The sequence below is a fragment of the Carassius carassius genome, chromosome 45 (genome assembly GCF_963082965.1).
Source record: "Carassius carassius chromosome 45, fCarCar2.1, whole genome shotgun sequence".
Classification (NCBI taxonomy): Eukaryota; Metazoa; Chordata; class Actinopteri; order Cypriniformes; family Cyprinidae; genus Carassius; species Carassius carassius.
The window spans coordinates 17,245,045-17,533,402 of NC_081799.1; the positions used below are offsets into that span (position 1 = coordinate 17,245,045).

General features: G+C 36.4%; 9 protein-coding genes and 1 long non-coding RNA gene across 16 annotated transcripts in view; 4 read left to right on the plus strand and 6 right to left on the minus strand.

Annotated features, from left to right (window-relative positions):
• Positions 1-64,114: 64,114 nt before the first annotated feature.
• uvrag (UV radiation resistance associated gene) lies at positions 64,115-174,333 on the minus strand. The gene is made up of 15 exons (XM_059539099.1): positions 173,987-174,333; positions 166,312-166,429; positions 165,453-165,487; positions 163,046-163,207; positions 162,751-162,825; positions 162,534-162,619; positions 147,016-147,121; positions 139,860-139,986; positions 133,334-133,418; positions 130,049-130,136; positions 129,551-129,611; positions 126,241-126,406; positions 107,822-107,897; positions 73,094-73,185; positions 64,115-65,092 (listed from the first exon to the last, which is right to left on the minus strand). Exons 1-15 carry the CDS (start codon positions 174,092-174,094, stop codon positions 64,378-64,380), a joined length of 2,100 nt encoding a protein of 699 aa, XP_059395082.1. The 5' UTR covers positions 174,095-174,333; the 3' UTR covers positions 64,115-64,377.
• A 1,529-nt stretch (positions 174,334-175,862) lies between these two features.
• dgat2 (diacylglycerol O-acyltransferase 2) lies at positions 175,863-184,507 on the minus strand. Its single transcript, XM_059538874.1, has 8 exons — positions 184,153-184,507; positions 183,378-183,506; positions 182,367-182,474; positions 182,169-182,239; positions 179,694-179,898; positions 177,970-178,144; positions 177,239-177,441; positions 175,863-176,791 (listed from the first exon to the last, which is right to left on the minus strand). The coding sequence occupies exons 1-8, from the start codon at positions 184,190-184,192 to the stop codon at positions 176,637-176,639; spliced, it is 1,086 nt and encodes a 361-aa protein (XP_059394857.1). The 5' UTR covers positions 184,193-184,507; the 3' UTR covers positions 175,863-176,636.
• A 3,766-nt stretch (positions 184,508-188,273) lies between these two features.
• LOC132127620 (2-acylglycerol O-acyltransferase 2-A-like) lies at positions 188,274-194,488 on the minus strand. Its single transcript, XM_059539571.1, has 7 exons — positions 194,171-194,488; positions 193,996-194,091; positions 193,299-193,477; positions 190,153-190,357; positions 189,692-189,866; positions 189,037-189,236; positions 188,274-188,565 (listed from the first exon to the last, which is right to left on the minus strand). Exons 1-7 carry the CDS (start codon positions 194,181-194,183, stop codon positions 188,411-188,413), a joined length of 1,023 nt encoding a protein of 340 aa, XP_059395554.1. The 5' UTR covers positions 194,184-194,488; the 3' UTR covers positions 188,274-188,410.
• An 867-nt stretch (positions 194,489-195,355) lies between these two features.
• On the plus strand, positions 195,356-213,441 carry map6a (microtubule-associated protein 6a). 5 transcript variants are annotated; one of them, XM_059538820.1, is made up of 5 exons: positions 195,356-196,393; positions 203,066-203,279; positions 206,574-206,782; positions 211,186-211,296; positions 212,960-213,441. In XM_059538820.1, the coding sequence occupies exons 1-5, from the start codon at positions 195,690-195,692 to the stop codon at positions 213,087-213,089; spliced, it is 1,368 nt and encodes a 455-aa protein (XP_059394803.1). In that variant the 5' UTR covers positions 195,356-195,689; the 3' UTR covers positions 213,090-213,441. The 5 variants fall into 5 exon arrangements, 4 of the variants coding, with proteins under 4 accessions (XP_059394803.1, XP_059394804.1, XP_059394806.1 ...); XR_009427490.1 differs by lacking the exons at positions 211,186-211,296; positions 212,960-213,441 and adding an exon at positions 208,580-210,413 and having other exon boundaries at positions 206,574-208,547; XM_059538821.1 differs by lacking the exon at positions 211,186-211,296.
• Positions 213,442-217,354: 3,913 nt separating this feature from the next.
• Positions 217,355-226,073, minus strand: umodl1 (uromodulin-like 1). The gene is made up of 15 exons (XM_059538618.1): positions 225,739-226,073; positions 225,385-225,579; positions 225,193-225,299; positions 224,880-225,063; positions 223,979-224,404; positions 223,206-223,466; positions 222,892-223,004; positions 222,330-222,549; positions 222,052-222,189; positions 220,032-220,507; positions 219,811-219,944; positions 218,237-218,476; positions 217,917-218,076; positions 217,656-217,737; positions 217,355-217,550 (listed from the first exon to the last, which is right to left on the minus strand). The coding sequence occupies exons 1-15, from the start codon at positions 225,941-225,943 to the stop codon at positions 217,369-217,371; spliced, it is 3,123 nt and encodes a 1,040-aa protein (XP_059394601.1). The 5' UTR covers positions 225,944-226,073; the 3' UTR covers positions 217,355-217,368.
• A 4,477-nt stretch (positions 226,074-230,550) lies between these two features.
• Positions 230,551-237,190, plus strand: zbtb21 (zinc finger and BTB domain containing 21). 2 transcript variants are annotated; one of them, XM_059539978.1, is made up of 2 exons: positions 230,551-230,705; positions 232,089-237,190. In XM_059539978.1, exon 2 carries the CDS (start codon positions 232,094-232,096, stop codon positions 235,175-235,177), a length of 3,084 nt encoding a protein of 1,027 aa, XP_059395961.1. In that variant the 5' UTR covers positions 230,551-230,705; positions 232,089-232,093; the 3' UTR covers positions 235,178-237,190. The 2 variants fall into 2 exon arrangements, with proteins under 2 accessions (XP_059395961.1, XP_059395962.1); XM_059539979.1 differs by lacking the exon at positions 230,551-230,705 and adding an exon at positions 230,738-231,225.
• A 388-nt stretch (positions 237,191-237,578) lies between these two features.
• LOC132127467 (autophagy-related protein 101-like) lies at positions 237,579-239,911 on the minus strand. The gene is made up of 2 exons (XM_059539364.1): positions 239,031-239,911; positions 237,579-238,145 (listed from the first exon to the last, which is right to left on the minus strand). Exons 1-2 carry the CDS (start codon positions 239,280-239,282, stop codon positions 237,741-237,743), a joined length of 657 nt encoding a protein of 218 aa, XP_059395347.1. The 5' UTR covers positions 239,283-239,911; the 3' UTR covers positions 237,579-237,740.
• A 505-nt stretch (positions 239,912-240,416) lies between these two features.
• Positions 240,417-244,157, minus strand: LOC132127331 (uncharacterized). Its single transcript, XR_009427514.1, has 2 exons — positions 244,019-244,157; positions 240,417-240,857 (listed from the first exon to the last, which is right to left on the minus strand). It is a non-coding gene; the product is annotated as an uncharacterized LOC132127331 (long non-coding RNA).
• Positions 240,739-246,825, plus strand: rad51c (RAD51 paralog C). The gene is made up of 9 exons (XM_059539136.1): positions 240,739-240,865; positions 244,021-244,264; positions 244,395-244,552; positions 244,737-244,870; positions 244,982-245,113; positions 245,766-245,832; positions 245,914-245,974; positions 246,536-246,596; positions 246,687-246,825. Exons 1-9 carry the CDS (start codon positions 240,748-240,750, stop codon positions 246,798-246,800), a joined length of 1,089 nt encoding a protein of 362 aa, XP_059395119.1. The 5' UTR covers positions 240,739-240,747; the 3' UTR covers positions 246,801-246,825.
• Positions 246,826-250,375: 3,550 nt separating this feature from the next.
• Positions 250,376-288,358, plus strand: part of ppm1e (protein phosphatase, Mg2+/Mn2+ dependent, 1E) — a 51,902-nt gene continuing 13,919 nt past the window's right edge. For both annotated transcript variants that reach the window (XM_059538597.1, XM_059538598.1), the window contains exon 1: positions 250,376-250,659. In XM_059538597.1, coding sequence (XP_059394580.1) covers positions 250,478-250,659 — 182 coding nt within the window. In that variant the 5' untranslated portion in view covers positions 250,376-250,477. The remainder of the gene's footprint in view (positions 250,660-288,358) is intronic.

Sequence of the window (288,358 nt, forward strand, 5' to 3'; positions counted from 1 at the left end):
TAGCTAGCCAAGCTGTTGTCATGGACTCATAAGGGTTTTTCATGCTGAGACTACTCTCGGGCCAAGAACAACGCTGGTGTTTTCACACATGCCGAGGAAAATCCTGTAACTGAAAATCATTTGTAAAGAGGGACTGCTGAGAAGGAAGCGACGTGCTTGTACATCACATTTCAAGTCAATTATAACCCAAATACAATTGCAGATAGTAAGCAAGCTCATTACATCCTGTTCTCCATATCGGTGTTGAACCAGACTTTCAATGCAGATTAGGGTTATTATCCAAATAACATGGGTTCAGGCTAAAGATCTAGAGGCTCCAAAAACATAGGCGTATCCTGTCTGTTCACTCTTGTAATGCGTAACTTCTAAACCATTTATAAAATTTGGTGTAGAAACAATTTTCTAGTACTTTCTTAAAATAGTATTTTTCGTAAAATGTAATCTTTGTTTCACTTAGAAAAAAAACTTGATTTTAGTGTACAAGCATTTGTGAGAAAGAAACGTAGCTTCAACATCTTGACCCAACCCATTCCTCGTACTGTCCAAAAGCCCCCCATAATTCAACATCATTGTAAACCCCCAACTCATATGACAAAATGTCTTTACAAACCCCCCATAACATAGCATAATACATCAACATGCTGTGTCTAAATTATTTATACTGTGCGTTGTATACACTACATTTAACTGCACAAATATATTAAATTGCACCTGAATGCAAAGCATAACGAGAACTGAGAATCTCCCTGCCGAGATTCAATATTTCTGTGTCACAATTCTAGATGAACATCAAATTTTATTAAACCCTACATTCATTTCATTTGATTTCTTCAATGTTTGTAGTAGACTGCAGCACTGTATTTTGTCTTTATTTATTTATTCATAAAAAAAAAAATCCCAGTTACTGTATATGGTCTCTTCCTGAATAAGTCGGCAGTTCTTGTCCAGAATAAGCTGGAAACTGACCCAGCCTTTAAAGGAGTAGTTTACCCAAAAATGAAAATATTTTAATCATATACTAACCCTCATGTCATTCCAAACCTGTAAAAGTTTCTTTCTTATGTTGAACACAAAAGAAGATATTGTAAAGAACCAAACAGTTGTTAGTCCCCATTGACTACCATAGTAGGGAAAGAAATACTATATAAGTCAATAGGGACCATCAACTGTTTGATTACCAGCATTCTTCAACATGAGAAAGAAACTCATAAGGGTTTGTAACGACATGAGGTGATGACAAAAATGATGATTTTTTTTGGTGAACTATCCCTTTAAGTCCATTATAAGTCCACATGCTCAATCAAAGAACTTGGCATGGAAGAAGTCAGTCGTGGTATTGAATGGCAATGCATGTCTATATGCATCTAAGTTTGGGCCTGTTTGTGGGGGCAGGCAGGGCAAAGAGGAAATAACCATCTTGTGCAGATGGGAGGGGTAACCTGCACCCACAGCAAGTTCTGTTGACAGACTCAAGGACGCCTCTGTCAGTTGTGTGCCCTGTCCTGGCAGCTGGAGGTGGGGGTTTAGGTTGTTAGTCGCCCCTATCCTCTCTCTGTCAAAGAGGCCTGATCTATCACCAACACTAGTGACTCTCAACTGATGAGTGAGAAGACACATGATGGGGTACCCCGGTAAAAGAGCATAGCAAACATGGAGGCGACGCTTCACAGAGAACGTGGAGGTCCCACATTCTTTCTCTCACACTTACTTGTTTAGCCAGTATCCGTACCTGTCACACACACCTTTAAAGGAGTGTGAAGGTCTTCCTGTCATGATGTGGAAGTATGGGATACTAATCATAGACTATCACAAGTAAGTAACTAATGGAAACAAACGGAAATAGAAATTTTGGCAGATACTGATAGCCAGTAATTACTTTTCAGTCTGTTGTCAATAACATTGTCTGATACTGTAAATCTTGTTATCAGTGTTTGCTAAAGCAACAGTCACCTAACCCTAACCCTAACCCTAACCCTCATACTTCATACTTTTTAAAGTATTACACTTTGTTTAGTTAATATGTCAAAACATACTCAAACAATCTAGCAACACTCCAAGAACCACATAACAACATAACACACTAACAACCAATAAACAGAATGCAAAAAAAAAATAAAAAAAAATTTGAAGTTAAAATAAAATAAAATGTTATTGGATATTGTATAAGGGAATTTCAGTCTTTCTATTTCAAAAAGTAATGTGCAATGTGTTTTTTTTTTTTTTTTGCTATTTCTTTGAAATTATTTGCTAAATGTACTTTCAATTTCTGAGTAAATTTTCTAAGTATTTTTTTTTCTGTGTAGATCTCTTTTTGTTCAGTTGTTTAAAAAACTTTTCAAAATTAAGCATACATCTACACAGAATTCTCCTTGCATCAAAAGATCATAATTTAAGTAGTAAAGTACACTGTTTAAAAAGTTTCAAAAAAAAAAAAGCTTTTATTTCTGATGCCAGTATTAGCTAATTCAACAATAATAATATTGGCTAATATTGATATAGTCATATACTATTTATATTATTATTGTGTATCCCAGTCTATAAAATTTTTAATTTATGAAAGTTTGTATTTGGCTAAAAACACAATTATATCTAATTTATATCATAATTTATTTCTTATAAAGCAAGAGAATGTACACTGTGTATGCCTCAATATGCAGGCACTGATAACGTACCTTCTTATAAAAATATCATAAATCAACAAAAAAAACATATTTGATTTGGCTTGAATAGCATGGCTTTATTGCGGCAGATTAGGTTTAATTCAATTCAGAAGTTTAGGAATGTTATTTCTCCAGTCTTGGCCTGATCACTTTGAAAAGGGGACAGCCAAGCCACAATTATACACACACACACACACACACACACACACACACACACACACACACACACACACACACACACACAACACATATAATTATATGCATATATATATATATATATGATTTTATCATTTTATGAAAAATTTGTAACTCAATTTATATTAATTCCTCATGGCAAAACTCAGAAACAGAATGATGCAGAAACAGTTGGAAGATTTACAAATTTCTGTCAGTTCTTCAAGTTTCTCTTTGAAACTAAACCCCTCACAACCTGCACAAATCTACACAATCCCAGCATCATGTCCTGTGTCGATGCTCTGAGGATTGACCTTATTTTGACCCCTGTAAAAGCAGGATTAGACCGGGATGGGAGCATAATGCGTGCAGCTCAAACTCACAGGGAGATTTCTCCCATTGCTGTGTCCTGACTTAAAGCCAGGCTGAATCGGAAGCAGGACGATGAGCTAATGCGAGGCGAACGGCTCCAAAGGCCGGGACCCCCTTTGTTATGGCAGCTAATGTCTTCTTAACAGCAAAATCCTTTTGGTGCTTGGGAAAAGGCAGATTGTTCCGCCATACAGAGGAACTAATTTATTGCTAAAGGCAAGTTGCCGTATTTCTCGCTCTCTGATTGCTTCACACTCGAAATGACCCGCATGACGCAGGAAGAAAGGGAGAAGTTTACTGGCGTGATAGAGAAAAGAATGAGCAATTTAATGGAGAGGAGCCGAAATCTGTTGGGTTAATGTCAGTGGAGACCATAAACCGCTGGCCGCCCTTTTGTGTGTGGCGTGGGCTAGATACTTGTTGTGTGTGTGTGTGTGGGGGGGGGGGGGGGGTATGGGCACAAAGAATTTGACTGGAATTGTAAAGGTATTGAGATGTACTGACCCGTACTGTAAATGGACTTTTGTGAAGCTGCTCTCTCCCCTCCCTCCAACCCTTTTGTAAATAGCCGGAGCAATGTGCTCGGTTAAATACTGTTTTGTCATCATTGTGACCCCCAGGCATTTCAGGACAGGCTTCAGGCATGTTGTCATGGAGAAGGTTGATGCAAGCATTCTCGTGCTTCCCCATGGTCTCTGCTAGAGGGTCTGGGCCATCAAAAGTACCCACGTATTTGCAAGGAAGGAGCAACCAGGCTGATGGATCCTAGATCACGGATCAAGTCTGAGAATGTATAAAGTTCTAGAAGATCTGCTGTAAGTCTGCACCACTCAAATGAGTCTGTTGAAAGAAGTGGTTTGATTGTTTATTGAATGTAGTTATACTATACATTTACAAGGTTTTCTCAGGAAGACATTTTGTTGGAACTGTTTTGTTTGAGTTATTCACATGAGTTTACTATGCAAAGAATTTTAATGTTCCAATGTGACAATAAATATATCCCCTTTAAAAACATAATGTGATTATGTATAATATAAAAGTAAATTAAATAATATATAATTAATTGTTATTTGAGATTAAATGAATGTGTAAAAGTGTATACAGGTGCTGGTCATTTAATTAGAATATCATCAAAAAGTTGATTTATTTCACTAATTCCATTCAAAAAGTGAAACTTGTATATTATATTAATTCATTACACACAGACTGATATATTTCAAATGTTTATTTATTTTAATTTTGATGATTATAACTGACAACTAAGGAAAATCCCAAATTCAGTATCTCAGAAAATTTGAATATTGTGAAAAGGTTCAATATTAAAGACACCTGGTGCCGCACTCTAATCAGCTAATTAACTTATTATTTGTATTATACACACACACACACACACACACACACACATAAATATATAAAATAGGTATTAAAACTTTCAGTTAAATAAAACAGGCATGTATCTACAAGTACAACCAAAGTAAAATTATATATATATATTTTTTTTCATTAAAACAGTAAGATACACATTACACTGATTTACAAACTAAATTAAATTAAATTACTGTAGGATATATTATTTTTTTAAATCAATAAAAAATATGCTTTAAATATTTCAATATTAATAATTATATTTATCTATGAAAACATCATAAAACTGACATACAGACAATATTAATAAACAAACAAAACATTGCTTTGATAAATTCAGCCCAGTTACAAATGTCACAGTTTCAAATAATGAACTATTGGCACTTTAGCAGTGATACATCCCAGCCCAAAATAGCCCCTAAATGGGGAAACACTGAAATGAGGAGACTAAGGTATACTTTAATTCTGCTTCTAGAGTATAAAAACGGGAGTTAAGCACTTTGGGAAAAGTCAACAAATGTTTATGTAACTGCTGCAAATCTGAACGGCTGAGGTGAGAACGAGAGGTTTTTACTCTAAATAATGGAGTCAACAAATACCAGCACAATCACTGTGAGGGGTATTAGTGTCTGAGGCTGGTGAAAGGGAGGTGACCCTGGGAGCGTTTTAAATGGGCACTGTTTGACTGGGGCCTCTGCCAACCCCAGCTAGGGTTCCATATGTGTGCCTTTATTAGAATGGGATTGAACTTAATCACGCTTGGCTTATGTTGCACCCTGTGATTGCCGAGAGTAATTTTCAGGGCCAGCTGCTCGTAGAGACTCCCCACATTTCCCTACATCCTCTGCTTTTAAATAGTCTTGATTATTTTGCTTATCATGTTATGGCCACTGTCTACTAGACAAACACACATGCTTAACAAAGCCAACGTAAAAAAGTATGGTCAACACAAACCACGGTTTGGTCCGGCCAGAAATCAGTGCTGATAATCCGATTATTTTCCGATAAGAGAGGATGAACTGGAGTTTGAATCGGACCTCAGTTAAAAGGGATTGCAGTCAGCTGTGCATCTTCTCATGTCAACACAGCATGTGATGGATTTGTGCTGTTGTCTGTAATCTAATATACAGCTGGGCGTGCTCTGATAATCTGGCAAAGGAGCGCTCTTGTAAATGTGCCATATTAAATTCCTCCGCCGTTCACTCTACTGTAGCATTTTGTTCCCATCTCCTAATTTCCAAAGGACCACTTTGGTTTCAAATAACATGGCTGGAGTGCAAAGTCCAGTTTGATTCATGTCACCTAGTAGATACTTAACTAGCAATTGACTTTATTGAGTAATTCAGTCCGGCTTAGATTTGCAACAAATTTGCACAATCATTCATTCACAATCCATTGGTTTTTCAATATGAACAATACATTTGAAGCCAATTAAAGTAAAGCCTAGTCACATGGGTCATTTAATTCACTCGTATTTCATTGTTTCATTACATCTGACAGAAATACAAGTCTTTGGCTCGCAGACATTATATACCTTATAAACTTAATATGGTAAAATTACTATATAAGCGAAAAGCATTCAGCGATGCACCTGCAAATGGAGCAACCATAAAAATTAGATTTTAATTCAAGTACAGGAAGTTCGGCAGCCTCTGACATCCGAACGGCACTGTGAAGTAAATAAATCATACAGCCTTTGAATCTTGTTCCATTTTTAACGTTTTTGCAAGGCAAGGAAAACATCAGATTCCATTTGATTAGGGCAAAATTAAAAAGTACACACATGTACGTTCGCATCAATCTATCTCCAGCCTCCCAAAGCACAAATTTATTGTGAGAGGTAGCCGTTAATTGCTTCCATATATTTCTTCCCGGATGAAGTAATTCCATGTATTTAGAGTTGACTGAGAGCAAATGGCAGCAGTCAAACTCATTACAATTGATTATGAGTGCTTGCAGGAGAGTATTGGCCAAAGTGCTCAAGAACGGTCTGATTATGGCTCTCCATCGAGAATCAGGGTGGATTCTTCCCCACTAGCAAAAAACATTTTGACATATTATTAAACAGCCATATACTTACCGTTTCATATTATAATTAAGGGACTCGCCAGCCCCCCACTCATCTATCAGGGTAAGTTATTATTGTAGGTCAAAGTTTCCTGCGTGTGATTTGATTTATACATTAGCGGATCCATCACTCTTCTGTTCATTTGAGTGGAGCTAGGTTTTGACAGCGAGAGCAGTCTATCACATCTCAGGCAGTTGACCCCATTCATAGCCAGCATATATCATACCCAGAACTGACAAAAACCTGATTTACAGTCTTTTATTATAGCACAGTAATATGTTAAACCTCCACCTGGGCTGCTAAAACAACTCTGTGGATAAATCTGGAGGGAGAACTAACTCTAGACTCAGAGTTGTGAACTGGCTCTTACTAAGCACAGATTGTAGCCCAGTAAACCCTTGAGAGGACTGAACTGTTTTAGCCGAATATGAGCAGGAAGTCCATCTAACGTTCTGAGAAAACCCTCAAAGTCCTTTGACTTCACCTCGATTTCACCCTACGGCTCAACTAAACATTCCTCTCTTCTGCTTGTACTGTAATAATCATTATTTGCATTCCAGTTCAGTACCCGTCTATATTTGGAGACACTGCAAGTGGGCGATGGCAAAGCAAGGACGCAGCTGAGTGTTTGGAAATGAAACCCAAACACACTTTTCAGCATGAAAGAAAGCACTTACTTTTGCTCTTCGACTTACACTACCAGTCAGTTTGTATTATTGCAAAAAAAGAAAAAAATTTAATTAAACCTGACACTCAAGTCCTTAAATGTATGAAGTAACAAACAGAAATATAGGATTTACAGTATGACATTACCAATAATTAAAACAAACTCATATTTAAACGTTTTCACTTTTACAGCTCAACCTATGCTTCAGAAATCCTGGGATATAATTTAAATGGGTATTTAATGTTTGCTGTGAATATATTCACTGCTTTCCCTTCATTATATGACCAAGTTCATGAGAAATTCATAACCTAAATGCTAGGCTTACAAAAAACAAAAACAAATATCAGAACATCTTTATTTGCCTGGATGTGAATAAAGATGTAAGTAGTCGTGCTTTCAGAACAATGACAACATCTCAGTTCATGACAGAAGATAAATGAAAACCGGTTGGGCTTTTGAGGTACCCAAGACGATGTATAATTTTGAAGTATTAATCTTTATTTTCACCGGGATGACACAGCTGTAACTGATGACAAATATGGTAATCCATCTTAATTTCACTCGGGACTGTGTGGCAGAGAAAAGGGGGGTTAGAGAATATCCATCTTGCTCTTGCTTGGCCATAGTGAAGAGATGAAAGAATGTCAGAGAAACAGAGCAGCTGTTCTGAAAGTTTAAGAAGAGAGAGGAATCAGATGTTTGTTGCAGGTTGAGAGCTTCATTGTCTAAACCATGATTGAAGCCAGACTGAAGACATAAAGATCATCTCTCGCATAGAAACCATTCAGGTCCAGCCTTTCATTATAACAACCTGGTCATTCTATAATAAACACGGGTCTTTTTCCATTCAATTAAGTCATTTTTTGTAGAATTGAAACATTCCATTAGATGAGAAAGTATAAATAAATGTATTGTAATTGTTTACTGTACAAAATAATAATAATATAAGTGTTAATATAAATGTATAACACAATTTTCAAATTTTACAGGATTTTTGTGTGATTTTTGTATTTAGAAAAGCACACGTATGAATATGAAGGACACAAATGTCACCTGCCAGCTGCCTTTTTCCATCATAATGTTCTCCTTGACAGTCCACTAATCATCCGTGGATCTATTCACTGAAAAACCTCCTTCAGCAGCCGCCTCAAGCTAAATGAACACACCTTGGTGTCAAGGTTCTCCTGCTTCCATACACCAGTACACACTACCACAAAAATCCACATTCATGTACCTCTATACAGTCACAATGTTTCCTGCTCATTTTGCATCGCGTGTCTTAATATTTACTCTCGGTTTCAAGCCCGGGCACAGTGTGTGCTTTTGCTATCAGCACTCTAACCGATACTGTCATTAATTTTAGGCTTCTCAGAGGACAGTAGGACAAAGATTTGCCTTTGCACTGTATTGCTATGCACTGCGTGGAGCTGTATAGACTGACAGCAGCTTTTATTGTACTTCAATGCATGCGATTAAGTAATCCAATCTCTGAATGGTTATATAGAACAAAAACAAGCAGTGAAAAAATAATAATCTCTCTAGTGTGACTATGCATTCAGTGAATATGGGCGGGTTGGAACTAGAGTGGGAATTCATATGCCTACACATGTACCTTTTGAGTCGTCATTGACCGAAAGTATGTGGATGCATATAAAACAGCAAATTGAAAAGGAACGCAAGGGAATGTTTGTGCAAACAAATGTAATAACATCATTCATCACAACGCTATCCGCGAATGATGAATAGATATTAAATAAACATGGAAACAACATCTGCGCAGATCAGAAGGGGTTAGACGAAAGAAAAGATGACTGCGTCTGTCTACACGGCCAACAGGAGTGTATACAGGTCTGACTGTCGTTACACTAAGTAGATTGATGTTGTCTAAACTCTGCCCTTTCTGGGGGTTCAAGAGTTCCATCCAAGTGCAATTACTCTCTGATGTAGAGCGAGACAAATGATGAATCGTTTTCATTCTCTCTCTCACTCTCTCTTTATTGCTCCTCTCATTAATCTATTTTTCAATAGTCCTTTTCATGTAATGTCCACCGGCTGCCTTGCCAAATAGAGATTAGCACTACAGGCAAATCCCCTGCCCAGCCGCCCTTAAAATGGCTCACTTCTGGCAGAAGCATTCCACAGCCGGTCACATGCTCCCCACCGGAGCAGGGTATTTCAGCTAAAGGGTTCAGAGAATGTCAAGTGCGAGCATTCCTGCACTGCCTGCACGTTTTGTAGAAGGGATTTCTATTGCTTATCACCAGCAACTCTTTTTTTTTCTCGTTTTCAGTAATCAAGCATTGTGGATCAAAGTGTCAAAACTTGCTTTTTGGGATCAGAATACCTATGCCAGCAGGAAGCTAATGTTAGTCTATGTTAATCATACTAAAATAATTGCCTGTAACCTTATATGAGCACAACCCAATATGGAATCTTTCTGTCATGGAATTAATAAAAAAAAAAAAATTGGGACCCTTTATCTCAAAAATCTCTCTTGTTTTTTTTTTGTTAGAATTGTGAGATATAAACTCGCAATTGCGAGTTATAATGTCAGGATTCCAGGATATAAATTCACAATTGCCAGAGAAAAAAATAGAGATGCCTAAGTATATACAGCACTCTAAAAAATGCCGCGTTACATCCACCCAGCGCTGGGTAAATTATGGAAAAACCCAGCTATTGGGTTGTTTTTACCCAGTGGCTGGGTTACTACCCAGAAGGTTGGGTTAAACTTTTACCCCAACTGCTGGGTCACAACAACCCATTAGTTGGGTTTGTCCATATTTCACCCAGCGCTGGATGGATGTAACCCGGCATTTTTTTAGAGAGTGTGTGTGTGTGTATGTATATATATATATATATATATATATATATATATATATATATATACATATAGATATAGATATAGATATGCCTGATTTATCTCAACTGCTATTTGTACCCAAAAATACACATTTACTAGACGAAATGACTGGCAACATGGGCACTATTTTCTCTAATACATTAGAAGCTGTTGCCCCCATCAAATTGAAAAAGGTTAGAGAAAAACGTACTGTACCATGTTATAACAGTAATACTCACTCTCTCAGGAAAGAAACTCGTAGTCTTGAACGCAAATGGAGAAAAACTAACTTGGAAGTTTTTAGAATTACGTGGAAAAACAGTATGTCCAGCTATAGACAGGCTCTAAAAACTGCCAGGGCCGAGCATATCCACAAACTCATAGAAAATAACCAAAACAATCCAAGGTTTATATTTAGCACAGTGGCTAAATTAACAAATTACCAGACGCCACCTGATTCAAATATTCCATCAACGTTTAATAGTAATGTTTTCATGAATTTCTTCGCTGTTAAAATAGATAACATTAGAAATACAATAGCAAATGTAGATTCTACAGCGTCTAACCCTTCAGTTTCATCCATCGCACCCAAAGATAAACTGCAGTGCTTCTCAGCTATAGCACAGGAAGAGCTAAATAAACTTATCACTGTATCTAAACCAACAACATGTTTATTAGAACCTGTACATACTAAATTAAAGAGTTGTTACCTGTAGCCGAAGAACCGCTTCTCAATATTACTAACTCATCGTTATCTTTAGGTCACGTCCCAAAACCATTCAAGCTGGTGGTTATTAAGCCTCTTATTAAGAAACCAAAACTAGATCCTAGTGAACTGGCAAATTATACGCCTATTTAAAATCTTCCATTTACGTCTAAAATTTTAGAAAAGTTGTGTCTGCTCAATTGAGCTCCTTCCTGCAGAAAAATGATCTGTATGAAGAATTTCAGTCAGGTTTTAGGCCCCACCATAGCACAGAATCTGCACTTGTTAAAATTACAAATGACCTGCTGTGTCAGATCAAGGTTGCATCTCATTGCTAGTTTTACTTGATCTTAGTGCTGCGTTCGACACCATAGATCATGACATACTCATAGATCGATTACAAAACTATACAGGTATTCAAGGGCAGGCTCTAAGATGGTTTAGATCCTACCTGTCTGATCGCTACCATTTTGTTTATTTAAATGCATCTCTTAAATTGTGACTGCAGTTGCATCTGATCAAATGCGCATTCTTATTCTTTAGCTTGGGTTAAACTAATTAATTTTACTTTGTTGGAACAGCAGCTACGCTAATTATGTATCTATTTGTGTTTCTGTTTTGCCACAAGATTTACATCCCGTGGTAACTAGGATATACACAAGCTCCACTCTGGATCAAGAACACCTGAGATGAGATGATGCTGACCCTCAGAGGACCTCAGATGATGCTAACTCTGAATCAACAAACAGAACTAACAAATATTACTACAAGTGTGATTGCATCATATAATAATTGCTGTTAATAATGTTTATCGTCTGGTTGACTACATCTTGTATACATTTTTCTGAAAAATCATGTCATATGCACACAAACACCTCTTATAAGCTACTACTAAATATTGTAGAAACTTAATTTTCTGTAAAGTTGCTTTGTAATGATTTGTATCATAAAAAGCACTATACAAACAAACTTGAACTAAATTGAATTGAATATAGATATAGATATAGAAATATATTAGTGCTGTCAAATGATTAATTGCATCCAAAATAAACGTTTTTGTTTACATAATATATGTGTGTGTTCTCTGTATATTTATTATGCATATATAAATACAGACACATGCATGTATACATTTTGATGTATTTACATGTATATGTTTATATTCATATAATGTATATAACATATAAATATATTTAATATATAAACGTAACATATTTTTCTTAAATATATACATGAATGTGTGTGTATTTATATAAAGATCATAAATATACACAATACACACACATATTTTATGTAAACAATTTTTTTATTTGGGATGCAATTAATTGCGATTAATCATTTAAAAGCACTTATATATATAATGTTCTATATCTCAAAGAACATTTATTTAATTAAAACCTTCAAGTGCCGCAATATATTCTAAAATGGCTTTGAATTATATATACAGTACAGACCAAAAGTTTGGAAACATTACTATTTTTTATGTTTTTGAAAGAAGTTTCTTCTGCTCATCAAGCCTGCATTTATTCGATCAAAAATACAGAAAAAAACAGTAATATTGTGAAATATTATTACAACTTAAAATAATAGTTTTCTATTTGAATATACTTAAAAAAAAAATTATTCCTGTGATGCAAAGCTGAATTTTCAGCATCATTGCTCCTGCCTTCAGTGTCACATGTAACATCCAGTCTATCACATGATCATTTAGAAATCATTCTAATATTCTGATTTATTATGAGTGTTGGAAACAGGTCTGCTGTCTAATATATTTGATGAATAAAAGGTTAAAAAGAACTGCATTTATTCAAAATAATAAAAAAATTCTAATAATATATATTCTAATACAACCCGAATTCCGGAAAAGTTGGGATGTTTTTTAAATTTTAATAAAATGAAAACTAAAAGACTTTCAAATCACATGAGCCAATATTTTATTCACAATAGAACATAGATAACATAGCAAATGTTTAAACTGAGAAAGTTTACAATTTTATGCACAAAATGAGCTCATTTCAATTTTGATTTCTGCTACAGGTCTCAAAATAGTTGGGACGGGGCATGTTTACCATGGTGTAGCATCTCCTTTTCTTTTCAAAACAGTTTGAAGACGTCTGGGCATTGAGGCTATGAGTTGCTGGAGTTTTTGGTCCCATTCTTGCCTTATATAGATTTCCAGCTGCTGAAGAGTTCGTGGTCGTCTTTGACGTATTTTTCGTTTAATGATGCGCCAAATGTTCTCTATAGGGGAAAGATCTGGACTGCAGGCAGGCCAGGTTAGCACCCGGACTCTTCTACGACGAAGCCATGCTGTTGTTATAGCTGCAGTATGTGGTTTTGCATTGTCCTGCTGAAATAAACAAGGCCTTCCCTGAAATAGACGTTGTTTGGAGGGAAGCATATGTTGCTCTAAAACCTTTATATACCTTTCAGCATTCACAGAGCCTTCCGAAACATGCAAGCTGCCCATACCGTATGCACTTATGCACCCCCATACCCTCAGAGATGCTGGCTTTTGAACTGAACGCTGATAACATGCTGGAAGGTCTCCCTCCTCTTTAGCCCGGAGGACACGGCGTCCGTGATTTCCAACAAGAATGTCAAATTTGGACTCGTCTGACCATAAAACACTATTCCACTTTGAAATAGTCCATTTTAAATGAGCCTTGGCCTACAGGACACGACGGCGCTTCTGGACCATGTTCCCATATGGCTTCCTTTTTGCATGATAGAGCTTTAGTTGGCATCTGCTGATGGCACGGCGGATTGTGTTTACCGACAGTGGTTTCTGAAAGTATTCCTGGGCCCATTTAGTAATGTCATTGACACAATCATGCCGATGAGTGATGCAGTGTCGTCTGAGAGCCCGAAGACCACGGGCATCCAATAAAGGTCTCCGGCCTTGTCCCTTACGCACAGAGATTTCTTCAGTTTCTCTGAATCTTTTGATGATGTTATGCACTGTAGATGATGAGATTTGCAAAGCCTTTGCAATTTGACGTTGAGGAACATTGTTTTTAAAGTTTTCCACAATTTTTTTACGCAGTCTTTCACAGATTGGAGAGCCTCTGCCCATCTTTACTTCTGAGAGACTCTGCTTCTCTAAGACAAAGCTTTTATAGCTAATCATGTTGCAGACCTAATATCAATTAACTTAATTAATCACTAGATGTTCTCCCAGCTGAATCTTTTCAAAACTGCTTGCTTTTTTAGCCATTTGTTGCCCCCGTGCCAACTTTTTTGAGACCTGTAGCAGGCATTAAATTTTAAATGAGCTAATTAAGTGCATAAAAGTGTAAAATTTCTCAGTTTAAACATTTGCTACGTTATCTATGTTCTATTGTGAATAAAATATTGGCTCATGTGATTTGAAATTCCTTTAGTTTTCATTTTATTAAAATTTAAAAAACGTCCCAACTTTTCCGGAATTCGGGTTGTAATATATTTTCTTTACTATCACTTTTTATCAATTTAACACATACTTGCTGAATAAAAGTATTGATTTTATTTTTAAAAAAAAGAAAGAAAAAATATAAAAAATATTTAAAAAACATAGCATCTTTTTTTTTTTTTACTTTTTATTCATCAAAGTATCCTAAAAAAGTATCACATGTTCTGAAAAAATATTAAGCAGCAGAACTGTTTCCAACTTTGATAATGAATCATCATATTAGAATGATTTCTAAAGGATCATGTGATAATGATCCTAAAAATTCAGCTTTGCATCACAGAAATAAATTATAATTTAAAGTATAATAAATTTAAAAACTATTATTTTAAATTGTAATAATATATCACAATATTAAACATTTTTCTGTAGTTTTGATCAAATAAATGCAGGCTTGATGAGCAGAAGAAACTTCTTTCAAAAACATTAAAAATAGTAATGTTTCCAAACTTTTGGTCTGTACTGTATGTCACCAAAATATTTAAAGAAATCTAATTTTATATGAAGCTTTTTTTTTAAATAGCAATATATTTTTATCATTTTTGTATATTTTAAAATACGAAGAATGTATCTGAAAACATGTTTTTGACATAGGGATGGAAAAGAGCTGACCAGATGTATAAGACTGCAAAGAGATTACGGAAATCTTGGCAGAAACTTTGAAACATGCATCACTGTCAAAAACAAACAGTGATTTTATTTAGCAGAGATTAAGAATCGCACGTTCGCAGCACAAGGTTCAACTGGAGACGTTAGGTGATATGTAATGGACTTAAGCATAGCTGTGGGTTGACCGGACTGGGGCTTTACAACAAGGAAATGAGACCATGTTTGGAGAAGTCTACATCAACAGAATCAACTTAGACAATAAGTCAGTGGAGCTTGTCCAGCTTTACCTTGGCATGAAGTCAGAACCAATTATGCCTCTCACAGTAAGATTGAGTAATGATTGGTGCTCCGTGGCAGCTGTTTCTTCTCCATCTACACTAACAAGCCGAGAGAAGTTCTGGCGAAGCTAAGAGTCTCATTTATGAAAACATCAAGAGGAAAATTTATATTAATCACTTTGCTTTGGCTCTACAGTGCTGGAATGAACATGAAATGAGTGATTATAAAACATGCTTAGTCCTGTAGCCTAGCGTGATAAGCAAATGTTGTTAGCGAACAATTTGAACAACTGAAAGATAGACCTGAACCCTTAGACCTAAGATAAAATAGAAACATATATTCCTTTCAGATTTCTCCAAGGAAATCAGAATCCTGCGCAAAATAAGTTCCATACTGAGGATAATTCTAGGAATTCTGAGCTTGTGGAGCAAAACAGAGCATGCGAGTTATTAGCCGCTTGATATATTCTGGGAATTCTAGAACCACAGCTTGGATGGATTTTAATAGTTCTTCCAATTATGCTGTTTAGCTACACAGGTTTTTTAGACATGGAATCATGTCATGTTTTTGGTTGTAACACCATGATATTATGTAACATTTGACCTTTGGGTACTATAAAAATACTATGTTGTATGCATTTTTGTCAACATTTAAGGTATTTTGTTGTGACTACAGTTTATATTGTTGCAGATCAGTGAAGTCCAAGTGTATTTTGGTGCCTCGGAGAGCATCAACTGGTCCAAGAACATAGCTTCTAATACCCTTCCGCACCACTGCAGAGAAAACAGGCTCAGGATGAGGAAATGAGGATGACACTGCTGGCAAACGACATAAGCCTGGCTGAGTCGGTGCCATCCTCAGCAGGAGCAAAGTATGTCTGAGAGCTGATGGGGGCCATGATAGCTCCCACATGGTGCTATCTACCACAACAGGAATGCGCCTTCTGAAGTCCTGTCTGTGTTTATGTTTTGATAACACATGTTTGTTTGTGCCTTTTCGTTTGTTTTTATGCTGATTTTGATAGTTCTGTTTGCTTTCCCGTTCACTTCACTCTGATCCGTTTAGGTTGTCTGTGAAGTGGATCGGTAAAGACATTTATTTAAGCCTTTTTCCGAGCACAACAGCATTGATTTCTATGTAAACAATGTGAGGAGTAATCAACAATCATAATTATCTCCTGTTGTGGTATGATAACAAACACTTCGCACTTTAAAAGAACTTATAATCCGACTTTGATCAAAATCAAAGGGATATTTCTTTCTAGACATTATTACAAATAACGTGCGAATTCCTTCGAACTGAGAGATATAGGGAATGATGTAAATAATGTCTAAACGCAGAAATAAATACTCTTAACATGACGTGCGAGAGTAAATCAGTGTTTAGCAATCCAAAGTTTGTGTGGTCACAAATGTAAGCAAGTCGTGAGAGATTTTTCTTTCGCATCTAAACTTAAACAACCAAACGATTCAGGCCGAGCACCATTAGTGGGCTGATTAATGCTATTGCTCCAACAGATGCTGACCTGGTGGGTTTTCTTAACATCGTTGTGGAGCAACGCTCTCCTAGGAGACAAAACTTGGCCAGAAACACCATTTTACTTTGATAAGCTCAAATTTTTATTGCTTTTTGACAAGCACATAACCCTTGATGGGTTCAGTATTCCAAATATATAGGAAAAAAGGATGCAATCAATTTCTCTGCTTATTGTTTTTCCACAGTTCCTGTTTGTTTGAGTTAGATCTGCCATGTTTTTCACGAACACGCAGGCCTCCCTCTAGTTGGCTTTGTGTCAGTGTTCTCTCATTGCTCTACTGAGCTTGCATTTTCCAGCGCAGTGGCGCACTAGGTTGGTTTAACATCTGTGCAGGGTGAAATGTGCACTGTCTTTTTATGCTTGAGGATCACTTCCTGTGCGCCCCTCTAACCTTTTCTCTGCCTGACCATGGCTCTAATCCACAGCATGTATAACAGCACAGGACAGACGCAGGGAATTGACAATGAGAGCTTCATTCAACTCTTAACTCAACTTTTAATTGGCCACAAAACGTATTGCTTTTTTGTGTTTTTTTATTATCATTATTATATAAAATGTCAAAAAAAAAAAAAACAATTAATGAGATAAATCAACTAAAGTTGAAATGATCACTTATAAGAGAACAAGTTGACATTGACAAAAAAAAGTCCTAATTGTAATATAAAATGTCAAAAGGACACTAAATCATAATTATGACATAAAAAGTCACAAGATTAAGTCACATTCAATGGCAAAGGAGATAGAGAAAGTTGACATTAACATAAAAGGTCATAATTATAAGATAAAACATCAAATTATGACAGGTTCATAAATATAATACATATAACGTACATATAATTATGACACATAAAGTTGAAATCATGAGATTAGGTCACTATGATAAGGCAAAATTGACAACTAAGGTAAAAAGTTGACATAAGATAAAATGTCAAAAGTCAAAATTAACACAAAAACTATGAATTGAAAAGTAATTTTTAACACATACTGTAATTCTACTTTTTAAATCATAATTATCACTTAGTATCTCATAATAGTGACTTTTTACAATATTATTTTATGACTTATCCTTTTATTTCATAATGACTTTTTATGATTTTCATAATGATTTAACAAAGAATATTTTTTTTATTGGCATACTTTCTATTCATTATCACTATTGCCCAAAGTCCAAAATTAATACTCGCCTAGCACTACAGTAAATGTGAGTAAGAAAGTAGTTGTGGTGAATAATAAAGCTTAATAACTTGTAAAAACCACTTACGTTTTCTATAATTTATAGAGTCTGCTGTTGCCTTTTTACGTTTTTTATACACTTATAAAGTAAAGGAACATCAGTCATCCCTTTTAGTCCCTCAAAAAAAAAAAAAGAAATCCCATTTTCTCACTGCGGGTTGAAAGCAATGAAACAGTTTCATATGTCCCATTTCAGTGTGCCTTAAAGATTTAATTAAAGCATAATCGCCTTTATGCTGCATTAGGAAATTTCGTTTGATATTGTGACTCAGTAATACATCACCATGGATGAAAAGTTGGACATGCAGGTTTTTAAGGCTGTAATAGTCAGGAAGCCGAAACTAAACAGTTCAAATCAGTTTAATTCTGTGTGTAAACATGGGTCTGTATAGCTTTCCCGTCCGTTTAATCGCTATGTTAATATCTACAGGATAGTCCGTTTAAATCCAGTTCAGAAATCCCTGCCCAGCAGCAATTTAGTCAAAAGCTATGGCTGAAAACATTCATGTATTTTAATGTACATCTATGCCTACAATTAGCAGTTTCTGAACACATCATCCTAAAAAAAAAACAATTGCAAACTTGATTTGTACAGTCTAGCTGAGAACTGTTATGATTTGCATAATCCAATATGTAGTAATCAGACCCATGAGACACCTTCATATGAGGGCAGAAACTTCCATCTGACTTGTGAGCCGAAATGTAATCATGTCTGACATAGCAATGCCACATCCGTTGCCTCTGCCCTCCCTCCCAGTGTGCAGCCAGACAGCAGGAGTGAGTAACAGCTGATTTATCGATGGGTTAATGTGGAGCAGAACTCTGCGAGGGGCCCTGAGATGGAAAGTCATGCACAAATACACTCACAGGCACGCACATTTGAGAAGTCACACATATAATAATGCACATACACTACTGCTCAAATGTTTGGGCACACTTGACTGATTTTATGCTTCTCATGATCTTTAAAATGTTATGATGTAATGGCTTATACTCCAAATGTGCAGAACTGGTAGTGTTACATACAGAGAAACCCAGCCAACCACATAGATCAGATCTAGTATTTTATGAAAAATTGCATCTGTAACAGTTTACTGGCATATAACATTTTTTATGACATAATTATTCAACCCCTATTCAACACTGCTGTCTTTAAGTCACTAATTTGTATGGTGATGTACAAAATTGTGTTAAAACACAATTAAGCCATTAGAAACTAGATAACAAAACAAAATCAAGCTGATGTACTTCAATTTAGTCCATCCAGTTGAGTCAAAAGAGCTCTCACAAAAGCTATTAGGAAGAGAATATAATGAATGGTTTTATTACATCAGAAAGTCTGAAGCTAAATAAAGATTTCCAAGACACTAAAAGTTCCTAGAGAAACAGCTGACGGACTTTTTCTTAAGTTTACTATATGCTGCACCAGAAAACCTTTGAGGGCATTGAAGAAAATAGCACAATGTCATAAAATATTTGATCAGGGCAACTAAGAAAAACCCTGAATTTACTAACAATGGCTTACATGATGACCCAATGAAAGGAGGGAAAACATTTCAATGCAGAGTATTAGAAGAGCTCTGGACAAGAATATGCAATAATGAATCTGGATAGGGCTGTGGAGTTCTGGAAGAATGTTTTCTGGAGTAATGAGACCAAACTGGAACATTTTTGCACCCGAAGGTCAGCAGTATGTCTGTTGCAAAAACATGGTCGAACATAGAGGTGGACCAGTCTCGTTATGGGGGTGCATAGGTGAAAATCTTAATTGTATGAAAAACATCATGGCTTCTTTGAAGTATCAGGCCATTTTGGCAAAGATTTTGATGATTTCCAATGATAATCAAGCTTCAGTTTGTGTTCTGAATGCATCATAAAGTACACTTCCAAATCTAACTAAGTTTAATTCAGGGATCAATCTTACAATAATTCTACAGATTTAAATCTCATTGAAAATATTTACTGGAATTTGAAGAAAGTAGTGGCAACATGAAAACCAAAGACAGACTAAGATTCCAAAAGAGAGGTGACAGAAGTTTAAAACCACTTAAAGGCAACGTTTATTGGAGTCAATAAGGAATAAACTGTCCTCTACATTACAACATTTGACTCTTGAGGGCTGAATCATTTTGCATTTTGTTCATTAATGTTAAAAGCCAATTAGATTTTTTGGTAACACTTTAGAATAATGGTCCATTAGTTAATTCATTAATTAACATGAACAAACAGTAAACAATACATTTATTACTGTATTTATTTATCTTTGTTAATGTTAGTTAATGAAAATAGTTATTCATTGTAAGTTCATGCTAATTCACAGTGCATTAACTAATGTTAACAAGCACAACTTTTGATTTGAATAATGCATTAGTAAATGTTGAAATTAACATTAAGTTTAATAAATGCTGTAGAAGGATTGTTCTCGCTTAGATTATGTTAACTAAAGTAGTTAACTAATATTAACTAATGGACCATTATTATTATTATTATTATTATTATTATTATTATTATTATTATTATTATTATTATTATTATTATTATTATCACGGTATTTACATGAAACTCCAAGTACAGAAATATATTGTCCAGAAATATATTGTATTAACTATTGTTGTATTAATCAATGAATCCAATACCTGTATTATTGTGTTGCAGTAAAGAATTTTACTGGAAAAGCAACAAAGTCTTTAGCAATAGTATAAATATATTTAAAGCTACCTGCAATTAACATCAAAATATTTGAATGCCAGTTAAATTAATTTCATGTCACAAAGCTTGTTTAGAGAATCAAACTGAATCACATAGTAAAACACCCTCGTCTGACGTCATCCATCTGCTCTGACAGGTGGATTTAACCGCAAATATTTACATTCCTTCATTGTTCTTCGGATTCTTTTCCACGTCCCTCATCCCTCATTTTCTGCCTTCTTTTAACCCTGTCTTCAAACACTCCTTTACCGAGGTCATCTGGCGTAACCGTCCTAACACACTCTCTCTGGTCTTCGTATGTACGATTCCAACTTGAAAGTGTTTTATACTGTTACAAAACAAACGTAGCTTTTGATTAAACAGCTTTCATCACCTTAATGAGGTTAGTTAGATCTACTTTCATCTCTTTCTCCAAAGTATACATAAAAATACACAATTTATTTATCTTTTTTTGCAGGTGCAAGCCCATTCAGTTGTGTGGTCATTCCTCACCCATTTTTCATACAGTGATCTCCAAAAGTATTTGACTATTATACAACACTTAAGAATGTCATTGCATTATACAACAAAATACCAAACAGCACAAGCACTTTCAAGTAATTCTTTCAACAAAAGACATATACAGTCAAAATACGACAAAAGTATTCAGATTGCTGATTAGTAAAGCATGTCCATAGTTAATGAACAACACCTGTAGGACACCTGTGTGAACTTGAGGAGAACTGAATTCATATAGACACTACAAATCTCCTCGGGAATTGGCAGTTACAAAAATGTATCAGACAAGTGAAGATAGATCTGTGAAAAGTTTCGTTTTTTTCGTTTGCGAATGCAGCTTGGTTTAATAATTTGCATGTAATGCAATGACAGATTTTTAAGTGTTACTTACAGTAAGGTCACTGTATATGGACACAAAGCGAAGTTCGAGAAGGGTGAGTCTGTCTTTACGGAGCCCGACCATCTGCCCGACATACCTTCTTGAATAAGAACTCAAGGGACACTCATTCCCCCTCCCTCTCTCCATTTCTCTCTTTCCTGGTCATACTATTGGAAGCACAACTAAACACCCATCTGTTTCTATAGCAACTGAAATCAATGCAGCTCTGGTGCTCACTTTTGATTATTTAGAGTTCTCCATGTGACATCATTACACAGAAAAAGCCAAAGAGAAATAGAGATATGGACAGAGATAACGAGAGTTGCTTTCCTAGTCATAACAGATGTCCCTCTCTGCCTAATGGATCGCTTCTGTATTTTGTACTTTTACAAACCTCACAGGAAACTCACTAAGTCACAAACTATTGCATTACAGACCCAAGCTATCTGAATTAGGGGGATGTTTAGAACAGTTAACCAAAAATGCAAGTCTGTCATATGTATTCACCATCAAGTCGTTTTAAACGTGTGAGCGCGAAATGGAAAAGGTGAGATGAAGATGACTGTAGTATGGAAACCCACGCAAGACATCTTGAAAAACAAAGTTTTAATAAATCACTTCGTCGATATAGTTCAATTGTGATTACGTTTACTGTTGTCAATAAAATAAAAAAGATGAATATCTGGGCTACAAATAGATTCTTGTATATACTTCCCGATAGCTTCGCATGATGAACATACCAAATCATGTCGCTTTTTACTGATAATGAGTTCAGCGTTTTGATTTTGTTAATGGATCAGGGTTTTTTTTCAGATCATTTCAATTAATCAGTTTATTCAATTCATAAAACCAGTATAAATGATTCGTTGACCGATCCAGTTCTTAAGATCAACTCCGTGACTAAATGATCCTGACTCAATGTCTGTTCATCACACATAGGTATGAAATTTAATGCATGAGTTGAATGGACTGACTTTTATGACGCTTTATAGTGCTTTGGCTCCTGTTTTGCAGCTTGAACTCTCCAAATTCATTGTAAAAAGCCACCTGGATATTACCAAAAAAATCCTTTCTGTTCTACAGAAGAAAGTCATATAGAGTTTGAAATGACGTAAGAGTGAGTAAATCGTGGATATTCATTTTTGTTTAGACTATCCCTTTAATTACATTATGTGCCGCTGATACGGTAACCCTTGTGTATGAACAGCTATTCTTTACACAGCTTGCAAAGTGATGAGACAAGGGCAACTAGTAAGTACGCACAAGGGTATTGTATTCCATTTAGAAGCAGTTTTCTATACAGCGGTCACAGCAACAACAAAAGTTTATTACTCTCTCCCTGTAGAACTGTCAACATTAGTTTTATTGCTATAGATGGATGTGAGAGAAATGGACACATATCCTGTTGTCCTCTAGAAAGGTTACTGGAATCATGTGAGCTGGGGAATAACAGCAAAAGGTCAAGCCCAGCAATGTAGCCCAGTAGGGGGAGACATATGGGGGATTATTGTCCCCAGGTTAGAAGGTAATAAGCTATATCTCATGCTCCAGATCAAAGTAAAGCCACATCATTGGAGCTGTCCATGGCACACAGCAGGCCATGGGCAGGGTCAGACCAATGTGGCCAAAATAAACATGAACCGAGCCTTTCGCCTTCACACCACTGCAACATCTTCATTTAAAAGTAACAACATGTGTTTGCTTTTGTCTCACTTTCTGTGGGAGTCTTCTTGGTTTCTCAGAACAAGGTTTTGACCATCGTGCCACAGGCAATGTGTCCATTAGTTCAGAGGATAGCCATGATCTGCAGAAATGTTTTACCAAAACTGTATATAAACATGAACAAACAAAAGTAGATCTGCAGAGCACCTGTGCTTACATGCTTTCCTTTTGTTTTGTCATGCACTAAGTTCTAAACATACTGAGTACACAGCACTCTTTCTTGAGATAATTATTTGCTTTTTGAGGATCAATTATTTGTTGCGTATCAAGAATTTATGTATGCCTGATGGGATTATTTATATCTGTAGTTCGTTATACGAAAAAAAAAAAAAAAAATTCTTAACTCAACATTTCTCATGCTCTTTATTAGTTCGGTTATCGGTTTTGCATCTACTGAAACAATATGAATATTGTGGCAAAGGAAACATCTGTGCTGGACTTTCAAAATTTAATTTAGCTCTGCAAATAAACAAAGTTTTAGGATTTTGATGAATTTAAGACAAACAAATGTTATGATGGAAAAAATGAATAAGAACTCTTTTACGTTTCTAGGTCACTAATCAAATAAGATATTTTTTGACACTGAGTATGTGGACCTCAGATGCTCTTCTGATCTTTCTCTGATCATGCTGGAGAACGTGACCAACAGGTTTTACACATACTTGTGAAGTTCATGCAGATCTAGTGCGGCTAACACTCAAGCAAAAGGAACAAAAAACCAAATGCAAAGAGTTTCTGAACTTGTAAATGTACATTTTTTCAGTTCAGTTTAAATAAATCAAAACAAACTCATATGCTGATGATAAATGCCTTAGTGGAGAGTCTGGTGTATGTCTGTCAGATTAACATGTCTTAAATACACTGCAGACTGAAGCACATTAGGGTTTCATCTGCTATTGTTTGTGTGGCTATAATGAGTCAAACTTCCACCTCATAAAAGAATGCATGACCACAGAGTCCACCAGTGGCCACTGCTTTCATGTTCAACACCAGCGTTGGCCTGAGACCATGAGCAACCATCTGTCAGACCTCAAACCTTAACCAACTACTAAACTATGTAATATTTCTCTTTATGAAGACAGTTTGAAGTAAAATTCTGTTTAACCAATATAGTGTTAGCTAAAATTTGCAAAGACACTATAAGGTATCATTGCAACCAAATCTATGGGTCCTGATAATATAGTACAAATTATCCTCTGTAAATCACTGAGGTAAAAAAAAGCCTTTCCCCAGCATAACATGGCAACCGTACAGATTTTTCACAAGGTTTGGAAAGGAACTTTGGAACCACAACCTGAATGATATCATTTTACTGTTAACCGGTATGACGTTTGTTTGACCGAGTGCAATTCACGGGGAACCATTTTTCAGAATGGGTTTGTTTTAAAAGGTGTTTGTGGGTGCAAGCTTCTTTTAGAATAACCAGAAAGAAAAAACTGTTAGTAATAAAAAAAAAAAGTTAGCAGAGAAGAGGAGTTTAAACAAGAGATGTTTAAACTCTATTTATGCTATATTATGCAAATAGAGTCCCACAAATCAAGTAATACCAAGTAGTAAAAGATTCATAAATGTAAAGCAATTATTTTAAGTCACAATCTAAGGGAAGTACTGAAAGTTCTCCTGTATTAACATACAACTTAATAAAACAGATTATTAAAAAACTAAAAAATATATATATAGGGTGAAGACTTAGTTTTAACCATTGGCTATTGATTGGAAAGAGGGAGATCTGTATGGAACTTGAGTCGCTTGTAATAATCGGCTGGGATTTAAGTGGACTAAATGATTAGAGAAGTCTGGGATAGATCAGTTTTTTCACTGAAGATTGAATTTAAAAAATGGAGGAATTGTTCACAAAAAGAATAGAAAATAGATATAGGCGAATTTCCATTACCTGCTGACGTAAAAAAAAAGTCCCACACAAACTTCCTTTTTCAATAAGAAATACTGCACATGTTAGAAAATGTTCCTTTAGACTTTAATACCAACCAGTGATGATGTAAATGGATAAAACATATTGAAATCTTTCATATTGTTTTTCCATATGGGGCTGCGTGTCTTTAGGATATATATTTATTCACACTATGCTCAGCCTGGTTCTGTAGGCTTCAGTAACATGAGTCTCCACAAACACTGACAGATCTGAGAGTAAATGTACAGAAGTAGCAAAATAAAGCAGCTAAGGTCACGGCCACAACGCAGATGTCATTTCTCAGAGACTTTGAGAGCCAACCAGGAGCCGCTGATGTGTGTGCTTCTATTTGCTCCAAGAGGAAATATTCTCACTCCATTTTACAAAACACACCGCCTGTGCTTTTTTCATGTCCTATTCATCTACTCTACATTTTCCAGAAACCCATTAAATGTGTTGTGTTGATGCTGAATGGCTTTAATAATCCAGGGCAGGTGGTTACAGCTCTACCGAGGCCCTGGAGTGTCTAGTCAACTTCAGCATTTGAACCGTAGGCCCTAAGTCAAGCCTCTTTGCCATTCCCTGGCTTTTCTTTCAGGTCAGAATTTGGACATGCACCTAGGAGTTGAAACACAACCCCGCCCACCCTGAGAGCTTCAGGTCAAAGGTCACAGACATCAAGGCGAACATACGACCCAACCGTTGACCCCTGAGACAGCTTCTCTCTACTTTGTACCTTTGTCACTGTGGCCAGTCTAGAAGAGCAGCATTAATTCGCTTCACTTCCATCTTTGCTGGTGAGGAAGGTACCATCGCCTCTTCCCACCCAGGGACTTTATCTCGCCAACTACTGCTGACCCTCAGCCTCCTGGGCCGATGGGAGCTTTGAAGCCCTTGGGGCTCGGCTCCTAAGCTTGGTTTTATTGCAGGGGAATGGGACAGGTCAGGTGCCCGCAGAGACCTGTTGAGTCGTTCTTATCGCCATGAGTCTAAGCTATACAGCAGCTACTGTGGATTGAATCTCAAGTGCCACTCTTTGCTGCTGAGGTTCACATGTGACCGTTTCCTCTGACTGGAGTCTAAGAGGGGGGCAAGGCGAGTGTGTCGGGGAGGCCTGGAGATTGGATTTAATTACACAGAGTCCTGAGGCTGTTTGGCTGTTTTTTGTGCTTTCCTGCAATTCATAACACAATGTGTAAGTGATCATTTGAGGCAAAGTGGCCTTACAATTGCCATTTATAGCGATTGCTTTTAAACAATATGCCGGCACTTCGGGGAATTTCACTGGGAACATTTAAAACATATTTGGGTGGTTCTTATGGTAGAGGAGCAGAAAGATCACAGCTTGAGATGCCTTCTTGTTTAGCTCCAGTTCAAAAGGTTTCCCATTAAAGTCAAATAAGACATTTGGTGTCCACCTTCTAAACTCAATTTACTCCAAGATCAATCTGGAATAAAAGAAAAGCTGTCTAGAAAAGAAACTGTGGCTGCATATTATGAAACATCCAACGTGTTCCATGTTCTGCAGATAATTATTTTGTTTGTTTGTTTGTTTTTTTGCCTAAACAGCATTCATGCTTTTCTTTGACCTCAAGCTGTAACCTCTTTGTTCTCACTTAGCTTTACACAAATCTTCCTCATCATCGAGCTCCTTCAGCTCCCTTTCCCTCAGCCTGATAATGATTCACAGAGAGCTGAAATAAATCACCAAAGCAAGAATGTGCCGCTATGAAACCATAGAACTCTTTGATGGGGTAGATAGGGGTATTCAAATTTCACAAACATGCCAGTTTTGAATTTTTATAGAAGTTGATCGAATTCATTTCTAAACTGTATTGGAGATTTTTGCAAGAGCATGCAACCATTCAGAGAACACTTGAATGATGAAGGCCCAAAGGAACAAAACAAAAAAACTGGAGGAAAAGGTTATATAACCAGAAAGAAAAGCGGTGTATTTTAGTTGTTACATTTTTTATTTTTACTATTTTTTTTATTTGCATCAAAGTGCATCAGTCTCAGTCTTTTTATTTATTTAATTAATTTATTTTTAATTTCTTCTTCTTTTTCTATCATTTTTTTCAGGCAGGACGTTCAGAAATTGTTGCACCAGAACAATGATTTAATGCACAGAAAAATATTATACCAGAACACACACACACTCAAACCTTATTTTATTTTTCCTGTGACTTACTCCAACCTGCCCATTTCCCTTATAAACCTCTCTTCTTATGGAAAACCTTCCAGCAGCACTTTTCACTGTGACTGCTTGCAATCAACATCTCCAGAGTGAAAGACCTGCTTCCTGACTCCATTTGCACGTGCACACATATTTTTCAAATATTTTATTTTAAATGTTCTGGATGTTACAATATGACACAAATCTCACTCTCAACTTGTTCCTAATCATTCAAAAACCACTTACTGACAAGAAAACCATCAGTCAGGAGAGCCTGTAAAATAAAAGTCTTGGAACAGGGCAAGCTTATATTCATCAAACCACAGAAATGTCACAGCATATGAGAATGATGGCTTTCAATTCAGAAAATGAGTGTGAATCATAAAGTTGATACCATAAAGCTCAGGCTTGAACATCCAATTAATTTTTCTCTATGATGTAATGCATTTAGAGCTACTGTACTTCCTTTATGAAAAACATGTCATAATTTCCTGATAAGCCCTGAAAGCTTTCACAGAGCAGCTGGGAATGGAATCTGACCCATTAGAGAGGCCATCAAAACAATGTTCCTGTGAACACAAATTACCAAGACTCAAACTTACTGGGCACAAGCGGTTCGAATTTGATTTTAAAAAAAATGTCTCTGCCTTTATCTAATTGCCCAGTATTGTCGTCATTTAATTTTCACTATGTGGTTGAACTCTTTGAACATTTATTTCATTTTTATGGAAATCTGTGGAATGAATTAAGCTTATGACGAACAGATTTTTCCGTATATTTCAAAACATGATTATGATTTGAGGTTAGGCCTTTTGTTAGAGAAGCAGTTATAAAGTAAAATTATCTGGTAATTTTTTGCAAAACAACTGAATGACACCACCATACAATTCACTTTACAGTCACTTTTACAATGTAATTCAATGAGCCTTTTTATTTGTTTCTGCATGATTTTTGGTGTGCTTCACTATAAGATTCATTTTGTGGACATAACATTTTCTTTCTTCTTTCTTTTTTTTGTGCCACATAGAACATTTGTATGTCGTTACAAATATAAAGCTATAAAACCACCCTCTTATCACTGCTTGACAGCTCAAATATATAAAAAAAGAATGTCTTTGTAATTATTTGTTTTTTTCACATTTGTTATTTGTTATATGTTTATTCAATCTAAAATACTGATCTCCCTTCGTATTCGCTAAATAAACATAACAAATATCGTACACATAAAACAATATTTGATTAACTAACAAACAGTGTTTAATAAAAAGTCTCTGTTTAAGTTTGTATGATCAGTACCAAATCAGAAATATGGAAGCAAAAAAATCTAACATGAAAACAACATTTTGTGTAAGCTTTAACAAATAAAAAACGAGTACGAAATATTTAATTTGATTTTGTTCCCCATATTTCTCAGTCTTTAAATGTTTATGCAGAATTAAACATAGACTTTTTCCACATTTGTTACTTGATACTTATGTAACAAGAAATATAGTTTCCCCTCGTTTTTTTTCTGTACTAAATAACTCAAGCTAAAATATTTAAAGTTTTACGCCAATTAGCAATTAGCGACTAGAAATCATCATGACAATGGTAATTTAACACAGATGGCACCGCAAACATGCGCTCATCTTGTTTTTCTGCTGTCCAACCTCAGAGCAATCACACTGCTGACATCAGTTCCTCATACTGTATCTCTCCTCAGATTGACTGCACCTCACACCCTGTAACACTACAGTAATGCTATAGGTTTTAAAGAGCTGTCTGCTGTGATGGATTGCCAGACCTCCCTTTAATTCACAATAACCTGGGATCTGCCAGATCAGGCAATAAAGGCCGTGGTAGTACATTGTCTGTGTAGAGCTGAGGGAATGCGAGATGCTTGTCCCCCTCTGACCTCACAGTGTAGTTACTGTTTTACAGAGATAAGAACTAAAGCTTTGAGGAGACCAGATCCCCTTTTATGCGTCCAGTAAAGACCCACAGCGGCATCATTGTCCAGGTGGTTCAGACCCACTCACTCACACACACACACACACACATACATACACAAACACTGAAAGTGCTCCACCTTTTGTCGATTGTCTGGACTGCTGAGAAAGGCCGTCCCTATGGAGTTCACATGGATATGTTGGGCAGACTAACACAATAGATAAAGATACACTCAATACTGTCTCCCCTGACCTCTGCCTGTTTTTTCCTTGGAGCAGAATAAATGTTTAGATTCTACAGCTCTCGCCTTCTCATTGATATTGAAACGAACAGCCTTCGGTAAACAGGTCGGTATTTAAATAGGGAACAACCTCTGGCTTTCGACTGAAAAAAATGAGGAATGTTATTTGTTTGCCCAGGAACCAATGCAGAACATCACGGAGCCAAGCCTTATAACAGACTCAAATGGAGGTGGATGGTTTTAAATAAATCGACCTCATGTTTTGCTAGAAGGAGCCAAAAGTAGACGCAGAAAATTGCAGGAAAATTTTTGTTAATGTGTCCATGTTTATTTGCACACACAAGCTCTGTTCCAAAACCTAGTGCTGCTTAATTGCCAATAGACTCATTTCATAATATCAATGCATTTATCAATACATTTCAGCATTTAAGTACATTCATTATGTATGCTGAAGTATGTATAAATAATAGTTGAAATGGACATGAGAAAACTTTATGTTGGATCCTGTTGATCTATGACTAAACTAAGGATTACACTTTATTCTTTTTATTTTTTATGTTCGAAAAACTGTGATATTATTAATGGAAAAACATGAGGGAAAAACGGAAAACTAAACAGGATGATGAAAGCATGAAGCTGTTTGGTTATTTTGATTATTGTTTGGAATATTTCCCTCTTTCTGTGCTGTAGGTGGTGGTCTGTTTCTTCTACATTATTTATGGATGGGATGGAGCTCTTGTAGGGTAATTAATAATGACTTAATTCATCCCATTCCAAGAGTTCTGGAGCCTGCGGGAGGGAAACAGGGAGGCTTGACCTGATCCTCCAGGATGATTTAAATCCCAACTGCCCCTCTCCCTCCTGTGTCCTTTTAGAATCTCCAACGAGTGAATCGCCAGCCATATAGACTCAGTAATTATGAATTTAATTTATTTATTTAATGTTTGTGTGCAAGAAATTCTATGACTTTATTGTAAACAATGCCATGTCTTATTGGCTGGCTTTGAATAGTTAAATTTCATTAAACCATTTTTAAAATGTAATTAAGGTAAGTGGTTATGTGAAATGTGTTCATTTTTACTTGAACATCAATGTTCAAACCACACTTTTAAATTCAACAAGTTTTAATCATATACCTCCTAAAATTGATTTGTAACTTAATGAATGTATTTTAAGTGTTATTTTCACATTTTGCAGTAGAATCCAGATGAAGAGAAACAGCTAAACTAAAAATAAAATGACCTTCTTTCAAGCATTGCTAAAGTACTTGCTCTTACGTTCTGCATATTTATTCAACAAAAGGTTTTGCCTTAGTTAGGCCTAAAAGAAAAAACTCTCTCTATAATGATTACTATAAATAAAATACCATTTATTACGAAACAGCACAGATAACAGAATAATATAAAGAAACATTTTTAACTGAAATAAAATTTACTTATAAGAATAAAATGTGTAATAATTATAGTAATAAAAATTACTGATATAATAATTTAAAATAACTTAAAAAAAACAATAACAGTATTTTAGTGACACTAAAATAACAATGGCCGCGACAGCAGCTGAATCTCGATTAATGTCGATTTGAAGAAAACTGAGAAAATAAATTTGTTCAGAGAATGCATATCCACTTATTATTGTGTCAAATTGACATTACAATTAAAAGAAATCAGAATAACATAAATATACTGAAAGGTACTGTTTTTCTGTGCAGACGGAAAGCATCATATAATTTTTTTTTTTTTTTTGGTCTGTAAGAGAAGGAAATGATTTTCTCATTATTCATCCCTAACAGGTCTGGATTGTCTCAGTGTCTCTGCGAGGTCAGAATCTGATGAGTGTGTGACCTCCTCTCTTTCCTGTAGCAGTTTCTGCAAAGCCATCGGCAGGTGTTAGCTGATACCTCTTTCTGCAGAGGAGGAAAATAGGGATGTAAAAATTCGGGGGGAAAGTTAAAAAAGAAGGCATTTTAACAAGCCATATTAAAAGCAGGGGTGCATTAGTGTGGAAAACAGCTCGATCTGAGCATGGGTCAAAGGTCAGCCTCTAAGTGACGACAAAGAGTGCTGCATCTCTATCACTTTTTGTGTTTTTAAAGGAGTGTGTCGGGGTGGCTCGGGTAACACCCCCAATAACATCACACCTTGTATAAATAACTCTCAGGGGAGAAGACAGACAGAGAGTGATGGTGTAAAAGAGGTTAGGAATGAAAGAGAGAGAGGAAGAGAAGTTGGGCGGGGGGTGACTTTTGGGACTTGCCTGTCTAATATGTTTTCTGTGTAGTGGGGCCTCTCGGCTCGCAAGCAGAAAAATACTCATGGGAGAGGTAGAGAAGGCCTCACCGCCACTCATACAAGCCACCTGAAAGACACATCCCAGCACAGTATGGCCATTTCCTCTGGAAGAAAAACCCAGAAACCCTTGCAAACCACTCAGTGCCTTCACATACCTCCAAAAAAGCAGACTTTCCAGAGATGTGCTTTGAAGTAGAACATCGTCATCAGCTTTACCAACAAAACTGCCCACAGTGTCCTGCAATACTAAGCAGAGATGTGAGTTTGTTTAGATACAATACTACTGAATATTTTACAGATTACATACACTTATTCAGGAAAAAATGCATTTATTGGTAACACTTAAAGCCTTTAGGAATTATTTATTATTAAGTGTTATTAAAGTGTATAAAGCATTATGATCATAATGTACACTGTAATACACTATATATTTTTTTATAATTATAACCAAATTTAAAATACATAGTGTAACAATGAATTGATAAATGTTATAAAGTATTAACTGTGGTTTCAATTACTCATTAGATTGTACAATGCATTGTAAGGTGTATTACAAAGCATAATTAATGCATTATACATAAAGGCTGTAAGTAAAGTGTTACCCATTTAACTGATCGGTGATAGTAAAGACATTGTTACAATTTCTTTTGAACTTTCTATTAATCAAAGAATCCTTAAAAAGATATATCACAGTTTCCACAAAACGTTTTAAGCACCACAAATGTTTTTGACATCAATGGTAACAAGAAGTTACTCTTGTGTCTAAAATCAGCATATTAGAATGATTTCTGAAGGATCATGTGACACTTAAGACTGAAGTAGTGGCTGCTCAAAAATTCAGCTTTGTCATTACAGAAATGAATGTCATTTTTAAATATATACTAATAGAAAACAATTATACAATATGTGCTACTTCCAATGTACTTGTAAAGAAACATTTATATGAACTAAAAACTATTATAATATTGAACTTTTTTTTTTTTTTTTACTAAAACTGCTCAAAACCAACAATCATCTACATAATACTTTGATTAAAGAATTCTAATTATTTCTATTCAAACATTCTTAAATTTTATTTCAGAATTGGCATTGCAACATCACAGCAGGATCAAATCTTGCATGTTAGCTCCCAGCCACAGCATCAGTCTTTTGTGTTAACACTGAACTAACAACCTACAGACAAAACAGATATCAGTTTAGATTCAAAGACATGAAATTTGAGACAAATTAGGTTACTTGAAGAGACTGTGGAAACACAGCTATAAAGGAAACAGGTTTCCTGAATGATCATTGCCATGACCATAACTATGTATTACTTCTTCCATTATTCTCCAATACGTAAAACAGTCCAATTTCACAAACTGCAAACTAGAGATATCACAGCTCAAAGAAACTGGTGAGAGCGTGTTGTGCTGTAGCAGTTGAAATGGCTTGGCCGAGTCAGAACCTTGAGTTTGGTGGATCGGTTTACTGTCGCGTCCCTGACGCATGGTAAAATGTGAGATTCATGAATGAGGGCATGATGAAGAAGTGTCTGGCAACAGTTTGGGATCAAAGAGTTATTACTTTCCCTCAGTTTAATGGTCATGAGGGACTCAAGGAATTTGGTTAACGCCAGCTATGATTTAAACCAGCGACCGAGCATCTCCCTCTCTCCTCTGAAGCAATCGGAAGAGTTTTACCTATGCCTCGTTGTCTGTCGTCTTGCGGTTTTCTCATGTCATGTGAAAAGAAGAATTCGATGGTGCTGGAAACATTTTGGCTGGTATTATATTCCCATGATACCACACTGAGATTGTTTCCACTTGAGGACAATTGTGTTTATCCTCCGAGGAAGTTTATTCTGGGTAATGACGAGCATTTCTCATCTCACAAGCCTGAGTCTGACAGGAACCAACAGCCAATCTTCACTGCGCTTAAAAGGCCTCCACTGAATATTTCAGTTTCAAGGTGAGAACCAAACCTTGCGGGTTCAAAGATGGTACTGGTTGCTCCAAGGAAATATTAAAAATCCCACACTCGTGGATTCCGCCGTCACTCTTTTCCTCAGCTGGCCGTGTTTGTCCGGGGAGAAGCCAGGCCTCTGATAAGCGTCTGTCCTGTGCTACAGTCTCCAGCGCTGACCGTGTAAACATGACCTTGAGGTATATGGACCCATGTGGTTACAGGTCACTAACACATGCAGTGTGTGTGTGGTGAGAGGCTGTGGGGTCATAACGTGTCAGCATGCATCTCCAAGCACTCGTTGACTCCTTACCCGACCATGTAAACACCTCTGGACACACAGCCGAGTTTATGAGCAGGGCGCACCCACAGGGCTTTGGCTGAGATTTTGTATGCCGAACTATTCAAGCAAACGCCCTTGGCACGTAAAAACACAAGGCTATTTGTGTTTACCAGCAGTACAAGAGGAGTGAGGTTTGGATCGCAGCGCGTCGGTGGTTCTAAGGGATCGCTTTTCCCTAACCTCATCTGAGCTTGTGAAGTCAGTGTTCCAGTAAAACCCAGAACGTGCTGTCTATAACGCTCTGCTCAAGGGATTTGCAAACAGACTTGTTTCAGTGATAGAGAGCAAAGGTAGGAACCAAACATAGGTGTTATGATACACAGAATACAGACTTTCTGAGGGAAGGTGTTAGAATACATTTGCTTTATATTTAGCACAGTACATAGTAAAGGAATAGCTCACACCCAATTTCCACATTACATTTTCCATCAAGTTGTTCTAAACCTGTATGCTTGCTTTCTTCACAAAATTTTATCATTTGGACAATGTTCGTTATACTAAACAGTTTTGGTGACCTTTTTTTATACATTAAAAGACACACAAGGGAAGTAAACAGTGAGAGAATTTAAAATTTGGGGTTAATTATCCTTTTAAACATCATAAGAGAGCTGTGGCGTCCATGGGGATGATGCAAGTTTGAATATGACTTGCAACATTTCCCAGTCTTGTTCCCCCTCGTCTCATTTTTTTATGCTCTCTGTGTACTCAAGAGGATTTTTATACTCAGTTATGTTGCCTTAAATGTTTCATCTAAAAATCCTAAGGAGAAATGAAAATTAGACAACATGTAGCCTACATACAGTAAGAAATTAGACATTGCAACATTGCAAGAATTTGATGAGTGTATATTGAAAACCCAGACTTTTTATTGCAGACTGTGGTTTGAGACATCTTTGAGATCTCCATAGAAGTTCTAGAGAAAGACGTGTGAAATTACGGTTTATGCTATTTATGTGAAACAGTCTATTTATAAGAAAAGTTAGAGAAGCAGGAGATTTAAAGGGAAAAACTAAATCTTAATTAGTTTACTCACTTTCATGTCTTGTCAATGAAATTTTGAAGAACGGTGGATTTTTAGTTTCAAAAAGGATCAGAAAAGTATCATAAAAGGGTCAATATTGCCATTTGTTAATGACAGAAACATTTTTGGGTGAATTATTCATTTAAAAAGGGGCATTTGGCTCAAAATGTAGTATAAAACAACCAAAAATATTAACAAGATTATTTGTAACGGCAAAATGCTGAAAAGAGAAAGAGACGGCAACACTGTTTCAGAACAAAATAAGGCAAACAACAAAATCAAAACTGAACAAACAAACCAACAAAAACAAAACCTCAAACCAGACCATTAAAGTTTTATTAAAATGGTCAATATGCTGAGTCACTAAAGACAGAATACATTTTTTGGTGAATAATTTTTTTTTTTTAAATGGTGCATTTAGTTTAAAATTTATGGTCACACTTTATTTTAAGGTCCATTTTTGCCATTAACAAACCATTAACTATGTCTTCTTAACGCAATAAGCCCTGTGAAGCCGTGGTTTACAGTGAATTTATAATAGGCTAAGGGGTGTTGTTAGCCCTTAAAACCCCCTTAGCTGTTATAAATTCACTGTAAACCACGGCTTCACAGGGCTTATTGCTTTTATAAAACAGTTATTCCATAGACTTAGTAAAGTTTCACAGAATAAAACAGAGCAAATAAAGTGTAATGATATAAATAAAAACAATATTCTTCCACCAGACAATGTAGTTCCTTAAAAACAGTTGTGGTTCCAACAAAGTGGTTGCCGAGCAACACACAGAAGTAAACAAAGGTGTTTTAGTGTAATTTACAACAGCTTTGAACGCGGCTCAACCAATCACAATCAAGGATCGGAGTTATTATTATTATTAACTTAATAATAATTAGGTAGTTGTTACGTATAATGTAAATCCATCCAGCTGTTATCTCAGAATAAACTCCGACAGTGTGATCAGGATCAGGGTCTTGTATCAGCCTGAAGGGGTTTATTCTGAGAGGATAACCGGCTAGATGTACATTATAGCACTTATTACACAGCTACTTGCCACATAAGTAAATAATTAGACACAAAATATTGATTTTAGCTTATATATTTGAACGCAAAGCTTCTGTGAACACAGCAGTTGCAAGCAAGTGGCAAGAATCAAACTAAACAGACATTTAAGGGAAACTGTGCAGTCAAACCACTTATTACACAACATTTTACCACATAAATAACTAAGGAAATAGCTTTTAAAATCTTACCAGTTTGTTATTTATCTTATAATCCATTACAATGTACAAAACAATCGTAGCAAAATGGCAGCAGCTGCGTTTGTATAAAACGAGAGAGTAAGTCTGCAATACCAGGATGACATGATTAAATAACTGTACACCATTTTGAATCAAATTTTAAAATTTTATTAGCTAAACAAACGCAAAACTTTCACCAAGAAAAACGGTTCCTAGCAAGATTACAGCACTGACTGCTGTTACCTGGATGAGCCTGTGTTATTAGCTTTTACCGGCTGTTATTGAGGGAATGTCACAACTGACCAATCAGAATCAAGTATTCCACAGAGCCGTGTAATCATTTTTGTTAAGTATTAGGGATGCACAACATGGTCATGCAGAATATGTGCTTTATAAGTACTAATAACAGTGTTGTTAATAATAGGCATGCTGTCAAAAGTGAGAATTGGTCATTAAACAAGAGTGTTACCAAATTTAATTAACTGAAACTGAAACTCATTTGAACCAGTTGAGATATTAAAGAGCTTTTAGTTGTAATGGCAAAAAGTGAAGAAAAGAAAAAAAACAGCACCACTGTTTCAAAACAAAACAAACAAATGCAAAAAAAAAGAAAGAAAAAAAAATGAATCTATCAGCTCAGCCGGGGCCTCTAGTTGACTCGGTTGTTGTAATCTAGCATGTCATTTCTAGATGGGCCCGTCAGTGTGCTTCCTTCCTAAAGCGCTGATGGATAATGCCCTTGATGGATAATCAGCTCCTCTGCAGAATGCCTGCTCTCACTCACGCTTACGATCTCACACATATGACACGATCAGAGGGCTCTGCAGAGGTCAGTGAGAGCTGGAACAGGGCAGCGGGCTCCATGTTTTGGGACAGCTTGTAACATTTATAAAAAAGAGCTACATCAATGACTACAGGAGAGGAAATACCAGGGAGGTAGAAACAGCCTCAATAGCCAAATTCTTCACAAGCGTCGCATGGGATCATTAATTCGCTGATTCTGGAGCAGATGACAGTGTTTTTATTTATAGAGGACGAGGGTAGAGAGACTCACTCAGCAGCTGCTCTCCACCTGGGACAAACGCTAAAATCTGTCTTAGGCCACATGGTCACCTTCAAAAGAAGAGAGTGTAATGAGAGAGGGAATCCATGAGCGTCTACCCATGATTCAGCGGGGCATGACGGGCACGCTCTCTTACACTCGTCACATTTATTGTGAAAGCAGACAGGACCCTCTAAAAGCTTTGAACATGCAAACCGCTGCATTAAAGCCTGCTCTAGTGGAATTAATCATACAGCTCTAGATATTTCCCAGAGCTCTCACTACACACACATTCATAGCGTCTATTCTCACATAGAGTGTGGTTGGCTGTGACTGTACTACATGGGCAGGCTAAGACACACAACATTCCTCCCATTTTAGATAATATTATCAGATTTGTTCTGCATCCCCAGTCAAGACATTAAATTTCACTCAACACGTAAAGATGAACAGTGTAAAGATAACATGCTTCTGTAAATAATAATGATAACAGCTGTTCGGGGTATTTTGGTGACTAATTTTGAGTCATTCGATTCCATACAATTTGATTATTATGCCTGTTACATAAAAGTGGTCATGTAAAATATACATAAAATATCTTAAATTCAAAATTCTGAAAATTAATAATTTTTCTAAAAGATTTAATATAGATAAATACACACAAATATTTATTTTATAAATATTTATATTAATGCTGTCAAACGATTAATCGCTTTCAAAATAAAAAATTTTATTCACATAATATATGTGTCTGTACTGTGTATATTTATAGGCACACATGCATGTATATATTTAAGAAAAATATGTTATGTATTTACATGTACATAATACATATACACAGTACAAATATATTATGTAAACAAAAACTTATTTTTATTAATCACAATTAATCATTTGACAGCACTTATTTATATGTGAATAATATTTTGTGTACATGTCTTTTTAACCAGTCATATATATTTAGAACAGTATAAAAATAATACATAATAAAATATTACAATTTATTTATGAATTAGGGAGAAAAAAAAAAATCTTATTGACTTCTGAGCCTAATGTCAAAAAGCCATCTTGGATAAGATGGAGAGCAGGAACCATTCATTTTCATCAAATCATTTTCTAGTAAATGAAGCAGATAACTCTTCCTAAACGGAATCAAATCAATTTTAAAAATGGGATTCCCATCCCTCTCCGTCAGCAACATTATTAGTACAGAACTGATTAGGAAACTGCACTTCTGCTTCAGCCATCTGAGAGTATTCAGTCTGAGTGAGGCGGTTAAATCAAAATGAGCAACAGGTCCCATAGCGACGGCCTTAGCAACACAACAATTCATCTGCCATAAACCTGCAATCAGACAGAGGGAGCAAGCGAGGCCCCCTTCCTAACGTTCCCATGTTGACATCAGGTCTTCAGCAGAACAGAACAGACACTTTGTCATAAACCTGTTGAATTGCAGGAGAATAATGTTCCTTCTGGTCTTCCGCTGTTAGATTACAATGCTGTAGAGGAAACTATACGTAACATAAGATGCACCAGGTGAACAGTAACTTCCATGAAGCAGAAACATGAAAAATTTCACATCCATGATTGTAGGTTTGTACCATAAAAGGAGCTTAACCACGAAAACTAAACCCAGTAAGATTTTTTTGTGTTTTTAAAGAAGCATAATAAAGGCTGCATTCATTTGATCAAAAATACAGAAACATTGTGAAATATTTGTTAATATGTATAATTTATTCCTGTGAAGACAAAGTTGAATTTCTTAAGCATCATAACTTATCATAACATACGTCTTCAGTGTCATAAGATCCTCAGAAATCATTCTAATATGCTGATTTGATGATCAATAAATATGTATTATTATCAGCAATGCAGAAAACAGTTGCACTGCTTAATATATTTTTGTTAGTGCTGTCAAATCGATTATTTGCAATAAATTATATGCATGTGTACAATGTATATTTATATGTATATATAATAAATACACACACATACATGTACCTACAGTACAGACCAAAAGTTTGGAAACATTACTATTTTTAATGTTTTTGAAAGAAGTTTCCTCTGCTCATCAAGCCTGCATTTATTTGATCAAAAGTACAGAAAAAATTTAATATTGTGATATATTATAACAATTTAAAATAATTGTTTTTAAATTTATTATACTTTAAATTATCATTTATTTCTGTGATGCAAAGCTGAATTTTTAGGATCATTATCACATGATCCTTTAGAAATCATTCTAATATGATGATTAATTATCAAAGTTGGAAACAGTTCTGCTGCTTAATATTTTTTCAGAACATGTGATACATTTTTAGGATACTTTGATGAATAAAAAGTAAAAAAAAAAAAAAAAAAAAAGAAGAAGCTATGTTTTTAAAATATAAATATTTTGTAATAACAATATACACTACTGGTCAGTAATTTGGGGTCAGTAATTTTCTTTTTTTCTTTCTTTTTTTTTTAAATAAAATCAATACTTTTATTCAGCAAGTATGTGTTAAATTGATAAAAAGTGATAGTAAAGAAAATATATTATTAGAATTTTTTTTTTATTTGGAATAAATGCAGTTCTTTTTAACCTTTTATTCATCAAATATATTAGACAGCAGACCTGTTTCCAACACTCATAATAAATCAGAATATTAGAATGATTTCTAGACGATCATGTGATAGACTGGATGTTACATGTGACACTGAAAGCTGGAGTAATGATGCTGAAAATTCAGCTTCGCATCACAGGAATAAATTATTTTTTTAAAGTATATTCAAATAGAAAACTATTATTTTAAGTTGTAATAATATTTCACAATATTTCTGTTTTTTCTGTATTTTTGATCAAATAAATGCAGGCTTGATGAACAGAAGAAACTTCTTTCAAAAACATAAAAAATAGTAATGTTTCCAAACTTTTATATATATATAATTGATTATATGTATATGCATGTAAGTATATATATATATATATAAATATACACAGTACAGACACGTATATTATGTAAACAAACTTTTATTGTGGATGCAATTAATTCTGATTAATCGATTTGACAGCATTTGATGCTATTATGCATATTATTTTTTTCAGGAAAAATTTCTTTATTGTAAATCTAATAAAATAAAATGATCAAACTTCTGATAGCTAGTGTATATGAAATATATGACAATGTTATGAGTACAATGAAGTAATAATAATAAAGAAAAACTATTTGGACACAAGTGAAGTGTACAACTACATGGCTAACAGAAATGTAACTATATTCTAAATATAAAACTATTTTGCTTTCTAATGAAAAGACTTTTTGGAGTGTCATGAATACCTGACTGAAATCAGATGCACACTACAGTAAGCTGATTTGTACACTGAATAATTTTTGACACACATCGAGTCAAAGAGGTTTGTGTGTGGTACACATTAAATAGCGAGTTATTTAAAGTTTTGGAGCTCAGTTACGGCATAAACAGGGCTGTGTGTGGCCACATGCATATGCATGAGTGTTTTTAACTCCTTTTTGCTGGCATACTCTGCCACTGCTCACAGCATTAATTTCCTAAGCGTTCACCTTGTTGACAAGCCCCCACTCAAACTTTATTACAGCTAGCCCACTCTCTTTCTCGACACTTCCAAGTTGTCATTCCCAAACTCTCAAAAACCGGCTTCCTTTCACCCTCGGGACCGAGTGCTCCTGTGCAGGGGATATCCGTCGTCTCCATTTACCTGCCCTCCTCCATCCACTCAAACACAAAATGTACAAAAACACACACACGCTAGAGCTGATGTCCGTGTTCACTTACAATAGTTCCTGCAGGTGAATCATCAGCTTTGTGTAGCTTCATATCGTGACAGAGTGTGTTATGGGGAGGAAGACGCTATTGTCACCTTCATACAATGACATCACTGTAGTCAGTTTCAGAACAATCTAAAAATATCACTATGTACGTCAAACATGCTTTTATTAAGAATATATTTGTTTATATATAAATTTATTTAATATAATGGAAAAATTCACCAATTAAAGAAATTAAAAGTAATTTATTTTTCATTCATTAAGAAATTACATGATTCATAATGTTTTATTATGAATAAATGTGTTACTGTGAATATATAATTTTATATATATATATATAACAGTACAGTATATATATACACTCAGTTATTAGGTTGAGAACTGAGGAAAGATTAAATAGATTTAGGGATGATCTTATGAAAGAACATTGGGACAATGTTTATAGTACAAATAATGTAAATAAGGCTTATGAATTATTTTTTGAAAAGTATCTATGGTTATATAATAAAAATTGCCCAATAAAAATATTGAATGATAAAGCAAGAAAAAAATAATAAGCTTTGGTTAACGAAGGGTATATTGAAATCTTGTAAAAAGAAGAATAAGCTTTATCGGGATTTTGTAAAATATCGGACAGTAAATGCAGAAAAAAAATATAAAGCTTATAAGCTGACTTCTATAATGAGATGTGCAAAAAAAGATTATTATAGAAATTTGTTGATGGAAAACAAAAGCAATATCAAAAGAATGTGGAAAGTCTTAAGGGAGGTTATGGGCAGTAAAATTAATTATAGTCAGCCATTATACTTAATGAATGAACAGAACCTTGAGATAAGTGGTGAAAAAATGGCTGATGAATTTAATTCATTTTTTGTCAATGTTGGTCCAAATCTTGCCAAAACTATACCACCACATAATGAAAATAAAAGCTGGACAGGTGAAAGCAGAGTCATGCAATCCCTTTTTTTAAATGAAGTTAGTGAGAGGGAAATTATTTCCAATGTCTCTAAATTAAAAAGCTAATTTTCATGCGATAGTGATGGCTTACATATGTATATTGTTAAAGAAACTATACTTTGCATTATTAGACCATTAAAATATATAATTAATTTGTCTTTTGATACAGGTTTCTTCCCAGATAAAATGAAGGTGGCTAAAATTATTCCCCTTTTTAAATCTGGTGATAGACATAGTCTCACAAATTATAGGCCTATATCTTTGCTTTCTCAATTTTTAAAAATTCTGGAGAAGCTTTTTGTTAAAAAAATTTGATTATTTTCTTGAAAAACATTCTTTGATACATGATAATCAGTTTGGATTTCGAAGTACCCGCTCAACAGCTATGGCTTTGATGAAAATCACAGAAGACATTACTACAGAATTGGAGAATAAAAATCACACAGTTGGAGTTTTTATTGACCTTAAAAAGGCCTTCGACACTCTTGATCATGCTATATTGATATCTAAATTACAGACATGTGGAATTAGAGGTGTAGTATTAAATTGGATTATTAGTTACTTAGAAAATAGACAACAATATGTAGAGTATATAGGCCATGAATCTAAGTTGGTAACAATACAGTGTGGAGTCCCTCAAGGCTCTGTGCTGGGGCCTAAATTATTTACTTTATATATTAATGACCTCTGTGATGAATAAAAGATTTTACTTTTTGTTCTTTTTGCGGACGATACAAATTGTTTTGTATTGGGGAAGAATTTAAAAATATTAATGAAAACTATTGAACAAGAGTTGGTCCTACTTCAGAAATGGTTTACATACTGTCATTAAACTTAAGTAAAACTAATTTATGTTGTTTACAAATCAAAAATGTCCCGATAATGTTCATTTGACTTTAGATGGAATAATTATTGAGAGAGTGTCAGAATTTTGGTTTTTAGGAGTACTCATTGATGAAAAATTTAAATGGAAGTCACACATAGCTTATGTAAGAAATAAAATTTGTAAAAACATTGCCGTTTTGAGCAAAGTAAAGTTTATAATAAATTATAAGGCAATGAGAATCCTATATTGTTCCTTTATTTTGCCATATTTGATGTATTGTTTGGAGGTATGGGGAAACTCTTATTTTAATGCCCTTATTTATTTTGCAAAAAAGGGTTATAAGAATAATTAATGGAGCTGCTCCAAGAGAACATACTACAGGACTGTTTCTGAGGTCAGGACTACTCAAATTGAAGGATTTGGTTTCTTTACAAACTTTATTAGTTGTTCATAAAGCAAAACACTGCCTGTTACTGCATGGATTGCAAACCCTTTTTACTGTAGATATTGAGACAAGTAGAAGAAATAATGATTTTAAACAACCTTTTGCTGGAAATACCCTCAAACAAATGTGTGTTTCAGATTCTGGTGTGAAAAGATGGAATTTTCTAGAAAATATTCTTCAATTTAAATATAAGTATAAACAGAAGATATGTTGCTGGAGTTGTCATTATTGCATTGTTTTTTTTTTATTTCATGTCAGTCAGGCCATCTAATTTGTAACTTTCTTAATATAAGAATGGGGTAGGAGTTTATAAGATTTTTTTTCTTCATCTTACTCCTGTTCTTCTTGTCATGGAATGTATTTGTGTGTGTTTGTTGGATTGTTGTTGTGGTATTTCGTGTTGCATCACCATGAAAAGAGAATAAATAAATAAAATGAAAATGAATTATACTAATATACTAACATGTATTCCTTCATTTATAAATTAATTGGATATAAATTAATAATTTACCAATTTAAGTAATTAAAAGTAATTTATTTGACATTTATTTCACATTAATATAATATATATAAATTAATATAATAAAAAAAATAAATAAAAAGGCAGTGTAGAGAAAAGAAATCTCTGATAGCCGAGGCACTCCTTAATTAAAATGTCTTTAATGAAAAAATGACATGTCCTAAAAGGACAACTTTAAAATGCCCACGCGTAGCGGCATGAGGCCTTCTTCAGGGCATAGTGAAGCAGATAAAAAACTGATCTTATAATGATAAAGACACACAGGTAGAAGCAAACACACAGGTGCTGACAATCAATGTTGAAGGTCTGCAGGTAATTGCTAGGACACGCCTCTCACACGGTTCTCAGCACTAAAGCTATTAGTCACAATAATAAACAGAAACACAGGCAACAGATAACATGCATATACATTCATGCATACCTCTCACATGGTTCTCAACACAGAAGCTATTGGTCACAATACTAAACAAAGAAGCAGCAGCATGCATATACATTCATGCAATATATTACTAGGGCACGCCTCCCACCTGATTCTCAGTACTAAAGCTGTTGGTCACAATGTAAGAAAAAACACAAGCAACAGGTAGCATGCATATATTCATGTATACACATTCATGCATACAAATGCATACACATATACATATACATATACAATACATATGAAAAGTGAGTAATCACAGGAAAGAACAATGTTCCAAAATCACAGAAAAGGTCTATAATCTATCTCCTCATTTAATCCTGGATAGTCCATTGCTTTAAAACTCCATATCCAAAAGGTTTCACGCTGCAATAACTGTTTTAAAATATCACCTCCACGTATTGATTTTTTAATAATTTCAATTCCCTGAATTCTCAAAGATGAAGGGTCACTATGGTGTATTTCTTTATAATGTTTGGCCATAGGGTAATCTTCGTTATTGACTCGAATTGCGTATTTGTGTTCATAGAACCGCTCTTTTAGTTTTTTGTTGCCTGTGTTTCTGTTTATTATTGTGACTAATAGCTTTAGTGCTGAGAACCGTGTGAGAGGCGTGTCCTAGCAATTACCTGCAGACCTTCAACATTGATTGTCAGCACCTGTGTGTTTGCTTCTACCTGTGTGTCTTTATCATTATAAGATCAGTTTTTTATCTGCTTCACTATGCCCTGAAGAAGGCCTCATGCCGCTACGCGTGGGCATTTTAAAGTTGTCCATTTAGGACATGTCATTTTTTCATTAAAGACATTTTAATTAAGGAGTGCCTCGGCTATCAGAGATTTCTTTTCTCTACACTGCCTTTTTAAATGTTCTACCTTGGACCGAAGAGCACCCAAATCAAACCTAAAAGGAATTGAGCATGCCATTCATCTTGAATCAAAAAAAAAATATATATATATATGAGAGCCGTAGTTCGCTGACAAGCTAAGCAATATCCCGTTCATAACCGAATGCGATTCATCTGCGATTATGAACGCGATATTGCGTAGCTTGTCAGCGAACTACGGCTCTGTATAGTAAATGCCGCTCCACATTATTTACAATGTTATAATATGATATATTGTACACAAACGCATATTAAGATGTATGTTAATAATTTAATAAAGTATTATGATACTATAATATCATATATATGCTATAACTTTTTATTAATTATTAATAATATTATCTATGTAATTAATTAAACATATCTTGAATCATTTCAAATAAACTAGTGTAATATTATACAAATAATTAGTCACAATTTATAAAATAAATACTATTAATTAATTAATATAATATATACAATAATAATAATATTAAAAGTATTTTATCATTAACTAATAATATTGTATATATTCGGTATTATATTGTAATATATATTCTATACACACTCATTTACAATATATACTGTATACTCATTATGGATCATTTAAATATAATGTAGTACCCCCCACCCCCACAACTACCATTTGGCACAATCCTGCCGGTACATAGTTTTGATGTCACAGATTTACGTTTCTTCACTGTTTTTATTCATGTCTGATGTCATGACAATATCTCAGCGTGTGCAAGGCATTGTGGGGTCAATGTGATGTCTGCTCATATAGTGAGATTTATCCCTCAGGTTTAAATTGAAACACATGTCATTCCCTTCCTACTGAACAATGGCCTGAAATCACACTGGATTATTTTCACATCTGCACACAGACAGTGACGGCACCTCTTCACCTGCTGTGCCCTGATAAGGTTTACAGCCCTAACTCAGAACACCCTGACAGCTGCAGTTAAACAGATATGACGGCATCGCTTTCACACGAGCTGCTTTTCCGATAGCTCACCCTGCAAACGTAAACTGTATTATCCAACATGTCACTGAGAACGAGAGTGACCCTGAGGGCTATGCTAGTCTAAGGTTTCTCTTTGATAGTACGCTTCAAGTGCTCGTTGGGTGTTACACATGTATTTACGTGCCAAACAAAAGGACAGAGATCACAGCAAGGATGTACACGGAATTCCCACCTTTCCTGAAATAGCGTTTGCTCTGATTCAGCTGAGTATCAGATGTTGATTTTAGGTCATTCTAGGGGAGTTTTGATTGTCGTAAGGCCGTTTCTGCTTTCCTTGGCTGCGGGGTAGCAACGTCTAAAATGAACACCCCCCTGAGATGGATCAGCTTTTGGTACTCAACAACTCATTTACATATAAACAGTCACAAAAGAAGCAGCGAAGGGACATTTCTAGGGTCATATATCTGACTTTCCATACAAACTGAATGGAAACAGTGTGCAAAAATTCCACGTTATGCATGATAATCTCCGGACAGGATATGGAACTCATTTAGAAGCGTGAAAGCGCCCACACTAAGCTGCAAAATTACATGCTATTACGAAAAGCCGTGCCCTACAGCGCACCAGACGCTTTGCTCAATGGCCTTTGGGGTCAGAGATGCAGCGATAAGGGAGACAGATGGATGTTGTGGCTAGACGGAACTAAACGAGTATAAAGTTCCTCCGAAATCACTCTGAACCAAACCACCAAGTTTACTGTAATAGATGATGTCTTAAAGGGTTAGTTCACTCAAAAATACCCACCCTCACGTCGTTCCAAACCTGTATGACCTTCATTCATCTTTGGAATATTTCTGATCAAATCTGACCCTCCGTTTTATGGGTTTGGAATGACATAAAGGTGAGTAATTAATGACAGAATTCTAATTTTTGGGTGAACTAATCCTTTAATAAAATAGCCATGCTAAACGTACTGGATTATAAAAACGCTCACATGTGATTCCAATAAGATTGTATCCGAGATGAGCCGAGGAGAGTCAAAGCTCAAGCCTCTAAAACTAACAAGGATAAGTGGATAAATCAGGCCGAGGGCGATGCTCAGGCGATAAAAGGTGAACCAAACCTCTCAATCTGGCGCCTCTTACCAACATATCAGACTTTTATCCCATTTGTCTCTTTTAGCCCAATCCTGCCTCGCCTCTGATCTCATCCCAATAGTTTGCACAGGAATCCGCACACCTCCTGAAGCCAGCATCCCAGAATAACATCCCACATCCGTCTCTCCGCAGCAGACAGTGAATCTCTTCCAACGAAACAAAACACAATTAGACACATCTCAGTTCACGTTCAAATGTATATTACACAAACAGTCAATCAAAATATCGCCTTACTGAAAGCAGTGCAATGTGCTGGCGTGATATGTATTAGAAAATGACAGGCCCAATCAATTATTTTACATCCCATGTGTTTTTTTTTTATCTTTCTGTTTTATGGCTAGGATTTAGGATTTGTTTTGAAAGGGAAAAGTCTTTATCTTCCAACGATGTGAAAAATCTATATATTCTGCATAGGGTTGAGCTGCTAGAGTTATAAAAATCTGATGACAAAAGGGAGAACGGAGATATAAATATTAAAGGACATCAAAAAGAGGACGAAATGTGAAATGTTTTGTGATGAATAAATCGTTGGGGTTTATGAACTGAAAGCCTCTGTAATTAATTCATTCCAGGCTGCAAATAAAAAGCCACTAAAGATCACAACAAGTCACTTTTAAGCATGAAGATCATAAAGAAGCCTGGATTACATTAGCTTTATCTGATTTGTATGAGTAGTTTTGATGCTCTACAGGATCTTTTGCTCATGACAGAAAATGTATTCACTAATAATCTGTAATACTACACATCCCTCATGGCCAGATGGAGTTGAAATAGGAGTTCAATCATATTCTGGCGATGCTTTCCACAGCTAGTTATATAAGTATAACTCTGCTTGACCGGCAAAACACAGAAATCTCCAAATTATTTGTCAAGATAATGCTTCAATAATCTAATCAAGCATTAAAATCTGGAAAATTACAAAATGAAAAAGAGGTTATATGAATGTTTGAAGACCAACAAATATAAATGCAATACAATAAAATGGAAAAATAAATAAATAAAATAAAATTACTGAAATTTAATGTTCACTGCTGGTGATATTTTATGTTCACCAAGGCTGCACTGATCTGACTGAATAGAATAATTTTGACTGAATAGAATAATTTAATTACAAGTTTGTTATTTTTTTTTTCTTTCTATTTTAGCATATTTAAAATGTAAATGAATTCCTATTGAATGCAGATTTTTCTGATTTGGAAATTATAATTATAATAATAATTATTATTATTATTATTATTATTATTATTATCAATCCTGAAAACAGTTTTTGCTGCTTATATAATATTACTTTATATTAATTATTTTATAATATTTTTGGAACCCTTGTTCCTTTCTTTTAGGATTATTTGATAAATAGGAAGTTCAAATTTTTTTAGTAATTTAGTAACATTATAAATGTATTTACTGCCACTTTTGATCAATTTAATCTGTCCCTGCTAAATAAAATTATTATTATTATTATTATTAAAAATCTCACTTTTAGTAGTGCATTATGGCTTCCAAAGCAAAAAATAGCAAAAACATTATATTGTTAATATTTTCATCATTGATAATAATAATAAATGTAAATTGAGCGCCAAATCAGTATATTAGAATGATTTCTGAAGGACCATGTGACATGATGACTGAAGTTGCCATCACAGGAATAAATTACATTTTAAAATAGAATACAATTTAATATCACTGTTTTTACAGTTTTTCTTTTTTTAAATAAATGATCAAATAAATGCAGACTTGGTGAGCATATGACACTTCTCCAAAAACAAGAAAAAACCCAAATGATTTCAAACTTTTGACTGGTATTGTATAAGTTGAATAAAGTTCAAACATTGTAACATATCTGCACCAAAGAAGGCTAATATCTCTCAAGATCCCCAAAGGAGATCAAGAAAAAAGGAAATATATGCCTCTGAGTCAGGTTGGAATCCATCAGGTAACTCATGGACATCTATCACAAATGAAATATTACATCCTCTGTATTCAAGGCTCTCCAGAGCTAGGCTTTGAAGTGAGTTTGAGAAGCGTACAATATTAAAGACATCAACCATGGGAGGGTTTGATTAAGTCCATCAATCACAACGTAGACGCCCGAGTGGCGGGTCATGCTCCACAGAGTACACACAGTAAATAACATACAATTCCCCCCTACCGGGATTTAAGAGCTCATTTATCCAGCTTCTTCTAAAATGAGTCCTGACGCAGTTCAGAAAAAAGGAACGGTTTGGATTTAGCACATGTTCTGTGCCAGCGGGGTTCCCGAATCTAGAGGGATGGCAACGTGGAGCAGATCTCAAAGAGCGTGCGTCGTCTTAACGCAGACCAGGCCATGGCCGAACAGGGCCCATCCATTTATTGCCCTATCTGTCTATTTAATTTCACATGGATCCTGAAAAACAGAACTAAAGGCAAAGGAGGGAAGCTTCTTTCACAAGGTAGGAAAAGACAGACAGCATTTTAAATTCGGTTAGCTGGGGGTGCCCATTGTTCAGTCTAAAGTGGAAAGGTGGAAGCACTTTGCGGTGACCTAGTCACAACTCACAGTTTTTGATGGGGCTCAGTTCACTGAGAGACCACCTGAGATGTTGTAAATAATTGTTCGACTCACACTCCACAGACAGATGTGCGCTTCTGTTCGCATGAATGTGTAACCTGACAGTCTCTTCAGAGATTTACCATGATTCTTCATCCAGAGTGATGAAGGCGGATCCCACTGCTGACCCTAATGGCCTGTCCTATGAAGAAAAAATTATTTACAGTTTTTTCATTGCAGTATTTATACATTTAAAAATGTTCTAATACTTTTAAGTACTTACTATATGCTATCACAGTACATCATGTAATAGCATAAGTAACACAACTAGAATGAAGTGAACTGTCTTTCATTTATATTTGTATATAGATTTGTACATTGTATATATATTTAAACGTTTTACTCTCTATAGATATATTATTATATTACATGTCTGTAATAAGGCAAGAATACACAGTTTCAAAGTGCTCAAGTTCACAGAGTCCGAGATGGCAGAAAACGCATCATGTTTGCTTTAATTATTTTACAAAAGTGCAATGTTTCATTGTTAGTGCACACAGATACAGATACAAACAGATACAAAAGATGCATTACTCTTATTTGTAAGCAGGGGCGCCGGACTGGGGGTAAAACCAGTACTGATTACCAGGGCCCCAAAGGAAGAGAGGGCCCTTGAAAAGTATGGAATATTTTTTTCTTACTGCAACGTGAAAAAAGTACACAATGCAACAGCTGCATATAATTTCTGTTTTATAATAGTGTACAGAATAAAACTAAACATATGCACACAACTTTTTAGCTCATAAGTACTGGAGGTTTCGATCTTTTCTTGACTGATACACAAACAGACATTCACACAACTAGCCTACATTTCAGAAGCGTGTGCGTTGGGCTTTCGCAGCGACAAACGCTTTGATTGCGTCCTCGAGTTTAACTTGTACTTCGGAGATACTTTTTTTATCAGTTTAAGCTTTGAGAAACTGCGTTCTCCAGAGCTCACAGTGACGATGAGAGTGAGAAGCACTCTCAATGCTACAAAAACATTTGGAAAAATGTATTCCATCCCTTTTTCACAGATGAATGTAAGCGCATCCAGTGGTTTAGCTCCAGCAACCAGGCGTCTGCCCAAAGCAGTCAGTTCTTCGAACAATTCATGCCCATCAACATCCCGCGAGTCTCCATGAGTCAGGGCCTTTTCCAGTCTTAAGCAATCCTGAAGAACTATTGTATTCTCCTTTTCTTTGAGAGATGCGATGTCATTTTAAAATCCAAATACGCGCCCATGGTCTCGAAGCAGCGTAAAGTTCTCTTTCACGGAACGGAGGCGATGAATTTCAAAAAGGAGCCTCATTGTTTCTCATTTAAAAGCGGTTGTCTTTTGTACTTTTGACCAGATGTAAAATGCTGTTGATATAAGTGCGATAATTGTAACCTAATGTAAAACAAACAAATAAATTAATAATTCTCTCTCTCTCTCTTTCTTGCCGCCCTGGCTGAGCTGCCGCCCTAGGAGGCTGCCTAGTTCGCCTATAGTCACGCGCCGGCCCTGGTTGTGAGTGAGTCAACAAACAATTTGGTTTAAGTGCTCAAATTCTTTCTGACAGCCTTCAGGAATCTGTTTATGGGAAACATGAGTGATAGATTGAAGAAGACTTGACCTGTCAGTTACAGACAGCAGTAATGGCTTTAGACAAGACCATTTGCTGAAAGAATTTGTATTCGGTCCAGCTGCGGCTCAAGGTTTTTTTTTGTGGCCAAAATATTCTCATTTAGAACGTTCTGGTTGGATATGGCTGTGATTACAACAGCAAATTATTATCAAAAGGTCCAAAACACAGTGAACTGCCCGCTGTATCCTGTCTACAAAGTCAGCTGACTTGTAAGGCTGTATAGGTTTTTTTTTTTTTTTTTTTTACACATACAATTTCATAGGTAGAACTTATAGTTGCAAAACTGATGAAAATCTCTATTTAATTCAATAGACTCAGGTGATGGCCACTAGGACTGATCATAACATTACACAAAACTTTGCATTTGCATTATTATGAAAGTTGTCTTTTTATTATGAAAACATACAGCTAATGTTAATATACGCAGAAGGATGGTGCATTAGGAGCCTTTGAAAGTCGATCTCTTATATCCCATTTCCCTTAAGTCTGGAATAGCCCCATTACACCATTAGGCTTACTGTTATTACCACTTTTACGGAGAAACTTGACACACTATGAAAGTGTGTGTTTGTGTGTTTGTCCAAACCTTGTCATGAGGCTGGAGATGAGAGCTTCATTTCCATTTGGTTATTGTTGTCATTATCAACAAAACTGGTAACGCTCGCAACTTTCATCTGCAAAAATGCTGAAAATCCCTTATGATTAAGGTGTTTATTCATAACGTGCTCGCTATTTATTTATTTTTTCAAATATAATAATCCTTATATATATCGGATATCACAGCAGAAGAAGCTTTTTCAAAGTCAGGTGACATAGCGAGAGGCTTCAGTCCTCACATGATAATTATCTTCAAGAGCTCAAGATATCCTATTTCATATCTTGACTTTGGATTAAAAGGTCATGTCCAATGCGAGGTATGTATAATAAGAACAAATAAGAACATTCCCAAATAAAGACACTGAGAAAAGCTTTTTTCTGTCCAACACACATTAAATATGAAATCCATTTTTGAAAGAGCAAACTATTTATTTTAGTGTGTATTTTTGTTCTCACATTAAAAAAAATATTTATTATTTTTCTAATTGTTTAAGATTAGAAAATAAATGAGAAAATACAGTAAACCTTTTACAGTAAATGTCTTTTAATATATTTTAGTTGTATATTTGTATTTTTGAACAGTATTTTGTAGTTTTACAAATGGTTTTAATAACTAAACATCTATTCTTGATTGCACACTTCAATAAAAGATTTTAATATTAACCATATAAAAATAGAACAATCAATAGTTAAAAAGAATATTTTAATATTTAAATAAATATTTAATGAAATATGCTATAAAAAATGTAATATTAAATAAAACAATTATATATTGTCTCATTAAAATATTTATATTAAAAAATAAACACACACACACACATAATTAAGTTTAGCTTCAATTTAACTTCAATAAACAAATATTTTGAATGAACAATATGAAATCAAAGAATACAGATTATTTTTTAAAATATTAAAGTAAATTACATAATACATTATTAAATAATATTTTTATATTATACAAATATATAAATAGATTTAACACTTTAAAGAGCCCACCAAAATCATACTACTAATTATAAAATAATATTATTCCATAAGCAGGACCAGTCAACCAGTCAAACCTTGACCCTTGGAAACAAGATTAAGATATTCTTAAATGGTCCCATATTAGGTGGCCTTGACTACTATATACTTACATTTAAATTAATAATTTGATACAATGCGCTCAATGTGTACATACATGTTTTTACATTGTACTTATATTTGAAAAAAATCCCTGAATGTAAATAGATCTGTAATTAATTTCTTTAATTACATTTAGAACTGCAATACAATCAAAACACAATACGTACATTGTACTTATTTTTTTTTTTATGTTAAGTACATAGCAGTTAAGGCCAATATAAAGTGTGGTCTTCTAAACTAATCACCTTGTACAATAGCTGCAAATGAACTCAGAGTTTTCCTCATTTTTCTTTCCAGGACCAAAGAGAAAGCAGGACTGAAAATATTTCCAGGCCCCAGGGATGGAAAAAGCACAAACCAACCTTGATGGCATCAAGGTCATAGAGCTCTTTTCTCTTTTAAAACTGACACACCAATGCAACCACAGCTGCAAACATTCACAGACCAAAGACATGTGTGTTTTTATAATGTGTGAGAGAAAGAAGAAAGAGAAAAGACAGTGGCCGACAGAAACCAATGATGAAACTAAAAAAAAATCATCAAGTATCTCACTAATGCAATGATGGATTTCATAAGAGCTTGAATAACTATAATTTGCTGAGCCGAGTCTGAGCAGGGACTTGGGCAGAGAAAAAAGGCCATGCAGGAAGTGAAGAATGGGCTTTTCTTGCCAGGCCAGCCACAGTCCTGGATCCCTCAGCAGGGGTTCTGAAGAGAAGATCTGGCCTGGCATGATCTTCATCTCTCCAGTGAAAAAAAGAACACCATGTGGTCCTCAGAAGAATGCATTCACATCACCCGCTTTCACCACATGGAAATTCGACCGTAAACACACAAAGTCTTTGACACAGATAACACGGACCATTGGATAGAAGTCTGTTTCTCCTCATGCCAAGAACGCAAACTTGGCGAGAAGCAATTAACAAAGCCGCTAGGTTGATCTTCCATATGTCTCTATATAAATCATATATTATGTGTCCCTCTGATGATGGAAATGAAGGGTAATATTTAATAATAGCTGGTTAATGCAACACATGGGAGAATGCAATCAAAAACAACGAGAGCATGGAGAAATAACGCTCATCGGCATCCAAAACTGCTAGAGAGCCAACACAAAGGGTGAATCTGATGACTCCACTGGGAGCAGAGTGAGGGATGGAGGAAATGGCTTGCCATGTTATTGAAATGTGAAAATAAATGAATGTGGTGGGCTCTACCTCCATCCAATTTGTTACAAGCAAGTCAACAATGCATTCCCTCACAAGCTATGATTCTCGATAATCCAACCGGCAGCTCCTCTTTGGCACCAGAGCATCATGGGTAGGATAACCCATTCTCAATTTTTTAACCCATTCTCAAACTAAATTTTGATCGCTGATAGAAACTTGAGAAAAAAAACATTTAATATAAAAAATAATAAAACTAAATATCAAAAATGTTTAAAAATGTAAAATTATTAATATTAAAAATATATAAAAAAATGCAAAATGGATGCAAAATGTAATTTATTCAACACTTTTTTATAATAAAAGAAAAAAGGTAATCTAAGCTCAGCTACTAATATACAAATATATATTTTAAAATAAAAAAAGGTTTTAAAAAAGCCTGAGCAAAACATTTTAAGTAATTCAATGAAATTCTATATTTTTATAATAAATTAAGAAATTTTCATCTTATGAACAGCTAAGCTTATTAAAGAACATTTTAATAATAAAATAAGAAAAAAATATTTTAATATTATAACATTTTTTTAGCTTATAGACAACTAAGCTAATAAAACATACAGGTTTTCAAAAAAATGGCTGAGCAAAACATTAATATATTCAAGGAAAGTATATATTTTTATAGACGCTTCTAGACGGCTAAGCTCAGCTAAATAAAAAAACAAAAATGTAATTAAATGAATTAAAAATATTGTAACTAAGCACAACTTAAATGCTTTGGGAAAATGACAACGGTCTCTTGAGTAAAAGGTATATATATTTCATAAAAAAGGTTTACATTTTTTTTTTTTTTTTGCATACTAAAAATCAAATAAACCCCAAAAAATAAAATAAATTCAAATCATCAAATCATATTATAGCCTACAGTATGTAAGGTGACATATCTATAAATGGCTGGCTTAATTTGATTTCCCAGACACACAAAACCAACTTTTGGGTTTGGCAAGGAGAAAGCGGTCTAATGTTTGAGAAATATATGTATATAAATTGGTATTTTCAAGTTGAAACTGTCAAGACAGACCCATCAAATAAATTTAACATGGTTTGGCTGGAAGTCTGAAAGCTTTAGTCACAGGAGGTTAGAAAAGCCAAGCCCAATGTTTCCATAGTGTTCCTCCACAGATAGTGAAGCGTTTCAGCAGACTGGAAGGAATTCCACTCACTGTGTGTGTGTGGGTGTAGACAGAAAGAGTGAGAGAAAGAGACCACCACGGAAACCCCCCGAAGCACATACTGTAAAGCACTATCAGGTGAGAGCTATAGGTTTATGAGTGTCAGGCTAACCCAGATAACCCTTGGTGAGTCTGGTGCCGAAGCCTCATTTACCCCCTCTGACCTGAAACATAATAATCTTCTCCAATACTCCCGTCTTCTGAGCTTCATCTGTTCTCACCTCCATTCTTCATTCCCATACGTTATCCCCATTTTTCCTGTCCTCCATCATTCAAGGCATCCATCTTTTAACCCGCCATCAGAGCTTCAGATGTATTAAAGATGATAAACTCAGAGAGCCTAATAGATCAGTTTCCAACACGACCAAACCTTCATGATGTTTCCAATGAATTTAGGGAGGCCTTGGCTTCATAAAAGTGCCTCTGAGTTAGAGAGGAAAGAACAATAGCGAATTAATTCACTGTCTAATTCATTCCTCGAATGGATCATCAGATAAAGAAGGTTATATGGAAATTGTGTAGACAGCGTGATCGTAATCTGGGCACATCAGATATTCTCAACAATAAATCCGACAGGAATTCTGTTTTCACGGGATGAAAAACTACAGTTTATCATATTTTGAATGTCAAGTGGTCAGGTATAGAAAGAACATGAAATGATGGGGAAAATAGGACCTAAAGGAAAATCACTTACCTGCTATATACTGTATATACTGTAGATATCTGGCCACACTAAAGGTCAAATATCATTTCAGTCTAAATTATTTTATGTTAGATGTAATTCAAAGGACATGAAACTGTTACTGCTACTATATATAAGAAAAAGCTTTCCTGGGATAATGGTCATATATACACTTATACACAAGCTACACAATATTTAATAGACATTCATACACAATATTTGACCTCTCAAAATAAGGCATTCTCAAAGAGCATTTTGTTATGAATATTTTACCTTATCTATTATTATTACTATTAATAATAACTTGGTAACTTAATATTTAAGTAAAAAAAAATAATAATAATAATCATCATCATCATGATAATAACAATTTGCCTAATAAGATGAATCATTACATTGTAGATTTTTATTTTTTTCTAATTTTGTGCCTATTTATGCACCAAAAACACAATTAAATAATTCTCAATCCGAACAAATGTAGTATGGCAAGTATAAAGTATATTTAAAATAAAATAAAAAAACAGCTTGTTAACAAAGCATTGATGTTATAGATTATTGCAATGCATCACAGTCTTTGTTTGAAACAAGTTTTCCCCCATTGATTTTGATTAATTTGCTGCTTCCTAATTTGCATACGATCCGTCCTAAATAGTATTTAAAATGATAATCCGTGTGCCAAAAATCTGACAAATGTTGAAACGAGAATCCCTCAGGTACCCGGATGGTTTACTATTTCCGTGGAAAATTTGAAGAGCAGATCCATGCACACTCTAATATTGCTAATTGGACAAGGATTCGAATAGAACTACAAACATGCATAAAAAAAACTTCATGGTGGATATTCGAGGTCGACAGACAAGTAGAGAAAGGGGTTTGAATGATTAATAATCAATATCAAACCTGATGAAAAAAAATCCTGTTATCCATGTTATATTTCATCTTTAACAACATTGTGAACTTTTATAAAGGTATGTTTGATGATTAACTTTAAATGTATCATTATGCAAAGACATAAGAAGAGTTCCCAGATGGACAGATCAACATGCCTCTTCATTTCTCTCTAATATGGTAGAAAATGAAAATAAATATAGATGATGTTAACTGTGACAAGATGATTGGCAGGGCAGTTTAAATGGTGACAGGACACTCATAACTAAGCAACAGAGCATCTGTTAAAGACATAATTATGACAAAGTAGTATGTCCCAAAGCTTCCATACTATTCTTCTACACACTTTATTCACAAAAAGAATACATACATTTAGGGCATAGTATAAGTAGGCCAAATAAGATGCAATAATTTTTTTTTTTTTTTACTTTCTGTGCATTTTTAAGCTCCAAAACAGTATAACAGATGTTAAAACACATCATATATTTGCTGTATGTTGAACAACACTCAAATCTCAGTGAAATCTTACAAGTCTACAGGTGCACTTGCATTTAAAAAACACATTTTAATAGGACAAACTGCATGAATCAGTCTAATCTTGAGTTTTGTATTTGCATGCAAATGTACTAAATAAACAGTTTATCAGATCTACAGTATCCCTAATTCAGAAAGACTGACCTTCAGCCAGCTGGATTTAAATGTTTACATCCCTGTGCTAAGTGATGTTGGATTTGTTTAGGTCATCTGCTGAGCTGCACAGTCATTTTGCATCACACAAAAGCATTTTCACCTATAACAGCCCCCCCATGGCTAGAGGAGAAAGGAGAGAAGCACTGAACTAAGACGACAACCGGAGAAAAGAGATGACAGATGGAGCGGTAACACACAAATAATGCAGGAAACAGACAAAGAAACATCCACACATAGTTCTAAGACAACATATACATCCAAATGTCAAACACAAAGGCATACGCTGCAAACCTGATCTGCCTTTGCCGTTATGAGAGGGATTACGGTGATTTTGTTACCTATTGTTAATCAAAGGTTAGTCTTTTGTAACTTAGGGAGTTTTCCATGTTGTCCACTCTTACGTCTGGTGTCAGTTACGTCATACGGCACAAACCGTACAGTGCGAAAGTCTTAATTTAACACAAAATGTGAACTCGAGCTCGTCGGGGTGTAGTGAGGTGACATCAGTCTCAGGCCATTGTGTCCAAAGCTCTTGTTTCCAGCAGAGGTCATGGAGCAACGGTCACCGTCAACTCTTTTTGGAGCTTACGAGCCCCAAATCGGTCCAATTTAAATACTGATATCAATCCAATAGTATCCATTCCACTCAAATGCATTTCAAGAGGCCAAACACGAGACTGCGGAGAGACAGGGAGAACAAGCAAAGTTCACTCTCATTACGGCTTTTGAATAAAAACATGATGTGATTTTAAGCAATGAGGCTTAACTGAGCAACACGTCCAGAATGCCAAGAACTTTCGAGAAGTGATTTGTTCTGTTGGGAGCCGTGACGGCGGTGACAACTGATTGGACAGCGAGATGGATTGGCCTTAAATAAGACTCAGAGAGACTTTGAGGCACTTCGATACGAAGTCAAATATAATAATAGATTGCTGCATGCAGATGTGGAGTCGTAAAACTAGCAGCTGCATCATGGATTAGAAAAATGTGGCTTGTATAAAATTTTTTTTTATTTTTTTTAATCATAATCCATAGCCGCTATAATTTCTCTGATTTTGTGTTCTTGGTTATTTGGCTCGGCTAATGGCACACACAGGAATGACCAATATCACCAGCCACACTGTTAAATGCCTTGTGAAGTGAAATGCTGTGTTTGTAAGAAACACATCCATCATTAAAATGCTAATAATACATCCTCCACTGAAAAAGTCCAACTCCTGTTCTCCTCTCGCACCAACATCCACCAACATATTTGTTTAGAACAGTTTTCACTTCTGTGCATATTTCTCTCCTGATTCAGACGAGATCACTTTTCACTGAAGAAAGCAATAATAGAGAACCTGCTTTTAGCCGAAACCAATGGTTTGAACCTTTTATTGATAGATTTGTTTATTACAGCTGGAGTTGTTTGGATTATTTATAGATTATTGTGATATTTTAATCTGCTGTTTGGACTCTCATTCTGACGGCACCCATTCACTGCAGACATTGATGAGCAAGTTATGTAATGCTTTATTTCTCTAAATCTGTCCTGATGAAGAAACAAACTCATCTGGGTGGCCTTAAAATGAGTACATTTTCAGCAAATTTTCATTTTTGGGTGAACTATTCCTTTCATCTACTGTACATCAAAACACAATAGTATCTGTTCAAATGTTGTCCCAAATAATCCTAACAGAGCTAAACAAACTCATCTTCCAGCATGCATTACAGCATGAAAAAAAAAAAAATACAATACAATACAATACCTTTCTCCAAAAAGCTAAATATATAAGATAAAATAATAAAATGTATAAAAATATTATGAAATAACAAAATATATTTAGTAGTGACATATTTCTAATTTTTAGACTTCACACCAAGTGTCATATAAAAACCATATACAAGATTACAATGATAATGAAAATGATTTACTGGCTGAATTTTGCAGTTAGCAAACAAGCAATTTCAAATCACGTAAACCAAGTAGCCTTACTGATGACAGTGTTTGAGAGAACTCAAAAAACAGTTCCCTTTTCACACCGCACTCACGTCATGTAGAGGTGTTGTGGGGAGTCTGAAGGGTTATTGTTAAGTTGTAATCCAAATATAAGCTTTTACAGTATCGCGCACAGGCTGATGTCTGAGGCCATCAGTGCTGGACTCTTTTGTGAGGTGCTGCTGAGGAAGAACAGAAAAACAGACGCAAAAACTGACCGGACTGATTGAACTCCAGCACAGACTGAGCAGAATTAGCACACAGCAGATCTAGAAACACATGCAACACATGCTTTTGAATGTTGCACTTTTTAGTATTCAGATTTTGTGTGAAAAAGTTAGTAACATTTTAGTAGAGAGACCAGTTCTCTATTTACTAGCTGCTTATTAGTATGCTTATTATTAACCTATTGGCTGTTTATTAGTATGTGTATACAAAGCACATATGCTGCATGAACATCTTCTACATCTCTAATCCTACCCAATACCTAAACTTAACAACTACCTTGCTAACTATTATTAAGCAGCAAATTAGGAGTTTACAGAGGCAAAAGTCGCAGTTTGTTAATAGTAAGAATTGGACTAAAAAAAAACCTATAATGTATTCAGCACTGAACATATACAAAAATATATCAATCTCAAGCATGACTGTCTGTGACTTCATTTATTTCATCAAAAACAGAACATATCATGGCTCAAATAAGAGTCAAACCAGAATCAAAAGTTCAAGAAGATTTCTAATGCAACCTCCCCATCCCATAATACTTCAGACGCATTTACACATTCCAGCAATTCTGTTGCCATAGCAGTGCCGTCACCTGCTTCTCCGATGTGTCTAAGATGGGGTGACGTGATTTTCCAGTTAAGCCAACTGCTGGATCTGCCTTCAATCCCAGAATTCCTCACACCTGCAGTGGATTAGCTGTCCAGAAAGACAGTGACGGCTCTCACAGACTGAAAGAGTCTTCACTCCACAGCTCCTCTGTCTTCAGAAACAGAGCGTTGTTTATCTGTGGTTATGAGGCGTCTCCGGCAGAGCGTTTTGTTTAAGTGGAAGCACTCTGTGAGAACAACAGTACCAAACAATTATATCTGTCACAGAATTACACATAATATGTCATTTATAGAGCAAAAGCAGAACGGGGAATTTTGACGGCCCTATACATTCTAGAAGTAATTTAAAAGGGAATATAATACAATTAATTAATAGTATTTACTGTATAGGGCTCTCAAAATACCAATATTAATTATTAAAACACAAGACAAGATAAAAAGACAACTGAACTGCTCATTTATTTCATTAAACTGTGGTCTTTAATAATAAAACACCCTTCATACAAAAGTATATGTACAGTGTCACAGCAATTTATGGAAATGCATTTCTTTGTATTCTCTTAAATATAACATGTATTAATATAACAGTCATTCAAGGAAAAACAAAAATAGACAGGAAATCAAACAAAAGTTTTAGATCAGGGTGAAATGATGTAGAAGTCAACCATTACTAGTCCTTCAAGATGACACTGTGGTCTTTTCTAAAGACTTATTAATACATTCATGTGATTCTTATGGAAGAGGATCTGACACTTGTGTACACCTGGAATAGAATAAGTGTTGAATACTGCTTGGGAAAAAAGCACATACAAATGGCTTCTGAAAGTGTTATTAGATGACTTTACATTATAGAGCAGTTCCATAATGAAGAAGAAAAAAGAACAGCAGTGAACAGAGGAACGGCCATCCTGCTCCTCTTTAACAGTATCCAGTGCACATCATTTGCATTTTGTTTTTTCTGATATCTGAATAACTGTACACAGTGGGAAAGTACATTGACATTAAAGGAGCTTCAAGGAAAAAGTTGACCAAGCAACCCTGAAGATTTTGCTTCAACCTTCTCGAGCCTGTTGTTCACACTGGAAGTGACTGATACACATTTTTATAAAATTTCATTTTGTATACCGTAAGTTATTTTACAAGATCTTAGAATACTGGTAGAATTTATTTGAATGTCAATGTAAGTACATTGCAATCAAATGATGATAAATTAAATAAAACTATTTTATACAAATGGGAAAAACTGAGCTGGAGTGGCTGTACAACACTCGAAAAGTTTTATCTAGAGAAAAAAAAATTAAGAACTGGGTGCAAAAATAGAATCGTGCCATTGACAATATGAAGTAATGAACTCTTCAAGTGTAGACAGCTTTGTTGCATATAATAGGAGCTATTGAGTTTTGTTACGTGGTGACGTGCCGCTCGCATCCAGTGTTGACACAGCATCAAACTGTGAAGCACAGCTGTCAGGGTTTATAATTCTGGGTGAATAAATCAGAGAGAATACAAGTTCTCACAATGGTCAGGCAGGAAAAAAGGGGGGTTGCAAAATGTGTACGTGCATGTTTTTCATCTTCTGAAAGCAGGACTCGGGTGTGCAGCATGAGAAAGGGTGTCATTGGTACAAGGACATTCCTCGCCCTTTCTGCCCACCCTGACCAACAGCCATTCATTTCCTGGTCCAGAGCCTGGTATATATCTGGCTTTGTTCTCAGGTTGGTACTGGCACACCAGAGCTCCCGCTGTAATACTGAAAGGCATTTAAAGGACAGGTTCACCCACAAATGAAAATTGTGTAATTTCTCATCATTATTCCAAACCTGTTTTCTTCTGGAAAACACAGAATGAAAGTGGCATTTAAAAACATGTCTGTTTATATATATATATATATATATAAATATATATATATACAATGTAAGACAGAAAGAAAAAAAATAGCTTAAAAACTTTTTATTGATTTAATTGATTGATTTTTTTAATGAACAAAAAAAATCTGTTAGTTGTCTTAAGCCACATCATTCACATGGTTGTTTTTATCAAACCCATTCAACATTATTAACTAATTTAAATAATATTTAGTTCAACTATTACTGTTAATAACTGTATATTTATCAATATACAAATTAAACTAATAAACAAAATTAATTTATACAATAATAATAATACAATGGAAATGTAATTATATATACAGTACAGACCAAAAGTTTGGAAACATTAATATTTTTAATGTTTTTGAAAGAAGTTTCTTCTGTTCATCAAGCCTGCATTCATTTGATCAAAAATACAGAACAAACTGTAATATTGTGAAATATTATTACAACTTAAAATAATAGTTTTCTATTTGAATATACTTAAAAAAAAAAAATTTATTCCTGTGATGCAAAGCTGAATTTTCAGCATCATTACTCCAGCCTTCAGTGTCACATGTAACATCCAGTCTATCACATGATCATCTAGAAATCATTCTAATATTCTGATTTATTAAAATAAAAGTATTAATTTTATTTAAAAAAAAGAAAGAAAAAAAATTACTGACCCCAAATTACTGACCAGTAGTGTATATTGTTATTAAAAAATATTTATATTTTAAAAACATAGCGTCTTTTTTTTTTTTTTTTACTTTTTATTCATCAAAGTATCCTAAAAAAGTATCACATGTTCTGAAAAAATATTAAGCAGCGGAACTGTTTCCAACTTTGATAATGAATCATCATATTAGAATGATTTCTAAAGGATTTGCATCACAGAAATAAATGATAATTTAAAGTATAATACATTTAAAAACAATTATTTTAAATAGTAATAATATATCACAATATTATTTTTTTTCTTTTTTTATTATTACATAATAATATATCACAATATTACATTTTTTTCTTTTATTATTACATAAAATATTACATATTTTTGATCAAATAAATGCAGGCTTGAAAGAAACCTCTTTCAAAAACATTAAAAATAGTAGTTTGCAAACTTTTGGTCTGTACTGTATATATATATATATATATATATATATATATATATATATATATGTTATATGTATATGTTTTTTTAACAAATTGTATATAATAATAAAAGTATTATTATTATTTTACTTTACAGAACATCAGTAAAATTATTATGGCTGTCATAATTTCTTTGCTTTCAAATATCAAATGAATCACACAATTGGTGATTTTCACCGAACGTTGCATCCTCAAAACATCACTGGATGGATTATTTTATTGTATGGACCAAAGCAGTTCTACTAAATATATTTTGTTTATATATTTCGTGTTCCGCAACGACATGAGGGAGAGTAAATATAACACAATTTTCATTTTTAGGTGGAATATCCCATTAAGACTGCACATCCATACACTCAGAATGACGTCCAGCACGCATTTCATCCAAACTTTCTCTTTATTTCACTTTAAAGGATTATAGAAATGCTTCGAGAAGTGCAAATCAGACAATATTCCAGATTTTTTCGAATAATATTAATAATTATTGTAACAATATTAATTATAATAGATTTCTTTATGTAATGTCAATACTTGTTGCAGTTAGGGTGAAATATTACGCAGGCTCAGCCTCATGTCACCGACCAACTTGGACGCCAGTCACCCTTTGACCCGTTTCTCCAGGCCCACGTCCAATATCCCAGTCATTTTTCGGAGTTCTTCCGAGGCCGTCGGAAGCTTGACATGTTTTCTAGTGCATAGATGCGCCGCGAAACCTCTTCAATCCCAGCGGCATCGAATTCTCCCAAAACCTGTTCGTCGCACTCGACTGCAATCGCGTGCTCCACGGGGATACATGGGTAATCGTCCAGTCTTTCGGCACCTCCCAATCCCAACCCTAATCCTAGTCCTAATCCCAGCCCTGTGGCTTCAGTGCCCATAATTTCCTCAGCCTGCTCAACAGAGCAGCAAAGTTCGGCTGTGCTTGCAACGACCAAACCTATACCCTCACTGACAGCTGAGCCATTCATGGCTCCTGGGAGCTGAGGGACAGAGTCAGACGGTAATGTACTGGCTATGTCCGTAGGTATTTCCAGAGGCATCTCCGTATGAGCCTCGGACACAGTCTCTCCATCCCCAAGTGTATCCACAGTCTTACCTACTTCAGTGCTCACTATCTCTGTGGACGGCGCTGATGGGACTTCTGGAGTCTTCATGGGATCGGGCTGAGTCATGGCCGTGTTGTAACTAGGCGGAGGGGTTTGGCATTTCTGTCTATCCGCATCTGAGCCAGTCCGCTTCCGGACGTCCCGTTCAGGGGAGCTGGAGAGGGTCGGAAAGCCCACCTCGGATGCGGTGGAAACACTGAGATGAGACTTTAGAGGGACAGGGATGGACATGGAAACATGGTGCCTGTCACTGAAAGAGAAAAACAAAAAAGTAGGCACATGGTTATGATTTCCAATCACCTCGCTTTAGAATCGGGAGAGCAAGAAGTCGAGGGATGGGAAAGAAATTTGAGAGTGTGAAGATGCTGATGTCAGTGGAGCTCTTTGTTGCTGATGGATCATCTCATAATTCATTTACACACAACGAGAGCCTGGGAGAGCTCAGCCAGAGTCTCTGATCCTCAACCTCACACACGCACTCAAAAAAATACACTCGCACCCCCCTAAAACACACACAGCTGTTGGACTACATACATCATCTGAAATATGACATCTAGAAAGTAAAACAATTGTATAGGATTCGTCATCCTTTACCAGGAGCTTTCACGGAAAGCTACAACAAGCTGCAAACTTATAAAAGTATCACCATGCAAAAACAGTCAGGTTATCTTAGATTTAAAAAAAAAAAAGAAAAAAAGAAGAAAAAAAATCCCAGAGGTCACACTCATTTTAAGATATAAAATTTAGAAGAATTTATTACGGTACTTAAATTTAGCTGGATGCAATGAATATATCCAAATTGACATTAAAGACTTATAAATACCTATTAAATGCTGTTCTTTTGAACTTAAAAAGTCACATTTTTCAAATACAATAAAAGTTTAATTAATCAGAAATGTTTCCTGAGCAAATCAGCATATTTGAATGATTTGTGAAGGATCATGTGACAATGAAAACTGGAATAATGCTGAAAATTCAGTTTTGCATCACAGGAATGAATTACATTTGAAAAATATTAAGATAAAAAAAGCACATTTTAAATTGTAATAATATTTCACAATATTAATGTTTTTACTGAACTTTTGAACAAATAAACGCAGGCAAGTATACATTGCTTTTTAAAAAAATTTCAATTAAAAATAAATTGTAATTTTAAAGATGCATTATTCACAGTATTTGTTTTATCCATGCACGAAACGTTACTGTTAACTCCTAACTTTAATAATACTATATCCCACAATGTAATGTATTTTACTTGACTTTCCATTTCCACTTGAGAAATAAACTGGAATTAATGTAAGCTACAATTTTAAACATCTGTTTTTACTCATTATTTGATTGGACTGCAAAAATTCATGATATTTGTTAAAATGTTTTTTTTAAACTGCTTTATTTCTGAGACGTGAACTTGTAACATATTATAATGAGGCATTGTGCAAACAATATTGCATACTACTGCCTCAAATGTTTATGGTAGTGTTGTTGTTGTTTTTTAATATTAAATAGTATACAGAGTACTGTACACAATATAAACTACGGTACATATGTTTTTGTGCCTTCAACACAGCAGTGAGTATATCCACTCAAAGTCATATAGTATGTGCGGTAGAGAGATGTGGTTTAATTCCTGTGTCTGGACAGGCTGCATTGCAACATAGCAGCTTTAATGCTGTCCGACCGCAGCGATGAATTTCATTACCAAGAATAAGCAAAGAAACATGCTCCCAAATTCCTCATCAGTTCACTGAAAACAAACATCTAATGGTTGGCCATTGCGTGGCGTGTACTGTATATTCGATTTCCCAAATGATTCTTCTTGCGCTCAGACCGTTTGGCAAGTAATTAGATCCAGTTTTCAGATGTGAAATTGGGAGAGACGTTCCAAATGAAATGTTACTGTGAGCAAAACCATAGCATTTCAAAACAGCAGTCAGATGTATCTGCAAAGCATTAGGGTGGCGTTCAAAACCATGTCATCTACAGTTGACTAATGACGACCTCTGATTGTAGAAATGAGTCCTTGTACTCCCATCTCTCAGACTAATATTCTTTATTGTGCTGTATGATTACGGATAAAAAAAAAGTTATTTTAAAATGTGTTATCAGCCCTAAAATAGTCTAAAGCCACATACACCAACTTATGTACGTGTTATGTAGATATGTAAAACATATGGGTTCCATCTAGCCAAGTGTTTAGACGGCATACCCCTAGCAGGGAAAAATAAAGCATTTTTTGTTTGGAACAGGAGGCTATTTGTTACACTATGCTTCCCCTTATAAATGAGTTCCTCAAAACATGTGTCAAACCACAACCCTTAATCAAGAGCAAGGGCCGGTGTGTGCTGGTAGATGGCGCAGGGCTCGAGCACGCCTGAGCAACGGAGTTGGGAGAGAAGAAGAGGGGGCTATTTGCGCTCAAGCATGCCAGACTGATCTCCCAGAACCATAATAATATTTTTCATGCAGCACATTTTCTCTGCTGGACTTAAACTTGGCTTTTAAAATGGGCCAATTAGGCTGTCCCCACCCCTCCCTCCAAGAGCACAGTTTTGGCAGGGAGATGGAACGTATATCGGGACGTCCTGTGTGGGTGGTGGTGGTCCAGGAGTGAACCGGAGAAGCTCCGGAAGAATAACGGCGGCAGAGGTGTGTATTCTTGTGAAACGGACTCTGGAACAAGAAACAGACTCAAACTACCCAGGAGGAATTCGGGAAACCACAAATTCACCACGGTTGAGTGAAAAGCAAAAATAAATGCAGGATGACGTTAAAGATAGTTTGAATAATGTTTGCTTAAGACCTTACACCTCTCCTATGGACATGGATATACTTAAATATATTAATAGCCCTGAAAATATGTTTGCATAATGGCATACTAACAAATACATGAAGAAATATATATTTATAATCATTAAATATAAAAACAAATATAAAACGATTAAATGAATAAAAAATATAATGATAAAAATATGATATTATTATAGAATAATATATAATTGTCAATTATTATACTTGGCAATTATGAAATTACAGTATAATAATACTATTTACAATTACTATAATTGACAATTAAGTACAGCGCGCCAACATGCGCACTATTGCACTACAGGTGTCCCGAGTTCGAATCCCGACTTGAGGACCTTTCTCGATCCCGCCCCATATCTCTTCCACTTGACTTCCTATCATTTCTGATCTGTCCCGTTATAAAAATCGATAATCGATTAACAGAATTTACATTTTGCAAGTTACATTGCTGCAAGTTAGCTGAGCATGTGTTCCCTAGTTCGTTTGAGGTTAAGACAAGGACAATTAAATATGACATTTTCCGTTGTTGTTTTTGTATCCAAGAAACTGAGAGAAGCATCTTTTTCAGATTATCGAAGGGCTGGCCTGCATTCGCAAAAATACTTGTGTGCTAATTTACCTATTGACATAAAAATGCATTGTTTATGGGGATGACAAATTGTTTCCTGTATTCCCGTTCTGGATATGCACCAGTAATAATGCTTCAAAGCCTCAGATGTTTAGATCCCACTGACAACCTCCATAAAAATTTACATTGATATGAATGATCACAACATGTGGGACTGTTTCTGCCACTTAAGGGCAAGTGGCAAATAAGGTCAAAGTCGTCACTGTAACCAGGGTTCTGTAATCGGAATGTTTTTTTGGCGGGATGACTGCATTAAGAATAAAGGAACATTGGAGGAATGTTGATTGAATTTCAGAGGAACATTCCACCAGATGTGAGTACAAACACCTATCAGTATGTTATCCACAGAGACAGCATCATACCACTGTGCAAATCTATTCAGACAGTTCCAAGAATTCCTAGCTCTGATTTTGATACATATAAAATATATATTTCAGTGTGTACTTTGTATATAATTTATGCTGCATTTGGAACACCTGTGTTTCTCTGTGTTTACAGGTTTTTAAGAAACCAACCAAGAATGGATTACTTAGTTGTCTTTGCACATTAAACTGGCATAAGAGAAGGTATTTTAACATCAAAAGGACCTTTATTTCTAAGTGTACGCAGGATTAAGGAATTAATATATGGGTGGACATCCAAAAACATAGTTTGTTATTAATCAGGCCTTCCTTCAAGCTATTTGACAGCCATTTATATACTGGATTAGCAAAAGCTTGTTATGAAGATGTATAATAAAATAGTTGCCTGATGAATCATGTTTCCAAAGAGATGGAAAAGAATCCACCTGAATCTTTCCAAATATGGTGCCAAGTTACAGAACTTACTCTAGATCGGTAAAGCTTGGGAATTTGTGCCAGCGCTATAGGCTAAACTTGGTGGGCGGGTTTAGATTTAAACAAAATCAATGAATAACAAAAAACAAGACATTTTAAAATAAAAGATATAAAGATGAAGATTTATGGTTTGTTAGTGTTGCACTTTCACCAGGATTCCAAGGGATTCTTTAGAACTTCCAACCCCACCCAAAAGTTTTCATCCTGGGGTGTTAAGTCTCATCAGTCCCTTCACTTCCATGTCTTTACCTGCTCTCAAGAGCTCCACAGTGGGGCTGTAGGACCTCTAAAATGCTGCCAGAGTCCTGTGCCATAAATAAGAGAATGTTTCGGTTTGAACTCGGCAGGACACATCATTAACACAGCTGCACCATGTCTTGCACCCCCTGTCTGCCTTTCACCATCTTCACTCTCTGTTTCTTCTTAGACTCTATCCACTGCTCTAAACTGAGACTTTTTCTCTCATCATTTTGCTCTCCTTCCACATTTGGCATCTCAGACTGTTCCCACTCCAACTGGACTGACGTGCAGAGGAAACCGCCAGAATGCATGAGAGTGATTATGGCTCCAGCTGTAGGCAGCGAAGAATGAATCTAACTGCCAATCAGTGTTTGAATGGGAAAAAGCAACAGGATGGTGAAAGTCTCAGAGATGTGAGATAAGCTTGTTCTCTGTTGAGTCTGTTCGACAGGACTCTGCCATGTTAACAATTTTATCACAACACCCACTGAAAGCTTAACAGATCTGAAATGTCTGTCATTTGCAAAGTTCTAAATTTTTTCCTCAAACTCAGCGGACAAAACACCAGATCCATAGATTTTGCATGGGCTTTGTAACAAACAAAACCAAGATTCTGAGGGACAGAAGTTCAGATCGGTCAATATGTTGTACTGCTGCTTTCTTTCAAAGTTGTGCTTGGGATATTCTTGCTTTATTTTCAGATTTCTAACCATTATGGCTTGGAAGGTGGTGTAAAAGAAAGCAAATCAGCATTGTTGATGCATTTTATTTTATTTTGATCATTAACTCAAAATGGGTTTCCTAGTTGGAAAAATTCAGTCCAACTTCAAGTGGAGTTTAACAAATTTTTCCAAATATGAAGTTGGAAATTCCAACTTTCTGATTTGGAAGGCAGCATTAAGGTCCTAGATAACATTTTAAAAGGCCAGTAGGCTACATGATTGACAACCAGATAGACAATTTGAACCTCGTTTTTTTTTCTCTCTCACAACCCAATTTACTTACAATCAAAATAAATATACCAAAAATGGTTGGTAGTCTCTGTGCTAACAAATAATGATGTAATGGAAATTATAACTTCGTGACTCAATTTGTGTATTCCTGAAACCATTCTAAAAAACTAGGAACCAGGTAGTTTTCCCATGAAAAAAGTTCTTTACTTTATCGTCCAGTCAGTAAATCGAGCTGAAACACATGCTGAGTCCAGTGGTCTGAGCCAATGGTTCTGCTAAACGATCAAACATTAATAACCCCTGTTCAGAAATTTGGTCGTAAGACATGCAAAACTCCTGAACACCCAAAGCAGATGGCGAAACTGTGTGTGTTCAGACCCTGTCAACTCTTAAAACAAATTTGAACAGATCAATCCATTTCATTAAGCCGGTCTCGAAAACTCTGCCATCTCCCTTTCCTGTATAAACATCATTTGGGATTAAAGAAGAAGGGCAAAATAAATCTCTATATTTTCTGAACATGTTCTCCTCTGAATCTGCAAAATGACAGCACTGGTTCCCATGGTACACCTGTGGAGTGTTCCCACTTCTTCATGTGCTTTCTCTGGTATTCCCGTCCCCTTCTTTTCCCCTCTAAGGAACTCATGCAGCTGCCCTGATGCAGATTTTTATGCGCCGATAATTCACATCGCTGGCCCCTGCCATGGAAACATTATCTAAACTGAGAGGGGAGGGAGTGTAGGAGAGGAAGTGAATGCAAGAGTAATAAAAGCAGTCTGCAACAAACGGAAAATGAAAGAATCCATTTACTCTATATTTCACTTTTCAGCTTCGGATCCAAAGAGTTGCTTCCTGCGCTGGAGAATGAGTCTAGACCTCCTGTTTGAGTCAAAGTTAACAGAGGCCCACTCTGTATAACGTAACTTGACTGCAGGAGGGTCTCAGAGTGCTGTAAGTTATCGTTTACGGCTGTGGGGCTATATGAGGAAGATGTCGAAAGGAATGTTCTGCAGTTTTGTGTTTGTGTATACGGTCCCTCTCTCCCTGGGGGAGGCGGAAAGTACTCTTTTACGGTTCTAAGCATACCGTCGAGTCAACACGACCACCCTCCGGGTCTGTTTAGCCATGCAGCGCAAACGCTAGTTCGCTGGACTTCCACTTCCTCCTCTACTTCCTGCCACTCTGTACGGTTCAAGAGGTCAAAAGGTCACACTTTCATCTGTTCCATCTTAAGCATTTCCACAATCCATTAAACATTACTGGGGGGACACTGAAGGGTTTTACTTACCCTGGCCTCCTTCATTTCAAAACACAGATTATTAAATTAACATTCAGATAGATGGATCGCTGAACCAAGAAAGAGCTGGAGAGATCAAACGCAGGCTTTCTTTAACTATGTTTTCGAAAACCATGGGATACAACAGGGAATTTTAACCATCACTGATGTGAAAATGCTAATTTTATCGCTTTCAAAAGTTGGCTAGATTACTACAGTGATTTATCACAGCGCACATCACCAGACACTAGAAAGTGACTGTTTATGCTACAATGATTTATCAGTGTGAATATAATAGTACTGTAAGTATAATTATACAATTGTTACATTTTCTGAAAATAAATGTGAATATAACTTTTCATTTTTAGGAAAATATGACCATACAAATGCAAAGAAAATGTGAATATAAAATTAAAAAAATAAAGAACATTTTCTTAAAGAGCAGGTCATATGGGTTTTTGAAAAATATCTCTTTTGCAGTTTATAATGTAGGTATCCTTAAATGAAAACAATCTGCAAAGTTGTGCATGCAAAAAAGTGCATGATAAATAAATATATTGTCTCTCAAAAAAGAGAGTCAACTCAGAGTCGCCTTAACGAGTTGTAATATTTTCGAATCTTTTGCCTGTTACCGGTATACGTCACTGGGTAACACATTTGCATAATCCCCATCTGACAATGAAATAAGAACAGAGTCTGACCTGCCCACCAACACAAACCTCAGCTTTTAGTGTGTTTACATCATGTTGAGATAACGCTGTGTTCAAGGATACCGCAAATACAATTCAAACCTTTTGTTTTGTGCATGTCATTTTTGTGCGTGTCAATGGTAGCGCAGGCTAACTGGCTCAAGGACTCCTCTCTGTACCAATCACAACAGGCTTGGCCAGCTGACCAATCAGAGCAGAGCAGCCTTATGGAAGGGAGGGGTTTGCTCAAAACTTGCTTGGAACAAATCATTTACTTATCATTGGCAAATGACTCTAATATAAAATTTATATTTTGAGGAAATTACAATGTTTTCTGACCTAAGGATCCATTTAAACCTGAACTCCAACACAATATTAGGACACTTTAAAATACCATGACTTGTTCTTTAAAACATCTGAGTACAAATATTAAAATAAAATATGAATATATATATATATATATATATATATATATATATATATATATATATATATATATATATATATATATATTTACAAATATGTACAAATTTAAAATTCAAATATGAAAAACATTATAACTTTTTGCATTTGCTGTGAAAAAATATAAAAGGAAAAATATTAAATAAATATAATTATAAAAATTAAATATGACATTGTATATAGATATTTTATGAGGAAAATGAATCTTTAAATATGAAAAGGAACTGTGAAAATTAATATATATGAGATGTTTTTTTTCCCCGTTTTATCCTCCACCACATAAAACAATAAGTCTGATCCCAATCTGAGATATCACTCATGCCCATACCTTAGCAAACATCAATAGTAATGATAAAACTCACCATCGTACAAGTAGCCCATGCTCTAGGAAGTGCTTCAGGTTGGGTAAAGTCTGACGCAGATCTGGGGTGGAGAGCCCATGCTGGTACCTCAACTGTAGAAAGAAAAACACAGAGAAAATGTATTTGTTACAAACATCATCACCTGTATGAACGATGAGTATACAATCACTATATGGCATCACCTGGGCATCTTGCCATCAGATATTGCAGCAGGTTAATTCATTACCCCACAGGTGCGCACACACATACACACAAAAGGTTTTACATCTGCAGATGTTTAAGTTATTTAGTCTGCTTTTTTTGCAGAGCCATTGACAGAAGACATTTAGCAGCTCATGGTTGCCTTAAGTTTCAAATTAATACTTAATAAAGATGGGAACATATATATATATATATATAAAAAAGGATTTTTAAAGAGTGAAAGCAGTCCTAAAACTGTTTAGAGACATTCACACACTGCCCAGAACCATGTCATGTCAGAGTCATGACATTATGACAACAAGAAAAGTGATCAACTAATATATAATATAATATAATAATGATTTCAGATTCCATTCTAACTGACAGCTGTTTTACAGTCTGGTTACATGATACTATAGTAGACCAGATAGATAGAGTTATCCTCACATGACAATCTCAAACATTTATAGCCTCATAAACCACTTGCCTGAGTAAAAAATAAAATAAAAAAACGTCTGTGCCATACCACAACACTTATTTCTACTGCTTTAGACTCTTTTTAAAGGGGAAAACAATGGGGAGAGAGCTTCAGAAGAGACACATTGACAGAATGGTAAACCAAGTCAGACCAAGGGGAGGCTGTGTCAAAGAAAATATGAGGCTGATCTACGTGATCGAAGACCCAACAAGCTCAAACGTTTTATTTCCCCCTCTTGTACAATTGTTCAGTCTAATACATTGGCCATCAATGCTTTTTGACATGTTAACACCAACACACACCTACAATAATACAGCATGTATGTATGAACAGATGGAGATGGGATGTGGGAGGGAAAAAAGACAAAGATAAGAAAAAGGAAGTGTGAGAAAAATGGCACACATCTGGAATTAATGAAAAACGGGAGGAAAAAAAAACACGCACACACAACTCTTCCCAAAAAGCACGATTTTCTTTCTCAAGGAACATAATTTCTTTCTGAGTCATGTCAATGACAAAACTGTCTTCAGTTTACAATCAGAATGAGAATCAAACAAAGTATCAGTATTCTCCGAAAAAAATCAGCGCCCCCTTTAGGCTTGGAGATGAAATGTAACAATAACAGTGATTTTATTTTCAAAGAAAAGCAAGTGCATGAGGTCTCAAGGGGAACTAATGTATCAAGGACACTCCCTGACAAACATCTGGTTTATCTGGCTGTATGGCAGCACCCTGCGCATGTCTTCATAAAACCTGATCAATCATAATAACACCATAGTGACAGATGATCCGCATGTGATTTCAATTACTTTCAACTATGGCACTCCTACAGGCCAAGAATTCAATAGGGATATGAGGGAAGAGAGAAAATGACGGAAATACACTGGAAAATAGAGTAGGTTATAATTAATGACAAAATGGAGCAAAAGCCATTTCCTTTAGGTGGTTCACTAGTGATCTGCTACAGAAAAAAAAAAAAAATCGGTTTATTTCATAATACTGTGGACACAGATTATTTAGCTCACCTGTAAAACTACTGTCTATTTTTAAACGGTGCCTTTTATAAAGATAAGAACAAACAAAACCAAGCATATCAACTTCTTGGATCCCATTTCAATCGACCAAAACCAAATAAGTTTTAAAGTAGACATGCGAGTCTGTTCACTTTCCTGGGGAAAAAAATATATATAAATATAAAATCCTATATGTAATTTAAATTAATTGAATTTTATAGAGATTTTATTCATAAATGTTTTTACAATATTTAAATTATTATTTTTATCTTTTAGAAATAGAGACTTTTACATCTCATTTACATATCGACCAACGCAATTTTAAAAAGTGCCAGAAGTCGCAAATATGCAGAGCCCATGCTCATCAGGTGTGGGCGATCTACTAGTGATGACACAGGCGCAAAATATTTTAAGACATGCTTTTTTTGGGGTGTTAAATAATAGTGCAAAGACCAGTAATTTAACGAGCGCAATCGTTAGTAAATCGCGTTGCATGACTCATTTTAATATTAACCTCCCATAACCTCCCGTCTGAAACGGAAACTCCTTCAAATGCATATTCAATAATGTCAGGCGCAAAAATAACTGTCCACACCTTTTCAGCATTAATTCTTCACTGCGTGTCTTTAGTAAACCTGACAGTACTATTTTAATGCCAAAAGACAGTTTGTAAATCTGGCCCTTAATCTTTACCCTCATAAATTCTTAGATTAATGGATAAATCAAAAAATAATAAAAACAGTAAACTAAAATTTAAACTTTTTCATTTTTATTTAATGTTTTTACAAAACAAAAAATCACATTCGACATACAATGTACAATTGAATATAAAATATCAAAAGATACACATCTGGTATCAATCAATATGATTGAAAAAAAAATCTAAATTTAGCTGATATGGTAACAACACAATGTTTATATACTGTAGTGTTTGCAGTATAACATCATTTCAATAACCAAATCTTTGTATTCACTGTGCTATTTCTGTTTGCCTCCCTAGAGCAGTTTGACTCACTGAGCATGTGTAGTTTTTCAATAAAGGTCCCCTGGGATCTACCTATTGTTTCTTTATAGAGGGCACTGCTCCAAATTTCCACTGGCGATGACATGGTCAATTCCACACAAAACTAACAGCCTTATTCATTCATGGATAAAAGTACACCACTGGCTTTGACCAGACGACCATGTGCTGGGATCTGCATGTGGACCAAAAGGAAAAAGACTTTGGAAGTATTTGCCAACAGCAACAGCATTCTGTATTAGAATCAGAATGGGATGCATCACTTATGCCTGGATGATTGCCTAAAACCATATTTGCTCAGTGTTTCTCTGACAAAGATACTGATTAGATTAAAAGCAAAAGTCAGTGAGAGTTTCCAGAAAAGTAAAACTGAAAATGAAGTAGGACCGACATGGTTGAACAGCCAAACACACAATCCAATCCGACCCCCTCGTAAAGCGGTGACTCTGCGTGAATGTTTTTACAATCCGTCTCTAATGCTGGGAAACGTGGCTTTCACTTTGTGGTGAAGATGACGATCATTATCAGTTTGTCTGATGAGATTCCCCGATGAGGAGCCTATCGGCCTGTTCCAAAACTGGAGAAATGCTAGCTTTGCAGGCAGAAGATACCATATTTTGGAGAAATTTTAACACAGCTAGTATTTCCAGATAAAAAAAACATTTCCAGAACGCAATGCACAAGCTCTGAAATGCTGAATGGAAATATATGCTCAAAATAATTTTTTTTTACAGATTATTCACTATTTATGAGTACTATGTGCTTTTATGCTTATTAGAGTATCACACCGCATAGCAAAATGCTAATATAAAACTACTGAATCAGTTGTGTTGGGTCTTAAATGAAAAGCACTATTTATGTGGCATGAGAATTATAATTCTCCCTTAGTATGCAGCATAATGTGCACTAGGTTTTTGGAACAGAGCTACAGTAAATTTTTTATCAGTACTTTTCAAAATTTACATTATTCAAAAGTTTAGGGGTTAAGATTTTTTTCTTGGATTGAATTGATCAAAAGTGACAGCAAAGATGTTATGAATTTCTATTTCAAAAATAAATGCTGCTCTTGTGAACTTTCGTTTTATTAAATATTCTTGCAAAAAATACAGCAGCCAGTGTTTTCAACACTGATAAAAAAAAATAATATTAATAATAATTTTGAGCACCAATTTGATTCAATTGATTTCTGAAGGATCATGTGACACAGAAAACTGGAGTATAGTATTATATAATTTAAAATATATTCACACAGAAAACAGTTATTTTAAATTATAATAATATTTCACAATATCACAGTTTTTACTCTATTTTTGATCAAATAAATGAAAGCTCCATGATAATAAACAAATTCCATCAAGAACATTTAAAAAAAATCTTGCAGACTCCATAACTTTGAATGGTAGGGTATATTTATTGCATAAACAATACTTCTCTCACTTCATCTGCCATCTTGGATTTATTTCACAGAGCTTGTTGCAATGCATTATTGAATCAATTTTTCTGTGAAAGATATGTGTGGTGCTGCTTTAGTATTTAGCCAAAAGAAAAGTACAATTAGTTTGCCTGCACTTTGACTGACTTTGCATTGGGAACGGGCTCATGATGCCATAACATACTGTCTCCATGGGCAGCACACTAGTTTTGGAACAGAGCATTTATGCGTGTATTCATACAAGGATTGTAATTCTTCTAAAATTGAGAACTGAAATGTAGCCAAGGGTACTGATCCGAAACCCGATATGAAGCTCAAGGAAGAGCGGAATGATGACATCATTGGATTGAAAAGGGCACAATCGCAATTGTTTCGACTGTAGAGTTGCGTCAATGTGTGTGTTCTAGAGTACCATTGTGAGTGCCTCCTCCATCTGCACGCCAACCCTTCTCATATCACATAAACAACAAAATCCCTTTTATTCATGCATATACGAGCATATAAAAAGACAAAAGACAAGATATGTCTTACACCGTAAAACCTCAAGTAGCATGTCATTAATTCAACTAGTAGTCATTAAAAATCACCCACCCACTCCCTGGGGCAGGTTGCCCCTACAAAGCAATGCATTATGGGAAGAAATCTGCTCCTGCAATCTTGCAAGTCAAAGGCATTTGGCATGCACAATTGATTTCATTACTGCCTTTGTTCATCCTTACAATTTTTGCTACATGTGTTTAAGAGTCGAGTACATCTGGCCCGCGAGCCCTCGCTGGCGTGCTGCGTGACGGAGGTATGCTCGCTCCTCTTTCCCTTGTGTGCTTGCATTACGCCATAGCTTGAGTTGCAGCGTTTGTGAATTGCTTTTGGCAAAGAGTGCTGGGATAGATTATTGTATAAACCTGGACATATTAAGCAAACAACTGCCCTTTCTCCCTCCCTGAGCTCAAGGACAAACAAATAAACATCCAGCCCACTGAAAATGCGCCATCCGCTAGACAGTAGGAGCGTCTTGGGGAACTTGGAAGCATGCAGATCGGCACGTCGGTCTTAATTAAAAGAGACAGCCTGACCTGCTGACAAGTTGAAGCAACAAACAGAGCAGCGGGTGGCACGGGGTTCTCGCAAACTGAGATTTGGAAATGTGCGAAAAAAGAGAGAGACCAACACGACAGTATATTCGGTTTCTTTTTCGCGCCGCAGACAGCTCTAAATCAAAACGGGTGTTGACAGATGCAGAGCAAAGAGAATTGTGGGTGAATAATGCACTGTTGGTGTAACAACGAAGGTATCTGCTGTGATTTAAAACCTTGGTGAGGATTTCGAATAACATTATAGCAGTGCAGGGATATGTGAACGTAAGTGAGAGCTAATAAACTAACTTTTGGAAAGTGAATGGTATACTGGCCGTTCTTCTAGTTTCATTTGGTTGTTGCTTGCTCTTCTGCTAGTTCTCGATGGTGGCATTGGGCTGCATGCTATGTATGAATGAAAGCGATATAGAAAGACTTATCTGCGGTGTCTCCATCTTAACCCAGGTGCTCCAGACTCCTACGACACATTCTCCAGACTTGACTCAAGCAAGGTTCTTGAATTTCTTCAATGGATGAGAACAACCACATAAATAAAATGTCCAGACTGGTTGTGGATAAAAGACAGGTGGTTTTCCAACCGCAGGTTTGTAAAGGTGCTTGGGATACCACAGCAACAAACAGTTCTTGGTGTCCCAGAAACACAAGAAGCTCTGGAATGAGTTCGGTCATGACTTCAGCATTTCTATGTAAAACTAAATAATAATAATAATAATAATAATAACAATGTTTTTTTTTTAATTACATTGCTAAATATTTTAAAAATTACATAAAAGTAATATATATAAAAATAAAAATGTATTATATTACAAAATTAAAACAAAATAATATATAAAATATATTATAAATAAAACCATATATAAAAAACACAAATAATATAAAAAATATGAAGTAAATAAAAGGTATTCATATAATACAATACAATACAATACAATACAATATAATATAATATAATATAATATAATATAATATAATAAAATATTATATTATATTATATTATATAATATAATATACAAACCTGATTCTAAAAAAGTTAGGACACTGTACAAATTGTGAATAAAAACAGAATGCAATGATGTGGAAGTTTCAAATTTTAATATTTTTTTCAGAATACAACATAGATGCCATCAAATGTTTAAACTGTGAAAATGTATCATTTTAAGGGAAAAATAAACTGATTTTAACCCTATATTATTATTATTATTAATGTTGAAAAGAGCTTAGAATATTTTTCAGTTTTTTTAGGGGGGATAAATTGAAAGAACAGCATTGTTTGTTACATTTGTTACATTTAGATTATTTACATCAAGATTTTGAATGGTATAGTATTGTATATTGTTATTGAAACTTCATAATATTTCACTTGATTATACATTTAGTCAGGAATTATAGTTTGGAAAAATTCTTTGGAAAAAGTGCTTCATTCTTTTTTTTCTGAGGAAATCCATTTCTCAAATCCTCAACCATACCACATCTTTTTGGGGTGAATTGTGTCTTATTCCTCTCAACAGTAAAATAAAAAATCTTGAAGAACAGTCTTGCTGCTTTTTCTTCTGTGTGGGCGTATTCAAGCCGCACGCTTCAGTTTGAATCTGAATAGCGTGTTCGGCGTGGTCACATTAGATATGATGAAGGGAGACGTGAAAAACGGACATTGCGTTGTTTTCATATGGATTACTTTATCACAGAATATTTGTTTTCGGCGGCACTTGTTTAGTTTAAAAGCAGACATGTCAAGCTTTCTATAGATATCTCTCTCATGTCTCTTCGTTGAGTATTCACGAAGATCAGCCCATACAAAGGCTGCAGACAGCACAACTTGTTGGTTATCTTTATTTTATAAGTGCATAAAAGTTTTGTTGTTATTATGTCTGTATACAAAAAAAGTAGACCCTTTACAGATTCAATTGATGTATTGCTCTTATCTGTACGATTAAAACAAAGTGTAATTTAAGTTCTTTTCGGGGTTATCAGGAGAAACTGACTTATAACGCGTATACGCGCTAATCAACTCCAGAGGGTTAAACTTCATGGCATCAACACATCTCAAAACAGTTGGGTCAATGCCATGTTTACCACTGTGTGGGATCCCCTCTTCTTTTTATAACAGTCTGCAAACATCTGGGGAATGATTAGACAAGTTGCTCAAGTTTAGGAATAGGAATGTTGTCCCATTCTTTTCTAATACAGGCTTCTAGTTGCTCAACTGTCTTAGTTCTTCTTTGTCGCATCTTCATCTTTATGATGAAGGCTGCAGGCTGGCCATTTCAGTACCCTGATCCATCTTCTATGCAGCCATGATGTTGTAATTGATGCAGTATGTGGTCTGGCATTGTCATAATGGAAAATGCAAGGTCTTCCCTGAAAGAGACGACGTCTGGATGGGATCATATGTTGTTCTAGAACTTGGATATACCTTTCAGCATTGATGGTGCCTTTCCAGATGTGTAAGCTGCCCATGTCACACGCACTCATGCAACCCCTATACCATCAGAGATGCAGGCTTCTGAACTGAGCGCTGATACCACTTGGGTCGTCCTTGTCCTCTTTAGTCCGGATGACATGGCATCCCAGTTTTACAAAAAGAACTTCACATTTTGATTCGTCTGACCACAGAACAGTTTTCCACTTTGCCACAGCCCATTTTAAATGAGGCTTGGCCCAGAGAAAACGGCTGCGCTTCTGGATCATGTTTAGATATGGCTTCTTTTTTGACCTATAGAGTTCTAGCCGGCAAAGGAAATGGCACGGAGGATTGTGTTCACCGACAATGTTTTCTGGAAGTATTCCTTAACCCATGTTGTGATTTCCATTACAGTATCATTCCAGTATGTGATGCAGTGCCGTCTAAGGGCCTGAAGATCACGGCATCCAGTATGGTCTTCCGGCCTTGACCCTTACGGACAGAGATTGTTTCAGATTCTCTGAATCTTTGGATGATATTATGCACTGTAGACGATGATAACTTCAAACTCTTTGCAATTTTTCTCTGCTAAACTCCTTTCTGATATTGCTCCCTTATTTTAGCTGCAGCATTGGGGGAATTGGTGATTCTCTGCCCATCTTGACTTCTGAGAGACACTGCCACTCTGAGAGGCTCTTTTTATACCCAATCCTGTTGCCAATTGACCTAATAAGTTGCAAATTGGTCCTCCAGCTGTTCCTTATATGTCCATTTAACTTTTCCGGCCTCTTATTGCTACCTGTCCCAACTTTTTTGGAATGTGTAGCTCTCATGAAATCCAAAATGAGCCAATATTTGGCATGACATTTCAAAATGTCTCACTTTCAACATTTGATATGTTATCTATATTCTATTGTGAATAAAATATAAGTTTATTAGATTTGTAAATTATTCCATTCCTTTTTACTCACAATTTGTACAGTGTCCCAAATTTTTTGGAATCAGGTTTGTAATATAATATAATACAATACAAAAATAAAAAATGGAGAAAAATTCTAAGATTTCTAAAAGTGGACTTTTAACATTCCACTGTGTATAACTGATCCAAAATAACAAAAACATTTAAAAGAAAGGAACTTCCACCTGGAATCTCAGCTGTATTTGTGTTCCATTATATGCATTAAAATTAAGTTTTTTTTCCTTTTCTTCCCTGTCATCCTGTTATTTTTTCCTCACTTCTGCCATGGCCAATTTACTTACATACTAACGGCCTAAAGAGGTTCTCATTTCTTGAGGGAAATTAGAATTGACGCAGGGTATGAAAACTGCGTCCCAAATGAAACCTCTTTGTTCCATCAGGGGTCGTGTTGATGAGGGTTTTGTCATCAAAAAAGTCACAACAGTTCAATGCAAAGGGGCATCTAGAATTTCTTGACAACACATTGAGGCAGATGCTTGGGAGGGTTGGAAATCTGCAAGGCCATAACTTTTCATCAGCGGAGTATTTTTACTAACATAAATGGTCGAGCAGCAACCGAACTCTAGAGATTCCTGAGATTCGGACCAACGCAGTGAGCTATTGCAGTAAATTACAATATAAACCGAGTCCTTTATGTATAAATTAAGACATTCCCTTCTTGCCCAGTTTCGATTTTGCTGGTTGGCCGAGATCTTGCCCCCCCCCACCGCTCCCAAGGGATGGTAATCAGGGGCCCCGGATGGTCCTCTATTAGTCTGCTTATGAGGGGCCAGCACAGGTGCTATCCTTATGTTACTCACCCAGGTCAGAGATACAAAGAGGCCAGGACCAAAGTATAGGCGTAGACTCACATAAAGACACGCAAAATCACTCAAAGGCTGTGATAAATGAAAATTTTTTGAATGTTATCACTTAGGTTTTTGCTCATGATCTAACTTCCTGTTCTCATATGATATGCAAGGTATAAAGTTCACTTTTGCTGTTTGAGAAACAAGGTAATGAGAAGTCCATAAAATGATGGTCTAGCTCTAACCTTGAAGAGAAAGCATTTCTGAAGAGATTTCTCCACAGATTTGACTACTTACAGGGCCACTGCTTGAAAATTAATATACCAGGGAGAACATTTTTGACAAGCCTTGGCTCTGACCACTCAGTATTTACTTATACCCACTGCAAACCTGAATTTTAGGAAGTTTTGAAAGAGACAGGCCTTCTTTAGTTTGGCCCAATGCCAGTATAATTCTGTTTGCTGGCAGTTCCTTTATAGTTCAAATATGGTACTGTTCTACATGTTGTACTGATAAGCCTTAATATAACTCATCATTATCTGGGTTACTCTGGATTCTTACTCGCTTTGGCAAAGTCATTGTGGCTCCAAGGCCTACATGGGATCGGGAACAACACAAAGGCACCATATTGTTCAGGTTATTCACAAGAAAGGTATGCATATTTTAGCTACTGGGGCTAATGCACACCCAAAGTATATGTTCCTAAGTATTTGAAGGTAAATGCAACCTGGAGATGTTTGAGGTCTTGGCTTTGGTGGGGCAAGGTTATTGTTCTGAAACATCAAAAGAAACTCAAAGTGCACTCAAAACATTCCTCACTGCATCCAAGGCCAACATGGGAGTGTAAATATATGTAACAAAACACACAAGCCATCAGCAAACGTCTAAGCAACAATTCTGAATGGACGTTCAGGCTTGGCCACTTGTTTAACACAAAGCTTTGGCCTCGCAGTGCAGCTGAAGTCTCCAATACAAAATGAAACGGGTTAATGTAAACCACAACGACTGCTTTAAAACACATGCTAGGCACTCTGGCTGCAACTCTAACAAAATTAGCCATGAAAACTCTCAATGGAGTGTGGCCATGAAGATGCCTCTGAGCTATTCTCCATCTAAATATCTCGCCAGTTTTTAAGCCAATGGAAATCTCATATAATCAGATTAACATGTGGATAATATTGCCATTGCAATCCGATACATACACTGAAAAGTATAGAGATGTAATACAATTCAGAAAGAAAACGAGCTGTATAAAACTAGCTGAAATCAATAAATTCTAAACAACATTGTGTGTGTGTGTGTGTGTGTGTGTGTGTATATATATAATCCATTATATCCTGTACACATCTATATATAAATATTTATATAAATAGTAAAGTTAAATACAGTTGGTCCGTCAACACAATGTCCAAGTGTCTTAATTGCATGCTTTAACAAGTGTTGCAATCTTTAAGCCTAGTTTCCTCGACACTGCTGACAGCCGTTGAAAAGGTCTGCAAATATGCGAACAGAACATTTTAACAAGGACTTAATACTGGATTTAGAGCGATTAAACCAAAATGTGTTTTCTTGATTGACAAATAAGCTCATGCCAATTCACACTACTACTTTTGAGAGCCGAGGAAAAAAGATACGGTTAGAGGAAGGAGACACAAACCTTTAATATCACCTCAGGTTTCACAGTCCTTGACCCTTATATCTCAAGCCCTCCATAACACTTTCTACCACTTCTTTTCATCTCTACCAATACTTATTTTCCTCCCTCCGTTCTTCCTTTCTTTCTGTCCAATCCCATAATAATAAAACACAGGTGTGGTTATACGTACCTCTCGGATTTAGCCAGATGCCAACAAGCTTAATTCAAAACATTTCCAGCTCTTGTGTTACTCAACCTTACACTTTATTGAGTATCACATGGACACGTTACAGAGACAACATATTTACATAATTACGGGAAAGGCTTACTGAGACGAATGGGAAATTAAATTTGGAGACCACCGGTAACAAGGGCCCGCTGTGTATCCAGGCCCTCGTGAGACAGACACACACACACACCAACGCCGCTGTATAACAGGACTATACTTAGACTGACACGCTTCAGATTCAGACATGCACATACTTCTCATTCTTTCATACGATAATACAATAAAGGGTTGTCTGATAAAGGCTTTGCCAGGTGATCTCCTTACGTGGGTTTAAGGGTGTAGATGTCTGTGATGTCATAGAGTGGGCATCAACAACTACACCAAAACAGTGTAGAGCCTCAGCCACTGGTTCACAAGTCAAGTTATACAACTAGTAATGAAGAGTCTGACTGACAGGGAATTTTTGATTAATATGCAGGTTTTTTTCAATATATCAATATCAAAACACTGACAGTGACATATTATTAAGACAAAAATATATATATAAAAAAAACAATATTATTAATGACAACAGATTTTGACAAAATGTTGACAAAATATTGAAAAATATATGGAAAATTAAGAAAAAATATTGAAAATACAGACAATGTAAAGAAAATAAGATAAAACTATAGAAATATATATTGTCAATAACAACAAATTTAGACAAAATATTGAAAAAATGCTTTCAATGTCACATATTTAAACAAAATATTTCAAATCAAAAAAGGTTTTTTTTTTAAAGGCTTTTGTCTATGACTCAAGTTACAGGTTTTTACACAAACAATGAAACAATGAATTTTTTGGCTGGCAGAATCATTGATTATTATAGTGTTGATATCAAAAAACAGGGAGAGAGTGCCTATTCATTAGATGCTGTTGAAAAAGTTATGGTTTTTAATAATTGGCTTTATAACATTATTAGAGAATATTTGAGTGGTGAGTCACAAAACATAATGACAAAGCTATAATCTATGTGTTATAATACTAAAGGCACATATGGTGCACATTAATCGCACATGTAGAGTAAATGACTGGAAGTTATAAGGAACATTATACACAGTCAACATTATGATTTTTTTTTCCTTTAAACTTTTAACTTGGAATAATCATGTATTATGCCAAATGATGTGTTTTTAGGTTAGGTTTATATTTTGTTAGTTAAATGAAAACAGCACTTGCAATAAATCAAGTTTCAAGTTATCTGTTTAACAATCTGCTGAGAATAGTATCATAGATAGCTTATTTTCACTTCACTCACTGCATTTATGACACAAGTCCTGAAACTGGTCTGGTCAGGTCTTGAGTTTCTGTAGTGAATGTACAGTATATAAATCCTTATATAGTGTAAACACTTTTGATGACCTCATAGGGTGCCCTGACACCTGTCAGAGCAGTTGCCCTCTGAGGGGTCCCAAAGCCATCACTGGAGTCATAAACTGAAATGAATGGAGTAACACCAGCCCATGTTAACCCAAGGTGTGGGTAACTCTAAACCAACACTGTACTCTAAGGGGTCAGAGTAACCTGTTAACACTGTAGTGACAAACAAAAGCTGTGTTTCCACTATCAAGCTTAAACCGGGCGTCCTAGTGCATGCCAGGGCCAGTCGTGTTTCCACTGTCACTTTCCGGGGCTTGATGGTGCCTCGCCGGGGCTTCCTCGGGGCCAACTGCCAGGGTTTTCTTGGATAAATCAGACGTCAGCTTCTTATTCTCTATCACACTTGTGTTTTTATTAAGTAACATTTTATCTGTCGTCTCGTTTCGTGAGTTAAGCTCCACGTTGCATATCATCAAAATATAATAATGATTTTTGTTCAGGAGCTTTTATAAAAATAGAGAGTCTGTGCTGCGGATCATTTCAGAAAGACAACAGCTATAACACCAGCATTAAACACTTTTTTAAATAAGTCAAGCTGAAAACTCACTTTCAGTCAGCAGCGAGTGTTCGAAATAATTTGATCCAATGTGGATTATTATCACCATACAAGGCAGAAATATTTATAAGCGATGCAAAAGTCTGTGCACGCTAGGCATTAACATTACCATAGTAAACATGGTATGACCGCTTGAAGAAATCAGACGTCAGCTTCTTATTCTCTATCACAATCGTGTATTTATTTAGTAACTTATATTATCTGTCACAAGCCTCGTCTCAAGAGTTTAGCTCCACGTTGCCTATCATAAAAAAATATAATAACGTTTTTTGTTCGGGAGCTTTTATTAAAATAGAGATATTATCATTCATTCTAAATGTGACATAGGCTACTGTGGCTACAAATAAACAGAAACAGACTCGACTGAATAAGCAGGCTATTTTCATAAGCGTTAAAAATAAATAAAATAGAAATAAGTGTATTTATGTGGGATTAATTTTGAGTCCTGATAAATTAAATCAATATGATCAATGTATCACTTATTCTAAAGTTAAAACATCGATGCTTTTGAATTTGAATATATAACAAAGCATGCAAACAAACGGCCGCTTTTATCATGTTCCTGTGTGATCGCGCATGTTCCGGTGACTTATTTCTTAATTTTCTGATAACTTCTCTTTGTTGGTGAAAGGATGAGGTTGCGTGACGTTGTTCTGAGAGGCGTGTAAAGGGCGTGTTTTAGTGACGCGCAGCGGAGCTTCATGCTCCCTGCGCTATTCTTGTCTCATGCTACTGGCCCGAGGCTATGAGCCCCACCCGGCCCGTTTTAAGCCCTGGCTCGCACTGACCCGACAGTGGAAATGCGGCTAAAGACAGCCATTCATCCCATCAAGTGAGGATGTATGGGTCTACAACTTGAAGCATTCACAAAGTGTGTTCAGAACACATTTCTTAAACGGTCTACAAGGCATTTCTTACTATATTACTGTATTTACAGTCTGGTCAAAAGGGGAATTAACAGGACATCGCCTCTGTCCTGCTGAGTTCAACTTTTATAACCCAATATGAAAAGATGGATTAATTCCGCAAACCCACACAGAACAAAAAAACACTCATTTAGGTGTAACAGCCAAATAAACCCTTTAAAACATTTTTAATTCAGCCAAAAAGTCTGGCGTGTTCATAATCAGGCTTTGTAATTTGGAATAGAACTTGTTGAGGGTTTCTTTATTGGGCCTGTTATTCTAGGACAGAGGATTGCCTCCATAAAGGGCACGGGGAAAAAAACGCTGTGAGATGCCCAACCTGCTCCAAGTCAAACACAATCACTGCTTATTGCAATAAACCCTCCATTCTCCCATTCAATTGCTCTCTCCCTTCTTATTCTGCTTTAATTGAGGGACTTTATGACGGAGGACTGCATAAAAGCCTCTCAGCAAACGTCAAAGGTTAGTGTTCAAGCTCTGAATGGTGCACATTCCTGTCCATCTCTCTTGGTGACGACACCTCCTGTTTCTCTGGTGTAATAAGAGGTCAAATAAACATTTCTGGTGTCAATGAAAATGTTCTTGAGTATTATTAAAGGGGCTGTAAGGATATACAAGACAAAAAAGCTTAGGATCAATTAATCTGATGTTCAAATGAAGCCCTGCTGCACTATGACATAATTTATGGTGATGTTATGAGCGGTTGCCAGGACAAACAGTTAATAACCCTAAAAACAATAGACAAAGGATCCATCAAAGCCAAGAGACTCATGAAAAAGTCCATTCCAAAACCGAGATGAGGGAATTTCTGCAGTAAACACTTCAAACCGGAAATTTCAAGGCGTTTCATAGCAATGATAGTGGGATAGCAAGTTTTATAATTGTAATTGCAGTTCAGGCTAAAGGGTGCTGGCAACCTCCTATTTTGAGTTGATGAAAGAACCCTTTTTTGAAGTTTAACACCAGGGTGTGCGTTCCTGAACAGCATTTCTGGTGTGTGGCTAAGGGGCCATCTCTCAGCGCAGGTATGTCAGTCTGTGCCTCTTCACAGACAAAACAAACACTGATACTGTATGAAGCTCCATAAGGCCCTTTGTTATTGTTTTCTAATCTGTGTTTTTTCTAATGCTGGGTGGTCTTTGGTTATTATATCAAAGACACAAAAAAGCAGTACTGTAAGTGAATCTGGGTTATGGGAGAGTTACAGTTAATTGCACACGATTTTGGGCTTGGTGTGTGTAGAGATTGTTCTATGTGTCATGATCCTTGCTTTCCTTCTCTTTTCTTTTCATCCCTCTCCTCCCTCTGCTGGTTATTTTTTGTCCTACTCTCACTCTTACCCCTCATTACCGTCAGCTGAATTCCATTCTCTCATCATCACACCTGTTCGCTATCTGCCTCCTTTGCCTTCGCTATATCTAGCTCTCTTTTTCGTGTCTGTGTTGTCGGATTATTGTTTAACCTAGATGCAACGGAGCTGAGTGTTACCGTTACTTCACTGTATTGTCCTGTCTAGTCTAGTCCTGCTCTGTCTAATCAGTGTTTCTCGTATAAGCCTCAGTATAGCAGTTGTTTACCTCATCTGTGCTGTACCCAGCGGTCTTCGTAGAGGGTTGTGGAGTACTTCACTTCTCACCTGTGCCCCTGGTCCCTCCGTTCAAAGAGTCGCCCAGACCTCCAGCTGATATCCCGAGTTACCCCTTTGAAGAAGTGGCCAAGGACCCTGTATTACTCTGTGAATCCTGAGTTCTGTTTATCAGCCGTGCGGCACATCCTTATTTTCTCATTAAACAAGACTGTACCTGCTTTTGTCTCTGGACCCCTCTCTTTCATCACACTATGAGTGTGTTTACTGTACACCATGTTCAAATAGGAAAAAAATAAAATGAAAACACAATAAAATAAATCTGATAAAGCAAAATCATTTAAAAAAAATTGTCATAAAACAAATAACTGTTATTAAATTAGATACATTTTGAGACTTTTGCACCTTTCTGTAGCTTACTGTGTGTGTCTAGATATATATAGTACTATAAGACATGGGCCATATTTTGCAAGCATTTTCAGACTTCCCAGAACTTTGAGATAAGCCAACAGTGATACCCTGAAGTATCTGAGGCAGGAGATTGTGGTCGGCTTCACAGCCGCAGCAGCACAAAGTCCACATTATGCCTCCTGAAAGAACAACACTCCATCAAGAGCTCCTGTATCACAGCTTGAAAAAAGATCTAAATAAAAAAATGGAACAAATATCAAGCCAAATGTTTTTACAAGGAAAACAGCAGCCAGTTCAGCATTTCTATGCAACTATTGAATATCCATCCACATATACATACCCAAACAAACCAACCGCTACTAGAAGACTTCAGAAAGCTCCAGTAAGCAATGAAGACTTATCTCTTCCAAAGCCTTTTGTGTCAAGAATCTGTGATTTCAATGAAAGAAAACACTCCCAGGATATGTCCAGCTAAAGTATGGTGTAATCTTTGAAGATAAAAATATTTATTTTTCTTTTGCGAAACGAAAAGGGCAAAAACAAGAGCCAGTTATACATGAACAAAAGCAGGAGCTTTAGATAAGCATCCACAATTCCAGTTTGTGCAATACCTCAGATGGAGATCACTGCCAAACACTGCTATTGTACTTATCGAAACATGTGAAAAATTTATAGAACAAAAATAATGAAATATCTAGATAAGGTCTGCATATTAAAGCATACCAGAGTTCAGGATCTCTTGATGTCTTCATAGGCTCTAAATTGTAGAATGTTGGGGATTTTTTAGGACTCTTCCTCTCAGTCCAGCTCATAACCACTCTTAAAAGATTAGTTAAAAGCCTGTACAGTTTAACATCAAATAGAAAGTAAATTATACCTGCCTAAGACTCCATGATCTTTCCAATACACAGACTAATCCCTGAGAGACTGAGATAAATGGCAAGCCGATATCAGTTTCCTAATGCTACCGCTTTGACTACATCCTGCAAAAGTGGGCATTTTCATGGGCACACCTAGAGATGGCAGAAACTAAACACAAAGTTTCCATTCTCCCTTCCTGAAAAACAAGAAGAAAGGTACAGATACAGAAAGGGAAAAAAAAGAGAGAGGATTGAGATTAAGGGCTAAACCTTCTGATCAACTCCATGTCTGAAACAGAGTCGGCCATTATTCTCGCCCCTGGCTGCAACTTCAGAGAGCAATTCGAAAGGAGCCCATGCGAAAATGGTTAGCAGCGAAAACTGAAACAGAGCCGATTACTATAAAGCCCCAAATTATGAATAACGTCCTGCATTTTTCCGCTTCTGACACCTACTTTTCCAGGCCAAATCCCACTGCGTGTCCTGTTAATGGTGATTTGGTTAATGGCCATTGGTGGAAACAGGACTTGGCCAGCAGCTCTGAGCAGGAACAGACTAATGAGGAGAATGTGAAGGAGCCAGTGCATAATGACTACATATTCTTTGAGTCATTTAACACATTGCAGCTCTCACCATGTTCTTATACCACTGCTCTATATGTCCAGCTGAGCTTTAACCAGGGATGAAGTGATATAGCCACTATTAATTATTAATTAATTATTGATAGCCAATAACTATTTTGCTTTTGCATTATGATTGCTTGCATTATATATTAACTTCATAAATTATATGTTAATAATAAAGCTGCAGAATATTTTAGAATATCACATTGTAAAACATACCGTGTTTCAAGCTAAATTAGGCATCAAAAAAAAAAGATGATATTATTAAAATCAATTAAAAAAATAGTTAAAAAAAAATAGAAAGTCTATTTATAATGTATGCACATATTATGCATATTTTATTTAAAATCCCATAATATATTTATATATATATACACACACACACACACACACATATATATTTCAGTTAAAATATCTAAGCTAAAAATCCTTGGGACAATACATTTTCTTGAGAAACAACACTGCATGACATTAAGATATGGTTTGTGTCCATTAAAACTTATATTCAAGAGTCATTCTTTTTATTTATTTATTTATTTATTGCTGGAAAAACAAACAAATAAATAAAAATAGATTTCATTTAAAAAGTTTTAATAAAAAAAAAATATCTTTAACTTTAAAACTGCAGTCATTTTAGAAATGTATTGCCTAAAAAGAAATTAAGCAATATACAGAAAATTGGCAAATTTATAAAGCATAGCAGCCCTAAATCTAGAGACTATAAATGGGAGGACACAATATCTGGATTAATGGTTGTAGGTGGGAATTGTCCCTCTGGCAGGAAGATGGAGAAGCTTACTCACAAAACACTTCAGAAAGTTAAATGGAATAACTGGATAACTGGAATGTTAAGACCTCCTCAGGGGAAAGAATCAATGAAGGATGTAAGAGGTCAAACCCTAAAAACCCAAAGAGGAAGAATAGGCATAAGGAGGAAGAATAAGCATACAGACAAGTGTCTCGAAGAAAACTATTGTTGCTAGCAGACTAAATGGCTGAATGAATGGCTGAATGTCACGTCAAATGAAGTGAAGGCTCCACACCCTGTGCCTGCTTTTTAAACATCCCAAAATCAAGGGTTTTTCAAGTCTGTGGGAACCCTGTGTCTTCAGGCCTGAATAACAGAGCATTTGAGCATGCTTTATCACCATTGTACAATAGAACAAGGCACAGGGTAATTGGTGCTAAAGCCAATTAGTGTCTTTGTGCCATTTAGATGCCTAACAACTCTTATTTGTCTGAAAGAGATGTTTCAACTACTGAGTGACATCTAACACCAATTAGTGGTGATATAGAGGTGTCAGGAGTCATGTGGATTGTGTGTCTGCATGGGAGAGAGTCAAATTAAGCCATTCCAGGCTGTTAAACTTCAGTGGTGTTTATTTAACAGCCACTTTCACTGGCCAGTTAACTCTTTTTCATCAGCTGTGAAACCATTACAGGGGCCCTGGGAGAAGAGGGAACCGGTAGGCCTCACCCCATCAGCAAAACACTTCATTCCCTTCGCTAAGATCCACAGCCTTCCGTAAGCTCTGGGGGTGAGGTTCATGACTGATGGTTTTAAAAATCCTTGATAAATATCCATTCCCCTTCTAGGCCCAGTAATACAAGGTGACAGGACGGGTGCATGGTGGAGATGATCCTTCTTAATGGAGTGATACTTTATTGGCCCCTGAGAGAGTCCGGAAACACGTGACAATCGGGGTGTATGTGAACGGAAGGATGAGAGAGAGACAGAGAGGGAATGCAAAAGAGATAAAGGAATAAAGCAAGATGAAGGATAAATTATGATGGAAGAAGAACGCTAGATTATAACTGAACTCTCGTCTGTCTCTTCCAAAGATCTTCTTCAAAGTATAGCAGCTCATCCAATGTGCCCAAATGAGACTGAAAAGCTGCAGATCTTTAGTAATAAAACCCAGATGCTTCAGAAATGGCCAGCACAGACCTGAAAACTACCAGAACATCAGGCTTTCGTTCTTTTTTTCCCCCCTTATTCTCATCATTTTCAAATCTCCACCAGATGGAACCAAGCTTTTTCTCCTGTCTGTTTTTCTGGGAGATGGTTTAACTTCATCAAGGGATAATTACCCAGCAGATGTGTAGAGCAAGTTAAGCGTGACACGTTAAAACAGCCCACAAAGCTTTGGTGTGGATTAAGAAGAACAACAAGTCTTCCCGCCTTGAATGCATACAACTTGCCCCGAACCTGGAGCTGGAACAGAGGAGAGCCGAATGTAGTGGTTTCTAATCTCTAAACCAATTGACATCTCCTTTGCAAGGATGTGCTTTGTGACCACTGTGATGACAATCTAGACCACTTTAAAAATTCACTTTACTTCAATAAGGACTCCAGCCATGATTCACTGAAATTCAGGTCAAAACATGCTCTATATACGTTAATGCAATTCATTAAGTAAAAAAAAGAAAGAAAAAAAAGGCTACTGACAACTTCTTGATTCTTCTATGGTCATTTTCAATCTTTCGGTTTTATCTGACAGTATTTTTTTTACTTGTTTTACAGTGTTTAAAAATGGGCCCTATTTTAACGATCTGAAACGCAAGTGTCAGTCTAAGTCTTGCCACTATTGGGCAAACAGGTCTGATCCTTAATTACTACAATTAGCCTGAATAATTTGTAAGCTAGATTTATGCCTATTTTTTCACATTTTCGTGGCACACCACAATGATTTCCGTCATCTCATGTGTTAATCTTTTTTTATTGTAACAATTTATGATTTGCAAAAATAACTGTTGCATCTGTGTAGATTACATGAGCAAAGTGTATGCGCGTTGTGCACGCTATACATTATGGTCAAGCATGCGCCCTTAAAATAGCAAAATGAACAACGCGCAACGCGCCACTGACTTTAGACTAGGTTTTTTCTGGTCAGTGGCGCAATTGTTTAATGGAACAGCAAAATAGCACCAGGGATTGTTTGCGCCGGAACACGCCTCCTTTTTTGCGCTGAACCGCCCAGGGAGCGCAAGTTCATTCACTAGTTTAGCGACGTGCTTCTGTGGAGGGAAAAGCGCGCTTTGCGCGGGTGCAAAATAGGAATGACACATGCGTCGGTGTACAAAGTCAATTGCGCTGGGTGAAAGATAGGGCCCAATATCTAAGAAATCATAAATCAAGGTGAATTTACTTAACAAGCACATTAGGTTAAGGTCTTAAGTCTTGTGGGAAAAAAATTCAAATAAAAATTAAGTGAAAAAACTTTTTAGAATTGTATTTTTGTTACAGTGTGGACCAATAGTTTCAAGAGAACTGTGCTGAGCAAGTTATTCTAAATTAAGCTACCTAAATAATAATAACATTTGGTTCAATGGCACAGACATTTGTAAATAATGCTGTGTTCCAAGCAGGTTTATGAGTCCGTAAATCACGACTTCAAACCACGACTCACAACTTTGTAGCGTTCCAGGCAAGTCACGCCAAACTGCCTGAGTGCAGGGAATTGTAGCTAGATTATTCATTTTACTACACAGTTATATTGTCCAAAAGTCTATTTCTCACCGTTTACCACTTGCATTAACACCACATCCGTAGGCAATATTATCCGTACGGGCTGTCATTGTTGTTTCGCGGGCTATGTGACATCAGAACGCGGAACTGGGAGTACATCAATCCAGTACGAGTTCACGGGTGGTAATTCAGGGGTTTGACTACGGTTCCAGTGCACTTTCATGGCTAGAAGGTTGGAAAAACACGGATTACGGGTTGTCTGGAACACGACATAACTCTAAGTTAAAGTGACAGTCACCCCAATTTGTTTTAATCATTTACTTACATTCTTCTGTGGAACACAAAAGATGTTTTGAAGCATTTTGTCCATACAAAACCAACACTTAACCTCATTGACGGGATGAACAAAAACACACAGACATTCTTCAAAATATCTTCTTTCCTGTTCCACAGAAAAATAATGTCATAGAGGTTTGGAACAAAATGAAGTTAAGTAAATGATGACAAAATGAGCAGGAATAGAATTTTCATTTTTGGGTGAACTCATTTATGTGCAATGGAACCACATGCTTGCAATACATGGGCCAATCAAACAATTCTCAGTGCCAGGGCACAAGCTGACTATTTGTAAACTCAGTAGTATGTTTTTGGGTTGGTTGGACCACTGTGTGTGAATAAACAGGATTTTGTTATGTGAATAGGTAAACAGTACTTGAAAGTCAAGAAATAGATTTTCATTGTAAAATTCTTTGGTTAAGCTGTGGAACAGAGCCCCAACTTCCACGCGGTCTCTTTGTTCCTGTAGTGCGACAACTGACAGCTCTGAAAAATGGCAGCCATCTTTACGTCACCCCAATGTCTTGATAAGATGACAACTCAAAACACATTTGGAGAAATAACAGGAACTTAATAAACCCCTCATAGACTACATGATGACTCCACTTTTGCCTTGTTTTATTTATCCTTATTTTTCAGTCAATGTAAAAACTGTATTTGAAAAGAAACTTACAAGGGGCTGCAGAGGTTATCGATTATAAGAAAAAAGAACACTTCATTGGAAAAGTGAAAAGGAAGCCAATAGAGACTTCACACCAAAGCAAACTACTCTAAATTTAAAAACAGCTGGAAACAGTAGCCCAGCTATTAAGTCATTGACGATGATTGTCCGCCAACACTTTCTTGGGTCCGTGAGAACATTTTTTTCATTTTTATTTGATAAAGAGTTCTTGTCAGCAGAGCTAAAGGCTTGGCAGACGTAGGCCTGATGGTTTCAAAAAAACATGTTTCTGAAAAACCTGGAATCTATTGTATGAACCTCAAAGTATGATTCGTATTCTCCTCAAGATCATATATTTGCCGACTTGGACATCTAGATTTTCACCAAAATGATCATAAATTCAAGTTTAACTTGCAAAAAAGAGCATGGAATACCAAATAAACAGTGGATATAGAATTGGCTCTTCTAGTATAGCTTTCAGCAATTTTCTGACTCTCAATCAGACTCAGGACTCAAGGGAAAATCTGTTGGGCGTTTTTACTTTCCATAGAGAAGTAAACAAACAAACAAATATTTACAGTACCCTTGAGACATACCAGCATCGTTAGTGAGCCACTGGAGACTGGGGACTACCTTTTCTGGCACATATATATTTAGTGGCTCTCTCTCCTCTTTGCGGTGCAAGGCGAACCCCTGGCTGCCGACTTAAAACCATGGAAATTCAATTACAACCATTTAAGTGTTTCATAAAGCCATAGGAGGCTAGCCAGAGGTATGCTTATAAAACCAGGAGCAAGTGAAGGTGGCGAGTGCTAACGGTTCTGGGCTCTCCCTGTTGCTCTCTTTTTATTCTCCCTCTTTCCATTTTTCCCCCTCTCCTCGCTTAGAAACGCTGAATGGGTTACCAGGAGGACAATGACAGACAAAACCACAGCCCCAGATACACTCTTAAATCATAGCAAGTTGGCTGAAGTCCCAGACTAAGAGTAGGTCGATGTTTCTGAGCTTTACATACATCCAAAAGCTCGTAGAGAGACCCACACAGACAGTCAGGGTCAATGTAGAATCCATTAATAGATGAATGAGTAAGAAATGGAGAAAGGAAGAGGTTTTGAATTTGCTCTACAGCTGGATTAAAAGAAAACCAGGCAGAAAGTGTGGTGTGCCTCAGGTCTCTGTCTTAGGGCCAATGTGTATTTTCTTTAAATCAAAGTTCTGTCATTGTTGACTCACGTGTTCTTAAAAATTACTTTTTTTTAAATCTTGAAGGCTTTAAAGCTTCAAAAATGTCACAAAAGCAAGCTATATTCCATGTCTTCTGAAGCCATACAATAGCTTTAACTGAGAAACAGACAACAACGTAAGTCATTATTCAAAGAAAATCTACTAAATTTGCTCTCCTTGGTGTATTTATGAGAGTGATACTTTTTGTAATGACTCAATTAATCCAGTTTTTAAAATTTCCGGTCTGCTCCAAACAGCTATAATTTGGCTTCAAAAGTCATACAGTAGAATACAGTGTTTTCATGGTGCTTTTGCATGATTTTAATCTTCAGTCCACATTCAGTGTAACTGTATGCAAACAATTGAGCAGTGCATTGTTGCTTTAAAATTTACACTTTTGCATTTGACAGAAGAAAAACAAGTCATACAGATTTGTAAAGATGAGGACGAGTAATTGATAGCATAATTAGAAATGGAAACCCAGTCAAAAGAACACAGATTTGAGCTACAGTTGGCTGTTGGATGATACATTAATAGGCAAGAATTGGGCAACTCCTTGTGGTGACATGCTCAGTAATTTCTTGTGGTGTGATACAGCTTTTATGAGTACTGGAAGGCATCCCCCAGAGGTTTCCAGCTTTCTCCGCAGGCTGCTGTAGGTGCTAAAGCAACAAGAGGAAGCAAGACCACACAAAGCTAAAGCTAGTGGGAGTAGTAAAAGTAAAGGAGGAGTGTGTGCTAAAACACATAATGTTACCAGACAGACGAACAACCACAACTGTATGTGCTGTAACAGTTTAAAACCAGACCAATTGCAAGGTTTAAATTAAGATGCAAGGGCCCACCTTGCAATGGCTCCAGCACTGGTGCCCAGTGACTTTAAATAGCTTAAACGATGTAGAAGTTCTGACATGCATACATCATTTATGACCAGGGCATCATGCCTATATTTTTGATGGGTCATCAGTGGCAGTCCTTTAGACTACTTAGATGCAGATAAAGCATTTAGAGATTTACAAAAATAAAAAAAAGGAAATCTTGAAGTCGCTTTTAAAACCCACTTGGCTCAAAAATATGAAGGGGCATATGATGCTTCTGAAGTGGATTAAACTCAAATCCTATAAAACAAAAAAGACAAACATGAACTTATAAAATCCTTCCCAATAGGGAAAACCCCCATAGACATGTTGTGTGAGAGGGTTATATTTAAGAGTGAAATCTAGTAAAATAAGCTGTTCTGCCAAGAGATCAGCCAGGAGAAACTGGGATCATATATAAAGCTATGAGAAAGGAGAAAGTTGAGAATCTCCGAGGACATCTGAATCATGCGTCCCTGCACAGAACATAACAGTTAAGAGGAGCAAACACTTGCCAACAGACTCTGGACAAGAGCACAGGGCTTCCTCTTGTGACATGACACAGCAATGAAAAAAACACTGCAGAAATACTGGGCACAGTATCAGAGCTTATCTCAATGCTTCAACTAGTCATTGACTTTAGAGAAAGAACAAGGAAGAAAGAAAGAGGGAGAGCGGAGGTAAGGAGCAAATGATGATGAAAAATGTTAGAAATAAGAGATGGAAAGATGACCTAAAGAAGGTTTAGGTAGGGTGAATGAAAGAATGGAAGATAGAAAAAAGTATCAATAAATCAATAGACAAATGAACATAGATGAAAATGTAAAAATTTAAAATTGATTTAATCTTTTTTTTTTAATTACCATTAAAGAGTTTGGGGTTGGTAAGATTTTTAAGTTTCTTATGCTCATTAACGTTGCATTTATTTGATTAAAAATACAGTAAGAACAGTAATATTTTGAAATATTAACATTTAATTTCATATTTCCAATATTTTTTTTTATATTACAATTTTATTATATTATAAAATGTAATTTCTTTCTGTGGTGGCAAAGCCGAATTTTAAGAATTACACAACCCTTCAGAAATCATTCTAATATGCCAAGCAATCTAAAACATTTTTAATCACATTATTAATGACATTATTAATCACAATTGAAAAAAAAAAGTTTTAGTGAGTTTATTGAGATTTAGTGCTCTATATATATTTTTTTTCTATCAGATTCTTTGATGAATAAAACATTAAAAAACTGACTTTTTTTAAGAAAGAAAAAAGAAAAAAAAATTTACCATCACTGGCTGCATTAACATCAGTAATTTCAGTTGGGTTTGAAATACAGCAGCCATCTGTTATCTTAGAATAATTGGTGAATGCTATATTACAGACTGGGTGGGCATTACAGTCCTAATGGATGAGGTGTAACACACTTCCCAGGCCTGAAGGAAACTCAGCTTATTAAGTCTGATGACTTATGGAAAACAAATCGCTTCTAAGATAACAGCGAAAATGTGCACCCACGCTGCAATGCAATTACAAGGAGCACTATTACATAAAGCTGTTGAGACAAACCAAATAATCAGTCTTTATCTCCGAAATTCCACACGTCAGGTGCAGCGGCGGGATGTAATGGGATGTAATCTCTTCATCTAGACTAGTCAAGTCCAGTAGTCCGTTAATCTGTTTTTCCCTCCCTCATCCATAAATCAATTCTGTATTCGGGTCCGCAGGCTTCGTTCCCATACCTCTGAGAGCATAGGGTGGTCCCCTTGCTAGAGCAGGCCGTTTATGCTTTGCCAAAAACAATTTTGCGGTTAAGATGTGAAAAATAAATCGGGTTAAAAAGTGGTATTTTTTATAGTTGAGACATAATGCATAAACCTAAAATGGCACCTAAATATATTCAAATATAAACCACATTTTTGACGATTATGCAGCCGCCTGCTTCGCATACAGAGTGGCACTTAGTACAGTAATAACCAACATATGTTTGCTAAAATTGCATTTTGACTTCCTCTATAAGAAAATGAAAATTACCAGTACAGTAAGTGAACTTTCATAGAGCTAAAAGACAGAAAACAAGATTCATTATGCAGTTCACTAAAGCAAACTTCCTTGAAATGGAAAGCGGATGCCGTCTGGCTTGGGAAAGATGGAGAGCTGGTTAAAGAGTTGATCAGTTCCAGGTCTTCTCTTGTCCCCAGTGATGTTGGTTTGGCGGTGAAACTAGGGGGACCAGGGTTCACGACTACGCAAACAAACACGGCGTAACGCTGGTTTGGATGGACTCACTGAGCCTGGTTTGTGAAGATGGGGCTTTTTATGGACGGCCGACAGGAGAAGGGCTCTCATTGTGCGAGGGACGGCGAGTATGCAATACAGCGGCTTTTTCTGGAGGGTCCAGCTCACCACGCAGGGCTGACTCACTCACCGCAGGCAGGTCTGTCAGACAGCAAGGATGGATTCTGGGATAGCCTGGGAATAGTTTGAGCTATATATGCTGTTCTCTTGGGAGTTCTCTCTAACACTCATCAACTCCCACTTTTATTTACTCGTCTGATCTTAATTAAAAGGAGGTAGAGTAAATAAGTCAATATGAGCAGTCAGCCTTTTTGACTCAATGGGCTGCCTTCAATGGCAAACTGAGTTGGGATTTAGGTGGGTGTTTCTTCAACTAAAACCACTTTTGGCTTTGTGGACTAAAACACTTTTCTTACTAAATAAGTAGCTTATTTAAATCATCTACTAATATTGTCTTTACATACATTTCATAATTTATTCTTAAAGTTATAAACATGTATTATGTATGATCACATTTAGCAATAGTAATACATATATATTTTTTTACATTTTGGAATCAAATTTGTGATAATTTCTTTCTCTTGCCACGGCTAATTTCACAACTAGCATTCTATGCATCCAAAACACAGACAATTAAATTATATTTTTACAAAACTTGTGTAATCCCATGTAGGCTATCTGTAATCAAATGCACATTTAAAACTGGAATATAATGTAATTTTCATTTACAGTACATGCGTTTCATAAACACAATCCTTTCTGGATTAAAATCCGCCATCTACATGATACATTTAAATATTCCAGCTGCTGTTAGAAAAGGCTATAAAAGATTCGCTACCTGCAGCATCACCACATTCGATTTAGCCTACTAGCTGGAACAACTTCTTTATGTTTACAGACATAAAATTTGCCGAAAAAACCTACCAGTGTCAATCAAATTAGAAAACCATTGTGAATAAGGCTAAGGTAAGGTGATAAACATTTATTTTGGATCATTTTTAATCCAAAAATTTTACAGACTGCAGCTTTAATACCGTTTATGGGAATATTCCAAGTGGAAACTGTGGATTTTTTCTCCAACTCTCTGTTTCTCTCAGTGTTTGGGCTCATCTTGAGTTGAGCAACCCATGGTGGCAATTACATTTAATGCTATGTTGATCTTTCTTTCACAGTGCAAAGTAAATCGAGAAAGATAAAAGTGCAGTCATGGGAAGATTTGAATTCTAACAGGAAAACACTAAGTTAAGAACTGGAAAAAAAGAAAAAGGAGAAGAATCGTGAATGAAGGACATATGTAAAGGGAATTAGTGGGGTAGGAAAAAAAAACAAAAAGTGACCAAATCACTCATAGACGAACACGTACGAGAAAATACCACCACATCTAACGGAGAGAGTCATTCCCTGCTCACACTCTGAGGTTAAGTACACAGTCTGATGGAGGTAAATGCTGAATGTGACATATGGAAATTCCTGCTTAATATACACAAATAAAGCCACTTAGCCTGAGCGATTAATCACACTGAAGTGATTTTGTTCACAAAGCGCTGTTGTGGACTTGCTAACGCTCGCATGAAGGAAAAACGTTCACACAGGAAGTTAGGTATGTAATAGTAGTAGTTAACTTCTCATAGGAACCAGTGGCCTTTTACTACATGTGTGATACAGCGAATGAAAATGTGAGTGTTGGCATGCATATCTCCTCTCTCACCTAAAGTTCATATGGTTTCCATCTCAGAAAAGTCATTTTAGATAACAGTCATGACACTAATGGCAAGCAAGAATCTCTCACCTCTTTATAGCTACAGTTCACATGCACCTGAATGTCTTTAGGGAATAAAACATATTGTACACATAAAGCTGCACATGGGAGGTTTGAAAACGCATTTGACTATTTGTAGCACAAGCACTAAAGAGGCGATAACATTAGCAAAACTGCATCAAATATGGTCTAGATGTACTGCCAGTGCAGAAATTTTAGAAACACAGCTCACAGAGAAGCCATTTTCATCCAATCAGCTTTCTCTGTATGACCTGATGTAAAATCTACACTGGTAAATTTTTGTTAATGTATGGGTCAATAAATTTTTGCCAAAATAAAAAAAATGTGACATTAACCCTCCTGGACATTAGTACAAATCCTCCAACTCACCCATCAATCATTTCATTAAAACTTTTTAGTAATTTTTTAAACAAATTAAACAATTTTTAAACAAAATTTTTAACACTTTGTCAGTTTCATTTTGCAAACAGTTTTGTGTTTCATTGCCACATAATGTTTTATAACCAAGAACATCAACCATTTGGTTTAGATATCACATTAATATCTTCAGTAAAGTGAAAAATTTACAAAATAAGTGTTTAAGAAGTATTATCATCATGAATGAAAAAAAGCTAATCGAAAATATTTTGTCAATTGAAATAAAAATAAAACTAACATAACTAGGAAAAACTACAACTAAACTAAATACACATAAATTAATAAATATATTAAAAAAAGAGACTACAAATAAAAAAAATAAAGTAACTGTAAATATGTAATAATTCATCATCATTTGGTTCTCTAAAATAAAATGAAATACAAAATAAAATAAAACAAACCACTGTAATTGTATTAATATTTTGAATCAATATTTATTTGTATATTTTAAAGTTTAAGTAATTGTGTTTTTTTATTTTGTATATTTAGTAGTTTTTGTTTTTTAAAATACTGTATGTCCATATAGATTTTTTTTAATCAATTTTTATTTTCTGTTGAGTTATTTTTGTAAATCAAAATGAGAAATGTTGCCTTTTTTATTTCATTTAACTTTTTTTTTTTTACAAGTATCAAAATTGTTATTTTAAGTATGAGTTTTAATGAACTATTGTGGGATCGCAGGCTGACTATCAGTACCTCAACAAGTCCAAAAGCTTTGAATGAATAAGTGCAACCAATGCCTCCTTATCAAATGCTACAATCACAAGCACACCAAAATATGCGTATTCACATTAAAATCTGATTTAAATCAAGTCATCCAGCAGTACTGATACTGCCAGGTTTCCTGGATTTGCAAAGAACAGGGCACAATGCTAGACCTTCATCATTCCCACCCCAAATTCCCCAATAATCTTCAACCCTCTCTGGGTTTAATTCCCATCGCTGCCCTTCCTGCTGAGCTCCTTGCCAAATAAGATAGCTTACTAGCCTGGCAACTGAGTGCTAATTGTAATATTTCTTTCACCATTCCGTTTATGCAGCGTCTCAGGACGAGGTAATCTGTTCTTGGAGTGCTGCTGTGCTTCAGGAGACTTCTGTACTTCTGCCCTCTAGGGGAAGGTGAAAAATTTAGACAACACACAAATTCACACACATTCATGTTAAATACTTGAGTTCTGAAATCCCCAATGATTGTGTCCAAATCTCCAAACCAGCATTCTGGATGATCCATATGAAAGATATTAAACAACAGCAGCACATGAGTGTTTGTTCTGCTGCCAACAAGAACAAAATCTAAAACATAATGATGTTTAAAAGCCAAATTCACAGCATTCCAGATGTTGTTGTGACAGTTGAAGGAAGTCTCGGCAGCGGCCTAATGAATTAAATACACTCGTTATTGAACATGAATGGAGAAGATGAAGTGAAAATGTCTTTTGTTTTTCTTTTCTGTTTTCTTTTTGGTACAGCATGTTTAACTTGTCCTCCTTGACTTGTAGTCCAAGCCAAAGGAAGTGAACTAGCCAGGCCTGACTACCTAAAAATGACAGCTTTTATCTCAGTTTGAAGAGCTTACTGGCAAACATGCTCAATAATGCAACAAACACAAACCACACAAATCTCTTACACTCACAGAAACTACCTTTCTCCATTACCTTCCTAACTGCGTTCAAATAAGTCAAGTAAGGTTGCGATTTAAGAATCATTTTACAGTTGGCTTGTCTGAGGGTTGTTGGAACAACTAGACTAAGGAAGCCCTTTATAATGACGCAGGTTTAGGGTCACGAGACACCAATGAGATGCATTTCTTAAAAGCCATTCACACATAACATGTTTTTATAGATCTGTTTGAGTATGCATCTTTATACAATGACTCAATTATGGAGATGTGATCATAAAACTAAGCGTTAAAATATCATCTTACTAAGACATATTATTGGGAAATATAGAGTGGCAACTAGAGTTAATTCCGTTAACGCAAACTATGGCAAAAAAATTTAGTTCAAGCTTTTTTCCCCATGACTAAAATGAAATCAACAAGGTCAATAAAGGATAACGGTGACTGTATCAAAATGCAATATCATTGACAACAAAAGTTGAGACTAAAATTCAGAAAAGAAAAACAATACCAAAATCTCTTTTTATTTTCATCTGGAAAAAAAGAGACAAAACATTATCGCCAACTGATGTATGTGCATCTACTACACCAGCTTTCATGTATGTGGTTGCCAGATATCAAGAGTTCAAATAATTTAATAATTCAGAAGCCCCTTTCACACGTTCAAATATTGCCGGGTTCAGTCCCGGAAAAAGCTCTGTGTGAACAAAAGCCAGAACTAATGCCGTAAAGGGTGTGTCGTAGTGATGACGCACGTTATCGTGCGACTCTTTTACCAGGTGTTTTGAAGGCAGATCAACGTTTGCAACGAAAAAAATATGTGCAAACTGTAATTAAGCAGAGATCAGTTAGCTCCTCGTTATCCACGCTGAAGCGGAGATCGTTCGCCAGCTTAAGTGAAAGTTAATTTACCTAGCATTTTCGACTCGTACATTACACGTCACATCCTGATGTCACGTGTCATTACGGGACCTTTACGCACATATTCGCATGCACATATTCCAGGTAATCACTGGCTGTGTGAAAGGGGCAAAATCTAGTGACCCGGGAATAACTGCCAGGACACATCACCCGTGTATTTTCTGGAATCGCAGTGTGAAAGGGGATAGAGTTTCTCTGTTTGAAGAATATGTTTTTTGCCTGTTGTTTTGCTTAGTTTTTGCAATCTGGCAACCATGTGCATGCGCTTGCTCTTCATTACAGAAGTGTCGACGATGACCTGAAAACACAGACAAACAAGTAAGCTGGAGTTTAGCAATTTTCATGTGAGATGTTTGGCTTAAATGAATGTTTCTTTCAGTCTGTTTGTGTTCTGTCATGAAATCTTGACTATATAGTTTGCAATTGTGGTTGCTAAATACATGCACTTGCTCAACCACTGTTGTTTTAATATAGAAAATTGTTGCCGTTTGGAATTGTGGCACTTACTATGAAGAATTTCACAGTTATAGTATTTTTTGTTTGTTTTTACCAGTTTTCATTAGTGCATATCTACGTATTTTATATTAATTTATGTATTAAATAGCCTATAAAAAATCAGTACAAGGTGAGGTAAAATATACCGTGTGAGACCACATTCTATTAATTTGAGCTTTATTGGTGAAAGTGCAATACTTGAAATGGAAAAATTAATTCTGATTAATGAAAACAATAAATGCAATTATAATTTTAAGCAAAAATATGTTTTTATTAAATTTAACCATTATACAGGTTTTCATTGACTAAAGGACTACAATACTGAACTAAAACTTGCCTAAAGAAAAACTGGTAACTGATGGATTTTATGCAAGTAGTCGACTATATGCAAATGTAAAAAAAATATTTTGCCTAAAAGATCAAAAACTGTTCTGTTTCGAATCCTCAGAAATGTAGTTTTTCCATCCCACTGCCTTGTGTCTCGTGTTTTTAAACATAAACATGTCCAGTGTGAATAGCCCCTTAATTTGCATTCATAAAAGATGTATTTTAACTTAAAAATTTTCTCACAAAATCAATTTATTCATTGAACCAGAATCTTTAAAATCCAATGCTGTTTCCCTGGCAATATATTACCATAAAGTAGTTCTTACAGTATGCAAAAATTCTTAAATAGTACAAAAGATATTCAACGAATCCAAAATATTGCACAAAACTATCAACGCACCCACAAAAAATGTATTGTTAAAATGCATTGTTGATGGCTGTGAATTTGTTATAAAAGCTCAGCTCTGATGGCTACAGCAGCAGTGCTTTAAAAGGAATAGATTTAAAAACTAAACATCTCTGAAAAAGTTGCATGTGCTGACAATCTCACAGCACGCTAAACCACAGCACGTTGTCAGCACACTAAAACCATCTAAAAAGAATTTCCTTTTGAAGCAAAAATGAAAATAAAAATACATAGTTGTCCATTTTGACTCATCCCTTGTTGCAATAGTGCAAACGACAAAGAAAAACAAACAAAAATAGAAAATAAAAAAGACCTTGAAAGCTTTTATCACTGTTCTCAACTCATCTATCAAAGACAAAAGTGCCCGGGTGAAACCCCGCTGGCCACCTGACATTCTTCTCCCTTCCTCCCATGACACAAGGACTGCATAAAAACAACATCAAGTCAGCGCGCTGCTTCAAAGCAACTAAAACACCCCTCCTTTAGTTCTCCCTCCTGCCTGCTTGGATCGTTTTCAAACACACACAATTTAATAAAAGATAGACGTTTAATCTCCTCCATTCCAGAACAAGAGCACCGCTGTGAAACCCGATCTCTGCTTAGTCTCAGCAGCCGGACACACAGAGTCACCGCGGCTACGACTAACGAACGGAACGTATTAAAGACAAGAGGGACGGGCGGAAAAAAAGAGCGATGGAGGCACAGACCACAAAAACAAAATAACAAACAGGATTTCACTTCCTAGTTTTTCGCAAATCATATTAGGTAGGAAAAGCAAAGGTCAATTTTATAATCTTTAGGGGTCGGCGAAGCAGCTTAGTCCTATTTGGATAATCCAAAGAGCGTGCCGGAGCCGAATACATACAGCGGGCCTTGCCATCGGGATTGAAATAGCTAAAAGAAGAGGAAATTACAAGTATAGCGTGACTCAAAGGCAAAGCGTCATGCATTCTCCGGACAGTTCCTCTCCCAAACTGGAACACATGTGCGAACGGACACAGAGGCCCAAACATGAAATGAGTTACAGCTCATCTGTTTTGTTACGTAGCCATGTTAACTAACATTAAAAGCCCAATCGGTAGAGTTCAACCAACTCAAATGTTTCAAAATGTTGAGTTCACTGAGCTCATATGGATCGTCTTGACTCCGGGTGAGAGGCTTCCTAAACAATGAGCTTAAAAACCGCTCGAACGCGGTCGACATATCGAGATAAGCTCTATTAACTTGCCCTACAGAGAAACACTGACAAGGTTAATGAAGATTTCTGGCAAAGGTGCAAAGCATTACATTCGTTCTGATTAAGCGGATGTGGAATGGATATGGTGGATGACAGGCAGTATGAAGAAAAAGCTGCGGAGGGCATCTTGCAGTCAGACTACAAATGGAGGCATAGATCAAACATGACAGATATATAAGTTTTCCCCTCAGAGTTGGCTAAGTTTACATATCACTTCATACCATGCACACAGCTACATTTTTGTTCTTGCAACGTGCGTGCTGCTCGCGTGGGTCAGAGACGGAACGATTCGGTTGACCTCCTTGCAGTCTATTCTTTATTTTTCATCTCCTCTTTAATTTGGGGCAACAGCTGGAGCACAGGAGGCTTGGATTCCACTCCCAGATTCAAGGCGGCATGTTAATATTGCACTTAACCAGGCAAACTGACTATATTCAAGCTGTTTACTTGTGACCAAAGCTGAAAATTGGATTTGAGCTATGGCTCATGAGAGTCATTTTGTATGACGTTAATGCAAGTGGATTCCACAAAGTACTATCAACAGTCCTTGAAATTTAGCTGTGGAAAAACTTAGAGACCAAAATCTCATCATAGAAGTCTAATTCAGGGTTTTTTCTATCTTTTTAATAGTGCAGCCAAACCAATGATGAGATAACCAACCCTTCTTCACAAATCTACTTTTTTAAAATCTAAAAATTATAAAAAAAATAAATTAAAAAAAACTTTGCCATTGTATAAATAAATCAAATTTAGACCGACAGACAGATAGACAAATTTGTATAGAAGCTACTTGAAGCCTCCTTGAAGTACCAGTTTGAAGACCCCAGTCTACTTATTGGTCTGCGTTAACAAAAACACCAGGAAGTGCTTTTGTTGCTAGTTACAACATGAAAAATTGCAAAAATATGGAAGTATTTTTCTTAAAACACCACCTATTAAGTCACTGACTAATGGGGCAACATCCAAACCTTCTGTTTCGGACACACCCTGTGTAATGAGTTGGTGAGCCATCTTGATTTGTACAATGGAGCAAGGTGACATTCTTACCTGGGCGATGTTTTTGTTGAGCAAATAGACACCGTATTCAAACTGGAAACGCTCTCCTCTGGGGTAGAGAGGGAACCTGCAAACAAGAACAGCATAGAGGCATCATGAGAAAAAGTCGCAGCACTCACCTTTGAACCGTTACACATGGTTCCCATATCAAATACAAAGCGAAGAACATTTTTTATTAGGTCGTAATCAGTTCATAACTTTGCACAGGACAACCTCACACCAAACAACGAAAAACAGCAGGTCATCTGGATAAACAGCTAACCAAAAGTCCAAAGCCTGAAACTAATAACTGTATTTACAATCCAACGTTCAGAGTCAGGAATCTTTCAGTGTTTAAGGGTATTTATGTCCTGTGAAGTTAACAGAGCAATGATGATGCTCAAAACTCTTCACAAACTCCGCAAGGCAACAGGCTCTTTCTGACATAAGACATTTCAGCAGATGTTAAGAGACTGCCTGGAGCTCTGGAGGTCTGGTTCTGATCCGCTTCTCAAATGCATGTCTGAAACACAATCTATTATCCATTAAAATCATCAATCTGGCTTGTTTCTTTCGGTCAGTTCTCATTTAAACCACAAGCGTAATCATGATGCAGAGATGGCCGAGCGGCACACAATATCAATGTCTACATCAGAGCAACGTATAATGAACTAACCAGTCAAGATTCACAACAGATGAACACACTGGACTATTATTGTAATTCTGGAGGGTGCACATTGAAGCGTTTACTGAGAATTTAAGACTTCACAAAAAAGCTTTTATTATTAAAAGTTGTGCCAATATTGCCAATACAATAGGGTACACGTTCCAGATATCACTGGAAGTCTGTGATGTGGATGACACTCATCTTTATTTGATCCATTCATCATATTGAAGCAATACACCAATACAAACATTGACCATTAGCCAATTAAATATGAACAAGAACTAAATTTGCACTTCTAAAAAATAAATATAAGTGCTTGCAATGCACCAAAAGAGTCGTATTAAGTTCAATAATGTCAAAGTTATCATAGATTTAGGCTTTGGTTTAATGTTATTAAAATAAAATAAATAAATAAATAAAATAACAATAAATAAGAATAATAAATAAAACATTTACTTGACTGAAACAAGAACTAGATCCACAAAGAAATAAAGGCAAATATAAGAAATATAGAAATATAGAAATATAAGTGACATTAAAGTACGAGCAGGTTTTAGGCTTTGGTTTTCATTTCATTCAAATAAAATAAATGAATAAAAACAAAATAAAATATAAAAATAAATAAAATAGGAACAAGAACTATATTTACATTTTCATAAGAAAATATAAGTGTTTGACAGTAGCTAAAATAGTATTAAATAGTAATTTTTTATAGAATTAAAATTAAATTAAATTAAATTAAATATGGAAAAAGGAAAAAAAAAACAAACAAAAAAACAGTAATGTAACTGAAGTACCATGGATTTTAATGTTGACCGTTTTGTCTTATTATTATTTTTTTAAATGTTATGTTCTTTTATTTTAGCGTATGGTCAAAGTGGGAATTTCAAGCTTTAATCTTATATTTTTTAAATGTATAAAATTTATAAAAAAAAAAAAAATATTACATTTTTATAGCCAATTGTGGTAAAGAACATTAAAAACAGAATATATGAGGAAGATCAACATTATCCAATTGTGTCAGCACTTTTGTAGCAATGGTCACGTTTAAAAAAAAAAAAAAAACACACAGACCTCCTGAACCCAACATCTTATTACTTTTATTGGAGAACATGGCCTGAAAAACCCAGTTGGAAAGTCCCTCTGAGAAAACTTCAGATGGGAAAGGTTCAACACACAGACAAAAAGACAACTCGTTACTATTCTGCACCCTCCTCGAAGCATCTCCTACTAACACCTGACATAACTGCAGCCCCCTAATACCAGACTACCACATAACTGCCCTGTTATTAAGAGCTTACACGGAGGGAGAGAAAGAGCGAGAGAGACACAGAACAAGAAGAAGACAGAAAAGCCTCCAGCTTAACCACCTGTGATCAACAAAAACATCACCACTTTAACCACAAAGCTCTCCTGACAGCGCTGTCAGGCTTGTTAAAACACCGCGTGTGTGTTTTCAAGACTCCATACCTGAGGAATGCAGTTATAAGAGTCACACGATTGTGAACGTGCGACGTAGAGTCATTCATCTTTTATTTTCACAAAACAGCTCAGTAGGAGAGGTTATGGACTGGAACCAGTCTGGGCTCACACACTTTAGCCTTCGGGCACTACGCACCTTCAACCCAGAGGTGTGAGTGATCTTCCGGAAGTTTCTCTGTAATCCGGGAGGCCTTTTTGTCAGTGGCACCTAAGACTTGGCTTTTAATCGCGGAAGAGTGGAGACAGACCCCGCAATCTCCTCTACTTCCTGTCTTAACAATTCTGTCTCTTATACACATACACTCTCACATACTTCCTGTCCTGTAAGACACAGGGGGGAATAATCTTGAAGCAGATGCACACTTAAACTTGCCCATTCACACACTTCAGCATGTCATTCATGTCACTTTGAGCATCAAAGAGCAGAACAAGGTACAGTGTTGCATTGAAATCCACGCAAAAACCTAGTGAGCTTCCTCGCTCCCTTCAAAGACGACATCCTAACAACAATAGAAACTCAAAAGTCAAAACAGCAACACTGGCAACGTGACAAAATACCATAATAAATGTATATAAACAATATAAAAAAGTCAGTTTTAAAACTTTTTATATGACCTAATCACCAATAAATTATTTTAAAAATGTAAAACAATTTGCAATACCATAATTTTTCGAAAAAATGACTCACACCAAGTCAAAAGCTGCACTGACTTATAACTTAAACTTAAATAACGTAAACGTATGATTATATAACATTATTTACATATAAAAAATAATGTTGCATTTAGAAATATAAAATATGCAAAATACCAGTAGACAAAACAAAATGTTTATAATAAGTATGAACGCTATAAATATGTATTTTAATTCCCCCAGAACAGGAAAAAAACAATAAGTATAAAACTAACTAAAATTTTCATTATAAACATTTCTTACAAATGGCGAGCCTAAATAAAATTCACTTTAAGTGAAACTGAAATTACAGTACTAAAGAAATTAAACAGACACTTTTAATCAATATTCTCTCTCTACATTAATTTGTTCAGCACTTTTTAAGGAATACATTTTTGGAAAATAAAAACGTGTTGCTGACACATAAATGTAATCCAATAACTTGCCCAAACTAAGTATTATACAAGAAAACTAAACTAAACAAATATATGATAAATCATTTTAAATGATTCATTAATAATTATTAAACTTTTAAATCTAAATTGTTTAATAATATTTTAAAAAGCCTACCTGGGGGGGGGGGGGGGGCTGATTTAAGCCCCACCATTACAGTAGTTGTACTGTACTGTTTGAGGCACTAAAAAAATCTTTTAATTTACAGTAGTGTCATTAATTGTGTAATTGGACTACACTGGTTGAGACTCATGTTTTTGGTTCATTGTAAACAGCCAGTTCATTTGAGTCATTCTTTTGTGAATCAGGCTGCACTGGTATGGTATGGTTCTTATTCTGCCTGGCTCATAAAAGTAATTCATCTATAAGTCAGATTACACTGTACTGTATGTACACATACCACAAATGTTTTCATGATTTGTTCACACTTATTCAGATTCATTCATTCTGTAATGGGCCTACACTGGCTCATAAGAGTGATTCTTTCGAAAATCAGATTACACTGGTTATGCTGGTTGGTTTTTATTCACTAAATAGAATTGGCTCAGTAGAGTCATTCATGAATCCGACTACATTGGAATCGACTCCGAGTCAGTCGTTTGGGAATAAGACATTTCTCTGTGCATTTTTAATCATTAAAAAGTACTGGTTTATTCGTGGGGGAACTGCTTTATGTTTCACTCTGTTCATTTAATAGCCGTGTTGCATCACAACACAAATGAGAAGTGCAAATTGAGCAAGAATCGGAATCGAACATCGCTTGGTTCCCGATCATATCCCTGCAAGCCACATCTTAAAAATATTCCATAGAAACAACCACAGTGAGCCAGCCAAAAATCACTCTCACACACACACACACACACACACACAAATATACACCGTCACCTAACAGTGATTAATGAGCGCTCTCCGGTGTGTGTGTGTGTGTGTGTGTCTGTGGGTGAGATCATACTACTGTGACTCTGGTTCACAGAGCACCAGGAATTTCTCAAGGGAATGTCCAGTCAAATATATTATAACAGAGCAACAGGGGGCAGGAAGAGAGTATGCATGTGTGTGTGTGTAAGCATGTGTATGTACATATGAGAAAAAGTGTGTTCGGGTAACAGGACAGAAAGGGAGAAAAATGGAGAGGAAATGAGAATGGTTTTTATCACTATTGGAAATGTGAAGGATTACAGTGAGACCTGGAGAAATGTTCACTCTCACTCGGCGGAATAACACTTACATTCACCCCACACCTCACAAAATGTCACAAAACAAGGCACACCGCAAATGGATGAGTTTAGCTGGATATCAGTTTTACAGTGTCCCATGTTGCTTGTCTGAGTGCTAGTACTCTTTCTCAGAACTAGGCAGAACCATTATCTAGAAAAAATCATTTTAAACTGAATGTAAACTGAATTGCCCATAAAACAATTATAGCACACTGGGCCCTATCATGCACCCGGCGCAATGCGATGCAATGCGCAAGTGTGTTTGCTAGTTTCAGTCCGACGCCATTCGCATTTTCCCGTCCAGCACCACGTCATTTAATTAGCAAATGCATTAGTGCCCATTTGTGCGCCCATGGATGTGCTGGTTTTATTTTAGAAAAATAAAAATAATAATAATAATACAAGACGTAGTCAGCTAGATGATGAACTATCAATATTATTAATTAATAGTAATTATAGGATGCAGTCACACATGTAGCAATAAAAAAGAGGTGTGTTCAGGTGCATTGCTTGAGCATTGCTATTTTAAGGAGCTGAAAACAGACTATTTTTTTGAGCGTGCTGGTAGAAAATGCGCCATCTGCTTGCGTGCATTAACATCGCGCACGAGCAGATCGGTTTCTTCGCTTGTGAAGCGTTCAGCTTTTCTGCCAACAAATTCCGGCATGTAAGTAGCAATCCGCCATGGCGCGAGCGCATCTTGCTCTTAAAGTGAATGGGAGATGACACTCTGATTGGTTTATTGAACGTTATGCCCATTACTCATTAAGAGAATAGGGAAAACCCATTCCAAAAATGCACCCCGGCGCACGGACCGTTTTTCCGTCGTTAAAATGGCAAAAGTGGATTTGGACACGCCCTGAGTGCACCTGCGGCGTGCGCTTTACACTTTGCATTTAGATCGTTAAAATAGGACCCACTGTCTTTGTTTACAAGTCGTACTAGTTTTAAAAACATTATTTAAAAATCTTGAATGTTGTTAGGGTTTTTTTTATTTAAAAAAAAAAAATTATAAATATAAATAAAAAAATATATATATACACACACAAGTAAAAATGCCATGTTTTCAAGTTGTGAAAAAAAAGATATGTTTGTCAAATATCATTCAAGTTGTATAAAAAAGTAACCAAACCATTTTAAAATCTTAAAAAAATTAACGATAGAATTTTTAATAATTGTTATTTAATTTTTTTTCATGTAAAATTATACAACTGAATATTTCTATAAAAAAATATGCGACTGGAGCAGACATATCTCACCCCTTGCCCTCTCACCAACAGGTTTTAGGGTGCTGTCGAGACAATTTTTTCCACCTTATGAATCTGATGAAAAACCTCCAATATCCTTATAATAATATAGCAACTTTGTGTTCTTCATTGTCCCACATCAAACACAGGGGGTCATCAGTAGCAGAGCTGTACTTTTCCACTAAATGTTTGTGACGGGGCAAGACAACCGCAGAACAAGCCTCCATGTTTCCACATTTGCTGAAACTTCCTTCTGAAGTATGATCTGGAATGTTACTCAATAAAAGAAGGGTTTCGATAATTGAACATGACAGTGACAGATTCTCATTCGCTTTCCTTCCGACTGTTTCCGTCTTCTCTCCCTCACTCCACGGTAAAAAATGATTTATCCAAGTTGCAAAGATTATTTAAGTATGTTATAAAAGAAAATACTATTTCAGTTTTTATACTTTTGAATTCAATGCATTACTTTACCTTTCTTTGTAATTGTTTGTGTAGGTTTCCAGCAATTTTTACACCAAGTAATAAATCCTATACCAATTTATTATTTCAGTGTTTATTACAAAAAAGGAGTGCGATATCATCAAGTAACTAAACAAGAGGAGAAGAGAGACACGAAACAGGCATGTACAATTACAAAAAGCTCTTTTATGAGACCGGATGTTTACATACACTTTGAGTGAGTGTATGTTTTGTGTGCGGCACCTCATAATCATTTCATGACCTCATATTAGCACACAAGCTCTATTTTCTGTTTAACCGCTCTATGACAAATTTAGGGTGTTCAGCCAAGACCTGACCACTCTAAAGCAGGCTCAGCAGACCAACTAATGCAATCACGTCTGCTTTATCACATACACAGGAAATCAGCTTCATTGAACAGTACAGATGAAGTTTTTTTTTGTTACAAAAAAGTAAATCTTGAAATAAAAAGACCAGATACCTTTAAAAGCAGCTAGTGGCTTGGAAAGAAGAGTGTCAAGTGGTTACTAGTTAGGGGGGTGGTTATGACCAAAATCTTACATCACAATATATAGAATTTCATTTTATGGTAACGCAAAATATCAATGTAGTTATTTTTTATTTAAATAAGGCCTTACTTAAAGGAACATTAATGGGTTAAATAGCCCTTTTAAGCGAACCAAATGCTTCGATTACCCAAGTTGCAAAAAGGTCCTTACTGCCCTTATACAAGAGTCCCATTTGAAATCAGCGGATGTGCATCGCTTCCAAAATAAATACTTTAAAGTGATCTTTTCCTCTTCGGCTCTCAAACAAAACTAAAGGGGTGCTGATAGCGTCTAAGCTGAATATTGTTTTTTCAATTATAAGATCTGTTAATGAAACAGAAGGCTGAATCACTTATGTTGTTTTTTTCCCTAAATAATACTAAATATGCTGTATATGCACCCTCTGAGGGTGATTCATAATTTTTTTCCAAGAATTAGTAAGTTTAGTTGTGAGTTAGAGGACTGTCTTGTGGTGTTAGGGAGCGATTTTAATGCCGTGTTGGATCCCCAGTTAGATGGATCTCATGCCTGTAAGTCTGATTCAATGATCTCTGGATGTTTTAATTCATTTTTGCGACCTTCCAATATAAGCAATGTCTGGCGTTTACAAAATGACAGTGCTAGGAATTATATAATCTTTTCAGCTCATCACAGGTGTTATTCAAGGATTGTTTATCTACTTACTGTATGTCCCCTTCATGGAAGGATAGTCACTTTCAAGATGAATATAATTCCGAGGCTAAGCTTTTTATTTTTAGTGTTACCTCTGACACCCCCTACTGGCTATTTTAAAGAGATCAAAATTCTTGTGAAATAATAAATTGCCTAGAATTCGCCTTAAAGGGACACTCCACCCCAAAATGAAAATTGTGTCATTAAATCACTTAAACCCATGTCGTTCCAAACCTGTAAAAGTTTGGGCCATCTTCGGAACACAATTTAAGATATTTTGAATGAAAACCACGCCACAAGGACGCGTTGTTTTCTTTCAAATCAAAGCTAAATACACGTAGAAACAGCGCATCCTTGTGGCACGGCATACGATGACATGGAGGGACACAGAGGAGACTGTTGACAAAGAAATTGTTGAATTTGTTGTTTTTTTAGCTTACAAAAAGTATTCTCGTCACTTCATACTTAACGTTAAGATCTGCGCTGAAAGCTTATGGAGTACCCTGTTCTTTTAAAATATTAAAATATCTCCTCATCCGGTGGTAAATTGGCTAGATCCTAGTGTGGCTTCTAGAGGTGTTGCGAGTATAATTTATAAATCACTTGTGGTACGACAGTATTCAAACATTCCGACTGAGGGTTTCTGGGAAAGAGAACTTAACACCATGATTGATTGGGACAATGTCTGGGGAAATTGTTTTGCTACCTCTAAAAATCCAGCTCACCAAATTATTCATTATAAGTTAATCTATAAGGCATGTGCCACTCCCTGTTTATACTATAAAATGAAAAGTAAGTCTGACCCCTTCTGTCACCTGTGTAATAGCTCAAGTCAAGGTACATATATACATATGTTCTGGGACTGAATTGCGTTGCTCTGGTCCATGGTGCAGGACGATCCAAAAGGACCCACTGCTTTTTCTTTTGCTGGATGACTCGTCGCTGTCATTGTCTGGCAATCAAAAAAGGATACTGTCTGCTGCCAAAAAGGTTTTTTTTTAATTGTGGTTGGATCCCATCTACCCCAATTAGATTGACATGGATGTCATACTTGCTGGACATTGCTCTATTGGAGTGTACCACAACCAGAATACATGGTGCCAAAAAGGGGGACAATACAATTTTGGTTGGACCTTTCTGATACTTTATCAGGCCTCTTGATATCCTGAGATGTACTTGTTATCCTTCGAATATTGTTTTGTAATACTGCATTATTACTTTCATTAATGCCAACTTAAAAAAAATTACACTTGGTGAGCAATGTTATTTAATGAAAATGCATTCCTACATATTTAAGTGTGACATAAGTGTCCAAATACTTTCAGGGCCACTGTAATTTATACTACAGTTTGTTTAGTCCTGCTTTGATCATTTAAAATCATTTGCAAATGTTATTATGCAAACAAACATTCCACACGCACCAGCAATAGAAATGTTTGACTTATTAAATGGTATATATGAGAAAGTTCAGATGGATAGCATAATAAATAACTATAACATACAGTACAAATTGTTCCCTTCCTGTTCTCCGGCCCCATTTCTTGTCTTAATTAAACAGCTGAGGAGGGAAAAATGCACCTTGTTCTCTTACACCAGCTCATAAAGAAACTAAGACGACAGAGTAAGTGACCCACAAATTCCTTTTGGACCTTTCAAGACACACGCATACTTTAAAAGCGAGGCGGAAAATGTCAGAATAGTTACAGCGAGGGCTATCGGCTGTGTCTGGACCATTAAAACAGCATTGCATGGCAGATGCCCAGTGTAATCGTTTCAATGATATTGGGAGTTACAGCTATGGTTGATTTATACGGCAAGTGCTGCCATTAGCTGTGACAGTTTGGAGGCAGGTGTTTGTTTAAAAGCAGCTGGGTTGATTTATGACTCCCCACGCCTGAAAATGCATTAAAAACACTGTAGTTATGGGGAATGTTCTCTGTTTCCCGGGCGAGCGAATGAACAATGTGCAGAGAGGGAACGCTGAAAGGTATGTTGCATATATGTGCGATCAAAGAAGGAGATAGAAGCAACAAGTGTGTGCGCCGGAAAGAACTAAGGATTTTGAGAAAACGTGCACGCAAGTGTGTTAATACATAAATATGGGTAGTTCACAAATAGAGTTAGAATATGCACTAGCACGAAACAGCATTAGGATGAAATGATTATGTACGTTTGGAGTATCAATTATTATATGTAAACAGGCAGGCGGAACACATGTGCCAAGGCCTGTGGAGAGTATACATAAACGCAGGTCATTTGGAGTAGCTGGGAAGATTTTCAACAGTTCCTGGACTTATTCATGATCCGCTCCGACCACCCACCAAACGGCAGGCTGCTGCAGTATTCCCTTAACTCTCATCAAGGCCCAGTCGCATGCCAGACGGATGCAAACAGTGAAACTTCATAATGAAGATCGGAGTTAGTCTGGAAAACTGCAGCAGGAGCATAACAATTCTCAGTCAAATACCTGAAGACCAAAGGGAGACCTGAATAACAAATAAAAGTTGGATTTGAAAGTTGTGTTGGTCCGTTTTTTTCACCTCTAATGAAAAAGCAAAAAATAAAACCTATATGAAGAACATACGGCCTAGAGATGCACCTATATCTATATTCTGACCAATAAATACAATAAAATATTCTATTCACATAAATGTAATTATTTTATACATAAAATTATAAATAATAACCTAACCAGTCAATAACTGATATTGTATCAATATCCTGTGTAAGCACAAAACATAATGAAGATTGTATAATAATATTATATTCATATAATATTCATATATTTTTTTGAGTACATAAAATGTAAAAATAATAACCTTTCCAGTCAATAGCTATCATTTCGATAATATTAGTATAATTTCATATGTATTAAAAAATAATAACCTAACCCGTCAATAACTGATACTCTCAATATATTGTGTAGCCCTAATAAATATAATGAAGATTATATAATAATATTGGCATAATGTCATATTTATTTAAAATAATGTTACCAGTCAATAATTTATACTCTCTCAATATATTGTGTAGCCCTAATAAACACAACATAATGAAGATTGTACACTAGTATTGTATTAATAAAATATTCATATAATTTCATGTGTATATAAAATTGTAAATAATAACCTAACCAGTCAATAACCAATATCATATTGTGTAACCCTAATATACACAAAACAATGACAATTGCATAATATTATGTAAATATAATATTCATTAATTAAATTAAATTAAATCATAATATAATGAAGATCATACAATAATATAACTAGTGCTGTCAAAATTAGCACTTTGAAGCAGGCAATACATTTTTCCAGTTAAAAATATTTAATTCAGGGGCTGAGCTAGTCCTAATCGCGATTAATATCAGAAGAAAATGTGCAATTAATTTTAATCAACTGACAGCACTAAATCCGACATTAAAATAATATTCATATAAATTATAAAACTATTTTATTAATGCACATAAAATTATAAATCAGCTAACAACTGATATTCTATCAATATGTTGATGCTGCCCTATTAAGAACGAAACATAACGGAGGCCATAAACCTCTTCTAGACTGGAAAACTACTTAAGACCAACACCTAAGAACAAACCCATTCTTTTAACAAACAAGATTGTTGACAATTTTGAGGAAAATAAACAGCAATCAAAATAAGCCATTTCAAACTTGAGGGCTTTCCAAACATCATAAACGGGTATCCCAACAAAGTTTAATTCAAAACATGCTCAAAGATGGAGACATTTTGGACCTGAAGATAATAACAAGAGCGAAATTATTTAAAGAACAATGGAAACACGGCACGATCCACAACTCGAGAACATTTAGAAGATAGAGGGATGGAAATGAGCGGAAGACAGCGAGATGGATGAGGTATTCAGCTGCTGGGTACAGCCTGGCTCTAGTCTTCGGTCTTCATGATGAGTGCTTTTATCACATTTCATCCCCTTCAAACTGATTCTGGCAGAGCCGGACTTTGTCCCTGAGGGCCACATAAAGACTGAAGGGTCTTTCCACTGTCTTCAAATGATATTAGACCTTCAAGAAGTCATTGTTATGAATCACACTGCTCACAAAATGCAATGGTTTAGTATTTCTCTAATTTCTCTAATGTCTGCAATTAGGAGCTGCTCATGACATGCATCCAGACAAGGAGAAACTGATCTGCAAGCCCTTCAGAGATGAAAATAAAATACAACCAGACAACCCTAAAAAGGAAGTAAAGCCCATCTTAGAAGACATCATCAAACGATCCTTTAATAATTTTCCTTTCCTTTGAGCTCACGGCCACCCTCTCTGGTCTGGAAGCCCAAGCTGGCAACTCATGGAGCGATGCGTCAATTCCTACTTCCATTTTTACGCTTGTCATAAAGTCCTTCTGAAAAAGTGGACAGCGCCATTATACAGTTCTCAATAAAAGCCGATATGAGAGAGAGACTTCGGTTTAACGGGACAATCTCTGGACTCCATCACCCAGAGTACATCTGGATCGCATCTCCAGACCTCTGCGGAAATCAGCCGTGCAGCGATGGATTAGAAGTGAAGAAATGTGGGTGCAACATGTTGTAAGAGTCCACTGCATTTCAAGAATGCATCCAGGGGGTCAAAGACGCTTCCAAGATCACAAAGAATGTTACGCAAAAAGAATTGTGTGAATTTTTAGTGCTACATTAAGAAAAGAGGATAGTAGATCAAATTGGTATAGGACCGAAAAAACTCCAAACCGCATCATTTGGTAACAGATGAGGCATCCAAGGTGGAGAAGGAAGGAAGGAAACGCAGAACTGCACTCCAAGACAGTCTCACTGGGACACAATCGCTCTAATATGCATGGTAAGAACAAGGAAAAGAAAGCAAAGGTATGGGGTGGTGGTAGCTTAATGGTCAGAGCAGCTAACTTCAAGTTTATGCATTGAATCCAATGTAGGGTTGATTTTGGATCTAGAATGAGCCAATTCCTGTCCATCCAATTAGTGCATTTGAAGTCACTTTAGATCAATGGTTTGGCTAAAGGAGTGGATGGAAGAGTGTTAATAAGAAGCAAAGAAGGTTGCACGTCAAAAATTATGGTTTTATGGTCAGAATGGGATTCATCAGATTTCATTTACGAGACTGGTGGGTCGATATTACAGCGAATGTTCAGGTTTAATGGACGAGCCCTGCACAATTTAAGCAGCTGTAAAATCAAGTAAACACGGAAATGACTTATAATAAGACTTTGGAATGAGGCCTGATACTACAATTACAGCTAAAGTGATGTTCAGTCCTATATAACCATACAAGGAAACATCTGCTCTGTTTCAACAACTAGTGTAGGTTTTGTTAGCATCCTAACAAAAATGGAACCTCAAAAGGAACTGACTTGGATACATAAAGGAGGCATCAACAAAATTTTTCCACTAGGCTTGTTGCAAGGCATTAGTCAGGACCTCAAGAATCCTCAAATCAAATCTGGAGTGTCTATCTCACATCTTTTAATATCACCAACAGTTGAACAGTTTACTTGGCCTAGAAATAAACGTGTTCCTCTGAATTCTTGTGTCAAGACAACTACCCAGTGTTTTTAGGCATTCGACCTTGAAAATCCATCCATAAAAATTAATTCGAAGCTGCCTTAGAATTTGTCTTAAATATGTTTCTCAGATAGCAGCCTTGTTTTGCTTAATATTTTGAACAATTTTTGCATTGAGAGTGCACATGATGCTTTAACATGATTTCAAGGTACAGTAGTCAGTTCACTAGGGTTTGAAACAGAGCCATTCTAATTTTAAAAAATTACAGTATAGAAAACAAGATCTCCAAATGCTTCACAGTTATGACACTGGGAAGGTGGCCTGACAATTCTAGATCTCAATTTATATACACAGTAGGCTGTTATCAACTGTCAAGCTCTGAAGATAACATTTTCTTTTCAGTAAGTGAGCATATAGAAATTCAAGTCATATTCTTATAATAACATCTCTCCAGCATCTCTTAATCAGGAACCAGTGACTGGATGTGGAAAATGACAGAATAATTCTTAATTTGAGTTCAGCTAACCAACTCTAAGTTCATCTACTAAGACTCTCAAGGAAGGTTTCTGGCTCTACAATGGAACATCAGTAACAAATGGCTAGTGATTATCGCCACAATACTCACACTTCACTCATCTTAATTCACAATCACTGTCCTGACAGCTTTATCATCAGAAGGATAAATCTTGGCCTGGGGTGGTCACATCAGTTCGATCTGTGTATACACATGCTGGGTGATCGAACGAACCCCTAAACAATTTGAGGGAGGTGAGGTCAAAGGTTGTTCCAGCTTATGGGCCACCTCAATGACACCTAGGACTGTGGGAACAGTAATGGTCTCGTTATGCACAATAGTAAGAAATTGCATGCTGGAAGGCATAGTGTTAAAACTTCTGAGCTGGTAACCAAAGCTGGTTGTAGGTTTGACCCTGGCATTGAGAAAACTATGATTGTGTGGCTTTCAGAATTGGATTGGGAATCAACTCCTGGGTTTAAAATGAATCAGAATAGTGGTAACAAACAGGATAAAGAACTGCAATGTAAGGAAGTAGAATTAAAATTATTCAAATAAATTAATATACTGTACATGTAACTGTAATTTTTAACTAGAAAAGCTAAATTTGTCTTTTCCGAAAATTGCGGAAATTTAAAAGGCTTAAAGTTTGAACGTTTATAGATATTATGGACAGAAAGACAGATAGACAGAAAGACAGTGACAGAATCATAGACTAATCTACAGACAGAATGATAGAATGATAGCTAGAACAACAGACAGACAGACAGACAGACAGAATGATAGATAGATGTGATTCATTTAGACAGCCATACAGACGTGGTCAATTCCATTCAAATTCAAACTCATAAACTGAAATTAATTCTTCAATTCTGAATTCTGCAAATCCCTTTCTTGAGCGAGCGCCTATAATAAGTGAACTTGAAGTCGCTTTGGATAAAAGCATCTGTTAAATGACTACTTGCTTACTAGAGCTCCAAAATGACAACTTGATTTGCTCTGTCTGGCTGCAGACCACAGGCTACGAAGAAAAGTCCTACAGTAAGTGCAGTTATGAAGACCAGAGTAACTTCCCAAACTGAAGGAGATGAATGGACTGCCTAAACTGCAGCTCAGAGAACACCCACTACACAAAGCCAAAACCCTGCTACGACAGATACAGACACATGAATGCCAGACCAGCAGGCCATGAGAGAGATAGAGAAGATGATTTAAACCGCATTTATCAAGTGCAAGGCTGACACAATGTTAAACAACGACACGTTGGGGCTGATTACAGCTCATATTGCTGTAAGTTATGGCGTGTGGAGGTCACAAGGTCATGGCAGAAGCGGGGATAATAGGATCTGGCTCGTGCTGAGTTAATTATGAGGGCCACATAGGTCCCTCTGTTCTCCTCCTTGTAACTCATACCTTAATGAGCTTTGGAGTCCAACTTCTGAAGAGTTAGACCTTTATCTTCTCAGCAGCACCTGATTCATCTCCAAACACACATACATGAGGCCTTCACCCCCTGCTCAGCTGCTGCTAATAGCTGCCCCTCACACAAACAACCTTACATTCACAAACACACAGGCTGGGGGTCACCAAGAGTGTGTCCTGACTGTTGTTTGGCTTTCATAACAGCACTGTCTCCAGTGAGGAGCTGTGATTGGCAGAACGGGAGGTGGGCGGCCAAATGTACTGTCTGTGAACCTTGTAAAGGCTTGTCCTTCACTGGTGCTCCGCAGAAAGACGGCCTATTGAGTTACATTCACGTGGCTGAAAATTGCAGAACATCTAGAGATCTAGACATCAATGCGGAACGCAATAAATCGGGACACTTGGTGTAGGACGTCTGCACTAAACATAACTGAGAATTAGAAATGTTCAAGGCCTAATCTGAGCCAGCCGCAGCTAGGGATGTGATCATTTCTACTGCTGGAGGACTAGACAGATAAATCACACACTATTATCTTTTTTACAAATATTTTGTCTATGTAAAAGAGCTGAGGAGTAGCTAAGCTAATAATTTAAAGGGATAGTTCAGCCAGGAATGAAAATGTAGTAATCGTGTACTCACCCTCATGTTGTTCCAAAATACTTTGAAAACTTTCATAAACGTTTTCAACAAAGTAAGGTTATGTGAATGATGACAGAATATTTGGACTGAAATACATTTTACAGCAGTTTGACAGTAGCTCAAGTTGCTTTCAAACTAGCTTTTAGATAGTTGTGTTTATTTATAAAATGATGTGTAGTTTAATACCAACACGCCAAGTTAGATGGATTCAAATAAATGCTAAAATGCATAATCAAAAACAAAAATATAAAAGTTTACGATATTATCCTCTTCAATGTACATTACAGTTCAAAATATTGTTTTTATGCTCACCAAGGCTGCATTCATTTGATCAAAAATCATATTGTGAAATATTATTAATATATTACAACATTTGCTTTCTATTCTAATATATTTTTAAATGTAATTTATTCTAGTGATAGCAAAGCTGAATTTTCAGCCGAATCATTCCAGTCTTTAGTGTCACATGATCCTTCACGAAATCATTCTAATATACTGATAAATTATTACTATTATACAATGTTGAAAACAGTTATCCTTAATATTTCTGTGGAAACCATGCTATTTTTTTCAGGTTCTTTGAAGAACAGAAAGATGAGCATTTAATTGAAACAAAAATATTTTTAGTATTATGTATTTAATGTAATTTTTTATTAATTTATTGCATCCATGCTGAATAAAAGTATACATTTCTTTTTAAAAATCCTACAGACAAAAATGTTTAAATGGTAGTGAATATTAATATGATTTAATACATTTCTTTTTACTATAATTATTAGATGGTCATCTTTATTGGAACATTGCATCTCATTCATCTTGTTTATTTCAGTGTGTCACACCACCGGTTTTTTAAGAGTGTCCCAATCTAACCACAAGTTTCCTGTGGAACAAAAAATAGAACATGGTGCTATTAAAGCCCAATTTATGCTGATAAAAACTGTATATTGAATGAATGGATAAAAATATCTGCCAAACGCCACTATAAAAATAAAATTAAATAATCACAATCAATCAATCAATCATGCCATGCAAATATTGTGTTCTCCGAGTCATTTCCGAGCACTTGTGCCCATCCCTAGCTGCAGAGTGATCAAGCCATCACACAGCACGAGAGGAAGAGCTGGCACAATCCAGGATCTTTCTTTCTGTCCCCCTCTCTCTTACCTCCCCATCTTCATCCTCCTCATTTATAAGCTGTTGAAATCAGCCATTAATCCTACATCAAAAGCAGAGAAAGGCATCTCGACCCCGTCATTCAAAAGGAGGCCCATCTGATTATAACAATCCAATTTTACTGTGAGTTTCATTAAGGGGCTTTTCACCATGTGCGGAATGCAGGAATGTGATACCTCTCTGGGCATGTGCACCACAGACATGTAATCAGCATACACCAGCAGCCTCGTTTCTTGGATCGCTCCTGCTTAGTTACGGCACCCAAACACAGAAAAACAATAATTTGAATGAAGTAGCCGGCACTGTAATTGCAGTGCCCACACATTCTGCCGTTAAAATGCCAGGGTCTTCGGACCCCACAGGCCAAGCCCGAAGAGTGTGCATCCGTCTTCATGGCAACCACAGCATTGCATGCACACAAAAAGTCAAATTACAAGCATCTTAACACATGGTAGGGCAACATCACACCCTGAGGATGCAATTTAACATGAAACTATGAAGATAAGGGGAAAGAACTGCATTCATGGCAGACCAGGCAAACGTGATGGTTTCAAAAGTTGTGAAAGAATCCCATTAGATGATGAAATCATTACTCTAGATGTTAGAGCTATAAACATAGACATAGAATGGATGTCAAAGGTAAAACTTGTTTACAAATAGATTTGGAGGAGCAGAATGAGTAGTAGTAGTAGTAGTGTAGTAGTGCACTTAATATTGCTGTCACCAAATACCAACAATGCACCTGTAACTCAGAGGTTTACAAAAAAAATTAAAATAAATCTCTTTACCATTAACAAAAGAATGGAAGCCCATTTCTGCCACGGAATTAAAAAAATATATAAAAAATGTACTTGCGACTTTTTCCTCACAATTCTAGCTTCTTCTCTCACAATTCTGAGTTCATATCTCACAATTCAGAAAGAATCTGCAATATATAAATAAAAAAGTCAGAATTGCGAGATTAAATCACAACTGCAAGATGATAACTGCCAATTCTGAGAAGAAAAGTCACCATATAAACTATAAATTTTCAACTGCAAAAAAAAAAAATGTGAATTTTGAGACAAAAAGCTGCAATTACCTTTTTGATTTTGTGGCATGAAAAAAATGCAAGATGTAAACTCAGAATTCTGGTGAAAAAAAGTCCGATTTGCAAAATAAATACTCAGAATTATGAGATAAAATTGTAGCAATTCTTTAATGCAGCTTTGACAAAATGTCAATTAGTAAGACACAAAAACGCTCAAACACAAACTTAAGACACCAATGAAACCCTCTTTCTATTTTCTAGTTATTTATCTCCCATGCTTCAGCAGACGAGGTAATCTACTGAGAGGGAGGATGAGATAAAAAGATGAAAGAAAAGAGAGTTAAAGAGGAATGGATGAAAGGGAGGCGAGGTGGGCACATGAAAGTCAGAACCCCGTGGCGTTTAAGTAGCGTTTAATCCAAAAAGGGCCTTAAACCAGCCCTGAACACGCAAACTGAACCAGACAGGTGGACCAATTACACACACATACACCACAGGTGCAAAAAGATGCATAAATATTCCTACATTAAAGGAAGAATGTTTTTAGAGCGTAAAGCATAAGATAAATCAATTGGTTTGCTTTTGTTGCTTTTCTACTCTCAACTATTAATAATAATTAAAAACATGATTTCTGTGATACAGAGCTATGAAAAATGTAGTTGAATGAATTACGAAGCAATAAAACTTCAAGAATCTGAAAATCATTCTTACTCTCTCTCCTTCTCTGTGAGTTTGTCAGTGATGGTGTCTTTGATGGAGGAGCGGGAACCCTTGTGGATGACTGGATACCTGAGCGGAATCTGCAGGAAGTTCGATATCCTCAGCACCAGGTGTGCCGTATAACCCAGAGCCACCGCCAAACTCCCATCATCCTTTGCTGCAGCAAACAAAGGAAAACACAGGGGCAAAAAAATGTGTAAATAAGAGAAAATTGCACAGAAAACAGAACTCAAATAAGACAGGTGAATTTTGAAGAAAGGTCTGGGACACATTTAACCACCAAAAATCAAAAAGGAAAGAAATATTGAATTGAACTGTCAACTTTTGTTTTTTGCATTGTGACATTGTTCACATTACTGTAACGCCTCTGCATTAACAGCTCATTCTCATTATAGAAACTGACATTCATAAAAAAATACATAAAACACATTATTTAATCACAGCTTAAATAGCATTTTCATAAAATATGAATCATAAATCATAGTGTCTAATAATATATTACAAAATTAATTCTCATTATAGATTTTTATGATAAAATTCACAAAAACAAAACACATCAATTCATGAAAAAAGAATTCAATGCTGAATTCTAAAAGACTTTAAAATAATATTTTAATTACATAATTATACATAATAATAATAATAAGTCTCTAATAAGTTATATATTTGTTACAAATTAATTCTCAGTATAGAATTTTATATAATAAAATACATAAAACAGAACACATAAACTTAAAGCAAATAATTGCAATACTGAATATTACATAATGAATATTTTAATAATAATATTTTAAATGACATGTTAGAATAATTATAAATACTATTAATATTATAGTCTAAAAAAATATATTTTTCTATAAACCAATACATTTTGTAATTTATTATTTGACAAACCTGTTTGTTTAAGAGAACAATGCAAAAAATATATTATTTATACAAAATGGTTCTTCATTATTTATACAAGCCTACAACCTCAATTTCATCTGAGGTCAAGATTTGTACATTCTGTTTAAAAGGATGGATGAGTCACAACAATTGAAGTTAATTCACTCCAATCTGAGGTTATAAATCAAAGGCCATTTGATAAGTTGATGGAAGCTGATTGTTGAGTCTCCTTAGGGCCTTTGAGTTATAAGGAGCCATATAATAACCTAATACCATGCAAAACTTCAGTTCACCCCAGCGATGCCCTTTCCTGATGGGGTCAAAAGCATTACCAGAGGCAAAAAGCTACTCTAAAAAAAAAAAACAAGGATTGGCTAATGCTAGTCTTCATTCTTAAAATATGTATACGTGTGCATTTCCTAAATAATTATATGCAATCTAAATCACTCTGATGGCTCCATCACTGTCTGAACAGCAACCTTTCAGGGCATTTCTAGCAAATTCAAACAAAAAGCCCAAATGGCAAACAAAAAATATTTGGTTGCTGAGCAACTGAAAGGACAGGTTATTATGGGTTGTGAAAAACAAATCATGCAAAAAGCTTTTTTTTTCCTCTTAAAAGTAGCCATAAAAACCACACTTTTCATAATCATGCATCCAAACTACATTTCCCAGACATCCCTACAACTGCACGTGCTTCAATGTACTCACTACATTTCCGCTTACAGAAGGTTTCCAGGCTAGAACAGCCACATATTTCCAATATTTCATTTCCAAATGAAGAAAATAAGCTGCAGACACAGACCATATCACTTATGGAAAGCTGTGTGAGATTTATATAGTATAATACGTTGTATATGCATAAGAGTCGCAGTGCTTTCAAAATGCATGAGCAACTGTGCCAAACAATAGCCACATATGTGAAAGACTGCATATGCATGTATGTGAACATGTGTGTCGTTGAGTGCGCGGTTCAACCTGGCTTCCATTAACCTCTCTGTTCTTTTGAAGTCATGCCTCTCCTGCCTGAAAAAAGCCAAACCTGATTCCCTGCGACACATACAGTGCTGCCTAAAGGACTCATGGGAAATGAGATGAATAACTCTCCCCACAGCCTGCACAACAAAGAACATCACTTGTACCCATCACACACAATTCATTCTCCTTATTAAAAAGCCTAACTATAGCACTGGGAGATGAATGCCCTAATAAAATCCTTTTCTCTTATATAATACGAGAAGTCAGAAGGTCCGACCACGGTTCTTGCTGTGTGAATAACTGACTAGAGTGATCTCACTCGTAACCACAAGCTGAAGGGTTCCATGGACACAGGGCTCCATTGATCAGAACAGAAAAGGAGGATTGATTGATGGCCTGGAGCCTGTGATCCACAGCCAGACTGAAGAAACCCAGAAATCAAGGGAACTACAGCCAGTGAAGCAGAACCGACTGGGGATTCAAGAGCTCCTCTCCAGATGAGTTTAGATTTGCTGTATCTCATTCTGATTTCATTCAGTTACCAATACAGGGAAATCTGAAGTAAATTTTTTCCACTTTTTTCATGCAGACATATACTGTACGTATTGAATGCAATTTAATGACATCAAATGAGACATTCAAAATTAACAGTTTCCTGACATTTGACGAAAAGTTTATGAAAATTCATGAAAAAAAAAAGATACTAAAATGTAACAAATGTCCAATATTTTACTGATATGAGCAATATTTTGGAGCCAAGCGGGCATCATTTTCATTTTAAAATATCCAGATGTCAACTGATCCGTCAGCTCAGGTTAACTAAATCCATGAAAAAAAAAAAAAAAAATAGAAAACACTGTTACTTGAAATAAAATAAATGTTAACTTGGAAAAAAAAAAAAAAAAAGTATATATATATATATATATATATATATATATATATATATATATATATATATATATATATATATATATATATATATACACACACACACACACACACACACACATATATATATATATAATGCAAAAATGACAACACATAATAAAAATGACAGAAACACAACAAAATTACTAAACCTTTAAATTAAAAACAAAAAAAACAAAACATAACGAATTAGAAATGTTAATAAAAAGTACTGTATTATTTTAACAAAACTTAAAATAAACACTGGTTTAGATCCCTACTTCTGCTTAATATGCTTGAAAAAAAAACATTAATTTTTTGTATGATTTGCCACTTTATCCATGTCCAAAGAACAAACAGAGGTGGGGTTTTTTTGTTTTTGTTTTTTTTGTCAAACTGACTAGATTTTTGTACGGACTCAAGAGAAAGCAATTATTGGTCAATTAATTGGTTAAGTAATACATCAGTCAGTCACAACTTGAACAACAGAAATTTTCATTGTGTATATTTAATTATCAAACTCCAAACTTACCTTGAAAGTCTTCAGAATTGGGCAGTTTGACACCACAAATCACATAATCATTCTGATTGTTCTGCAAAGAGAACAAGAAAACAACAGAAAGGCAGTCGTGAGCACAGCATTCTGGAAACAGCTTGAACAGCCGATTAATCAAATCCTTTATGCAACAACTTAGAAAGCTTGGCAGAGGATAGTTTGGTCTGATTGTGGTTTTCTGCTCATTTTCAGTGGCTTTATTCTGTAAACTGATTTGACTGGCAGCGGGACTCTGCGGGTACCAGTCAATGTACGCACTAAACAGTAGTTCTAGGTCATACTGAGGTGGGAAACCAAAACTTGTTAACTGCCAGTAACACCAGAGTCTGCAAAGACCCTGACCTCTAACATTCCCATCAAGCCACACGCTCCAGTCATCAGCACAAAACAAGACAGACAGTAAGCTACACTACGAGTGTTTCTGTTGAGCGTGTTTGAGTGTGATATTGTCTGTGTGTGGAGTTAAACACTCACCACATCAATGGGATAAATGTAGGACAGCTCTGATATAAGCTGACGACAGCGGAAGGTGAGCTGAGCGTTGGATTTTAGAAACAGCTCTCTGTTGAAGAACAAACACAGAAGAACCTCACCATATATTCAAATTAAGTGTAAAGAAAACAATAGAAATCATTTGTATCATTAAAATAAAAATAATAAATGAATCATTATTTCTATATTAGTATTATTAAAGAATTGTATTGCTAAAACGTTCGACAAGTTCAATATTTTAACTTATTTATTATTATTAATATTAAAGGAGATCAATAGGAGATCTTGGAAAATGCGAACATCAGCCTGATAGCACTGAAAGCAAACGTCCCACTCTCCCTGCAGTCACCGTCCAAAACCACGGCCCCTAAACGCATTTATGCTCACAGACCAGAATACCAGAGACAACATTACTACAATAGGCTACATCAGCGGTTCCCAATTCCAGTCCATGTTCCGAAGTGAAGTAAACCCCTGCTCAGGGAGCAATGAACTCGGTGTAGGGATCATATCGATTGGAACACAGTTCATTCACTTAGCTCAAGTTGGTCATCTGAATTGGGTGTGTTAACTAAGCGAGACATGCAAAATATGTGCACGAGCAATGGAACAGGGAACCGCTGGGCTACATAACGTCATTAACTAGCTAGAAAACTTTAAAAGTACTACAATACCAGGAAGGAAGACCGGGTTGTTGATGTTTGTCTGCCATTCTAGCCCTGTCTGCACAGTGTGCGTGAATGCAGTGACATATGTCACTGTCTGCACGAACAGAGTGTGCAGAGGTATGCAGATATATAAATTGACAGGCAGGTAGGAAAGCCATTTAAAATGCTCGGACCGAGCGTTCTGATTGGACGTACATTTCTTGGTCCTACGCCTTCCACAGAACATATAAATACAGATAAATACATTTAAACCACTTAACTTAATGATTGCTATCGGGATATGAAGAGACTTTCTACCAGTATAACAAAAAATGTTTCTGAAGACAATCACCTATTGCACCTTTAATCTTTATTTATTTCTAGGTTGATACATATTAATATATTATTAGTGTTTTAGTATATTAATAATTAATTGTAATATTTTAATTAATAATTAATAATAATAATACAAAATATTTAATAAATACATGAAATTAAATTAATACTAAACTAATAAAAAATACTATTATGCTGTTATATTATAGTTATTATTATCATAATTTATCTTTATTTTTATTTCTAGATTGATATGATTTAATATTTTACATTTATTGCAATAAACTAAATTGTATAATTAATAATAATAATAATAATAAATAACGTATTAATAATTAGTAATAATAAAGGTTAAATTACAATAATAACTAATAACAAATAATAACAACTGAAAACAAATGATGATGATAATTATTATTATTATATAAAATTAATACACGTGTAAATATATTATTCTAGAAAACCTGTGTTCATACATCCACTAAAACATACTTGTACAACTGGTTAATAACAATAGCTCTTGAGAAAATTCTAGCAGCATTTGTGTGCAAATGTTATAAGGATATTTATTGATATTTATATTTCTCTAATAAAATTAAATTCACACGTTTTAGTGTCCAAAATTTGGACTACTGTATAAGTAGCAGAAGCCAGTCACAACACAGGAAATAACAGGGAGTCCAAATGACATGGAGAAGAAAGAGGGAAAAAAGAAAAGGGAAAGAGAAGAGAAGAGAAGTCTTAATTGCAATGTTTATATTGGCTATAGGAAGTTCACTTCGCTAATGATGCTTTGAATCATCTCTCTAGTAATGGTAAGAACTACTCAATTATCATAACTGCCAAATTACAATGAACTTCCTTCACGCTGACCCCATCCTCCAGTGGTACATCTGTCAAGAAGGGGACACAGCATTACCTCAGGACGGGGGAGGCTGGGGGATGGGCACAGCTAAAACCAAGACCTGTCTAGGTGAGGTGCAAAGGGTTGAAAAAATGTTTACTTTACATGTTCGGCTTTCAGCTACTGGGTCTGTGACTTGAGGAGAAAGATGAAGAGTAATGATAGAGGATAACGCGGTATTCATTTACAGCCATGAAAGAGAGGCAGGAAGGAAGTAATGATGAGGTATGAAGGATATACCTTCCTCACTGGACTATTGCTTACATGTGGGTCCACCAGGCCTGCTCTACACCTCTTAAAATCCGGTCAAAACATTTATATTCAACCACTGTTAAACTGTGAACATAACTTGATCTGTCTTTACTGGAAGTGGGTCTCCAATGTGCCAAAAACAGCATGAGATGCAAATCAACGCCCAGACACATCTGTCTGAATGTGTGTGATGGTAGTGGAATTTAAAGTTGTATTTATATTTTAAAATAAATAAACTACAGAAAAATACTGAAAACATACAGTAAAAACAGTAATACTGTCAAATATTATTACAATTTAAAATAACTATTTTTTTATTTTAATATATTTTAAAATGTAATTTATTCCCGTGATGCAAAGCTGAATTTTCAGCAGCATTACTCCAGTCTCCAGCATCATATGATCCTTCAGAAATCATTCTAATATGCTGATTTGCTGCTCAAGAAGCAAATCTCTGTTATTATTAATATTGAAAACAGCTGCTTCATATTTTTGTGGAAACCATGATACACTATCATTTAAAAGTTTGGGCTAATTAATATTTGTAGTCAGCAATAATGCAGTTTTATCATTTCAAATTGTTGGCTAATATAAACAAATATATTACATAAACATAACAAATACATGAATAAATATAATAAATATTAAACATTGTTAAAGACTGGATTATATCATTTCCTGATCCCATTTCCCCCTTCAGACTGCTGACATGTATTGTAAAAAAATTTTAAAGGCAAAGTGGACAAAAAAAAAGTAACAAATGATACCAATGTTTATTGTTGATAAGTCGTACAAAAGCATTATTTCAGAAGTCAGCTCACTGTGTGTGACCCTTTGGGTCGTGTCAAACCCTTCAGCACTGACACAACATAAGCTGCTTAGTCACACGATGCAATTCGAGTGGATGGGAAAACACAAATATATCCAGCATGCCTTCAGTCTGCTTGAGTTGACCATCTAATCTCCCAAAGCGTTCCCAAAAAAATGACAGAACGAAGGAGTAGCAGATTCTGCAGCCCATCACGGTAATGTCTGACAGATGTGAGACCACTGGACTGGAGGGTGGAGAACGAGGGATGAAAAAGAGAAAAGAGAGGGACGGATAATTGCAGGTTGCCAATCACTCACCTTTTGGCAGTGCATTCCTTCTGTGACTCTGTCAAAGACTTTTGCTCAGACTCCAGACCCTGATCCTTGGTAGATGACGCCTCCTCTGAGGAGATGAACGGAGACAGGTGGAGAGATTAAAAGAGAGAGAAAAGACAGGAATGAGGTGAATGAACAGGTAGTCTCATGTGTGTTTGTACAAGTGGGTAGGTGCGCCTCATTTTGATGACAGTCTATTAAATTGTACCGTCATAAAACATAGTCTTTCATCATCATAAAAACATTTCCTCTACAGGCAACATAAAACTAATTGAGATTCAAAAAATGCTTGTAGGGGTTTTTTACATAAATATAACTGCTCAGCATTATAATAAAAAAGATGAGAGCATATAATCAAAACACTCCTGACTTGAAATTTGTATAATGGAGCAGGATAAGACACGCTTAGATTACAAAAAGTCTGACAGAGTTTAATGATGAAATTGTGAAACTCTGCAATTTTAAATAGTCTGGTAAACTGTTATTGTACTTGAGTTCATTTATGGGTGTTTCTTGAACTATTAACTTTTTTGAACTGCTCTGACCTTGTGAACTTTTAAAAAAATACAATTAAAATAGTCTTATTTACAACTAATATTCATAAATAAAATTGTATTTTATCACAATCATGGTACAATAATAGAGTACACAAAAAAAAATGTAAAACGCTATTGGGGCAAAATTGTTGGTTGTGGTGGAAATGATACCACAACTGAATGTTATAATCTTATTAAGATTGGTAAAATATTTTTTACACACATTTTGAAATGGTTTGTGCTCATTTCATTTTTCAGATTTTCAGATTCAAGTTACAGTTAAAATTATTATAATAAACAACAACGAAACAATGAAGTCTAAACATGAATGGTATTTGAAAAGTAGAAAGAAATGAATACATGGAAAAACTACAATGAAAAAAATCTTAAAATAATGTGACCTATATATAATGAAAAGGGGGGAAACATTTTTTTTTTTTTTAGATAAATGTGTAATAAAAATACATTTCCTGAAGTTGAACACTTTCTGCTACAAAGGAAATAATGTATATTAAAACCCCCATCTTACAAAGGTACAAAATAATATTGTCTCTAACTGCTGCTCTGTGCAGAAATCTAGTATGTTTGTGTACATTCAAGGAAAACAGAACAGTAAAGCTCCATCTGATTGCTGGAAAAAGATACACTCTGCCCAGATTAACTCTAAGGCTCTAAGGGTTTTTGCCAACCTAGCCTGCATAGCCATATAACCCTCATGTGATCAAAGCATCAGCCAGAGTGAGCTGCTGTGGAATGCATGTGTCAGCCCCACTTCAATGCAATACTGTTGTGGTCCATTATTTCAGACATAATATCCACAGTAGAGGGAAAAGACAGAAAGAAAGAGAGATGAATGAGTGAGAAATGAAGAGATGGTGAGGTTTTAAATTCCCTCTACAAACAGATCAAAAGGAGGATAGGCTGAAATTGTGGTGTGCCTCAGGTCTCTGTATTAGAACCAATAAATATACAGTGCATACAGTATATATATTCACACAAATACACATATATGTGAAATATTTTTTTTTCCCAAGGAAGAAAGTCATATGGGTTCGGAATGTCATGAGGGAGCGTAAACGATGACAATAATCATTTCTGGGTTCACAATTCCTTTAAAGAGTTTATTCTTGTCTGTTCTTTTTCCACTTCACTTACATAAAATAAGAAGATGAGTGTGGAAAGAGAGAAAATCAAAGCAGACTGTCTGTTATTTTTTTAAAAGGGGGCAAAATTGCTTTGTTCTGACCTGCACTTGTAAAAACAGAGAGCGTCTGCTTTATAATATGCCTCACATTCTCTTCTCTTTTACTGCTCTGTGGGATCTCTCTGTCCTAAAGCAAAGCTTGGCGGGACATCCTGGACCCTGGTGCTGTCTTTCTGAAGACATGGGATGTGTGAATCAGAGAAATTGGAAGAGAGATCATTGTCGCTGGAGCAAAGCAATCCCATATGCAAAGCCTTGAACCTCTCATTAGGACGAGACAGCAAGAAAAAGAAAAAGGGCCAGAGGCAGAGAGTTTAAATGCTTTTGCTCTCTATTTGTTCTCTTTAAACGATCCCCTATGACAACTCTGATGGCCGAGAGAGACAATATTACTAAAACAGAGTTGTCAGCACCAGGTTAAAGCCTCCTCTTCGCCGCCTACACCTTTCCTAAAAATTACTGGCAGGAAGTAATCTCCATTTGCTCTGGAGAAACAACAGCAGAGGTTAAAGGGATTGTTCACCCAATAATATGAATTCTGTCATTATTTACTCACCCTCTATCTTTTTTCAGTTGTGAAGCATAAAAAAAAAATTGAAGAAAGCTGTTTTTATCAATGCAATCAAGTTAAAGGGATAGTTCACCCAAAAATGAAAATGTTATGTTTATCTGCTTACCCCCAGGGCATCAGAGATGTAGGTGACTTCGTTTCTTCAGTAGAACACAAGCCAAGATTTTTATTCAAACCGTTTGCAGTCTATCACTCTTATAAGGTTAGTGGATGGGAATCACAGCTAAAACAAAATAAAACAAACACATACACAAACACAAACAAAACCAAATTAAAACCTGCGGCTCGTGAAGATACATTGATGTGAAAGAAACAAAACGATTGGTCTATGTAAGAAACTGAACAGTATATATATAGTTTTTTATTTCGAACTCTCCTAAGCATGTCCTCTTGAATGCATTTTAGCAGGAGTGTGAGGCATCGCCTACTTCTTGCTTTATGGCGGATCGAAGACTTATAAGTGCATTACTGCCACCTATCTCTCAAGTGGATCATTGACACTCCTAATTGAGATTGTAGATAGCGTGTCAATGGTCCACTTGAGAGATAGGTGGCAGTAATGCACTTATAAGTCTTCGATCCGCCATTAAAGCAAAAAGAAGAAGACGCCTCATGTGCCTGCTGCTGAGAACGCATTCAGGAGGACATGCTTAGGAGAGTTCTAACAATTTAGACACTGTGTGAATCAGAGGTAAAAATAAATAAATAAAACACATAAAAATATTGTTCAGTTGATTGCACAGACTGATCGTTTTTTGTCTTTACACATCAATATATCCTCACAAGCCGCAGGGTTTATTTTGGTTTCGTTTGGTTTGTGTTCTACCAAAGAAACAAAAGTCACCTACATCTTGATCCCCAGTGGGTAAACAGATAAACATCAAATTTTCATTTTTGGGTGAACTATCCCTTTAATGAGAACCAAAACAACACTGGACTACAGAGGTTTTCACTGTAAGGTCAAAAACAACCACTGAGACACTATTAAAAATATTTTTACCTTCCACAGAAACAACTGATCTCATTAACAAAAAATTAAAGATGAAAATAATAATTGGCAAAGCATTTTTTTATTTCCCCAATGATAATGAGAGTAAAAAGGCACATGAAAGCTAATCCACAGAAAACTGAAGCAAACAGGTGTTCTAATGACCAAAAGGACTAGTAACTAGGACTAGTGTCCCTTTGCTCTGTACTAATATATTTTTTTCAATTCTTTAAATTTTCCTCGTCGTTTGTGGAGTGCCTCTACATCTGACGTTTATAGACCCATGGTCCCGAGCACAACTACCGATCATAACAACGTCAAATCGTTTTTACGGGCATAATTTACAACATGTGCATAGACGTGCCGAGAAATTAGAGAGAGGGAAACGGTGACAGAAGGCTTGACCCTGCAAAGCTTTATTCTGTGCTTCAATGGAAACGAGGAAGCGCTCAGTGACCAGAACCGGCGGGGGAGTGCGAGAGCGCATGACTGCAGCTTTGTACATTAAACAGAGATGAGACGTGGTTACACTTAAATCATTTTGTGCAATTTCTGGCAATCTCCCTTTGTAAGTAGGATAAAATAAGGTAGTTTTGGAACGAAGCTTTCATGCAGTTTCTAGGAGTGCTGGTCTGGTTAGTATCACAGCAAATAAGTGTAGACTGACAATAGCTTAAAGAACGATTAGTGTTTAAATGAAATTTAGGTGTGGGGCATTTGTTAGTGGGAATGGGAAAGGCAGGCTTCAAATAAGAGGGACATGACGGGAAAGAAAAAAAATTGGAAACTAGTTTCTTTCATGTCACTTTCTGAAAAGAGTACCTTTCTCCCTTTTCTTTATAAATAATAACCCATTGGATATCTTATATGGAGGAGATGTTTGCAAAGAAGGGAAAGGGAAGACCAAATATACATTTTTATACTTTATCTTTTAACACTTAATAGAAAAACCTTACACATCAACAACTGCTAAGTGAATACCTTATGATATTGACTAATTTTATGAACACAAAAGATAAATCCTGCACAGAAATATAGCAAAAATATTTAATATTTGATTTTTAATGCAACAAAGGCCATCCAATATTTGTAAGCAATTTTTGGGAAATATTAAATTAAACCAATGCATTAACTAAACTAAACTAAATCAAAGCATTAATATTGAATGTTTTTGATATTTCTGGTAATGCCAAGTTAAAGTTTTAGTGATTACACAAATTTAAGTCACTGAATTTAAGCGGAAAAAATATTTATTTAACTATATACGCATATATAAAAAAAACTGCTAAATGACAAAAGCAGTGAAATTACTAAAACTTTTGGTCTTTGTCAAACAGTGTGCCATCTTTTCTTTTACTCCAGTTCAAATAATGTAAATGGGCCCGCTCCCTTCAGCTCCAGTCGGGACAGGCTTCTCTCGACAGAGGGTGTTGGACAGGCGTCATCCATCTAGAACAGACCTTTCCCTGAACCCCAAATCCGTTCTGTTGTTTGTTTCTACACACTAGAAGGTCATGAACACAATGCATTGTCAGATGGCAAGTGCCAGGCCACTCCATCATTATGTTTGTGCAAGTGTGCGTATATGTATTCTTTATGAACCCACTGTATGCAGCCCAACCCTCTAGTTAAACACCAGCCACCACATCAATCAAACTCACCTCTTCTTACCTCCCGCACATGCACAACATTTGGCAAATAAAGAGAACAGGATTCAGAAATCCAACATAAATGGCAGGACGCTGTGACGAATGGGGCGGTAAGGAACTTTAGCTTTGGATAAACGGCATGTTCAATGTCCACCTGCACAGTTTGAATCTTTGATGGAAGCAGTGTAGAGTAACAGAAAAGAATAATGAGACCACTAAATCACAACAAACTTGGGAGGTGGTGGTCTGGATGGGCCAAAACTCCAGAAGTTTCATTTTGCTACAAAGAGGATTTGTCATTATAGAAAATGACGAAATATGACTAACAACATGGTTTAAATAGGAATGTATATAATGTTTAACAAAACATTTGCCCGAATCAGTCATGACAAGCAATGTATACATCATTTGATTGGGCAGTACCACACAAATTCAAATCTCTGAAAGAGAATACAAAGTGCTCTGAAAATGGAATGTCCAAATTCCTTCTCAAAGAAGGGTAGTGCTGTCAAAAGATTAATCGCGATTATTCACATCCAAAATAAATGTTTTTATTAACATAAAATATATGTGTGTACTGTGTATATTATGTATGCATATATAAAAACACAGACATACAGTATATATTTTGAAGGTATTTATATGTATATATTTATATTACTGCTTGCAAATGATTAATCGCTATTAATTGCCTCCAAAATGTGTTAAATATATTTTAATATGGATGCAATTCATTTTTTGACAGCACTAAAGAAGTACAATGGAATGTCAGATTCCCAACATGATTCCAAAAGGATGACACCACTTGAACACGACGAACTACACAATTAATGGTAAATAATAGCATTCAGGCTATTAATCACAGAGTCTAAATTCCTGACATTATTACAACATTATTAAAATCCTTTTGGCAAACGTTTGCTGCGACAGGTGTGTGAAACATGGCAAATGATCTTTATGCTAATCACTCACCTGCTAAACAAATGCTTACAATGCTGTTTGTGTTTGTTGATGTTGTTGTTTTTTGGTTGTTAGATACAGATATCAACTAGAATGAAATCATAAATGTTTGAATACATCACTAAACATCAAATATGTTCTGAATGGCTACAATTTCGTTGCTTCCTGCAACTTCTTCAGTTTAAGTGAGAACAGTAAAAAAGAAATTTGATGCTGGACTCTGCCTGAAGGCTGGTTAGATGTAAAATAACTGCCTTGCTCAATATAAGGCATGGAAATACATTTACATGAGAATTTGGACAGCCGGCATTTTAAATCTGGAAATACATTTTAGCAGATGGAACTCTATACAGTCCTCCAAAGTACTGGAACACGCATGAAGTTACATCAGTGAAAAATAAGATGAAGAGTTTCACAACACATTCAATCTGACACATAGTTTTGGAAGAGAATTTTGCCTGATTGCAGATGTGTGGGGATTTGAATCGCTGGTGTATAATAGTATAGAGGAAGAAAAGGCATTTGAATACATATGATGTTTTTATTTAACCAAGTAGAACAGATCTCTCATTACTTGGATGGTTTGAGGAATTTGGTTACCTTTCTTTACAAGCTGCACTCTCTCTTTCTGCATTATGTCCATTTCTCTTGCCAGCGCCTTCCTCTGTCTATCCAACTCACACCTCAGAATCCCAATACGTAACTGCATACACTCTCTCTCTTTTTTCTGGGGAAAGAGAAAACATAATGGTGGATACTTTTGGTGGATTGTATTGTTTTTGTGGAAGTATGTTACTATAGAAAACTCCAAATATATATGTGTGTGTGTGTGTGTGTGTGTGTGTGTGTGTGTGTGTGTGTATGTGTGTGTGTGTGTGTGTGTGTGTGTGTCATATCAGACACATATATAATATATATTTTTCCATTGAAAACACTTCACTTTCCTCTAAAACACTTTGGAAAGAAAGCACATGCCAGAAACATTCACAATAATGTAATATAAAAGCAAGAGATGATTTTTTTCTAAGTTGATTACAGCAGACATCAGTGCCAGATCTCCTTCAGCTTCTCCAGCACCCAGCACAGATGAGTCCACAGCAGATCTATCTAATCAACATCTACAGCCCTGAGGCTTTCCAAGTGCACTAATGAGGACCAGTGATCTGACGAGGGTGAAAGTGAGATCGAGAGCAGATAGGAGAAGTAAGAAAGAGTGAGAGGAGAGATAACATGCAGGGAAAGTTCACTATGTCTTTAAACTCTATGATTGGTGGTGGTGATCCCTATCATAACCAGAACTGCAGAGTTTAATGCAGAGCAGGATGGAGGAGCATCTCCAAATGTTTGATCCTCATGGCCTCCAGGGTCCACTGGATACATATTTAGAATAAACAAACACTCAAACATTATGCAATTACAGAAACGCAGCAAGGAAATCAATTTAATGTCTTTATATACAGAGGCATAAGTGCACACCATAGGGTGCTAGGGAAATGGGAGTGGAAGTGATAGGAAGGAAATATCCAGGATCTACTGGATCTTGTATTCTTGCACTTGGCAGCTGAGGAAGTGTCAATCAAAGAGATTGAGATAGCACCTCTATCTTCAGATAGCTTGAGCCCTTATACGGTGGGAAAAGACCTAGATCTTGCGTTTTTACTATCAACGCCACTGGCACGACAGATGTATGACATTTAACACATAGCTAAACATTTCAAAAGCACACATGCACGCTACAAGATTTTTACATGGAAAAAAAGTAGGGATTGATACATGGATTGATACTGATGAGGAAAAAAATATTTTTCACAATGTTGTTGATATTTAAATTGTATACTACTTTGTGCAAAAATAAAATAAAAAAATACATTTAAAATGTAAAATGTATTATTATTATTATTATTATTATGAAAGTTTTTCATTTAGATATTCTTAAGATTACATTTAGTAGTTATTCATAGTACTTCTTAAAGACATGAGATTAAAGGTTATGGGGTCAACCGATTATCGTTGCCGATATTAAGCATTTTATGGTTATTGGTATCAGTCATTTTCAAAACCAATTTGCCCATAAAATTATTTTTAAAATTTAAAAAAGGTTTTTGTCAGAGCCCTTGTTATTCTTAATTTTGACATTATTTTTCATTTTTCACCAGACATATATATCGGTTCAAAATATCGGATACTGGTCTACTTGAGGCCACCCTTAAAAATATTCTTGTTTGCCGTAACCCGACCAACCCTGTCAATTTAGCACCGACTCAATTTATTTATTTTTTTTTGCTTTTAGTCCGACCGACTTGCCGATTGTAAATTTGCGTTAAGACCGACCAATTATTTTTTTACTCTTCAAACAACTAATACAAACGCAATAAAATACTATAATTATATTATAATTATATTTAAGTAAGTATTGTAAATATATAAATTGCCTTGGCCTACATACAAATGAAGGCTATCTTCTTTAATTAAAAAAAAAACCCTTGACGTGATCTGTGTTTACACGGATGTCACACTATGGCCTGTGCGTTCGCTTCGTCTCACTCACTGTCAGAGTCAATGGTTCGCGCTTGGTAATGATGGCTGCGGCTGCAGTAAACTAAATGTTCGCGGTCACTGTTCAAAGTCATACGGGTTCAGGCACCATAATACATCTAAAAAAATTCATTAAAACAGCTCGACACCGCTTTCACTTGGCACGAAGTTCTGGAAAAACTGTGCCCAGATCTTTTCCCATCCCTTCTCCTCTCTAGTCTAAAACCGTGTCGACTGTCACTTTATGTTCGAAAATCTATTGCACGAATCAAGCACGAATCAACCAACACAAGTTTCGAAAACGAAAATAAGAAAATGATTTTAACGACCTTTTCTCGGAGCGTGTCCAGGTTTTTTATTTTTTTATTTAGTTTTTTTTTTTTTGAACAGGCGTCACACAGCAACTGCAGCTTCGGACAAACACGCATAACAGCAAATAATACTTCTGCACGATGTTTCTCTTTTTACAACAGAAATGTGAATTCAGCCGGTATTCAGTCTCATACAGTTTCGGGCTTGAATCGCCTAGGGCTGTCAAAATAGCTGAAAAAACTAAATTCAAATTTTTTTACTTAAATATGATAAAAATTCGAATTGTATTCAAATTTTAAATGCATAATTTCAGTTAGGGTGAAGAAAAGCTTTTTGCTTCTCTTTTGAGGCTCAAGATAGCGCATCGAGCAAAATATTACTGCATTTTTATTCAAAGCATTAGAATACATGATTGTGAAAAAAAACATAATATTTAAAATAATGTTTATGAACCAATTATTATTAATTAAGTTGCTTAAAGAACTATAAACAAAACAGCATCATGTATGCATGCATTGTTAAATAAATAAAAAGGGCGGAAAACCAGTCACACAGGATACATTTTTTCATTTAAAAACATGAGATGCGCGAAATATGCGTTCTGTGTGAACATTGATTATTTTTTTTTAAGTGGCTTCAACTGGATAGGCTAACATAACCTTATAATGCAATGACACATATATTGTCATCGCATCTCGTGCGCGTACACAAGGTGAAAGATGAGAGAGCAGATACTGCGTGTCGAGCTCGTCCACCTTTGAAAGTTGTGTAGACACAGCTGTGCGCGGCGAGATGGAATGGAACACGTACCGGGGCTCATAAGGCAGCTTCCTTAATGCACACCTAAAATTCATATGCGCATTCGAATGTGGATTTTGATTTTAAATTCGACGAATATTCGGAAAAATTTTTATTTTGATAGCCTAAGAAAATCGCCTATGCGATTTTTTTGTTGTTGTTGAAATTTAATCGTAAACACAGCCATGTTGAAGCCTGCAGTAAATGTTTTGCATTATGGCAGTCCACTCTGCTTATTGTTTTTCGAAAATGTTGCACTCCTGTTTGTCATTTTGCACGTAACTTCACGCCAATAAATCATCAGAAATATTGGTCTTTACCAATATATTGAATCTTTACATTCCTCATGCCTGTTGTCCGTGGATTTACCTATATTTGGTGTTATTTGCCGTATAAAACTTTAGACATGCAAAATCGATTTTACAATCGATTCAATGAACACTCGTCACTCAAATCAAACAGGATTTTTTTCACAAAAGTGACAACCCAAGAAAGCAAAGTAAACGTTCTCTCATTTGTAGGTTGCATTGATACGTAGTGGTGGATGCAAGTAAAACAGTACCTCATTTTTTTCTCACCTGAAATTCATGCAATAAACATGTTTTTGACAAAGATTTAAATTTGTTTGTGGTCTATATAGCCTGCATCAAAATGAGGTTTGCAATGATGCGCCCGAAGGCACGGGTTGAAGACCCAGTCGAAGGATGGCCTGATGTGTAATAATTGGTATCAGGCCTAAAAAAACACATATCGGTCAACCCCTGGTAAAGGTAATCTACATGTAAAAATAGGCAGAAATTAACATTAATATCAAATTGAAATATCCAATTAAATATCCTATATATCCTATAATGGACAATATATCAATATCAGCTGTTAAAAAATATATATATCATGAATATAAAAACAAAAACAAAAGTCTGGTGAAAAAATACAATTAAATAAACTTAGCAAATAAATAAATACATACACACATAAATAGCTCTTCTAAAAAAACTAAAAATAGTCTAATTGAATACAAAAATCTAAATATTAGTTGTACACTAGCATATAGTATTTCTTTAAAGCAAGCACACATGGTCTAAAAGCCACAAACCTTTAAGGCATGAAACTCACATCCTCTCACACACTAAAATCACAGTCTGCTCTAATCGACAGTAATGAGAAAGTACAGAATAATTCAATTAGCATAGCAATAACCGGTACAGTGTAGTGAGCGTGCATGGGCTAATTGATTGCCTGAAGTGCCCTAATAGGCTCAAAACTGACCTGAGGCCAGGGAGAAGTGACAACATGGCTGTTTCAGCGGTAAACGCTCTGATCTGTAATCAGCTTCGCATAACCTCAAGCCTGAGGGAAAACTCAAAACAGATTTTTGCTCATTAAGCGCAGTAACTGATACACTTTGCAGGAATTTCAGACCCTCGCTGACCTTTCATGCGGTCCAGGTAGCGCTTATGTGATTGAGGGAGAGTGTCAGCTATTAGTGTAAATGTATCCTGAAATTTGACATGCAGAGAAGTCCAGAAACTTGCCAATTCCTTTTTGGAAAAGGGGAGACTTCACAGTCATTCACAGAGACTTGACAAACCACCTAAGAAAGACATGTAATAATATTCCCAGCATATGTAGGCTTCAGGAGGCTTTTAGTGTATTTGGATTGATATTGTGTGTGATATTGTTATACAAATTAACTTGGAATTATTGTATGCCGTATAGTATTTGCTGTGCTTTCGTGTGTTTGTTCGTAGGATACACTTCTCCACAACTTAATTTCACATCACAATCATTTGGGTTCGAGCAACAGTGACAGGAAAAAAGTGAGGTGACTCATTCTTTGCTTCGGCCATTTAAAAAATAAAAAAACAACCTGGAACCAAAAAGGCTCATATGGTAAACAAAGTTTGAAAACAGAACGGCCAAAACTCCAAAGAAAATGACAGACCACCAAGATTCTAGGACAGCGGAGATCAATAGAAGGTCCTGTGGACATCTCACCCTCTGAGAAAACAGCATTTCAACAGGTGGAGAGGCTGCCGCTATACAAACACTAAGCACTTAAACATCAAAGCCAGATGGAGTGTGTGTGTGGTACGGGAATCTCAAGTACTGGCGTCTTTATGACTCACAAGTGTGTGAGAAGGCGAATGTGAGTCAAGGAGTCTTTCATTCTCACTCAAACTATTTCTGGTGTCATTCTAGGATGTGACACATTTCAATCCTAAAACATGTTTCAGGTACATTTAAGTTGGTCTAGCTGGTCTCCTTGTATGAACAAAATGGTGTTTAGCTGGTTAGTTGGTTTCCCAGCTGAAAAATGCCTAAGATCCAACTAAAAGCATCTAAACAGCCTTACCAACCAGCCAAGGATGGGAGACTGACCAACCACCTAAGGCTAGTTAAAGCCATTTTTAAAGAAGGAATATGATGCTCCTGCCATAAAGACTATAGTAAACAAACTACCACTACTGTTCAAATGTTTGAGGTCAGTAAGATGTCCCAAACATTTGAACCCAATTCCAATCCTTCCTCATGCCTTCTTTCCTCTTTGCATTCTGATGCCTCATGAATAGAAGGCAAACTGTTATAAAGACAATTATTAAAAAAAATAAATCTATATAAAATGTTATTACATTATCAAAATATTAAACCACGTGGCATCTACAAAACAAATGTTGCTAGAGCAATGGTCGCTGCCTGCACTACGCTTTGGATCAGAGTTCTGAAGAATTCGAGAGAAGGAGAAAAAAATATAATGTGTGTGTGATTATGGTTATTCTGAGTGGAAGATGTCTGAGCATTTGCAGCCTACTGGGAGAGGACAGACTTTTGAAGTGTTCATTAACTACAAACACAACTTGAAAACCTCCCCGAACGGCTGCGTTTTTGCAGCTGCTGACTGCCACCTCCAAAAATCCTAAATATGTTTTCCTTTTACTTTTCATTCTTCTGCAGGATACAGTGAGCGTAGAAACACAAACAGAGGATTTTTTAGTGACAAGACCATGGTGATAAGTAGAGGAGGGATAACGCAGTGGGATTCGGGATCTCTAAATCCATCAAAACACAGGATACAAGAACCACCTGAGGACCTAATGGCATATTTATGAGGATCTGTGTAACACAAGATACACAACGCTAAGGCCATTTACTACACTGCTGCTTTTTGTGTTAAGTGAATAAGTACCCTGACGTTCTGTTTGAAACTGAGGGTACTTGCTCCAGCATACTGAACACTCATTCTCACCTGCAAAAACAACACTGCACTTTGCAACAGCTCAAAATACTGTTTGCAAGCTTAGCATTTTCAGAGAAATTATTTTAAAAAATTAAATGGGAATTTTAGAGTATTTTTTTTTTTTACCCAATCACATTTCTTTGCAAAGAGAATATAAATAAATAAAATATATACAAATATAGTGGGTTACTTTTCATATGTTCATCAATTTCTTGGGCAAGTTCATTGAATCCAAATCTGCACAGATTTATCGCAAATACCAAACTTGTGAACAGTACACATACATATATTATGTAAAAAAAAAAATTAAAAAAAAAAAAAAAAAACTGATTTATTTTGGATGCGATTAATCACGAGCATTTGTTTGACAGCACTAATATATACAGTATATACTTTTACATGTTACAGCTAATAGTACATTAGTTTGTAATGTTTTCCAATTGTCCTTTCAAAATACCTTCACTGATGTGAATTGCTTGTCTGTTACACTTCTAAATTGCTTATCAAAATCTGGTTTATACTGCCATCCCTCGTGAAAGAGAAATTCTGTGAGCTTGGAGAGACAATATCCCCACTAGAGAGTGAAGTATTGAATTTGAAATTGTGTTTGACAATCTGCTATAAAATTCTGTCAAGCATACAGCAACTGTAAATTTAGCCTTTTATATTTGCAGAGGTGCTTTACAGAGTCTTACCATCAGTGGTATGTACCAGGTGTAAAGGAAAAGAAAACCCAACAGGCCGGAGAGGATTTATGAAGTTAGAGAACATAGAAAGCATACAGAATATAAAAATAGTCCAGAATGAATAAGAGCACACAAGCAGACCTAGACAACCCAAGCAATCCCACTAGTTTGATTTGTTGTGTCTCACCTTTTCTGTGCAGGACGCTGTTGTCCTCAGTTTCTCTTCAATTTCCTTCCCGATCTTTTGAACGGTCACATGAGTCTGTTTAATGGCTCTCTGGGCCGTGCGCAGTCTGTGGAGGAAACACAAACATAGGATGCATTAATTTTAGGGTTGAGAATCTGAGGAAAAACTGGTTCCAAGTACTGGAACTGAATGATTTCATGACATGAATGCAGACAGAACATTGTAATAAAATACTCAGACTGAGACTCCTTCACCACGGAAAACAGATGATGTTTTATCAGAGCTGTGAGCCTAATAAAAATACTACAAAGTCAAAAAAGGCACACTGAATCTTTTATTGTTTTTCTGACTGTTGCTCTCAACAAGCAACATAGAAATTGACCTGTATAGTTCAAACTACAAAACAAGAGATTCTTATGAATCTTTTGATGAAGCAGTGAAAAAAGACTAACTAATCAGAAATGACACTTATTTTAATCTAAAACATTTTGTCTAGTTTTTAATGTCACGATGTGTAGCTTCAATTATTTATACTTTTATATATTTAAATGAGAATGATTATGTGTATAATATGTATATATATACATATATACACACACATTAAGATATTTAGATTGTACTGAGAGGCATGAATGTTCTTCAAAAGAAGTAATTTAAAACATGATACAAAATAATGAGTAAATGATGACAACATTTTCATTTCTAGGGGAATTATTTATTTGAATTTGAAAAGTTTTGAGCGGTTGTATAACAAAACCAAACTGAAACACAATCAGTGATAGGATCTTGACTTAAATCAATGGAATTAGGTCAATCAAATGAAGGATGACAGCAGACATATGTAAACACCCACACTCAGATGTAATGGAAACAGAACTGCCGCATGTGAAGGGGAGATGATCTCACATGGTGATCGATTTCAGATTTATATTTGCGGTAATTAGAGAACACATAAACTGAAACCTCATGACAGGACTGCTGGACCAAAGGGAGGTCAGGCGTTGTTTTTGTAATGTTTGTTTATTTCCCAAAGGCAATGGGCTTGTTAAGATAAACTTTTATAAAGAACAGGATTGTTAATAGATTAATAACACTGCAGATGGGTCGCCTCATTGTGCCTGTTTTTGTTTGCACCATGGTTCTCATTTGGTGCCTCATTTTCTGACTCATCTGGTTTTACAACCACACCAAATGGTTTCAATACCCATTGTTCAATCACAGTGGAATGGTGAATTTTTTTATTCACCTGAAAGGTGTCTTTCTAAGACAAGAGGGTACAAATATTCTGTCAAAGTGGATTAGTTTGATTTTAATACAGTCTCAGAAATTTGAAAATGATCTGCTTGTCAAACCAGCTGCAGACATTAGACTGTAGAGTGTTAAGGAAACCTGTTAGAAAACAAGTCACCAAATAAAAGCAATTCCTTTTTTTGACACTAGGGGCACAAAAAACACCTCACATTTAAACTCCACAAACAACTTTTACTGTACAGAATTTTTTACACATTCTGGTTTTTTCAGAAAAATAACAGCAGCATAAGACAACAATCTGTGAACTACAGAAGCTATCAATCAAGGCTTGATTAGACTCATATGAGCTTCCAGCACCACAAAGCCTCATGGGAAAGAGAATGAAAAGAAAAAATATATATATACAGGCCTGTTAGAAGCCAGAAGAATCCATACACATACGATCATTGCACAGGAAAACGCATGTTCATTTTTAAACTACTTTTACATTACCATAGCTGCTGTTCTCTGATTGGCTGAGCAAACGATTGTAATGTCTATATTTGGAGATCAAGCTGCCATTTGCTGTTTGCTAGTGTATTCCTAACTCAGGAGACTTACATGAACAGCGGCTGAGAGCTCGACCACACAATCTTTCATCGATGGTGTATGATTTACTTTGTTTCGCACTCTCCTCGCTCACTCAACCTCCATTAATAGTTCTTTCTCTTTGTTTTTGAACAGTAGGATTAGCACATTCACACTGGAATCCCACAAGAAGGATCGTAAATGCACATGGCTGGGTTAAATACAAGCTAGACACAATGCAGAAGTTAATTAGCACACAAACTACAGCTGTTGTGCGGTTACAGTCCATTTATGTAGATGATTGCAGATTTCAACAAAGGAGTCAAGGCTAGCCTGTTTTGGCCATGATGAAAGGTGTCATAACTACACCATCTAGTTGTTTCCACTGACAGTCACTCAAAACTTTGCTTTGCATTCTAAAAAAAAAAATGGTTATGCAGCATCATTTAAAATTAAAATATTTAAAATTTTATTCGGCAGGGACGCATTAAATTAGTAACAGCAGACTTTTACATTGTTAAAAATAATAATATTTAGATTTTTTTTTTTGATTAAAGAATCCTGAAGAAAATGTATCATGGTTTCCACAAATGATAATAATGATAATAATAATGCTGAAAATTCAGCTTAGCTGTCACAGGAATAAATTACATTTTAAAATATTCGTAAACAGAAAACTGTTTATTGACAATATTAGTGTTTTAACTGTATTTTTACATTAAAAACAAGATCAAAGTACGCACATCCAAGACGTGTTAGCCAGGTGCAAGATCAAAGGATACATAAAAAAATAAAACAAACAGAAAAAAGATCTACACTGTTGTTCTCTCTTTATTTATCATCAGGCACAACAAACACATTCATACAAAGACAACAACAGCTCAGTAAGTACTCCGATTGAAACAGAGTTTGGATTACACCTGTTAGCAATAAAAATCAACCATGTGAACAGCTGTAATATATCACAATTAAGGCAAGACAGCCACTTTGAGGCAAAATGTGAATGCAAACTAGGGCTGAAACGATTCCTCGAATAACTCGAGTAACTCGATTACAAAAAATGATCGAGGCAAATTTCTCTGCCTCGAAGCCTCTTTTAATTTATTTTAAATCTCACGACTGATTCTTTCACAATTATTTTTTTAATGTGACAACGCGTTTACGTCACCCACAAAGCGGAAAGAGACACAAGCGCTGCATCCGAAGTCGCATACTGCAAGGAGTCAGCAGTGTTTTGATTTGAGGGCAAACGTAAAGAGAACATTGTGGCGTGTGTCCATTGCAAGATAGAGCTGGCATACCACAACTAGGGCCCTGTGATTTCCGCGATGCAGAAAACGTGGAGGGAATCGCGGAATCCAGTCATAAAAACGGAATTTACAGTTTAACACGGAATGGCACGGAATTTGCCAAATTTTGAATGAATTAATCAAAAATAGGTCAATGCACTTACATCAAATCATGATATGGACTAATATCTGTAAATATTAAGCCGGAACAGTCTATTTAAATATGAATCCTGCATGTTCTGCGTGTCTCTGTTAATGAATGGAGCAGAAGCGCGACTTCCTTTATCAAACACACTGAAGCGAGCGTGACGCTCCGGTGAATTCAGCGTCTGCTGTCTCACTAAATGAGGATGTGAACATGTGAACAACATCTCCAGAACTGCTCTGACAGTCACTTCATGAGCATTTGACCGTTTGATATATGTAAAACTAGCGTCACATCATATACACAGAACTGTAAAGGTACGTCAACCCGTCAAAATAAAAGTCCGGTTAAAGACTATTGTTCAGCAGAATGTACATAGCCTACTACTAAAAAAAAAAATCTAACATTATTTTTTTTAAGGTCTAATCACACAACATTTCTTCCATATTTTATTTTTAATAGTAAATCCCTTTGTTTACCAAAAAGTTAAGTTAATTTTCAATAATTAAAAGATAAATTAAATTAATGTTTTATGTCTTTAATGTGCATCTCAGAAAATGCTTTGTTTAAAACCCCAACTGAATGGCATTTAAATTCACTTAATTCATCTGTCAACTTTAGTGTCATTGTTGACAGTACAAGTACAGACAGAGAAACAATTGGTAATAATTAAATGTTTATTTTTGATGTATGCATTGCATTCTATGCATTTAAAAAAATAAAAATATTTTTTTTCTAAAAAAGGAAACTTAGTTGTTCATTTTAAGAGACCCAGGAGTATTATTTTCTCTTGCATAATTAATATTGCACTTTAATTAAGCAAAAACACATTTTATCCGATTACTCGATTAATCGATGGAATTTTTGGTAGAATACTCGATTACTAAAATACTCGATAGCTACAGCCCTAATGCAAACACTATATGGTCAGGTACTGAAAATCAGCTGCTACAATTTTACAGTTTTCTCAATACAAGTGATGGACGCTTACATTATACAGTCAACTATGATGAATCATGTGTTTGTTTTTTGGATATTTGTAGTATTAGGGATGGTAAAAAAATAATCAAAGATCTTTACCAAAAACCCACTGACTGTACTACACTTTTGCATGAACAGAGCTACCATCCACTGAAATATAGCTTGCCTATTAGTCAATTTAATCGGGTATGTCTTTGACTGAAACATTACTTGCTATAATTCTAAATAAAGGGAGAACAACAGTGTGCCAAATTTTTTTTTTTAATGTATTTTTGATCAAATAAATGCAGCCTTGGTGAGCAGAAGTGAGAAGATGACTTTTATTTAGCCTTTCACAACTCAGGATAGTCGCTAGTAATGGGTTTCGATACGTCTTGTTCTCAGGTCTATGAACCTCCTTGGTTTTAACAGATTTTGGCATTTTGAGAAATCCTGGGAAAACTGCAAGCACGACATTGAGCTTAACAGAGATATTTTCTTTCACATGCTGACAAAAACCTTGCAATGTATCCTCCCATCTGTGGGGCATTTTGAATACATTGGGGTGGGGGTGGCTGCAACGAGTCCTTTGTGACACGGTTTTATGATTTTTCTAGCAATGCTTTCTTCCCAATGCTCTTAGGCTGATGACTTCATAAGCTCACACGTCATTCGTTAGCAATCATCGAATTGCAGCAATCCAATTAGAGGTCCAGAAAGAACTGAGATATGGCCAGCTTCTGATCCAGACCATCAAGATTCTCCTATAGCTAGCTTTAAAGAATTCAAAGAGTTTGTTGACAAAGGTTAAGTGCCAATATCAGCACAGTGAAACAATGCAGACTAATACTCCCTGAGCAATTCATCTGGGTTACATTTCAGCCCTCCTATGACCACACGGGTCCAAAACTAGACCTTCAACCAAGCTAAAATACACTACATCTGCTAAGAAGTACATTCCTTAAAATCCAAAATCCTCTCGCTCTTATTTGGGGCCTCCCCTTTCCTCGTCTCTCACTTTTCCCAGCAGCACTCTGCATGAGCTGACCAGGTCATAAATCACCAGGCCTTTAAAATCTACCCTTTAACAAGTTCACACAGCGACGGGAAAAATGTTTTACGTGTCTCACTCTCTTGTCATATGCTGGGTGATATGACATGTCGATAAGTCAATTCAAAGCTGATTTGACATCTTTATCGTCACCGTGATTGAGATGAAGAAATCTGATAGGCCACTTCCCCCAGGTGAGCGGCAGTTATCACCCAATCGGATTTCATGCATGTCTGCACTCTTATCAGCCCTCACCACATCTGCCCGTCAACACCTATCTCCCCCAGCCAATCAGAGAAGGGCACAGGAGGTTACCCAGCAACTGGCACGTCACCTCAGACATCAAACACACAGAACTTCCAGCGAGTCAAGTGGTAAAAAACCTTTAGCAATTGTAATCACAATATTTAGAAAATCTTAACAACAGTAAAGCAATGCCCTAGAAACCGCAATGCCAATGACCCTATGGAACACCTTAGCAACTACATTAAAATGCTTTAAAAAAATTTTGTGCATTAAGCAGACGCTTTTATCCAAAGTGACTTACATTGCATTCAGGCTAACAATTTTCTCCTAACATGTGTTCCCTGGGATTCGAACCCCCAAACTAGCGCTTGCTAACGCAATGCTCTACCACTTGAGCTACAGAAACACTAGTAACTTTAGTAACGCCATAACTACCTAAAGTAATGCCCAACACCCTAGCATCACCCTGGCAACCACAATGAACAGAAGAGAGACATTAAAACCAGAAGAAGAAGGACTGAATGGGGGAAAAATTATAATAAACATAGAAAAGCATTAACTCCTTGACCTGAAACATGAATTAATTCATTCCAGAGTTGTTGGAACAAGAACAGAGATGCATTACAGTAAACAGTGTTCTCTCTTTCGTTTCAACTTTCAACATTTACCTCTTGGCGTGTTTATGTATTTACCGTTCAGTGATAACCAAATAAATCTTGACTAGTGTTTGTTTGCAGGACAGCAGCGCAGCATTGTAAAACCAGGCTGAAAATAAAACAGGAAATGAAAACAAAGACAGATGGTACATGAGAAGAACAAAGATGCGCTCTGAGAGGTTTTGACGGCCCCCTTATGTCATATCCTGAAACGGCCCAGACAGAATGGAGCGGATCAAACCCAATTACATTTTGCTGCCCAATCGTGACATTGTTTGCCGCTGGTAAAAATGAAGATCCTACACGGCCCACTAGAAGAAAAATACCCAAATTCAAGTTACTGTTCTTCATTTCTCACTCCCATTTGTCTTCTTTTCTCGCTGCTATACAGAACCTCCTACTTTCACACAGAAAGTGTAAAAAATGACCTTTTAAAGTAATTTCTTATAATATTTCCAATATGTATACAATCAGGTGACAGTTTCGCTATGTTAATATGAACATTTGTCTTCTCCAGTTCCTCCTGGCTGTATCAGTTTATTTCTGCATTACTTTATAGTATTAATATTACAACACTATAGTATTAATATTTCGAACTAGGTTTAATTTTTATATGTTCAGTTTTCTTTTTTATGTGCTTTATTTCAATCACAGTTTTAGTAATTTTAGTAACCCAGCTTAAACTTATTTCAGTTTTTTAGTTTCTGCAACAAACATTAATATTTCATTTTATTTCAGCTTTATTTCAATTTCCAAAAATTATTTTTAATAGTTAAAACTAAAAACACTGGACTTTATTGGTAAAGGGACATTTTAATAATAAAATAATAAATAAATAAATAAATAGAAATGAAAGCTCAAATTTTTTGATTTATTTATCTAATAAACAAACTTTACTGCTTTAGCAAATTTTACCCTTTTTAAAAAATATAATAATTCGTACTTTATTTTATTCATATTTAATTTTCCTTCGGAAAGTACAATGTACAGTAATTTACCTACATTTACACATTACCTGACAGATCTCCTTTAAAATGTACGATAATTAACTTATTCTTTTAAAATAACCTTTGCACCCATTTTATAGAATGGCTTCCATATAATTTCACCTTTCACTTTTTAAGCAAATGCACCCATGGAACATTCCTCGGATCACTGTGTCTGTCTCTGTGTGTGTGTGTGTGTGTGTGTGTGTGTGTGTGTGTGTGTGTGTGTGTGTGTGTGTGTGTGTGTGTGTGTGTGCGTGCGTGCGTGTGGAAAAGACAAAGAAAGGAAATGAAATCCAGTCTGTCTCGTCTGTATCTACAAAATGAAGGGATGAAAAATGTTTTCGGTCTCTTTTTTTGTTTGTATAAATGCTGATAAATGCCCTTATATCAGGTGAAGGCCAGTGTTCTGCTGTTTTTGCCATTGCTTTCTGTCCTCTTTCCATCCTGAAGATACAGGTCAAACACACACACAGTCAAACACACTGCCAAAGCCACAGATCCGCTAACATATCACGCATAATTTACTTTAAAGAACACTTAGATCCAGTATAAACTAATGCTTCAACTCAACCTGCTTCCCCCAAAAAAAGCTTTTCACTCATTGCACTGGTATGACTATACCCAAAGTGTCACTGATCGATACGGTTTTCATCATAGGCTAATGATTACACTCACAGTATATAAATCAAATATAACGTATGCAGCCTTCGCAATGGAATCAGACATTTTAGGTTGTGCTCATGAAAACACGTCACATCTGTTAACCTGCGTCCAAATATCCTATCCACAAAAAAAGAAACAAAAACACTTTCTCTGCACAGTGAACAAGTGACATGGCACAAAAAAATCTAGATGGCATACAACTCGAAGGGATGTGAGCCTGAACGGAAAAGAAAACAAACACGCAACTATCTCCAGTGGACCCCTACCTGCTGCTCAGAGCAGGAGAATGTCAACACACGTCTCCATCTCCACACACCTCAGATCTCGCCATTGTCTCCAGTACTGCAGGGGCAGATAAGATTGTGCCGCATGGAAAAATTTTAGGCTCTGGCCTTCCTGCCTTTTCTTTGCCGAGAGATGACCAATCCTTTGACACTTCGCCATGACATCATCTGTGATCATTCTTGCACAATAACAGATTATTTTAAGGATATTTTGGCTCAGTCAGGGTATATTAAATCCTGTAGATGTGTAATCTTGGGTTTTGTCTGTTGGCACCTTGGAATTACAACCAAAAAGGATATAAATTGATGCCAATTACTCTTTTTTTTTTCTTTTTTTTTTTACAGCTGGAAAGCTACAAATCCTACATTGGTTAAGGGAAAACAGCCTTTTCAAAGGAATCAGCCATACTGGGTCGTGCTTATCAAAATACACCACACATTTTTACCTGTGTTCAAATATACTTCACAAAAAACTCACAAGACCCCTTTTTTGTGCAGTGTAGAATTACTGTTTAATTAAATAAATAAGGCCATCTCCTTAGTGTGAGCCAAAAAGCTTTCCTTTATTTTTATAACTGGACCAAGAGGGAAATTCCTTGACAAATCCAGCTGCAGGAGTTCTAGATCTGCAGCTTAGATCATGTAAGCTGCAGATTTGCTGTTTTCAGGTCCACAAATTACCAGACCCTCCAACTCACGGCAAGGAGACATTCAGGTTCGGCTGACCCTTACATCAATGTCTGTCTGCACATTCAGCTCCAGTGCTGCACTCCGTCCAAAGTTAGATTATTATAGCTTTGGGACTGCGCTCCATTATGAGCATTACATAAATTTGTATAAAAACATTACACAGTCATTCAACCCAACAGACGGGGAAACAAAATTAAGCACACACATAGCAACTCTACAGCGCATGCCAAGGGAAGCAGCAAACTGAAAAACGCAGTCTACATGAACCCAGCATGACAAGACTTTACCCTGAAGGTAAAAAATTAAATATAGAAAGGGCATTTCAAAACAAAGAGAGCTAACTTGCTTTACTTCTTTTGTGGGCAGCTGTCTACGTAAACAGCATTCAAACCAATATGAGCAAGTCATAACTTCAATAAAATTATTCATTTTAAAAAACAAAAATCTTACTGCCCCCAAACAGTGTGTATATATATATATATATTTCATATAAATACACTTACTTGTTGGTTTAACAATCTACATATGTCACATTTATTGTCCAAGTACAAATAATATTTCAGCTAAATGTATATTTTATTTTGAATTATTTATTGCGCTCCTACTTCATTGCTCTCCTGTCTGTTTGGCACTCATGAGCATGGTGGACCTCATTCTAAATGTAGTCTGTGAAGCTTAATGATGAACAGCAAAGTAGAGGGTTCCAAATTCCTTGACACGTCTAAATGCCTTGACCCCAGCCTCAGTCCATTCCTTGTGAAGTACACTCAAATTCTTGAATCGATTTTGCTTGACAATCCTCATAAGGCTGCAGTTATCTCGGTTGGTTGTGCAACTTTTACTTCCACACTTTTTCCTTCCACTCAACTTTTTGTTAACATGCTTGGATACAGCACTCTGTGAACAGCCAGCTTCTTTGGCAATTAATGTTTGTGGCTTAACCTCCTTGTGAAGGGTGTCAATGATTGTCTTCTGGACAACTTTCAGATCAGCAGTCTTCCTCATGATTGTGTAGCCTAGTGAACCAAACTGAGAGACCATTTTGAAGGCTCAGGAAACCTTTGCAGGTGTTTTAAGTTGATTAGCTGATTGGCATGTTACCATATTCTAATTTGTTGAGATAGTGAATTGATGGGGGTTTGTTAAAATCATCACAATTAAAAGAACCAAAATACTTAAACTACTTCAGTTTATGTGCACTGAATTTATTTAATACACGTGGTCCACAATTTGAGTTAAATTACTGAAATAAATGAACTTTTCCATTACATTCTAATTTATTGAGATGCAACTGTAAACTATATGTAATGAAACTATATACTGTACTGTATCTCACAAGTTTTTAAAGCCCTTAATATGAAGCTAGTCACGTTTAGACCAAATTGGATGATGCACTTTCTCCGCAGCAGCTCAGCCTGTCCTCCACTATATTTTTTAGAAGCGCTCATATCAAACTACTGTATATCGATATAAACAGTATTGCCTCATACCATATCGCTTATGAAAATATATATTGATATATCATATAAACTCGATATACTGCCCAACCCTACGTCATATGATGCGATTTCATGTTTTCCCTTCTCTTTGTGTTACAAGCTGTTCATGCATATATAAGATTCATAAAGTTGCAAAGATTAAGGTCTAAAACCCAAAGACACCTTAAACACCTTAAATGCCTCATTCTCGCTGTAGTATTGTTGCCGCCGCCACCATGGAAGCTGATATTCCAAATATGGTAAGGGACGTAACATTTCCGTCTCACCCTTGAGGTATTCGGCCAATAACAACACACTGGATAGATGGCCAATCAGAACACACCACGCTTTTCACGATGAAGAGCTTTGTAAAAATTTACATGTTTCAGAAAGAAGAGGCAGAGAGGAGTAACAATAATGTATGGTGGGTGGAAAATAATTTATTTTTAATCTGTCAAATGATTAATCGCAATTAATCACATCCAAAAATAAAAGTTTTTGTTTACGTAATATATATGCATGTACTGGTTATATTTATTGTGCGTGTGTGTGTGTGTGTGTGTGTGTATATATACACACACACACACACACACACATATATTTAAGAAAAATGTTGTTTATATATTAAATATATTTATAATATAAATTACATGAATATAAATATATACACATTTAAATATTTTCTATATGTATACTGTATGTGTGTATACACAACACACATATATATTACGTAAACAAAAAAATATTTTGTTTTGTTTTATTTTTAACAGCACTAAAAATTTGTTTTTTGAACCTTAAACTGCGCAAACACATTGCATTACACCAAATACACAAAGTAATGTTCTTTTTAGCGTCATATGACGCCTTTAATGTGCACAGGCCTTGTACTGTAGAAAGTAATGGAGAGATGCTGATGCACTTGATCCCTTTATTAAAGCTTCTCTATAAGCGGTGCTCCAATATCCCCTTATGCCTTCTCTACACTATTATTAACACAGCCTCCCACAAAGCCCTGAGAGACCAAAACACCAGCATCCATTTTCAGCCGGCCGATGCGGAGGTTAAGGCTGAGTTTGTTTTTCCGTGAGGCATGGCAAGCGTTACTGGTCCTCAAGGTTGTTGCTTCGGGGTTTTAGGGGGCTACCATGAACCCAGCTGTTAAAGTTGTACCCGATAATACGGTCCAGAACCATGCCCTTTGGCGGGGGTTGAAAGGCACTAAAAGCAGGAAGGGCTTATCGCCACACAAACCACGGGGTCACACTCTACTCCCTGAACTTTGCCGTACAACACCGCCTCTGTTCTTCACTAGCTACTTTATTTATGAAAGTGAGGCAAATCAAACTGCAAACCTTCAAGAAGGAAAAAAAATTGTGCTGGACAACAATTAAACATGATTACATTCACATTTATGCGTTCAGCAAACGCTTTTATTTAAAGCGACTTACAGTGCATTCAGGCTATTCATTCTTTTACCAGTATGTGTGTTCCCTGGGAATTGAACCCATGACCTTGTGCACTGCTAACGCAATGCTCTACCACTGAGCCACAGAAACACTAACAATCCAAAATAAAAGTTTTTGTGTATAGAGCCCTGTACGAGCCTCAGATTTAGGCCCATCCTTGCAACACTGACTCAGAAAACACTAGTTTATTAGTAAATAATTCAAATATCTCCTTATTATTTCTTCCTGTCACATTTATGGTAATTACTTTTGCCGGTGCTTTGCGGCAAGTTTATACCTATTGTGTGCATTTGAACGCAGAACTGTTCAGCTGCGCCGATGGCATGCACCATACTGCTGCTGCTGGACACTAAACACCATCATTAATTGATGGATATCTAAAAAATAAAAATAAGGAGAAGCCTAAAACAGTTCAGACCAGGTCTCAGGCCTATGACGTGAAAATTGGCCCGAAGCCCAGCCCAAGGGTCAAAAAAATGTCAGGCTGAAATGCAGGGCTCTATTTGTGTACATAATATACTGTATGTGTGTGTACTGTGTATATTTATTAAGTACATTTAAATACACACTTGCTTGTATTTAAGAAAAATATTTTGTTTATATATTAAATATATGTATATATAATATAAAATTATATGAATATAAATATATACATGTAAATACATTAAAATATTTGCAAAATGTATACTGTATGTGTATGTCTTTATATATACATAATAAATATACACAGTACACACACATCTATAATGTACACAAAAACTTATTTTGGATGCGATTAATCGTTGCCCAGTACTAAAAAAAAAAAAAAAAAGCAATTTTGAGTGAACATCTAAAAGGAACATTCGTCCAAAATGTTCAATAGTAAAGAAAAATAAAAAATACAACCGCAGAAGGCAGAATCTGATGGAGAACATCCAAAAAATTGGATGTAATACACTAGATTTAGTCATTTTACAAAGAATACATGTCTAGATGACAGCTCTTCAGACTCAGAAAGGATTTTGAAAGAAAGTATTGATTATACCCAGTGTGAACCAGCTGTGAGGGGTGATGGGAGATAAAAAGTTGAATTCATACACGAGCAGGAATTTCCTTTGGTTTGCTTAAGCCTCGCTGAGATCATTTCCTTTATAAGAAAGTACAGGAAGGAACCAGGAACCAAAGAAAGCGGTGAGGCCTGTGAAACACCTTTTCCATAGACACAAAGCTGCTTTGGCCCACTAACATACAATCGTAAAACAAATGCAAAAGAAAACACTCCTTACAACAGTGCTTTGACAACTAAGACTGATTTAGAATGCCCTCTTTATTCCCCACGAGCGGCCCGGTATACCATGACGGACGGGCTGCTCGCCCTAGAGTAGCATAAATTGCACATGCAGAGGAAACATTTTGCTTTTGATTAATGATTCATTTTATTTGAATACTAACTACTTTGATACTTTGTTTTTCCTATTTTCATCTCGGTTTTATTGCTACTTGAAGATTGTCAGGTTGAGTTAATCGCTGACAACACGGCACTGTCAATCAAAAACAAATGATTCCTCAATGCTGATAACAACCGCCACCATCCGCCCATTCAACACGGAGCACGACAAGAGGCGATTTTATGCCAAATTGCTATTCAGACTTTACACACACGGTCTCTACTATGTGTATTTCTTACAAACAAACAGAATACCGCCAAAACATAATCACATGAAATCAATCTGTACTGATTACGAAACAGACAAGTTTAGTCCAATGACAAAATGAATGACTCTTATGAGTCAGTTGTTTTTACTGAATCAAAGACGTGTTGCACAACCAGTATAGTCTGATGCCCAAATGAATGACTGTTGAGTCTGTTCTCTTCAGTGAATCAAAAACATAACACGCAGCCAGTGTAGTCTGACTCCCAAATGAATGACACTTATGAATCTGTTCTGTGAGTAAAAAGCATATAGCGCTGTTGGTGCAGTCTGATTCTTAAACGAATGACTCTTATGAGCCAGTTCTTTTAAGTCTATCAAAAACATACAGGGCCAACCACTGTAGTCAACTGATTACCAAACATATAACTCTTCTTAGTTGGAATGAAACATACAACACAGTGTACTCTGACTGACAAATAAATGATTCATTGAGCTGGTTCTTTTTAGTGAATCAGAATAATATTGCACAACCAGTGTAGTTAGATAATTGAACAAGTGGGAATTTTTTTATAGTTACTGACATTTCATTTGACAACAAATGATGAGTTTTGTCAAGGGTATTTCATAGAAATAAATGAACGTTACCAGATTTTTTTCACTTGTTGTTTCAGATATATTATAGTTCAATAACTGGATTGCATTTATGCCACCACATCAAAGACATGTCATTAAAAATCCTTTGTACGTAAAATATAAATTATAAATTATTTTAAAATGTATTCATTAATTAAATCTCAGCTAGTAGTAGAATATTTATTTATCCATCTATCCTTAAATTACTAAAAGAATTGTTAAGAAACTGAAATCATGAAGAGGAATTGAAAACATTAAATTCGTCGCAATTTCCATCCAGGCACCAAACATATTTTTTTTCTCTCCCATTATTTCATTTTTAACACAGATGTATTTCCAAAAACTAAACAAGTCCGTAAAAGTTAGAAAGAAAGCTGAAGTAATGCATCCCATGCATGTTTCTGTCAGTTGGCGTGTGCATACAAATATGCAACCTATGCGTGAGATTTCAGAATCTCGGTCAAGATATGGGCCCACCTCAGGCCAAAGCCAAGATATTGCACAGACTCCTAATCAAGACTACCAAGAGACTCACAAACACCATCACACATAGAGAGCAACAGCCTCCGGCAAGCTCTACATCACCGTACTACAGCACAGCACTGAGGGGCTGCCCTACATTCCACACCAGAAAATATGCACATGGCCGTTGAGGTGCGTATGAATGAAGGTCTGGGAAACTAAACAATAATGGAGCGTTTACAGCTTGTGTGCTTCTCAACAACATCTGTGGGATCAAAGATGTTTCTTCAGATATATAATGTTGACACTGTAACACTGCAGAAGTGTGTTCACAAAGATAAATCTGAATATGGGAAGTGTGTCATAGTTACTTAACACTCTCTTCTTTCCAAAACATATTTGGATTAGAAGAGAGCTGCTGCCATCTGGTGCTGCAGTCAAGCTACAGCAGAACATTAAGCCAACATTCAACGCTATGACAAGGTGGACTAATTTTTCTTCCTTGATTTCCTGCGCTCCTCATCCATCAGGTCTTTTATCCAAGGATTACAGCTTTCCAAGACTGCAAAAACATCAGTCATCTTTGGCAGAAGAATGAGACGCCACCCTGCAGCAGGGGTCCAATTTGGAAAAAAAATGCACAGAGCGCTATCTGGCGGACGAGGAAGGGAACGTTTCTTGACTTTGATGCGGAGAACTGCTCCTGGGTCTCAGATGGGAGGATAATAAAATTCTGGAAAGCAACTGAGGGAGTTTCATTGGAGCTGCACATGTGTTAAGAGCAAATGCTGTTCCTGTTGGAATGAAATTACTATTTTTCACGCAACAGACAGTTGTATTAATACAGCGCTGTATTATTAAAATCAAAAAAATGCAGATGCATTATTATTATGATCAGTCTTTAAACAACTACACTTTTGTAGTATTTTATTATATTGTTTCCCCTTAAGTACATAATTTTGGAAGGAGCTTTGCACTGTGAATGTAAAAGTGAAATAAAACCAGAAAGTCCTGTTTCCTATCAGAATTTCCTTTTAAACTGAGCCTGTCTCACCTCAGTAAAGAGAAAACACTGTAGGAGTTTCTGACAGAGCTCTGGTCCACCTGAAGCAAACTGTTCTTCTTCCTGTCAGAACTTTCCTGTGGGAAAGAAAACAGCCCATGAGTTTTCACAAAGAGTCTCTTCTTACCATATGAAGAATGAAAAACCCAAGAGATATGAGTGAATTCGAGCTCTGATAGATGACAAGGGTTGAAGATGGCCTGGATACCTTCTGATCAAACTCAGCTGCATAGTAGCCATCGTTCAGCCCAAAGATGATCTCATTTGGACTTCTGGAGCGAATCTGACAGAAAATAAACAGAAAGAAATAACAGTTTTGTTTGGATGTGTATTTGAACCAAAATTGACCTTGATTTCAAAAGTGTTCACTGGTCATGGAAAGCATAGGTGCGACTGAGAGGGATCACAACACAACCGAATTTAAAGACTCAAACTCTTTTTTATGAGGGAAAAAAAGGGAAAGCAAGAGATGCGAGTGTGAATTTATACATTTGACTCCTCACCTGTTGTCCTGTGTATCTTAGCCCATCTAGGTTGACCTTCCACTCAATAAGCAGTTGGTACTGTTCTTTCCTCCCACCCCATATTCTCACCACAAAACACGACACAGATGTGTCCAAGAGATCTGGAAGCATTGCGAAATCTAAGCTCCTCCATGTTGGGTTCTGAAAAAACACAAACAAACTGAATTATGAACACATGCAAGGTCAAATAACTTTGTCCTGCTACTACAGATACAGATTTTCCCTTACCGGGCATCAATAAACTGATAACGACAAACATTCAGCCATGATATATGATCAAAGACAACAGCAATTTAGACTGTGAAACATATTGATTTTGTTAATAATAATGCATGAGCGTGGCCTGTCATCATAGTCAATGATGCAGCAAAATGAAACCAAGCTTTCAAAGACTGACAGCAGAAACAGATTTGCGAAACTGGAGGCTAAAGAGGGTCTTCCTCCAAGAGGATGTGCAGCTGACAAAACTAGCATCATAGTGACTAGGTCAGCAGAAATAATACAAAACAGCCATCAACTTGACCACCCGAGTGTATGAAAAGAAGGGATGATTACATGATTATTTCACAAAAGAGGAAAGCGGTACAGAAGGACAGGAAGCCAATAAGTAAGGGAAATGAAGAAACCAAAAAAGGGGAAGAGAGGTGCAAGTTTTTGACTGTGTTGAACAAAACAGTATCGGATACACAGGTTTAAATAAGTCCTTTGAAATGATTTAAAACAGTCAAATATACAGTTTGTGAGTCTCCAAACAGACTGTGTGTGTGATTATTTCAAAACCTGTTTTGATTTCAAATCTGATCTGCTGTAATGACGATTTACATTTCCTATTTTTGCTCTAATAACCTTGAAGACGAGCAGGGAGATGCAATAGACAAAATTACAGACCACCAGCCATGATATAACACTTAGATGAATGGACATTGACTTGTAAATGCAATAATAAACAACTACATTCAATAGAGCTCTGCCTACTTCATAAGTAGAAAGAAAAGCCCGCCCAGAATTAAAGACCAGGCCTCCAGCTATAAACTTGTCTTTATAGCTGTCATTTCATCTGAAAACACACTAATAAATACAGCATTCACAGCCTATAATACTTCAAATCATTACCATTATTATTAAAATGTTCCTTACAGTCTAGATAACAGACCAGAACACAGTATTTAATCGTGTTTGTATAAATCACATATGCTAAATAATACTTGTATGCTTTTATGTATTGTGCGGTCATTTTCTTCACACTTCAGTGGTTGCTATGCGTCAATGTTTTTCAGCAGAATAACAGGCTTGGACAGAGTGACCACATGGTCATTAAACTGCTTTCCAGTCTCCAATGACGGGAGAAACATCCGTTCGAGAGGCTCAGAGGCCCACTTGGTGTATTAAAATAAAAAGATTGTTTCAAAAGTGAAAGGTTGCTGGTGCGACCCCGAAAAGCCCATTTAGCAAACCTGTTTTATATCAGTAAATGGAGCTGTATCAATGCCTTTTATGTGAAGGTGAGAGGATAGACCTGCCATATGTGTAAAGATGAAGTCCTGATGCTTTAGGATTTGAGGGGAACATTGAAACAGAATTGCCTTTTTACATACACTGCCAGGTCAGTTCTAGGTCAGTCTTTTTTTAACATGATTAAAACTCTTATTATTATGGCTTAAAAGTATAATTATATGGTACCTACTGATGCTTTCAGCAAAAATTAAAGGTGAAGTGTGTAATTTCTAAACTGCTAGTCCTAGAAATTATGACTGTTTTCAAAAAGGTTTCCCTACACGCTTCCCCATCAGTCATTGGTTTGTCAAACAGATAGTTCCGCCCCCAAACTCACACCATTGGTTGAGCCACTGCTTCTGTTGTAAGGCAGACTCTGCATGCAACCACAAAGCCACAGTATTCACAGTTTTAGCATAACAAAATTACACACCTCACCTTTAAGGGACAACATTTGAATCAACTTACAAAAAAACTATGTAAAATATACTGTGGTAACCATAATTTCTGTCAATAACATCCACAAATATTAACAAATAAGACAAAATGACAAAAAAACTCCAAAAGTGTCTTAAACTGTTTGAAGATCCTATTTAATTTTAGTGGTTTCACAGTAATAAATTAACTATGGAAACTGTGATAAATCTTTCAGCAGTCCTGTAAGATTTAACTCAGATTAATGACATTTGTGATTAAATTAAAAGAAATTAAATTTTCTTATCTGAAAGCAGAACATAATCCAGAAGGGACAATGCTGATACGCAATGTTATCATGTTACAATACACCACGCTCCTAAGCTATGATATGCTTTGCTCTGTCTTTTGTTTCACATTTTATAATAACAGACATTAAATCGCATGACCAAACACCAATGAAATCAAAAGCACTCACCAATGAGTCTCGGATGACTTCACTCTTATAAAAATCTGGAAAGGAAAAGAGAAGTTTAGAAGTCATTCAAAAGCTTTTAAATTCAATGTGACTTACAGGACACACTACCGTACAAAAGTTTCTGTCTGTCAGTAAATTAATATGTTTATTCAGCAAGGATGCATTCATTTGATGAAAAGTAACAGCAAAGACATTATATATATATATATATATATATATATATATATATATATATATATATATATATATATATATATATATACACATCAAAGAGTTTCCACAAAAATATTAAGCAGCACATATTTGTTTGCAACATCGATAAAAATAAGAAATGTTCCTTGAGCACCAAATAAGCATATTAGAATGATTTCTGAAGAATCGTGTGAAACTGAAGACTGGAGTAATGTGTGCTGAAATTTCAGTTTGTATCAATTGTATCACAGAAGTAATTGCAATTTATACCGAAGTAAAAAACAGTCATTTTAATTTCTAATTAGAGTTTAAATTTGCTTTGCAAACATTTTGGCTTTTTTTTATTTATTTATTTTACATTTTTAATATAACAAGATAAACAAGTACACAAATCAAAGGTTGATGTCTCCACACGTGTAAAGTGTTAACACTATAGCACTATCAAAACGGGTTTATTTGAGCTTCAACCAGCCTGACAACAGCTCAGCCAATAGTGTGAGTCTGGGGGTGTGGCCATCTCTTGAAAGGCCAATGGAAGGCAAGTTGAGTGTTTGGAAAAGTTTTTGTTTTAGTTTTTGTGGTGACACAGAAATTACACACTGCAGTGTAATTAATAAATTAAGATAACAATCAGAGAGAAGCAGCCAGTTCAGCTGGCATCAGTCACCTCGTGATATCCGATCTTCCTGGCTGAGGTGAAGGGTGAAGTAAGTGTCAAGCAGAGGAGAGCCATTCTTGTTCACAATGTTACGTGCTGCTATGCTCCGCAAGTGACGTAAACGCCTCTGTTGGGACAAAGAAAGAAAGACAGTCCATGAGAGAAAAAAGAGCAATAGCCAAGATGTTATTAGCATTTTAAGGATGCCATTTAACATCATTAATACTTTATTTCAGAATCTATACATTGAACTCTTTCAAGCAATCAAGCATAATAAGTAAATGTTTTCATACTTTTTGTGAAAAAGCATACAGTATGATCTTTAATTCACAAGCAATGAGTTTACGATGGCTTTTGTCAATGTGATTTGAGCGGTCAATGGAATCATTGTGACATTTCTAAGAGTTCAAATCACTGATAGCACAGTCTAGTGATGCGCGGGTCGGGGTTTTTTCCAACCCGCGGGTCCCGCTTTTATGAAATTATTTGGCCCGTTAAAGTGAAATTTCATGACCCGACCCGACCCGACCCGCCCCGTGCATCGGGGACATCACGGAAGTTACGTTGCTACTTAGACCTTCGTATCGTAACCAAGCGGCAAGGAAGTCGACCGGAAGTTGAAGTCGGCCGCGTGCCGCCATCTTGTAGCAGAACTTTACTTGCGTTAGCATCCCATTGACTCCCATTCATTTTGGCGTCACTTTGACAGCGAATAACTTTAAATCTGAGGCGTTTAAAGACTCTATTTGTCCATTATTTATTTCTAAAGATACACGACAATGTATAAAGGGCTCCATTACCTTCTATGTTACATTATGGCCCCGTAGAAATAGTTTTTGTAAAAATAGGCTAATGATTGCGTCATAACCACTCGACTCTCTGTCGCACAGTAGAGAAATTACCGTACAGACAGGAGGAGAAGCTCGCAAGCAATTAACTTAATATGGCGTACTGGCGTTACATTTTAAAATACTATACAAAATAATTAATCAGAATACTTACTCCAATGGGGTCGCTGTGTCCATTTCTTTTACTGTCTATGATCGTAACCTTATCAATATAGGCTATAGGTAATTGCACTATGATGGTTCGTTCATGAACAAATCTTTTAGGTGAACGAATTGTTCTCGTTTACATAATCCACTGACCATAGACAGTAAAAGACTCATTTCTCGTTCAATGAAGTTCCTCCCGCAGCAGCGAGCGCGGCGCTTTTAGCAGCGCATGCGCAGCTCGTGAACAGCTCTGTGAACTGTTTCATCCTGTCAAAAAGTTACTCAAGATGTGACGGAGCATGTGACTTGTTGAATGTAGTGAATGAATACGATCTCGTTCGTGAATGAAATGAATGAGAGTATAAAGGGTCAGTCGGACAAGCATGTAAATCTCGATCAGCAATCAGCAGATACAAAGCGCAGTTATTGGTCCACATATACGCTTGTTTTCATATTTGGAATACAGAACATAACTCCATGTTTAATCCCAGATAAAACCTCGTGATTTGTTAATCTGAACAGTTTATTTAGACTATTTATTTAATGCGATCATGCACACACTTTAATAAAGCCAAATCAGTTTTTGTCACAAGTAAATACGTTCGTTGACTTAAGACATAACACATAAGACACTCTTTTTCGCCAACTGCTGGCGTATTTGTGTAATTTGAAGAAGAAATGGTCACTGAACGAATCAGTGAATTAATCATTTTGGTGAACGATCTGAAAATCAACGAATCTCTTGAAAGAATCAAAATTTCCACCACTAAATTCCATGAAACAAATGGATTTTTTTTTTAAATTTGAAATGTTTTTAGTGACCCGCCCCGCAATAAAGTGTCAATTTCTTAACCCGCCCCGAGACGACCCGCGCATCACTAGCACAGTCACAAGCAAATGTGAACAGGAACAAACCAACACACAGACACAAAACATAATTGTGCGTCTCACATCACGTCACTACTAAGCCAAGTCCTCCACCCTGACCAAAACATGACATCACTGCCACACATCTGGCACAAATCCCCCACTTTGAAGGAGCCAAGTAAAAAAAGGAATTGGAAGGCATGGAGGTTTACCTTAATAAGAGCATTTGTAGGTTAAAAAGAAGGAAATAACAAGAAAGAGGCCCTATAAAACAGGTCTACGATGGGACCACAGAAAGGATGTTGCATTAGCTGAGCACATTAAAGTCTTCACCTGACCTGCTTTCATCATCACAACCAGAATTTCCAGCGCCAACCATGAGGCATTAAACACTAAATCTAAGTCATGGGATGCCCTACAGGATTACTGAAGCTACAGGAACAACACCATGCTTTGTTCAGTTTTCCCCCCATTTCTGTCTTGTTTCAGACAACAAAACACTGAGGAACATCCAGGGTCCCAGACTTGTCCCAGACTCTGACATGCAGAAGTTCAGTGGTCCAGTTTAGTAGGTTAACAGCATGCGCGTAATTTGCATGGGGGTTACGGGGGTTTAGTGACCCCCCCAAAAAATCAGATCCAACTAATATAACCCCCCAATATCATCACATCATTCAGATTAAAATAAATATGAAATATTCAGAATGAATACTTTTGTTCGTTTTCTTTATTAATTTCATTTGCCAGCAAGAAAGATAGTATCATATTTTAAATAATCTGTAATGTACCCCCCGCCCCGACTACTTGGTATTACCCGACCCACTTTCTCTACCAAGTTTGTTCACTATTTCGCGAAGTCGCTGGGACGCATGGTTGGAGAAAGTTGACGGAAAGATAAAAAAGGACACTGAAAGGCAGCCAGACAATGATTTTTCATTGTTTGTCGACACCAGCCAAAAAAAAAGAAAAGAAAAATCCTGACCAAACGGACCCCTATTGCTAAGTTAGCTGTTAAGTTAGCTCAGCGTTTCTCAACGTGTGGGGAGTAGAGACATGACAAACAGGTTTTGTGCCCATCTTTTTAATTCCTTTATTTATTGACCATAAACTAAAAACAAAGACACATTTAAATGTAAGCCTTACTTAACCTTTTCACACGTTAGTTTAAAAGTTTTTCAAGGCGACCGTTATTGATCGTAGTATCGCTTAATGGTTCCCATGGACATTCGCGTCATTCATTGCTTATCACACCGCAGCCACAATAGCGCTGAATGACTATTTCCTTTTTTATTAAAAATTTCACTAATTTGTTAGCTATAGCAGGATATATCTGATATTCCGATTGTCAAATATGTGCAAGTGGATGTGTTTTGTTGTTCAAACACCTTTTATAACGAGCTGTATGCGCAACGTATTTTAGGTATCTATCTTATTAAAATACCTAAAAAAAATATGTACATTATTAGGAATTTACTACCTCCGGTTCAATTTGAGATTATTATTATTATTAAAAAAAATTTTGTTCTTTTTGCATGGAGTTTGCAAAGTGACAAAATGAATCAAAGCACAACTAACGTTAACATCAGTCCACACTTGTATTTTCTCAGTTTCTGAATTTGATGTTATCAGAGGGTAAATGCAAACACAATTATTTTTTTTTATCTACTTTTGAGTCTTATTTAATGCAAAGTGATAATATAATTGCACTTTCATTTTCTCTATTTGAAAGTTTTTAATGCTGTTATTTGATGTTAAGTTTTTAAAATGTGATGTTAATACATTTTAACAGTTTAACTTAAAGCCTAGTTTATTAACATTTTGTAGGGGTAATTGGGGACAGGTGAGGCTCGGAACCCTTTCCTACCTCCGAAGTGGGGAATGGCAGAAAAAGTTTGAGAAACACTGAGTTAGCTGATGATTTGTTTTGTTGACTGGAGTTGGCTGGCTAGATGTTCGTTTGCCAGTGTCCTATGAGGTAAAGCCAGAGGGTGCCAGGGATTGTGTAGAACCAGTGTCACTGAATTGTAACTTAAGTTGCTGTTTGCTCCAATTCTGTCACCCGTTTTGGGGGGATTGCATAATTAAATTATGCAAATTAGCAAGTTACCTTTTACACAAATAAATTATTCAATAAATAAATAAATATGCCACGAGTTTAACCCCCCCAATGGTAGACCCAAAGTTACGCCCTTGGTTAACAGACTACTTAACTAGCATAGGAACAAACAAGCCAGCATATGATCAACTTTCCTTAGAAAGCCACGTTTCTAGCATTTGTAAAACTGCATTTTTCCATCTCAAAAATATATCTAAATTACGGCCTATGCTCTCAATGTCAAATGCAGAAATGTTAAGCCATGCATTTATGACCTCAAGGTTAGATTATTGTAATGCTTTATTGGGTGGTTGTTCTGCATGCTTAGTAAACAAACTACAGCTAGTCCAAAATGCAGCAGCAAGAGTTCTTACTAGAACCAGGAAGTATGACCATATTAGCCCGGTCCTGTCAACACTGCACTGGCTCCCTATCAAACATCGTATAGATTTTAAAATATTGCTAATTACTTATTAAGCCCTGAATGGTTTAGCACCTCAGTATTTGAATGAGCTCCTTTTACATTATAATCCTCTACGTCCGCTACGTTCTCAAAACTCAGGATTTGATAATACCTAGAATATCAAAATTAACTGCGGGCGGCAGATCCTTTTCTTATTTGGCGCCTAAACTCTGGAATAACCTACCTAACATTGTTCGGGAGGCAGACACACTCTTGCAGTTTAATTCTAGATTAAAGACCCATCTCTTTAACCTGGCTTACACATAACATACTAATATGCTTTTAATATCCAAATCCGTTAAAGGATTTTTAGGCTGCATTAATTAGGTAAACCGGGGACACTTAACATAACACCTTATGTACTTGCTACATCATTAGAAGAATGGCATGTACGCTAATATTTGTCTGTTTCTCTCTTATTCCGAGGTCACCGTAGCCACCAGATCCAGTCTGTGTCCAGATCAGAGGGTCACTGCAGTCACCCGGATCCAGTACGTATCCAGACCACATGGTGGATCAGCACCTAGAAAGGACCTCTACTGCCCTGAAAGACAGCGGAGACCAGGACAACTAGAGCCCCAGATACAGATCCCCTGTAAAGACCTTGTCTCAGAGGAGCACCAGGACAAGACCACAGGAAACAGATGATTCTTCTGCACAATCTGACTTTGCTGATATCAATCTGATATCGTTGACTTGATTGCAAATAAATGCTCAGACACTATTTAACTGAACAGAGATGACATCACTGAATTCAATGATGAACTGCCTTTGTGGGAAGTCGTGGCCTAATGGTTAGAGAGTCGGACTCCCAATCGAAAGGTTGTGAGTTCGAGTCCCGGGCCGGCAGGAATTGTGGGTGGGGGGAGTGCATGTACAGTTCTCTCTCCACCTTCAATACCACGACTTAGGTGCCCTTGAGCAAGGCATCGAACCCCCAACTGCTCCCCGGGCGCCGCAGCATAAATGGCTGCCCACTGCTCCGGGTGTGTGCTCACAATGTGTGTGTGTGTTCACTGCTCTGTGTGTGTGCATTTCGGATGGGTTAAATGCAGAGCACAAATTCTGAGTATGGGTCACCATACTTGGCTGAATGTCACTTCACTTTCTTCTTTCTTTTTTCTTTTTTTTCCTTTAACTATCATTTTGCATTATTGACACACTGTTTTCCTAATGAATGTTGTTCAGTTGCTTTGACGCAATGTATTTTGTTTAAAGCGCTATATAAATAAAGGTGACTTGACTTGACTTGACCTTTATTAGGCGATTCACAGCTGTTTCAAACAGCTAAATGAAACCGAAACACCAAATCAAGCATGACTTAATGCTGATTGTTGATGAATTGCATCACACTGAATAGCATCGCTCTTCTGCTGCGCAATAAATGACTGGCGTTCAATGGTGTGACAGAGGTCATCTGTAGTCCATAACAGTGGGCCTTTAGGACTTTGCCTCAACAGTCACAAGTGACTGGTGTGAGTGTCAAAGCAATTGGTGTCATAACAACCATTTCCTGTCAAATAAAATTCAGACAGATGCAACAAGCTCTGACAAGCCACTATCATGTGACAGAGACTTCACATTTAGTTTCACATTTCAGTTTTTGAAAACAGTGCTTTTTTGTGCCAAAAAACAGACCAGAACAGAACAGTAAATGACTAGTAATTTAAAAATTACTATTTATTAATTAATAGTGATTTTAAAAAGCTCCAGACTGGCAGTGCTTGTTTGGCCAAAAGTTTTTAGATTATATACCAATATAACTATAAAACAATTATTCTTATTACAAATGATTATTATTAGAATTATTATAAATGATTATTAACAATACTACTAATTGCATTATTAAAAAAATAATATTATTATTTTACAATTTCTCTGTAAAATAAAAAAGACAATTTAAGGTAAAACAATATATTAAAAAAATATTATTATTTCATTGTACAGTACATCTACAAAATTACAATAAAAATATTTATGACTGTCGTAATCTTTTTAATTTTCAAACGTGAAACCATCAAGCATTTTTAACGGAAAAATGCAGGAAGACCTTAAAGCTTCTCTTTTGTTGACAACAGCAGGTTTGTAAGTACTTTAAATTTTTGCAATTTTTATTTTATTTTGATTAACCATACAGCCCTAAATAAAACACTTGAAACATACAGATATTACGAGCACTAAACTGCAGCATTGGAATATATTACTGGCAACACTCCCATGAAAAAAAAATTTAACTTAAATTCAAAATTATATCATATTATTTTAAAAAAATCTGGTTTGGTTATACCTGCATGAAAGCACTCTTTACTTAAAACCATGACACAACATGTTTGCAGCGTTAGGTAATGCAACATTTCCCCTCACAGAATGCCAAGTCATCAACAGATGCTGCTTAACAGGAAAACCTGCGAAAAACGCTTCCCGGGAACCAGTAATGTGATTAAACAGTCGATCACATTCAGGGCATGTATAAGTGATGTGTGTATTGCAACACTGCAATTATTACAACACATACAATCAAAGCTACTCTCTAATGGCAATCTCAAGTATTACATCAACAATACACAATATGCAAATTGTCCCCGAAATAAATTTTAATATATCTTTTTTTAATTCAACACACAAAAATAATATAAACACAAATATAACAACACTGTTTTCTGGATGATAAACCATATAAATATCAACGACTAAACTCTAACAAGAAACCAAGTGAATCAAACATTAATAACCTAAGGTCTTTATTTGTAGATAAAAAAACAAAAAAAACAATGTGTGCCAATCTTACAGTATGACATCAATTCTAGTCATTTATGTCAGTGCTGTCAAAAAGCTGTAGTTCAGCACAGCTCACTCTAGAAGACAGCAACACTACAGCCTTCCTAACCATTTCCAAGGTCTTTGAAGCATGGATAATACATATTAGGATGCTGTCTGTTTGGTCTATTTTATATTTGTGTTGGAGTTTGGAGATCCATCGTGACAAGACAGCCAGACACTCACAGTATAACTGGTCTAGTATATTTAATAAACAAGCCAGCGCTTTATTATTAACAACGTCTTAATTATTACTTCTCATATTTCTATTTTAAACTCCACTGCTGCATTCATAAACGCTGACCAGAGCTTAACTGGACATGGAGGCCCAGTGTTATGATCATCCGGTGATATGTGACACATGCACAAACAGATCCGCTAGACATTCACTCACTATAACCAGGCACATATAGATCTCGTGGCTGGATGCTGCAGGTGTAACGTTACCTGTTGTGATGTGAGCTCCACATGCAGGACTCTGGAGGATGTTGCTCCGGGGGTGCTGCTGACAGCTCCAGCGGACACTGCGAGATCCCGAGCAGCGATGGAGTTCATCCTTCTACGGAACCACAGGCGCTCGCCTCATTCAGCCATACAACTCAGCCCCATCGGCGAGAAACTCCCGCGCACGAAGGTGTCAGTTTCTGAACTTTCTTCGCAAACGTGCAGCTCTGTAATGTAACGTAACGTACACTGAGCCCGCTAAACGCTGCTACTGGAGTCCCTACGGCGGCATAAACAAAGTAAGTCTTGCCTAGGAAGCCATTAACGCGACCTTGATCGGCAAACCCTCGCATGATGCCTATTGGCTGAGGAAGCTGTCACTAAAATAGCTGTTTGGTGACGTAAATGGATGTTCTGAGTTGATTGGTGGACAGCTTGTCAATCAAAAGAAAAAGGGCGGGAGGAGGCCTTTAAGAAACTCATGCTGAGCTCAGTGTTCCTACAAATATGAGGAAGTGATGAGCCGTGTTTGAGTAACGTGATCTAAACGGGCGGAGTAGTGAATTAAAACCGTTTGTTCTCCCGTTAAACACAATACCACAGTGAGCATTGCACTGATACGAGCATGAAATGTATAATGTGTAATATATTGCCAAACTGGCATGGTTCTTTTACACATACAACGACAAAAGTACAGTTCGCTGAACAAAGAGTTTTTGTAAATTATAAAAAAAATTTGAATATGAACAATAACATAATTATTATTATTATCATTATTATTAATATTATTAATATATATATATATATATATATATGTGTGTATATATATATATATATATATATATATATATATATATATATATATATATATGTATATATATATATATATACATATATACATACATACATACATACATACATGGAGCACAAGAGGGCGCCATTGCCCAACTTTATTAATAATTCAATCGTCTTGATAACCTCGTTTCTAATTAAGTATATATATATATATATATATATATATATATATATATATATATATATAATATAAACAAATTACAATGAACCACTGATCATATATAATTTAAATATTTAAAATGAAACTTCTTAGATCAAATTAATTTAAGGACATTTGGAAAACAAGGTGTAACCTATTTATTTTTGGGCTATTAAAAAATCTACATGTATATATACATATTACAGTATAGTTCAGTATTTAGTTGCTTTGTTAATGTCTATACGGTATGTGGTACTGTTATAAATCATATAATGTATCTCAAAGGTATACTGGATTTTTCTGTGAATGTGAATTACAAAGTGTTATTTGATTTATCAAAGGCATATTTTAGTTTATACGAAAATAAATCTTCAAGCTTATTATGTTTTATTTGTTCAGAGGATACAGATTTTTTTATATATTGATTAATTTCAAGAACTATCTCACATGGCCTGTGGACATTGGACTAATAATTTGGAACTCTTGCATAAATCTCTAATAAAAAAAAATAAAAAACTGGGTTTAAACAGAGGAATAGGTGTTATGTGTCAAGGACAGTGTTGTGGCTCAATACAGGACAGACATAGTACTTTTCCATAAACGTTTATTCTGAAAATATATAAAAGTTTACTTTGAAGAATCAGGATTTCATAGACATCATTGACAACTGATATCAAAGATGGACACTGCAGCATTATTTGCATATTCAAAACTTAAAAGGCAGTTAGTCAAAACTGTGAATCTTTGGTTAAATGTCAGCATGTAAATGTTTATTATCCACCATTGAAGTGCTGCAGGTCCCCTAAATCCATTAAATAATCAAACACAATAACAACTTTAATATCTCAGTTTAACATTTTTAGCATAAATACATTTCGGCATGAGATGAAATGTTGATGTCAAATAAGATGCTGAAAACTGAACTATTAGTAGCATGTTAACTGAGCTCAACAAAGCATGTGCAACTTATATATGCAGAATTAATACTTCTGTGGTAAATTATCAATTGTGTTGCAAAATAAAATGACCATGCGCATGTATTAGAATTCCGATAATACTATCACACATTTACAGGTATTCATTATAATCTTCACCTTCTGGACTTCACTTTATCCTTCAATCTATGAACATATAGGATAATTTTTTTTAAAGCAAAATACCCTGTCATATTTACTTTTGTTCCAAATTATTCCAAAACACTTTTGCTTCACCTCCTCTATTTGGTTACACAACCACCCTGTGATTTTTTGTGAGGCAAAACTCACAATAATTGCATTGATTGTGCAGTAAAATAATATAATGGGGGCAAACAAAATGTGCTTTTACATAGTACAGCAAGTAAATTAAACCTTAAATAGATTACTTGTAAATGTATTGCCATATATTGAGGAATATATATGTCCACCAGCTTTGAAATCTAGCTTATTCTAGCTTAATCTAGTTTACACTTCGTGTAGCAATTGGTGTAGTATTTATTGCATAATGCCACCCAGTGGCAATAAGCAGAAGTGACTCAGGCTAGATTTACTTTACAGTTGTACACTAGTACTGTTTACTGTACTGAATGAGTAGAAACAGCATTGATTTCTTTCTGAACAGGCACTTTAGTTGGGAGGCAGAGTGTTCTTTCATACAGTTATTATTCCTCAATGCTGCCTTTCATTGAATTTGTAGGGTGTCACTTTCATTTAGACCAAAACGGGTCTTGTAATTGTCAAAGAGAGACTTGAGGGACCTGATGTACATGGCATGGTACATGTCTATGACGTCCTGACTCGGCTCCTCGATTTTTGGAACTGTGATGGGTTCACCAACTGTAGAAAAAAGAAACATTAAAACAAATCATTCACAGACTCAAGTTAAACCAAGATCATGTCAACAAATGACGACATTTTAACCATTAATGTGGTTCTGATGTCAGCAAATATTGACTGCAAACCGAAAGAGCAGTTCTATCCACATTGAGACTGTCCTTGAACTGTATTTAACTATATTTAGGTTGTTTCATTATAACCCATGTAAAACAGCTTTCTGTTTTGTGCCAGTTTAAAGCTAGTAGGATTCAAAACACACATTTATAATGTTATAAACATGAAACCAGTGAATAAAACAATATAAAGTTTGAATATACAATATTTTAAATACAATATTATATTTTTTATACATTTTTTATAAAATAAATACACTATAATAAAAAATATATATATTTTGCTAAATTATATAATGTATGTATGTATAATTTAGCAAGAGGCATTACTCACCAACAGTAGTGATGGGTTTGCAATATGGTACAATACCCCAGGACTCAGGGAAGAACAGTCCACAGCCATGAAACAGGCATGGGGCAAAGCCTAACATTTTCTGAAGCCTCTTTTGAATCGTGCGCCACCAAGAATCATCGTCAAAAATCAGCTGTTTGTAAGCCTCATTCTCTCCAAACGAGTAGACAGGCACCAGATCAGCCCTGAGAGAGGAACAGGAAGTTAAAAGTTATAAAAATGGCAAACACATCTTTTAAAACACAAAGAGAATCGGCAAGTTCACATAAAAAAACAAATACTTCAGTGTAATTTTGTCATACAATTTTGTGAAACAAGAAGAGAATTTGAACTTTAGGAACTTGCTTATTAGGATAAATGCTTATTATATTAGATTTAATAGTTTAGGATTTTCTGATTACTATTGCTTTGTAATGATGTAGCTTAATTCAGAGCAAATATTCTGGCTGAGTTCTCATTGTTTCTCCACATTTCCGATCACAAAATACTGCTTAATAGGTTTCACTCAAAACTGATTTGCTAACCCAACAAGGGCTTATTTCTCAAGGAGCTTATTCTCATTCTGTCTTATTTATTGCTTGACAAGAACCTGAATCAGAGGAGACAGCATTTCAGGAAAAACTCAAGCTACTACCAGCTAACATAACCAGCACACTGAAGTTTATTAAATTGTTTTGTGGAGTAAAGCAATAGCGCTGATTTGCAGTTCTCACCCTTGCTTGAGGGCCAGCTTCACAAAGCCTTTGCGGTTTTTCAGTGTGACAGAGTTCACTCCTGGGGCGCAGTCAAGAGACTCTGCAGCCCCTCCGATCACAATGACCACAGCGTTGCCCGTACCGTTACTAGACAGGAGGTAGTCAATGGAGTTACGGTTTACTGGGCAGATACCTGAAAAACAGAAGAGTCCCAAACTGGGGTTTGTGAAGGAACTACAGGGGGTTCTTGAGTTTATGAAAACTTAAACAAATCAAAGAAATGTAAAATTGAATTAGCCTAGATGAATCATTTTCAAATAAAAACACGCTTAATAAAAAAGCTGAAATGTTTTATTGGTTTACCTGTGTGTGTTTAATATTGCATTGAATCAACAACAGAGATACATAAACATGCAAATGTGTTGTTAACTTACTGAAACAATAACCTATAATCTCAGCGGCTACTTCAATGTTTTGGTCAAAATATTTAGATAAAAAAACTGTTGTTTGAATGACATTTTATATCCTTGGGGCCAGTTTTACTAAAAGCTTGCACTAGCGCAAACCGTCTTTTGGCGTTAAAATAGTACTGTCATGATTTACTTAAGACACGCAGTGAAGAATTAACATTGTTAGGAATTGTTGTTAGGAAGAGGCACCACAGAGAACAGAGAACATGTGGCAGAAGGGAGAGGATTTTTTCCACACATATTAATTTATTTGGAATGCCAGAAGAACTCATTTTTCAATTCAATTAAAGTTTATTTGTATAGCGCTTTTTACGATACAAATTGCAAGTCGACTTTACAGAAAATTAAGTTTTTACTATTTTTACTAGTAGCTTATCAGTGGTGACTGTCAGTTATCCGAACAAATCATTTGCCAAGCCATTTTATTTTTAATTTGCTTCCGGAGAAGCAAAGAAGACTTGGAATCCACAACTAGGAGTCACGCAATACCAGGTCTATCAAAACTTCTGGAAACTCTACATTTTTGGAGAGGGTGCTCGCTGCAGAGCCAAATGGAAGGAGCTGGAGCTCTAGCTTCCTCTCGCTGGAGGTAATGGGTGGAGATAGACACCTAACCCTAACCCTACCTTTTACCCTATCGCTAAACATAACTCCACCCATTAGTTCCACAGAGGTGGAGCTGGACATCCAGAGAGGTGGAGCTGAAGGCCATTTGCCTCTTCAGTGAGCAGTACTTGAATTATTTGGGATCCATTTATTTTCTACCTACTATGGCTAATTTATTTCTTTATTTGCGACATCACTAATTTGCGCTGCGATTGATATATTGCGTTGTTCAATATGTAAATTAGTAGAGGCTGCATCTGTGTTTCTTAATTTGTGCGTTGTTAGTAATCACCCACACAAATTTCCACGCCGATTGGTGCTGTTTTGGAATCGCATTAACTAGCCTTGTTTAGTACAACCAAAATAACCCAAGTTGGGTTGTTTTTATCCCAGCATTTTTCAGAGTGTATTGACGTTTGTTTCCTATAAGAGAGTGGAAGAAAATTCTATCAATCTCAGGGTACATAGGGCAGGTTCCAACAGAAGTTCATTAAAGATATTGACATCAGCACAAATAGGGCAGTACAAAAGGACAAAGTTTAGAGGTCCTTTATAGACTGTAGGATTCTTATCTACAACACAGAGAGGAAAATAATTTTTGTTGAAATTTTGTTCTTCACTCACATGATGCAACTACAGGCAATGAATACATGAAACTATATTTACCTCCAGACATCAGGTACTCCCTTAACACTGGCAAGCGGAAGTTTCCTGCTAATGTGGCCAGAGACGGCTTGATTCCAGGGAATATCTTGGAGAATCCTGTGGCCTCCGTCCCAAAGTTACAAAAACCACCAAAACAGAAGATGCCATGAGGGTGATAGCCAAAAATGTAGTTTCGGCTGGGAAGCAGGTTATGTGTCTTGATGAGCTGAAAATAATCAATGAGAGAACTGTGATTAATTCAACTGCGAAGGCAAAATTCAACGTGGGAAATGTTCAAATTCATTCATTTTAACAACTGTTGAATATATATTTTTCATTAAACAGACCTATTTTCCTAGATTTAGGACAAAGGTCAGTAATGACATACTTTATATAAAAAGGCAATAAACGCTCTTTACTCTGACACAGTTACAATTACTGTACTGTGTGTACATTATATTGTTCACGAACACATTTTCTTATCAAGAATTATCATTAAGCACTTATCTGCTGTCCTAATATATATTCTTTTCAGCAGATAATTAAGGACAGACATTGGCTTGCAGCAGATATTAGAATGGAGCAACAGTTACCATCTTAAAAGAAAGCGAATGCACTCAGTGTATGTACAGAGTGTAAAAGCTGCATAGCCTTTGTACATTAGAACAGCTAATCAAACAGGCATTGTTGCATAAAGACATTAATGGAAGAAAAAAACAATGGTTTTAAGACGGGATGGTTTAACCGCCTGGAAGAGGCTTATTGAAAGTCTAGCCTATGGAATGTTTGCTGGTGCCCTTGTTTTTCAGATTAAGTCTCAAAACAATACCTCTTTGCTATAGATAACTTCATGTTATTTTTATCATTATATGGTGTTTTGTGAGTGGTTAACATAACATTGCTATGCAGTTGCTAAGATTTTCCAAAGGTACGGTCACATTAGCTAAATTTTTTGGATGAAACAGATTAATTGACAATAGTGATGTATGAAGTTACTTTCAAAGCAAGCAATTTTCCGTTGTTCAATTTGGCAAATTCGCATTTCAAATTAGAACCTGTTGCGAAATCTCGGGCGGAAGTCTTTCACCTTCATGAAAAAAATTCCCAATTGTGTGGATTCCTATTGAAAATTTGCCAAACAATGGTAAATGTGACCACACCCATAAGTGTTTTTACTGCATTGTTATGTGATTGCTAGGGTTGCCTGGTTTTTACTAATTTGTTATGTGAATACAGGGTTGCCAGGTGTTTGCTTTCTAGTCCAAGTCAAAAGCACCCAAGTTTTTTATCTATAATTTTTATATATATATATATAAGTGTTGACTGTGGTTTTGATTTAATATGAATACTTTAAATTAACATTTGCATTAAATTACTTAATTACTGTTTCTTAGGCCAGGATTTGTACTATAGAGAAAGTGTGTCAGAGAGTTAAAAGTTTATTCTCTTTCATTATGCTGATCTGTGTTTGATACTAATGTCTCATAATTTAGTGCTAGTAAATTTTTTGAAACACCTAGTTGTTCTACAGAGGCCTGTACTCTACCATGCATATAAGTAAGACCCAAACAGAAAAACCAGTGCTCAGGGATTAAGCTTCACTGAACAGGACGAGCAAAGTCTAGCAGTGCACTTACAACTCATCAAGATCCACCCAACCCAAGACCAATGTCAAGCAGAGAAAAGCTAATGGCTGATGAAATGTATTTTTTATCTTTTCCCCTTTGCACTTAACAGAGTTATCAATGAATATTTACACATTTTTGCTGACTGGAATATATAAACTACCATTCAAATGTCTGGGTCAGTAATTTTTTTCTAAAACTAGTGAATGCTTTTAATCAGAAAGGATGCATTAAATTGTTTAAGTGTGACAGTAAAGACTTTCCCATTATTAAAAATTGTATTGTATTATTTTGAACATTCCATTTAAGAATCCTAAAAAAAAAAATCAGAGTTTCCACAAAAACCATCAAGCAGAGCAATTTAAACTTAATAATAATGTTTCTTGAACACCAAAAACAAGCATATTAGAATGATTTCTGAAGAATTATGTGACACTGATGACTGGAGTTATGATGCTGAAAATTCAGCTTTGCCATCACAGAAATAAATGAAGTTTTAAAATACTCAAATAGGAAAAATACTTTAAGTTGTAATTATATTTTATAATATCACTCTCTATATAAATGTAATCTGGTTGAGGATAAAAAAACTTACCGACCCCAAATTTTTGAATGCCATTGTATACCCAAAGTGAAATGTCAAGACATTGTATGAAAAAGAAAATAAATAGTAAATAAAGAATCATTTTTGCATGAACTGTCCCTTTAAATCTATATATAAATGTTGGATTATTTGTACTTTGACATTTGCAAAGTCCTTATATTTCCTAATTCCACTTTGAGGATCTTTATTAATAGTTATATCACTATTAGCTGTTCAGTTTTTATTTTCCTTAAACTGTAATGTTGCATAAGATGTAAAATCACTCACTCTTATGGGAAAATAGTCCCTAAAGTATTTCCATACAGTCCAGTTTCTCACCCAGGTCGATCTGCGGCCTCCTAAGATATTGGAACATTAAGAAAGAATACAAATGCAAACACAGTCACAACAAGCATACTTTATTTCTAAACAGACTGAATCTTGAATGGTGTGCTTTAATCCGGGAGAGAAGAATGAAAAGGTTACCTTCATTAGGGGTATTCCAGTCATAGATCAGCCAGGCGGTGTAAATGCTGGCAATTACCCAGCAGTCTGTGCAAAACATGTAAATCAGCAGCAAAGAGCAGCCAATGCCTAGAAGAGCAAAAAGAGGATTTAGAGTTTAGAGTAACAGTTCACCCAATTTACTGGAATTGACAAAACTTCAGTTCATCCAACATGTAGATGAGTTTGTTTTTTCATCAGTACAGATTTGTAGAAATTAAACATTGCATTACTTGCTCACCAATGGATGCAGTGAATAGGTGCCGTCAGAATGAGAGACCAAAAAGCTAATAAAAATATCACAATAATCCACAAGTAATCCACATAACTCCAGTCAATCAATTACCATCATGAGAAGCAAAAATATGTGTGTTTACCAAATCCATCACTTGAGTCATTTTACTTTAAACAGTCACTTCTAGACAAAAAGAGTTACCATTGTTATCCCCTCACATCAAAATCCAACAACATACTGGTTTAGAATGGATTTGGACTGTTTTCACTTGTAAACAGTACTTAATCTGTACATATTTCTCTCCTTAATCAGACAAGACCACTTTTTCACTGGAGCATTATTATGGATAGCATATTTTAACTGGAAGCAACATTTTGGAGTTTTTTCTTACAAACACAGCTCTTCACTTCACAAGATGTTAATTGATGGACAGCATTACTTGTGGATTATTGTGATGTTTTTGCCAGCTGTTTGGACTCTCATTCTGACGGCATACATTCACAGCAGAGAATCCACTGGTGAGCAAATAATGTAATGTTACATTCCTGCAAAGCATGAATAAACAAACTAATCTACATCTTGGATGACGTAAGGGTAATTAAACTAATTTTTCATCAATTTTTGGGGGGGAGGTGAACTATTCATTTCAACACCGAAATTATTTCATATGAAATCAGTAAGGCAACACAATGTCCTACATTGTAAATTCTCTAAACTGTCGACTTTAGTCTCTTAATGAACTTAACTCTTCTACTCACCCATGGCAAGAAATGTAATGACAAACTGCAGGACAGAGATCATCTGCAGATGTTTCACGATCTTGGATTGTGTCAGCCAGGGGACGGAGGGCAAGTCGTGTAAGGCCGAGAGGATGCTGGAGCCTGAGCCTATATGGGGTTTAAAGGAGAGTTAGAATTAACCAGTTTAATGATGTGGGAAGGTTTGTTCTCTACATTAAGTTTTGTCTAAAGCCTAGGAATAAATGCCGAGATGCACATCATGATTATGACGAATGGTGCCATTCGGGTTGTTTTTGGTGCAAATGATGCTATCTGATGCCAAAATCTCAGAAAAACGCTGTGAAGATGCATGAAATAACAAACTAGTGACCGTTTGCTATTAGAATGAGAGCACACAACCAACACTGTAATACTTCTAATTCATTATTCACAAAACTGAGGAAATTGTACACAGTGCCAAAAAGATAAGATGCAGTGAAGCACACGTACACACACTTCTCTTACAATCACTGAGATCAGATCACAAGACAACATAATCCCATATTAACTGAATCCTTCGTGACTGAAAATAACAAACATCAGACACACTGCAAAGTAAGACACTGTAACACTTCTCTCGATGATTAGAACAAGAATTAACTGTGAGACACTGAATTAATCTCACTTAAGTGTCTAAACTAACTTAATTATGTTTTTTTATGTGTTTGCATACATATACATGTATACATTTAATTAAATGATAGCACTCAATTAAATTAGAACGTAATTCTTTTTAAAAAATACTTTTACATACCCTTTTTCACACCAAAATATGCAGCGAGTATGGTCTTCATGGTTGATGTACGAATAATAATAAATGAAACAGAATAAATCTCGCTGGTGGAAGTTGAGCTGCTCTACAGCATCCCTCTCTGCACTGGCGTTAGCCGCGAGCTCACAGGCGCGCGCTTGTCATTTAAGCGCCTCGGAAGGAGGAGCATAGAAAGCGCTGTCAATCAAACTACAACCGCCTTCGCTGTCAGCAATATTTTAAGAAGAAAAGTTTTCAAGTATTGAAATCCCCAAAATAACTGTTTCTGTCTGATTAATTTCCGTCTACAACAGCTGGTTAGAGAGTCAAACTTTCAAAGGTCCGTGCTGAGATGGTTGGCTCTGAATGGTTATCGCTTCTTCCTCTGATCTGGGGGGTTTAAAGGTCTGTGAAGGTAAACTAGACGGGGAAGGGCGCCCAGCCAATCAGATGGAGGAAACTTTAGCCCCGCCCTCAGACTTTATTGACCAGCACTTATTGTCCAGCCTTTATAAAAACAATCAATTACTACTTTTTATTTGCTCATATATTTTAACTTAAAAGTATTTAAATTACACCAAGGCTGAATTATCCTATTAATGAAAATAACACTTTTAGGTCATTATACTCAATAGGCCTCAGAATAGAGAAATTAAAGAATGTCCAATAGGACTGTTTCATAATTTACAATTTTTCGTTTTCACAACACCAAGTCCAGTGACCTTTATTGGCCTGTTCTTCTTAGCAGGCTTGGCCAGCACTCAGATGGCAAAAAGACAACTCACCTTTATCTCTGTCTGATCTGCAGCTGCTCAAGTATATATCAACTGCTTGAAATATAGCTTAAATATGTGTTATGTTTGATGTATTTTTATGTCTTTGTAGATAATACAGAGTATTTTGTTTCGCAATATATATTTAGTGTATATAGAATGCAATTTAGTGTACAATTTTGAGTTAGTAAATTGAGCAATTTGGGTTTTTTAAGTATTAACGTTTATGACATAATGCTTAGCCTGCTAGTTCTGAATAATATTTTATGTTTATCTATTAACTTGAGGTCTTTTTTTATATCTGATATCACAGTAGGTAAAACTGATATTTTAACAGATACTGGGTGCCAATAATCAGCCAGTTTTGATGAGGAAATATATTCAGTCTAGACAGTAAATTACACAAGCTCACTGTAATTTGTACTGTATCAATATCAAAGGTCCATTTGGCAGAGCTCAAATATTTGGTCTTTGAACTTTAATCTCTATTAGACAAATACTCATTTGTAGGCATTAATTGATGTACATTGTCATACTTATGTCTCATATAATCTGAAGGTAGACAGAGAAAATATTTTTGCAGCAGCTTTATACAATATTGTTTTTCTTTCTTGTAACCTAATATTTACTTCATCAGCAGACATGGAAAAACAGAACATTATTCTAACAAGTGTGTATATTGTTTTGACCTGTGCAAAAGCAGTCATCTACAATGCATGTTTTTACCGACTAGTGCAGGTGCAGATAAGGTGTTGCTGAAATGATAAAATTTGTACTAAAGCATCTGGCCTACTTGTACTTTGCTCTTTTGTTCTAAAAAATAACAATTAATGATAACATCAGATTTTCACATCAAGATAGGAGACATCTCATTTAAAGATTTTGATTGGGTAGAAAAATCATAATTATTAGAATAGGGAAAATTGATTTAATTTGATATGATGTAAATACATCTTCCTTACAAATTAATTTCCATGAAGCACCTAAAAAATTATATGAAATTGTAATGCATACATGCAGTTTATATAAATAGAATGCAATTATTAAAAATATATACAGTTGTGCTCATAAGTTTACATGCCCCTTGCAGAATGTCCATCCATCCATCCATCTTCTTCCGCTTATCCGGGGCCGGGTCGCGGGGGCAGCAGTCTAAGCAGAGAACCCCAGACTTCCCTCTCCCTAGACACTTCCTCCAGCTCTTCTGGGGGGACACCGAGGCGTTCCCAGGCCAACCGGGAGACATAGTCTCTCCAGCGTGTCCTAGGTCTTCCCCGGGGTCTCCTCCCAGTGGGACGTGCCCGGAACACCTTCCCGGGAAGGCGTCCAGGAGGCATCCGGAACAGATGCCCGAGCCACCTCAGCTGACCCCTCTCGATGTGGAGGAGCAGCGGCTCTACTCTGAGCTCCTCCCGGGTGACTGAGCTTCTCACCCTATCTCTAAGGGATCGCCCAGCCACCCTGCGGAGAAAGCTCATTTCGGCCGCCTGTATCTGGGATCTTGTCCTTTCGGTCATGACCCAAAGCTCATGACCATAGGTGAGAGTAGGAACGTAGATTGACTGGTAAATCGAGAGCTTCGCCTTGCGGCTCAGCTCTTTCTTCACCACGACAGACCAGTACATCGACCGCATTATGCAGAAGCTGCACCGATCCGTCTGTCAATCTCCCGTTCCATCCTTCCCTCACTCGTGAACAAGACCCCAAGATACTTAAACTCCTCCACTTGAGGCAGGAATTCTCCACCAACCTGAAGTGGGCAAGCCACCCTTTTCCACCCTTTTCCTTGCAGAATGTGCAAAATGTTAATAATGAAACAAAATAAGAGAGATCATGAAAATGTCAAGTTTTGTATTTATTTGTATTTATTACTGTCCGGAATAAGCGATTTCACATAACAGATGTTCACATATACTCCACAAAATAAAATAATGACAGAATTTATTTAAAACATTTTTTTTTAATTCAATTTCCTGGATGATCCTGGCAGTTGAACTGTTTTTTTTAATATTTTGTGATAGTTGTTCATGAGCCTCTTGTTGGTCCTGAGCAGTTCAACTGCCTGCTGTTCTTCAGAAGAATCCTCCAGCTCCTGCACATTCTTTGGTTTTCCAGCATCTTCTGCATATTTGATCCCTTTTCCAAAAGTGTCTGTATGATTTTGAGATCCACCTTTTAACACTGAGGACAACTGAGCGACTTATACACAACTATTACAAAAGGTGAGAATATTTACTCAATATTATGCTCAAGAAGGCAGCACAATGCATTAAGAGCTTGGATATATATTTACATTTATATATTCATATTTGGCCAATTTGCCCTTGGTCATTTGAAGTTAAGCGATGGCCTTGCTTGTACTTTTGGGCATCTTTAAATAGCCCCTCCAAATCAGTGCATTTCCAATTTGTCAGTGCAGGAGCTGAAGCTTCCAGGTTAGTGAAACACCCCTTTACCTCCCCTCTAAACCCACCATTCCCACATGAGATCCATTTTATTGCTGTAGTCATAACAAGGGTTTACCTCTGACCCAATATTTTCATGCATTTAATATTGCACCATATTTAAACCAATGACATAGCGACTGGTCAGTTTTATGACTTCCATGTCTTCCATTCTTAGGTTCAGTGCTGAACTTCGATAGTGATGTCTATCTCTGGCTCTGTCTAACTGCAATGGTCAAAGCCTGATTTATCCGGTGTAGACATCTGGTCATCCTGTGGTCATTACGTGTGTAGTCAGTTGTGAAGAAATATGTCCTTTTTGGCATAACTAAATCTTTTATAGACCAATTGTGAAACAGGACTGATCGTTGCATGGTGTCAGCTTTGACCCAAATCATCCCTGAGGACAAAAATAGCCTCAAGGGGCAGGGATGCATTTGTCAATCTGTCTGTCTATCTGATGTCAAAACTTTCATGTTTTACACCATCAGATGAAAAGGCTTAACTTTGTCTTACTACATGTTGCAATAGCTGAAGACCTCTACATTGCAATCCTCCTGAGAGATGCAACCGTCTTTTGGGAGTCAGTGAAGAAACTTTAGTGTCTCTGTGTCCCGAGTCATTCAAACAGACAGAGTAGTAAAACTGGTGCAGATTTATTCAGACATGCTGCATTAAAATACATACAGTAGAAAATACACTGTAAAAGTCATTACTTTTGTTGGTGAAGTCAGGTTGCATCAACCATATTACAAAATATTTCTGATTTGAATAAAACCAGTTCATTTAGAAGTTAAATGTAAAAAAAAAAACCTTTTTGAAATGTTTGGTACGTGTGAAAGCATGAACTTCTTTTAATTACACATTGCATTTATCAGGAAATAAAAATTCTGATATTACATTCAACAACTGGTAAACAAAACAGCAATGGTTTAAAAGCTGACAATATACAGCTGAGACTAAACTAGATATACATAACTGTCTTTCTATCTCTTTCTTGTAAACACATACGTACACAATTTCAGAGTCACTTCAGAGATCCTCTCACTGGAACAGCAGGTGAGCATCTTCATCTACTCCATAATTTCCTTTGTGTTCGTCAAACAGGCGGCTGAGTTCGTCCATGTAGCGCTGGTGAAACACGTCCAGTTCTTCTGCCGTTGGTTTCTCGTTTTTCTCTACTGGGATTGGCCTACCCACTGGGAGAAGACAGAAAGGACTATTAAAATGTTTCATTCATTAATGAATACACATAGGTGAAGTGACTTTGAAACGCTTTGTTGCTACAGATAAATGAATGGACATACAGACAAACAGACAGACACACAGACAGATAGATCTCTAAGGCCTAGCAATCGATTCATCTCATGTTTGCTAATATGACCGTCTGACAGTTCTCTATGTTTGCTAAAAAGCAAATACCATTCACCTTTCACTTTCCAGGTTTTGCAACGGTTTGGACCTGCTTACAGTAGGCTAAAAGTGGTAACAGATAAGACTTGAGCATTGATACAGTATAACAAACAAATGGCAAACAAATGACAGATAGGTTATTGCTTCTGTTTAGCTTAGGTTACAAAAAGGTGGCACAGATTCAGAATATGGCTTTAATTAACACTTAACCTTGACCTGACATCAATGATATTTGACTAATATTTGATTGCGCTTACCAACAGTGTTGATGGGTTTTCTGTAGGGCATTAGGCCGAAGCTGTACTGGAAAACACCTCGTGCATGGAAGAGAGGCAGAGAAATGCCCATAATGCGTTGCATGCGCTCTTGAATATATCGCAGCCAGGTGCCTCGAGGGTTCTCCACCTGATCAAATACCTCGTTTTCTCCAAATGAATATATAGGAACCAAATCTGCACTGGAGAAGAAAAAAAAGTATTTTTTACCCAAATTCTTTGCTGTTTTCGATAAAATAATATGCACAAAAAAGTGAGAAAATATGTATGTAAGATATCATGTATAGGCTACAATCATTATCACAAAATAAACCCTGACATGTTACAGATATTAAATGCACATTTAAATAAAAATAATATATTTCTGCAATTTTATTCCGCCTTATTACTTTTTTTTTTTTTTTTTTTTTTGCTTTTGTACAATTGAATTTCTTAATCAAATTCTTTAGCTTGGGTAACAGAGCCTTTAATAAATTGAGTGCTATTGCTTGCAACAGCAAGTTGCCTAAGCTCATATTTCAGAATTGACTGACTGTGGCTCAACAGATCTATCTGTCGATGCACAACTGGCACAAATACAACAAGAGGCTAGCATAGCCTCTTAAACTATAAACTGATCAGGGAAAGCTGCCCTTACCCATGCTCTATTGCAAGCTTAATGAAGCCCTTCTTATTGGCGAGGTGAACAGTGTAGTCCCCAGGATGGGCATCCAAAGCCTCAGGGGCACCGCCAACTGCAATGACCACAGCGTTCCCCCCTCCCTTCTGACGGAGCAGATAGCTGGCACTCTCCTTGTCCGATGGAACCAAGCCTGGAACACACATACGAACACACACACATTTTTTTTAAAAGTTAGAACAGCTGCTGTAGCAGTCTGTGATAACAGTTCAGAAAAAAAGCTTTACATTGCCAAAATAAAATAATAAATGTACATCATGCTATTTACACATTTCGCCTGGTGTAAATAGTTAAACAATAGAAAGTAATATTTTGAGGCACTTTATATCTTAAATATTGTGATCTCTCTGTGATAATGTTTGTCTTATAATGTTAATAAATGTACATTTTTACAGCATTCTATGATCAGGGCAGCTGACCTGCAGACAGAATGTAGTCTCTGAAGAAGGGGGCTCTGAACCAGAGAGGAAGCATGAGAAGGTTGCTTCTCAGCCCAGGGAAGAGTTTGCTAAAACCTGTCGCCTCCGTGCAGAAATTTGTAAATGCACCGGCCACAAGAATACCATGAGGATGGAAACCCAGCACATAGTTCTTCTTAGGGTCCAGATCAGCTGTCTTCACCAGCTAGTAAAGAGACAAAGAAGTTAAATAATTTAACTTGAGGATTTTAACGAATGTGAACAAGTTTGATATGGTTTCTTTAATTTTTTACAAAAGGCCAGCTGTAAGGTCAGTTATCGTACTGTTCATGTACAGTGCAGTGCTGTATAGGGCTCTAAAATGACCTTTCATACTGATATAGGATCTGTTAATGCTTAACTATCAGTACCAATCACCAAACTCATCAACAGAATACTAAAGCTAGCCTGTTTATCAGCAACATTGTGTTTGAGGTCGGCTATGGTAGCTTTAGACATTAACAAAGGCAGGAATTTCCAAGCACAACAATTCCAATACAACAACAGTAAACCCTTGTTATGACTACAGCAATACAATACAATTTTCAGAGAAAAACAGATGTTTTCTTAGAAATAAGAAGAACTGCACTGTCAGAGGAGTGTGAAACACGTTTTCATACATTCAGTGATCGTTTAATATCCATTCCGCAGTTTGTAATCACAGAATTCATGGCAGTTCTTCAGAAATATGACAAATATCAGTTCAAATCAAAGTAGTCTTCGTATAAAACGCGATTTTGCTTTGAAAAAACACAAAACGCTAGCACTGTAAAGGGAGAAAATCTTAGGGGAAAATGTAATGCCGATCTCGAGATTGAGTTTAGATTCATATAACTTTTTTAAGAACATAACTTTTGCGCAAGATGCACCAAAAGATGTCAAAAACAATATAACTTAATCTGCCACTTCTTTTATTGATAGCCTATTATTTTGACATGAATACCAGTGGTCTGTCTGTCTACTGGGACATGCTGTTCTATTAACTAGGCTACTGTTTACTAACAGTGAGTTCTTTCTCTCACAGATAATGTTTTGAGTATTTTTCTGACTGCTAACTATGAAAAAATAACCAAGTGAAAATTTTAGTGATGGGAAATAAAGTAGAGTAAAGGTATAGGTCTCATTGCACAGCTGACATTTATGGTTTTATCAGGTTAGGAGTGTAAATGTTTGATGCCTCTTAATCCTGGTTTGATAATGTCCAAGTAATCACACGCTGTTGTTTAACCAAAGAGTGTTATATGAGATAACATTTATTCACGTTACAACATTATTGTCACCTGCTACAACACTGCACTTGTGGAGGTATAGGTTCTTGATAACTTTTAGGAAACAAAATTCCCAAAGTGTCACCTTCAGTATTCATGTGCATAAGCAAAGGTTTGCTTGTTCCAAAATCCCGGATCTGCTTTCAGATTAGGAGGTTGTGTAAGGAGAAGAGAAAATTTGCACCGGTGGTTGAAGCAAGGTTTCATCTTAATCAATTATTCACTTTGAATACAAATGCACTGTTTAGCTACAGCAGGGCCTCTTTAATACTAATGACGCATTTAGTCATATGTTGTGCTTCCTGCGAATTCTGGGACAAACCCAGATTTTACGGTGAATTGACAAAAGGGAAACTTTCTTAGAAAAAACAGCAATTTTAAGTAAATAGTTGAGCTCATATAATTTATACAAAGCCCATTAAATAATCACTAACTTAGATGAAAAAGAAACTACAAAGCCTTGAAACTACTCTGAAACTACACTGATTCTTTAAGTTTTTAAGTTGTTTTGATAGAGATGGGTATTTTGCCTCCCTTCAAGAGCATGGCCATGACCCTTGTATTGAACAGGGGTCTAAGCCCCCCACAGTGTTTACAGTTACTCATTAACTCTGAACACAGTGTCTTCTGAATGAGGCCACATGCCATCTGGGCTGTTCAAAAGGTGAAAAGACTGTCATTATGGACAGATACAAACAGATAAGACACATTAATGTATCAAGGGTTCAAATCCCAAAGCGATAACATTTCCCTGACACCCTAATCAAATCAGTGTCATTTAGATGTGGTACAAACTGTTGAGAAAAACAAAACATTTTATGAACAAGAGTACAAAGTATAGCAAGTTTGGCCACTGAAATACTGTAGTACTTATCAGTTAAATTTTAACTTTCCAAATACAAAACGTATTCCAAAAAGTTATTTGCATGTTATTTTAAAGACAAAATCTGCGGTATAAAGTTCTCTACTGAATGTTAGTGCACTCAACATTAAATCTCAAATGCATGAAAAATACACACTATACTATTCAAAGTATGTGTTGTTTGTACAAAGCATTTTTTTTCAAATATACGTGATGAATAGAAGAACAGCATTTATTTGGAATAGAAATGTAAAAATGTAAAAGTTACTGTCACTTTTGATCAATTTAATGGGTCGTTGAATAAAAGTATTAATTTTTTTTTAAAGAAATTAATGAATAAATAAATAAATACAAATCTTACTGAATTATTGCTATGTTCACTTCAAAACATTTATTTTTTTCTAGAATAATGTGTTTTGTGAGAGGTACAGCAATTATTTTGAGATATTTAAAATACATTCCTACAAAGAACATATTTTAAACACCACAATGATATTTTTGTAATAAGCAAATCAAAACACTATATTAAATACTAACACGAGTTTCTCAAAATTCTGCAGAAGGCAATGTATGCTACTGGGCTTTAGACAATGAATAGGCACTAGATGGCAGTGTTACATTGTTCTCCTATTATTTAGGCATGCAAATCACTGTTTATCTGTTTATCTAAATGGTTCAGCCTTTTGTGTTTCTCCCTGAAGCAACAACGAGTTGGATTCATTTGGTAAAATAACTATTATGCTGATGTTCGCTGATGCAAATGATAGACAGCAAAACAGTGACGATGAAGACATTGTTGATACATATAATGCCATTCTATCTTTTAGATAAATAGGCTATAGTTTAAACCCTAACTTTCTGAATTGAATTGAAGTTAAGGTAGTTCGTTTGACAGTTCAGTGACAAAATCCTATTTAAAAGGTCAAAACAGCCAAGAGACATAGTTTTACAATGCTTCACTAGATCCGCCCACTCACCTTTATAGGGAAATAATCTCTCATATACTCCCATATGCGCATTCGACACAGAAATGGCACTTTTCTACCTCCATGTGAAGGTGTGTCCCAATCGATGTACCACCAGATGGCATAAAGCACACTGATTAGCCAGAAACGAGTGAAGAGTAGCAAGAGAAAGACTAATATACAGGTGGGGGCTGCAAAAATGATAATGAACACATAGATGCATTACACACAAATGCACTTAAAAATGACTGAAAGAAAACACATCAGCACAAATACATTTACAGTCATGATCTTTACTACTGAAGACTTTGACCTTGAGGTTTCAACCTATCTTGGTGCTTTGGTAAAGGCCTACATACAGTAGTAATGGACAGAACAAAATACATTTGCTAGAACATGTTGTCCCCATTTTTTTTTCAAAACATAGTGATGTGTTTTCTAGAAAGAGCCATTTTGTATGAGGTTATATTATTTTATGACCTTTAAAACATGAGAGCCAGTAAAGCTGCAATATCTTTCTTAAATTAAAAACACTTAATGCAAGACTGTTAAAGGTTCTGCGGACCTCTTTAAGTTGTGTGAAATTTGATTTAAAATGCAGTGACTATTGCAAGAGACAGAATACAGACTGTGATTATAGATCTCATTCAATTAAGGTCAACACTTGATGGCTTTGCAAAGAGGATATAATAAAAGCACATTCACTTACCGAGCGCCAGGAAAGAGAACACCCACTGCAGTACGACAGCAGTCTGGATCCTCCTAACCAGAGGCACATCAGCCGGAGCAAAACAAATCTTCATGTCTAAACCAGAAGAGTTCAGCACAGCGTTAGGATCTCCACTCTGGGGTCGAAGTCTGACACCATTTCTCAGTCTGCTCACCTCCTCCTTTCATCAGCTACCTTATCTTAAGTGACAGCATTATAGACCAAGAGTACCTTGATATTACACCAGTGAGACTTTTGACCCCAAAGACAAAGGGCTGTGCAAAATTAGGCCTTACAATACATAAAAATAAGGGATTTATGGAAAAAAGGAGATGAAATGCATGTTATTTTAAATTAGATATCTGTATATGAATGTATTCATGAATATGTATGCTTGTATGTGTCTGTGTGTTCATTTAAATAATCTAAATTGAATTTGTTTATTTGTTTAGCATGAGGATGATTTATGTTTTTTTAAATTTGTGAAATCCATTATTATTAAAATAAAATGAATTGTTAATATTATTAAATATTAATATTTGGTAATGTATAAAACATGATAAAATGTCAAATGGTAATACATTTTCAAAGTATCTATCTATCTATCTATCTATCTATCTATATATATATATATATATATATATATATATATATATATATATATATATACACCTAAAGGATATCAATATTTCAATATTGATAATAATAAGTTTCTTGAGCAACAAATCAACATATTAAATACATATAATGTAATTACTGCTGGAAATTCAGCTTTGCCATCATAGAAATAAATGAAATTTTAAAATACTTTAAAAAGTTATTTTCACTTGTAATAATACTTTCCAAAATTATTACTATTTTATTTTTATTAATTAATTTTTTTTTTTTAAGAACCAGGATTCTCTTTAGACGTTGATATATGAGCAAGCCTCATTTTAAAAGTGTGATGATCATGTATAGAATTCTTTATAATTGACATAATTTTCTTGTTATGCCAAGTTCTAGAATATTCTGTCTGTCAGGAATTGCTGTTTTTAGAGAAAAAAAATGCAATCATTCACTCTTACTGTTATTGTACTTGAAACATATGAAATTATAGAATTTCAACGTCTATATTTATGTATTTCACAATAATAATAATAATAATAATAATAATAATAATAATAAAAACACTTTAAAGTTGAAATCCACGTGAGCACAAATGAACGAATTTTAAAATGGTTAACCCTGCAGTTCATTATCAGTAGGTATGTTTGAACTCTTTTGAGCACGCCTCCTGATTTGATATTCCCAGGACTCTACATCAGTGGGCGGGGACTCGAGCGCAACTCCGCCCACTGCAGACGCTACGTGATAATGACAGCGGCAGGTGATGCAGCTCTCGGTGGATGCTGAGCGCAGGAAGCTCGCGGGAGGGGCTGCTGAACACATTCCCCTATTCTAACGAGCGCAAGGGGATCAGGACGGAGCTAAACCAGAATATATTTCACTTACAAAAAACCCGCAATGCCTCTTTTGCACTGGATTTGTTTCCTTACAGCATCGTTTTAGGGAAAAACATTTCGAATCGGACATTTTGTGTTCCCCCCGCCGCGAGGCACAAGACCGCGTTTAGTTCCACGGACTAAATACAAAACAGCTTTGAGAAAAGGAAGAGATTGACATAACTCAAGGTAAGACGTTTGCAGACCATCATGGCATGGCCCTGTATCTCCAGAGCCTGCTGTATGGCTCGGTTCTGGAACCAGCTGGACGAGGCCGACATTGCGGTGCCGCTGGTTTTCACCAAGTTCTCAGACGTGTCCGAGATGCAGCATCTTCACCTGCAGCAGCCCGCGCCGAAGGAACCGCAGCCGCTTCCCAACGATCACGACGAGGTGACCAAAGGACCTGCAGCCCAGGAGGAGAACGTCTCAGGATCTGTGATGCGCCAGGACTTTAAACACTGGAAAGTTCGCCCGGAGCCCAGCTGCAAGCCCAAGAACGAGTACCACGGCCCCGAGGTTCCTTTTAACAACGAGACCCAGTATCAGAAGGACTTCAAACCCTGGCCTATCCCAAAGAGGGGAGATCATCCTTGGATCCCCAAACCCTCTCCGACCATCTCAGCAGGCAGTGACCACATCCCTGACAGACCCAAACACTCCTCAGAGATGATGGACAATGGGGTGGAAAAGAGTGAGATTGCTGACAAGGTGCAAGAGAAGGAGATCCTGTCTAGTGCCAGGAAAAAGAGGCAAGCCAAGAAAGCGACCATGCTTTCTGAAACCAAAGCTGGCGTGAAGTTGGACGGGCAGAGTGTGGGGGATGCCCCCACTACAGATGGTAAAGGGAGGGCAGCTGTGGATGCTCTCAACCAGCAGATCAAACAAGAAGTCACCTCTGGCAGCTCCTACAGGTATGGCTGAATGATTATCAGTGAGTGATTGTACAGTAGTGGTTCTCAGCTAGGGGTCCGGGACCCCCTCGGGGGCCTCAGCAAACTTCCAAAGGGCCCTTAAGATGACTAAAATTATATAAAATTTGACCAAACAATTATTAAAATAAACTAAAACAGCAAAAAATTTCAATCTTATTTTAATTCACCCTATCAATAATGTCATTTTTATAAAGGAACCAGGATTCCCACTACAGTATATTGGAAAGTTATGAGAAAGCCTAAATTTGAAAGTGTTTTAAAAGTCAAATTTGTAAATCCTGGAACGGTCATTAAAATGAATTAGAAGTCATGGAAATATATGGTTTTGTCATTCCAGCAGATATCATTGATATCTTGTGGGACATTGAACATTGTTGTCATTGACAGAAATGAGTCAAAAAGGTTGAGATCCGCTATTGTACAGGGATTCAGATGAATATATACTTTATACAGCATACTTGACATGACATGAAGACACCGTTAAAGATCTGAGCATCAATAGATGTGTATAGAGGAGACCAAATGCCTCCACAATGAAAGTAAAACAAAAATTGAGCAATTGTGTTAGCGAAATAACAATAAATAATATCTCTAAAAAAGGAAAAAATGATTTAAGTAAGGGTTCAATTAAGGGGTTAAGAGATATCATTAGACCGGTATAAAAACAGATAGGAAGTGTATTGTGGAGTGAAAAAAGCAGACAATGGAGGTCAGCTGTGGGTTAAATCTTGCGTATACTGCTCTACTAACACCTACAGATGGCAGGACATGCAGGGGGCTGGAGCAAAAGCTGTTTTTGGAAAAGGCTTTAATTTTCTTCAGGGTTAATTTTAGGGCAAAGTGAGGCCAGCGAGTGAGTTGTGGAATTCTCAGTTGTTAATAATCCATTTGTTGTGAAAGTGATGCAAAATTTTCAGGTTTGTTAAATTCAGAGAGCACTCTTTTTTTTTCCAGCTCTAGCGTATTGCTTTTATTTGCCTTTCTTTGTTTAAAACAGATGGAGCTGAAGTTTGTATAGTGCTGTGCTGTTCCTGGTCCTACTTGGTATTCAGTTGGCTTTCAGTCACTTTTTTATTGCAAACAGTAAACAATAACTGTGTAAAGAAAGAACTTTCTTCCTCTTCTCAGCACAGCTTTCTCAATCACAATTCACAAGTCCATCATTGTCATTGTGGAGTATTTGTGTTTAACTGACAGGTGGCAATTAGTCCATTATTCACCCACTCATTCCTGTGCGCTTACAAATTACTCTGGCGCAGCTGAACAAAATTGAGCTTTTTGATACTGACAATTATGATAAACTGCCTGTGGTGTTGCACATTTGCAGGTTGCTTTGGATAAATGTATTACATTTAGCCTAAACTGCATTTGAATGTTGCCTTCAGACTTGCATATATGTGACCCTGGACCACAAAACCGATCTTAAGTCACTGGGGTATATTTTTAGCAATAGCCAAAAAAACTTTGTATGGGTCAAAATTATCGATTTGTCTTTTATGCAAAAATCATTTGAATATTGAGTGAAGCTCATATTCCATGAAGATATTTTGTTAATTTCCTACTGTAAATATATAAAAACGTAACTTTTGATTAGTAATATGCATTGCTAAGAATTAATTTGGACAACTTCAAAGGCAATTTTCCCAGTATTTAGATTTTTTTGCACCCTGAGAGTCCAGATTTTCAAATAGTTGTATCTCAACCAAATATTGTCCAATCGTAATAAACCATACACCAATGGAAAGCTTATTTGTTCAAATACTGTATAATTCAATTTCGAAAGATTTACACTTAAGGCCAGGTCCAGGGTCACATATTAGGCTGATGTTATTTGTTGTGTGAGAAGTTTTATCTCAAAATGCCTCATGGTGCATCAGGGCACATTTCATATTTCCTGTGTGGAATTTTTTTCTTCTTGACTAGGAGGAGAATAAACAAGAGGACAAAACACAGAGTTATCAGTTCAGTTTGCATGACAGTGCATGCATTGATTGTTACAGGGCAATTCTTTAAATGGAAAAGCTCAGAATTAGTTTGACTTATTCTCATGTTTAGTTTAGTCCTGATTTTTGCTTTGTTGCTGTGTCATGCTAAAAAGCAGTGACAGGGCTTAAGCTTAATTATAACAACAGCTGATAAAATTGGATATAAAAAACAATCTTCTTACTGTAAGGAGCCTGTAAAAAGCATCCTGTGGTGCTTTGTTTTAAGTCTGAGAAATCACAGGTGTGTCTTGACAGGATGCGGTGGAGAGGAAGTTGCTTGCTTCACTTATCTGTGTCTCTCGCTCTCTCTCCCTGTAGATCAATATGCTTAGGTTTGCAGTTTATCTCAGATTGTTCTGCGCAGAATCTTGGAATAGCTTATTGATTTTTTGCATTTATTTTATATTTATAAATTATTTTAGGGTTGTTACTTGTGCATTGTTGACTTTAAAATAGAACACCATACCTCTGATTCAGAGTTGTTGTTTTTGCTAACTAAAACTGTTAATAATCAATTAATATTAGATTCAACTTAAAAAAGTGTTTGTGTTAAAATGACCAAAGCAAAAACTGAAATATATATCAGAGGTAAATAGAAATGTAAGAAAATGGCAAAAGCACATAAAATGACTTAAACATCGAAACTAAACTAACGAAAATTAAAATGAAATTATCTTAAAATATACAAAAAAAGCTCATTTAAATAATAATACTTACAGGGCAGGTATATAATATAATATAATATAATATAATATAATATAATATAATATAATATAATATAATATAATATAATATAATATAATATAATATAATATAATATAATATAATATAATATAATATAATATAATATAATATAATATAATACACCAAAGCTTTTTTAGTACTAGGGAAAATAAGAAAAATATATTGTACTATAAAAAGTACAATTTATATATAATATTATAATAGAATAAATAGCACATCTTTTTTAATACTAGCCTAATATATAATAAAATTTAATATATTATAACACGTATGTCTTTTCCATGTTCCATTAATTGTTTCTCATGTAAGTAATTAACATACTTTTATGCCTTTCCTTCCTTTTCTTGTATAGTGTAGTACTTGAAGGCACTGTACCAATTCAAAGACTGCAATCGATAAGTATAACAGAGGAAGCAGCAAAGAGAGAGAGAGAAATAAGAGAGAGTTTTGCCTTACAGGGCAGTATTACAGTCTCATTGGGATTCACTTAGAGTCCAAAGTGAATGTTAGAAGGAATATGTCATGCTGGAGGTACAGCAGCAAGATGATGCCACAGGGTGCAGGAAACCTATTGATCTGACAGCAAGGCTGTTACTAGGATAAAAATGACATTAATCAACTAAGCAATTGCACATCTAATTATATTGCAGTGCTGGTGGATTAATAAAATGAATCAGTTTTACAGTATTCATTAATCCAAATACATTGTCTATTTTTGGTGGCATCAAGTGCTGTGTTGTCATCTAACAGGTCTAGACTACATCAAAATAATCAGGATGTTGTTTTTGGATCCAAGTAAAAAGCAAAACATTTTTATGTGCTCCTGTGAAACACCACATTATTCCAATGTGCCAAGTCTACCCATGATGCACTGCTCTGGCTCCCCACCACACAATTCTCTAGTGCCAGCATATCACCATAGAGACGAAGCTGTTCACAAAAGCTCAGTCTCTGGGGAGAGGAAGACGTATAAACCTCACTGTATGCTCAAATCTACAGATGACTTTTGGTGACAGCATTAATTAAATGTGTGAGCCCATTTGAATAAATACTGTGCTTTTACATTAAATTAATTCTGTTAGATTCTAAAATCTGGTGTAAAGTAGCATTGTAGAACAGGGTTGATGCCGTTTATCAAATGAATGATTTGACAGCTGGTACCAAGCACTCATTCACAAAAAGCACACTAAGCTCATTGTTGGGAGTCCTGTTGTATGTGTGTAACAGCCTTCTCTCTCTGTCTTTATGTCTTTCTCATTCTCTGTCTGTCTGTCTGTCTGTCTTTTTCAATGTGTGTGTGTGTGTGTTGCTGTATAAATTCTGACTCCTCCCCATTCTTTTATGTTTGTCCTGTGAGTATTTGGTGCCTGTGGCCTTGGACTTCCGTGAGCTTCTTTTGTGCTGCCGTTTCAAGCATTCTGACTGGACTTCATTAGTCTTATGTAACAACTTTCACTTCTTTCTCTCCGCTCCCCTGTGCTCTCAACAGGGAGAGAAGGGAGGCCTCTCTTTAAATCAAAACACCAGCTGTATTGTCAGATTCATGTTCTCAAAGAACAGTTTATCAGGAATACATGATGTTTGCACATGATCCTTGCTTAGGCAAAACATTTTTTTAGCAAGCTTTTAATGTATCCTTAACATACAATAAAAGAGATAAAATTCTGTCATTAATTACTCACCCTCCTGTCATTCCAAACCAAACCTTAATTCATCTTCGGAACACAAATTAAGTTTGATAAAATGTTAGTTTTTTGATAAAATCTGAGAGCTTTCTGAACCTGCATAGACAGCAACACAACTGACACGTTCAAGGCCCAGAAAGGTAGTAAAAATCGTTAAAATAGTCCATGTGACATCAGCGGTTAATATTATAAAGCTACCAGAAAACTTTTCTGTGAACGAACATCGAGGCCTGACAGCGAGGAGAAGAAATTGTTGAATAAAACAGTTATTTTTTGTTTTCTTTGTGCACAAAAAGTATTCTTGTCGCTTCATATCATTGTGGTTGAATCACTGATGTCACATGGACTATTTTAATGTTTTTTACTACCTTTCTGGGCCTTGAATGTGGTAGTTACATAGCTATCTATGCAGGGTGTAAGAAAGCTCTCGGATTTCATTAAAAATATCTTAATTTGTGTTCCAAAGATGAACGAAGGTCATGAGGGTGAGTAATTAATGACAGAATTTAAATTTTTGGGTGAACTATCCCTTTAAATTACATTTTTAAAGATATATATATATATATAAGATATAAATATATTTTCAATGTAATAATTAGTATTTTTATACAGTATTTTTCATAGTTTAAGATTGAAAGTTTGGGTTTGGGACATGGGTCACCACCAACAACAAAATTGATACAAAAAGGCATTATAAAAGCAAATCACAGTTTTTACAACCTGAGAATTTGAGAGTGAATTATTTCCTGTTATTTTTTGCCGTTGATAGAGATTCACTTGTATTCAGCCCAAAATATTCATTGGCATGGGACATGGGGCATGATTTTCACATCCCCTGTTTTCTCTGAGGGGGTAATGTTCCCCCACATGCTGTCCCATGACTTTGTTCATCAGCTTGTTGGTCACATAATAACGGACCCTTTCTGTTTAGAATCTTTCCTCATTCTGAGTCTACAGGAGTTTGATCTAGTAATGTTATCTAATCTTATTTCCAATAGAACAGTGTGTGATTTCAAATGTTCTCAGAGCTTTTTTAGGCCTTATTGTAAAATGTCAGAGCGATTGATTCTGTTTCATACAGAGATGTATTACCGTAATTAGCTTCTTACTCACATCAACTAAAGCAACTAATTGATCTAATGGGATGATAGTGGTACACTCTCCCTGACATCTCTTCCCGTCCTGTCAATCCTAATCAATGCTCCCTACCCCTCTGAGGCTGTAAAGTTACAGAATCAAAAAGAAAGAGAGAGCGGTCAAAAGGGAATTTTAAAATTATGTTTTCCAGTCCTGAAAAAATGAATAGAATTCATGTAAATATTTACAGTCAATATCCATTATTCCATCTTTCCTCAGAAATCCTCAGCAAGAGAAACATGCTCACAAGACATCATGATTCGGTGCACAAACTTGTGTGAGTGACTCTTTAGTGCTGGTCTCAGGGAGAGCATTCTGTCTATATGTGTGCGTGTTAGATGCACTGCGGATAAGTTGCATGTTGGGTATTCTGCAATGCCCATAACCCATGAAGTATATACCATTTGTCTGTGTCATCTCAGTGAATACAGACTCATTACTCATCTTAAAGGAGGGGCTGCTGCCTCAGGAAAAACTCTCTGTGATGCAGATAGGCGAGGGGCGGGGTGGGGGGTGGATTCCCGGCTTTAGGGAGGGTGTATATCATAGCTCTATAATGCAGTGTCTATATATAGCAGTACCAGGTAGTTATGTTATATGTAGTCTTTCTTGTATTGTATGTGTAGAGGCTTGATGTGATTTTTAAATAGTTTTATTGATGTGTTTGTTCTATCAGAACCTAAGACTGACAAGGAAAACAGCAATTGTTGACCAAGTAAAATTAAAAATCTAGTTTTGTGACTAGTCTATGATATATGCTTTTTTATTTTAAGAAAAATGGATCAGAAATATTGATAGCTCATCTTAGAATTGGATGGTTTAGCCAATCAAATGCTCTCAAGAATGAGAATGTCCCGCCCCCACATGCCACAGACTAACAAATTGCAAACTGTGATACTAAAGCCTACTGGCTCAAACAAAACAGGGGTCATGTGTTTTTTCCAATAAATTCCGCAACTCAGTTTTATTGGTGGACTTTAAGGATAATATTTCTGTCATACTCTGTATTGTGTGGTCTTGAAATTCAATATGTGTCGGTTGAATCACCCACTACACTCAATTTTCCAATAATTTTGATGCTATCTGTTTCTTAATATCAGGACTGAGTACAAAGCCTACACAGATGTGAAACCTGTGAAGCTCATCAGGGCCAAGTCTCAGTATCAGCCTCCCGATGAGAAGACTGATCTGGAGACCAGCTACAGCGCCACCTACAGGGCCTACCAGGCCACTCAGCAGCCAGATGACAACAAAGCCTTGGAGAGGAGGAGGATACGCACACTGTACCATGAGCCTTACAGAGAGAGCAGTAAGGTACGAGCTTCTGTGTGGAAGTTAAGTAAAATAATACAATATTTAGATTAGCAGTTGGATCTTTCAGTGTTAATGAACTTAATTCTTCCCTAATTTTTGAATGTGTGGTTACATTCTTGTTTGTAAGGGTGTTTGTGTTGCAGAAGGCTGGAAATCAATTATTGGGTTCAGTAACTTGATGTCAGCAATCTTTGTACTCAGTGGCTGGAAAATAACTCATATCTCAGCAGTACTTTTTTGAAATAACTTCAAGCTTTGAGTGTCTTAGTGAATCAGCATCAGCTCTTTGTTTTATTTTACTGAGCTGACTAGATTTACAATATCATCATAGTCACTCAGACACTATGGCTAATTATTATTTTTGCAATTAGTGCTTGTTTTGAGATCAGTATACTATGTGACTTTGAGCTATTTTTAATCAACATGCTGTAAAAATGTTAAGACTTAATTCTTCTTTTACGTCTTTAAATTCTAAATGCATTTTATTGATCTTTTTTGTGAATAATTCATCCATGCATGTTTCTTTTCTGACATCACAGAAAATGATTTTCACAGAAATTTTGACCTCATAATGCCTAAATCTTAAATTCCTTTGCGACAGTTTAAGCCGAGTTCAGACTGCACGATTTTCAAAGTAGTCGGGTCACTGTTCTTTCATATTGGCCAGCATTCAGTCACTGCTGTGTCCACACTGCCTGATGGATCGGCGACAGAAGGTTTCACACTGCATGACTTTACAATAGGAAGAATCGCCAACAACTCTGTCTGGCACGCAAACTACTTTTCACAACCCAACACACGCAAGATGTGACAAGGAAACAACGCGATATCACGCATGCAAGACCGGAGTTCTCACGTGAGACTGGGATTATTATAAAAAATGGTAGCCCGCAAGAAGCTTGCAGTAAGAATTGCCTGTGTGCTGATTTGCAGCGAAAATAAGAAAAAGAAAAGAAGATTATGGAGGAGGAAATGGTTGGGGAGACGCGAGGAACAAGGATTGTGTGTTCTTATATCATGCTTGCTAATATTGTGGTCTATAACTCCTCCCCGAACTCCCCGCTGCTCTGTATCTTGCTCTCTCATTGGCTGTCGGTCATCGTCTATGTAGTTTTCAGTCAGAACACTTTTCACACTGCATGATTTTGAATCGCCGACAGGTCCAGATATTTAGCATGCCAAATATCTCACGGGCATCGGCGACTTGTCGGCGATTCTCTCAGATCGCATCTTTGCTCATTCACAATGCGTGATTGTCACACGCATGAGCGAGCACCGATTTGCCTGTGATTTCGGCCATTTGTCGTGATTTCTCAAAACCTGTCGGCGAGTCAAAAACTGGGCTACAATCATGCAGTCTGAATGCGGCTTTAGTCAGCTTAAACCCGCACCCTTCTTACAGTGAAACTTCAAAATCTAACTCAGATCTGCCCTCATCCAAAAAAAAAAAGATAGATGGGTTTTTTTCCCTTTCTCTCCTTTTTTTTCAGTTCGCTTAAATGTTCATCACAATACAAAAGAAAATAGCTACTTCTGTTTCATCGCATCGTCAATAAATTTGTCAGTATGTTATTCCTTTAAAAAAACGTTTCACTTTTCTGGAGTTTTATTTTAGGTTTTGATGTCCTTAAGAATATATATTCCCGGTATAATTACCAAAAACCATCTCATTATATTTTAACAGCTCCTTTCTCAGGAGGTCTGCTAAGAACAGGTTGATTTTAGCCTGTCTAATTAATATTCATGAACCGCTCTTCTGATTGGCCTGTTGTTTTCTGAGTGACGCACGACCAGGCCAACCACAGGTAACTAGGGTCAGCCGACGTTGCAGTGCTAGCTGGACAAGGGGAAACTGGAGGCCGCCCACTCAAACCAGTGCAGATTCGGCTACGTAAGGAGCTTAAAATGTCATTTTGTTGTGATGTTGGGTGCCAGAATCGACATAATACAGCCTCGAATTAGAAATTTGATCGCATATCTGATTCCACTGCCAGACAACCAAACCGATGACAGCTATGGTTAAACGTGATAAAACGAGGAGACTGGAAAGGAATGATCGTCAAAATTGCTCGTGTTTGCAGCGCACACTTATTGAAAATTTTCAATAAAGTATTGTCTTTTGTTGTTATGGACGAGTCAGATTGCCATATGTTTCTTGCATCTCACGATGTCATGTATGAAAAAAAATGTCTGTGCATGTGTGTAAAACAACAAAATGACTATTTATATATAATCATTTGTAATTGTATATATTGTTGTGAATTGTGGCTGGAACAATAATTTAGTTGTAAAAATAGTCACCTACTGATATTGAAATGTATTTACATCTTCAACATGAAGTGCTAGATAGACATGATGAGTTTGTCTTTACTATACACGTTAGATGTGATCCACCTCATAGTAACAATCCTGTCAGATAGTCCATCCTTTGAGAGAGAGTGTAACGTTACAGGTCGGCCAATCTGGTTTCGTGTTTAAAGTTAACCTTTTCGACATGTTTCAGTGCTGTTGTTGAGGAGAGTGGGATGGTGGACGGTGCTCGGGGTGGTGACAGAAGAAGGTGACTGTGTAGTTCTGACATCAACTTTTTTCGTGAAAAATCACAGCTACTATATGTAGGCTTTGTGCATTTTACTGTGGACTGACTGTTTTGAAATTTATATGGTAACGCTTATATGTATAGCCCCTAGACCTCAGATATCTTGAAAAAAGCCAGGAAATTTAAACTTTGACAATATGTGACATTTAACACCCCTAAAATATTTTTTTGCTGTTATACCCAGGGCTGAATGAGCGGGAAAAAAATAATGTATTAAAAAATAGCCTATAATATCATTGTCCAACATGTCTCGAACTCCCATCCCATGTTATTTCCCATTGAATAACAAAATATGTCATGTATAGTGCTGGATATCGATACTCTACACTTTTTTGGCTCCGACGGAATTGCCTCGATACCATAGTGTATCGAAAAATGTCTTGTAAGTTGAGTCTTTAAGTCTGTAAAAACATCAAGTTGAAAAAATAAAACCAAGTTTTTTGAGGTAATGTGTAATGTTATCTTGTTCAATTGGATTTCATAAAATTGGTACTGAAAAAAGTATCACTCGGGAACTGGTATCAAAGTCAAGGTACTGATATCGGTATGGAACATTTTTGAAGGATACCCAGCCCTAGTTCAATTTAATTCAATTCAAGTTTTTTTTTGTATAGAGCTTTTCACGATACAAGTTTCTGTTTTGAAGTTTCTACATTATGCTTAGTAGTAGTTGTACCATTTTATGTCTTAAACAGGTGGAGAAAACCAGTCTTCCTCGCTCCAAACCCAAAAAGAGCACATCCGCCACACCTGGCAAACCGCTGAAGAAGTCCAAGGAGAAGCAGGTGACGTCGGTGCGCGGATTGAAGAAGAAGAGCACAGAGAACCAGCCGGAGAGCAGAGCGGCGCAGGGCGACAAGGAGAAAAGTAAAGAGATCAACAACAAACTGGCTGAGGCGAAAGAGTAAAAACCATTGCACTTCTTCTCTCATTTAATCTCTTCCTGAAAGGGTGAAAGCAGAACGAAGGCTGCAAAATTATTTTACAAGAGGTTCTCATTCCTTTACTGGTCTGTCCATTGCTGCCCCCTCCCTCTCTTTCTCTCTCTTTTTCTGATGCACCTCTCGTTTTATTCCTCAATGTATATTTCCAATACCCCTCTTTCTCTCACTCTCTCTTTTACTCTAAGAGGTCAGTGGGCTGATTTCACACAATTTTCAGGGTTGAATTTGATGTTTTTCTCCTCTTTTGCCTCACAATCCCACTCAGTGACATTAAAGCGTTTGCATTTACTATAGCTCCACCCACTCTCCTCATCTCAAGACAAGGTTTCCATGGCAACCCCTCTACTGGTTGGCCAGTGGATGCTCTTATCTTGCATGGAGCCATTGGCTCTGTATGTATATACCATCAGATGCACAGACTGGTGGGTTTCATTTATCAAGGGTTTTACAATGAAGCCAATTTATATCCAATCATGCTTTTGAGTTTTGTTTTATGTAAATTGGGCGACACAAGAAACCACAAAGGCTAATTCCTCCATCAAAAATCTTTGATAAATGTGCATCTTTGGTTTTAAGACTGTTAATCTGCTTGCCTTGCCTGTTTTATGTTGTCAATTTAGTGAGCGAACACCCCAAGCTCCTAAGTGATATGTTATGATCTCAGATCACTTTGGTGCTGTGATGATTTGAATTATTCTGTTTATTTTCTTGAGAACCATTCCATATTATGAAAATGTTTTTGAATCATTACAGGAACAGGATATCTCCAAATAGAACACAAGTATCCCCAAAAAGCATCTGTCAAGGTCATACAATAATAAGGCCTTGTTTTGGCCCACTTTGTTGCTTACACAACCAACTGGATTATTACTGTAACATGAAATCGCATTATGGGATGTACTGTAAATTTTTCTTTGGATAGAATAGGATTTAGATGTTTTTGTTAGACATTTAATTTATTATAAACTAAAATATGTTAATGCATTGTTTGGTTTTGAGAACTTCTGTTCCATTTTGCACCATAAAATATGTAAGGATCACAACACAACATTTAACATTATATCTTCCACTCTGCCCAACTGTTTCTTTTTCTCTCACATGCACACTTCCCATCCCCCCTAAGGGAGCCCCCGAGGTAGACAGATGGGGGATCCCAAAAGTAGAGGGGGAACTAAAAAGGTCAATGTTCAGCCTCAAAATCAAAGCCCTTCTTTATGTGAATGCAGATTCAACCTATCCCAGAGTGTCTCCTGCTTTGTTTTGCTCCTGCATCCCCCCTGTTGTTCAATGACTGACATAACCTGTATTCTTGACTAATTGTTCTGTTTGTTATTACGTGTCTCTCGATGTAATGGTAAGTCAAATGCAGTCTGTGCGGAATGCTGTTCGTTTACTCGCAACTGCATGATCATGACATCTTTGTTTGTTTTGTTGGCCCCAAAAAGGCCACTTCCCAAGATGCACATGTATGTAAGAGGAAATTTCATGTGACATTTACTTGGTAACAAAATTGACATACAAGCCCTCATCACAATCTCTGAGTCACCTTAGAGGTTGTGAGTTTATAATGCAAATTTAAAGGTAAGATAATCTGTCATAATTTACTCACCAAAACTGTGTTCCAAAAATGGACAAAAACCATTATATCGCAGAAGAAAAAAAATAGTCATGTTTGGGATGACTTTAGGGTGAGTAAATGATTAGAATTTCAGAATTTTTGTAGGGGTATCCCTTTTTTTCTAAAGTTTTTTCTAAAGTTTAATGCTGATACATTCACAGAAATGATTTTGTTTTGGCAGTGAATCTTTTTAGATATAATGTGATCAGGCCTTATGTAACAGAACATAATCATGGGTTTGTATGTGACATGACACTGTCACGGATTCATGTTAGTTTGTGATGGAAAAACAAAGATGTTGGTAGTTCATAGGACTGAATGGCATTCATTTCGGTTTCTAAGGGTGTATTCACACCAGAAAAGTCCTCTAGTTCACTTGCTTTGGTCCGGACCGAATACAATTTAGATTTTTTAGTTTTTGTTTGGTGCAGTTCGCTTTCACACTGCCCTTTTTGCAAGTGAACCAGAAAATGTAAACGAATCCACACGTGTGCTTAAGGTCATCTATTCATTGGTTGATCCATTCAACTGTACCAGAGTTCATTTGGAAGCGGACCAAGACCACCTCTTCAGTTGGGTCTCGGTATGGTTGTTCTGTCCGAACCAAACAAGACAGGTGTGAATATACCCTAAATGTCCTCATTTGCTGCATTATGGGAGTGCATTGTGTAAGATCATGCTCTGCATTGTTTTGTTTTTTTAAATCATGTACCTCCCCTCGGCAAATCCTCTCTCTGTCTCCAATCTCATCCCTTGAGGTCTTCTTCATTTTCAGTATGTCAAGTATGTGATCTCATTGTCCTGTTTGACCAATCGGTTCACAGTAATTCTGTAATCTGTTGCCAGATTGAAGAAATTAAGCGATCTTATCCCCTTTTCATAATCAAAAACAAGTGGCAACAAACAACTATGATCTAGTGCAAGTAACTAAAACATTCTGGATCTAACAAAATTAACTAAATCAAATTGCATGTGTTTATGAAGTTTAGGAACATTTGCATTTATTATTTCTCAATAAATTGTGTTTTCATTACAAATGTAGAACACCTTTTTAAAAATGCAGTTTCACTGCTCGTGATTAAAGTAACCTCAGATTGGCAAAAAATCTTAGTCGGGTTAGATGCCACATTTAATTTTTTCGTCAACTAAATAACAGCATAGTCCATTCTATACTTCACGCACACTTTCATTTCTGGCAGAAATTAAATATGGCTGGATTCAGAATAGTATACAACTCGCATACTATTTTATAGTTCTAAATATATTTAATTAGGACAGGAATAGTAAGAGAACCGCATGCTATTCAAGTTCAGCTGTAATCTTTTATCTTTCATGGTGTGCGCCATTAGCAGAATGAGCTTGACAAACACAGCCGTTCCGCCACGTATTTACCACTGATATACCATGTAAAATGCTATTTGGATGTATTATAACTGTGTTAATCATTATATATGAAAATATAGAATCCATTACAATGCATTATGAATACCTTGAATGTATTATATACAGGCTTCAAGTCAGAGACTACAGTGCAATTCTGTTGGACATCCAGAATGTTGAATTCCTAAAGCATGAAAGTATCTGTTTCTTCAGTCTGGCTGTAGAATACAGTCACATGGAGCTCATTTTCTTCTGCGCTGTGCTCTGAAGCTGAGTGCGCCGCAGAGTGAGGGCCTTTTCTTTTATTTTGCAGCCTTTGGTGACTCAATCACTGTTAATATAATGTGGGAATTAGGGGAAGGCATTGTGGGGAGACAGAGAAGGAGCAGCTATTGGGGTTGTACATGTCAGTGAGTGTGTGTGCGCGTGTGTGTGTGTGCTTAGCACAGGTGCTATCTATAGTCCATGCATACTGAAAAAGGAGAGAAAAACTGTTATGTGAAAGGGCCTCAGATTTAACTGAGATAATGTAAATTGTGATTTCTCTCTTGCTTGCTCATATTTATTGAAATTAATAAATGCAAACGCAGAAACAGGTGTTGTGGTTCATTCTGTTTGAGATGTGGGAGGGTTTGGGGACTCAATGGTAGGTGCATCTGTATTGTTTCTGTCTGTCTCTATTGTCGCAGTCATAGACATCGAATCCACATGGAAGAGAACTATTCCGATGTTTATGGTTTACGTTTGGTTTTGCGATTCTCATATTTTGTGAGTGATAGGCTCTGGAATAGGTTCTGGCATCTTTTAGGTTGTGCATATTGCTGTCAGCTGAGAGTTGAGAAATATATGTCTACATCTTGAGTGAATCAGATATATTGCGGCTTTCAGTGTCTCATATGTGCAAAGTAACAAAAGATGCAAAACTTCCTATTCCAGGACCGAAATATCAGAGATGTACGTAAAAACTCCATTCTGAATAGACTGAAATAGTCCTTGAAAGATCAATATGTGTCAGTCACTTTGAGTCTATAATGATTGGCTTTAATGATGTGATTTATTGATTGAAATTTGGTTTATTTTTCATAATGATTTTGTGATTTGGGAGTTAAAGGAATAGTTTATCCTAAAACGAAATTTGTTATCATTTACTCACCCTTGTATCATTCTAAACTTGTATGACTTTCTTTGTAACCGTTCTGCCACATGGTGATAGTTATATGGAAAAAGCATCCTGCAAAGCATTTCCACATATCAGTTTGGATGATGTGGCTGAGTTAATGATGGCATAATCTTCATTTGCAGGTGAACTAACCCTTTAATTACTTTAATGTTCAGCTAACGAGTGATCTTGTCGTTCGTTTGAAGGGTTATGCTAAAACAGTACCACTACATTCAGCTCTTTCAGCCCATCCGTGATATTGGTTGGGTGCAGACACTAAAGCAACATCTGTGGCGCTGTGCGATGCCTGACCCAAGGTAATTCTCGCCTGAGATTAGTTACACTTCTTCCGCCTTCATCCGTACTTCAGCAGCACAATTATTACTCACTGAGAGAAAGTGTAGTGTTGCTAGGTGCTTTGTACTCTCTAGTGTTTCCATTAAAGTACACCATAAGTGTTCAGTGTTCTTCATCTTTTGATTTGCTCCCATGCGTATTCTCTTCCATATGGAAAGTGTTGGGCCGAAGGAGGTTGAATAGGAGTATGACTGCTCATTTATGTTGTTTTCCTGTTGTTAATGTTGTTTTTGGAAGATGTTGAGCACTTACTTTATTACAGTGGGGGGTTTTTTATACGTGCATGTTTTGTTTTAATGTTGCCTGCCATCACATACAAGCTTGTTACTGTATTCTTGTAGAAAAATAGGTCAAGGAAAAGGTATTTTATTTTAATGTATTCATCTAAGGCATTGCTCCCTATGGAGGAGTTTTAAAGTGTCACATCTTTTTTTTGTGGTACTTGTAATATGAGGTACCATCAATCTCATCTCAAGCGTTCTCAAGAACAATCCATCTCCAGTGAACTTTAAATGCCACTCATAGATTAATTTCTTTCTCTTTTCAGGAGATTAATGAAATTGAACTTGATGATATTTAAATCTTTATTTTTAGGACAGCACGTTGCATTCTTGTTCAGTGGTGTCTGTCTTGTTGTTTTCATGCTGGTTTTATTTCTGGACTTTTCCTTTGAACAATCTGAGATCACATTTATAATTACTTTATTTGTAGGATATTGGGGTCCATAAAAGAGTAAACATATTCATTTTCACAAATTTATTTTTGAGTAGCTCCTGAAATACAGTAGTTAAATATGATATTTAACTAAAAATAAATATAAATATAATGCTTATTTAACCATATAAACACTTTTTGAGATTTTTATAATAAAACTAATAAGTCAAAACGTACCCTGTGATTTCATGCAATGCACATACAGGAAAAAAAGAATTCTGTAAATGCGGTCTGTAAATTCTGTAAATTTTTTGCAACTGAGATTTATATATCATTTGAAAGCTGAATAAATAAACATTATTTTGATGCATGGTTTGTTAGGAAAGGAAAATATTTGCCTGAGATAATGTACAACTATGTGAATAGTTAGCTATCTGTAATCTAATCCAAAAAATAATAATATTGTGAAAATCGCCTTTAAAATTGTCCAAATGAAGTCATTAGCAATGCATCTTTACATAATATCCTAATGATTTTTGTCATAAAAGAAAAATCGATCATTTTGACCCATACAATGTATTGTAGACCAGGCCTACGTGCCCTATATCTTCTATCGGAAGGATTCCGTTTAAGGAATTTGTTTTATCCAGTAAGAAAAAAAGATAGAAAAAAGGCTATCGCCACGAGTAGTATCTTTTGTGCACGTTACTGTAGCGTATTTCTCACCAGAATACTCATTCAAACACTGCTTGATCAGTTACACTGGTCTTACTATAAATAGATTTTCTATAAACAGAAATGCTGAGTAAAACGTGATCTCAGAATGCTCAAAGCCTCGTTTCTTCTAGTGCGCACTGCTATCTACCGGATAAAACACCTCATGTTGTGTCTCTGTGTCTCTCTTTTTCTTTCTCTCCCTCTGTCGCCCTTCCGCTTCTCCTTTGGCAATAACACTGTGCTGCTCCTCAGAGAATCTGAGTCTGGCCTCGGACGAGTCAGCGATTATTATTCCGCGGGTACCTCTGGAAGAGAACCACTGGTGGAACGACCAGAACCACGTCGGGGAGTAGTCCGGTTCGCTCCGGACGTCAAGTACTGATACAAAGCACACCAGAAAGAGGAAGGCAGCTATAGACTGAGCAATGGAGTAATGACAAATATTTTAGAAAATATTTTTGCAGACAGAAAGAGAGATGTGTTCTATTAAAGTACTGTATGTATATAGGCTGTTGTATGTAATAGGTTCTGTTTAAACGATGAGCTTCCCAATACTACTACTACTACTAATAAAAACATGAACAAAAAGTAGGCTACCTGAGCTCCCAGACTGTTTGCAACGAATGAAATGGTGCTATAAATGTATTTTGTTTCCTGCTCTTTCTCAAAACATACAGTGTTACCATGATGATCATTTAGAGTAACAAATATGTTATTAAGTGCTTCATTAAAGTATATAAAGTAATAAATGTGAACTAATTAGTGTTTATCTGGTTGTTTTCGTGCCTTCATTGCAATTTTCATTAAGAAATCAGTTCCTCGTATAGTTTATATATATATATATATATATATATAATAATAATAACCATATTAAAATATAATTAAATTATATACAGCCTTTGTGACAACTAGCCCCAGTCTCCCTGCAATAATATAGTATTTTAATTGTATATTTTATCAAATAATTTTGATTTAATTATTCCTTGCTGCTTTTGATGTAGCTATAAGTAAAAAAAAATATTTTTACATTAATTAAAAACAGTGGATTTTGGAAGTATCATACTGAAGGCTTATGTATTTCATTTCAGTTCATTATAACAACAAAGGAATCAATGGAAAGTCCTCATCATGATGGACTACGGAGCTCTCATGACTCATTTCCCATTTTCCGAGTCAGCTGTCTTCATACCAATCTTCAAAGTTTACAGGGAACCATGGACAGAGATCTAACGAAAAATGAATGGCTTAAGAGGCATTAGTACAAGGATCTTATTTACTCCTGTCTGCAGTGAACAGTGGGAATCTTCGTTGAACCTGAGAGTTAGAGAGAGCGAGAAAGTCCTGAGGGATTTTTTTTCTTCTGGTTTCACAGGGCAGATATTACACACAGACAAGAAGAATGTGAGAGGCCAAGACCAGACGTCTGTCAGAACACATTGTAGATGATGATCACCAGCTTACCAGAACCAAACCAACTAGTAAGCTGGAATTTACCACAGGAATAACATTTAAGATCACTTGTGTTATTATGGAGACTCTTGAAAATCTAGATGAGATGAAGAGTTGATCTCATCTCCAGAGAAAAGGAGGCTGATTAAATGGAACAGAACATAGCCTTTTATTTAAATTACAACAGTGATGCTCCAGCTGCATCCTTATAATTACATTTACTGGAATAAAATACATTAACTTTATGTCCTTCCTTTCAACAAGTCATTGCCCTCTCTAATAAAAATCAATGAGTACATCACGACCTGGATTTATTAAGTTACACATTCTCTTTCATAGATTATATATATATATATATATATATATAATATATATATAAATATTACCATGAAAGCACTTTTGTTTATTGTATTCATCTAAGCGAGCTCGTTTCTCTGATGAGATTATTTAATATGCTTCCATGACTAGATTAATTGCTGGAAGGGTTCTAGCACTAATTAACAGAAGCAGAGGGAAACAGTAATTAAGATAACAGGGATATTTCAAATCTGTTGGTTTCCATCTTGATCCTGACGCAACTTACAAATCAAGATTTCGAAGTGCGTCTTTATACAGTAAAAATAAACCACAGAGAAATCAAGTGTATAAGATACGACCTGCTTTTTATAAACGTATGAATTCACATGCAAACATGAACATGCTCGTAGATCCACCCACAATCACATCCATGAAAACACACAAAAACTGTTCTACAGCTCTAGAAGGCAAAACTGATGTTGCCACGGAGATGGCTTACTTTTAGCATGTAACTGGATAATAATTGGTGAATTGAAGATATGTGTGACTCCCCATCTCTGACATACACTTGTTACACTTCTGGCCTCTGGAGAATTCACAAACCCACTTCAGCCTACAAAAGACTGAGAAGGCCTTTTTTACTAGTTCTCTCACAAAAGCTCCTTGCGCTGAATATATATATATATATATTCAGAGACAGGTGAAGTTATTTAAAATATGACTAATAAAACTAATCAGATTTTCATCTGCCTAAATGTAAATTGCATACAGACAACAGACCAAGCTGGTATTAAACTGTACAGCTAACAGCGTCCTCTAGTGCCATGTCTTTACTGAAAAAGCTGTGTATTTGGTATAGAGCTTTGTCTGCAGTTTTCTTAAAGAGTAACTAAACCCTAAACCAACTTTTTTTAGTTAATGATCTGTAAGAATGGGGCTTTATTAGTGCTGTTCATTGATTAGAGTAACTTTTTTGACATTTGAGTATAAAGTGTTTTAATTCTACAATATATGGTGTAAAAACGTCTGCCCTCTTCAGGTTGAACGGTGGCTACTGCAGTGGATTTTTCCTATTGGATGTTGCAGTGGCAAGTGATTTATGTGGTGGCAGGTGATGTAAGCAGTTTTACAGCTCACCACGCACCTTGGTACAAGCTACCACGCCCTTGGCAGTATAAAACCATCTTGTTCCATCAAAATGACTGTAGTGTCAGGAAATGGAATTGCGAGTATTGAAAACGACCAGGATAGACTATTATAGCATCTATTTAGCATAGCATTTATATAGTTATTTAGATTATTTCGTGTAGCTCATGTAGTTTTTTTTTTTAATTAGCATAGTTGTTAGTGTAATGTAAGTGTTAGAAACATAGTTAGTTAGTAGCATAGCATTGCATCAGTTAGGATAGCTTCCAGTTAGCATCGATTTATTTACAGTGGTCAGGATCCCAGACAGCAAGCAGTTGTGGCCCAGATCCGGCCCACATCTGGCCCGCATGGATTTCATGTGGGCCAGATGTGGGCCGGATCTGGGCCAACACTATGTTGCTGTCTGGGATGGTACATAGGTGTAGTGTTGCTGGTTGCAACAGCACTGCTGGAGTGCATAGTTTTCTAGCAGACTTGAAAATTAGTGGGTGGAGTCAGGCTCTGACCAGGGGTTTAGTTACCATTTAAATGACATAGCTAATAAGTAGCCTAACGTATTCGACCATTTTAAATAGCTATACCAGGCTGTAACCACAATAGACATTGAGGAGGACAAGCCCCACCAGAAATTAATAATGGACACATTTCTCTCAAACTATTTGATATTGTTGATGCATCTCTGTATGGAATTTGAATGGATTTCTTTAGGCTCGTCTGCCTCACCCTTCCATAAACGCTCGTCAATGTCAAAATGACTGCGATGACCAATCAGGTCAAAGGCGGCGGGAAAATCCAGCGCAACTCTTCAGTTTTTAACCGATAAAGAAAGAATGCGAGGTAAGATGTAAGCAACTTAACGTAATATTTCATTACGGTTTTACTATAGAAGTGTTAAACGATCAACAGCAACATCTAGTGATGAAACTACTCAGGTTTTTTTTGTTGTTGTTGTTGTTGAAAATGGCAGAATTTACGTAATTAATTTTATGAATGTGACTGACTGGCAAGGAACATTTTGCGTTTTCGACATATCAGGCATACGAATAAGAATGAATGTGTGTAAATTTTAAAACAAATATATAATTTCTTTAAAAAGATGACACCCCCACCAAAGTCATGGTTAAGACCTTGATCTATAGGTAGAATACCATATGTGATCCTGGATCTAGTAGATTTTTTTAAATGGATATATAACTGAATAAACAAGCTTTCAATTTGTGTATGGTTTGTTAGGATATGACAATATTTGGCTGAGATACAACAATTTTAAAAATTTTATCTGAGGGAGCAAAAAAATCTAAATAGGCCTATTGAGAAAAATCGCCTTTAAAGTTGTCCAAGTTACATTTTTAGCAATGCATATTACTAAATCAAAAAATTAAGTTTTGATATATTTATTGTAGAAAATTTATAAAATATCTTAAATCGAACACAATCTTTACTTAATATCCTAATGATTTTTGCCATAAAATAAAAATCGATCATTTTGACCCATACAATGTATTTTTGGCTAATGCTACAAATATACTAGTGTGACTTATGAATGGTTTTGTGGTCCAGGGTCACATATATGTTAAAGTGATGACAAAAAAACAAAAACAGAACAAATGAAGAATAACTTTCATAGTAGATAGTTTTTCTACCAAAATATTCAAATCCATGAATTCCATTTATCTAAACCATTAATTAAATGTTCTATATACTGTGCCTATTATTAATATCCAATAATAAAATGATCAGTTTACAACTTAACTATTTGAGTGCAGTTACGTGTCAAAAACATGATAGGTGAAGTTCTGCTGCTGTGGTTTACAACGGAAGTTGTAGTTGCCGATTTTCCTTTTATGATACACCAATCCTGCAATGGCAGCCAGAGAAAACAGAAACACACCAACACCAAGCAGAATAAACCCAACAGACTGCAGAGTATTTGATGTATCTGTTTGGACTGACGTTTTAAGAAAGAGAAAGAAAGATTTTGTCAGTTGATGTTATGTCATAATATACAGGGTATAGATGTGAGCATTCTTTGCATTAAATAAGAAGTATTTACTTGGACGTATTCTCTTTATGGGTCCAACGGAAGCCTTTGTCACTTCACCTACGTTAGAAGACCTGTATGTCTTCGTACAAGCCTAATAATTAGCAAAAAATTTATATATATTAAACATTCTTGCCTTTCTGTTCACATGCTGTCCATTTATTTTATGTGGAAAATTAAGAAAAACAACAAATTATTTAAAAGAATTACAAATATATAATTTGTAAAAGCTATAAAACCACAAACTACTTAAATATATATACATAAACTCACAGGTCTGCAGGCGCCATCATGAATTTCAACACAGATCTGGATCTGGCAGTGCAGGTAGATGACGTAGAGATTTACAACTTTGAATATCTGCACTGATAGCAAAGCCACAGTGTCATTTCCGTTCTGAAGTACAGCTGTGTATGGGTTTGTCACCAGACACCTGAGGAACATCGATAGATATGTGAACACATTACACAGTGGGTATCCAATACAACACATTCAAATAGGGACACCTGTGAAAAATATGCTCTAGTCAAATGAAAATAAGCAATGCAAAAATTATATTCCCAGACTGAAAGACATTATTTAACTGCACCCACCCACTATCCTGAAACAGATAGTAGGGAAGCTCTGATGAGTCGCTGCTGGAAGTGGCCCAGCACTTGTCGATGACAACTTTGATTTGGGAGATAGTAGTGTTGACCCCAACCTCTACAATGATTTCATCATCAGGGGAGAGGGTGTAATCGTCAGGTAAAGGTATTGTCCCATTCAGCAGCCGCACAGTAACCTGGAAACTCCCCGATCCTGTCACTGGGTCATTGATCATGTCAAAATACCTTCAAAAGACAAGGTTTGTTAGTTGTAATCAAAGTGACAAAGTCAACCTGAAATCAAAATCAAGAATTAGAAAATTACTTAGGAAAAAACTTCAATTTTAGGGTTTTTACATATTTATAAAATCTTAGGTTCATTACCATATTATGAAAAATAAGATGCTACTATAATGAGCCAGAGACATTCGGATCCAAATTCAGCGCTTTATTAAAGAATGGTCAAACAGGCAGTAATCAGGAATGGCGTCAGGTGTGTCAGGGATAACCAGAGTCGAAACCAGAAACAAGCAGAGATTGGGGCAGGCAGCAGAGAATCAGAGTCAGAGTAATCAGTCCAAAGATCAAACAAGGGAATGACAAACACAGGGAGAAACGCTCAGAAATGTTAGACAGGCTAAACAAGACTTTGCAGTGAGTGAGAGTGAGTAATGTGTGTGTAAATGAGGTGCAGGTGTGGCAAGGAAATTGGCTGATGAATGATGTGCAGGTGTGGCAGGGTGATTGTGATGCAGTGACTCATGGGGAATGTAGTTCGGGTTTGGTGCAACAGTATGAGAGGTGTCCAAGTGACATCTGGTGGTTGATGGGTGGAATGGTTCTGAGTGGAGTGCCCTTTTTTAGTGAATTTTTTATATTTTAAATATAATATTTTTAAATGATTTAATTTATGCAAGTGTCAATAAATCTAAATAAAAAAACTTTTTTTTCATTCTAATAATTTATAATCTAAATGCTAATGATTATATATATATATATATATATATATATATATATATATATATATATATAATTTGTATTATTCATTTTTATATTTTAAAGGTTTACATTTATTATTTATTTATTGTTTTTATATTATTTGATTGAAGCTCATTTTTAAGAAAAATACTGACACTTGTACTCTAATAAAAATAACCATTGAGGACAATTGCAATAACAATTAAACTAAAAAAAGAAAGAAAAAAAAATATATAAAAATTGATAATAAGAACTGGGTGGGAACTTATCATGAAAATGATTTTACAATGTAAAAAACTTAATGGTCTTTGTTTTCTTATATATTCAATATATATGCTTCATTTAATTTTGGTGAAAAATGTGACCTGTGTATGTGAGATTCATCCACTAAATGCAAAAGTTTCCACTCCTAATTTAAATAATCTGGTCTAAGTTTGTTATCTGAGTTTAGGAAAGATGTGTTTGTTGTTTAATGCCCACTGACATAATTAACACCTTAAACTGAGTCTAGATGTCCTTGACATGACAAGAGATGGTGTATTGAGTAGGAAACCAAGAGAAAAACAAGCTCCATGGAGACAGTTGCTATGGAAGCACAGTACCCTGAGGGGGCGTATCCCATGGAGATGAGGATGCCTCTGGGGTAAGAGCAAATGACAGGAATTTCCAGACGCAGAGAAGAAACATTGCTCATGCTGTTATATAGAGTCACATTAGCTAAATAATGGGTGCCGTTCTAAAAGACAAAAAACATTGGTTAGGTTATCATACAACACACTACACAGACATCATTTACAAAGTTTGATGATAATGGCAGACTTACATGCGCTACTTTAATACCACACATCTCCCAAGATGTAGTGAGCCACACATGGGATGCATTAACCCCGCTGAGACCACATTCTGGTTTACCGAGGTACAGGGAACTCTCTTGGATGTAATGGTTGTGCAAGACTTCTTGCCTTATAACGACTGTTACATACCCCGGGATGCACTCAACAGTTACATTGGAGATCAAATGTGATGGATTGTTTGATCTCTGATAACTGGAAGTTGTAGTTTTGACAGAGTTCTGTGTCATAGGTGCAAGTGTTGTTGTAGGAATGTTGGTCATTACTGTTGTTGGTCCGTTAGTCACTGTGGAAGTTGAAGACGTTGTTGTGTTGTGCTGAACATGAGTTGTGCTCACTGTACTCCTCATAGTTGGGTTTCCAAACATGGTGGTGGAAGATGTTGTAGTGCCCGTGGAATCTCCAGGGTAGTTTGTGGTGGGATGAACAGTCACTGTTGTTGGTGAAGCTATGGCCATGAACAGAAAAAAAACAGAAGTATCCAAAAATATCCTATAAAGCACCGCACATGATAGTATAAATAGTAGGCTAAATCGTGTGCACGATTTACTAATTCGTTCCCTCGATTTGCTAAATCGTACACATGATTTAGCAAATTGAGGGAACGCAATAGTAAATCAAGGGGATGCAATAGTAAATCGAGGGAATGCAATAGTGCACGTTTTAGTACATTGAGGGAACGAATTAGTAAATCGTGCGCACAATTTATTAATTTTTTCTTGCATGTCATGTGTGGGACTCTGTAACATCCAGCTTTTCAAATGAAGAAAAAATGTAAGCCAGGACTTGATTTAGTCCATTGAAAATCAATTGGATTGTTGTCGTTTAACGATTGAGTGTTCACAAAATGATAGATGGACAGATGATCTGACCAATCGTAATGCCAAATCCGCCATCTTACCTTACAAACAAATCAGACAGGAGAGTAGATCAACTTCAGTGGACTTAAACTTGAAAAATTTAGTGGATTTATGTCTTTCCGTGGCTGAAATAGAATACTTCTGATGTTCATTTATGATTATTTTGAGCTTGAAGTAAATATGAAATGGGATCAATTCACCAGCCGCTTGAATTGAGGCAATACAGTGATCTGTCAGGACACATTAAAGAACCACAAAACCATATTTATTGTTTGAATTTCTTAAAAATTGACCAAATCTGAAAGTGGAGAAGTAACCAGAAGTAACCTTCTCTGTCTTGTCTGTTGCCGTGTTGTCAGTTTCCTCTTTGCTCCACAATGTATTTTTTTACTGTGTGATAACATGGAGTGTAATGTTAAATAAATACCATTTTGTGTCTCTTTAATGTGTTGTGACAGATCACTGTATTTCCTCAGTTCATGTGTCACATTAACCAATTGTCTTTTCATATTAAGCCAACTTAAAGTATGAAATAAACATGAATAAACATCAGAAGATATTAAATTTTTTATACCTTGGAAAGACATCAGTACACATAATTATTTATATTTAAGTTTGTCCTTTGAAGTATGTCTGAATGGTTTTGTTTGTTTGTTTTTGTTTTTCAGCCAAAATTCTGCGTTATGATTGGTCAGATCACCTTTTAGAGATTTTAAGTAAGCCAGTGGATTTATTTCCCAAAAACTGTAACTGTGTCTCTGTGACGCTATCAAAATATTGCTTTTGTTCATTGAGCATCTTGAACTGCCCAGCAACAGCAGGGTTGTCTTAACCAATGACATGAGTTTGGGCCGGGGCTATCTGTTTGTGGCAGAAATCTGTTTGAAAGTCATTACTTTTGAAATTTAGTTTGTTGCCATCAGTGGCACAGAAATTACACATCTAGAAATTACTTTTTAAATAGACATAAATACATAAAGCTGAGTAAACAATGTCCAAACTGTGATTTGTAGTCACTATATCTTTAAAAAACAACTTATATGTATCTGTACTTTATCGACTCCTGTTTGTATCTTAAAGAAGTGTGACAGTCTAATGAGATCTCTACAGTAGTGTTCTCTACAGCGTGTACCTTCACAGCTGCGCCCTGGTCTACTGGGATTCAAGTCTTTGTATCCAGACCAACAGCCACAGATGTATGATCCAAAAGTGTTATTACAGTAAGCCCATGGAGAGCAGTCCGACTTATTCAGAAAACACTCATCTGGATCTATAAATGACAAGAGACCAATCACAGCTCAAGTCAACATGTCACATCATGTTGAAACAGTTCCAATATCAGATAACGTGTTTTCATTCATTAACTTCAATTCATTTTCTCAAAATAAGGCCTGAAAGAGTAACCAGTACCTGCTATGTATATACTGTTACTGTCTACTACAAATATGGAGCTGTTCTGAAGAGACCCCATCAGAGCACTGGACACACTGGATATGTTCAAGCTGCTGCCGGGTTGAAATATGATGGAAAAGTTCACGATTACACTGCCGGATGAGAGGGATGTTATCTGGATGACGACCTGTCCAGAGATGACTAGTGCATGTATCTCTTGAGACAAGTACAAAAGAATCTGGAGACACATTTAAAAGAGAATCAACACATTTCTGAGATTGATCGTGTTTAAGATAAATCATAGATTATTAAATTAAAACTAAAGTTTTACATTTTATAAAGAAAATGTAAAGGCTTGCCTTTGCAATACATTGGGGTGTTGTAAATGGTTTCTAGAGTGTTACTATGCATTTGCTAAGGCGTTTTAATTGGTTGCTGATTGGTGTAAATCATGACCTGAGTCTATGTCTATGAGCAGTAATTTGCTAGAAGATTGGAGATTGTAAAATACATCATGCCAAAAGTATCATCTTGATACATTATTACTCATGTGCTTTGATTCATATGGAATCCATCAAACCTCATTTATGACACTGTCACAGAACTCCTTATATTCATCACTGGTTGGGTCTTTCAAGGCCTCTGTATAATTCACGCCTTTCAAGCGAGCTATAGCTCCAAGAGACTGGCCATCTAAAAAAAGCACAGCATTTGGTTAGCTAAATGTGATTAAACACATTTAATCATGTTAACACCGTAATTTACTGAATAAACACTGGGAATCTATAGTCAGCAGTATTACTATAGACTGATTTTTTTGTAAAAATGGCCTAAAATTTAACAATAATTGAGCTATATGTTTAGTAGTACTAATTAACCTGCTGTTATACTTGCCTGTTCTCACTTTGATCTCTGCTGGGTTTCCTTGTTTACCACAGGCAACTGGAGTGACACGTACAGTATGAAGAACCACAGGACTCAGGTCTGTGAATGTCCAATTATAGCTTTCCACTTGCCAGTTTTGTATCTCATTGCTCCCATTTAGCAGAACCAGGTGGAAGGTGACCCCGGTCTGGTTGTTGGTGGTCCATGCCACATGGAAGGATGATGCAGTGACATTATAAGAGAGGATGCTGATGATCTCAGGTGTGTAGTCTTAACATGGAAAGAAAAGAAAGATATATATCACAACAGTATTTTCAATGCCAAACTAGATGCTACACATGCAGTGTATGAAAAGGAGGGGTTCATAGAACAACAACAACAAAAATAAAATGAAATAAGTAATTTAAACAGAATTGTTTACAGTAAACTCATCTGTAAATCAGTTTGACTAATTAATATCCAAGAATAAACTCCAAAGAATGATTGTCTCATAAATCAGACATCACTTTGCTTTGACTGAACTTTGAAGACATTGAGACTTTGGATGAGTCAGTAAAGAAACAAACTAAAAAGTAAAGAGACAACCACATGTAGAATATGTTTGGCTCAAGGAAGAGGCTTCAGCAGTGGATGTTGAGAAGGTACTCGTTCGTCCTCCATCAGTTTTATTATCTTAAAGGAAAGGACAGGAGCACCAACAAAGTTAAAAGTGATTTCTGATGTAAAAGTGCATCATAACTGATCATTTTGAATGGGGATAATCAGAAGTTATTCTTGTGTACCTGGTGAAGAGTGAGTTGCCCAGGATGGGGTGGCGGTGGTTGGTGGAGGTAGAAAGTGAGTAGTCCAGGATGGGGTGACAGTGGTTGGTGGTGGTTGATAGTGAGTTTTCCAGGATGGGGTGGTGGTGGTTGGTGGTGGTTGAGAGTGAGTAGTCCAAGATGGGGTGGTAGTGGTTATTGGTGGTTGAGAGTGAGTAGTCCAGGATGGGGTGGTGGTTGGTGGTGGTTGTGAGTGAGTAGTCCAAGATGGGGTGGTAGTGGTTGGTGGTGGTTGAGAGTGAGTAGTCCAGGATGGGGTGGTGGTTGGTGGTGGTTGAGAGTGAGTAGTCCAGGATGGGGTGGTGGTGGTTGGTGGTGGTAGAGAGTGAGTAGTCCAGGATGGGGTGGTGGTGGTTGGTGGTGGAGGTTGTGTAGTGACACTGGGGGCTGATTAGAAACAGAACACTTGACTGGATCTTGGTCCTCTCAAAATGATGGGGTTTCATGTGATTAAGAGAGCATTCTTATGTCATTAACATTCTTTCTTACCCATGCAAACTGTTCCTGGCTGTGAAGGACTGAGTTCGTGATACCCAGGAGGGCAGGTGCATATATAAGACCCTACTGTATTCGTGCAGTTTGCATGTGGAGAACAACTGTTCAGCTGCGGAGCTGCACATTCATCCACATCTGTGTAGGAAATAATGATGTATGCATGAGGATGTGGATTTATCAAGATAATGGACGTGCTCAAATGACATTATCTCATAAAAGCTTCCAATTAGTTTAGCTTCAAGATCCAAACTGTACATTAGACATCAGGTAATGTCAATAAAAATCAAATACTGATATATAACATTGGTCTTGACAAACTGAATCATATGAAATGCTTTAGTTTCACATTAACAGAAATCAGACTTACCTTGCACCACCAAATTAGTCACCTCCTCAATGATTCCCAGCAGATACAGTTTTGTAGAGATGTCTTCTAGTAAGATAACTTTAGAAGAACAAACCAACAGTGAGGAAGAGGTTGTGAAGGGCCCTGCCGATTTTGACCAGACATGATGCACAGAAATTCGATCAATTTCCAGAGCACCAGTTACCTATAGAAAGACAAGGGTTGGATAAGGGCTGTGTTTCACTTAGTGAGCTAACTGGAAAGCATATTCGGCATCTTAAAGTTTATAAAGCACATAATGTCATAGGTGATTGATAAACCGATGATTACAAACCACAGAGTGCAGCAGTCTGGTGTGGTTGAAGAGTCCTTTGTTCATGGTAAGTAGCTCATATGTTGTCTTAACTGTTATTGTCACATTGAAGCACCAGGTTCTGTTGACTTGAGGAAAAATTGGCTTTTAAAACTCATTGTATGTTATTTAAATGTGCCTGCCTATAAGAATTTTGTAAGGGTTTGTGTATACCTGATGGCATGGGGTCTGAGCACTGAGAGATGGAGGAGGTGTTTTCAATCAGGCAGCATTTTTGCCACTGAGGACAATCAATGTCCCAGCTGCACACAGAGCCAGAGGAGTTTGAATTATTATACAGAGACCCTGTTTCTCTTGTTGGGGGACACCGTCCTGGCTTGGATGTGAATTCTCCACTTCTGTTCGAGGCTGAGATAATGACAATATCAATAAAAAAGATTAAAGAAGTCTTAACAGTGGTCAACAATGATGTCAATTTTCATGTAGATTAAGATAATCTGCAGCATCTCTGCATCCTGCTTTCCAGGGACAATTGTATTTCATATGAATTTGTTTGAAAGTACTCACACAAAGCACAGTAAGTCCCAACTTGTTCGTAGCCATGACAGCATTTCATGACCTGTTTGGACATGTCATACACCTGTTTTCGGTATTCTGTCTTATAAACTGTGACATCACACATTGTCCATGGCAGCCAGCCACCACACGGTTTCCTCTGGGTGTACGAGGTTGGATAGGAGATCAAATGGGTCTCTGACACAGACTCAGTCATATTACAAAGATGATAACCTGACAGGGTACGCTCATATCCTGAAAATTTAAACAAATAAAAAATGGTCAGAAATAGACAAATTCAATAATCTTATAGTTTGCTCCTCTACGAATGGTACCAACATATACCATTCTAAAATTCTAAAGGGTATGTTTTCAAGGAAGTCTGTTATAGTCACCAAGGCTAAATGTATTTAATCAAAGAGTAAAAACAGTAATATGGTGCAAGTATTATTACATTTATTATACATTTTTTATTTAAATATATTTTAAATGTAATTTATTCCTATGATGACAAAGCTGAATTTTCAGCATCATTATTCCAGTCTTCAATGTCACATGATCCTTCAGAAATCAATCTGATATGCTGATTTGGTGCTCAAGAAGCATTTCGTATTATTATCAATGTCAGAAACAGTTGTACTGCTTAATATTTTTGGGAAATCATTATGGCCTGGTTTCATAGACGGGGCTTAGCCTAAACCAGGATCAGGCAATAGTTCAATTAGGACATTTAAGTAATTTTTATAAACATGCCTTAGAAAAAAACATTACTGGTGTGCATCTTGAGACAAAACAAAGGCACTGATATATTTTAAGATCAATCAGTACAAGTTTCTTTAATTTGAAACAACTCAGACTTGCATTTTAGTCTAGGACTAGCTTAAGCCTTGTCTGTGAAACCGGGGGTATATGTTTTCAGTATTCCTTTAGTAACAAAAATTTATTTCAAATAGACATCTTTTAAAACACTATAGATGTATTTTCTGTAATTTTATATATTAATTTCTGACAATTTTAACGTATCCTTGCTGAAAAAAGATTTCTTTAAAAATTAAACTGAATGGAAATAGAAATATGTATCCAATTCTTTTCTTCAGACTTCAGAGACTTCAGCTTCAAAGAAAAACCAGTTGCCCAGGTTTGCCAAGATAAACAAAGTATGAAATATCAATATGAACTTGAATTTGTCATCAAACTTCTAACAAGTTGTCCACATTCTTTTTTTATACTCTTCCTATGTGTCTCATTTAAATTGCAGGAAAACCATCTGAGATACATTTGATACTTAAGTGAAGCACAATTTGAAAACATAAGCAGATTTTGCCTACCTTCAAATAAAGTGTTCCCCATTCCAAGGCCAAGAAGAGATGTGATTAACCAGGTACCAACAACCCAATGCATATTCATTTACCAAATACTTGCTTCTTGTTTTGAAAAATCATACTAAGCCATTGTGAATGGAACAGGTTACTCTATGAGCGCCACATACACTGTTGGATGCAAAACCTTGCTGACACCTGCTCCTGTCCCACCTTTCTCTCCAGACGCCATCCACTCCCTTGAGTCTGTTTTATCTGCTCAGGTGCTACTAAACCAAGACTCTTGGAACAACAGTGGAAAGTCAATGGCATTTTAAAAAGCATTTCACTCTCAGCTACTGTATGATGTAATATAAGATTTTGACACCTTGCCCTTTAGTCGGTGTTAGACTGGTAGAGGTAAGAAAAGTTCATTTTGAGAGGGTTTTGAGAATAAAGGTTACAGTAAATGCTGCTAATTATAAAAAAATATGAATGTAGAATTGTGTCTTACCAGACATTTTAGTGTCGCCATTAAGTTTTATTTCAGATAACGATGAGAAAAGTCCTTAATGATGTTTTTAAGTGTCACCATGGTACCCTTCTGACGCCTTTGCAAACCTCTTAGCTCACAATAGACAGTTTTTTTGCTTCAAGACATTTTCTTTCTGCTGAAAATTGCACTGTGACTGAACCAGCTTAGTTGCACGTAATGTTCAGTCTATGAGAACATACTACAAGCCATAAATACACAGATACACAGACACGCACCCAGCTTATCAGCACCCAGCCTGGCATTTGGATAAATCTAGCAGCTAATTAATGTGGTGTGAAAAATAGCCTAATTAAAGAATGTCAGTGTTATGCGCTCACTGGGTGACTAATGTGTCCTTATGCAGAGAGCAAGGGAGCATAATGTACCGTGTGCTTGAAAAACCACTGAGAGAATCAGAGTTCAACCAGTTATTTGACAAAGAGTAGACTGAGGGAATGAAAAAACTGATAAAGAGGTCTTACAAAAAATTTTTAAGTTTTCCATTTTATTTCAATTTAATTTACAGAGAATTCTGGGCAGAATGTACATTTGCATCTGTGTGAATTAAAGGTATACCAAGAAATAAAAACATGCTTAAAATTTACCTAACCTCAATCCTTCCATGTTTTTTTCTTCATCTGACCAGATTTGGATAAATTTAGCATTACATCACTTGCTCATCAATGTATCCTCTGCAGTGAATGGGTGCCGTCAGAATGAGAGTCCAAACAGCTGATAAAAACATAACAGTAATCCACAAATAATCCACATGATTCAGTCCATCGACTGAAGTCTTGTGAAGTGAAAAGCTGCATGTTTGTAATAAATTTGTCAAGACATTTTTAACTTAAAAAAAGCCAACTATCCATAATATTGCTTATTCCAGTAGAAAAAGTCATCTTATGAATCAGGAGGGAAATCTGCCCAGATCAAGCACCATTTACAAGCAAAAAAAAATTATTTTATCAGCTGTTTATCATGGCCAAGGCCCGAGTGGTGCCATTGAAACCTATTACCATCCCAAGGCTTGAGCTCACAGCCGCTGCAATGGCAATACGAATGGACAAAGTGCTGCAAGAAGAGCTTGAACTGTTTTCTCTGTTCAGAGCTTGACAGAGAAAGTACTTCTGGACAGACAGTACCTCTGTACTCAAATACATACATTTTACATTTAGCTGACGCTTTTATCCAAGCTTTTTAATTGCTATATATGACAGAGGTCGCACACCTCTGGAGCAACTAGGGGTTAAGAGTCTTGCTCAGGGACACATTGGTGTCTCACAGTGGATTCGAACCCGGGTCACTCACACCAAGTGCATTTGTTTTATCCACTGCGCCATCACCACCCCATACGAAACATCTAGATTTCGTACTTTCGTTGCCAACAGAGTTGCCATCATCCGCGCAGCATCGGAAGTAACACAGTGGAGGTATGTCAAAGGCACTATAAATCTCATGCTCATGATTGACAAGCCGTAGGTAAGATTCAGTGCCAAAACCACTCTCACTCGCATCTGCGAAATAAAGAAAGCAAGTATGGCTCCATCAGGACTTTCATTCTGATGGCACCCATTCACTGCAGAGGATACATTGGTAAGCAAGTGATGTAATGCTAAACTTATTCAAATCTGTTCGGATGAAGAAACAAAACATCTTGGATGGCCTGAGGGTGAGTACATTTTTAGAAGAATTCATTTTTGGGTGAACTAATCCTATCCATTAGTTGTGGCCTAATTGAGAGTCGGACTTAAACTGAAGGTTGCGGGTTCGAGTCGCAGGTTCGGCAAGATTTGTAGGTGGGGGGAGTGAATAACCAGCGCTCTCTCCATCCCCAATACCACAACTGAGGTGAGACCCTTAAGCAAGACTCTGAACCCCAAACTGCTCCACGAGCGCCGCAGCATTGGCTGCCCAGTGCTACGGGTGTGTGCTCATGGTCTGGGTGTTTTCACTACTGTGTGTGTGCACATGGATGGGTTAAATGCAGAGCACAAATTCCGAGTATGGGACACCATACTTGACCACACGTCAATACACTTCACAAATAGAACTAAACAATTTCATATTCATATTTTTGATTGAATGAATGAATGAATTCTGCATGGCATTACTATAAATATGTATATTTTAAGATACCAAGATATTCGAACTACCTCTACAAATCACAAAGTAAAAAATTAAAATAAAATACTAATAAATAAAAATGCCTGATAGTCCCAGTTTTTTTCTTGACAATGGGATCCCTGGATATGGATATGAAAAAAGTGCTATTGTTGAAACTTGCCTCATGTAATTTCACTTTGATATGAGTTAACTTGGCTTTTATACAGGTAAACACAATATAGATATAATGAGTACAAAGTCTTGTGACTCGGTGAGAAACCTTATTAAGCATGTCACTTTAATTAGGGAAAGAACCCTGATCTTCTAGAGTTATGTGTAATTATTAGTTAATCAGCATGCATTAAATAATTTGTAACCAACTTTTAGCATAATTAAAAAGAACTACGCAGTGTGATCATTTAGATATGCTGCAACTTAATATTGAAAAATACAATTCTAAGTGCAGCAACAACTAGCCTAAACTATTTTAAAAATAAATAAATATGGTTATCGTTTCCATTATTCAAATAAAAACAAATGTTATACAATTAATTAATACAATACAATACAACATTATGTATTTTAAAAATCACATTGTTTATACACAGTCTATACACTGCGTGCAAAAAGAAAATATTTTTTCGTTAAACCTATTATTAAATACATTGGATTAAATAATAAATACTTCCAACACAAATAACATGGTGTTTAGAAGTACTGATTTCTATAAGTAACGTTATACTTAATGGCAAAACGCTTCCTATGTCTTTATCAAGTCTGTGCATACGTGCGAACTCATCTCCACTGTTAGTGTTTATCAGTCCGTCATCCTCCGCTCATTTCCTCCGTGAACGCCCACAGCTTATACAGCAGCCAATCAGAGAGCAGCACACGTGACGAGCGTTCTTAGCGATGACCTCATCCCTAGAGTGGGATGACGTCAAATACAAAATGGATGGAATCACGACTGCTTCATGCTCAACGCAACTCTGAAACAAAGTCCAGTGTCGGAGCCCCGGGACATCCACAGCCACCGAACTAGAGTGAGTTGAAATCCTGAACAACTTTATTTCGTCGTCAAATCGAAGTAGTTGGATGTTGTTTGGGTGAAATCAGCCTTTCCTGACGTAACGCCGAGGAGATTTTCTCGCGCTCTCTCTCTTTCCTGACAGAAGCGGCTGCTCTTGGTCTGTTGTGAGGATGCGACGTCTGCGCAGTCGGTGACAGGAGAGGCTGTGTGTGCGCAGACGCGTGTTCTAATCGGTTCATTTCCTATCTTGTGAATTATAAGAGTGAAGAAACGCAGCCGGTTGCCTGTATTTTTGACGTGTTTGCTGATATGGTAACAGTTTGGCAATGGTGAACCAACAAATGGTTTTATTTGAAATGGAGCTCGAGATTAAGAGGAAGGAATATGCAGCGAAATCATTTAAGTTAAAATATAAACATAATCACGCCTCGTTTTCTTGAGCGAATAAGTCTCTCTAGGCAGCGTAAAACCAACTGTAACTAACGTTAGACATGATGTAATCAGCGGTCGTTGAGCGCATGCGTAGACGCTGGGTAGGCCCGCTTACTGTATTTTATTATATTTATTTGCTTAATATTAATTCTACAGCGACATATTATTTACCAGCTTACTAAATAACATAAATATTTATGCTTTTCTAAAATGAACATGTTAAATGTCTACTATTTTTTTTAAAGATTTATAATTTACTGAAATCATGTGACAGTGTTTTATTTCAAAATGTATTCATATATGAATAGTGTTTGTAGTCAGGTATCTTCGTCAGACTGTTGTTATATATATATTTTTTATTTATTAATTTTTTTTTACACTGTATTGCAGTGGTTGCCAATCAGTCCAGAGTGCATCCTTATCATTTAAAGGCTAAATACTAAATATTAATCTGATTTCAGATGTTTGCTAACTGTAGCTATTTTACATTTGTTTTTAAAGAAAACAAATTTAATGGAAATGTGTATTGGTTTGAGACAAATGTTATGTCAGCTTACATGCTGTGTGCCTAAGAAATTATTTTGTAAGATGATGGTACTAATTTTATTTAGATTTAATTTTAGCATTATATAATGCATTGAGTTTTTTTTATGTACGTTAATGTTCATTTCCACATATATTAATATATTTGTAATATTTCAAGTTGTAATAAGTGAATGTAATATAAGCAAACATGAATTAGCAATGCACAAACCGCATGTATAAATTTAAATACAAATACATAAATAAATGATGTAAGAAACTGTTAATTTGTGGTTCATAATACCTTATACATTAAGTAATGTCAGGGTATTGATATTTATGTAAAATGTTACCAAGATAATTTGGGAGCTTTATTGAAATCACTGTTGTTATGACTTTTCAATGTCACTAAATTAGTATTTTCTTTCACTCCCCTTCAAAGCCAAAATGGAGAGCCTGGGGCACTACTGTAACCCTTCCCATGGTATTTCTCTGCTGGGTGTCCTCAACGAACAGCGGTTGAAGGGTCAGCTCTGTGATGTTGTGTTGTTAGTGGGTGATCAACAATACCAGGCCCATAAAAGCGTCCTTGCAGCATGCAGTGAATATTTCCAGTCTGTGTTCTCCAGAAGGGAAGCAGAGAACAGCTCCATTGTTCAGCTTGACTTCTGTGAGCCTGATGCGTTTGAGATTGTGCTCAACTACATCTACTCCTCATCTCTGTTTGTGGAGAAATGCAGCCTGGCAGCTATACAGGAACTGGGATATAGCCTCGGCATTCCCTTTCTAACCAACATCATGTCTGTAAGACCTCAGGCATCATACTCCGTGTCAAGGAAACGGATGTCGCTCTTTGAGGAAGAGGATGGCGCTTCTCAAAAGAGAAGTGTTATTGTACATCAAGGTCAAGGTGAGCAGCCTGGCATGGATGTGTTTCAGAGGAAAAGTTTGACTCTTCAGGGAAAACCATTTAAACAGGCCACAGAGCCACCCACGCTCACACACGATTTCAGCAATCAAAGCCAATCCTCAGGACACGTCAAACCAAATGAAAAAGAGTCCAGTAGTACCTCCAAGAGCAGATGTTCATATAAAAACACAGACGATGGTGACTGCAGATCTATCATCTCCTCACCAACATCCATACTGAGACATCGAACTGAATACAGATCGCAATCTATGAGGCCGCAACTAACATCCTCAGTGTCATTCAGCGAGTCTGTACAGCATGCAAGCCTACAATCAGATCAAACTGACGGCGTCATTGATGGAAGAATGGAAGCATCGCATGATTCCAGACCAGTGGGTGAACATCAAGGTCCACGCAACCAAACTGTAGACCGAAGTGGGCCACTTATTAAAAGTCTGCTGCGCAGATCATTGTCGATGGATAGTCCAGTTCCTGTTTTTTCTCCAGCTCTGGAGCTAAAGGACTCACAAAGTCGAGAACAGTCCGTGGTCAAGTTAATTACCACAACAGCAAGGTCGCCATTCCCTGAAAATGAGGATCGGGTGTCAAAAGATATGCCGCTTCTTCTCAGGTCGAGACAGCGAAATGCATATCAGACAGAGGGCACTCAAACGACTCAACTCAGAATTAAAGCGGAGCCCAGCAGTCCTCTTGCTGACCCCTCTGAAATAGTACGCATTACAGTTGGAGACAACCTGCCGGTAAACTTCAAAGACTTTCAGGCAAACTACGATGAAGGTCCTAGAGGGTACTTTACTCCCTCAATGAAAAGGAAGAGTAAGATAGATGGTAGTTATATGCCTTTTAAGAGATCTAGGCCTGTTAATGAGCATCATCTGATGCATCAGGAAAGCACATTTGATGAGGTACCTTACAATTCCAACATGGACAATAATGATGAGGAACCTGGAGAACTTCGGCCAAACAAAATGTTTAAGTGCTGGAACTGTCTGAAGGTTTTCAGGTCCAATGCAGGTCTGTATCGCCATGTGAACATGTACCACAACCCAGAGAAGCCGTATGCGTGCGACATCTGCCACAAACGCTTTCACACAAACTTCAAAGTCTGGACTCACTGCCAAACCCAACACGGCGTGGTGCAAAATCCCGCACCCTCTTCTAGTTCCTATTCTGTTCTGGATGAGAAGTTTCAGAGGAAGCTAATTGATATTGTACGAGAGCGGGAGATAAAGAAGGCCTTGATTATGAAGCTCCGGAGATCCAAGCAAGGCCTGCAGTCACAACCCTTCGGCAGGAAAAACAGGCGATCGAGGTCCTATGGATGCCCCTACTGTGGCAAAATGTTTTTCTTTCAGTCACACTTAAAATTACATATGAAAGGACACTCTGCTGAGCCGGCTAACCTTGACACGGATGCCAAGAGAGACCTTCAATACAAGCAGCAGCAGCAGCAGCTGACACATCTTAAAGAAAACCAAGATAAGGATGTCTTTTCTTGCCGACTCTGCAATGAGAAACTGCCCTCTTTAAATGAATTAGAAGACCATGAGAGAGCTTGCAGGTATGCTACCGTCTGCCCATACTGTGGACTTCGATTCTCCAACACAGTCGTCAAGAAAGACCACGAAGCTCACTGCAAGTACAAGAAGCTGACTTGTCTTGAGTGTATGCGCACGTTTAAGTCCTCTTTCAGCATATGGCGTCATCAGGTTGAAGTTCACAATCACAATATGATGAGTATGAAGGAGCAGTTGACTCTCGGTCTCCAAGAGAGTAATCATGACGAATCATCCAACGTTCTCAGAATTCCACCTTCTTCTCAGGAGTTGATACGTGACTCCAGAGAGGAAGGAGTGTACAGTGACTCATCGGTTCCACCCATGTATGATTCTGAAGACTCATCGTCTTATGTCCCAGAGGACTTGAGTGCTCATGGTCAAGGGGAGTTGCAGGTCAAAGAGGAACCTCAAGAGGAAGCAGTATCAGCCAAGGATGGCATGAGCTCCGCTTCTGTTGGATCTGAGGAACCGGGCGTTTGGCCTTGTGAGAAGTGTGGGAAGCTTTTCAGTGCCCACAAAGACCTAGAACGACATCAGGAACTGCTTTGCCACATCAAACCCTTTATCTGCCACATATGTCACAAAGCATTCAGGACCAACTTCCGCCTCTGGAGCCACTACCAGTCCCACATGTCCACACCTGAAGAGCCAGAGATGAGAGACATGGACAGGCTTCAGTCTTCTCCATCTCCTTCTCCACCTCTCACAATTTCCATCCCAGAGCCTCCAACTTCTCCACTTAAAGCAACCTGTTCTGGGGTGGATGCCGCAGGAGAGGAACCCAGAGGCTCCATGTCACCGTCAACCAAACTCAAGAAGCCAGATCAGGAGAAAACCAGCGACGATGAGCCTAAGGAACAATCTCAAACCAAGTCCGACAGCACAGAAAAAACGATCACCCCTGAGGAATCCGACACGCTATTTTACCATGCCCCCACTCTCTCTGCACTCACTTTTAAACGGCAGTACATGTGCAAATTCTGTCACCGGACATTTAAGACCGCCTTCAGTCTGTGGAGTCACGAGCAGAGCCATACGTAAGAGCGCAGAGTTGCACATTTGTAGCCCTAACTATTAAAGTTGACTAACTTGGACCTTGTCACATGATTTACTTTGGGAAACACTTGCCGATGAAACCCAGGGATTTATTAACAGCATTTGATCATACTTATTACACCTTATTTCTATAAACAGTATTCAGACTGTCAGAATTTCCTGAATGCATCTTGGATTGCATGCCAAGAGTTGCTTAAAACATACATTTGTTTTCAAAAGCATTTCCCTGTATTATTTCTAAGTTCATTTTTCAGTGATCAGGAAAGACTGTTATAAATGAAACTGATTTCTTTCACATTAGTACTTTCTTTGATTTATTGCAAACAAAAAATGAGTGATTACTTTTTTGGATTGTTACTTGCATACATCTGTTGTTTTAGTGGCCTTTATAATGTTGAATGAGCACTTTGAAGCAATTCCAAAAAAACATTGCTTTCTATTAAAAGCACAGGCTGGTGTAGAAAGGGCATTAATAGACATTAATTCCCTCTTTACTGGCCTAAAACAATAGCTTTAAGTTTATTTATGCCCCATTTAAGTTAAGGAAAAATACGAAAAAGATCTTCAAATATTAGATTTTTCCAGCCCTACTTAATAGTTAGAGCTATTCATCTTAAATTGTTGCTTTGCTCATTTGAGAGAATGAAGATTTAAATCTTGATTTAAGATGTGTTTGAACCATATAAAACCATACCTTAAGCAGACAATAATAGTAGATATCGAACTATTCAATAAACTTTGTGAATGCTGATAGAGGAAAACCTTTGTAACTTAATTCTGATACTGCTAGTTAAGTTGTATTTTTCATTTTAAGAGTATTCTGTTAATGTGCTTTTGCCAGTTATGTAGACTTAGATGGTATTTTTGTTTAGAGGTTGTGGATAATATTCAGTGATTGTATTGAACAAATTAGAAGGCTTTATATGTACAAAATAGCAGGTTTGGAGTGATGTTCTTGAAGCAGTTTAGTCTGTGCCTGCAATGTGGATCTCCTAATACTTTTGTTGTACAGGACATGCAGTATATGTGGGAATTACTTCTCATAAATGTGTAGAGATGACGTTTTGAGTAGATTTTCACACTGTATCAGTACTGTATCAGTACATTGTGAGCTTTACCATAGTGTAAGCTCAACTTACCAGAACTCAGTACTCAGTGATTAATGAAGTCTTGATGCAATGACGTTGAATGGTTGGACATTCCCAATGTTCAGTTGACCTTTTCTGTGACAGTATGACCCAGAGAAGATCTTTATTCTAAAATATCAAAGCACAAAAACAGTAATCTTATTCCTTGATATTTCTTCCTCATATATTTAGCAAGTGTTTGAAATATTAAATCAATTAAGTAAAAAGTCTTCTTCCCTTACATTAGGGGATGTTTGGCTTCACAAGCTTGTGGCCTTTGTTGAGCACAAAATCTAAATATGTTGCTTGCTCTTTGCATTTTCAATCAGCTACTGTCATTAAGTCTCTATTTTGATGGATAAAATGGTAACACATTTCTTTTTAACTTATTTCCCCGCTTGCCCATTACTCAGGAGGATAGAGGTACCTGATATAGTTTGCATTTACTTTTGACCCCAGTATTACATGACATAATATGCTTCTTGTTTTGGGTTAAGAATCCAACCATATTACTAACAGATGTGTCCTGATGAAAAAATGATTATTTCAGGAATTGATAAACAACTTATTATGGTTCATTGAAAGATTGTATGGCATTGAATGGTGATGACAGAGCAGAACATTTAATCCTCAAAACAGAACATTTAATCCTCTTTTTATGGTCTTTGTTTGTACAACACATACAACATTTTCTCTGTTTTATGAAAAGTATATCTTTTTTGGTATTCTTGTGGTATCACTGCAATAACTAATATTTGTAAGCACTTGAACTGTTCTAATGTGGCTTTAAAAACTGTATCAGTTTTTGTGTTAATGCATTTTCTACTGTTTTCTGTGCTTGCTTTCTAAAATAAATATCAATACTGTGCAATGCTGTGTTTGTGTTCTGATTTGGAGACCATGTAAGTTACCGTATTTGCAGGCACTTGTATGCATTATACATTTTGTTTCTAAAATAAAAACACAATAGTTGTTTAAAATAAGACTTCGAGAAGAAAAATGAGAGTCCTCACAATTATGTATTACATATTTTTGTTGTTTTTAATTTTGTTTTTTTAAATTGAATACACACTATTGCTCATAATTAGCTTTTGAATTAATTCTTGAGAAAGAACACCTACTTGTCGTCTAATGCTGATATTTATTAAATATTTTCATACTTTTCAATGAAGGTAACCTTAAATTAATGTTTTTCAGGCAAGAAAAAATTAATTCCGAACAATGTAATTCAGGTAACATAATTAGATTTTATTTAAAAAACAAAAACTTGCTTGAATTAGCTGATATAAAGATAGTGGATACCATTATTATACAGGGAAAGTGTAAATCCCATTCAGGAACAATGTATGTGATTTTCTATTTTTACACGATCATCATAAACATCCAAGAAGCATCTGGGATTCAGCAGTTTCACTGTCCCTTTACAATGCCAGCGTGTCTTTGATCAGCCTCCTCATGGTAGTGCTCACTGACGTGCCCAGAGAATCAGTGATCTGGTACGTGATCTTGTACAGATACGGCTGAACATCTTTCAAACTCGTATCGAACACATTGTCCACTTCCGACTGGGTGGGCATCTTGGGAAGGTAGTCGTGACGGTTGATGACCTCCACGATGTTGATGACTTTCTCGCCGAGCTTCTCGCCAACCTTCTCCCTGCAGATCTGACGCTCCTGTTCGTTGGCCAGGTTCACCACATTCACCTTGATGCTCCAGACCTCCCACGGGATGCACTCGTCTGAAAAGGGCCAGCGTGACTTCTTCTTCTGGTAGAACTCCAAAGAGATCTGACCCATGCCATCACTCCCAGAATTACCAAGACCATCCTGGGTAGAAATAAGTTTGTGGTTACATGTAAACATGTAAGAATGTTGCTACATTATTGAAAGGTCTGGGATATGAATTAATTAGGTGAAAATTTTTAATATTATTCAGTGTATTATTATTATTATTATATTATTATGATGTGTTTTATTGTTTGTTTTTTAGCTCTTAAGTATAGTGTAATTATTATTATTTTTTATAATAATTTTACTTTCTTTCCATATAGTGTACATATACTATGTATGTACATATTTGTTTTTCCAGTAATCTTCTGTTATACATAGTTTGCACAAAAAATATTTAAATTAAGTAATTGGTGTTGGGTGATGAGTTTTTGACTCAAGGTCTGCATTTAAAGTCTCTTTCTCTCTCTCTATATATAAATATACACACACACAAACAATGAATATATACATTTTAAAATAAAAGTCTTTATATATAACAGATTATTTGTATGTATTATGTCTTGCAGGTGTGCTTAAGTGCATGTTAGAAATATAATATGTAAATAGAAGTTAATTTTTCCTTTGGAGATGTAAACTACTTATCTATCTACCTAATTGTTTATTTAATGTCTTTATATGTGTGCTTTTATTTTTTGGTGCTGGGTGTTAATAGCACTATAGAAAATTACAAAAATTTAAGAAATACTGAGGAAATGAATTGAATGGAAAGCCATAATAAAGTATAGAAAGTATCTCCTAACAAAAAGTGTTTAAAGTTAAATAATAAAGCAGGGTAATACCATGGTACTTAAAGGTACTTTACAGAAGAGTATTATGGTACTACCATGGTACAATATCCAAATAGAGCACCTTTATAGTGAAATACAGCATAATAATATATTCAAATATATCTCTTATATGAAATAATGTGATCAGAGGCACCTTAAACTCGGCTACCGCTTTCCTGATAACCCTGTCCAGCTCATCAGAAGACACTCGCACGAACGTGAAGTCGATGAAGTCGCAGTCCACGTCTTGAGTTCCCACCGTGCCGATGGAGTACGTGCCCTCTTTCTTATAGTGAAATTTCCCAGTGCTGCGGTGCAGGAGGATCGTGTGCAGGACGGCCAGCATGGCCTCGTCCACCTGCCTGCCCTCCACCGACACCTCCAGGACTTCTGACCGACAGTTCATGATGGTCTATAATAAGCTTCTACAGTTATTCAATCAAAAAAGCCTTAACAATGAACTGAGCTCAGTTGTGTCAAAAAGGCACGTAACGTTATCCAAACACATTCGGCGACTTCTAAAAAGAGCTTTTGCTATGCCACTTCAGACTGACTGAAATAGCTCACAATAAAATACCGACTTAACAATATAATTACGATTTAAACTGCTATATGGCGTTTATATAACATGTTACCTTACGTACGAAATGTCGAAGCACATTTTTTTCTTGCAATGGAGTGCTTTTGTTTTGTAAACACGGATCAACTGTACAGGACGGGATAAGGGACAGTGCAGTTTGGCGTTGTAATATTCGCAGTGGTTGGTTCACGTGACATCATGTTTTCGAGATAAAACAGCAGGCTCAGTAGTGGAACATTATTTAGTAAGAACTGGACTGAAAGTATCGTGCTAGCAAGATTCAATGGATAAGATTGAATTAGTAGCGATAAAATTTATTTGCTATGTATTTGTGAACTTTCGTTATTTTTATTATCATTGTATGCATAACATAAACAATACCAAGAGAAATGTATATAATCACCGGCATTTTACAAAGTGAGTTACATTACAATAAATGCAAACAACAATTAAAGCATATGTAGTAGTATTATAGTAGTAGTGTAGTATAACGTATATAAATAAGTAAAATAAAACAACAACGATTATGAAAATAGTAAATATTATATGTAATAAAATTATTCGTATTGTCTCTAAGTATATAATAGTAATAACATTAAATAATAATAATAATAAATAGAGCCATTCAGTAATTTTGTGACATGCTTTCTCATCCCTTAAAAAATGTATATATATATATATATATATATATATATATATATATATATATATATATATATATATATATATATATATATATATATATATATATATATTATCTTACCAGTGTTGAGAATGTTACTTGTAATAGGTTTATTAAAAGTAGTACAACTGATTACATTTAATTACTTTTTGATACTTTTGTAAATTTAGATTTTTACAGTAAAATTTATTTTGTAATTAAATTACGTTATATGTAACTAAGTTACTCCCCAACACTGCATCTTATATGCAATAAATAAACGGAATATAATCGTATACTAAAATGCGTCATTGACGTCGTCTTGGGACTTTTATTTTGAAGAGACTTTTCCACATTCCACTTCGTTTCTTGTTTTGGAGGGAGTATCAAAGGGGAAAAAATACATGGAGAAACAGAAGTCCTCATATCTTTATATTTTGATTTCATAAAACTATTCTTTCGATAGTAAATTCTTCAAAGAGTGATTTTAAGTGTATCCTCCCAAAGAAAGATATTTTCGAATGGCTAGAATTTGTTGTCATTTGTCCTAAACTGGCATAGAACCGACAACCGTGTGTAAAACGTATTTTCAGCTTGGTGCTCGTCCGTGTCAGTGTCAGTGTCAGTAAGATGCACAGGACTGTGCCCAGCCTCCCTTTGGCGCCTTCGGTGAAGGTGAAGCTCATCAACGCGGGTTTCCAAGTGGCGTCAGACTTGATTGACATGCGTCCTCTTCAGCTCTGCAAAGGTATTTATTTACCCAAGTTATGTTTGAATTTGAAAATAGCACAAAAGTACTTTTTCGTACCGCCTCAAAATGATCACATTTTTGGAGTCGGGGTTCAATCTTCAACTGGCTGGCAGGAGCCGCCACTGGCATGTCACGTGACCTGTCAGTGGGTGGCTGGCAGCTGCCAGTCTGATGCTGGCATGTCACGTGACCTGTCAGTGGCTGGCTAGTTGTCTGCCAGTCTGCCTTTGGCAAGTTTTAGAAACCATTGATTTTTGGCTGTTTTTGTGTTTTGTGTTCCACCCTCTCTAGCTCATTTATTATGCATCTGTTGATATGTTTTTGTTCTTTTGCATGATTGGTGTTTTAGACAATTTATCCCAATTGAAACAGTAAAATGGCCGTGATCAGACTGTCAGCTTAATGACGCTTTGCTGGACGGTCTATTCAGTCAGCCGCGGCTGAACTGCGGTTATAACGCGTTGCCTTACACTCTCGCTGCAATGAAATACACTGTTTTCTTATTATGAATGTAATCTCAGGCATCTCTTCTTTAGTATGATTGGTGTTTTGGGGACGATTATCCCGATTAAAACAGTAAAATGGCCGTGATCAGACTGTCAGCTTACTGACGCTTTGCTGGACGGTCTATTCAGTCAGCCGCGGCTGAACTGCGGTCATAACGCGTTGCCTGACACTCTCGCTGCAATGAAATACACTGTTTTCATATTATGAATGTAATCTCAGGCATCTCTTCTTTAGTATGATTGTTTTTTGGGGGACTATTATCCCAAATAATCCAGTAAAATGGCCGTGATCAGACTGTCAGTTTACTGACGCTTTGCTGGACGGTCTATTCAGTCAGCCGCGACTGAACTGCGGTCATAACGCGTTGCCTGACACTCTCGCTGCAATGAAATACACTGTTTTCTTATTATGAATGTAATCTCAGGCATTTCTTCTTTAGTATGATTGTTTTTTGGGGGACTATTATCCCAAATAATCCAGTAAAATGGCCGTGATCAGACTGTCAGCTTACTGACGCTTTGCTGGACGGTCTATTCAGTCAGCCGCGACTGAACTGCGGTTATAACGCGTTGCCTGACACTCTCGCTGCAATGAAATACACTGTTTTCTTATTATGAATGTAATCTCAGGCATCTCTTCTTTAGTATGATTTGTGTTTTGGGGACGATTATCCCGATTAAACCAGTAAAATGGCCGTGATCAGACTGTCAGCTTACTGACGCTTTGCTGGACGTAGGCTATAGGCTATACATCTATTCACAGTAGGCATAACGTGAATCTTTCTCTATTGTTCCCTAATGGCTAAACAATTTCACTAATTATATGATATACTAATATTGCGAACTACATATATTTTTAACTAATTAATTGAACTAAATATTTAGATAAACTTGTTTGTAACGTTACATGACGTGTGTGCCGGGATCTGACTGTTTTAATAGCCATACCCACCCGAGAAGCAAAGCGTCAGTAAGCTGACAGTCTGATCACGGCCATTAACTGGTTTAATTGGGATAACCGTCCCCAAAACATCAATCATACTAAATAACAGATGCATGAGATTACATTCATAAAAAGAAAACCGTGTTGTTAAAATATGTTCATTATGTCCTCAGTTGTATCAGAGAATGTCTAATGTTGTATGTAATGCTGTATATGTTTATGCCACAGGAGGGCACTAAAGTGTCAGCTATTAGAGGACCCATTTGCGTCATTAAGTTTGTCTCAGTTGAGTTGCCGTAGGCAATAGAGAAAAAATAATAACACTGAAGGCTAGCTGTCCGACCGTGAGACTGATGTGTCGGCAGCTAGAAAAATAAATATGCCAAGAACGGCTAAAGATTATCCATCTCTATCGTCCAGTCTTTTCCTCCAAATGCAACGCTAGCTGCAACTCAACTAGTGAATTTCCTTGCAGCGAGAGAGTCGGGCAACGACTCGACTGGATAGACCGTCCAGCAAAGCGTCAGTAAGCTGACAGTCTGATCACGGCCATTTTACTGGTTTAATCGGGATAATCGTCCCCAAAACACTAATCATACTAAAGAAGAGATGCCTGAGATTACATTCATAATAAGAAAACAGTGTATTTCATTGCAGCGAGAGTGTAAGGCAACGCGTTATGACCGCAGTTCAGCCGCGGCTGACTGAATAGACCGTCCATTAAAGCGTCAGTAAGCTGACAGTCTGATCACGGCCATTTTACTGTTTTAATCGGGATAATCGTCCCCAAAACACCAATCATACTAAAGAAGAGATGCCTGAGATTACATTCATAATAAGAAAACAGTGTATTTCATTGCAGCGAGAGTGTAAGGCAACGCGTTATAACCGCAGTTCAGCCGCGGCTGACTGAATAGACCGTCCAGCAAAGCGTCAGTAAGCTGACAGTCTGATCACGGCCATTTTACTGTTTTAATCGGGATAATCGTCCCCAAAACACCAATCATACTAAAGAAGAGATGCCTGAGATTACATTCATAATAAGAAAACAGTGTATTTCATTGCAGCGAGAGTGTAAGGCAACGCGTTATAACCGCAGTTCAGCCGCGGCTGACTGAATAGACCGTCCAGCAAAGCGTCAGTAAGCTGACAGTCTGATCACGGCCATTTTACTGTTTTAATCGGGATAATCGTCCCCAAAACACCAATCATACTAAAGAAGAGATGCCTGAGATTACATTCATAATAAGAAAACAGTGTATTTCATTGCAGCGAGAGTGTAAGGCAACGCGTTATAACCGCAGTTCAGCCGCGGCTGACTGAATAGACCGTCCAGCAAAGCGTCATTAAGCTGACAGTCTGATCACGGCCATTTTACTGTTTCAATTGGGATAAATTGTCTAAAACACCAATCATGCAAAAGAACAAAAACATATCAACAGATGCATAATAAATGAGCTAGAGAGGGTGGAACACAAAACACAAAAACAGCCAAAAATCAATGGTTTCTAAAACTTGCCAAAGGCAGACTGGCAGACAACTAGCCAGCCACTGACAGGTCACGTGACATGCCAGCATCAGACTGGCAGCTGCCAGCCACCCACTGACAGGTCACGTGACATGCCAGTGGCGGCTCCTGCCAGCCAGTTGAAGATTGAACCCCTACTGCATTTTTGTTATATCCGTGCTTGTTTCGTTCACAGAGGCAGGTATCTCACAGGAGGAGGCAGTGGAGGTGTTGCAGATGTTGAGGGATGATGGCCAGCCTCACCAGCAGAGAGCAGCAACAGAGAGCCTAACAGCTCTGGATCTCCTGCACCAGGAGCAGGCTCTGGGGAGCATTGTGACGTTCTGCTCAGCCCTGGATGATGCCCTCGGAGGGGGCGTGCCTGTGGGAAAGACCACTGAGATCTGCGGGGCCCCTGGTGTTGGAAAGACTCAACTGTGGTATGGAAGGAAATGGATTATAAAATGTATAGTGCATCTTAAAATCAACGTCTTGCTAATATGTGGCACATATATTTCAAAAAGTGCTATGAGCCCTAAAGTTAAATATTTTCCCTTTTTTCTTTTAAAGCATGCAGCTTGCTGTGGACGTGCAGATTCCTGTGTGCTTTGGAGGTCTGGGAGGAAAGGCACTGTATATAGACACAGAAGGGAGTTTCTTAGTGCAGCGGGTTGTTGATATGGCAGAGGCAGCCGTGCAGCACTGCACCCTCCTGGCAGAGGATACAGGTCTGATTTGAGTATTTAAGCTAAGTTTGGATATCTAAATATATGGTTAGAAAAAAAAATGCTTTATGAGCTCTCTAGGCCTAATATTGTTCAACTTTACCTGTAGTTTCATGCACATTTGAATTCATTTTTGAGACACAAAATGTATAATTGTAAAATAATCTGTCTTTGCTTTTCCTCTTAGAACAGAGACAGGCTTTAGAGGAATTTACTGTCGAGAAGATCCTCTCAAGTCTCTTCTTGGTGCGTTGCCATGACTATGTAGAGCTGTTAGCTGAGGTTTACCTCCTACCTGACTTCCTTTCTGAGCATCCCGAGGTGAAAATGAATAATGAGGACTGCTGCTAAGGACATCTCGTTCAGCAATGTGATATTACAGTACTGCTAATTACGTGCTTATAAATTATATGTTGTATCATCCAATCACAGGTGAGGTTGGTAGTGATTGACAGCATCGCCTTCCCATTCCGGCATGACTTTGAGGATCTTTCTCAGAGGACTCGTCTCCTAAATGGCCTTGCCCAGCAGCTCATCCAACTAGCAACAAAACATAGTTTAGCGGTACTCAGTAAATCTTACTACTGTAACAAAGAATAATGAATAGCAGACAAATCAATTTTTTTTTTTGTGCAGAATATTTATATTTGGTTAAATAAAAATATCTCATATTTAATAAAAAGTAATTTAATATTATATGTTTGTGTGTGTGTGTGTGTCAGGATGTTTGATTAGGATATATTTAATTGTTTTTGCAGAATACTCACATTTGGGTAAATTAATAAGAATTAAATAAAAATAATAATAATATTTGTTTAAAACTTAAACATGTTAAACTAGTTGCTAGGGCAATATTTTTCATTTTCATTTAATTTACCTTGTAATTTATTTAAAGTACCAAATAACTCAATTAAATTAAAAAAGTATAAACTGAAAAAAAAGTATAAAAATTATATAGACATAAAAACAACCAATAAAAATATCTACAAAACACAAAATGCAAAAGAAACTTTAAAATTGAAGTAAAAACTGAAATTATATAATTAAAATCTAATTTAAAATATTTACAAGAACTGTAATAGCATATCAATAATGCTAAAATACTAAAATAACGCTTATCTATCTATCTCTCTATGTTCATAAATAAAGAAATATATATATATATACATACACATTTTAATAGAAATAATTACATTTGGTTTCCATGTGGTCTTAGGTTGTTTTGACCAATCAGATGACGACAAGAGTTTCAAATGGCCAATCTAAGCTGGTTCCTGCATTAGGTAAGACGTAACAGATATTCATTCAGTGTATTTTCTTTTACATATTCATCAACATAATAACAATTAAAATTCACACTTCAGGTGAAAGTTGGGGTCATGCTGCGACGCAGAGGCTCATCCTGCACTGGGAGGGTCTGCGAAGGTAAACACAAACACTTTTAATTTGCTAAGTGTGTGGGAAGGTGTTTGTTTTTTCTGCTGGATTTAGTCTTTTAAGTTCACTCAACCTGACACAGCAAAAACTGGCTTTAAAAAATAGAAGCCAACATCTGTGGGGTTCTCAGCCAAATCTATTTTCTGGAGAGAGAGAGAGAGAGAGAGAGAGCGAGAGTATGTTGCATAAACTCTTTACCCTTCACCTCCGTGGGTGATGGAATGAATCACTTTATACAAGTAGCTTGCTTTGCCTTTTGTAGCCAGACCTGATTCATAATGCATTCTGCATACCTGCCAGTCTATTACTCTGTAGCAGCAGGCAGTACAGATGCACAGAGAGCATCTCCATCATGCTTTCTCGTCTCTTGCCATAAAGTTGAAGGTCTTCCCGCTGGCTGTACAGTTCAGCCTCCCTGCATTTGAATTGCCGCAGACCCTCTTGCTTTTTAAACCGAGCCGACAAGGTCAGAGAGGGAGAGAATGTGCACTGTAATGGAAAAAAAACAGGTCATTTTATGCATTTCTCCCCTGTTCACTCTGTGTTTAGGCTTGCCTCCCTGTACAAGTCTCCAAGTCAAATGGAAGCCACAATTCAATATCAAATCACAGTAAGTTTAACAGTGGGGAAGATATAAGGAAAATATACATGCATATATATTTCCTTACATTTCTCTCTATATATTTGTGATCTCACACAGGTCCAGGGTTTTAGGGATGCCCCAGATGAACCCAGACCTACTCCTGCTTCATCTGCAGTCTCATGTCCTTCAGGAAACCACAGCAAACGCCCTCGAATGGAGGATCTGTCTTGAGGATGTATTGCAGACCAGTTTGCTTCAAAACTCGAAATGTGCTGAGAGAAAAAGAAAGCTTCATAGCAGGAATGCACAGATATGTATATATTATATAAAAGCACAATTATGGAGGATTAGTTCTTGGATTATTATTGAATAAATTGCAGTATATATATATTTTTTTTTGTATTAGTGGATTAATAAGTGTATCCAATATTTCCCACCAGACAATCCGACAATGTTGCAATTCATGTGGAAACACTAAAAATGCACACCTATTCCAAAGTGACCGAAACTTTCCAACTTAAACTGGTTGATGGCCCAGGTTAAAGATCATATATTTATACAAATATTAAAAGCTATTCTTGGTGTTCATCATTCTCCAACACTTTACTTGGCTAATATTCTGTATATAATATATGCAAAATTGTATTTGTGCCACTTCAAGTGCTAGTGATTAGTCAAACTAATGGACAATCGGCAGTCGTTAATCATGTCACCTAATTCACATAAGCCCAGACTTTGTGCCATAATATGCAATTAACTCAATTTGTAATAGTGTATTGAATAATTTGGCCCTAATGAACCCAGTGAGAAGGTTTTGTTGTGTACATTGTGTTGCACAGGTCACATCAGAATGACTTTCTGCCATGATTTATGCGTGAGTGACAGTATAGAGATAAAGAGTTTACCGCTCACATTCACCTCCAAGTAACATTAATAACTTCAATATCAATATCAGTATATCATCCAGGTTCATTCACTCCCAGCGTATATGTGTGAGGTTCATCGCTCTAATTGAATTATACACTGGGAAGCCAGCATTACATCAGCACAAAGATAAAATATGAGCACTTCACCTCATATTTCCTTGGCTGGCAATGGATAGTTGAGACACCCGGCAGAAGAACGGACTTAAATGCTTTATGTTCATGTGGGAAGAAGGGGACATTGGGTACTTGATGTTTTTAACCTCTGTGTTAGACACATGAACAGATCATGATTGAAGAACTGCCTGCGACGGAGTGCTGGACTAATAGGATTACATCATTTGTCATGGCTGGTTTAAGATGGGTGACTGTCTGGATGTGTCCTAACAGGCTCTTGGCCTCAGGCTTTCTCAGGTGAGGAGGAAGGTACACTGGGTATTCCTACACTGCTGTGCAACTGTCATCCTGGGTCACTGCATCACACCTCGCTCTACCTTAAGACTTATAATTTTGAAGATGAATATGACAGGTTAGACTAGCTGACTACGAATACAGTTTCAGATTGCTCTATACAGGCAAGGCTACACTTTGTTGTTCTTTACAAATATGCACCATGGTAACCAGTTTAGAAATACAGTTGTCATTACTCACTTCAAAAGCTTTCATAATTGTTCTGTCATTTTCGTTACCTAGCAATAGCTGTGGTAACTATGATATTTTGCCAGGAACTGTGGTTACCCTACAATTTCGAAAAGATTAATAAGGTGTTAGATATTATCATAGACCCTCTGAGCTCTCTTTCTGTCATTTGAATTCCTCTTAAATAGCTGTAGTTGTCTAACCTTAATATGTTGTGTGAAAATACACCAGTACATTAATGAAAGGGTTAATTTTGCCATTTAAACGACCTAGCCAATCCCCCAGTTAAACGAACATGTTCTAAAACAAATAATCCTTCAAACTGTGTTAGAAGCTTTTAGATTGTTTCCTGTCATTTTAATGGTTAATGATAGTATCTGGCATTCCTCAGCTGAACTAACAATAGTGTGAACTCATTACAAATATGGGATCCCCATCCAGCAGTTAAAAATATTTGTAGGTGTTTTTTTTCTCTCAGCAGTAGCTGACTATATGTGCCTAACTATAATAGCCTATTTTGTTAGAAAATTAATTAGGCTGATGCATTCTTGAAAGGGTTAATTTTGCTTTAATAGGATCTAGCAGTCCTGGCTGAACTAACAAGGCATGTCCTAAAACCACAGTAAATATAGGATATCTTTTAAGCCATGTAAGAAGCTTTTATTTTTTTTCTGTCATTTTAATGTTAAGGGTTAAATATCTGGCAACCCACCGCTGAACTAAGCCTGGGAGCGGAACAGTTAATTCCCAGCGATGATGTGAAATCTACAACACTTGTTATTTTTAGCTTAAGCTCTGATGTCCTATATACAGGCACACAGAACATCACTTACCGAGTTTTCTCACTCATAAACATTTTCTCTAAGAGCTCTGTCGAAGTAAACCGTGGCCGTTTCGATTAAACGATTAAATGTAATTGTTTCATACGGCGTCTGAATCACAGTCTCTCAATAGATTAGGCTACTAGTATAATTGCCTAATTAGATTTTAATAATACCCTAATGTGCATCAAATTTCTGAGGACTAGCCACCATAGTTTCATAGTGACAGTTTTGAATACATTGATATTGGGGCCATTAAGAATACTCACTTGGCTAATTATTTTAGCATTGGCAGAAAAAGGTTATGATCCGTCTAAACAGCTAGATAACGTTGAAACTCACTCGAAATTGTGACAAATGAGGTCTTAAAAATGCCGACAAGTCCAAATCCAGCATTAAAAACGAAGCATATTCTGGTTACGTCACAGGGGTTTTGCAGACGTCATACTTTCACGCAGCAACGACATTAATGTGGCTTAGTGCGCGTATGACGGACCTGCGTCTACTGGAAATAATGTATATTTTCACACTATGACTGTTTTAAATATAGTCCGAAACGTGCCCGTAGCATACTTTTTCATGTTTTTTCCCCAGTATACATATCCTTTTTTTTGCTCATAAAAAAAATACAGAACACAACCCGTGCAAAAATGCCTAAATTACATACGAAATGTAAAAAGGTAAAATTACTAAATTATAAAAATACGAATGGGAAAACAAAACGAGGTTTTGGAATATCTATTATTTGAATTATTTAAGCTTTAATTACGTTTATAAAAATACAAAATGTATTAAAATAACTAGATTAGATTAAGATACTTTATATAAAACAGTTTTAACCTGTTAGCTCTGCAAAATAGTGTAACCACACATAGGCTATTTATGTGGTCAGTCAGTGAGTAGGATTTTATACTTCTAAAACCATGAAATGTCTAAATTTTCCCATTTATTTGTAAAATAAGTCACAAGTCACACCTATAACTGGTGTGAAACTACGGAGCTGTGGGTTTTCCCACAGGTCATAATTGTGACTTTTACAATACATACCATGATTTACATAAGACAGAAGAATCTGAATAATACATTAGTATTAGAAAGTTCAAAGTTATATGTATCAAGCATGATATATGACTGACGTTTCACCTGCTTCCATACAGCGCTTTGACATACAAGAATGAAAACACTCGTGTCACGTGACTATTTACACCATGTAAATGAAGCGTTCTGTGTAAAACAGGCTGCATCATCAGTTTAGACCCTTCAAAGTCAAAAGTAGACTACATTTCCGTCACAAATATATGGAATCAAATGGGTTAATTGTAAGGTTATTTCGCCCCCTCATCTCCATGCCCCGCCCCTGTTTGACGTCACGCACGTCTGTTGCGCGAATCCCTCTCCGTTCACACTAGCGCGCGCCCTCCCCAACTCGCGCGACTACGGAGTCGCTGCCTCCAGCCTGATTCAAAGTAGTGTAGACTTCTTGCCCGGCTCCAGCTGTCTCTAGTCTCTCCAGGAATGAGAAGCGATGGCCAGCTCTGCCAACGAGGAGAAAACATTCAAGAGATTCTTGGAGCTCTTCTTGCGGGAGATGAGGCCACCTCTCCAGGAGGACGTACCTCTACCGATGCGCCCCTTGACGGACCTGATCTCGGAGGACGAGGTGGAGGGGGAATGTCTCGACCTGTGTCTCCAGCACCTGTGTAAATAGTTAAGTACCGGTGCACCTTCGCGCTTCATTTGTTTCACTCACTCACTCGTGTAGCGGTTTTATACCGCGTGTTATACGGTATTAAGTTTGTAAACATTAAAGAGCTCAAGGGTAAAAACGTGAGGGACGAAGGACAAAAGGAAACTAATTCCTGCTCCGGTGTTCATGCAGCTGAAGTAACCTGCAGTTATCTGCGTGTTTGTGCATGAGAAGCACAATGTTACATTTCGTTTAGGGAACTTAACAGCTCAAAAATGTTCCGTACATTTCAACGTGCGTAAAGTTTAGGTCTGGCAACTTAAGACAAAAAATATGAGCGTTTTCAGATTGGTAATAGTTCATGTGCACCGCCAGGATATCGTCTACAGGTGTGACAATAATTTTATTATTTGTATTATTACTATATTGTTTCATGATACTATTGATATTATTAAAATGTTAGAAATAAAAGAAAAAATGACTATTACAGTCATTCTGATATGAAATACATTTATCATATAGGCTATTTTAGTACAAATACAAGCAGATTTTGCAGTTCATATTGTAGTCCATTTAATTTTTTTTACTGAATAGGCTACACCCTCCGTTCTCCAATGACCCCTGTAGTCCTCTGATGGGGTACGAGCTCCTGTATTCCCCACATTTACGCAGCGCTTCACTATAATAATTCTGACGCTACCATTTCCTTTGTGATAAATTGTTATCAATATGTTTTGATCTGACACGAGAGCATGCTTATCAGATTGTAATGTGAGCGAGCATACAGCATCCACGTCGTCTGTATCAAGTCGATGATATAACAGAGCACGACTGCTTTTGAATCCATGCATGTTTCATGCACACAGTTACCTTTTTCTCTCAAGATGTCGGCAGCTGTGTGTGCCATCGCCATATGCTGCGACACACCTGTCTATACATTCATCGCGAACAGCCTTGTCCTAGTGTAGTGAAGAGAGCAGTGTGGTCTCGCGGTGTTTTGGATTCTAGGCGAGATCTGTGGGAAGGGGTTACGTTTGATAAACAACGTCATTGGGTTGCTATAAATAGCCCAACCATGCAGAATCTTTATGAGCATTAAATACTCATACATACAAATCTAATGGCTGAAGTGATAAATGGCTGCGCAAATAGCTGCACACTTCCAGAATCAGGATATTTCTGCTGTGCTTTATTGATTTCTCACGTTTCATTTTTTTTAAGCATCGTCTGTATCCATTTTGTGACTCTAATGTATATTTTGCATATGTGGTTACTTTTTCCCGGCACGTGTTTCTCTAGAAGAGTAGAGAATATTCCGAGAATTGTTAGAAACTGAATATAATTTGAATATTCTGAATGTTGTCGGGCATTGATTATTAACTGAATATTTAGAATATAACTTGGAATGAATATTTTACAAAAATGTACACACGAAGTAATTATTGATTGATTAGACATTGATTATAATCTCAGTATTGTGCATTTTATTAGAGTGATATAAATTTGAATATTATTAGATATTAAATTTAAATATCCAAGATTTCATTCAACATTAATATGAATATTCTTAATATTATTGGACATGATAATCTGTGTACTATTAAATGCTGTTTATAAGAATATTAAGATTTGTGCTCAATCAATAGCTCCTTATTCGCACATGATGAGTATAACCTTTTGACCTCTAGTCAATTGTAATAACTGCAAAGCGTGTCTGTGATCTTAATCCCGTGTTAATCGGCCAAATTTGTGAAGTTAAAATTCCAAAAATTGCAAATTACCTAGAATATTTGTCTGAACTCATCCTGTGATAATATTAGTCCTGTGCGAATCGGCATCTCTGTGATTTGGCAGTGTTGTGTATTATTTTTTCAAGCTTTATGTTTCCTGTGTGCATTTTTAGTAGGGGTGCACGATAAATATCGGCCGATAATTAATGCGCATCTTGTCAGTAAAGCCTGCTCTCTAATCAGTGGTAAACTCCTTCAGGTGCGTGATTTCACATAGAGCAGCTGTTACTGCACAGAGCTGATGATAACTGACAAGCTGCGCAAATCCACGTTCATTATCAGTGTGGATTTGCGCAGCTTGTCAGTTAACAACGGCTCTGTTTTGATAGTATTTTGGGTGCTGGGTTATATCGCTATACACCGTACTACTATATCATTTGCCGAAGAGAAAGCTAAAAACAGTCAGTAGAGCAAAAACAAAAGAATGATCAGATGGAGATGGATGACATGTATAGCAGGAAGATTCTTCTGTTTACAATATATACTGTAATGTTACGCAAAGCCTACATAATATCCAGGAAACAAGTCAGTAAATTTGAGTAAAATCACAGGCTTTGCTTGTCCTGTGCAAATGCGCCATTCGAAATTCAGATGGGGGGGTTCTAAAGCACAAGAGGTCCTCAGATAATATTTGGATATGTCCTTTAATGCATTTGCTCAACCAGCTCATATTTGGACCAGCCTATACAGATCTACACTGTGTTTGTATCTGACAAACTCTGACCACCTCACAAAGAGGTTATTGTTTTCGGTGTTTGAATTTCATTCAAATGTCAGCAACAGGCTGCCACGGCCTGCTGTGGAGAATCCCTTTTGCTCTGGCACAAACAAACGCACAAATACAGTCTTTCTGGGGAATCACAGAGCTATTTCCCCATTCAGATTTTTGCAGTGCTCAATATACCAATTTCTGTGAAGACACTCCGATGTGAAGGTTTATTCTAGGCTACTGACCCTGACTAATATCTGATCCCCAGGAGAGTGTTATATGGTCATTTCGCCTGAGATGGATGAATGTCAACCATTTGTCTGACAGTGATCTTAAAGTGAAAAAGATTGATTTAACCCTTTGGTGCTGGAATGCGCAATTATTTTATTGTCAAACCACAGTTAGAGTGGTTTATATGCATTATTTCACACATTTATATTCCAGAGTAATGTATCATCTTCCATTTAGCCACATCAGTTTATTTTTGTTCTAAACGGAGGCTTGCTCACTTCGCATACTTTCAGGACTGAAGCTTCCGCTGCCTGCGTGGTGATTCAGCTGAACGTGTGATTATTTTGTCGCTGGGTTGAAGATCTAATAATAGTCCTAGGAGAAAAGTGGAGATCCCCTTTGTTCTGCTCCCTCTAGAGTGCGAGGAAAGGGTGGCTGCGTGTGTATGTTTGGAAAGCAGAAGAAGAAAAAGAGAAGTAAAAATTGATAGGGGAGGTTGGTGATGGCACGGTGAATAAGCTTAGTTACAAATCCAGAGCTCTGATGATGGTAGCAACCTACCAGTGGCATGACATTTCTGACTTAGGAAGAATGCAGGCTAACATTTAAATGATGTTTTAGTAACAAAAATCGGGAGGAGCGCGTCAGATACTTAGCCTAATCAACACAGGTGGACCACAATCAAGTAATCAATACAATAGTATAAATATCGCTGACTTAACTCTATCCATTGACGGCTTATCAGCATTCTTCCTCCACGTCATCTCCTCACTTCGAGTTCACTTTATAAATAGACGGGGAATGGGGGGTACTCTAGGTTCGGGCCATTCCCGAGCTCAGAGCCCTTCCCCGGACAGCACGCCAAATACGCATACCATACCTCAGCTAATTATATGTAAGCGTGAACTCGTGAATAAGAGCCAATATTGTTATATATTGTTCCTCAACAGTCTTTGCTTTGGCACCCAGATTTTTCATTGTACATATTTTAGGCTGTGTATTTTATTTAATTTAATTTTATTTCCCTGTAGCCACTCAATGATGGAATTCTAAGTAACATCACAGTCTAAATTCTATTTTTTATTTATTTTTTTTAAATTATTTTACCATGCAACCGGTCAATGATGGAATTCAAAGTAACATCACCGTCTAAATGTAATCACCGTATTTTTCGGACTATAAGTCGCACCTGAGTATAAGTCGCATTAGTCCAAAAATACATCATGATGAGGAAAAAAACATATACAAGTCGCACTGGACTATAAGTCGCATTTATTTAGAACCAAGAGAAACCATTACTCTCTACAGCCGCGAGAGGGCGCTCTATGTCTTCAGTGTAGACTACAGGAGCACTGAGCAGCATAGAGTGCCCTCTCGCGGCTGGAGACGGTAATGTTTTATATTGGTTCATTTCTCTTGGTTCATTTCTCTCGGTTCATGTCAAATTAATTTAGATAAACGAGTCGCACCTGACTATAAGTCGCAGGACCAGCCAAACTATGAAAAAAAGTGCGACTTATAGTCCGGAAAATACGGGTAATTTGTTTTTTTTTTTTACCATGCAACCACTCAATGATGGAATTCAAAGTATATTTAAAAAATATACTTAAAATATATTTTAAAATCTATATGGTTAGTGCTTATTATTATTTACATTTAGCATTTCCCCCCTTCCTTTCAGTCACTCAGTACAATACGAAATGCATAACAGCAGCATTTTCAGTGATATGCCGCATTTCATTTGGCAGTATGTTAATTAACTCCCTCTAAATTCAAAATCAAGTTAAACAGGAATACCCGTTCTATTTTAGTTGACATTAAACATGATGTTATCAGCGATGTTATCTAACAGCCTGGTTTAGTTGTTGTGCGCTGATAAATGGGGATGTGTGGTGAATGTGAGGCTAAAAATGGAGGTTGGGGAAGAGAGGTTGTTTCCTCCTCCTGTGGTGAGCAGGGCCTCCGAGCCCATGGGGAGTCCTGATAAACACTAATGGATAGAGGACCGCTCTCCTAAAGCTCATTAAACCCCCGTCTCTCACAGCTGTAAACCACACACATATGGACGACGTACACAAAACAGACACATACATGCATACCCACGCACAAAAGACGTGCGACAGACACACACAGCCCAAGGGAGCGGCTATGGTAATGAAACAAATGGCACACTACACCACACAGCTGTGTCATGAATGATAGAATCAATGATGGAGGAAATATCTGTTGCTGAGGGAAGGATTTGCATGTTGTAGCATCATGTGCGGCATTCACTCATCTGTGATGGCAGTAGTTTCCCCTATTTGTTTTTTTGTACTTTTTTTTATCATTAAGGATTGAATGTTTTGAGGAATGTAAGCTCGATGAGTCTGAAAAGACATTTAAACATTGAATCACATTGTATGCATATTAAGTAATGCACAGAAATAGGATCATAAACACCATTATAATATGGGATTTCACTGATAATCTTGCTTGTGTATATTTTTGGATTTGGAATGGATTCATGACCTATTTATGATATTTCTGTAGTGCTTTTTGGAGCTTGAAAGCCTTATTTTAATTTTTTTGTAAAAGCTTACAACATTTTGTTTGGTACAAATAATTTTAGTTTGAACTGTCTCTTTAACCGCCGTCCTCTCATAAATTCTTCATCATCAGTGTTTGATCAGCATCCGCATTGGATCTTCCTCTGATGTCTGGTCATGACAACATTGATCCAGCAATTAAGGAAAACAAATAGATGTGTCAGTGACAGTGTATTGTTTCCATGCGGAGCAGACAATGTATCTGTGGCCAGGTGTTGTCTAGATGAAGGGATACTATTTTTCATCTGGGTCAGTGTGGCCACGGGCGCCCTTGGCATGGCATTAGAGTATGGTCCCTCTTCAGACAGGCACTGACAGCAGCTGCGCTTCAGATGATCGCTGTAGCCCGTTCACCCAGCCCCCTCCCGCTCCGATCACATCCAGACTTTCTTTTGTAGAGCTATAATCAGATTTAGATTTATTTCAAGCTCCATAAAGCGTCTATTGTGTGCCATCGAAATATATATTTGTAAAAATAATTGTATTTGTTTTTATTTACATTTATCAATATCAAGCTGTTTACAATTTTAATCAAACTAATTACATGATATGTTGCTTTATTAATCACGGATGTTACTGTAAGGTACTATGTTGGTACCATATTGGTAATAATGAACTTTTTCTGGTAACACTTTACATTAAGGTCCCATTAGTTAATGTAAGTTAATGCATTATCTAATCTAAACTAACAATGAGTAATGCATTTGTTACAGTATTTAAAAAAATTGTTGTTGTTACTTAATAAAAATATAACTGTTCATTGTTAGTTTATTTAAGCTCAACTCAAGTCTATTAAATAATATTACCAGATGCAGCTTTTGATTTTAATAATAATTGTCTGCTCATGTTAAAATTGACATCAACTAATGCTGAAGCATTTTTCATTGTTAATTCATGTTAACTTATAAAGTTAATTAATGAGTCGTAAATAGTCAAAATGTTACCAATGTTTTTTTTTACATTTTGTTTTGGCTGATACTAAAAATGTAACCGTTAATTTTCCAAGTTTTTACATTGTTACATGTTTTTTTTTGTGTGTGTTTTTGAGATGCTCATAATTTAAAAACAGTATAAAATGTAACTTAAAATTTTGTCTTGCCTAAATACACTTGTAGCATTTAAAATAATTAGATTGTGTTTTGTTTTTTATCTATCTATCTATCTATCTATCTATCTATCTATCTATCTATCTATCTATCTATCTATCTATCTATCTATCTATCTATCTATCTATCTATCTATCTATCTCTCTGTCTGTCTGTCTGTCTGTCTGTCTGTCTGTCTGTCTGTCTGTCTGTCTGTCGCAATAATTTGTACTTATTGCTCTATGTCTGCAGATTGTAATTTTTGTCTGTTTTGTCATTTTTAGGACTCCTTGAACATGTCCATATCCTAAAGATTAAAAGTAGTTTTTGAAGAGTAGTAACCCAAGAACGCACATTCTGTATGCATTCGGCAAGCAAAGTATGTAGAGTACATCACTTGTCCTTTGCACGCTCTGAAGTGCTCAGAATACCATCAGATCCTTGCAACATTTGAAACCCCTGCGGCTCGCCTATTTCCTGTAATAGAATTTCATTTCTGAGTAATCGCTTGCAGCTGAAACCACAAAACACAGTGAGGAATATTTGATCAATAAATCAATCCAGCTCATTGCCTCCCCTAGGCCTCTAGGCCTGTGTGTTCATCTCCACTGTGATCAGACCTGACACTTAAGAGAAGCGAGTGTGGCTCCCCTCAGCTTGTTTTCATTTCAGCTGACGGTAGAATGAACTAGCCTCCGCTTCGACAGTCTATATGGACAAATTTAGAACTGCACTGGGACAAACAAGGCCGACAGCAGTGGCCAAGGAGAGAGAGTGAGAGAGATGCTCCTCAAGGATTCACAAATCATTACTTATAAACCACCATTGGCATCCGTAGCCGTTATTTGCACTTCTGAATGATGTTTTCTGGGCCAGATATTAATTAGGACTCGACTTAAGGTCTTCTCTCTTTTTCGTTTTTCCCTAAATGTGCCTCTTGGGAGGTCAGGAGTGGATAAGAGAGAGCTGAAGACCAGATTGTCTTGTCTTTTTTTCCCTGTTAAGAGATCTGGGTGCTTCATCTCAAAGGGGACAGTGTGTACAAATGCCAAAGCTGTCCGTAAAACTGTAGGCTTGAAGCATTTTGAGAGCAAAAGCTACCATTGTGCGTTGTGATTCCATTGTGCATGTTATTTCAGATCTGCCTCTGAACTCTCTTTCCAGATTGGGGTTAGTATAATGTGCTTTAATACGTGTTTTCTTGGATTTCTCATTGCATCAACAAGCTTTTATCGGTCCATCACAAAAAAAAAAAAAAAAAAAAGCACCTGTGCCAGGTTATGTAAGCCTTGGATCACAAAAACCTGAGCATTTATAGCATTGTGCAACATTCTCCTGACCATAAAGCTGCCAGCAGCATCTCCCTCACAGGTCCTCCAAGGTTGTATCTTCCTGCCTGTTTTTCATTTGTTTAAAAGAGGTCTGTCACCTCCTCTCAAACTGCTGGCTGGCTAATTGAATGGAAATATGATTGATTCCCCGCTTCTCTGCAGTTGTTGAGCAATTAAGCTGAGTGGGTTGGACGGGGGCTCGTTTTCATTCTGTTTGGTGCTGGCATGCCCAGGTGCGTCGTGTAGTTCGCTGCACTTTCAAAAGGCAAAGTTCACCCTTTAAGAATAGTAGTGGGTTTCAAATAGCAAAGCTTTGAAACCTTTAATCAGGTATGGCATTTGGTAGAATCACTTTGGTGTCATTATGTTCTTTTCAAGAATGAAATTTCAACTAGTTGTCCAACAACTAACTAGTTTTTTGGTGACATTTAGATTTTTTCGTTTTGTTGTGTAGTATATTTATGTTTTGATTAGTGTCCTGACATTGAGATAAAACACTCCTAGGAACTAAGTTAGTTTAGAGATGGACGATATATATCGGCAGCTTATATAGCTCTCTCTATCTTTATAGATTTATTTATTTTTTAAGTAGGTTGGTTGACCAATAATGGATATTTAATTGTTTCTGCAATCTTGCCTAGATAATAGCAGAAACTTAAAGGAATGGTGATAGTTTATGATAGGAAAATTCAACTCTTTAAAAGCTTTTCAAGAGCACATATTGGCATTAGTTACTGGATTAGTTACTATAGCAGATTTTTGAGTTTGTTCAAACAAACCAATATCCCAGAGTACAGTACACTGACTGAACTGCTATGAAGAGAGAACTGAAGATGAACACCGAGCCAAGCCAGATAATGAATGAACGATTGACTCTATTGACTCGTAGTATATATTTACAACATCCTTCATTTGTTTATCAACCTTAAAATATTAAAAGAACATTTTCCAGTTCGTATTTAGATATTTACATTTTTATGTCTATTTAAAAAAAAAAATATTTTTAAAAGGATAGCTGTAAATTATGGCAAAAATGTAACCCTTTAGGAGCAACTGTCTCTTAAATAGCTTTTTTCATTTTAAAAGCATTTTAAAATCTTTAATTTTGTGCATTATAGTGTTGCGATGCCTAAACTTTTCTTTATAAAATTTGTGTTTTGCATTCTACCATGAGCATCACAAAGGGGGCTTTTAAAAAGACTCGAGACCTCTGAATTCTGTTTCATTTTGTTGCCCACTTTTTAAGTAAATGCCTTCTATAAACATCATGAATGATCATGTGATCCTAATTTTTACAATGTTTCTTTAAAGGGATAGTTCACCCAAAAAATGAAAATTCTGTTATTAATTACTCACCCTCATGAGCTTCGTTAATCTTCGGAACATAAAGATATTTATGATGAAGTCTGAGAGCTTTCTGACCCTACATAGACCGCAATGCAACTGACACTTTTAAGGCTCAGAAAGGTAATAAGAAAATCGTTAAAATAGTCCATGTGACATCAGTGGTTCAACCTTAATTTTATGAAGTACACAAAAAAAAAAAAAAAAAAAAAAAACATTATTCAACTATTTCTGCTCTTCTGCACAAAAAGTATTCTCCTACAGTAGGTTGAACCATTAGTAGTGTTTCCACTGTCGAGCTTAAACCGGGCGTGGGCCAGGGCCAGTCACGTTTCCACTGTAACTTCCGGGGCTTGATCGTGCCTCGCCGGGGCTTCCTCTGGGCCAACGGCCAGGGTTTTTTGGCCCGATGAAACCCTTGGGCCAAAGCGGGCCAGCTGGGGCTAGAGGAGTGGTTATGAACAAAGGCGGAGTTTCTCCGCGTCTGGAGAGCGTCTGCGCTGCAGATCATTACAGAAAGATAACAGCTATAACACCAGCATTAAAGACTTTTTTAAATAAATTGAGATCAAAACTCACTCTTAGTTAGCAGCGAGTGATTGAAATAACTTGATCCGATGTGGATTATAATCACTAAACAAGGCAGAAATATTTATATGCGATGTAAAAGACTATGCTCGACAAACATTAACGTTACCATGGTAACCATGGTAAATGCAACCACTTGGAGAAATCAGACGTCAGCTTCTTATTCTCTATCATAATCGTCTAATTATTTAGTAATTTATATTATCTGTTTTAAGTCTCGTCTCGAGAGTTTAGCTCCACGTAGCCTATCATAAAAATATAATAATGTTTTATGTTCGGGAGCTTTTATAAAAATAGACACATTATCATTCATTCTAAATGTGACGTATAGGCGACTGTGGCTACAAATAAGTAGAAACAGACTCGACTGAATAAGCAGGCTTAAAAATAAATAAATAAAATATAAATAAATGTTTTTCTGTGTGATTAATTTTGAGTCCTGATAAATTAATTCATTATGATCAATCACTTATTCTATAGTAAAACATCGATGCTTTTGAATTTGAATATATAACAAAGCATGCAAACAAACGGCAGCTTTTATCATGTTCGTGTGTGATCGCGCATGTTCCAGTGACTTATTTCTTAGTTTTCTGATAACTGCTCTTTGTCGGTGAAATGATGGGGTTGCGTTAACGTTGTTCCTGAGAGGCATGTAAAGGGCTTGTTTTAGTGACGCGCAGCGGAGATTCAGGCTCGAATATGGAAACCCTGCGCTATTCTGGCGTCGGTGCTACTGGCCCAAGGCTATTAGCCCCGGCTGGCCCGCTTTAAGCCCTGGCTCGCACTGGCCAGACAGTGGAAATGCGGCTATTGATGTTACATGGACTATCAATATTCTTACTACCTTCCTGGGCCTTGAATGTGGTATAAATGTAATGAAGCATGGAAGGTCTTGTGGGCTTGGGATGAAATGAGGGTGAGTAATTAATGACAGAATTTTCATTTTTGGGTGAACTATCCCTTTAAGACTGATCAGTCATATAGACATTCAGGCAAGCAGTGTTTCTTATGCCCAAAGCAAGATTTGTATCTTTATCCTTAAGTATGTTCCCCTCGCCTCTCTCTCTCTCTTCTTCTTCGACTCTATATTGTGCTGACCAGTCCTCCGAGCAGGGCTCTCCTGGGATGGAAAACTACTTGCTGTGGTCATCCCTTAATCATCAGGCCTGCCCCAGCGCTGCACTTCTTGCCCTTCCTCCAGCGTCACCAGACCAGTGCAGCGCCACATGGCTTGGCCTTATCAATACCCTTTTTAGCACAGGATCCCCCCAGCACTGTCTTCCCTCAGGTCTGGTTCTGCAATAAAGGGCTTTGTTTATTTAGCCCTCCAGTGGAGACACCATTCATTTAACACTCTCAGAGATCTGCAGGATCTAAATCGTCCCATTGCAATATCGTTGAGGTCAGAAGTGATAGTCATGCACACAGTGTTCACATTATCTTGATGTATGATGAAAGACACCAGTGTTCAATAAATAATGCAATTTATTAATAATAATAACAACAAACCAAGTAATATATGTGCTTTTAGGGGTCTTGATACAATATAGTTTGTAGTTCATTTTATGGTCACCGATGATAGCCAAATAATTTGACTATAAGAAAAAGTAGCATTGCACAAAAGCCCTAAACAGTTCAACATATGCTAGATATTTGAGTAATGTCACTTCTTAAATAACAGAGATCTATGAGAATTAGCTCAAATAATTTTCAGTATTTTCCACAGTAAGTTTATTTAATTTTTTTTATTTATTGTCTCAAGCAAAGTTCCTGAAGGCTTCTTCTCAGAGTTTCTTGCTTATACATGTACAAACGTGTTAGTATTCAGCATAGAAATCCAAATTAAGCTGATAGATTGTTGCGTTTCTTCTTGGTATTCTGTCAAGTAAGATGCATCACATGCTTTTCAAGTTCTAGATTTTCTGTTAATGCTAATGAGACACTTAAATGAACTATAATCAGTTTTATTTTAGTATCATTATATACTATTGTATTTATTAATATGTTGAATTAGCTTTTATTTTTATATTTTCAGTTTTCATTTTAGTTTTAGTTGAGTAATTAAATAGTAAGTTTAATTTGAGATTTTAGTCTTTTTTGTTTTTAATAATTGTAGTACTTCAACTTGTTTTAAGTTTTTCCTTCTAAAATGTGTATTTTATTTCATTTTTTTTTTTTTGCTTTATTTTGGTTAGAAAAAAGGGTTTTAATAGTTTTAGTTCTAGTTAGAAGTTTTGCATACATTCTGTGGTTTTGCATTTGTAAAAATAAAAAATGTTGAAGGAGTTTGTTTTGTGCTGAGATGCAGTCTTTAAATTGCTTTTTAAATGCCATTTTTGTTAAGCAATATGCCAAAAACTGTAGGCACATTTAATCTCTCTTAATCCTGACACTTGATGTCTCCAATCTGGCTTTGAAAAATTAGTTTCCCTTTTCCCACTTTTGCCTTCTCTTCTCTGCTTTGATTGCATTTTCCTCTCCAACTGTTTTACTTTAGGTTCTGTCCAGACCTGCAAATGCTGTAGTTTTGTGGCAATATTTAATTGCGATGGCAAACATAATTTTTGGTGATTGTATCAAGAATCTTTTTGAACAAGTTCACTCCAAATCTAAAAGTTATTTTTATTATGAAGCTAGCAGTTGAGCTTTTGAATTGAATTGAATTGGAGACTAAGGTTTTGCTGCATAACATATAGTCCCTGAAGTGTTTGACAGGTTATTTTCTCTATTATACAGACCCAACTGGGTATTTCTTCTGGTCTAGATCTAGATCAGATGCACCTGTTGTCCTGTAATGCTGTAATGTTTAACCATAAGTTAAACCTCATTTACTTCAGTATGGATATGGATCACTGCCCTGAGAAAAGTGTGCTGGTTTCATTTAACAACCTCTGAAGGTGACCTTATAAAGGACAGGAAAAGTGGACTAGCTGGAGTGGATGACCCAATACAGCATGCTGGTGTGTGTGTGTGTGTGTATATATGTGTATCCTCTCCCTTGATCATTACTCTCTACCTATAGTCCCTGGGCTGTAGAACTGGGGCTGTGTGGAGGCAGAGCAGTAATGTGACCTACATTACACTGCTTCCCTGGATCTGGAGCTCTTCAGCTCTTTACAGACATGCCATATTCATATTCATAATCCGTTGGAAGCCTAATGGTTAAACATGGGAATGATTCATTGGCATACAAATGATTTAGACTGGTTTTTGTTTTTTTCCCCACAATAATTTTGGTTCAAATCACTTCAGTGTCATTTTGATACATGTATACCTTAAAGGGATAGTTCACCCAAAAATGAAAATTCTGTCATCATTTACTCTCCCACAAGTTGTTATCTGTCATCTGTCAGCATTTACTCTTTTTCCCAAACCTGTGTGACTTTTTTTCTACTGTGAAAAACAAAAGAAGATATTTAGAAGAATTTTGGTAATGAAGCAGTTTTGGTTACCATTTTATGGGCCAAACCACCAAAAAATAAGAAATAGTAATACGGTATTAAAAATGCTCACCAAGCATACAAATATAGTAAAAACACTAATATTGTGAGATATTATTACAATAAAAAATATTTATTTTAATATATTGTGTTATTCAGTGTCACATGATCCTTCAGAAATCTTTCTAATGTGCTAATTTGGTGCACAATAAAGATTTTCTATTAATATCAATGTTTGGAACTGATGTGCTGCTTAATATTTTTTGTGTAAATTGTTTTTTTGTTTTTTTTTAATTCTCTTGAGAATTCTTTGATGAATAGAATGTTTAGAAGAGCAGCATTCATTTGAAATTGATTATATATATATTTTTTGTACCTTAAAATTGCCTTTACTGCTATTTATTTTTCAGAAAAAAAATCTTACCAACCCAAAACTTTTGAAGAGTAGTGCATGTCTGCATTTTTGTTAGAACTTCTGAGGTGTATGTATTAAACCTTTTTGGGAGCACTTGCATATTACTCTTCCCTATATATATATATATTTAAATTTCACATCACAATCACATTATATATATATATATATATATATATATATATATATATATGTGATTGTGATGTGAAATTTTATGGCATTTTTATATTCCTTTAAAATTCCCTTATTTGCATTCCAGATATAAAGTGCACAAATGCAAGTAGAATTATTCCATTTGTAAGTGTCTTAAAGTGTGACTATGGCCCCCAGCCTCTGTTAAGCGGTGGCATTGTCAGTGCAGTTTTGGGTCATGACATTGACTTAGTTTCAGTTGAAGGAAGGTCAAAAGACCCCTGAGTGACATATTTCAGTTTCCAAGTTGCAGCATGTTTGCAGCTTACATGTCCATGGCTCTACTTGTCTTTAGATAGCTAATCCAATCTACTGTCAGGTTATGTAACACTAGCACATCAGTTTGTTACCATACTGTGTGTATATGAATACTCTATACTGTATTCAAATTGCTTTAAGGTGGTCTTTTTAGGTTTATTGCATCAGGATGATGTATGCAAATGCACTAATAAGCAACTTGTTGATTAAAGGTTTAGGTCAAATCCTCCTTGGTGAGACAGGCTGCATTATTAGGACTGTTTTGACTACGTCCCTGATAGATGTTGCCACACTGAACATAAGCAACTTGACATATATTATGCTGTTTGTTTAGATTAATTATCATCGGTGAAAGAATGCAAATGTCATGTCATATGTTAAATGTCATGGACTTTGTTCCATGTTTGTTGTCATTTACTCCCCTTCATGTTGATCCAAACCTGCGTGACTTTCTTTCTTCTGTGGAGAATAAAAAATTCTTTTCTCAGTGGTTTTTGCTTATGAAAGTCAAAATGGTGCAAAAACTGTCAAAACATTCCTCAGATTATTTTTGCTTGGATGAAAGAATGACCTGAGGGCAAGCAAATGATGACAGAGTTTTCATTTTGTTAAACTATCACTTTAACTTTTAGGATGGCACCACCTCAGCCACCTAAACCCAGGTAAACTCCGTATTATGTATGATGGAAGAAACTCAAAAAAGAAAAGTTTAACTTCACATCTGGGTCAGGACGTGATAGAAATTTTGTGGACATCATGATCCAGTTCTGGCCCATCAAACCCACTTTAGTCAAGCAGCTTAGTGTCTGGTGTTTGGTGTACTATGATAGTGGCTCCTGCCACCAATGAGAAAATCTGCATTATTGACGCCACTGGCATCTACATATTTAATACACTGGCCCCGCTGTTGACTTTCCAGGCTAACGCTCTGCTTGTACACAAAGCCTAGAGCCCCCGCCTCCCTGCCGAGAGACATTCTGCTGCCTGCTTGCCACCCCCTCAGACTAAACGACCCCCTGCATCGCTTCAAGACTTATTGCATTTGAACATTAATTTCAGTCCAGGCCCTTGTATTGCTGTGTGTGTGTGTGTGTGTGTGTTTCACTGTCTCAGCTTGATACCATGAAGCCCATCGACAGATCGAATTTAGAGACATGTTGGTCTTCATGCATGGACAGTAACTCATAGCAATTTCACAGTGGATGTAGGCTGCCATTATTACTAATACATGCATTAAATTTGTTTGTTTTTTTACTACAAGAACGTAATTCCAATTACTAAACATTTGGGGTTGGTATAATTTATATATATATATATATATATATATATATATATATATATATATATATATATATATATATATATATATTAGGGGTGTAGCGGTACGCAAAAATCACGGTTCGGTACGTAACTCGGTTTTAAAGTCACGGTTCGGTTCATTTTCGGTACAGTAAGGGAAAGAAATGCAAGCATTAAACTGCAGGTTGTTTATTACTATAAACTTTTTTCAACAATTTGTTTACACTTTTTTTAAAATACTTTTTAATAAAATATATATAAAATAAAAAAAGAATAAGAAATAAAATACTGCTGCAAAGTTCTCCACTAAATAAAATACTCTCAGTCTCAAACCAATATCATATAATAAAATATAATGACAAATATAAATAAATAACTATGATTACAGTGCAGCATTACCAATCCCAGCTTGTAGACCTGCTCATATTTAAAAAATATATATATATATAACTTTTCCAAAGTGTAAAGTGCAGCATCACCAGTTTCAGTTTTAAGACCTGCTCAGATTTCGTTATTGCGTTGGACCGATCAGAATTAAGAGCAAAGGTCTGTTTAAATGCCGACGGAGGTTCTTTTGAATTACAATCGTTTTTTTCCTAGTTGTAGTGGTGTTTACACTCGTGTGATGCCTTTTGAAAACCTTAGGCCGGTGACACACTGGCATATTGCACCTGTCAAACATAGTCTATTTTGCCGTCAATACTGTTGACAGTGTCCTTTATCAGTAGGCTTTATATTTATGCTCAACATGAAGTATAGATATTGTTGTCGTGAAGACAAGATCCTGGTCTGTCGGCGGTCTCCCTCTATGTCACCTACAGTAGCTGCAGTGCACCAGCGCCGCGTCAGGCACGATTCTGATGTGTAAAGACACAGAAAACGCGAGGCAGCTGTCACGAAACTGACACGCAGCAGAAACGCACGCTCACGCCACGCAGCCAGTGTGTCACCGGCCTTAGAATCAGCTGCAGGGCGGGATTTGCGCCGAACGCAGAGACTTCCGCCACTTAATGTTCATTTGGAAACACGAAAATGTATCTATGTTCCGCATACAAAATATTGCATTCGGTCATTCGTTACACACGTGCACCGTACCGAAAGCCCTGTACCCGCTGCTTTGCTTACATCAGTAACCAAGTAAAAACACTGAATTTCCACTGTTCCGTAAGCTCCACCTGCTGTCAGAGAGTGAATTAGCATTTTCATTCAGCCTGTCTGCTGTTTTTGTTTCTAGCTAAACAGCTCTCCCAGAACAGGTTTAAATAAAACTGCGATCCATGGTTACAAAAATCTAGATCTTTCAGTATCAGTTTTCAATGAGCAATCTTTACAATCTTTGAAGACGTAAGTTAGTTACCGCATGTCTGTAATATTTGTCAATAACCAGTATGGTACCAATATATCTTGCATCCCTATAGCTTAATCAGCAGAGCTATGTTTTCATAACGACTTTCTGTTGAAAGCTTTCGCACGGTTGTTTTTCTTTTCTGTAATTTTGTGAAGTGAAGTGACATTCAGCCAAGTATGGTGACCCATTCTGAGAATTTGTGCTCTGCATTTAACCCATCCGAAATGCACACACACAGAGCAGTGAACACACACTGTGAGCACACACCCGGAGCAGTGGGCAGCCATTTATGCTGCGGCGGCCGGGGAGCAGTTGGGGGTTCGATGCCTTGCTCAAGGGCACCTAAGTCGTGGTATTGAAGGTGGAGAGAGAACTGTACATGCACTCCCCCCACCTACAATTCCTGCAGGCCCGAGACTCGAACCCACAACCCTTCGATTGGGAGTCAGACTCTCTAACCATTAGGCCACGACTTCCCTTTTGTTGTGTCTTCCATACTGTTTCTCCAGCCTTTCCAACTCAGTTCTTGACGTCATCGTGACCTCCGCGACCCGGGGGAAACACTGAAGCAGAAAACCACATTGGTCCTATTTTGAATTGCACACCTGTGGTTCTTCTTTACCCTGTTTGTCGTGCATAGTGAGTAAGACGTTTTAGACACGGAAATAGAGATGAGGCACCAAAGCTTTTCATATGGCATTTCACAACACTGACAAGAAAAAAGCACACAGTGACAGCGTGGCCCTCTCCGAGTCGCAGGGAACTATTAGCTGACTGGAGATGCTGCATCGGTCCGCCTCTGCAGTGGCGTTCAGTTGTCAGCGTTGGGAGAGTGTACCGCGTGAGAGCTGAGTCATAATAAGCAGTGTGCTGACGAGCAGAGCCACCCCAAAGATCCACGACTAGCCACTGTGTTGCAGGCAAATGCCTCGATGTTCCCCACTCTCTGCTAAAGCTCTGAGTCATCTGTGAATAATTTGGACCACCACGGGGCCTGGATTCTGACTCATCACTCTAAACCAGGGTTTTTGGGGGGCTTCTTAGAGTGGGATAACTATAAAGAAAAGCCTAGGCTTTGGAAGAGGAAATGGAAAGCAGCCTCTTGTCCATGTCGCATGCAATCTTGACCTTGTTTGGAGCTGTGTTACGTATGAAGTTACGTGTACTCATTAGCCTTGAGAGGAAGAGGCTTTGTTGATGGATGCTTTATTATTTTTCCTGTAGATACGTTGTGAATGTGCAGGTTTTTCCTAAGACGATCTTACTGCTCAAAACAACAGATCTGCCAGCTGGTGGATTACATAATCCAGTCTTTGGTCTTAAGGCCACTTATGTCGCTCTCTCATGACTGTTAGTTTGGCTAATTTGACTTGCATCACAAAAATGAAAGCAAAAAAAAAAAAAATATATATATATATATATTTTTTTTTTTTGCTTTATATTACATTTGAAAGTTATATAAAACTTAACATAAAATGTCCTTCTATATTTACTCACCCCATGCTTGGTGCACAAAAGGTGAATCTTTGAAGAAATATCTTTTGAAAATGAATGAGCACTTAGGCTGTCAAGCTTGAAAACAAAAAAGTATCTTGCATTAACTACTATTGTGTTCATGGTTTTATTTGGCTTTTTTTTGTGTTTGATTTATTTACAATTGATTTATTCATGAATTGAACTAATTTGGTTCTCAAGTTCAACTCATGAATTTAAATCTTCAGGGATTCATTCATGCTGGTTAACATTGGTTATCCAACTGGAGATGACGACTTTATAATGCCTAATAACTTTTAAGTTTATTATATTTACACAAAACTGTCACATGGATTCATTCAGAAGCTTATATAAACACTACTATTCAAAAGTGGTAGGTAAATAATTTTTTTTACTTTTTTTTATAAGTTTCTCATGTTCGCAAAGGCATCAATCAAAAATACAGTAAAATGGTAATATTGTGAAATATTATTAGAATAAACATTTTTAATTTAATTTTAAAAGCAATTTATTCCTATGACGACAAAGCTGAATTTTCAGCAGCCATTACTCCAGTCTTCAGTGTCACATGATCCTTCAGAAATCAAGAGCCTTTTCATACAAAGCCCCTAAGCTATGGAATGTGCTTCCTCTGCCCGTCAGAAATGCACCAACGTTGGGTGATTTTAAAAAGTTGATTAAGTCACATTTATTCAAGACTGTCTTTCTCTAATGAATTGTTGTATTGCTTTTGATGTTTTGTTTTATTTTATTTATTACTTTATTACTGTAGCGCTTTGGGTTTAAGAAAAGCACATTACAAATAAAATGTATTATTATTATTATTATTCTGATATGCAGATTTTTGGTACTCAGGAATCTTTTTTTTTTTTTTTTTACATCTCTGCTTACAGGGGTCATATGATGCAATTTCAATATTTTCTTTCTCTTAGGAGTGTTACAAGCTCTTGGTGCACAAAGAAGACCTGTAAAGTGGCAAAGACTAAAGTCTCAAATCCAAAGAGATATTCTTTCAAAGTTCAAAGTTAAGACTCTGCCACGCCCCCTTAAAACGGCTCATTCAAACACACCCCCACATGTCTATGTCACGATGTGGAAATATTTGTGTAATGCCGCTCAAATGTTCACGCAATGAAAGAAGACGTGGTTTCAGTAACCGCAGTTAGTATTGAAGCAGTCATGTCAGGGAGATGCTGTGTGTATCTAGGCGAAAGCAAAAGCACTTTATTTGGCCTTCTGAAAGTAGATGCATTTAGGAACCTTTAAGATTACTTACAACAGAACAGCAATGCATTTTATGAACGACTGTTTCGTGAACCTAGGAGAGGTGGTAATTCTGACTTTGCTAAGACAATCTGGTGCTTTTTTTTTAAGCTTGAAAGCCCGTCTGTCTTCATTTTCATTTTATTGAAAAGCGTGGTCAGGATTTACTGGAAAAAAAAACAAAAAGATCTTTTATGTTCCCCAGAAGAAAGACAGAAATTTGGAACAACATGAGGGTAAGTAAGTGATTCATTTTTGTGTGAACTGTTCCTTTAAACATGAGTGGCAGTTTGTCAGACTGCTTCTATCAGAGTAAAGCCAATTTGTCAATCTTCTCTGTTTACAAGGACAGGTATCAGTGCCAGAAACTCTGTCTGTGCAGTGCGATATGCATGCTGAACACACACACACAGTGATTTGACTCTTCCTGTGGCATCAGCAGTGATGCTTTCGACCAGTCAGCTTCCCTCTTTTTCCACCTGGGAAGAAGGAATGCATCAGCGACATGAACGATGTGCTTTCCTCTCTGTTTTTGTGTTTTATTGAGGGAGAGGGGAGCAATAATAGGATAAATGGTTAACTCAGGACACCCCCACTCAAAAACAAACATCAAAACACTCAAACCCTAAATGTACAAAAAGAAATTCAGTTAATTTAGAAGCAGACTGCGGTATGGCCTAGTTCAGTGAACCAAATCCACAACGTTATCACTGATTTACCTGAAATTCAGAGTGAGGTCAAAATGCCCTGTATACTAAAAAGGAACTGCCTGTTCCAAAAAGATACATTTCATTATGCTAGTTTCTAAGAGTGAACAAACTGCAGTCAACTCTGACCTGAGCAACTACCACACAGTGCCTCTAAATAATTGTCTCCGGTGTGTAATTAGTCCTGAGGGTAGACTCTCAAGAAAATAATTGCATACTTGATTTGGGCTAAAATATAACACACATGGTAATTGAACCTTGTAATATGGGTTTACAGCTCTTTAGATATATGCATTACTCTTGAAGTGCACATCTGATATTAAAACTATGGCTTTTTTTGGTATGCAAACATTATAGCTGGTATATGTGCTGTTTCTGTATTTTTAACGAGTTTATCAAGTGAGATTCAAAACCTAGTGACTTGGCTTGATGTCTTCTTCCTAGTAGGCAGCTTCCCTCACAGGCATTCTCAATTAAATAAACATGATATTTCCACACAAATCATTCACTTATAAGGAATAAGTGACTGATTTGAGTGGAAATATCATGTCACAGAAATAATGTGCGGGTGGCTCAATTCACATTTGATTCCATTAGAGTCTAAGAGAGCAAAATAACAAAAAAAAAAAATATTTTGTCAAATTAAATTTTCAGATGAGCACTCCACTGGTGTAATTTCACTTAGAAATTAGTCAATTTCACAAATAATTTTAAAGATTTGTCAAGCAACACATTGAATTAAAGTAAAATTTTGAAGTAGAAAAACTGAATTAGTTTTTTCTTGTAAAGTGTAGCTACTTTAATAAATCTTATTTAGTTATAACTTGGAATTTACAACTTTTTAATTTACAGCTATTTTTACAGTGTACTATTTTATTAATTTGCATTAGAACTTTTCTCTTGCCTCTTCCTTATATTTTGTATATATACAAAAAAATTGTCATTACAGATGTAGATACAATATTTACATAAACATTGCAGATACAAAAACAGATCAGATTTAAAGTCATATCTAAAGATTTTAAGATTTAACGTTTCTTCTTGTACTGAAGTGCAGTTTTAATATACAGTGCATAAAATAAGTATTGAACACATCACCATTTTTCTCAGTAAATATATTTCTAAAGGTGCTGTTAACATGAATTTTTTACCAGATGTCAGTAACAACCCAAGTATTCCATACATAGAAATAAAAACAAATAAGTTCAGAAATTAAGTTATTATGTGTAATAAAAAGGAATTACCCAGTGAAAAAGAATTGAACACGCTTAATTTTCACACTGAAATGTATTCAATACTTTGTACAAAAGCCTTTGTTGGTAATGACAGCTTTAAGACGCCTCCTGTATGGCAGTGGCGGCTCGTGGGTTTTAATAGAGGAGGCACACTAATTGTATTGGTCTGGGATCCCTGACAATTATTATTATTCTTATTTGCCACTTAAAAATGAATTTTTGGTTGCTTTTAGTCAGAAATGTAAAGAAAACAACACATATACAACAAGATAATATAATTTCATTTACCTGACCTATCACTTGAGGCAAACATCCATCCCTTCTTAAAAGCTGTCTGTTGTGCTATTTAATTAAGCCGACTGCTGTGGCCTATATCCAGCTTAGGCGTGTTGTCCCTTTTTTTTATTTGTATAAAATTATTATTTATAAATAATAATTATATTTTATTCAGTATCACTACTCATCTTCAGTACTTGACACTTTATAGCGCAGCATGAGACGTTCAAACTAATATCACGTAATTTACGTCTCTATGATGATTGGTTGATATGCGGAGGGAGGATAGCCTCCCCTGCGAGGTTTCTTTTCTCAACCCTCCTCAGCGCTGAAAGTGAACACTCAATGCGGATTGACTATTGCTGATTTTTACCAGCGGAGGCATGAGCGCTCAGTTCTCCCCTGGCCTCCCCCTCCCCTTCTGTATAAACTAGCGGTTGTAATTACATCAGCAGATTTGGCATATTCGCAATAGAAAAGCAGCGCTTTCCAACTTCATTGACGTTATGTAGACGGTGGGCCGAGGGGAGATTTCGTGTTTTCAAACGATCTGTGGTGAGGGATATCCCAGTTTTTTATACTTAACCGCTATGCTTTTCGACAAAGCAAATAAAAATTGTTGCCATTCACACACTTTGTCCATTACTAAAATATCGATAACTTTCTGCAGGTTATTTTCCCGGCGAATGGAGCAAGCAGTTATGTGCGGGGTCCGACCTGCATGCCGTATTGGTTGCCTTCATCCAATAGCGTGTGTGGAAAGTGTCGGTGCTGGTGACGCGTTTGTGAACACAGATTTAAGATTGCATTATTTAAGATAAGAACTATTTTACCTAATTTTGCTACATATTCAGTTTGACACAAAATGAGAATGTAGAGGTTACTTTATCCATTTGTACAGTTTTTATTTTATGTAACCACCTTTGGTCATACGATGTCTTGCTCATCATGCCTGCATTTATTTGCTCGAAAATACAGAAACAAAAATGCAACATTGTGATTATATTATTACAATTTAAAATAATTGATTTTCAATTTATTATACCTTTAAATTATCATTAATTTTCTGTGATGCAAAGCTGAATTTTTAGGATCATTATCACATGATCCTTCAGAAATCATTCTAATATGATGATTCATTATCAAAGTTGGAAACAGTTCTGCTGCTTAATATTTTTTCCATAACACGTGATACTTTAATACTTTGATGAACAAAAAGTAAAAAAAAAAAAGTCATGTTTTTAAAATAGAAATATTTTGTAACAACAATATACACTAATAATACACTAATACAGTGGTTCCCAAACTTTTCCATTCCACGACCCACCTAGACAAGTGTAATCTATTTCATGACCCACCACAATATTTGAGGAAAAAAAAAGGTTGATATTACTTTAAGCCTAATCTTACTTAAAAGTTTGATGACAGAAATGAAGTATTTAAGAAAAAAAACCTTTTTATTTTAGAGTAGGCCTACACCTGAAAAAAAATCACTATTAATATTTAAGTTTTAATTTTTGTTTACAGACTTTAGAATATGTAGTGTCCATAAAAACGTTAAACAGGCTCACTCCAGTGAACTGTAATCTGCGCTGCTGTGTTTTGTTGCAGAAAATGCATTCACGATCCTTCCGTGTGTGTCGGTGAGAACGGAGCACAATCCAACACTTTTTTTAGAAAAAGCATAAGAAGCAAAGCAGAACTATCTAAAACTGTTTGGAGATTAAAATAATTGTGAAATAGGTAAAAAATAATAATAAACATGTGTCTCGTTTTAAATAAACAAAAAAAAAAAAAAACTGGATGACATTAAGTTCAGGCAGAAATTTATTTTAGCAATGGTTAAATTAATGTTCAGCAATATCTTCAAAAGATTTCTGAACTTTGGCAAATTTTTCTCTAAAAAGAGATGATACGTCAAGGAGTATTGCATTATTTTTTTGTGCATTTTGTTATGTGGAAATGTTTAAATCTTGTAGTGTTACAATTAACCCTGCGTTTGTGCACTGCTCACCCTGTACATGTGAAATGCTTTTTACAAACCGTTTCCCGAACGAAAAAAGTGCACAGAGCTCAAACGGACGATAGAAATGAATGAACATGGCCTACCTGAAACCGTTTTCGTAACATTTGTTTTCTGGTGTATGCAATCTCATGCGGAATATAGTGTATTGAAGTGAGCAAGTTTTTCTCTTTTAATAATGCGGACCGATTGAACCTTTTAATGACATTGCTCTGAGACCTTCACTGTTATTACAACTCGTGCGCGCCCGCGCTTCAAAACACGCAAAGCACGTGGACTTAATTGCAATTCGAAAATCACACTAAGGATATTGCAGTCCTTATTAATGTTGGTGGGCTATATCATTGTGACGAGTGGGTTCCCGGTTCCCGCCTCCTCCTTCCCGTGATTGAGAAGTTTTTAATGTGTTAGACTGGTGCCGAAGCCTGGGAGGAAGGAGGGACGCGGTGCCGAAGATCCCTCGGCACTGAGGTGAATCCGCAGTGCCATCGAGCAGGGCGAAGGAGGATGCTCGAGGCGGTGGGCTGGAGTGAGTTGCCGGGGAGACGGACGCTCCTCTTTTGTATCCTTCCGATCTCCTCCGTGGTTCTCGAGACTGGTGAGTCGAGCAGGTGTCGCTCAATTCCAATCACTCCACCGGCCTCGCACCGTTCCCACTCGTCACTTTCGTGCAGCCCTAGACTGAACTGTGTGTGTGTGTGTCATTGAAACGCAAATTTAGCTGCAGCCAAGTGACTTTGTGCGACCCACCTTGTTCCATTCTGTGACCCACAAGTGGGTCGCGACCCACAGTTTGAAAACCCCTGCACTAATATATAATATACACTAGTAACTTGGGGTCGGTCATTTTATTTATTTCTTTTTTTAAATAAAATCAATACTTTTATTCAGCAAGGATATGTTAACTTGATAAAGTGATAGTAAAGAAGATTTATATTATTAGAATTTTTTTTTATATTGTATAAATGCAGTTCTTTTTAACCTTTTATTCATCAAATATATTAGACAGCAGAACTGTTTCCAACACTCATAATAAATCAGAATATTAGAATGATTTCTAAATGATCATGTGATAGACTGGATGTAACATGAAACTGAAGGCTGGAGTAATGATGCTGTAAATTCAGCTTTGCATCACAGGAATAAATTATTTTAAGTATATTCAAATAGAAACTATTATTTTAAAGTTATTATAATATTTCACAAGATTACTGTTTTTCTGTATTTTTGATCAAATAAATGCAGGCTTGATGAGCAGAAGATACTTCTTTCAAAAACATTAAAAATAGTAATGTTTACACACTTTTGACCTGTACTTTACAGTGCAGAACGGACAGTAGTACACAGTTAAGATAGTATGGTTTACAGTAATATAAATCAAATATATATAAGAGCAGAATAGATACAGTATGAACAACATGTACAGATATGTGCAGTGTAGTTGCAGTAACAACATAAGATTAGTACAAAAAACTAGATTAAATTTGTTGGCAAACTTTTAAGTTGGCTTGAAAAAGCCTAGCCCGAAATTTCAGGCAATACAGTTCGATAGATAAAGAAAGAAAAATTAAGTAGAAAGAAAGAAAGAATAGATAAAAGAAAAAAATAACACATCCGTCGGGCAGGCTATCAGGCTGCAGTACACAGAAGGAGTCTTGAGTGCATGCCAGACATTCCTCCTCCTGTAAATCATGGCTGGAAGATGGTAGGAGATTTCTACGGAGTGGACTGGATGACACTTCCACCAGCTCCACAGGCCATACTGGAACTTCTGCACTGCTCATGTAAAAAAACGAATTGTGTTAAGGGTAGACGCACATGTAAACTGCATGAGCTGCCATGTACAAACCTCTGTCAGTGTGTAAACTGTGAAAATAAGTCACTTGAAGATGATTAGGGCACATGTGTGTACACATGTGAGAAGTAAATTTGCATGACATGTTTATGCACATTATAACTCTGCTCTGTTTGATAGTCTATGTTCTTTGATAGTTACCGTATACTTATAAACTTATTTCTTTTGCATGCGGTTTATGTTCTTTGATTGTTATAATCTTATTTTTATTACATACAGTTCTAACTAAGGTTAGAGCTCTTAGCTCTCCGGTTGAAATATTGATTAGAATATTAGAATGATCCTTTAACGTTATGTAAGATGTAACTGATAATTTAATATAGGTCTTAAACATTAACATGTTCATGTTTGCCTTGAGTTTTTGGCGAACTTTTGCAAAACGGTCTGAGGTAATTATCCGCCAACATACAGTGGAGCTGTAGTCTATGTGAGTTGGACGAAGTGTTACCGTGAGAATGGAATGTTTACACCAAATCAAATATGTAATCGCATGATGCTAGCTACTGCCAGTTGTTAAATAGGATATTCTCAAAGGCTCTGGCTACTGCTAGTTCGCCAGCTGAAACGTTACCCTACTTAAAACGACACTAACGAGATGCTTACACACGTTTGAAGAACACAGTGTACAAAACAAACATTTTATATAGATATCATATTCTAATTAAATGAACACTTACAATCACACAAATAATGTCCTTGATATCAATGCCCTGCTGCTCGCTCGTGTCTGATAGCTAAATCATCCGTGTAACAGCTGTTCTAAATAAGCTACATCTGATTGGTTAATAATAAAATAATCCCATGTCAGTATCTTGCCGCGCTATTCGCTCAACTAATATAGTAGGAAACCGCGTTTGCCTGCATATTTATAGTTCGTGCATTATGATTTTGGGGAAAATGTGCAATAAAGGGGAGTGGCAACACTTTTCATATCGTTGAGAATAAAACAACCGTCCCAACTTTACAAATCCAGGTTCTCCCTCCATGGGGATCATCCATTTCAAAAAGTAAAGCAGATACGGACCCTCGGCCCACCGTCTAATGGTGTTACAGCTGTGAAATTACTAACAAAAAATACACATTCTGAGACATGAACTGAAATTAATTTTAACATTAAATAACATGAAATAGTCTTCAAATACTGACAAATTTTGGGGTGATGTGCAGTGCTATTTGACCTCCAAACATGGTTTGAATTATGGCATTCAAAGAGTACAATTTTGGTCTCATCTGACCAGACTACCTTCTCCAGTTATTTCAGAGGCTTGTCTAAATGTTGTGCAGCAAACTTTAAAAAAACTTCAACATGCTTTTTCTTCAGCAATAGAGACTTGCGTGGTGAGAGTGTAAACAGGCTAAGGCGGTCAAGTGCATTATTTATTGTATTCTTTTAAACAGTTGTTTCTGCTAATTCCAGGTCTTTCTACAATGATCATTGACTATTGGACAACTCTTCTGATAATTCTTTTCACTCCTCTGTAGGGATGGGACGATAACCGGTTTTATTGATAACCGTGATAAAATGTGCTGAAGGTTAGTAATATCGTTTAAAAATGAATTATCATTAAAACCGTGTTTGATTATCGCGGTTTTAATAACTCACTATTAAATCATGTGCAGCCAGCAACAGTCTGACGCAAGCGCAGCGCACAATGTTTTTTTTGTTTTTTTTCGAGAAGGAATGGCGAAAGTCAGTGACTTTTCTATGCTTTTCTATGCTTCTACACTTTTCATTGTAAGGAAGGAAATGCCACAGAATTTAATCTTTCTTTAAATTAAGTGCATAGAGTTGCTTGTTTTATTAGTTGTTTGTTGATTATTAAATATAAAACTTGCTGAAATGTTTTCAGTGTGAGCATCAACTATTTTTGAACACTTTCATCTCGTTTCAACAAAACCGTGATAATATTGATAATCGTGATAATTTTAGTCACTATAATCATGATATTAAATTTTCATACCGTCCCATCCCTACTCCTCTGTCAAAAATCTTGCAAGGGGAACCTGGTCGTGACCGGTTTATGGTGAAATTATGTTCTTTCCACTTCCAGATCATTGCCCCAACTGTGCTTACTGGAACATTCAGAAGTATATTAATCCTTCTTCTAACCAATGCCATCAGTATGTTTTTCAACAATAAGTTTGCGAAGGTCTTGAGAAAGCTCTGCTTGTTGGTCATGAGACACCTTTTTACAGGCTATCAGTTGGGACTGAACCAATTAATATTAATTAATAATATTAGGCAGGATTGCTTTCTAATTACTGATAGATTACTGCTGGTCAGTAATTTATTGAACCTACACATAGGAGCCTGAGAAAAATGCTCATTTTAGAAGAGAATTTCACATGGCACTTAGAGGCTTTCCATTGATGTATGGTTTGTTATGATCGTACAATATAAAGCTGAGATACTATTTAAATATATAGAATCTGAGGGTGCAAAAAAAATCTAAATATTGAGAAAATCACCTTTTAAGTTTTCCAAATGAAGACTATAGCCATGCATATTACTAAACAGAAATTAAGTTTTGAAATATTTATGCTAGGAAATCAACTAAATATGTTCATGGAACATGATCTTCACTTAATGTCCTAATGATTTTTGGCATAAAAGAAAAATGTATCATTTTGACCCATTCGGTTAATTTTGGACTTGCTACAAATATACTTTTGGTACTTAAGACTGGTTTTGTAGTCCAGGGTCACATATATGCATGATTAAACATGACTGTGTACCGTAAATGTATTTTTACAAGTTCAGCTGAATGAACTGTTTTAACTGCATTCCAGAGATCTGAACACACCCAAACAATGACATTATCTGGAACAAGAACTGTCTTGCAGATGGTCTTTGTGTAGATGTTTGTGTACTACTTATATAAACCATTTCTAGGTTGATCGTGTCAAATGTTGTTGTTTCTGATCAGGTCAACATGACGACGATGACTCAACCAGTGCCATGAGTTGGCTGTTTGTCTGACCAATTGGACATGGGGAAGTGTTTGAGAATTATTTTTGCCGAGGCTAGTGGAGCAGAATTTACATAGTTTATCTTAAGTACATTAGTGTGATTGCACTCTGCTATACAGTCCAAATGCAGTTCCAACAGGGCATGATGATATGATTTTTTCCCAGGCAATGCAGTCTCTGTGCTTTCATTTGTGGAAACTCTAATTTGATTGCTTTCTAGATCAGTGACGATGACCCCAAGGGCAGTTCTGAGCATCTCGCTTCCAAAGTCGTGGCCTTGCACTCGCTCGTGATGTCTCCTTGCATAACTCTTAATCAGCAGAGGCGTATTGGGTAATAATCTCCAAGCCGCTGATTAATTCCTTTTCAGGAATGTCCGAAATTAACAATCGCGACGGAAGCGCCAGCTGCTTCCCGAGACATCCCGGGTTGTCTTTGCCAGTCATCAGGCAAATAGAGCTGGAAAATAGTGCAAATGGTAATCTCTGGATTATAGTGTTAATCCTGGGCTGGAAAACAATAGGGCTAGAGGTTCTGTTTGTGCCCTGAAATGAGGCTGGCTGGCTGGCTGTCTTGCAGGTGATTTGGAGTGAACCCAGTGTAATTTTGCATTTGCTTGGATCAGGGGTCTAATTTTATGCAGTTTAGGTTTTTAAAGGTACAGTAGTATGTTTGATTTTGTAGATGGTTGTAAGGAAAGAATGTTAAATCATCTGATAGCAAGGATTAGGTTCCTATTGGGAATTAAAGAGACCAAATAAACCAAGACATCATGCCTTGCTAATAAGATTTATTCATGAAGATGCCCTGGTATCTGGATTTAAGGTTAATTAACTGGCAGATTAATAACAGAGATGTTTGTGTTCTTTCAAGAGCCACTGGAAAATTCACATGGCTCACCTCAAGAACTGAGCATCGCCATAGTCATGGAGATGACCTTGGCACAAGCGGCTTGATTGGCTTGGGCGGAGTGTGTTCCATTGCACAGACGCCACTCTCAGTGCCCTGTAAGTGCACTTAAAGGTGTAGAGTCTCTCCAAGAGCCCTGGAGGTTTCTCCTCAGAAATTGCTCTCTGCAACCTCTAAAGTTCTCCTGACAACATATTACAGGTGAAGGACACAGAAGCTCATGAGAGAGCCTCTCAACAGCAAGGAACACAGTAACAGCTGCCTATAAAGGAAACTAGGCTTTTGTCTGGCTATTTAAAGCGAATGCCCTCTATGCTTATACATTGTTCATGTTTTTGACAGGCAGTCAATTTTTTAAAAGCTAAAAGATTATACTAAGGATAAATAGCACAACTGTAGTTGACGTATATTTTTCAGTATCAGTTTTTTGGTGACGTCTTTAGATGACCTTGTCTTATCAATGGAAGTGGCCCAAAATACAGTCTTCTAAGGGTGGGTGGAATCAATTTTCAGTGGATATGGAATACTGGATGCTGTGGAATATAAATTTGAGTGGCAATACAGAAGAAGAGAAAAAAGTTTTGGTCAGAAGGTAGGCCTGTGCATCATTGTCACTATAGCCTAAATGACCGTCCTCCTTGGCTCAACTAGGTCATCTGCTCTCAAATAGACTTGCACATTTTCATTTCATAGCCCACATCGCTCACCTTATTTATCCTTCAGATTTTCAAGCATCCACACACTGCCAGCTCGAGACCTCATTTGACTATTATACAAAAAAATAAACCATTTACAATGATTAAACTCAACATGAATGCTTGACAAAATTGATTTTGTTTCTGAAAAACTGGGAATGTTTCATAGATACATTCATTTTTAATACATGTTTATATTTTTATTTTTATAATCAATTATTAGTTTTTCGTATTTATAAATATTTAATTGTAGTTTTTTATTTATGTTATGTTTTTGTTTTGAAAAACAATATTTTTATGTTTATACAATTAATAATTATAATTTTAAAAATCTGATTTCAGTTTATGTTTATATATTATAATATATTTTATGTATTTTTAAATTTCCTAATTTATGGTTGAAAATATTGAACATTGCTTTACATAAACTGTAATTTGTAATAAATAGAATACATTTTAATGACAAATCTACAAATATATCTTACATTTTCAGAATAAAAAAAAAAAGTTAAAAATAATTAATAGCTATCTCTCATCAACCAAATCAGACGGATATCAGTATGGAAAAAGGTGTATTACCAAGTGAAAGTTCATCCCAACTCAAACCCTGCTTTCCATAATCCAAACCGAGATTTGTTTGGCAAATGCATTGTAGGGAAAAGCAAATATTCCAGAGGGAATGTATGACTCAAAAAGCATCCGGTAATATCCCACCTTGCAGGAAACTGCAAAATAGAACTGTGTGATTGAGAGCTGTGCGTTAAACGGTAGCTTCATTAGATGATCAGACGTTGTCAAGTGTTTGATCAGGCCTCATTAACATCCTGGGTACCACACATTCAAAGATCTTCAATGACCACATTACGCCCTCTGCCTAATAGCACCTAGCAACAGATTGTATACGGTATATGGTGCAATAACTCGAAATGGCATTTGGCTAACCTCTTTAAGTTTTGTATTTGCTAGTTTATAGCTTTTTAGGTTGTGATTTTATACGGACCACAGTGTCATTTCATCTGCGTTATGGCATTGTACAATCAGCATAACGATTAAGAACAAGCATTTAGTTCTGAGCAATGACCTAAACAGACCTAATGTGCTGCTGGATAGAATAGAATTAGACTAGATGAGATATTATATATATATATATATATATATATATATATATATATATATATATATATATATATATATATATATATATATATATATATCTCACAGTTATATGTTTGTTTATGGTTTTATCATGATGCAGGTAAGATTATGCAACTTTATTTAGACATTGGGCTGCTTTCTTAGTAGATGCTTATTGGGAAATACATACAGTTTTTGTAAAAAAAATAAAAAATAAATTGTACAATCAGTGCCATGAAAAATTATGAGATGCAAAACATATCATCTGTCCTAACATGCTTTTTAAGGTTTAGTCAGCTGTTTTTTTTTTTTTTTTTTTTTTTTAGCCCTAACCTCCTGTTTGCTGTACTTTTCTCTCACTCATTTTTTTTGTTTGTCTACTGTTTGATATTTTTATTTATCTAGAATCTCACTCAGTGATAGTGACTTTAATTTTGTTTTTATGCTTCACATGCTTGCAGGATTTTTCATTCTCCCTAGAGCGTTTGAGCCTCCCTGCTAGGTGTCGAAGTGAGGAAGGTAGGCGTTGTATTATTATGTCACAGCCTCGAGCCTCCACTGGCAACAGTCCAGCATGGGTTTCAGGCCACTGTGTTCTTGCACCATTGGAGACTCGGACGTAGAGCCGCCTTCCCAGAGAGATATGATGCCCAGATGGCATGGCGACCACGTCTGTGGACAGTTTGAAGGGCTGATGGCCTAGATTCCAACAGAAGTGCGCTCAAGTCTTTTAGTCCTGTGGTCCAGTTAACACTGGAGAGCGAGAACACGAGGGCAAGCATCTTTAAGTAGTCAACCCCTTATCTACAATCTTTTCTCTTTACAAAATAATTATTGAATTTGTTCAAATTTGTAACTCTTACTATTTAATGGGATAGTTCACCCAAAAATGAATATTCTGTCATTAATTACTCACCCTTCCAAAACCATAAGACCTTTGTTCATCTTGGGCACACAAATTAAGAAATTTTCTATGAAATCCAAGAGTTTTCTGACCCTCAGAAAGGCTCAGAAAGGTAGTTTAGACATCATAGTCCAAGTGGCTCAACTGTAATTTTGCGTTGGAATCTATGCAGGTTGAGAAAGCTCTCGGATTTCATTAAAAATATCTTAATTTGTGTTCCAAAGATGAACAAAGGTCTTACGGGTTTGGAACGACATGAGGGTGAGTAATTAATGACAAAATTTTCATTTTATGGTGAACTATCCCTTTAAGAACTTTGGGAACATTCTAGAATCATTGTGTTTCATTGGGTTTCTTCAACGAATACTACAAGGAACAACACTTCTAGAACAAATTCCTTCAGCTGACGAACGATAAAACCATTAACAGCCAATTGGAGTCCACCCCAATTTAAAGAGCTTCCACATTTAAAGCAGCAGATAAAAAACATGCAGCATGCACTTATAATAAACAGAATGTTATGGTGGATGCTAATATAGTTATTGTTACATTGATCGTTCTTGGTGTGAACAGGCAGTGAAAAGATCTAGCTCTCCTTCAGTAATTTATTCATTGCTGTAATTAATGGCATGGACATAATTGTACTAATTTCAATTTTCTGTACACCCCTCAGATCAAAGCCTCCAGAAATTATGATAGATGAAACAGTCCGTGACATTTAGAAGTGAACGCCGCTTGTCTGGGCCTTAGAAACTGCCGTAAAAAGATTTCATAGCGAGGATGCTCTCTGAGGTCCAGTAACGCTGTTACCTGAGATAACACTGACTTCCTGTGACATCAGAAAGCAGCCTTTTTTGATAAAGCCCTATTTCTTTCTTTATCTTCATGTCTCATTTTCTGTCCCTCTTCTATTTAGCTCTTACTCACTTTGTTGGTAAAGGTATGCAAAGCTTTTCAACCTGTGCGACGTCAGCATGCAGGCCAAAGGAAGAGAGTATGAAAAGCGTGGGTTAGCGCGATGTGTGGGCGCGATGACGCCATCGCTCTCTTTTATCTCTCTCCCTCCCTTTCCAAAAGCGTGACGCTGAGGCGCTATACTGAGCAGGAAAGGAATGATGGGAAAAGTGGGGTTTTCATCAAGGTCCTTGACCCAGAACACTAGTCTTTATTTAGGCATGCTGTTGTGTGCGTTTGTGTGTGTGTGTGTGTGTGCAGGGGAGGATGGTGGGTGTAATAGAGAGATTGAGAGGGAGAGTGATGGACAGGAAGAGGATTTAGTTTGGTGTTAATCCTGCATGCTGCTATTAATAACCCTTGAGTCATCTACACACACACACACACACACACACACACACACATTCCAACTTATCAACAAGCACCCACAAACTAATTTTCACCCACCAGCTCTTCTTATGAACTGGTGAACATGGTATATTGGGTTAAACATGGTATATTCCGCACTTCGTACTCATAAAAGAAGTAAAAAGTTTATTATTTGTTCACCCTCACATTGGTCCAAACACATCTGACTTGCTTTCTTCAGTGGAATATAATGTATGGGGACTAGGACTGTAAGGCTCTAAAATGACAAAAAAGAAAATACCATAAATGTAGTTTATGTCTTGTATGCTCTTCTGAAGTCATGTGATAGCTTTGTGTGAGGAACAGACAATAAGCCACATGGACCATTATTATGATTTATTTATGGTTATTTTTAGGTGCTTGAGTGCTTCAGTCCCCATTTACATTTTTTATATAAAAAAGTGTGCCCTCAGAAACTTTCACACATATGAGTTTGAACAGCATGAAGATGAGTAGACATTGACATAATTTTGCATTTTATATCTCCTTAATATTCATTTTAGGCATTCTTAACACAATTTACTCTTAATGACAAATGATGCTTCATTATGGCAGTACATCACCACCATGGATCACAATAGAACAGACACTTATGACTAAACTGAACTGCAGTCTCAGAGGAGAAGCTGTGTGCGAAAAGGAAAATCCTCTCCTACAGACACACACACATACACAAGTGATGTTGAGTGTTAGGGGGATCTTACAAAGTCAAGGATAGTTGAAAGTTAATGTAAGAGTAGAAACCCCCTTGAGAGCCTTGTGTAAGTGTGTGTGGGTGACATGTTTTTGCAGTAGTAGGTTGGGTAGAACGTGCATGCTAAGCCACACTTCAACAAAGGCTTTTCTAGACACATACAATACTATTTCCATCTGCTAAAAATGCATATCATCTAGATTTGCTGAAATAACGACTGTTTTCACACAAGTTTCCCTCTCTATGCCATTGGTTCAACAGGATGATAGCCCCGCCCCAAATGCTCACTATTGTTAGAGCCAGTATTGCAGTTTTTCAGGTTATTTCCATATATTAAAAACATTATTTTGTCTAGTTGAATCTCAAAGTCTTACAAAACAGATTTGCTAATGAAAGTTTCCCTCCCTATGCCATTGGTTGAACAGATAGCCCCGCCCCAAAAGTATGCCATGTGTTGAGCCCGTGTCATTATCACAGCTTTCACACCTTTTTACAATATTTTGTAGTTGTCTTTATATATGTAGTTGTATATACATTTATATCTATATAACTAATATTTTTAGTACTTATTATCCATTTTAATTAAAGCAATAAGGCACTTGAGAGCTTACAAACAAGCCCTTTAAAATATAACACCCTTTTGTACCTTGCTTAATTATTGTATTATAAGAGGATTCTGTATGTGTGTGGAGGTTCAATTATGTCCCTTGTCATGATTACTGCATTTATATGATATGCAAGTCCAGCAGCAGTGAGTAGCTTTGTGTGTGTGTGTGTGTGTGTGTGTGTGTGTGTTTGTGCGTGCGCAAAGCATCATTTCTCTCCTGACATGAAGTGTGACTATATAGTGTTAGCCACGCTGAGCCTTCATTTCTCCGAATGACGTCAAAGCAAGGCTCCCCGACACACATCCCTGCTTCTCCCACTTTCATGCGCTCTTTTTTTTTATTCATTTTTTTTATAATACCCTTCTGCTGTATAGTCACATTTATGTTCTGTAACCAGGATAATCTGTTAAATACAAGCAATATGAGTGCAGATCCACTTCTATTTATGCTTAATTTCCGTTCACAGTCTCTTTGGCAACAAATAAGCCTGCTGTGAGATCTTAGTAGCCTACTATAGAGACGTCACTTTGTGCCGTGCTTTGAAGTCTGGGGATAAAGAAAGCAGCGTGTATGTATTTTTTGCAACTTGGTTGAGAGGACAAAAATGGCTCTTCTCTAATCCTCATTTCTTAGCATGTCTCTGACTCCTCTGAGCTGCAAAAGAAACGGGCGTCTCCCATTGGCTCACCTTAGCTGTGGCCGAGAGCCTCAGCCAATCAGAGCTCCCCACCTCGGCACCCCCTCCCCCTCAGGTAGTGACGGCTGCGTGCGTGTGTGCAGGAGAAAGAAGGAGACAGAGAGCTGAAGCATTTCTATGAATGGAAATGCGGAGGAGGATCCCAGAATGTGATGGCAATTGGCATGTCATTTCTCTGTCTTTCTGTCTTCGTCCCCTCCTCAGGCCATCAGTTCCTCCCCCATCTCAATGACACTTTTCACTCCTATCTTTTCATCTTTCTGCCATTGTGGACACTGATGCACACTGCTGTCCCTGTGACACGGATGATGTCCCTGTGACACGGATGATGTCTAAGACTCCCAGTGTTAGGATCTGATTCATACATCAAAGTTAGTTAGACATCGTGAGTGGATGGATGAATTAACGGACGGACGGACAGATATATAGATGAACTAATATCTAGATGGATATTGAACAGAATAATGGATGGATGGATAGATAGATGAACAGATATCTAGATGGATATCGATGGATATGGTCAGACAGACAGACAGATAGAGAGAGAGAGAGATGGATTGATGGATGGATGGACAGATAGATAGATGAACCGATGTCTAGATGGATATTGAACAGAATAATGAATGGATAGATAGACGAACATATCTAGATGGATATTGATGAATATGGTCAGACAGACGGCCAGACAGATAGATCGATGAACCAATATTTAGATTGATAATGAACAGAATAATTATAGATGGATGGATGGATGGAAGGACGGACAGACAGACAGATTGATAGATGAACCGATGTCTAGATGGATATTGAACATAATAATAGATGGATGGATGGATAGATAGATGAACAGATATCTAGATGGATCTCGATGAATATATTCAGATAGATAGATAGATGAACCAATATCTAGATGGATATTGAACAGAATATTGGATGGCTGGATGGATGGATGGATAGATAGATAGATAGATCCAAACATTATACAAAATGTAAAGTATAAATAATTATGTAATGGGTCAATGGATAATGAATAATGTGAACTCTCTTTCATCCCTTCTTCATGCTGAGTGAACTGACAATTTGAGGTTTGGTAGAAGCTGTTAGCTGTTAGTTTGTAACCTCCTTCTCATCTCTCTGCTGGATCTTTCATTTGGAGCAGACCGTCATTGAGTCGTCCTTGAGAACGTTCCACTTTCCGCCCTCCCGTCTGCTGGGCTGGTATTCCAGCCTCTCGTACTCACTGTGTGTGTGTGTGAAGCAGTTAGAGATTGCTCTGATTTCTAATATCTAACGTGTGTCCTGGCCTGAGGGCGGATAGTGGCTGTTTGCCTCACTACAACATCACTCACCACGGCAACCTGTCGTCATGGGGCGTCCCACGTTGTGCAGCATGACACTGCTGTCAGGATTGTCATGGTTATACAGGCGAATCAGCTGTCTGTGTCAGCCTTACATTGCTATGACCACCAGAGTGGAGGCATTTTAAATCATTGTAAAGATTTTTATTCATAATGCCTTATGTCATTTTTGGTCATGTTTTCTTGACTAATGCTTGAATAATGCAGCTCTGGGGTGGTCAATTTATATTCTACATTTTAAAGGTTTAACCAGGAATATGTTAGTATTATAATGGTATAGTGGTTAAAATTTATAATACATTATGAATATATTAATTTGACTAGAAACACCAGAAACTAAATGTAAAGCACCGTTCCAGTTGGGCAGGACTTCAACATTGAGGAAAAAAGTGTCACCCCAAAACCTTCAGAAAATCAAATATTTAGATTTAGAATTAAATCAAATCCATTGTCTTTATGATCTTCATCATTTCTTCTGGCTTCTCTTATGCAAAACTTTCATATCAGTTTTAATTCATTACAGACAGTCGGGGCATAATAAATGTTTTTGGGATTAGGACATCACATTATTGAATGGCTCCGTTATCCTCTCCCATCAGGCCACAGCTGAAGCTATTAATTCAACAGAATGTTGGCAAATGCCGCTGAAGCCCTTTACAGATAGAGGGAGATGGGAATGGCACATTGACACTGTCCAAGACACACGTTTTGAAGATTTTGGAGGCATATTTATTCACTGAGATAAATTATTTCCGTGCCAGATAATTGTTCCTTGCCACAGTTGGAACACCAATTATGTGTTTGCGTTTTTCATGTTTTATTTATTTAATGGACAAGCATTAATGAAACCCCCTTTTTTTCTGGATTTGCTATGACATATTTACACGCACCGTTGAAAAATGTGGGATCAGTGAGAA

Coding starts and splice junctions, on each gene's coding strand:
- LOC132127620 (XM_059539571.1), bottom strand. Junction 193,478..193,995: donor GTTCTCTTTCCTGGCGCTCG/GTAAGTGAATGT, acceptor TCATTTTTGCAG/CCCCCACCTGTATATTAGTC. Junction 190,358..193,298: donor GAGATTATTTCCCTATAAAG/GTGAGTGGGCGG, acceptor TCTCTTTACTAG/CTGGTGAAGACAGCTGATCT.
- LOC132127467 (XM_059539364.1), bottom strand. CDS start 239,282: ATGAACTGTCGGTCAGAAGTCCTGGAGGTGTCGGTGGAGGGCAGGCAG. Junction 238,146..239,030: donor AAGCGGTAGCCGAGTTTAAG/GTGCCTCTGATC, acceptor ATTTCTACCCAG/GATGGTCTTGGTAATTCTGG.
- dgat2 (XM_059538874.1), bottom strand. CDS start 184,192: ATGAAGACCATACTCGCTGCATATTTTGGTGTGAAAAAGG. Junction 182,240..182,366: donor CTGGAATACCCCTAATGAAG/GTAACCTTTTCA, acceptor CCAATATCTTAG/GAGGCCGCAGATCGACCTGG. Junction 178,145..179,693: donor GGAGTACCTGATGTCTGGAG/GTAAATATAGTT, acceptor TCTGTTTTTCAG/GTATCTGCCCAGTAAACCGT.
- zbtb21 (XM_059539978.1), top strand. CDS start 232,094: ATGGAGAGCCTGGGGCACTACTGTAACCCTTCCCATGGTATTTCTCTG.
- map6a (XM_059538820.1), top strand. CDS start 195,690: ATGGCATGGCCCTGTATCTCCAGAGCCTGCTGTATGGCTCGGTTCTGG. Junction 203,280..206,573: donor CTTACAGAGAGAGCAGTAAG/GTACGAGCTTCT, acceptor TGTCTTAAACAG/GTGGAGAAAACCAGTCTTCC. Junction 211,297..212,959: donor TGTGCGATGCCTGACCCAAG/GTAATTCTCGCC, acceptor GCTGCTCCTCAG/AGAATCTGAGTCTGGCCTCG.
- uvrag (XM_059539099.1), bottom strand. CDS start 174,094: ATGAACTCCATCGCTGCTCGGGATCTCGCAGTGTCCGCTGGAGCTGTC. Junction 163,208..165,452: donor AAGTCATCCGAGACTCATTG/GTGAGTGCTTTT, acceptor GTGTTTTTTCAG/AACCCAACATGGAGGAGCTT. Junction 107,898..126,240: donor CTCACAGAGAAGGAGAGAGA/GTAAGAATGATT, acceptor TCTTGTTTGCAG/GTTCCCTCTCTACCCCAGAG.
- rad51c (XM_059539136.1), top strand. CDS start 240,748: ATGCACAGGACTGTGCCCAGCCTCCCTTTGGCGCCTTCGGTGAAGGTG. Junction 244,265..244,394: donor GTTGGAAAGACTCAACTGTG/GTATGGAAGGAA, acceptor TTTCTTTTAAAG/CATGCAGCTTGCTGTGGACG. Junction 244,553..244,736: donor CCTCCTGGCAGAGGATACAG/GTCTGATTTGAG, acceptor TTTTCCTCTTAG/AACAGAGACAGGCTTTAGAG.
- umodl1 (XM_059538618.1), bottom strand. CDS start 225,943: ATGACTGAGTCTGTGTCAGAGACCCATTTGATCTCCTATCCAACCTCG. Junction 225,580..225,738: donor TGGGACTTACTGTGCTTTGT/GTGAGTACTTTC, acceptor TCATTATCTCAG/CCTCGAACAGAAGTGGAGAA. Junction 222,190..222,329: donor TAACAGTATATACATAGCAG/GTACTGGTTACT, acceptor TGTCATTTATAG/ATCCAGATGAGTGTTTTCTG.